Genomic DNA, 288,358 nt, shown 5'->3' with positions numbered 1-288,358 from the left:
CCTTCATTTTGCTGGTCTGGTTTCTTCCTGGTCTCTTCCTTCCATTCAGACATTACTGTCCCTCCTTCAAAAAGATTATAGTACAAACACAAAGCATACAGAAGCCAAGGTGGGAGGGGACCTCTGGAGATCACCTCGTCCAGCTGACCTTTGAAAGCAGAGCCTCAGATTAGGTTATCAAGGGTACTGCCAAGCCAAGGTTTGAGTGCCTCACTTGTAGTGAAGGAGATGCCACCACTTCTCTGGACAGCCTCTTCCAATGTGTAACTATACTCCTGGTGAAAATTTTTTTCTTATATACAGACAGAATTTCCCCTGAAATAACTTGTGTCCATTGTGTCTTCTCCTGTCACCATGCATACCTTTTTCCAGTTTACAGGGCACCAGATTATCAAGTACTGTAAATCAGCACAGTTCTGCTAACTCTAACCATCTGTAAAGGCAATTCACTAGCATTAGGCATCTGTGCTTTCTCTACCCTGATGTGACATCAGAACAAGTTTCCCTGGGATTCTCAACATGAGAGGTGGCAACCAGGGACCAGGGGCTATGAATACAGGTATCAAACTGCCTGCCTAATTGACCTTCTGAGCATCTCTGCAGATGATGTATAGCAGGGGCACTTGGTCTGGAGTCCTTGGGTTAGAGCCAGCCAAACTGAAGACTAATCCGTCTTCAGCAAAAGACACAGAAACATTGGCAGGGGCATGTTGGGAGCCAGAGTTGTTCTAGCAGTCTGTTACCTGCTGCCTCCTTTTCCTAAAGTACTGTAGCCCCTTCCTGTTACATCTAGTCTCATGATCTGTTGCACATACATGCTCTTGTCAGTTTTGTTCATGTGACAGAGCATGTTAGATTAGATGGCAGAGAAACCGTGACTGCATAGAGCCCATAAGACCTTTCACACAGCACCTCTGTTCGAAGACAGCATGTATTTCAGCCTGCCCCTACTTTCTCCTAACCTTCCCCTAGCCTTTGTGATTGTTTAAATACATTTCCTTTGGGTTTGTGGGTTTGTGGCTTGTTTGTGGGTTGGTTTGTTGGGGTTTGGGGGGGGGGGGGGGAATGGCTTGTGATTGTTAGAATAGTTCAGTCTTGGGTTAGGAATAAATGCATTTTTGATTATTGATTAAATTCCAGTCAAACACAGAAGACAAGTAGAAAGGTCTTTTAGCACAGGAAAAGGAGGAGGATTTTTCCACATGCAGAGAATACAGAGAAGGAATCAGAAGGCAAAGGAGCTGTCAGAGCAATGGATGGCCACACTGTCAGCAGTGCTTCAAAGGTTGTGCTCAAACTGCAGAAGAAGAAAACTGGAAATCAAGAAATGAAAAGGCTAGAAAAACTGATTTTGGGGACTCACCCATAAGTAATACTGTCCTTCCACACCCTCCAACCCTAGACAAAGTCGTTGCATGTGACATGTAATAGAGAACTGGATATAGACTGCTGTTTTATTGAAGAGTTATGGCACAGACGTGATTCCCTTTGCTCTAGAGACGTGGAAACAAATGAGTTCAACCTAGGCAATAGGACAAGCAAACACATAAAACTATACTTAAAGATAGTTAGAGAAAACTCAGTTCAAATAAAACCTAGATAGCATGACTGAACACAGTGGGGCCAAGCACACCATGAAAATCAACTTTGTAAAAAATGTAGCCTATACCGACAAAGAAGAAACACCACACTTAGGAACTGATAAATTCTCATTTATTTGACACTGGAGGCAGAAATCTCAGTCTCTCCAGACTTTTTGCCACCAATTACTCTGTTAAAATTTTTTAAAAGTGAGTTCTCACTGTCTTGCTGCATCCTCCTGAAGTGGGATGTGGAACTGAGGTCACAGCATCTCGGTTGGGGCCACACCTTGCTTGTGGGCTTCCTGTGGGTGCAGGGGAGCACTGGCCAGAGGCTGGCTAAGTAACCCATGTTCTCATTTCTTCTACCCTTACTTCTCCCAGGTGACCATTGTCCCAAAAGTCAAAGCTTCCTCTTCCTTTCTTTGACTCTAACACTTCATGCATTTCACTTACTGCTCTCTTGCTAATCCTTTCTTATAACCTGGTGCGAGACCTTACTGAAAATGTGGAGACAGTGAAGTCTAAATGACACCCAAACTGGAGAGAGTATCAACCTGGAAAAGTCCTATTTAAACCAGCAATCATGAGAAAAAAACAAATCAAAAACAGTCTCTTCCACAACTCCCCAGCAGAAAACATTAACTAACGTAGACCACTTTTGAAGACCAGTTTTGATGCAGTAAATTCAAAAGATATTGCACTATTTTCAATATGGAAAATTCTGTAAAAAACGCTAAAAAAAAAAAAAAAAAGTAGGAAAAATCCTAGCACAGTTGAATCATTTATCCAAAAAATCATTCATTAGAGAAAAAAAAGTTAGCTATGAAAGTTTTTTATTGCTTTCTCTGTTGAACTAAAACCACAAAAATTATTTTATCCTTCTTACAAAATTGGCTGTTACCATAACTGCCCTATTCTAAGAAAGAGCTAAAGGTCAGGTTACCTTTCAGAATCTCTATTTTGAAGGAAAAATGAAAGACACCATATTACAAATACAGCTTAAGGGTTATACACCTACATAAAATATTGAAATTATCTCCTGTCCAACCAAATACCCAAATATTCATTTGTCTTATTTGTCTTATAATGAAGAATTCCTTTATTTTCCTTTCCAAGAAGCAGAAGGATAGCAGGATCCTGAGGTAGAGAAAATGTTTAAAAGAGTAAAAGCAACATTTTTTTCTGTGTACAAGAATAAGAAAATGATCCACTCATGGGTGAGCAAGTGCCTTTTGTGGGTGTCCTGATAATTTCCTCAATGCCATTATCTTGTCTATAATAAAAGATCATAACAAAAATTAAACCTAGAAGCTGTATCTTAAACATATTTTAGAATAGATACCTTATTGCAAATTATTAATAAATTTCCCATTACACTAATTAGATATTCTAATTCACCTAGTGGCTTTGTTGACACCTCCTACACATGCCTTGATACAGCTGTGGGTAAGATGCAGGATCCAAACAGTTATTTTAGGAACATCTTCATGCAGAGAACAGTTGCAAAACCTCACCAATGCAGAAATGTACAATAGGAAATTATGCAGTCTGATGGTGGGTTTTGCACTGCTATTGCATATAAAACCAAAAATCATCATGCAGCAGAATTCATATTTTATGCACTGCTTTACACACACACAGGGGGGGAAAAAAATTACATACCCTTATAACATTCTGTCATTTATGTTAATAACAATAAAACATGTCTGAAGCAAGTTTACCATCTGAGAAGCAAATTCTATGAATTTGCTCTGATCTTTACTGAATTTAAAAGGAGAAGCAGGTGCATTTTAGAGGCAGAAATTTGGTTCTTTGATGTTTTAAATGGGTCAGTAGGTACACACAGTGGCTGGGAAAGGAGCTGTAGAGCTACAAGGAGCCACAATGACAGCAGCAGGGCCCCAAGCACATCATCTGCTCTGGGCGCTGGCCATCAGGCTCAAGGAGGTCATGCCCCATGCCCATAGGAGGACATGGCCAGAACCTAACCTGGCCATCCTGGGCTGTGTCTGTCCCCAGTTCCCCTCACCAGGCCTGATCCTGACCCCCACCCATGGGCTGACATCCCGTCCCAGCCTCAGCCTGTCCCCAAGGATGTGCCTGAGGCCCAGGGCTTCCCCAGTGCCCCTCGGCTGCCCAGCTCCTGGCTGGAGTCGTGGGTCCCTGTCTGGTTTCCCACTGCTTGGCCCCGCACAGTCATTCTGACTTCAAGCCACAGCAGGGTGCACAATGGCATTTCATGTTCAGTTTGCATAGAAAAACATACAGGTTCAAGGTAAAAGAAGATCAGGCCCTTCATGGGAGATTCACCTCAACTGATTTTAAGGGTAGACATGCCTGAATGTGAGTAGCTGGTGCCACTTGAGGTCCCTTAGGCTCTGCCACCCATCCTCCAGTGCTGCTCCAGCAAGACACAGATTTACCATCACTCCTGCAGTATATCCTCCAGCCTGACCATGGGGTAGGGCGTCTCTGAACACCTAAGCTGGGGAAACTGAAGTGATCCCTGACTCTCTATATGGTAAAAGTGAAATTCCTCTTTGGTTTAAGACGCCTAAATTTAGCTCTGACAGATGTTGCCATGGGAGACAAGTGTCTAAGCTCCCATCGTCATCAGTGGAGCTCTAATCAATACAGTCAGGGGAGGTAAAGAGCTGCCCAGCCAGAAGTTTATTTTTTGGTGAGCTAAATCACTACTTTGAGTGTCAGGGAATAACAAACGTGGGTCTGTTTTGGAAGGGGAGCTGGGAGCCAAGGGTGGCAGCAGAGCAGGTAGGGCAGGGGCCTCACTGACACTGGGCACTTTCCTGGAGCATCTGGGCAAGAAGAGCTGAGCAGAAGTGGTGATGGGAACCAGAATTAGCCAAGAGCCCTGTAATCCCCCAGTGAGTCTGTAGTGGCAAGGCAGACCTGAGGCCAGTCCATAAAGGCAAGTCAGGGAGCCAGGGTGAGGCTCAGGGAGCTGTGAGACCAGAGAGAGGCACCCCTGCACTGCAGCTATATTAGAGACCAGGGGAAAGAATTCCCAAGTGAAGGAAAAGCAGGACCCTGCTGAGGATCCTCAGAGCCAGACAGCTGCACTACATCTAAGCTGGTCTTAAACCCAGACTGACAGACCCCCAGGATTCAGAGGGATTTGCAGAGGTCCCTGTCAGCAAGCTTCATTGTCTGCCCAGAATAGAGCTTTGATTCCTCTGCCCAAGGATAGGCATCTTGTGCTTTTGGGATATCCTAGTGTACCCCTCCTCATCTCCACCTGCTGCTTCAGAAGGATTCGTGTCTTATGTAGGTCCTATGGCATACCTGCCAGCCCTGCATAAGTGCATTAGATTCTCTGAGGGGTATCAAGTGGCTATATACTGAAGCTTAGACCCGGCCCACACCATGGAGAGTCCTACTTGTAGATATCTAGTTGTAATCTGCAGCGAAATCCCACTCCAGGTATCCTGCCTCAGCTAACTGCCTGCACTCCCACAGCCAGCAGCAGTGAGAGAGAAGCAGCTCCAGAGGAAGTTCAGCCTTCCGAGGCCCTGCACTCTCTTTGTGTAGAGGAACCTAGGTGATTGATTAGATGAGATAGCTATCTAATAACCAGATAAAGGTGAATGAGATGTGTTACACCCTTTGTTTTTAGAGATGTGGTTGTGCAAGAGATACCGATCGAAGATTACAGTCTGTGATCCTAGTGCAAGGACTATCTAACACTGAGGGCAGCTACACTGCACGTACACCTAGACTGTAAAATTCCGCACCCGGGTCTTCTCAGAAGTACCCTAGCCCTGGCAACATTAACTCCTAGCTCCTTGGCTCCTGGCTGCATCCTCTCAGGATCTACAAACTGAAAGCTCTCTGTTTTGTCTGCAGCACTTGAATCACTGAAGAAGCAAAGCTGTGTGTGCCCTAATACATCAAGGAACACACAAGAACACCAAGAAGTGGCGATTTCCTCATTTTAATCCAGTAACTTAGTCAAAGCAACACTCAGTCATCAGGTGGGAGACCTGGGCTCAGTGACCTGCTCTCAGCCCTATATACCACTTCTCCAGAACCCTCTCTGAAGGCAAAGAGAAGAAACTGTAGACAGAAAGCATACATGAGAGCATCTAATCATATGTGTAGAGCACTCATCCGAGAGAGGAGAAATCAACACTTCAGTTTCTGCATCAGCTATTATTTATTTCATCAAATGGCTGCCTGATATAAACCACAAACATTAATTGGCACAGAGAGTTATGGTATCAAAGTTCTTTGTTCTTGTTCTTATACCCCAAGTAACTATGGATTCCAGTGAAAAATGAGTAAAAATTACATAAATCATTTTCCTCTTTATATGTCAACTCATCAAAAGCCTATTGAAATATTTCTTCCTGCTCCCTGCATCACACACCCCCACTAATCTGTCCTGGAAGTTTAAGGTGATTAATACAGCAACAGTCTTTTGGCACAGAGTGATGTAAAGGTGGAGGGTGTAACAAGGACAGGGCCAGGCTCTTTTCACTGATGCCCAGTGACAGGACCAGAGGCAATGGGCACAAACTGAAACACAGGCAGTTCCCTCTGAATATCAGGAAACACTTTTTCACTGTGAGGGTGACCAAGCACTGGTACAGGTTGCCCAGGGAGGCTGTGGAGTCTCCGTCCTTGCAGGTATTCAAAAGCCATTTGGACACCATCCCGGGCAACCAGCTTTAGGTGGCCCTGACTGAGCAGGGGGGTTGGACCAAATGCCCTCCAGAGGTCCCTTCCCACCTCAGCCATTCAGTGAGCCTGTGCTCATTTCACTCATTGAGTCTGGTGGAGCGCCGGTTGCTTTGTGTCAGTAACCTGTTAGGTTACCTAAGTGCTTCAAGGCTGTCTCACGAGTTGTGACCAGCAGGACTCAGGCACCAAAGTTTGGAGACTGCTGAAAACCCTCACAGAAGAGAGAACCTTGTAAAAAGAAAATAGATTACTCGGGCACATGACACATTCTGCTTTGCTCCAGGGAAAAATACTGGAAAAGGTCACTGATTCAATTTATTTTTGACCCACTTTAAACTTTGTCTAAAGGACATGATTCGGTGAGTTCATTTACACTGTGCTGAACAGCACAGCTAATATGCCTTGGGTGCTAATCATTTCAATTAACAAAAAATAATAATTTTGACTGAAAAATGTAAGCAGACTCATATTCTCCCTCACAGCCAAATGCACAGGGTCTCTATTAATTTCTGTCAATCTATGAAGTGCAGCTAGGATTGTCTCGTCTCTTTGAGGCCAAATTCAATACTGGCTGCAACCTGTCCTGTTACAAAGTCTCACCTCTCACTCAGTGGGAAATCCACAGCCCTGGTAGTTGTTTCAGGACATAGTTTGTTCTTCCAATAAAACGCATCCTGTTTTTCTTTGTTAGCTGGTCTTCTTTTCCTCAACAACAACAAAAGCCTTACATAATTAAAAGTGTAGCTATGTTTTAAGATGTTTTTAAAGAGACTCTGAGGAATGTGTTAACAGCAAAGCACATAGCAGTGTGCATATAAAATTGTACACAGATTCTCCCTTAAACAGTGAGAAATGGTGAGAAACAAATTGTTGTGCTATGAAAACTGACTGTGCATCAGAACCAAATTAAAACAATTATTCAGAGGTCAAAAAGTGATTTTTCTGGAAAATTAGAAATATAATCAATGCCATAAGCATTAGAAACAGTTGATAGCAGAACTCTAAAAGGTTTGCAGCCTTATTTTTCTGTAGCTCCCTCTAGCTTGGTAGCTGGACCAAAATATTTCTAAGTTTAGACCCATGAAGATGCAAACTAAATATAGGATATAAAACAACACTTTATGAAAACAAAAATCCAAACTTTTCAGCTGTGGGTGTCTTTGGTAAGAGGTTCACTCTTAGGTGACTGGATGCAGATCTTACTCATTTCAGTGGGAGTTGTGGGACTAGGCATTTCTGAGCTCAAGAATACTTTTATCCAGCTGTGTCAATGTACATGAAGGAATTTTGAACCTGCTCTTAATTTTCCCAAACCATTTATTGGCAGCTTCCTTCTTCTCTCTGCTTCCCTATCTAAACCTTTTTTCACCCTGCTCTTACCTAACAAAGACATCACTCTATTGAATCCCACACGTCTCCAGTCTGGAGACTGGCTCTCCCTGCTATATCACCAAACTTCCTAACTTTGATGAGGCCAGGAGGAATTATATTTCCCTCTAGTAATACTGGGAAATACCACAAGATGTTGCTCAGTGAAGTATTGACTTTTTTTCATTTCATGTCATATTTCAGTAACATATGGAATGTAAATTCACAAGTTGTAATGACAAAACAGGAAGGAACAAGCATTGCTGACACAGACTCCTTCAAAAAGTTGGGGATGTTCTCAAACAGCTCTGCCATTACAAGATGCCTAGGAGGCGAAGGGCCAGCCTAGCTATTACCAGGTATGGTCTGCACATCTTTGAAGATATTCACCTTCTCCAGCCGCAGCAGTTAAGCACATCCTGCAGAATTTAAATGTCTTTATTGGGGAGAGTCAGGTTAATGTTATCTGGTAAGAAGACGACACATTTCTTCAGTGCATGCATAAAGAACAAAACTCCAATAAAATTAATTAGGATCATTTTACCATTGTGGTCGAAGTAAACCTTAAGTGCAGAAAGTAACAGTAATCACAGAATAAACATCAAGCAACAATATTTTTTTCTGGCTCAAATCAAGAAAGTTCATTTCAAAGTTGGAGCAGTTACTGTTTTCCATCTAAACTGTAACACTTTGATGAAACTTGACCCACTGGAAGCAGAATAAGAGCTATCCTCCTTTAAGAAAACAACATATGACTACTCTTTCAACCTATCTATGACTAACCCCAATTAGAATTTACTCTTTTTATAAATATTCAGGCATCATTTGACGCACTGTTGAAGGAAGTTAAATCTGAAACCAATTCTGGATGAGGAAGAATCACAAAGATCATTCACAGGAGGCAAATGCACTCATCTGTGAGAAATGGGAAGCAAAAGCTCTACAAGGATGGAGTACTCTCAAACTATCTGAAGCACTTGATGGATCTTTTCCCACCCTCTGTGATTAATAGAATGCATAAGCTGCTCAGTCTCCAAGCATTTTGCTTGAGGAAGCTTTGATTTGAAAAATGAGACAAGTGCTTCCCATGCTGTCATTGATAGGAAATTAGGTGATAAAAGAGAGCACATTTAAGCAGCTCTTAAATATTCATAATTAGAGCTGTCAAACTGCTACTATCCCCTCTCTCTTCTTGCATTTACCCAAACGTTCTGTCAGGAGTAATGAAAACAGCAAAGCCAGGGGGATGTGACAGTACTAACATGCTTCAGGAGTAATCACAGGAGGACAAACAGGGGATTTTTTTTTTTTTTTTTTGATCCAGACCACAGTACAGATATAATCATCAAGTCAGATGTACCTAATAGTTAGTTTGCTATATTGTGAAGTTTTGAGTTGCTTATCTTTTAATGAATGGTATGTTCAGAGGTTTCTCCTTCTGCTATTTCCCCTCTGTTTGGTGCAGTAACAAAGCATTTGATTCAGCAACTTTTGGTTGTTTTCCTAGAAATACATTCCAGGATGATTTTTCTCATAACTCTGAAAAAAAGACAAATTATCTAATACAAAATTATAATAATAAGCAAAAAATATAAAATTTATTTGACTATTACGAAAAGAATATATATTTATATACATCTTCTGTTTCTAAAGCCCCATACTGACAGAAGGGGCTCTTAAACCAGAATATCCCAAATATGAAAGTAGGTATACTCAAAAAATGAGGGATTTAAATTGTTATGAACTTGATTAACTTCTGTTCTAACACCCTATTAATTTAGAACTCCAACTCGGCTCTGTTTTTTCAGTCAGTTTTGTGCACAGTGTGCCAAGAAACTGCAGAACTTCACTAGCAGCCACAAGATGTGCTTGAACAGGCAGTTGCACAAGCAAAACAGTACTATGTATTTCAGGTTGCTCCTGACCGGACCAAATCTCTGCCACAAACATTTTTAAAAGAGCCGTATCTGCTCAGGGTGCAAATTCTCACCATTTGTTTCATCACTAAAGAAAAACAACTTCAGTGAGCACAACTGCTCCTACAGAAGAGAATCCTTCCTTCATTTATGTTTTTCCACACAGCTTCTAAAGGTATGTCCTCCCATGCTGGGAGGTCATGGAAACAAGCTATAGCTGCAGGAGCTCCGGTCCAGCCAAGGCCTTAACCTGAGGTAAAGTATGCTGCAGTGACTTCCAGCTGCCTTCAGCATCCATTAGGTTGCTCCTTAAGGAGCAGCAAGGGCAGATTACAATTTGTCACCTAGCACGTATAACTACTGCTAGGACCATTTCTAAATTGGAATAGTTATAAGGTTGACTTGAAACTCACCTGAGAGGTAGAGAGCAGTACAAGGTAGTAATTGGTACACAGTGATGTTGTCCTACAGTTTTGGTACAGGAAATTAAGATATATAGCTTTTGCAAATGACATTTCAGGAGGATGTATGTGTAAAACTGGAATTACATCCAAAGACTTTTGGATAGGTCTTCATATCTCTCTACACTAATGAAACAAGACTAGCTTGTAAAAATTAAACGGTTTGGCATCTCAGTTTAACGTCTCTTCTGAGAGGCATCACAAGTTAGGGCTAGGGTAAAATAAATGATTCACAAAACATATTGATCATACGGAAATTGATTTTATAATAGTAAGGAATGAAAAATCCCAAATCTATGCAATTCTCCAGAAAGGGAATGGAGTCCAGGACTGTCTGGGTGGTGGATGCTGAATGCCCCAGCGTGTCCAGCTCCTTCTCCTGAATGGCTCACAGCTGCACATCCCAGATGTGTAATGGAAGATCTGGCAGACTAAAAGAAAGTGGCCCCTGCTGGAGAACCAAGTCCTTGGATCTTTATCCCTAAATGTGCGCACCCAGATCATGTCAGAAACTGGGCAGACAGAAAGCAAGGTTGCAGTGAAAGAGAGGATGTGCTGAATGCACAGTCTATGTTCATCCATATCTACAACCAGGTTGTTTGAATCTGCATGTAGGTTTTGTTATAATGTATAAGAAATCCACCTTTTAAGCAGACAAGTATAATATAATTTGCCCATGTGTTCGTCACAGTCTACTTTGCAAAATTTTAATGCTCAATCCACCATCCCAAAAGTCTTTCTTTAGAGTCGTGGGGAGGCAGGAACCACAGTTTTCCCTCCAAACTGGACTGATTGGCACCATATTCCATCCTCCTTTATAACTATAGGAAAAAACAAGCATTTTGACTTGCAAAACTGCAAAGGGCTCTAAGGAGAACTGGACTTTATGGTTTGTCAGGCTGGTTCACTATGATAGTCTTTCTGCAACAAGCAACACACTATTCTTCATTCCCCTGTGCAAGTGGTGGGTGGATACTGAAACATTTCTGCTGTCACTTTTTCATTTTATGTTATGTGGCTTCATGTTGAGCCTTAATTTGCTGCTTTTTATAGCTAAAGTGTAAGGAATACAGTTGAACAAATGTTACTACACCACCCCCACCCCCACCCCAAAAAAAAACCCACCCTGCTGTGAATATTGATTTGCATTTTTGAACAAATTCATTGGGATTACACTCTTAGTTCATCTCCGACAAGTGATCCAGTGAATTCTCTAATGAGAAGCAACCGCAACTGTGAGCAGGGCTTGTGCTTCGAACTGTGCTTCGAGCGTGGCTTTGGCCAACCACCATAATAGTGGTCACCCCTTCTCACATAACAGGATCTGGCTACTATAAGGACAATGACACAATCTGGCCTCCCCAGAGGCAGGTCAGGACAGTACTTGTCTTCACACCTCAGCAGCACAACAGTGCTCAGGGAGGCCATACTGAATTTCTGCCTCAAAGGTTGCAAGTGGAGGAAGAGAAACATATTGCAGACCTTTTTTTTTTTTTTTTTTTTTCCACATTCCCTTCATGGCTGGATCCACAGACCTGACCTACAGATGTTTTGGAAATCACTCCTGAATTTCAGTAGCATGAGCAGGAGCAGAGTGCAGCCTGGTGTAACAGCAATACATAAAGCATAGCTGTATAAGTGCTTTCCAGCACAGGGAGCCCCCTGGTTTTAAGGTTGTGCTGAAATATTTACAGTATCTTTGTCTTTGACCATACAGAATAAGCAGGATAAAATTGACAGCACTACAGAAACACAGCAGTGAGTAAATAGAGTTAAATCCTGAGCCACTGAAGCCAACAGAAAATTTCTGAGGGAGCTGGACTGGATTGTTGTCTCTTCACAGATATTTTAGACATATATACTGCTTTGATACTGTACAGCACTGCTGTACCTGAAAGCTTACTGTTTCAAAGAGAACAAAGAACAGAAATCTCCACCTCTCCTCTTTACTTCACAAGCAAAACTTGTATATTTAAATGTGATTTTCTGCCAGTCCATCCCCTGAGCTGACTCACTCTGAGGTCAGGTGAGTGCCGGTGGCACGTGGGAAACCTCAGGGTTCTACAGCCAGGGAGGCAGGGGCAGAAAATGACACCACCACCCTCTTTCAGCAGCGCCCAACCCCTAAACCAGTTAGCTGTATCATCACTGCACCCCAAATGTCCCAGTGCATGAGACTCCTGGCACTGGATGAAATCCATGAAGCTGCCATGAAAGGCTCCAGGTAGGACAGAAGATTGCTTGAAGTAGCCTCTGTGAACACAGGGTCCACTGGATAACACCAGTCTCACTGCTGTGCACGATGCCTTCTCCAGATTACAGGTCAGATGACTGGCTGCATGAGAGTGGGTGAGACACAGGTGGGGGCAAGAAGGGAGCATTCAGCAAGGGCAGTCAAATGAGTCTGTCCAGTTGACTAGTCTGCTTTTCACCTTTAGTTCTCAAGAGATGAGTAAAGATTTTCAAGGAATTTCTTAAATAGTTTGATTGCCAAACCCATTTATACAGAATCATCATCTCAAAACTCTAAAGTGTGGAAGAAAAATAGATTATGAGTAAAAATGTAAGCAAGTGAAGAAACAGCAAAGGAGAGTGGAGGAGAAAAAATAGCTTCTTCAGAGGAGATTAAAATAAGCAAACAAGAAGAAAGACAGACTCTGGATAGGGAATATATACAGAGTACCTTGAATAGTCTCTGCCTCTCAAGGTCCCACACAAGAAAGACAGGATCATCTCACCTACCTGTGACACCTACATAATGAGGGCTATACCTGAGTTACTCAAATTGCCACTGAGGTTACTGAAGAGAAACAATCAACTTCTAAGGCAAGCTTCGTCTTGTCTCGATGAAGCTATCCAGAACATCACAGTATTTCTTGTTTCACTCCACTGGCTCTAAAAAGAGCCTAAACAACCTGCTCTGTGTGGACGCCTATAGTGCAAACACCTAAAGCTAATTGAGGTTAATACCACAGTAACATCCCCCACACTCCTGCGTGGCCTCTTCTGCTTCTTGATGTTCTCTGGGACTCTTGAGCTCCATGTTTCCCACTTGTCAGAGAGAGGTGCTCATGACAGACAGAAGCTGTCACACTGCCAAGCTTGAGATCAGCTGGGAAACCAGGACCTGGCACACCACAACACACAAGACAAGTAGGCTTAGATGTCTGCACTGCCAGTTTCTAGCCATAAAGCCAATGCCTAGCCAAGCAGCAACCAGTGTATTCCTCCCACTGTGAAGACTGATAAATCATGTAGAAACAGCAACGACGTCCACTTCAAATTTGCCTGTGGTAATCTGTCCTTCACAGGCTGGGTAAAGCTCTTGTGTAAATCCACTGAAGTCAGGGAGAAGTCATAACAGGAACAGAGCACAAGTCCTAGTAGAATGACAATAGCAGGCATATTCAGTAGCATACTAATTCAGTTCACTAAATTGGGCATTTTCCCACTTTATTTAAATAATTATAGTGAAAGAGGAATTTATAGAATGAAAAGTTTGGAAAAAAAGTTCAATTTAAACAAAACTGAATGAAATAAAAAGGTACATTTTCAGTTGGCAGAAAGAAATAGACTATATTTGGATTTTGGTCAGCAATTCAAGGACTGTTTTTATTGCCTCTAAATATGGCAGCAGAATTCTGAGGTCGCTGGTACTGGAAGTGATTCTGGAGGCACATCTTCTTTGGAAGAAGATTAGGGTAATTTTCCACACATTAATGTTTATTAATAGAGGGGGGAAGAAAGATTTAACTATCTCAGAATTGATGGAACCTTGTAAAAGTCTCAGTGCCCGGAAAAGCTTCTGTCCAGAGCTTGTACTTGCCACTCTAACAGGCATCTTGCACCAAAGCACTGCTGCTTCCAGTCATCTACCTCTTCATCCCAAGAGAAGTTGAAAAGTTACCAGGAATTCCTGATCTGTTTGAGAATGTACTTTTGAATCTGTATTCAGGCAGGTATTCGAGTAAAATGACACTCAGTTCAATTCACATTGATGGGCTAGGCCATGAACAGTGATGGTCCCAGTTTACTCCCATGGTGGCCTTCCAAAGGGTGCTAGGAGAATCTGGACACACTTATTGAACAATGACATGGCTCAGCTATTTCCTTTTTTTGGGGCTGCCGGCCTGACTAATTGCTGGCTTTCAGTATTGGTGGATGGATTTGGGCCAACAGCCAGGTGACTTTGAGCTCATCATGTTCTGCCAGCTGCTCTGTGATGCTGTCTGCATACTTCTCACCTCCCTCCCCATTCTCACCTGCAGAGCACAGGGGTGTCAGCTCATCCTGGCAGGACAACTCCCCTTGCCACCTTCTACCCAGGAGAGAACGGTCTTCAGATAGACAAGGACACATTTCTCAAACTTGTTGACTTGAAATGGATTAACTTCAGGTTTTACCTGCAAAACAGACAGAGTGGGGATGTGCAGTAAGGACCACTGAGGTACTAGTGGGGAGCTCTGGGGTGACGTAGTTCTTTTAACACTTCTGTGCAATCTTGTGCCCTCCACAACAGCTCTGACCTGAAGTTTCAGCAGGAGACACTTGCCAGGGCCAAAGAAGCAGTGAAAATGGGAACACTGCCATGATCCAGAGGTGTGACTGCAGCTCTTTTAGGCACACTTGAGTCACCTTCAGCTGCCAGTGCTGGTGCTGACAGCAAGCATTTCTGCACAGGCTGTGCAAATCTGTCCAGGACCCTTGTTATGCACCTGGCTGCAGATGTCCTCAACATCACAACTCTCTTGTTATCTGTACCCAAGCCAGAAAATTTTAGGTGAGCTCAGGATGGAAAGGCAAGCCACAGCCCAGCCCTTGAACTGCAAAATAGTGATGGTGTAAACTGAAATGCTGAGTACATGGGAATTCTTGGTATTTTGGAAATGTGAGTGCAGTTGTTGGCACACTGGATGGAATGGATGTAAACAGACTACACATCCCTCCTATAAACCTCTTGTATATCTACACATGCACCAATCTCCCAGTGAAGCAGCATCAGGTTAACTAGGTGCATTTGTAGAATCATGGAATCATTCAGAGGCTTTTAAACCTTGCGATCTTGCTGGAAGAAGAAAGCTGAAAGCAGGGCACTTATTTATAATGAAGGCATTTACAGACGCATTTCATCTGTTTACCGTGTAGTACCGAATAGAGGATTCTGTGAGCATGTGCATCAGATAATTGTGAAAAATGTATCTGCATTATCTTTGTTAAATATCTCACTAATGTGAAAGAAAGACTAAAGATCATCTGTCAAATGTAGTTGTGAGGCAGGAAAAAAATCTCTCATGTTGGATATCTCGAAACCTTTATCCTCATGGTATTTTTGTTGAACAGAGAAAATGTGATCAATGAATCATTAGGAGTCCTGTGCCTGATAATGGAGGTCAAGAGTGCCTTTTGATGATGAGTTTAAGATGCTTTTATTAACCTGTCTCAAGATGGTTGATTGCTTTCTAACGTGATGAGACCCTCTTCAGCACTTGAATTTTAAATATTTAGAGATCTTCATTGTCAAATGCTTCTCAATAATGTTTCACAATAAATGAATTATTGTGCAAATGAAACTCACGGTAGTTTTTAATAAAATCAGAGATTTCAGTATTCTGTAAAGACTAATCATGTTTTACAAAGTAGTTGCTAAAATAAAGGTAACTACCAGGAAGATGCCTGGAAATTAATGAGTAATTAGGTGGATCTCATTTTCTTTTCACACTAAGTTTCTGAGTATGTAAATATACTAATTTCTAATTCTAACTGCCTCCAGTTAAATTCTGGCTCATTATAACAGTGCATATGTGAGAAGAAATTAATTCATCTATGCTCAGGTCCTAAGGAGCAAAGCCATTTTCAGCCTTGATGCTTTCTGATACAAAATCTATTTTGCATCTCATTGGCTATATAGATTACATTCACATTCGCTTCACAATTCTGTTACACAGTTAGAGAAGCGCAATGTGATGTCTGACTAAATAAGAATCAGGCCATCGCACATAAATTTTCACTCCTGCTTCAGGATCCCAATTCCCATTTCACTTACACCGAAGTGAATCACAATTAAATCCATTTAAATCCACCTGTAAAACTGTACGAATGAGAAAACAGAGTAAGGAAGATCTTAATTAGAGAAGATAAGCAGCAGTGTTCCATATTGAAATGGTTGCATGATTTGTAGAGTTAGAATATAAAGGATTTTTTTTATGCACGCTTTTTAAAACTCTGACAGCTTAGGCCTTCTTCTTGAAAGACAGTTCCACTATCAGTTCTGAATTTATAAAAAGGAGCAGAGCACAGTTTTTCATTAGGTCCTGCCAGCCTTAACTATTAGTGATAGCTTAACGGTAGATGGTTTCCTTACCCTGTTTTCACCTGGTGATATGTTAGAGGACAAATTATTAAGTCACTAATTAGGCTGGCAGCTGTTCAAATTCATATGACTTCACTTTATTGTACAGCTACGTGACATAATGCTCAATTGTCTCATCTGCCATCTGCTTTGGTGTCAAGATGTGCTTTTTTCCAAGTGACATTCTGTTGTCAATTGCAGCATTCTTGACATTTGTAAATGTCTTTGTTGAGAAGTTTGTGGTCTACTTCATGTTTCCACAAGAAAGTGTTGTTGATCACCACCAGTACTATAGGACTTGCTGGTTGTGGCAGCCAGAGGGATCACTCACCCTGCCATTTCTAAGCAGCACCCTAGAAAATTCTGAAGCTTTGCAGTCATTTCTCCCAATTTTCTGCCAGTGTCACTTCTGAGTGAAGGATTCAGATGGCTTCACTTGCTCTGTTTGCTATTTTCCTCTTCACTTGCTCCACATGTTCAATATTCTTCTGAAATTACATGCAAGTATGACATCAGAAAAACTAATGTTGGTCATGAGGCCTTAGTCATCTAATACAGGTCAGGACTGCAAAGAGTTAATATGTTATTGAGATAGCTTACAGTTCTCAATTTAATTTAATATGGACTGGCTGTGTACTGTACTATATTATACTGGGTGCTGTATTGTATTCTATAAGGGGGAACACTTCATTAGGCAGCAGTTGTGCACAAAACAATGTTATACTCGTGCATGAGCTGAATATGAAACAACAGCATGTAATGCTTAAGGAAAAAAAGCTAGTCTTATTCTTTGGGGTACTAAAAGGAAGGCTATTTGCAAGACCTGGGAAGTATGTTACTGATTTTCATTTGGGTATCAAAGCCTAAGAAAGATATAGGCATATTTGAAAGCCTTCAGGGGACAGCAACAAGAATAAAAAGTCCGGAGAACCAACAACAGACAAGGATGGGTTAGAGGCACAATTATCATCATCGCAATTTCTGGAGGTCCTTCCCATTTGCAGCGCTGCAAGTGTGTGATCTTTGAATCTTTGACTCAATCCTTACAGCCCACAAACACCAACGTGTTCTCCTGGGGAAACTTTTAAAGATCCCAGAGGACTGTCGGGAATAGGTGGGAAAAGCTGCCTTTGCTGTGGGCTCATACAGTGACCGTGTGAGTATGTAACAAAGATGTTAATAATTCTCTATCTGCTAGATTTTTTTTCCCCTTACACACCCTTTTCAACAACTTAGCCTAACTGTACCCTTTGAGGGTACCTAACTGTATCTTGCAGATACTGAGACAATTATTAACATCCTTGTACCTAACCAACTGTGCCCTAACTGTACCCTCAGAAACAAACAATACAGAGCAACTCCTTGGCCTGATGCTGTAAAGCTGTGGCTCTCTAATTAGTCCCACTGACAGTCTGTGCACAAAAGCAGCCCAAGATAGCTGGCAGAGCTGATGTAACCCAAGGCAATGCCAAGTCACACCTGTCAAGGATCAGGCTGTAGACCTGTATTGTAGCAATGAGAGAATTTGGTTCATAAAAGCTTTCAGGATCAGGCCCTGCATAGCTTTCATTATGCGTTTAAATAACTTCACTTACACGCTGCAAAAAAGTAGTTTGTACCATACTGAAAAAGGTCACAACAGCACTTACATTTCAACAAGAGGTAATTAACATATTATTTGGCCTTTCATTTGTCAGTTCTTATAAAGTGATGTACACGTCCAGCAGTTACACAAGGACTCAGTTGTACTAATATTAGAAGAGCAAGATTTCATTAAGAAACACTAAAATTTGCATGGAGGTGTTATTAAGTAACATAGAAGGTATTTACACATTTTCCTTTTTTTGCTTTAAGGTTCATGCTGAGAATGAATACACAATGTTTCTTGCCATAAGACATATACATTTAAAAAAAATACACATCCAATAATTCATGTTCTGTTGGCTCCTTCATTTTGATACCATGGTGAGAATGCAGGGCCTTCTAATTTTTAGCTCAGTGTGATATTGGAGGATCTTGCATTCATAACCTGCAGTTAAATACACACCTCGCTTCAAACCCTGAAGACAGAGGACTCTTCATGTGCCTGAATACCTTTCTGAATCGTGCTGCAAACAAGTTTTCCCACCTAGTTTAGCTGAAGATGAGGCTGAGAGATTCAGCCAACATATTTTGGTTTGTCTGAACAGCTCTCATCTAGCATTAGCTCTCATTATCTTGGCAAAGCCCCACTCACTGCCCACAACACATAGAAAACCTGGCTAAATTTTGCTCTTCTCTATCCTAACACAAACAGTAATGTAATGGCATGATTTTAGTGCTCCTACAGCAAAAGTCTGCTAAGGATTTAAAGTTAAAATGTGCCTTCTGGATTCTGAAATCTCAATCACCCCATCCAGAAGCATAATCAGAAAGCAACTTTTCCTTTGAAATTGTCATGTTACCACCCTGAAAGACAGCAGAACAAAGAAGTATTTAAAATTATTTCAGGGACTTGTACATCTGGGAATTTTGCAAAGAGCAAGTATGCAACAATCTGCTGAATTTTCCAAAACTGTAATGAAACCACCTCAGAATCATAGCCTGTGTCCTGTTCGATCACATCTCAGCAAAGTTGTATACAAAAAAAAAGTGTGGATTTCTAAACAGAGGAGATTAAATCCCTAGTCCATAAGGTTCTTAAATTCATTCTTAATTTTATCTGTCTGGGTTTAAACTTCAAAACCCAAAGGAAAATGCAGACAAATAGCCTGCAAAACAAACATACCTAGGTGAAGGTAGGTAGGAAGGCAGGTTTATAAGCATATTGTATTTATATATGTATATAATGTTAAAATAGTGTAATTTACATGGAAAATGCAAACTCAAATGTGAAGGTATAAAAGCAAGATTAATTTTCTTTTTAAAGGACAGCAATCAATATTGCAGTCAAAGTTCATTTTCCCTATATGTAAAACAAAGATCTTACACCACCTTGAAGACTACTGCTGAATCCATCGAGATGTTGAACACAAATCTTTGAATTTCTGATTCAAAACCAGTCTTTTTGGCAACTATTTGACAGAATCCATCTACTTGTTCACATTGTTTGAGTTTAGACGGTTTCTTTATTTATTTAGTGTCAGATGTTTCAATCATAACTCATAGCCTGAACAAGAGCATCTCTCAAGATGTCTGAATATCCTCAGTCCAGATCTAAACCATTTATGTGTGGGTTTTTTCTTTCTCTAATCAGCAAAACCATAATGGGAATATGCTTTATCTAGAGCTGTTTTGCACAGCTTGAGTAAATTGGAGGGAAGGAAAAGCTGCAATCATTCAAACGATTCATTTAAAGAGATGTTGCTCTCCTCCTTCCTCCCTACTGATCCTCTAAAACTCATTTATGAAGTATTTTTCCACTTAGCTTTCCTCTTAGTTCCTCTACTCTCTCCAGTTGCAGACGTCTGTAGGACACAAAGCCCAGGAAAGGCCTTACCAAGTGAGTGAAAAGCAATTGCTTTCCAATACGTAAGACTGCCCACACCAAATATACAGCTGGGATTTTCCATGATCCTTTAATTGACTGGTAACATCAATAAGGGTTGAGTCATAAGCTTAATTCACAACTCAACTATTTCTCAAACTTACCATCAACTCTTTCTCAAACTTGCCACCACCTGTTTCTCCCACTTACCACACCATTCAAACTTAATCACACCATTTTCTCTCAGTGCATTATAGGAAGGTTAAGCCTGGCTTACTCACACAATTTAGTATGCACTTTTTTCCAGGCCCCCGGGAGTGCTCTGTAGACCTGTGCGAGAAACACACGCTCTGACACCCCTCAGCACAGCACACAGCTGTTCTGTCCACCAACAAACTAGCCCAGAGACAGGCTGTGGACTGGACCATGGTTGCCCCACAAATCAGGGAAATTCAACCTCTGTGCGTGACAGAAATAATGAGAAATACTAACAGACACGATCAGGGTAGAGCCAAGACTATGAAAAAAAGCTTCAAATATAGGAGCAAATAAGTAAATATGGTAGAAATAATAGGCCTTGGAGATGTAGCTGAGATGTCTGCATTAATGCAATGAAGAAGGAGGAACGACAGAAGGGAATGAAAGGGATGAGAGGGAAACAAGGCTCCAGGTGACGGGTTACATGGAGCACCTCTGAGGCACCCCAGATGGGTCTCTAGGGGGCAAAGCAATGTTGGGAAGCCCAGAGGGGAGGCTGGCGTAGGATCATCCTCAAAAGAAAAGGAAGGTGTCCTTTTTCAGAATTTAGGATTTTTGGACAGCAAAAGAATATGAATGCCTGGCCTTGTAAATACTACGGAGAAAGGAGCAACAACACAGCCCAGCAAACTCTCGTATTTCCATACAGCACCTCACACTAACAGGTAGTCCCAGTAGCAAAGTGTGAATATAAGTTGTATGAGACAACTGTAGGTTTTAAACCAAGAGTTAACAGTACTGTAGATTAAGCCATTCATGCACCCTTGGCTAAAGAAGCAAATCTTTTCTTTTGTCCCTTTCATTTATGTGAAAATATTTATTTAGTTTCATTTTCTTGCTCCTAACTACTGCTACACACAGAATTGCCCTGCCCCTGCCTTAAAATTTCCTGAGAGGAAAATTACAGACTGAACAGTTCCCACAGTGCCTGTAGAAGGATTCTAGAAACTGAGATTCTATCTCCTTTTACAGGTTTGCCCATTTTCCTGTAGTGCAGCAGCAGATGAACAGAGGCACGCTGCAGAAAAAATAAGGATGCACTGTTCAGAACAGCTGACTTGGTTTTGTGGCAGCACGAGGGAGATTCTGAACAGCTTGCAGAAGTTTTAGAGATCAGTAGGGAGGAAGAAGGAGAGCAACATGTCTCCAAGGACCCCCAAGGTCCCCTCCAAGGACCCAAGGACTACAGATTAGGACAGGGAATTTCCTAAGGGCTCTGATTCAGCAGCAGTGGGGACGTTACCTTGTGACAGTCAACATCATTCCTGCTCCCAGTTATCCCCAGCAACACCCCTCTGAGATGCTCCCAAGACCTTTGCAGGAATGACTGAGCAACCTATGTACCAAGTGATTTAGTTTATAGTATATTATAACAAGGTCACACCAAATTGCTGCCAGTTTCCTTTAATGCACCAGGCTGTGAGCTCTGGTTCCTACAGGAGCAGTTATGGGAGATGTCTGCTGCTACATGAGCAGTTATGCCACCTCTACAAGACAGACTTCTTCAAGAAGAAGTTTGGTAGGCTCTAGGCATGAACCATGATTGCTCCTCCAAGGGAAGCCAGCCATGCTTATAAATCAAGCTGTGGCTAATTCCCTCAGGGACAAAGCCAGTTTGAGAGATTGCTGTTCCCCTCAAACTCCCACCCATGCATTCACACTCCCACGCCACCCCAGAAGCTGCCTCCCCCAGCTACGCTGATTCAGCTACCTTGTGAGCATGGTTTAAAACCTGTGAACTGACTCTGTTAATCTCTAGGACTTCTTTTTCAGTGCAAGGACTATTTTAACCAAATCTGTTGTCACTGAGTAATGACGTAGAGTCACAGCCTTAGGCTGTATGACACTCAAAATGAAAAATATTTGTTTAACAGAAATTCCCCTAATTTACTCTGAACCACAACACACATCCTAGGTACAAGCTCATACAAGTTTACAGATGGTTCTTGTCTTAAATGAGTCACCTGTGGTAACATGTGGTTGAAAACCTCCCTTATATCTTGGTTTGAACCTATCAAGTGCCATATTCCTGTGTACAAAAAGATCTAAAGCAAGACTTTATTCCCCTTTCATTGATAACTGTCAACTGAAAACGTATTAGCACAACCTTGAAGTGAATGCAACCGATGTAATTGAAACATCAAATTTGAAGCACAGCACTTAGTTTCTTTTACTTGGACACCTACAGCATACATTATCAAAATAGCTTGTGGGAGGCATAGTTGCATGCACAAACGCTTTTGCGGCTTCATGGCAGGACCTGCATGTACATTCCCCACTCCTCATCACACCACCTTCAGCGTGTATTTCATCACACTCGTGTCAAAGGTAGCTTTAAGAACAAAATAGTCTGAAAACACACTGAGGACAAAATTCCATCCTGACTGATCAGACTCGCTGATAAATGGAAATGTAGAGGATAAAAGGTTACAAACCAGGCTTGGGGAGCCTCTTCCTTGCTGACTGACAAGTAATGCCAAGGCTTTGAAGATACTTTAGGCAAGCAGCACTTCAGCATATACCTCCATTTTGCTCCTTTAGATTTGCCTTGTGTCCTTCTGTCAACAAAAGTCAGTAGCAACTATGGCACAGCCTTTGTGCCATGGATTAAGACCAACCCATTCCATCTCACTCCCAATGTTGGAGACATTTCCAACCATGAACCCAACCCAAGAAGAGAGGAACTATTTTTGTTCTTCTGGTTGCAAGCATAGACTTAATCAAGGGCTAATCTCTGTGCATGACAGATTTCTTTTAAAAGAAGGAAATGTGTTCGCTGGCTTTCTTTTAAACTTGTAGAAGTAATCTTATGCCAAAAAAGTAGGTCTACTCTAGACAGGTGATAAGAAGGACTGACCCTGGAAAAAGAACACGTTACTATGTTACCATTCTTTCCATCACTCTCTGATAAAGTTCTCACTCTGTTCTTTAAATTCTCCTAAAAAAACCCTAACAAAACCAAGGCACACCACTGCTGGTATTTCTAATATTAAGATCACGCTACAACAAAACTTTCTCAAAGAAACCAGGTCACTGTAAAGCTCATAAAAAAGTAAACCACACCACAATCTCTTTTCAGCCTGATTCCCTGATGCATAGCAAGATAGGCATCAAGCACTTGGGAAGGCCTAAAATTAGCTTAGCTTTGTTTTGTTTACCCAAAATCAGTTCAGTGAAACCACAGAGCCACAGCCAGTCAACTGATCAAAATAGATTATGTATGGTCTACCAATCACTTCCCGCAATGCCTGCAGTCATCCAAATCTCTCTGCTATCTCACCAGCTATCTGTGTTCTGGCTTCTGAAACAAAAATCAGGCTCTACTTAGTATCCACTTGTAACTGCATTCCCGACTACTTAGTCTTAGGTTTTGGAACTAGATCCACAGCCTCCTGAGTTTCACCTTCATGATTTTTCACAAATACAGCATTCTGCTAAAATCACATTCAATCTTTGGGCAGGAAATCTAATCCTGCTCATTTACAAACCAACCAGAAACGTTTTTAAGCTGGTTAGCACAGATAATATAATCAACAGAACTTGCTTAGAATTAAGCATGTCCCTTAGCGTATTTCTAGGAAGGCCTTACATTGGTGAAACCACCAGAAGGAACTACCCATTACCTGCAATCAGTAAATCCTTAATGTAACTCTTTCCTGAGTAGTAAAAACTGTGACTACCAGGCACATTTTTGTTATATTGCTGAAGTCAATCCTGATATTCGATAAGATGGTGGCTCAGGTCTTTGCAATTTTATTTTTTCTTACAGGCAATTTTTTCACATTATATGGACACTGAATAGGAAAGAGTCTTTGTTTAGCCACATGTTCATGCCTATGCCTCATTATTTGGACTGCAGAACCACTTATATGGCCCGGGAAAGAAGATACATGCTGAAAAACATGAAATACATTTTACAGGGGTAAAAAATGTATTGGGAAACAGAATTTGGTCTGCAAACTGTTATACTTCATATAGTTCCAGTGAGCAAACAACTTATTTCTTACAGGAAGAAATCCTACAACACAGACTTTTACTTCAAGGTATACTGAACAAAGTCGGTGGCAAGGAATGATTCGGAGACAATCTGGGTATTTTAAGGGTACTTTCTACTATTTGCCAAAATTACCAGCACTTTGGGTTTTCCTGATAAAAGTGTTCTTCATAATGATCTTCACAGCAGGATTATGACTTGGTTGAATCATCTTGTAACTACATCTACTGCCATCCAGAGGTAATTGGCAAAAGTATGAAGAATAAATCTAAGTTAATGGTATCACTAACAGTGAAATATGAATGCTGTACATTAGAGCAGCTCCTACCAAACACAAAGTTGTAGTTCCACTGAACAGAAGCTAAAAAAAAAAAAAAAAACAAGTTAAGTAGGATAATTCTTTATTCTTTTCCAACAGAAAAACAAAACCAAAAGCATATCACATCGACATTGTAGCTCTTTTGGTGCATCACATATATCCTGCATTATACTTTCTATTAATCTTTTGGACAAGTGTTTCTGCAAATTACACTCTGCCATCTTACATTTTTCATGCAGACCTCAACTGTGGTTAACAAAAACCAACCCAAAACCTACAGCCTTCTTCACCCCAAAGAAAGCCTACACTTTGCAACTCCAACTTCTGTCTGATCATCTCACAGTAAAGAAAGAAAGCAAACACTATGGAATTAAACACATACCCACATGCCATAACACGCATTACTATCGTTCATACCGAAGAGATAGAGAACCTCATGGAAAAGAAGAGTAATGATGGAATTGTTTAAATATCTATGGATTGTGAGTGCCCACAGTTTGGGATAACTGCTTCGAAGTTCTCTGGCTGAGCACTCACAAATCCAGCCACAGACAGTTCGAGAAATGTGGTATTTTGCATTCTGAAACCAGGAATGTAAAACAAGAGATGATAAAAATGAACAAACATTTCTAAAAATTCATCCTTTAAAATATTGCTGAAAAAATCTATTAAGAAAGCTGGAGTAAACATGAGATAATAAAACCATTAATTTCCTAACAGCTATTTCTATAATTCAACATTGATATCACCCTTTCATCTTTTTAAAAGCCCAAACTTTCAGCAGTACACACACAGCTATTCACTTAACAGAAGCTGTGTGCCTGCTTGTAATTCTCAGCTCTAAACTGGGAGTTACAAGCTCGAAGCGTGGCTATGATTACTACGGTGAGCATCTCAGACACCACTTGTCACAATGGGATAGTTTCCCAAAATACCCATGACTCTATTTACAAATCTTGTTTGGTTTACAAATCCATTGAAATATTCTTCCAACTACCACCTTCCCAACAATACCATGAAATCACAAACTCAGAAATGACCTGTCTGATTAATACATCATTACTATGTACAGCACTAATTTAGATTTTGGAGTCAGGTTTCCCTAACAGACAGCATTGTACTGAAGACACCTGAAGCACAATCAAACGAGGCTCCTTCTTCAGTTATGTCCTGTGCTTACAGGACAAAAAAGTTTGGCATTGCCAGTAAACTAAGCAGGTATTTCTTTCTCCTACACAACAGGAGGAGGTCCAAACAAAGACTACGAAACTTCTGCTTGTAATAAGTACAGCCTGACTGCCAAGGACTACAGCAAAACCATCCGAGAACTCAGCTTGGTCAGGGTTTCTCCCGTGTTCTTTAGAAGCCTGAATCCTTGAAAAGATCCAAGAAGCTTTCTCAGAATTATTCTCTAAACAGGTATTTAGATTATTTCTTTGTAAGTGTTTCTTGCAATAGCTTTAAGAATGTGTTGCAGCATTGACCTGTGACAAGTTTCTCTGCCTTGGCTAATTTGCTGAAAGTGGCGTTTTCATAAACAGGAAAAACAAACAAACAAAAAAAACCCCACAACACCCAACCAAACACCAATGCAGAAGCATTTACAGATTTTTCTCCATTGGTTATAATTGTTACTGTTAAATCATATCTGTAGAGACTAAATACACAGGATCAGTTCATTCCCTCCAGCAATGAAACACACAACAAAGAACAGTAAAAGGAAGAAAAAGGCCATTAAAGAAATTCACCTTTGAACTCCAGCTGAAACCAAGTACAGAATTTCCTGTCACTAATTTATAATCATAAAGGTGCCCCTATTAGACTATTATTGCAAAGTAACACTGAGGACATTGAGTAAAAGAACCATCCAGTTTACTGCACTGGGACCACTCATAGAGTCAACGACAATTTCTGGAATACATAAAAAGGTTGGAATCGAGTTCTACACAGTAGTTGCCAGAAAGTAATTTTTACCTTCTGAGATTCTTCTTTCCCTTCCTTAGCAGGTTCATGCTACCAAGTAAAACAAGAAGAACAATTCCTGGCATGCACTCCTGCTATTCCAGTGATACACAGTAATCACTAATGCTTAAAGCAACTTTGGAAGTGCAATAGGTATTACCACTTAAGTCCTCTCAGTCCCAGAAATTTACCTGGAGGCTTCTGGGCTTTATAGAGATACAGTCCAAAAGAACTCCAAAAGTTAGCTGCATAAGGATAAAACGGAGGGTACAGGCATCAGTGTAAATGTATTGACCAGACTGGCAAAACAGTGGACCTCGCAGCTCAAAAGCACACATTTATGCCTAAATTTGAACCTAAATAATGGATGTGAATGTCTTCAAAGAACTGCCTATAAAGTTAATTTTATCTGTAATTCCAGGTGAAAGTATGAGCTGTCCAAGACAGTGAACAAAATTTTATCCGATGCAATGCCATCTTGTGGTAAACGGGAAAACCGTCTGTGCCATCTGGCCTGGGTTTAAATACTTGGGGACTCTGCGACTCCATAGTGTACAAATCATGCTCAGAACTCTGAATTTAAAAAAAAAACAAACAAACAAACAAACAAACAAACAAAAAAACCCCCATAGGTAAACTTGCTAAGTATAAATCGTGATATGCTAGGCATTAGAATTTGAGAATCAGGTATTTGTCCACTTTACAAGGGTGACAATTTATTTTAATTCCGAAAATACTGCTGTGGCATTATATTCAGAACCATTTCCATCACTCAAAACATCATGTAAAAGCACAGATGTGATGTAACTTAGAAGAGACTCTCGTGTAAAAACTGCTATCACTTTCCTTGGCTACAGTTAAATAGCTATCATGAGCTTGTTTTTAGGGCACTAGGGATCAGCTCAAAATGTCATGGCCATAGAAACCAAATTACTGTATAGCTATAAAAGGATTCTTCCATAGACCATTTGCTTAAAAATAGCCCAGAGGTATCTTTGACCCAGCTGACCTTTGGATGCACGCAGGAACACCCGATCACCTCACTTAGCATTATGCCTGATGAGATGTCTGCCAGGTGATACTGCTTTCCAAAGGCTGTTCCTCCCCTCCCTTCTCTGCCGGGAGACTTGCCCACAAGACCTCTGTCGCTCTCTGCGGAGCTGCAACACAGTACCTGAATTTCGTTCTTGCAACGAGCACTCAGAGGCATTGCTCTACAGCAATAACTATCAGACGTAATGACATGCTACCAAACAACAACCCCAAAGCCCATGGAAAAAGTATTTTCCCGTTCCTCAGTCTCCGACGTGCCCAGTGTTTGAAGGCCCCTAAGGCAGGCAGCAGTAGGGGCGGCTGCACCGGCCCCCTTGGCTCCGCGGTAGCCACCTCTCCCCGCACCACGGAGTCGGAGTGTGCTTTCGGCGCCTGCCTCCCCTCACGCCGCACATTTTCCGCCTCAGCACCACTCGTGCTGGCGGTGGGAGATGGCTTTGGAGCCGCCTCGGCTCCCACGCAGCCCCAGCCTGGGGGTCGCTGGGGATTTCACCGGCATCACTGGAAGCGCCTGCCCGTAAGTCACGGCCGCTGGCGTCCCCTGACAGGGACCGAGCGCACTTAAGGCGCGCTGAGGTTCCAACAGCCGGGAGAAGGCCCAGGGAGGGCCCGTGGCCCCCCACCTCCTCCGTCGCCCGCAGCCCGGCCGCCCGGGCCGGACTACAGCTCCCGGCAGGCAGCGCGCCGAGCCCGCACCCGCGGGGCGGAGCCCCCGGGCAGTGCAGTTCCGAGCGCGGAGGCGCGCTTCCGGCCCGCTGACCCGGAAGGGCTCTGCTGTACTTCCGGGGTCGGCCGGTGGCCGCTGCTCGCACGTGTACGGCCGGTGCCGCCCGGTGCGCCCCGCCGCCATGGCGGCCGTGCGGGTGGAGGAGGTGCTGGCGGCCGCTGAGGAGCAGGAGGCGGAGAAGCGGCGGAGCGTCACGGTGGAGAAGGAGCTGGAACTGGAGTTCGACCTGGGCAACTTGCTGGCGCTGGACCGCAACCCGCCGGCGGCGGTGGAGCTGCGCGGGGCCGGGCCGCGGCGGGAGGCGCTGCTGCGGGCGCTGGCCCGCGACAACACGCAGCTGCTGGTGGCCCGGCTGTGGGAGCTGCCGGCCGAGCGCGCCGGCGGGGCGGGGGGGCCGCTGGTGGCGCGGCTGCCCGAGCCGGCCTTCCGCCTGCCGCGGGAGAAGCCGCCGCCGCGACCGCGGCCGCCGACGCGCTGGGAGCAGTTCGCGCGGCTGAAGGGCATCCGCCGGCGCAAGCGGACCTCGCTGGTGTGGGACGAGCAGGCCAAGGAGTGGCGGCGGCGCTGGGGCTACCGGCGGGCGGGCGGCGACCCGGCCCGCGCCTGGCTGGCGGAGGTGCCGGCGGGCGCCGACCCGGAGGAGGACCAGTTCGCCAGGCTGCGGCGGGAGAAGCGGGAGCGGGTGGCGCGCAACGAGCTCAACCGCCTGCGCAACCTGGCCCGTGCCCACCGTGCCGGGACCGCCGTCCCCGCCGCGCCCCTCCACCCCACCGGCCACCAGAGCCGGGAGGAGCTAGGTCACGTCGCCCGCGTTGCCCGCGTCTCCACCGCCTCGCTCGGCCGCTTCCAGCCCCGGCTGCCCAAGGAGCCGGCGGAGCCGCCGTCCCGCAGCGGCGGTAGGAAGCGCCGCTTCGAGCCGCTGCTGGGCAACCTGGCGGCAGAGCGCAGCCGACAGCTGGAGCTGCTGCGGGACATGAGCAGCAAGAAGCCGGTCCTCGACATCACCCGCGCCGTCAACAAGCAGCTGCGCCAGGAGGAAGCTGAGGCGGCTGCCGCCAAGGGCAAGAAGCAGTCGCAGCGGGGGAAGCGTGGCCGCCGGCAGCAGCGGGTTGGCCGCAGCGGCAAGAAGAGTGGAGCCCGGCGGCAACAGCAGCAGCAGCAGCGGCCTGCGAGCAGCAGCGCTGGCGGTGGCAGGAGAAAGAAGGCATGAGGGACGGCGACTGTGTGCAGCACGGGCCTGGGGATGCCTGCCGAGGTGCGGGAAGGGACTGTCAGTGCCAGCCTCCCGCCCAGCGCTCTATTCCCACACATTGTTAATAAATATGCTCCAGCCTTTCTAAAATGTCCTGCGTTTGGCTCTTAGGGGGCATTCAAGGAGGGCTGTGTTCTCCGTCCAAGGGGAGCTGGTGATGTGTCAGGGGGGTTGGGAAGCCCATGTTTTGCAGGGACAGGCAGGTAACGTTGCTTCGTGCCTTCAGCGTTTCCAGGCAAGACTGAAGCTGAGCAAAGCTGTCTCTTGCTCAGGTAGCTGGGACTGGGGATGGACCGCAGCTGTGACCTGTGTTTTGATCGAGTAACAGCCTGCTCAGACATGAAACAGTCAAAAGGATAGGACGTGGCTGCTGCTCTGGGCAGGTGGCCTGACGGTGGAGCTCTTGCTCTGTAAGTCAACTGCTGCTGCTCAGCTCTGTGGTATTCGGGTTCAGTTACAAAACGAACGTGAAAACTTACTGTAAGATTTATTGTAGGGCCTAAGAAATTGTACAGATTTCCTTGAGAGTTCTGTTGATTAAAAAAACAAAGTCAGAGCTGGTGACCAGCCGCTGAATTCAACAGAACAATGTTTGTATTGAACAGGTTAAAACCTAAATTTCTCCCAGTATTAACAGTAATCCATCATGTCATAGAAATAGTTTCACAGTGTTTTTCTTTACCAAGCAGTTTGAGAGCAGATATTTGCAATTATCTTTGACTTCTGCTTTTTACTCTTTTGAACTCTAGTGCCTCCTGTACACATGAAATAAAAAATACTATTTGCTGTCCCAATGTGTGGCTTAGCTACAGGAAGGATGTGGTTTGCCGGGGCTGTTCCTAGTAAGAGGGGTAGTAAAACAAATTCCAGCAATCTCAAGTAAATAAACTTCTCCAACTTTCAGTTGGTAAGCTTGTGAGTGTTTAATGATAACATAGTATTTAGCTGCAAATGAGTTTTTGAAAAAGCTAGGTGATGATAGCAGTTCTGTGGTTGTTCAGTGGAATGGTAGCTTGATCACAAAAAGCAAAACCTCTGTAAGGCAGCTGCTGAGGTTAGAAGGGATGCATATGCCTTGGAGGGGAGGGGATTTGGGTGGCGTTGGCAGGCTGGCTATAGTGCTCAACCTATGGGCTTTGCAGAGGAGGATGTGCTCTTTGTCTCTTAAAATTTGTTGCCACTGTGCTCAGCAGCCTGCACCACCGTGGGCTGCTTTGAACTTGCCGGTGGCAGGAGTGGTCTTGTGGGCACAACCCACTGATATTAAGCTTTCAGATAAGTAGCTTGGCAAAGTAGGGGCAAAAACCACTTGGACAAGTGGAAAAAGTTCCTTTGTGATACATTCCAGGACTCTTATCTTCCTGGCTTTTTCTGCAGGGCATGTCTTGTAGCTGCTCAACCAGAGAGTGTGGCTTTTTTTCCACATGCGCACACACCCACAATAAGTATTTTATGCTGATTATGACATTGGAGAACTTTCTGCATTAAAGTGCTGGGCAGTTTGTGCATTTCCAGCAGCGATGAGGAACCCAGGCTGGGGTGTGGACATGCCGGGGGTGCTGCCGCTTTCTGGCTCTCCCAATAAGGGTTTCAGGGCTTCAGGCAGGGGCCCTGGCAGGCCGTTAACCTGCTTTTACTGACTCAGTACCTCGCAAAATGTCATTTTTCAGATGTGTTGTTGCTTTCCTTAAAACGAGTATGGGTTGATTTGCAGCCAGGTACCACCCATTTACCGTAGGAGTGTTGCTGGAGGGAGCTGAGCGAGGACAGCTCTTCCACCCTGCGAAGTCCTCGCGTTTGGTCAACTACGTGACTGAAACCGGGACGCGGGTGGGAGCCGGCGCTGCCCCGGCGCAGGCCCCGGGAGGAGGCGCTGCCGCTGGCTCGGCCCCGCGCTCGGCCGCCGGCCCGGCCGGTGCCCCGGAGCCGCGGCGATGGCGGCCGGGCGGGAGCGGGCCGCCCGCCTCCTGCGGCAGCTGCAGCGGGCCGCGTGAGTGCGGGCGGGCGGGCCGGGGCGGCTGAGGGGGCCGCCGCCTCACCCGGGCACCCCACGGGCCGGCTACCGGGGCCCACGCGTGTCCCTCCGTCGGTGGGACCCCCGCTGCCGGCCAGGCCGGCCCCGCTGGCAGGCCTCTCCGGGGGAGGGCGCGGGACGCGGGTACATACAGGAGTCTCGTAGGCAAGGGCAGATTCGGTTTTCGGCTTTAGTTTTCCCTTTTAACCATGCCTTTTTCTGTTTGGTTTTGTTTTTTAACCTTTAACTAGATGTCGGTGCCCGAGCCACTGCCACACTTATTCCCAAGGTAAGACTTAATTTGTGCCTCCAAAATAACTCTGTAGGAGACCATGGCCCTGTAGAGCCGTACGTATGTACGTATCCGTGTAACCTGGGCAGAGGGTGCAGGTAACAGGTAGGAAAGAGAACAGTTTGAAGGCTGACGTAAGCGGTCTGTTATTTTGCAGCCGTACAATGACAGTGGTTATTGTTGGAGAGATTCACTGTTTCCACGTAAGCCACAACTAACACATCTTGTCCCTCCCTCCCTTAGCTGTGTGGCAAGTTGGGCAGAAATTTGTGGTGGCTGCTACTACTGCTGTCATCACCTGAGCCATCTCAGCTAAAGTTTTGAGGGGAAAAATACGCATCTATTGCATTAGAAAAGAAACAGGAAGCAATATGAATAAAAAATGAGCTATTCACAAACATCTGCTTTGGCTTGGGGAATGTAATCTCCACAGGCTTTTTTATAGTCAGTCCTGAGAATGCAGCTTATTTAGGCCAGGGTTGTGGGGTAAGAGCAGGTGAGCTGCACTGAGTGACCGAGTCACCCTGGGAGGAGTTTCTGTTTGCAGTAACTGTAGGGAGTCTACACAAACAGCTAACTGTGAGATGGTCAGTCTCCAGATGTTCTTAATCTTTTGATGCATCCCGTGTGTACCATGTTTAATACTCTAAAGCTACCTAGAAGATAAAATAGATATATTTTCTATAAAAATAATATTTTTGCCATAATTTCAGCAGTGTGTAGTTCTGAGTGACTTGGTTTCACATGCTTTACTTAAGATACTTTTTAAAGGATTACCATTACCGTTTCGTGTATGGAAAAGCTAATATATGTTCTGATATTTGTTTTGCCCAAGACCATCGTACAGCAAGACAATAGCGCAGCTGAGAAATAGAATCTCATTCTTCTGCTTGTCTGCTTGATGACCTACTCAGTCAATTCAAACTAAGCCCTTGTTAAATAGAAGTATTAGTTAAGAACCCTCTCTGTAAGTTGTAGTCAGCAATTGAGTCTATAATGTAGTGAGATGGTATCAGTTCAGTAAGCCTTTAAATAGTGGGAATTGATTTAACTGACTGTAGCAGAAAAAAAATGTTCATTGTATTTCTTGACATTGTTTGAGGAAACAGTGCAATTTTTGAACTCAGTAAAATTCTTCCTGCAAGTTAAGTTTGGCCCGAGAATATAACAGCAGGACACCTATTATACTATCAGAAAGCAAGAGAGTAAATGGCTTGGACATGTTCTTAGCCTGTCAAATTAATGACTGAGAGTACAGCAGACAAACTCCAGGAGAGGTCAAACATGTACAGCCTGGCAAGAGATGGCAATGAAAGAGCTGATAGCAGCTGGCCTGGACTTGAATAGAAAGTGCATAAAGGGTTTTAATACATCTATCTGTTACTGTTGTGGGTCAGTGCTTCAGTGCACCCCAGAGTGTCTGTAAGACTCATTATCATGGCTTCACTCATTGGATCTGAATCCAAACCACATATTTTCAATTAATATAGCAGACAGAAGGCATGACTTCAGCAGGAAGAACAGAATGCCTCATCTGATCTTTTCTTGGAGAAGAATGGGCTGTTTCAGTTGTTGCAGTTTGTTTCACTTTGTGGAAAAATCAGGATACACAAGAAATGGAGGGGTTTGTAGAAATTCATGCAAGAGTGATGTGGCAGAGAAGATGTGACTGAAATACTAGCCTAATAAATTTCTTCTTTCTTCTACTGGATAAAGTTGATAGTGACACACCAGTTCTTATTAAAACTCTGTTTATTATTATCAGTGCACACAGTTTCTTAATTTTCAAGCAAGCAATTCAGTTTCACCAGCAAGTTCAGGACTAGGCAGAAGTAAACAGGAGCATAAACACCTATCAGTATTACTCTCACACGTGCAAAAGATGTTCTCTGGGTGCATATGGAGGATGTCTCATAGATTTGTTTTAAAAGTTGTTCTAAAGGTTTTCTTGTAGCCCCTATAGGTTCCTAACACCTCTCAACCTGTATGTAGCAGCCTGTATGCTCTGCAGATACTGGGTTCCGCATAGTTACTATGTACAGTTCTGGTCTTTGCATACTCCCAACAAATTCTCATGCAGACTTCCGGCTAAGTTACTCAGTTTTTATAGGAAATAATTCATTCTCGAAAGGAGGAAAAACACCCTTGCATTTCTGAATTGTATGAATCAAATTAAGTAATTATATCGTTTAATATCTCAAACAACAAGGGACGAAATAGGTAACTGTTATGCAGACAAGCCAAGATGACCTGGGCAAATGCATTAGTGATTTTAAAAGCAAGGAATATGTCCACTTTAGGACTGAGATACAGATTGAAGTCACTTTTTGTTCCCTAATTCTGCTGTTTCATTTCTATTACAGTTCCTGAACAGCATGCCCTGGGAAGTACAGACTATGCGTTTGAGGTAGATTAAACATAGAAGAATAAAATACATTTGATTTCAAAGTAGTATTTTGTATACTTTCAAATATGGCATTTAACAAGTATTTACATTGGTAAATATTTATATTTCACTTTGCTTGGGAGTAGATGCCATTTCTTCAGTTTTCAAGAAAAAATATGTTGTTCTTTTTTTGGTAGATGGCCATTTCAAACATCCGATATGGAGAAGGAGTTACCAAAGAGATTGGCATGGTAAGCTTCCGTAGTGGCAGTCCATCACTGGTGAACAGTTATTTTCTAAAGGACTGCTGGTGCTATCAATCCATTTTATAAGGGAAAGCTCATGTGTGGTGTGTCCAAATCTCAGTTGCTTTGCAGTATATGTAGTTATACAAACCTTTGTAGAAAGGTCAGAAAATACTTTTGGGTAAAGAAGAGAAGCATGCTACATCAGTGTTGCTGTGGTATAGTGAGTACATGAAATACAGCTTAGTGGAAATCAGATCACTGATGATTTGACAGGATTATGCAACAGTATTTTTCTCTGACAAGGAGTTGAATTCAAAAAGTTCTGAATCCTGGTGACTCACCAGGATTTTCTTAGGATCACTTTCACCTCTTCCAGTGCTCATTAAAATGAATCAGAGACTTTCCATTAAGTTAGGTGGATATTCTTTCAGCTCCAAATTTTCCCTGTGAAAGTGTAGGACATTTTTTTGGCAGTGTGAGATGATTCACCTGAGTACATTTGTTCCAGTCTGCCTTTATCATTGGGTTTTTTCATTTATCATTTTTTACTCTCTTCTTGGCATTTATAGCATTAAAAGTTTTCTTTTAATTTGCAAATTTGTAAAGTAAATTAACAGTCAGATAGCAAATTAAGTTAGATAGAATTTCTGTCTTTAAACAGCATTAGGATTATTTAGATTTGAATGTTTTATATAGCTATTGTGACAAGTAATTTAGCAAAGATTAGGATGTAGCATTATCTTCTTTTTGCCACCTTATTTAGATTTTTCATCAACAGATTAATATTCAGTAATAGATTTTCAAGATTTTAATGCCATGCTTTGATAGGCAGTTAGGGGAGACCTAACCTGTGGAAAAGTCTTTTTATGTCACAGGAATTGTGTAGGTAAAAAACATTTCAGAAAAATACTTCACATTTTACTGTAGTCTTAAGGAGTTCCACGTGGTCTTTGCTTGCTCAACATCTTTAGCATTAGTTTTCTTCTGTCATAAGACTTCAGCTATGTAAGTTTGGCAGCTTTCTACTTCATGCTGTTTTCAGCATCATGTATGTATGTGGTTAATCTCTTTTTCTTTAGCTGATACTGTTTCAAAAATTTGACAATAACCATTTTTAAGTTGAGTTTTTAACTATTATTATATGGTTCGGTTGATTTGGATTAGTATTTAAATGTGTATGATTTTATACCAGTTGTTTAGTTTTTTAATTTCATTGTTATTGTAGGACCTGCAGAATCTTGGTGCTAGAAGAGTTTGTCTGATGACAGATAAAAACCTCTCCCAACTCCCTCCTGTAAATGCAGTATTGAATTCCTTGACAAAATATGGTATAAACTTTCAGATGTATGATAATGTCCGGGTGGAGCCAACAGACCACAGGTACTACTTCTGAGAGTGCACTTCTCCAAGTAGTGCCTAGGCTTTTACAGCATGCCATACAACTGTTGAAACACCTCCTTGTGACCTGTATGCTGGTCTTGTTAGTTTCTCTGTGTGCTGTTTTTCTCCTGACTAATTGGAAAGCTTTTCTTGTTGTCCAAGTTTCCTGGATGCCATTAAATATGCTAAAAAGGGAGAGTTTGATGCCTATGTTGCTGTTGGAGGTGGATCTGTAATAGACACCTGTAAAGCTGCCAATCTGTATGCGTCCAGCCCTACATCAGACTTCTTGGATTATGTCAATGCTCCTATTGGGAAAGGGAAGCCTGTCACTGTGCCCCTCAAGCCACTTATTGCAGGTAAATCAGGAGGAGAGTGCAATGAAGATTGAGGGCTAGGAGAAGGGGTGTCATTCTACACTCTGTATGATATTTCTACTGAAATCAGTTTACTGTGACGGATTAGCTGTTTCAGCTTCCTTTGGGCTTACTTCTCCTCTAGTTGTATTCAGCAGCAATTTTGCTATTTACTTCGGTGGAAGAAAAATCACAGGTTTTATCATTAGTTTGTCTTGTTTAGCTGAGTTCAACTCCTTTTACTGAGAAAATAGATCAAAGTGGCAGTTTCTCTTTGACCTGTTCACTTCCGATCAGGGATACCTCTGAGATTCCCTGGATCCTGTATTTTTGGTGGCATTACTGTGGTGGTTTTATTTATTTATTTTCCAATATTATGTATTACTTATTATTTGTTGTTTTCTCCATTCTTCCTTTTAAGTTCCTACAACAGCTGGAACTGGAAGTGAAACCACTGGTGTTGCCATTTTTGACTTCAAAGAACTAAAAGTAAAAACCGGTGAGGTTTTTTTCTGTCTGCTATTCAAGGCAATTGCTTTTCCAATGTCTTCATTATTTCCCTGCCTTGAAAGAAAGGGATACTGCATGTCATTTCAGGTGTCATTTTGTTTGATTCAACTGCCACAGGCAAATTGAAGAGCTTAAAAGTTTCCTCCTTTAATTAAATTTATAGCATATTAACATAATGAAATACCTATGTAATACAGTGGATTATAGTTTGAAGGCAAAACAGGAAACTAAAATCTTTCTCAAGTCCTTAAATGGCAGAAAATGTTAATTGCAAAGGAAATTTCTACTTACATTCAGGGTCAACCAACTGTTCCTTATTTCCTCTGTATATTTCTTTCTGCTTTTAAGACTTCTGTTTCTTTGTTGTGTAATTGCAACCAAATGTTCTTTTTCCTGACTTTTAAAACCTCAGGCCTGAGATGCTATGCAAGTGAGAGGCACTGTCTTCCTTTGGCCTTTTCATCCCTGGCAAATGAAGATTAAGGCTAAAATGTCATCTTAAGCTTCATAGCTGTTTTGAGGTTTTACTTCTAACATGTGGGTTTTATATGCCACACAGTTTACAGTACTTGGGACCCAAATGGGTGTGCTGAGGGGTTCTGACCATAGCTCAGAGTTTTCTAATCTATACGTAGTCAATCAGTCTCTGTGTGTCTGTCTGTATGTATGTCTCTTTCTCTCAAAGCTACATCTGTGCCCCTTAACCAAAATATGAAGGCATGGTTATTACAGATGCTCAAGACAGCAATTAGCAAACACAAGTGATTGTAGATACAAACCAGTCTTGCCCTCTGATTGTCCATGGAAGATACAAATCTAAGAGTACTGTTGCAGATGCCACGCAGCACAGACATTTTGAAAGCATAGGCTGCTCAGGGAGGGTTACAAATGGAGAGAGAATATTGTCTGATGTAATTAATTAATGCAAAAGTGTCAAATCATATAACTCTCTTACAGGGAATTCATCATCAGAACTTACGTTCATAGATACTTCTTGCTCTCCCTTCTCTCTCTCTGCTTTTATTTTCATAGTTTCAAATCATTTCCCCTCATTATTGTTACTTTTTGAACATTAAGCTTGTCTTGTCCTATTTTGTTGCAAAAAAACTTTAACTCATTTTCTTCACTTATGTATTGCAGGTATTGCTTCAAGAGCCATTAAGCCAACATTAGGCATCATTGATCCTTTACACACACTGTCTATGCCTGAACGAATAGTGGCCAACAGTGGCTTCGATGTGCTTTGGTGAGTTTTCTGTGTAGGCTGCTACTTGAATTTATTACAATTTTGTGGGTTTTACTATGATGATTGTAGAAAAAATATATTTTAGGAGCAGAAAGGGATGATCTTTGTTTTTTCTCCCTTTCCTGTTCTTGTTAATGTAGTCTCTGTTATACTTTCCTCTTACTTGATTTCACTACCTCCCTCAGAATGTATGGAAACAAATCACTCATTTGCAGAAATTTTAATATTTTTGCAGTGCACTGGAGAAACTGTTAGTTTCCAGGATGTTTGTTGTCAGGGAAGAGAGTCCAGGTTTCCCTTTTTAAGAGATCATGTAGATGATTAATCACAGTTGCAACAGCATTTTTCATGTCTCACAGACATGGCAGGGGATAGACGACAAGGGTTTTCTAATAAAAGCCATGATGTGGCAACAAAAATTTGTGAAGGCTTGTGGGATGCTGGCAGGTCTTAGCCCAATTATGACCATCTTCAGAACCTCTCTCATAATTTGCTTTTCACTTGGCACAAAATTTTCTTCATCTTAAACCTACAGCTTTTAACTGCACAAAATGCATGGAAGCTTTTGTTTGGAAGGCCAGAGCTGCTGGGTGCTGTGAATATTAAAGTAATAGATGTATAAGGAAAGCTTGGTGAAGTATCCTGAACTACGTTTTCTGTAATGGAATTGAGGCATTTATCCATAAATGAAAATGGTTTGTCTGTAATTTTGTACATTTAAATGTAGCAACGTAGGCAGTGCCCCTTCTTTGTGTGGTCAGATTCATGAGTATCTGGGAGATGAGACTGTTGGCAGTTCCACTTAGGTTAAAGAATTCCAGCCAGTAAGTCACCTTCATGAGGGGCCCAGCTGAAATGCCTCTATGCAAACACATGTAGCATGGGGAATAACAAGAGGAGCTAGAGATGTGCACACGCCTGCAGGGCTACGATCTTACGGGCATCAGAGAGGTGTGGTGGGATGGCTGCTGTGACTGGAGTGTTGGAATGGAAGGACACAGGCTCTTTAGGAAGGACAGGCAGGGAAAATGTGGAGGGGGTGTCATCCTCTATATCAGTGACCAGCTGGAGTGCATGGAGCTCTGCCTGGGGATGGATGAGGAGCCAACCGAGAGTTTATGGGTCACGATTAAAGGGAAGGCAGGGACAGGAGACGTTATAGTGGGGGTCTGCTACAGGCCACCTGACCGGGAAGACCAAGCGGATGAGGCTCTCTATAGGCAGATGAAAGCAACCTCACATTCACAAGCCCTCGTCCTCATGGGGGACTTCACCACCCCTATTATCTGTTGGAGAGACAACAGAGCAGGGTACAAGCAATCTGGGAGGTTTCTGGAATGTGTCAATGATAACTTCATTCTCCAAGTAACAGAGGAGCCAATGAGGAGAGGTGCTTATGCTGGATCTTGTTCTTACCAGCAAGAAGGGGCTGATGGCGAGTGTGAAGCTCAAGGGCATCCTTGGCTGCAGTGACCACAAAATGGTGGAGTTCAGGTTCCTTAGTGCAGTGAGAGGGCGCACAGCAAGCTCACTACCCTGGAGTTCAGGAGAGCAGACTTTGGCCTCTTTGGGGATCTGCTTGGCAGAGTAGCATGGAATAAAGCCCTGGAGGGATGAGGGGCCCAAGAAAGATGGTTAGTATTCAAGGATCACCTTCCAAGCTCAGGAGTGATGCATCCTGACAAAGAAGAAGATAGGCAGAAATGCCAGGAAACCTGCATGGATGAACAAGGAGCTCCTGGATAAGCTCAAACACACAAAGGAAGCCTACAGAGGGTGGAAGCAAGGACAGGTAGCCTGGAAGGAGTACAGAAAAACTGTCTGAGCAGCCAGGGATCAGGTTAGGAAAGCCAAAGCCCTGATAGAATGAAATCTGTCCAGGGATGTCAAGGGCAACATAAAAAGCTTTTGTAGGTGTGTTGGTGATAAAAGGAAAATGTGGACCCTGGAAACAGGAGACCTGGTTATGTGGGACATGGAGAAGGCTGAGATACTCAACAATTTTTTTCCCTCAGTCTTCACCAGCAAGTGCTCCAGCCACACCTTCCAAGACACCGAAGGGAAAGGCAGACACTGGGAGAAAGAAGAAGCACCCACTGTAGGAGAAGATCAGATTTGAGACTGGAATCTGAAGGCGCACAAGTCCATGGGATCTGATGAGATGCATCTGTGGGTCCTGAGGGAACCGGCAGATGAAGTGGCTCAGCCACTAATTCTATTTGAGTAGTTCTGGCAGTCTGGTGGAATTCCCACTGACTGGAAAAGGGGAAACATAACCCCCATTTTTAAAAAGAGAAATAAAGAGGACCCAGGGAACTACAGGCCAGTCAGTCTCACCTCTGTGCCCAGCAAGATCATGGAGCAGATCCTCATGGAAACTATGCTAGAGCACATGGAAAATAATGAGGTGATTGGTGACAGCCAACATGGCTTCACTAAGGATAAATCATGCCTGACAAATTTGGTGGCTTTCTACAACAGGGTTACAGGGTTGATGGATAAGGGAAGAGCAACTGACATCATCTACCTGGACTTGTGCAAAACTTTTGACACTGTCCTACATGACATCCTTGTGTCCAAATTGGAGAGACGTGGATTTGACAGATGGACCACTCAGGGGATAAGGAATTGACTGGATGGTCACTCTCAAATTGTTACGGTCAATGACTTGATGTCCAAGTGTAGAGCAGTGATGGTGGCATTCCTCAGAGATCAGTGTTGGGACCAGTGTTGTTTAACATCTTTGTTGGCAACATGGAGAGTGGGATTGAGTGCACCCTCAGTGGGTTTGCTGATGACACCAAGCTGTGTGGTGAGTTTGACACTCTGGAGAGAAGGGATGCCATCAGAGGGACCTTGATAGGCTTGTGGGCCTGTGTGAATCTCATGAAGTTCAAGAATGCCAAGTGCAAGGTCCTACACCTGGGTTGAGGCAATCTCAAGCACAAATACAGGCTGGATGATGAGTGGATTGAGAACGGCCCTGAGGAGAAGGACTTGGGAGTATTAGTGGGTGCAAAACTGACTCTGAGCCAGCCATGTGTGCTCACAGCCCAGAAAGCCAACCATGTCCTGGGCTGCATCAAAAGCAGCATGGCCAGCAGGTCAAAGAAGGTGATTTTCCCCCTCCACTCCACTCTCATGAGACCCCACTGTTTTCAGCTCTGGGGCCTCCCACATAGAAGGACATAGACTAGCTCAGACAGGTCCAGAGGAGGCCACAAAGATGATTGTGAGGTTGGAGCACCTTCCTTATGAGGACAGGCTGAGACAGTTGAGGTTGTTCAGCCTGGAGAAGAGAAGACTCCAGGGAGACCTTATAGCAGCCTTCCAGTACTTAAAGGGGGCTACAGGAAAGATGGGGAAGGACTCTCTATCAGGGAATGTAGGGATACGATGAGGGGTAATGGCTTTAAACTGAAAGAGGATAGATTTAGATTCGATATAAGGAGCAAATTCTTTACTGGGAGAGTGGTGAGACACTGGAACAAATTGCCCATTGTGGATGCTCTCTCCCTAGAAGTGTTGAAGACCAGGCTGGATGGGGCTTTGAGCAACCTGATTTAGCAGAAGGTGTCCCTGTCCATGGCAGTGGGATTGGAACTAAATGATCTTTAAGGTCCCTTCCAACCCAAACCATTCTATGATTTTATGATAAATAACATATTCTTAATATTTTAAAGGTCAATACTTCTATAAGCAAGGCAGCTTACAATCCTTCCAGTGCTAAAGCCTCTTAAGATTCCCGTCCTACAGAAAGGAAATGCACTCACTGCAGATGTACAGTGCTCTTCAGCGAAGAGCGTTACACACCAAGATGCGAGTTCATCCAGCCTAACTTTAAGCATGGTGTGAACTGATAGATTGTGACTGTGCCTGGATTGCCTTCTGTGTGTTTGTTGGAGAGTGAAGCGCTCTGGAGGTATCTGCCCAGCATTCTCCCAGTTGTCTGGAGATTGCATCTCTATTTTTGGCAACTGTTAAACAGCAGAAGTAAATAAGAAGAACCTGCATTCAAAGAACAGCAGCGCAGTAAAATAGAGCTCTCCCACTTAAATAATTTGGTTTTAATCTTTCTTTTAGCCATGCTCTTGAATCATACACCGCTCTTCCTTACAACATGCGCAGTCCCTGCCCTTCAAATCCAATCAACCGACCAGCTTATCAAGGCAGCAACCCCATCAGTGATGTCTGGGCTCTTCACGCGCTGCGCATTGTGGCTAAATATTTGAAAAGGTAATATGTTTAACAGCCATGTCCCTTGCAGTATGTTCAGCCTTCGGTGTCCAAAAAGGGATACTTAGAAGAACTCGAATTTTAGTGTAAATTAAGGCAAACTACTACAGTAACCCTTCATTTTCTACCCTGGATTTCTCTTAAATAAAGTAAAAAGTTTTTCAGATAAAATTGAAAGTAAATTTAGGGTTACTAGGTTGTCTTGAGGAGATAGCTTTCTAATGCCTCTGTTTATCTATTTTAGAAGTCCTCAGTTAAAGGTATTTCAAACTGCTCAGTTAATGTGGGAGCAGCAGTCACATATTTTTTCAAGAATCCTCTTACTGTGACAGTATAAAGGGAATATGTAACAAACTGAATAAATACTGCTGATGGAATTTCTGTGACCTTCAGTGTAAATTAAGATACTTATACATTCATCAAGAAGGTAACCACATGCACTTATGAATGTGCAAAATTATGCATTTACTGAAAACTAGTTCATACTTAGAAGACCTTCAATTTAGATTAAGTTTTGACATAACTGTGAGTTCGTTTTGATCCCTAGCAATAACGTTTTAGCCTGTATATAGCTTTTGTGTGTTGTGTGCCCTTCTATTGAAGATCAATATGGGGTTTTTTGTAAAAGACTTTTTATAGTACCTAGCTAGTCAAAGTGGTTGTTTATTGTTCCTTTGGAATCTATTCTTGAGACTTTTTCTCCATACTGTCAAACTACACAAGCAGTCTGATGTGTAGGAAGGCAAGGAACACTGTCCTCTTCCTGCATAGGTGGTGGGGTCCAGACCTCCACCTAATGAGATGGTGAGAAAGCTGGAGTATCTTGGAGCTGTACATAGGATTGCCAAAGCTGCCGAGTAGAATGGTTTAAAACACCACTGAGGTGAATATGGCTAAATTCACTCTACTCAGTTTTTGGAGAAGTGAAAGGAAACTTCCCCTTCACTGAACCAGTGTGATCTACTTACTGATCCAGGAGCAGGATTGTTCTCTGACTGATGTGTGACTTGATCCTATTTCCAACATTTTTATCTCAGCTTATCTTAGAGGTTTTTGTATATCTGTCTGTAAAGAAACCCTCTCTCCCTTCTCTATACTGAATTACCAATCTATTTGTGAATTCACTGGTATCATTGTCTCCATGGTGCACAGAGCCATCAGAAACCCTGAAGACCGTGAAGCAAGAGCCAGCATGCACCTAGCAAGTGCTTTTGCTGGTATTGGCTTTGGCAATGCTGGTGTTCATCTCTGGTGAGTACAGAAAAATGTTAACCCCATCTGAGGTCAGCTTCTAGATAGTGTTTCAGATTGTCAAAGACCTTGCTGCCTTTGTTGAATATATAGTAAGATGTTGTAGCCTGACCTGTGATGCAGGGGGAGCCACGTGTTGTGAGGAATTTGTGTATATGAGGATTGTGTATTCTGGCTTGTGATACTCAAATCCAATCATGTAAAAATTACAAAACACGGCCTTCTTTACGTTCATTGATAGTAAAAATAATGGTTAGAAAAAAAAAAATCAATGGCATTTAAAATGTTGGATTTCATGACAGCCATTCTGCAGTGAGAGAGCAATGAGGTAATCTTGCACCATTCCTCAACTACTGCAATTGTCTGTAAGTTTGTCTGTGGGGTAGGCATTCAGCAAGCTGAAATAAGCTGTAATTAATATTGCAAGGCAATGTATTTTCATATGGGTGAAAATCTCAGAGAAGCAAAGCCTTAGCCTGAAATGTGTGGAGAAGTTATTAGCAGTCATTCTCTTCAGAGACCTTCCTTTCATTTCTTTTGTTTGAGCAAATCCACTCTTTAATTGTACTTTTAAATTAATGTTTATTTTTCTGAGGCAGTGTGATCAGGTAGGGATGCAGGTTATGCTATTTTTGGCATATCTGTATTACTTGAGTAACTGAGCATCTTTCAGTCCAGTCAGTGGAGTAGTATAACTTCACCCTTGCAAAGTAGCGAGGTACTGTTTTTTACAGCTAGGTCCCTGAAGTGCAGAGAGGTGAGGGTTGTCTGTACCTAATATCCATACCATACCTGTACCTAAATACCTTTTGAGTATCTGCACCTAAGAGACTTGCAGAAGACTGACCACACAAGGGACTGAACACAAATTTTCTAAATACCAGGAGAACTGCCCTAACCACTTTCTCTCTACTCTCTGTTCCAGCCATGGAATGTCTTACCCTATTTCTGGTTTGGTGAAAAATTATAAACCAAAGGATTATAATGTGGATCACTCTTTAGTGGTAAAACTTGGTTTATCTTTGTTTTCATATTACACACTTCAGTTCTCTGTTATCTTACATTAATGAGCATTAAAGCATATCGAAGTTGAAAATACATGTCCTGTTATGTGATTTCTTTTTTTTTTTTTTCCAGCCACATGGCCTTTCTGTGGTGCTGACATCCCCAGCAGTGTTTGCTTTCACAGCACAGATACATCCTGAGCGGCACTTGGAAGCTGCAGAGATACTAGGTAGGAATCTCTTGGGTACAACTTACTCATACAACCGGAATTCTTTCCAAAATGTCTTTTAAGGAGGAAAAAAAAAAGTGTGCAAGCAATTGTAATTGGTTGTTGCAGGGGTTTTAAGTTTAAAAAACCCAAGATCCTAGAGTCTGAGTTGCACATAATACAAACTTAGGTAGAATAATGCAAAATTTTTATAATGGATGATGTAGTTAGAGAAGCAAGCTGGAGAAATTTTCTTGGGTAGAAAACTGGATAGCTGATCTGTTACGAATCAGAAGAGAGTAGCTGTGATTGGCATCTCTTTTGGTGCTTTATGGAGAGTATTTACTTTAGATACCATAAAACAAACAAGTACTCAGGAGTATCTGTTAGCTAAAAGGAAGCATTTTGCCTAACAAATTCCCTGCTGTGCAATGAATTAGGACAGAGTGATGTTCTGAATCACTCCTGCTCTTTCTGTGGGATACAAGTTGTGGGGTTTGATCTTTCTAATATAGGCCTGAGCTTATTTGTAGTTGTTGGAATTTCTCAGTGGCTGATGTCAAGGGAAAGCATGAAGTAGCTATTCTGTGGACACATCTGTGATGGCTGAAAAGTGGGGTGATGAACTGTTCTTTTTGCAGAGCAAAAGTAAATGCTGCAAGCTGACAGCTCATTTAAAGGTTACCTTTTCATGTAGTGCTTTGTTATCTGTACAACCCTTCACCAGAAGGTGTCCTAGACTCTGTGTTGTAGCTAAATTGCTGTTAATATCCGTGCTCATTAATGAGCAATCACAGTCACGTGTGCAGCAGTGTTGAGAGTAGAGAGAAAGTGGTTAGAGCAACTCTCCTGGTATTTGGAGAATTTATGTTCAGTCTCTTGTGTGGTCAGCCTTATGTACGAAAGTCACAGCAATCCAGTTGCATGTAATGACTTCCTTTTATAAGTTATCTGAGAGCTTTGAGTGGGACTTTTATATAGACAAAATATTACAGTATTTTGAAGAGGATGTAAAACAACATGGTCAGAAAAACTACATTGGGAAAAAAATTCCGATTATAAATGTTGGCTCTAAGGTTGTTCAGCCTTCCGCCGAAGTATGTAGTCCTGCCTATCATCAAAACCAGAACACAAACCTAGTAGGAGTCATATACTAAGCTACAAAATGTCTGTGCTCCTACAGCAATAACACAACTCAAAGCAGACTAAGAAAATGTTTCTGGATAACTGACCAGCTCAGCATATCAGAGAATTTGAACTCTGGCTCCTTGTTTTTAAAACAAGTGGTTGAAAAGCAGTTCCTTCAGGTTTTGCGGTATGAAGTGCTGCCATAAATTCTGTCTCTAAAAGCTCTGTTAATTGTAAATAAAAATTTAAACTACATTATTGTCTGCCTTGCTGTAAAGGGACTTAGCTGAAAACAAGTCACGTGGAATTGAATTTGTTAATTGCCACCTGGGGTGTTTACTTCTGATTCCAGTCCAGAGTCCAACTGACTACAGTAGCTGATTCAAATCTGTCATGTTTCCAAATGCAGTGACTAAGAAGGTATTTTATGACATGAACCAGATTACTAAATAGTTATGTTGTGTGTATGTACAGCTGTGAATTTGGGTACAGCCAGAAAAAGCTTAATACCTCCCTGGGTGGATTCTTAAACAGTTGAAATACGTGTGCGTGGCCAGAAATTTTCTAAATACAATCAAAGACTGATGTATCCTTTAGGTTGAGCAAAAAGAAAGTGCTAGAACTATAGCAATATTTTTAAACTGCCCTTCACATTTACTGTCCTTTTTTTCCCTCCTCCCTTTCCCTTTTACTTTACTGTCTAATGGTACTGGATTTACGTCCTAGCTACTCCTCTACATCAAAACCCAGGATAAATTCAGACTGCATGGCATAATCCCAATAGCATAAGACTTCGTACAGGACTCCATCATACCTTATCAATTTCTCACAGACATATACTACATAAGTGCCAGTCTTACTACCCAAACATCTGACCTCGTCAAATGAGCTTGTTGATCTCGTGTCCACTTAACCCCTTTTGAATGTTACACTGAACTGCATGAGGATCACAGAAAATATTTTTCCTGTGACTATGCTGTGCTCTTACTCATCTCTCAGTATGGCACTTGGAGCTGACATAGTTCTGGTGTAACATCATTGAGATTACACAGAGAACAAATTTAGCTCAGCTTACTTTGAAAAGAAATCATGGAGGAACCTGCGTCTTCTGTCTGGACATGTTTTTATTTTTACTTTTAAGTAAGTCCTGAACATTCATTGAAGAAGGGGAAGCAAGCTATTTCGTAAGAAATATTGGTAATCTTTCATTTTTTATTGATGCTTTCATTACCATCTAGTAGATGTGTTAAGACACCAGTTCCTCCTCTTCAGTTCTGCATTATCCTACACAGGTCAGCACATATTCAAATACCGTTAAGTTTAGGATTCACTTAACCCCTTGAACACTGCCCTGCCATCTCCTGTGTTTCTCAGCCTACATGCTCTAGTCCTCTCTTTGAATATGTAATTGAACAGAATAGACAGTGGTTTCCGTGTCCTCTAGATGTCAGCAAACTCAAGGCCTTAAAATAAAATTAGCATTTGGCACACCGTCCATAAAAATAAATACCACTGACGTTCATGCGTTAGCTTCTTTCCTCCCAGCAGTTAGTCAGACTGAAAAAGTGCTTCTCCCTGTAAGCACAGAGGGAAAGGAAGTTAACCTCATGTGGCAGTTAGTCTTTCTGGCAGCAATTACCTCCTTCTCCTGATCTTGTTTTATTTCACCTTTTCCAAACTATTCCAACTGTAAAATGAAGACTGATTCCTCTTTTTACTTCATGTTGCTTTTAGGGCAGTGACTGTTATGTATGGATATGTATTCAGCTGATATTATGATTAAATTAAGTCCAGAACAAGCTTCCTCTGCGCTCTCCACCCTACAGTCAAGGCATTATGTCTTATTTTAGGAGCTGACATCCGCACTGCCAGAATCAAAGATGCGGGGTTTATTTTGGCAGACACGCTCCGGAAATTCCTATTTGATCTGAATGTTGATGATGGCTTAGCTGCAATTGGTTATTCTAAAGCAGACATCCCTGCATTAGTCAAAGGCACTCTGCCTCAGGTAAGACAGCAAGCAGAACAGTTTTTCTTGTCAAATAAAATAGAACAGTTTTTTGGAAAATAAATAAGTGTTTCTTTTCAAGCAAATGTTATTTGTAGTCCTACATGAAAACAATTGCAGAAAATTATGGATAGTCAACTATATTTTGTTTCTCTGCAGTTTAGCTTTTTTCTTTTCAGTGATACGGAGCGTATGCTGCGATCTGTTCTTTGCATGGATTCAGAAAGAATGGCTAGGTGTTTGGTTGTGGGGATTTTTTAAATGTGGCATTTTTAAAAAAGAGGATGTTTTTCATAGACCTTTGATCTTTGTAGAGGATGCTGCTTTTTAATAGCTATCTCTGTTAATTATGTATACAGGATGGGTCATAGATAAAGCCTTAATACCAAGTGCTATCTGTTAAGAATGATCAAGCTCACTTTGCATTAAACTTTTCCATATTGAGAAGTTGCACTTTTCTTCCCAGATGGCTTTTTTGTTCCATTGACCCCCATCAGAATTTGAAATAAGGTCCCCTGGGATGATACAGATTAAACTTGTAATACCCTTTATTGTTTCAGTGCTCACAAAGACACTGCAAAAAGCAACACACCACTCCAAAAGCAAAATCCAGTGTCTTCCTTGTAAAAAGACCGTTTGATTCATATGCTATGGACTGTTGTGTCTACATAGGATTTATTTCCACCAAGTAGCAAGGGAAGTAAACACTATGAAGATTAAAATTTTGTAGGCTGAAAGGTTATTTGCTTTTTACAGCACATCTTACCACATCTAGTTCTTCTCATTCATAAATCTCAGAACAACTTATAACAGAGGGTAAATATTAATATTCCTATTTTATACCTGAGAAAATGACACAAAGGTGCAACTATTTAGGATCACACACAACAGAGCAGTGGCAAAACCAGGAAGAAAACTAATGTCTCTGAGCACCATCAAATAGGTTATGCCTGTAAATTGTTATGGGCATTTTGAAGGTTTGTTTTGATAAATATATTCCTTCAAAACAGTTGAGTTTGAGTCACCACAAGCACAGCATCTCACTTGAAGGCATGTTTTGCACAGCTGGGGAAGGGGGAAGGTTCTTCACCAAAAGATGTTGAAGGGACTTTTTGTTTGTGACCTTAGCCCAAATTTACTTTTAATACATTTACTGTCATCTCACGGCATTGGTGATTAATTGTACTGTGTAAAATGAGATGACCTAATAGTTTCTCAGACCTTATTTTTGTATATGAGATATAACATGATGAAACTGTATTAGTATTCCTTAATAGTCCATTATTACCCACAGAGGTAGTCCCTACAGTTTAACCTTTAGTATATTTTTTCTTCTCATCTTGCAGTAGGTTTTCTTTGGAATACAGAACTGACCCATTCACATTGGCAAGGCAGTGTAGTGCAGTGGTGGTAGCACTAGTAAGTGTGTGAAGTGTATTCCACACTGTGAAGTGCAGGCTGCAGGAAAACAAAACTGTTCTACTCTAACTGCTGAGATTTGGGGTGGGAATTCTGCTGGGACAAACATTTGTGCTTGAAGTTAAAACAGAATTTTGTTTTCCTTTCTAAATGAGTCTGTTGAAACTGATCCTATTTACAGACAGCAGCGAGTCTAGCAAAGAAGGTCTAACGTGGCTGGCCCTGTGATAGTGTTTTGGTGGAGATGGGGAGGACTGAAAATGAGAGCTGGCGGAAGGGCTGTTCTCTAGCCCACCCACCCCCTGCAGACATCCCGGAGGCAGCTGCAGTGGGGCAGAACCACCAATGAGCCCGAAGCTGCACATTTTTGGCACTAGACCAGAATGCACTGAGTCAGACTGAGGGAGCCGGGGCCTCGAAGTCTGGGCACCAGCAAGTATCAGCAGGCTTGTGCAGAGGGAGTGCTGGTGCCTCTGTGTCGAGGCATACAGGAGGAGCATCCGTTTGCAGCCTTCTGTCGATATAGCTGGGAAATGCTACAGTCTGTCAGGGTGATCATCTCCTGCCGACTTTACAGATAACTCTGGCCATCTTGATGCACAGGGCTGCAAAACTGTAGTTTCTCCCTGAGTGTCATCATATAAGCCTGATGAATTTACTCAGTACTTGAGCAGAGTTGTTATATTTTGCATATTGTGAGTCTGAAAGAAACAGCAGACTTTTGCCCTAGCGCTGTTTGAATTTTCCATTTGGTTTCAAAACTGCATAGAAGAAGCTTAGCCTTTTCTTTGACTGGATCTGCATGCATAGCAGTGCTGGTCAGGGATGGGAAAGAGGTATCATTTGATTGCTACTGCTGCACCAGTAAAGCTTCTCGTGTAGGTAAAGTTATGTGCACAAAGCTGCACTTCTCAGACACATCACAGGCCATGCTAACCACACTGATTGTGGTTATGAACTGTGAATATTGAGCTTCCTCACCATGCTAGAGTGATAATTCACATGTTAAGTTCACAGCGCAGTGGCCTCTCTTGCTGTGTAACCACATCCAACCTGTCCACAAATCGCAGCCCTGCGGGTTGAGAGGGAAGCGGAGCGGCTGCAGCACTGCGCTGCAGCGTTGCACTGCGGCACCGCGCTGGGCAGCGGGCTGTGCTCTGCGCCGGAGGGCGTCTGCGCTGAGCCCCCCACCAGGCACGGGGCTGGAGGAGCTCCTTCCCCACACCCCACTCAGTGAGTGAGGCAGCGCCCCTAGCAAATGACATCCACTGTCCCACATGTGAAAAAGGGGGGAAAATATTTTAAAACTTTTACTGGGACAGCCTCTTCCATGAGAGAGAGATTGAAACAAGTTGTAGCAGAAGAAACTCCGCCTTGCCAGAATACACCACGTTCATCTAAAGATAATGGATTCCTAGTGGAGGCCTGGCCTCTGTCTTTGCAGATGTTTGTAACTCTCCTCACTCTTTCAATAAATGTTAAAATCATTGAGTGTTGAAGGCATAAAAGTATTAATCATAACCAGTACGAGTACATTAACATTAAGCCCTTTCAGCTGAGTGTTTCTGCAGTAACTGAATACCTACGCTACTACGGCTCCTCATCCTCAGTAGCGTGGGGCTTTTCTGAATTGCCATCCCTGCCTTTGTGGTTATTTTGTCAAGCAGAGCAGTGAAGCATATACCTGAGTTTCATTTCAGTCTGGGGGACTTCAGCATCTGAAAATTCTGTTGAATCACCATCCAAATGAAGAGCAACAACAACTATTTTGTTTTCTGACTCCAAGGTGTCAGGCTATTTATTAAGCAGTTTCACTACCATCCCTTGCTGTGTATCTTTTTTGGAGTCTCAGTTGCAAGCACCATTTGCTTTTCCCATCTACAGCTGTTCCTGGGCTTTGGGAGATGCTGTATTTTGAAAACCTTGGTCCCTAAAAATTGAACTCCTAGTTCCAATGCTGTCAAATTAATTTTAAGATGGACTGTATTCCCAGGGTAATACCCTCCAGTGTACTGATGTCTGTGACTGACAAGACCCATGTTTGAAGTACTTGACTTTGCAACTGAACTGCATTCTAATCTTGCTTCTATGTATTTAATTATATGCAATTTTAACTAATATATTCTTGAAAGTACTGTACAGTTGATGATGCTTCAACCTTAATTACTTGATTACTTATTTGCAAAATGTTTTTGTTCTCTGTGAAGGATGTTAGTACAATGGCACATAGTTTAGCTACTGTTTGATTAATTTTATTGGCACCCTTCTGTAATCCAGTTTTTCTTTAATCTTGCAGGAGAGAGTGACTAAACTATCACCACGTCCCCAAACAGAAGAAGACTTATCTGCCCTCTTTGAGGCTTCCATGAAACTTTATTAGCTTAAACATTTTGTTCTGAAGTGTGCTGTATTCTAACACAAGGGTAATTTCTTATAAATATGGGGCTGAATTTGTTTAGAGAATGGAAGAACTTGGGTACCTTTGATTTCTGTTCCGTTGTACACTGCCAAAAGGCCAAGTAATTCATCTTTAACTAAATAATGCTTTGAAGTGAATGCTTGACTGTCATTTTTTCATGCTCAGTAGTCACTACTATTAACTTGCATAAAAGTTGGAGGAGATTTCTCACTTTACTCAAGGCTTTCTTGTGCTTCAGAGGTGGTCAAAGGTGGGAAAATGTTTTAAAGGATATTCCAAACCATTTTGCAAATTATGGTTTTTATTTAAATTGTCCATGATTTTGTTTTAAAAAGTCATGCTATTTAAGAAATAATTGAGGTAATTTTTAATTAGGGAGGGGAAGCTCCTCTGCAGAAGATGTCAGCTTACTGTATTCTGTTCCACTTTATCATCTTTTTACCATCTGGCTTTGCTAAGAAGGCTGTTGAAATGGGGTATGTTTTGTTGTTTGGTTAAGAAAAAACCTACACGCTTCACACTTGTTTGGAAAAGGATTCCTCAAAGTTTGCTTTAGGTTAAAATTCTGACATGTATTGTCATATATTTATCTTTCCTTTTAAGATCTGCATGAAGCATTAGTAGGAAGAGCAAAACTAGACTAGAGTATTGTCACATGCTCAACAGGAACTACATAACAGCAAGACATCATCCATCATGGTCACTTTGTCTCTGTGGAGGCAACAGCTCCCTTTTCCTGCTGCATTCTGTGGAAAGAAACTATCAACTTTATTGTGCTTCTCTGTGAAGCAATTGCTTCTGCTGAGCTCCTGCAGGTGCTGTCACTCAGAGTGCAGCCACCAGCTTAAGGAAGTGGCAATGTGCTGTGGTTCAGTATTAAAAAGTGGTGGTATAGCATATGGCTGCACAGTGCCCCGTTGGGAGTGCTGGTTAAACGTGGGAATAAGTGTGCACGTTCAGAGCAGTTAACCAGCTGCTTGACTGTCAGCTGAGAAAGGGAAGTGGGAAAGGGAGAAATGAAAGTAAAATTTTAATACTGTTTTTTTTTAAAAAAAAAAAAATGCATATGGTTGTGTGTACAGTTCATTTAAATCAGATTCTGCTTCATGTTGAACCCCTTCAGCATCTGATTTATGCAGCTACCACAGCACAGGACAACCCCAGGAACCACCCCATAACCTCTGGTGTCATTATTTCTTTCTGCCAGGGAGGGAGCACTTTTCAGTCACCCTGTTGAAATAGAAGGCTCTGTACTTAGACCTTTGCATTCTTGTTTGTCTGGTAAAGCTAGCGCTGTCCTAGAATCTGAGGACAGATGTGTACTGGATATTGACATTGGATCTGGTTTAATGGTATTAAAATAGGTGAATGGATACTGCTTGAAGACTGGAGACTTTGGTTTTAACCACAGAACAGGTTTAGTGGCCACAGGGACTGCACTGCCAGTATGCCTCAGCCTGTGCTGGGACACATGTTTGATTCTCATGTCTTTCTGAATCTTGTCCTCTGCTGTAACTGCCCACAAGAACCTCTGTCACAAAGGCTGATGTAATAGCAAGTGCAAGGGATTCGTTTTATTGTATTGTGCAAAGCTGCTGTATTTGAAAAAACTTTGTGAAACACTTTTGTATATAATATTTTGGCCTATTTCATCTTTCCACTCCTGTCTTTTTCCAGGCTGTGGTAGCAGTACAGAGTCCTGAAGAGAGAATCTTTTTTTCCAGGAGCCTAATTCATGGCAGCCATGCAGTGTTTAGGGAGAATATACTTTCTGGGGAACTGAACAGCATGTGGGTTTCATCACTGCAGCAGAGCACTTTGATGAGCTAGTTAGGAAGGTAGGGTATTTCCTTCCAGCATGCTTTTTATTTGCCATTTATGCCAGTACTGCAGTTATTAGCAGTCTGCATTTTCAACTGTCAGAAACTCTCACTTAACTTCCCATACCAGATAACCCAGAGCTCTTGCTAGTTTTTAAATTAAGCCTTACACCCCCCTCTGATATAGTAGGTTCTATCCATATTTTATAGATGAGACAAAGACTGATATAATGCCTAACCCAACATAAGCAGATGGTGCTGTAAGATGGGCTATTTCCATTTTCCACACCCCTTTGGCAGCATCAGGGTCTTTGACTGGCTTAAACTGGTTGTGAAATCTTACTCACAGACATCAGCTAAACAAATGTTCTCCCACCACCAACTATTAATTACTAGTGGAAATTTCCTGAGGAAAAATCAGGGGAGCTCAAGTCGCCCCACAGTGCTGTCTTCCAAATAATGGTGGTGTGACAGGGAGTCACACCCTGGCTCCCAGGCAATGGTAGTTTTATTCACAACTGAACAGTTACTGTGGTTTTCCATGTATTATCTTACTAAATTACTCTGTATTGAGATAACCTAGTTGGTCAAATATATCTGTATCTTTGAACATGCCTATTTTGTGGACAGAAGCCTGGCATTTGTATGGTGACACTGTAATTGTGAGTGCCCGGCAGTGGTTGGGCATGTGTGTGAAATCTGGGTGGCTTGTTCTTGTGACTTCTGTTACTCAAGCCCTCCATGACGGATCCATTATTGCCTTTAGATGATACTGATATACAAATAACAAGTAATACTGTACTTTCTGTAAACACAAGCTTGTTTGAAAGTGTTTGAGAGCAGCGTTTAACTCTGTCATGTTAACTTCAATCCTACAAAGTAACTATGAGCCCAAATCCTTCATAGAAAGTCAGTGTTCACTAGCTTCACAGAACACAGTGATTCCTCCTGCAAAGTCGTTTGCTTGGTGAGCTTGGCACTATGCAGACAAAACCATTGTATGTATCGTGGGTGACAACCAAGAGCAATGGTAAAGGCTTTCCATAAATAAAAGCATCCATACTGCTGCACAGTATTTCTGTGAACATTCAAGACAGTTTCCAAATGCCTCACTGCATAATCAGTACATAGTCATAAGTACTATTACATATTTTATGACAACGCTATCAATCCTTATATGTCATACTTGTTAGCAGTAGGGCTTGATTGAGTTCCTCTTCTTCCTTGTGGAGTCAGAGACTTACTTTCTGCCTTAAACAGCTGTAACTGTATAAAAGGATTTGTCAGTCTTTATAAGAAGAACAAATACCCAGTTTATCTAGACCATGGGTTTTGAATAGGTTTTAAGTAAGCATAAATGGCAGCTGTTCAGTCATGACAGAAGAATGGTTTGAAGAGGCTTTAGGGACTCCTATCAGAGTAGGAGTTACCACATTCGTGATTCTTGCTGTGGACATTGACCTGCTATTTCTCTCCCCTTGTCCTGTATTCTCCAAGTTCTGCACAAACACAAACCTGACCCTGGCACATCTGGATACGCACTCAGTCCCTCTATAGTAATAAGGTTAGCTCTGAGGAGCAAGCATGAACAAGTGCATGTGTAGTGCTGGTGAAAATCGTTTACCAGTGGGTACAGTTTTACCTGGAGTACAAAATGGAAAGCCCACGCTCCTCACAAGGTACTGAGAGCTTGCAGGGTTGCTGCTTGGCATCAACAGAAATGAGGGCAGCTGGTACAATAGTTAGTCTGGCCTCTCTTTTTTCCTTGCCTCTTCCCATTCCAGTGCTGATTTTCCCAGCAGTTAAAGCAAAAAGCGAATGAAGTGAAAAATATGTAACATGCCTAAATCTGCAAAAACTCTCACCGTCATGCTGTGTGAATAAACTTGGAAAAAAACACAGGTAGGTTGTGTGTATGCTCATTTCTTGTTGCACCGTCTTCTCTTTAGGCAATGGGCTAAGGCTGTCATCTTCTGTTGTGGTTGGCTTTCCATCCCCTTAAGACCTGAAAAATTGATGAGAAAGAGTGATGGTTAAGAGTCACAGCCAAGCTATGTCTAGGCACTTTCCATAACTCTCAAGTAAATCTACTTAAGCATCACAGTGCTCTGGGACATGTGCAGTGTTCCTTGGGTTCAACAGCTTCAACCTAAGAAATCATCACTGCATTAAGCATATCTGTGCAGAATGGACAAGGGCAACCTGATGTGATGCAGCAGGAGGCCTAAAGATATGGTCTCTGTTTTTTCTGAGACTATTCCTGTGTGCTTCCTAAATAACAAGAAACTTAATTTAAATTCAGACAGCAGCTAGTGAATACAGAAAGTGATGTGACCATTTTCCTGATCTCTCTGGGAGCTCCTGCAGCAGTACACAGACTACTTGTCTGCCAGTGTCAGCTGGGCAGTGAGGAGAGGGTCTTCCACACCTACCCACCCCTGCTAAACTTGCCTCAAAACCTGGTTCCATCTTTGACTTGTCACCAGGCCACCTGCAGAAGAAGTTCCTCTTTGATCAGTGGTGGGGTGGGACTGTCAGTGACTGAATTTGCAGAGGTCTCAGCTCTCTTTGTGCCTGTGGTTTTTTCCACAGGGAGTTACCTTTGATCTTGCCTGCAGTGTACATATGAGAAATCACGCAGGCTGTTTGTTACATAATGTTTAGTGCATGTTTCTTATGCGAGTTGCCTATGAGAATAAGCAGAAGCTTGTACTGCTGCTCTGAATTTCTCAGTGAAACGCCAAAAAAAACGCAAAACCTGGGCTATCATTAGGAAGGCTGCAGTTCCCTTAGATGCAACATTTCTGAATGCAGTTTCGTGTTTTGCCAGTTCTCGGCTCCCATTAAATAACCTACTAAAATGCCATTCATTTTCTTTTTTCCCCATTGTACTGAAACAGCTGCTGTGAGTGAGTTGGTAGAAAATGTTCTACAGCCAAATAATAACAATAAGAGGAAGAACCATTTGACATGCAGCCCAGTGGAATGTTAATCAGAGTCTTAAGTTAACTACTTTCCTAGTAATAGGGCGTGAAAAAAATATTTTCAGTCTTTGGTTTCTTTTGAAAAATTACATGTACTTGATTTTCAGAGAACTCTAAATTTAACAAATGGCAGTAGATATTTTCCTTATTTCTCTGAACATGGGAATTAAATGGGGAAAAGTTAATGCTCATCCATGAGGTAGCACAGTTAAGTGAAAGCAGAGGAAGAGTGACATGTATTCCTTGGAGAGCCATGTTAATTCATGTCACACTGTAGAGCCACAGAGCTTGGTTCTGCAGCCGTGTGTGCTGGCAGCACGTACGCCACCAAAGTCAACTGAGCAGCAACAGAATGCTGGCTGGGCCCACACTGTAGTCTGAGCTCCCGCTAAATGTTTAATTTAATCTAATACTGCTGTATCATGAAATATATATGTCATAGCACAAACACTGGTTTATTGGTGTGGAACTTTGTCTTCCGTGTTCCCTGACTTGCAGTGACTTTGACCTAGTATAACAATGCACTTGCGCTTTTCTTGAGGTACGCTATTTGGGTGTTTGACCATACTGCCTTAAATTAGCAACTTGACATTGAAATGCTGATTTACACCTGCAGTCAAATGGATAACACATGTTAAAGACTGATTGTCAGCAGCTCCAATATGTTATCGCTTCATTCTGTGGCATTGTCGCTTGCCTTTATGGGATTTAAGGACACCATTGTGTGGCATTGTTGGTATGGCTATGGACACAGCTGTGGGAGGCTGACAATGTGTGTGGACTATGCCATCTATCTAAAAGCTGACATCACTTTTAAAAAATCACCATGAAAGTTTGGATGTTTAAGTGTTGCTGTATGTTTTAAGACAGCATTGGAAATAAAGAAGCTTTTTTGCTGGCATAAAACACAGTTAATGTTGAATAACTTGCTTTTCTGACCTTTTCACCTTCAGGAAGATTAATGGTCGTTTAGATCAGAACTTCCCCCCCAATCAGGGGTCTGAATGCTTCAGGGATTCAGACAGACAAAGAAAGTCATTTCACCCCTAGGTCACCAGCACAGACCTATGGTGTCTCTCTAGTGACCATTAGATGATTGCTCAGTGGTTTATGTGCAAGAGTTGGTGGTCATAATCCATTTTCCAATGGACAGGTCCCCGCCTCATGAAAGCTGTCACTGCGTGCTTATCTGAGCGGCAAGAAAAGGGAATTAACATGAACAGAGCCTGAATTGCATTTGCCTTTTACTACTAAAACCTTGGAGCCTCTGTAACACTTGTTTCAGCGGATCAGTCCCCCAGGGTCAAGCCAGGAAGGGTTGAAGTCGTGTCAGTGCTGTGCTGCGAGCAGTGGCACTTCAGTGTTCTCCCCTGGAGGGCTGCAGCTTCTGATCCCACTTCTGAAGCATGCAGGTCCCGTTCAGGCTCACTCACAGTGACATGAATTGCATTTCTGGCAGTTGGGGCATCCTAGAATAGCACATCCCACAGCCTTCTTGTAGCTATATCCCAAGTTTAGTTCCTGGTGCAGTCAAGCTGATGTACTTCCTACCTACTGTATTTGTGTTTTAAATGGAAGTCCTAAAATTAGGACTACTCAGTTGGTAAAACTGAGCACAGAGCTGGGGGGCAGATTTTGACAGTAAAGTAACCGTTTGTGACTTCTCATGTCAGGAATGATACCATCACCAACTGCAAAGCGCGATCCAGGGACCTACCCAACAGAGCTGAGCTAAAAATGCCAACCTGCTGAACAAAGGCGGTGCGGGGTCGGCTGATGGGTGCTAAAGGTCTGGGCATGTCCTTCACTGGAGACATCTGCATGTGCACAGCAAACAAGGCGTTGGTAAAAAAACTGACATGTGCAGACTTATGCATAGGGTTGCTTACAGCTGAGACATTGAGCCTGAATATATAACATGGTTACATGCTAGAAAGTATAAAAAGTTGAAGGGCTAGGATCTAGGATTCTAACTCTTTTTGGCTGACCAAGTTGAAAGTATATAGAAATGTCAGACTACAGGGGAACATCTAAGATGAGAATATGCACTTTACAAAACTTTGTAAAAATTTGAAGGATGTAGAATCTAAAACTATGGAGTTATTAAGGAGAATGTGCCCTGTCTGTTTCAAAGCCTCCAAAACCTTTGTATTGTTCCTTTTTGGGTTTCTCTCTCCCAGGCTGTCGTGGTTTCAACCTAGCCAGCAGCCAAACACCACACAGCCACTTGCTAAACCTCCCCCAACCCCCGGGGCATAGGGGAAAGAGTTGGAAGGGTAAGAGTAAGGAGATTCATAGATTGAGATAAAAACAATTTAGGAATTGAAATAAAATAATAATAGCAATAATAACAACAACAACAGAAAATACAAGCAGGTAATGTGCGATGTGATTGCTCACCACCCACAGACTGATGCCCAGCCTGTTCCTGGATAGTGATCACAGAGAAGAGAGAATCCTAAAACCATCGTCCTGAAAACCTGAGTGGAGCTTCCCAGTCAGCCCTTATCTATATACTGAGCATGACGTTGTATGATGTGACATATTCCATGGGCCAGTTTATGTCCGTTGCTTTGGCTCTGCTCCCCCCCAGCTTCTTGTGTATCTGCGAATGGGCAGGATACGAGAAGTTGAAAAGTCCTTGATTTTTCAGCAACAGCTAAAAGCATCAGTGTATTATCAACATTCTTCTCATACCACATCCCATACTGAATTCAAAACACATCTCTATTCTAGCTGCTAAGAAAGAAGGAGAAAATAAACCCAACTAGTTAGCTCTAAACCAGCTGAAACCAGGGCACAGACTTACCTCTTCTGCAGTACATTCTTTGTAGTGGACAGAGCAACTGAACAGATTACACCTAGAACTGAATTAATAAAGGTAAGTGTTTAAGTGTAAAGGCTAACAGGACAGAGGAAAAGCACAAGTAAATATCATCAATTCTGTGAAAATCAAAGATCTCAGAGGCTGCATGACTTGAAAAGGACTGACCTCTATGTAGCTTATAAGCTTGAAATCCTCTCCAGTGTATTTGCAGCATTAATTCCTCTTGTTATCAGAGGTGATCTACTTCAATCAGATTCCTACGGACAAGTCAGGTACTTAGAGCAGAAGATCTTTGACACCCCTGCTGGCAGCGTCAGTAGAGAGGCCAAAGACCAAACCAGCAGGGAGACAAGATAACCCATTTGATCTCTCCAAAACCCTTTTTAGGATAATTGGCATAGAGGGAGTCCCCCAGTTCCCCATTCCAGGCTCACAGCTGTACAATGTGTGGCCATTTAACGTACTTGTCACACAAAAGCTACCTCAAAAGTCCCACATTTCTGAGACCCAGCAATTCCGTATTGGTGCTTCCACTCTCTTCTAAAAACTCCTCTGTCATGGTGCCATCTTCTGTGCTGTCTTGCTGCTTCATGTAGGCACCATAACTTAAATCGATCACATGGGGACTCATAAATTTGATCCTGCTTCTGTGCCTTTAGTGCAGCTTCTCTTACTTCCTGTTTTCTAAGTTTCTAGCACTGGTGTCTCTGTGTACTGATAATGACGCTCCTTGTTTTATATTTAATCTCATTTTCACAAAGAGCTTAAGCCAGAGGAGTCAATGCCATCTGATACCCTCCAAAGACCTTCATCCCACAGAGCACGTGTGTTGCATGCAGCAAAAGGAGGTTGATGGCTGCATGAGGACACACTAGAGACAGTTCAGGTTGCCTCATTCTTTAGACTTACCCATAGGAGAAATCCTAAGTAGTTTGTGCCTGGTTATCCAAGCCATGGATTTTCTTCCATGTGGTGTGAGACACAGTAAGCTGTTGCAGCAAGAAGGCTACCACTGCACAAATCCAGGAACGACTGGACAAGCTTTAATTAATATGCTTGCTTGTCTAAAAATGGTTATGTTCATATCAGTATTCAATAGTAAAAATAATCTTAGAATATTTTAAAGGAAATAACTGGGAATGAAAAAGCCCCATCCAAAAATTATTGTGCTTTATCAGGGACCTCACTGATCAATTAGCTTGAAAACTTAATAAATTCAGGACAAATGTGATTAAAGTTCATCATCTTAATAAGAGATTGTTGTCACAGCTCGGTTTGGACATATTGCTCTTTTGTTGACATTTTTAATGCTTTCTGTGGATTACGAGTACATGACCAGTGTATGAAAGCTTGTTAAGCCTCCACGTGCTCAGCCTGGCCCTAGCTTTAATGCTGGCTCAGTGCAATCCCTACTGCTGGCACAAGCTCTGCGGGACTTGAACCTTGCACTGCTGGGCATTGTGTTTCTCGCTAATTATTGTATGGACTTACTCAAGTGTGTTTTACAAGCTTAGGGCAAATTTGTGAATGTCCAATTATCTATATGTAACTTTTTAAAGAGGAGCCAACCAGGGGTTTTTTTGTTGTTTTTTTTTTCTCTCAGGATCCTGCAGTATCTTTCTGTAGCTACTGGAGGGATGCTTCCAGCCTTGCTTCCAGGTCTGGCTGGTATTTCCTTTCCTGATTAGCAGAGAAGTCTGTGAGCTAGCCCTGTCAAACTGCACAACACTTGCAGCCCTCTCTCCTGGTTCCCTATAGTGAATTTAAAGTTCAGAAGTTTTTTTTAAATGCCTCAATCTTATTCCAACTTGGGTAAAATCCACTACAGCAGCTTCAAGCCAGATGCAAATTAAAATGTTACTTTTGAAAATTCTTCACTTATTCACAGACCTTTCCGCCATGTATTGCTACTTTAATTTTGAACTAGTTTTGCAGACTGCTATGAGGTGAAGTTATTGGTAGCATAACTGTCTCTCTTTCATTTAGAGAAAAATAGCAGATTATGTATGAGAAGCTCATTTGATATTTTGCTTTTTTTGTTGGTTTTCCTTTTCAGTCATTGGCTGTTGCAATTCTGTGGCCTTAAAATGAAACAAACCAATTTTCCTTCCACAAAAAATGCCACTTGTACTGCATCACACACCAGTGTTTTAGACATGTCGACAGAATGCATGTGCAGTTTTGTCCCATCTTATTTTTAAATGGTTCATTGTACATACCTCTGGTTCACTATCCTATTCCAAAAATACCTGGGGTTTACCCTTATCATATTGCCCAGCTAATGGTAAGAAATAGGCTCAAGTGGCTCAGTATGGATTAGATGCGCCTCTTACGCAATAGGGTACAAGATCCAGGGAGAAGCCAGAGACCTGCCTGGGGAAGAGCTCTGTCCTCTGTGGGCCAGGGAATCCCTTGGAAATGCCCCTTGCCAAGAGTACCTTGCTGAGAGTACCAGGATGCTTCCTACCGACTTCACTGAAAGAATGCTGTACCGGAAAGGCGTTCATTTGTTTACAAAGGCCAGGATAAATAAGGTCTAGAGGTTTCTGATACTTAAAGTACTCAAAGTTTTAATTAAAGTTTTTGTAACCAGAGGTGGTTTTTTTAAAAAATTATTCCTTTAAGCTCACTGGCTCTGACATACTTGGTAAACAGGACAAGCGTCTGCACTTGTTTCTTCCAGATGTATCTGAACAGATCTAGCCCACAGGAAAAGCACCCTTGCCACCTCCACAGAGGGACATTTCACCAGTTTATGGGCTTTTCTGCCATGTTGCAAGGTTGCCGGAGCCTTCTGATTGCTTTCACCTGTTGTTTTTCCCTCAGCCTCAGCATATATCTCTTCCCCTTCTCCACCTTTCCGCCCACATTCCCCAAAATCAAATACCTTCCCTGTCCCAGACCTGCAGATCAGGTTAGATGGATGTTTTGTCAGACACCATATGTCTGTTCTTGTGTCCTGAATTGTCCTCCTTCTCCTCAGTAGTCCCCGTTCACCTTTGGTCGCCAAGTTCTTGCACCAGCAAATATTTTGAACTTTTACTAACAACAATGGGAGTTCAGGTATTTGTTAAACAGCTATATCACAGCCCACAGCAAGGGCTTTGGATTCCACATGTTGGCTTGGGAGTCTTCAGTCAAGGATACACCCCAGTGCAAAACCTTTTTTGGGTGTTATGGCTGCAGTGGCACCACGTAAATTAAATTAATAGCTTATTAACTGTGTTTAGCAGTGAGAAAAAAAAATGAGCCGAGTTTCTAGGTATTTTATGTAATTTGGGGAACAAAAAATGATTAATAGAATCAATAACTGGTTTCCTGCTCCCACCACAGACTGCACTCTGACTAGGTCAGTAGGGAGCTGGAGGGTGATATCATGTGAAATCATCTGATGTGGCTATGCAAGCAGTTCTTAGGTTGGACACCGAGAAGAGTATCTTCCTCAAGTCTAAAATTACTGCCTGCTGTTTTTCAGCAGGCTGCATGCAGTTGTACTCTGTAGTACACTTCCTTGGCAGGTATTATCACATCTATTTTGTAGCTAGATAAACCAAGACATTTGTCCAAAATACCTCACAGACAGCTAGGAGAAAGTAACCCAATATGTGCAGTCCTTCTCTTGAGGTCACATTAGATTTCCTGCAAAAACCTGAGCATTCATAGCGCTTGACTACCCTGTAAGATCTGGGCAGAATTAAGCAGCAAATTCCATTTCATGAACAGAGGAAAATTCATTCCCAGATCCGACATATTATACTGACCCTCCTGAGCCCTATTTTTCTGTCTGTAAGTGATGTGAGAGCCTTTTGTCAGCTCTCTGCACTGTGACTCATCCCCAGAGCATCATGTCCCTTGTAAAGATAGGTGTTCAAAGCCTACCTGCTCAAAACTTAACCTATAATGCAGTGAGTGCCAGCTGGTAATCAGCTCTTGAGTCTCACTTCAGGTTCCATATCCACACCCCTCCTCAACGTGATGAAACACCAAATATTTGTTCTAATGTTAAACTCCAGCTAAGATTTTAAAATATCTTTAGGTCATACCTATAATTAGGAAAATAATGACTCAGATCCAAAAGTGCCTCTTCTCATAGGACTCTGAATATCGAAAGGTGAAATAAAGGGTGGGTTAGATTTGTTATAGGTTGGTGGGGTGGTGGGTTTTTTTTTTTTTTTTGGGTCAACTATTCAGTGTTGCTCTTCATTATTTTTTTTTAATTCTTTTGAAAGCTTTAAAGCCTCCCTGCATAACCGCCTCTGCTCCGTTCACTGCTGAATGGACGGTGCGCTGATCTTTTTCTTGGTGGGTAATGGATTTGGTTTGATTGCTTGACACAGGAACAATAGGGGGATAAACAATTGCATTCGCGCCCGTGCAGCTCCCCATCTGTTGAGTGTGTGCGCCTTCAGAGGGAGCCGTGCAGGGACAGATGAACACGCCAGTCGAGCCTGATGTTAATGACATCAGTCATACAAGCAGAACATGTGGCGCAATAAATCAAAAACTAATTGAACTTTTGCTTGATTATGTTGCCGTCCCACCGCCCATTTCAAACATGCCATGGTTTCCTGGGACAATGCCCCCAGCCCCTCAATGGCTTTGCTGCCCCTGGACAGCAGGAGGCTGCCCTGGGAGGTGACAAGTGATAGCAGCTTCTCTTCACTCATTTCTTTCCTGAAACAGTGACACTTTCCACTCAACCAAAATGCTTCCAGGATTGGGATGTGTATTTGACCAATATTTATTATTTCAAAGAAGAAACGTTACATGAATATGACAGTGACAGCCCATGTTTGCTGGCACTTTCCATCTGGGACTGTTGGTGGCAGACAGCTATAGAAGACAGCACTAGTTTTTGTGTTAATTACACACACGTGCTAGTAACGAAGGCTATTCATTAGACTGATATAATTTAATATCATTATTCACACTTGAAAGTGTTTCTGCTACATCAGTTGCTGGAGCCTGCAAGCCAAAATTTTCAAGCTTAGGTGTCCATGGCAGCAGTAAGTCACCAGAAGTTGAGGGGGCTGATTTTCATAGATGGGGAAAGGAACAATTTCTGGTGGGAGCATTAAGGAATGAAAAGCTCTGGCAAGAAGACCCCTTATTGAAGTGCATAAATATGGAATTAGGCCCCAGAACCATCAAGTCATGTAGAAGCCCATCTATGACTGAGCCACCTGCCCTCCCTCTGCAACCACTGAAGTGTAGGGGGCATATAGACCGATACGTCTGCATGACGTGCCCTTCTTTAGTCATCTGCATTTGAAATTTTACACTAAGTGCCCAGGATTCAGGTATTAGTTTGTGAACTTAAAAGGTAAAGCACAAAATGCTTTTCTTAATACACCTAGAATCAGCTCCTCATTATATGGGAGGAGAAAATTTTTATGATAAATGTGTTAAAGTACACAAAGTATTAACCCAAATTATTTTAAAAATCCTTGCAGTGCTTCTGTAAATGTTTATTTGCCTATACATTGACTGCACAGAACAGATTTTAATTATTAGCCATTTATTGCAGAGGATTCTCCAAACTGGTAAAAAGAGATGTAAAATAAAATGATCCTGAGTTAGAGGCTTAAGTAACAGCTAAATTAAATCTTTGCATTAATAGTATTCATAGAAAGGCAGATGGGAGCAGAAAATGTTGCAATGAAGAATATGGAATGAGATGAGATCACAGCATCAGTCTGTCCTTTGTAGATCTGGACAATGATCACAGAGCCAGATTGGATTAGTGAAACCTATTTACCAGAAGTTCAGAGCGGTTGCATGAAGCTGAAAGGCAGTCAGGAGGGAGAGGTGGAAAATGCACCAGATTTACAGCTGCAGTGACGAAAATTTAGAAGTTTTCACCACTGTGATTTCATCCAAATGTGAGTACATCAAAACTGTAACTACTGCTACGGTGTTGTCTTTTAGACGGATGATGGGGTGTTTAGCATCAGGGAAATCTCTGAAGGTAGCAGCTCATCTGTTGTGCCGTGCCGTGCCGTACCGTACCATGCCGTGCTCTGCTTGCAGTCCAGCGCTCGCGGCTTGTTTCTGGAGCTAATCTGTGCAGGTGCCTTGACATTGTGGCATGTAAAATCTTTGCACTGGCAAAACTGGGAAATCTGGAATCGGTGTTGGTATACCTATGAGGTAATTGCTAAAGTGACAGCTTGCAACTGGGTGGCTATTCTGTGTAATAGAAAAGAAAATGAAGTTCTGCAAGCAGTTAGCAGCTCAGATGAACTGGGTGAACTGCATGAATGTTGAATTTAAGTCTGCTGGCTCAATAAGTGGAACATTTCCAAAGCCATGCCCTGGAAATGAATGCATGATTAACATTAATTGCTTGTAATGAAGAGTAAGAACCGGACAAAGCCCAGTCTGCATTTGATTGAACAAATTAGTTTAAACTCAATGGCTGCATATTTCAGCAACAAGAAAGCAGGTAAAAGCAGGGAAAACAAATTGCAGGGGCAGATCAAATCTTAACTTGCAAGCTGTGATCATGAGCTCTCAGCTGCTTAATTTCAGAATATAAGTGAACCATCACTGTAATTGTTTTTGTTGCCCAAAAGCTGGACTGTATATACAAACATCCTTTTTCAGGCAAATCCAGAAACATCATCTGCAAGGGTCATTCTTCCTTTCCTGCTCCCACTCCCTGCAGAAAATCATGTTTGCAGGGAGAGCCCTGCAGCCCCACTGTTTGCATTGCTGCCATTGTATTCCTGCCCAAGTGGGTCACTTCTGGCTACCTCTGTGATTCACTCTTCTTTCAATGGCTATTCAAGTAATTGCATGTTTGCTGGTGCTGTGACTTCCCTTTCATGCCTTGCCTTTCTTCAGCCCCTGTAAGCCATTTGCCACTTGCTCTGGCAGACAACAGGCAGTGAGTTGAACTGTGGCTCATACATACTCTGAAAATATGCAAATTTGTTACCGTTAGGCACATTTATGTGTTGTTCCTTGTGCACCAGCCTGGGTACCAATAACAGCCCAACAGTGCTTGCTTGCAGTAGAAATCTATATAAACTGTGCTCCTCATACTCTCCAGTAAAATACATAAAATATCAGAGAGACAACAATTCCTTGCATCACTAAACTTGTGCACTTGAGTGTTTTGCTTGTGAGCAGTTAGTTTAGTCTTCGCAGGAAGAAATTCCAGAAGGTGATTGCAGCAGCTTCAAAAACAAGTTACGATATATTCCTAGGAAAAAATCCACCTTCATTATGTTTGTCTGGTTTTCATCCCACACTCACTGTGGTTTAAAATAAAAAAACACATCCTGCAGGAGAAGGCAGCAGGGATCCCTGAGGATATTATGCCATGCAAAACAGACTGTGATTGAACTGACAGCTTAGCACACTCAAGCTCTATACAGGCAGATAACATAGTTGTGATGAGTTCAGTGTGGAAGTAGCCTGCCCTGTAACGGGTTGCTTGCAGGCACTCTGGGCAAGATTGGTCACCTCCCGTGTTACTGTCCTGTTTCACTATGGGCAGAGCATAGGCCAAAACTTTATTTCTAACCAGTTGGGTCCTAATGCTCAGCACTTATATCCTCACTGGAGTACCGAGGGGTGGCTTTTAGACAAATCCAAGCTGTCTAGGAAGAGTGACTCTGGTCCCACTGCAAGCTCTGCTTGTACTGGAGCCCTGGAAAGCCTGCTCACTTGTTATTCCTGCCATGAGAGGAGACGAGTTTGGCTGCAGTAATGAGCAGCTTTGGATGACCTCCAGCTGCTTCCACAGCTCCAGAAATCTTTGCAAACATTAATACATAGCAGTGATAAGCAACTCCTGGAGTTGAATGCATGCCAAAAATGTAAAGGAAAGCTCACCTGGAGGGTGAGTCACCCGTCATCCCATAGCAAAACTTCCTGGCTCTTCAAAGCCTGTGGGTTATACATGAAGCCTGAATAGGAAACCCTCATTCACGTGCCTTGCCCTCAGGATCAGCCTTTAGAATTGGAGTTAATTCTCTGAATTTGGCAGGTTTTTGCAGGCCTGTTCCTGTCACTGGCTGCTAAATCCTATAGCTCCTGTAGCCTTAACACAGAGGAGGGTAATAATTTTAAAGAGCAAAGGGTAAAATACAATGAGAGGGAGAGCTGGGAGTACCACAGAGTGTTTCAGTCCAGTTTCTAGTCAAACTAAAACAACAAGTATTTAAACAACCTTCATGTTGTCAAAAAAAGCCATCACCCAAAACCAGTAAAGCTTGGCTTATGGTCCTGGCATCTTGGGTGTCTAGTGGCTAGCGATTCTGTTTTGCCTATGATTTTGGTGTCTTCATGGGTATAAGAAATTGAGAAACAGACTGTAAGCAGAATGCCCCAAGTTAAAGAACCAAATGGGTCATTTTGAGGATTGAAAAGAAAAGACTAGGCTTAGTGCAAATGTTGTGCTTTGGACATCATGTGGTAAAAGTGAAAGGATGTCACCAAGGAGTTTGAGCTTATTGAAAAAGTCCCTATCTATATAAAATGCTAGGCCTCTCCAAAGTTAAGGTATATACTAGTCATGTTTGAAGGTGACTGGATGGAAAGAGAAACTCATTTCCTTCTGAAACATTGGCAGGTAGGAGGACAGATCAAGACCTAGGAAGGAGAAGGGTAGTTCCTCCTGGAAACCTATGGGAGAGATGTAGAAACTTGGGGAAGGCTGTTGCCCTGCGTCCATGGAAGTCTGTATTGTATAGGTAGAGCATGGTCTCTGAGATAACATTTAAAAGGACTTTCTTTTAGGCTCTTTCAGCTGAAATCCTCCTTAAACCCTTTCTTCTTTCCCCCCTTGCTGATCCCTCTGCCCCCAGTGTATTCTCATGGATTACTTTTAGAGGCATGTGTAACCTCATCTTGTCTACCTCCACTGCACCCTGACCATGTTCCTGTTCTTCTTTTCACAGCATGTAGTCCTGCCCGAAGACGAGCCAAAAGTACGCAGCACATCCTAACAAAGAATGTAAGAAAAATCTCCCTTTCTCTCCCTCTTTTCTTTTTTTTTCCTTAATTCTACTTGGCTACACTTATCCTTAAAAATGCCATGGATAAATGGGAGGCAGATCTTTCAGGGCAAAGAAGTGCATTGGTGTCTGATGCAGGAAATGGGGTGGGAAACAGAAAGAGGAGTGTCTGTAAAGCTAGTTTATTTACAGAAGTGCTTTGAAGCTTTGAAACTTCAAAAAACACGGTCTTGCTGTGCAGAGACAGTCAAAATGAACATAGCAGCTTATCAACATGGGTCATCTGAGGGAATCACAGACTTAATTCTTATCCATAAAGCCCTAATAACAGTGCCAGAGGGACAGGCAGGAATGAAAAACAAACAAATACACATTAATCAAGGAGCCTGGGGAATCTGGGAGAAAAACACCAAGCAATGGACTGTAACCTTGAGTCAAAAGATGGCTCTGAGACAGCCACAAGAGGATGCTTGTGCCTTGATCCCAGCAGTGGTTGCCTGCTTTGACTCCCCCTCAGTGCACCAGCACAGAGGGCACAGCTGGAGTTTTACCCCCTCCCTGCAGGTGAGGTAACCACTGCAGATTCAGCTAACTGAACATTTTTCATGCTCTGAGAAAATGTTTTCTAAGTTTGGTCACTTTGACACATGAGCATGAGGTTTCTTGTCTTTGGATACAAATTTCCCTCCTTTTATTTTTCTCTAGCACTTTGTTGAATTATTTTATTATACTCCATGGCATTTCCTTTTTCCATGCCCCTCTCTCACTTCCCAGTCCCACCCTCATTTGTCACTCCTCTTTGTATTCCTGATTCCCTCATCTCCTCACAGCATCACAGGCTGCCCTGATTACCACACTTACCTGTGCACTGGGAAAAACCTCGCCACATTCACTCCCATCTCCTCTCTTGGTTATTAAAGCAGATCACAGGATCCCAATACTTCACAGAATGTCTGTAGTGGTCCCCAGAATGCCTGTCGTGTTTGGGTAAAAAGTATGTATGTGTGTATTTTCTCAAATTGTGAAAATCTTTTTTTTTGTCCTGTAACTCAAGCTGAGGTTTCAAAATGACTCTTCATTCCAAATGGAGATGAAAATCAGAATGCCAGAGTGTTACTCAAAATAAGCCATTTTGAAATACCCCTTTTATATTTATTATGCCTTTGGTATATTTTGTTTTCCATGTAATATAAAAATAGTAGAAAAGTCCAAATCAAAACTGAACTGTACTGACTTCATAAAACAGAATGCACAGATAATTTCTCTATTTTTTTGACAAAGCAGATACTTTTCCAACAAACTCTAACCAGAATTTTCTCATAAAACTATCCAGCTGAAAAAAATTCAGCTAGCTCTCATTGAAATCTAGGGCAACTGTATGTCTGTTATCAAGTTCTGGATCTCAGCAGATAGATAGTTGTTGTTTCTGCTAAATGGGAGCCTCTAATATTTAGTTTGGATTGGATTAGCTGCTGTAGCAGCACTATACTCATAAAGGCCTAAGAAAATCTGATAAGAAAGTCCCTGGTTTGTTGCTGTATTTTTAGAGGATTTTTGTTTTCCTTTGGGGCTTTCCTGACCCCAATTAAAGATGTCCTTTGATTGGCCCTTAGTCATGATGCAGGCAGCATTGTATTAGCAGTGGGAGCACCGAGCCTGAGGAATGGTCCGCAGCTCCAGCTAAGAAAACAAGCAAGGCTCTCAAACCAAAGCAACTGGCACAATCAGCTCTTAGACTTATGCCTTCCCCTTCTTCAGTATGATGCAGCTGCTTACAGCTCATGCACAAGCATTCAAATAAATTTCATGTACTGGAATATACGTGCCTGTGAGGAAGTTGTGATTGCCAGTTTCTAGACCCACAGAAAAGTAGCAGAATGATTATTTATTTTTCACTTTTACCTCTGCACCTGCAGTCAGTACTGTAGAAATGCCTCAGCTAACATGAAATCTTCTGCTCTGGCGATTGCAGTGGATGCACAACTTTAATCCTTAGCAAGGGCAAAAATAGCAAGCAATGTGGACATCTGCCAGACCTTTGTTTTTTGCGGCAGAAATACTCAAGCAGTGTAGCATTACGTGATTTAACATTCAAATGACTGACCTTGGGGGTAACTTCCATCACATTTAAGAACCCATCCCAGAAGCACAATCATGACTGTGGAAGGGTGAGAGAAAGGGGGAAACACCTTTTTTTTCAATTGACTGCTTCACCAATATGCTTATTTACAGTTCCTATTGCCCAGTAAAGATTTCTTTCCAGTGATACTAGATCCTTCCCTTCTCTTCCCTTGTTCTTCTAGCCCCAAAATCCCTTGGGTAGAACTGTCTTGACACCAGTACCGGACTACTTTGCAGAAAAATGGCAAATCCCTCTGTGCATTAAAAATTAGATCAGCATTAGACCATCAAAAAGAGCTTAACTCTACAAATTTGGCATTTCCTCCACTAACAAGCACTTCGTTGTTCAGCTTCTAAACTTCAAAGTTTTATCCAAACCCTTTGTGGTTGGTTGTTTGTGATTTTGGGTCCAGGAGCAGGGTTGTGGGAATAGCCTCTGTGCTGCTCTGCAACCCTACTGTGTCTTCCATGCCCCACAATTAACACAGCTAATTCCAACAGCGGGTATGACAGGCCTCGGTGCTCTCATGTGCACAGTAAAGTCCACAAAAGAGACTTTGCTGAGCTCTGAATTCAGAGTCAGCATCCTGCAGACTGAGATGGTCAAGGGACTTGCTTACAGGTTCTAGAAACTGTAGTTTTCAGAGAGCAGTTTACTAATTCTGCATGGTTTGGCTGACTCTGCCATTCTCACAGATTAAAATTTCCTGGTATGTCTTGAGAAGAAAAGTGACTTCCATCTGATACTTGTGCCTCACCCTAGGTACCCTAGAGAAATGTCAGCTCCAGTTTAGATCAAAACTGCACTACAGCAGGTTTAGTTTCCTGACCTAGATAAGTCTTTACATATTACAGTAATGAGTGAGGTAGTCAAGCTCATGGTGAAACCTTGAATTAGGAGATAAGAAACTCCAAAAGTGTACTACAGCCAAACGCTGCAAACGAAGATGTTAATTGAAGATGTGCTATAGAGATTGTGCTGTTATCTTCAGCTGTAATGGAAAATGACATTGCAACTTATTTATACAGATTCTTCTGCCTGAAGGCATTTTGGCATTACTGATGACATGTAACAAGGAATCTTGAAAGCACAGACAACATGCCTAAATAATTCCTGCTATTAATGAAGCTAAAAATCATGCTTCTTCTCCCAAAACTGTATTTCATCCTTTGCAACACATAGGCAGATTGTTAAGTTTCAAGCCATTGGTGGTTTACACTGATCAAATAAGCCACTTTCAGGATTAGACATGACTGCAACCAGCATCCTACTTACCAAAAATGCTCTTTCCATGACCATGCAAAAAACACAACCTCAGGAGTCTCGGTAGCAGAGAGTTGCAGACATTTGCTGTCACACACCAAAGAAGACTGAGTGTGACCAAGAGCGCTGCACATCTTTCCAGAGATGGTGGGAAAGGTGAGGTTTGTAGTGCTCCTTGAAAGCTGGAAGAGCTCGGTTCACGCAAGGCAGATTCCAAGGGCTGTCAAGAGAGACCCCTGCCAGACACAGCCTCGTTGTATTCGTAACGAAGACAGGTGTCTCCACCGACATCACTGTGGTGATGGGGGGAGATGCCTCTGGTAAGCAGCTTGCAAGGGTTGGGTGGCCAGGGCATGCATGGACACAGGAGCCTGCAGCCTGCAAAGAGCTGCTGCAGAGGGATGGAGAGGTCCTGGAACTGGTCCAGGGGCAGCTGGGAAAGAGCCAATGCCAACTGTTTAAGCAGCAACAGGCAGCCTCTTACCACCAGCATCATCCTCATTTCTGAATCATCAGAGCAATGCTGAGGCTAGGCTCAGTCCAGCAGCACCAGATTCATGGTCAGTAGAGCTGGGGCCCAGCCACAGCCTCCTTTAGCACGTGCTTGTTTTCAAGGACACCAGTAGTTCCTTTCACTTAACACTGGGCATGTCCTTAAGTAGCTTGAGCAAGGACTGTGTTAGGCTGTGTGCCAAAATCCACAGAACTAAGAAAAAACCCCTCTTAGGTCTTGGATTAGCTTTGGTTGCCTCACCAGCCCTTTCCAGCAGTATTTTTGCTTGCTGTTGGCCAGTTTCTGCTCTTTGTCCTGCTGGTCAGTAGGATCTAGCTTATATAGCCTTCTCCAGATTCCTGAGGGTACATAAAGTCAAAAGAGTAAAAAGCAGTCAGGTTTGGGTTTTTCCTTTTGCCCGTTTTGGAAAACATTGGTTTGCCTGTGGTTTTATATCTGTGTAAAAATTCACTTACAAAGAATGATGCAGCTTAATGGCAAACTGAATTAAATCTTACTTAAAGGGACAATTTTGCATGAGAGAACATTCTTGAATGCGGTCTTGTTTTTATCTTAAGCATATGTTAGAAGGCAGAGCAAGAGATGGAATTAAAGTTTTTTCTATGCCAATAGCAGGCCAGTCAGCTGCTGGTCTCAGTCTTGAGACAAAATAACTGTATCTATATATAAAACATGTAGATGACAACTATCAGTCATCAGTTAAGTGCGAGTAACTGCTTTTCTCCTGGTCTTCCAACATAAGATCAACGTAAGTAAGTCTAATAAGAAACAGTTTGAATAGTTGCCATGTGTCTCGTTTCCTTGCTGGTTTGGGTCTTCTCCCTGTTTTAACTGGTTCTCTGTATGACAGTAGCAAGTGTTCAGGAAATAATGAAAAAAAAAAAAAAAAAAAAAAGGTAAGTATGAAACAATCTTTCCCTCCTGTTGGGACTTTAATCATCTTGAGAAAATTGTTTCTGGACCATCCTGGATAACAGTCCTGATCAATTGACCTGCTTGGAGCCTATGCCTGTATTTTTAAGCTCACATTAGCTCTGGCCTCCCCAGTTACCTGTGGCAGCACAGTGAGTGCTAAGGCTGAGTCATGATCAATGTAGAAAAGAACTTGATTTTGTTCATGCTCGTTTTCAGAGACTGTCTGAGATACAGGCAGCCTAATGCTCAAAGATGCCCCTCTTGGTGAGTTTTGTTTGTGCAAGCTAATGTTTGTGAAAATTAACCTCTAGGAGCACAATTATTCAATGCCTTGTATCCTCTGTAGTCATTTACCAGATATAAAGTGTACATAAGTCCAAAAGACAGGAGAGACCATGAAGAAACAACATTTGTAATCCACATTGCATGTTTAACTGATTGCCCAAGATATGATGCAATAAGAAAATGAATTTGAGCTGTCTCAAAGGCTTAGCCTATTCAATAGGCCTTGAAAGGGACCACATTTCAGTCTCCCGAGGAGAATACAGACAGGTGCAACTAAGTAGCTGGGTCCCAGAGATGCCCCACATGATTTTCCCATACCTTTATACATTTCATATACAGAAGCAGGAGCCAAACAGAACAAACCCCACAAATCCCACATTCCCCACCCAACAAAATCCCCTTTGGATGGCAGTAAAGCAGTGGGAAGAGCAAGTGCTATGCAGTTCCTCCAATGACGTTGACAGACCACCTAATCTCCAAGGCTAGGTGTAACAATGGGATGGTTTTGCCTCTTCCCTGTAGGTGGTAGCCATATCTGATCGCCGGCCCCACAGGACAGAGAAGCTGCAGCCCCACCAGGGTGACCTCCTCCAGGTGCTGTGCAGGGAAGACGAGATGCGGAGCTTGGGCCATCTGCAGAGTGGGCAGCAGGGACTCTGCCCCTCCAAGGGCTCTGCTGCCCAACACGGTAAGACCACAGAAATGGCTTTATTCCTCTGTGGCTTCAGAACATTTTTAGATATTGCAGTCTTCCAGTCTGCAGTGAAGCAGGCACTTTGTTATGTACCTGAAGGGTACTTCCATGCTTAAAATGTCTGGTGGAATTAATGAGATAGTGACCTTGGCATTGCACAGCTCTCGCTTTATTCAGAGTCATAAACTCACTTTATTCAGAGTCATAAACACTCCCTTTCCAAAGGCTGACAATACTTTAGAGATGATAGATTGTGAATTACTGAGTTTGCCTGAGTCATCTTATTAGAAAAGGTCCCTGTTCAGTTGCTTAGAACTTGCTAGAACATAATTATTTGGGATAAAAATTCTAGATTCTGGATGTCAGCCACAGAGCTGATTTTGTTTTTTCAACCAAAACTTGTTCAGTGTGTTTGTGAGAACCCATGAAGGAAAAACAGAGTTTGTGAATACAAATCCAAGGAAATGAGAAAACGTAAATAGACTGGTTATTCAGCTCCTTCGATGCTGGTGTGTTAAGTTTGGATGGTCAAAGCTAGAACAGAGCCATGCAGTTTGGCAAAAGTGGCCTTTTAATCAAAAACCTCATCTTTTGCTCTTCTTTGAAAAAAAAACCCCAGATTCAGGCAACTCATAAGCCTTTGAAAAAATTCTATATGGCATGTGTTGGGTAGAGACATTGAACATTTAGCTGTTAAAAGGTGCTAAATCTGTAATGTAACATGAAGGCACATGTTCTTCACACAACTGGTCTTCAACCTCACTGCTCATAAGCCATCCCATTAGGAACACAGACCATACAAGAGGGGAACTGGGAAGGAGGAAAGTGATCTTGGAACTGTAGGGAAAATATCTCAGACTGGGAACAGAGCCAAGAAATGGCTCAACAAAGATCTGGGCTTCAGGGTTGGAGCAGGGAGAGGCAGAGGAGTGGCTGGGTCCAGCTGTGGGGCATTACCAGTGGCAGAGAGCCAGTGGGGGAGAAAGGAGGGACTGCTGGTCTCTGCTGTTACGAGCCACAAGAGGTAAAAGATTACAGGTGTGAACAGGAGGAAAGATGTAGGCGTCCGAAAAGAAGAGCAGAAAAATGGGGAAACCATTCTCATAGCAGGAGAAAGGGAGGCAACTGGGCAAAGAAACTGGGATTATGAAAGGGAAAGAGGGATAAGCTAAGTGTTGTTGTTTAAATCCAGCTGGCACCCAAACACCATGCAGCCACTTGCTTACCCTCCCCAACCCCCAGGAAATGGGGGAAAGAGTTGGAGGGATAAAGGTAAGGAGACTCATAGGTTGAGGTAAAAATAATTTAATGATTGAAATAAAATAATAAAATAAAATTTTAAAAAATAATAATTATAATCATAATAACAGAAAACACAATCAGGTAATGCACAATGATTGCTCGCCACCCACTGACCAATGCCCAGCCCATTCCCAGCTAGTGATCCCAAAGGAGAGAGAATACTGAAATCACCATCCCAAAAACCTGAGTGTAGCTTCCCAATCAACACTCATCTATATACTGAGCATGATGTTGTATGATATGGACTATTCCATTGGCCAGTTTGGATCCGTTGTTTTGGCTCTGCTCCCCCCCAGCTTCTTGTGTACCTGCACACTAGCAAGGAATGAGGAGTTGAAAAGTCCTCAATTTCTTAGCAACAACTAAAAACATCAGTGTATTAGCAACATTCTTCTCATACCAAATCCCATACTGAATCCAAAACACATCCCTATTCTAGCTATTAAGAAGGAAAGAGGGGAAAAAAAACCCAATCAGCTCTACCCCAGTCAAAACCAGGACACTAAGCTTAAATTATAATAAAAAAAAAGAAACCAAAAAGGACTGACTGAGGAGTGGAAGGAGGGAGCGAAGCAAATAGAACAGGACAAACTCACCAGGAGCATCTGGACAAGACAAGCCTACTGCATGGCTGCCTAAGCTTGTGCAGCCTGGCGAGGTTGTTTGTCAGATCGCTGTTCCCCCCAGCACAGAAGGTGCTCAGGGACCATGGCAGGCCGTCTCCTGCAATCACTCCCTAAGGTCTGTCCACCACTGCCCCCAGGCTCCTCAGTGATGCTCAGCACCTCACACAGCCGATGTATCCCCCTTTTCTGGGTGCCTGCCTCATGCCTCTGACTGCGACACCCAGGAGTGCTCAGTTCCTGCTGCCAGTAAAAACTGCTGACTATGAACAGTGCTGCGTCTGCCTCATAGCCCCTGAAAAACTGGATCTCCAAAACTTCTGGTCTTAAACTCAGCACCTACCTCTCATTCCCTGGCATAACTCCTTGTCCTCCAGGAGGTGATGAAGCTGTTCCTTTAAAACATTTGTGCAGATGATGACCACAGTGATCAGCAATACAGAAGAGCCCATGAAAATATTAATAGTTCTGTCCTCAGAGGATTCACTGGTGGGGAAAGTAAGTATAGGAGTCTGCACTGAGAAATAAAAGCTAAGGATGAACAACTGCTTTCTGAGTGAACACTGTCTATATGAGTGAAGCAGAAAGTCTGTGGCAAAATGGTTTCTGGTCACCAATTAAAGACTGAATCTCAATATCTAGATCCTTGGGGAGGGGGGGAAATGAAATAACTTTGATCCAGTTATGGTGTTTTATAACTTTTGAGTGCCTGACTTTACAGATTTAGTGTTTTAAGGGAAGGAAAGTAGAAGTGCTTGCAAATATTTGGATGAAAATAAAAACAGCTCTTTGTTAAGACGTGCTGCAGTGTCCGGTTTCAATATGCACTGTGCTAATAATACCTACACAGAGAATAGAGTGACATGAGAGAGTCCAGAAAGGTTTCTCCAGCTGTTTCTCAACAGATGGAGAGCCAGCATGTGATATGAAGTGAGGTATATATATGGATATGTATCATCTATTTTCATTAATCTCTGTACAAATGTGACCTCCACAAAAATTTCACCCTTCAGAAACATCCTTCAATTTTCTTACTGGAAAGAGTTGTGTCTGTAGAGTTTTCCTCACTTGCTCCATAGATAAATACTGTTGGATATTAAAGAGACTTCAGATCTGATAAAGCACAGCTTGTAATTTGTGTAATAGAGTGAAAAGTTCAATTTCAAGAGTAGTGAAAAATGTGCAAACAAGAGCGTAGGTGAGACTATGAGCACACTCTTTGTTAGCATTGGAAACCCTACACAAGTATCAAAGCATAAAGATGGTCCATTCCAGTGTGCGGGAAGGCAAGTGTAGCGGGAGGCCACAACATGGAACTTCTGACTTTCACTCAAAGCTGTGCTTTGCTTCACAGGATGGATAGATTAAAAAGAAAACCAAACCTGCTCTTATTCTCCAGAAAAGCTGTACTCAGGCTTGTACCAAGTTTTTTTATCTTGGAAACAGGGAAAGACAGAATAACAGATGTGGAGCAACCTTTGTCCCAGGCTTACACATCTATAGCATGTTCTGGAAGTAGAATTCACACCACACTTAGACACCACTGAACCTGAAGCCATGAAGACTTACTTTTGCTTAGATATTTTGCTAAAGTTTGCCAGAACATTTTCTGTATCTAAGAAGAGGCACAGTCTGAAGGGAAGAGTCAGACAATATAAGAGAGAAAAAAAAAAAAAAAAAGGACATTAGCTGAAGCACTGATGCCTGGAGCCACTTGCTGAATACTGTTAGTACCTAATATGCAAGATGAGAGGAGATGATTGAATTAAACTTTGACATGAGAGATACAGTTAGGTACCTAATGGAATTACAGGATGGGGTGGAGTGGGCTGACAGGGAAGAAAGAGGCTAGTTAATATATTTATCATGTTCAAATATTGCCCCCAGAAGAAGAAAACAGTTCTGGCTGTGAACTCATGCTGAAGACAGCACTATAAGCAGCACCTTGGTTATTTCTGATGTTTGCTGTCATTATTTATATTCCATTGGTCACAGCAGTTGTGAACCATATTGTATCCTCTGCCTTGGTGAGTCCTGGTACTTCTGTAGATCCTTGCTCTTCACTTACCTGAATACCCTTTTTAAAAAAGAGCAGACAACTGAAAATGGCCAGAAAAAGAAAGAAAGAAAGAAAGAAAGAAAGAAAGAAAGAAAGAAAGAAAGAAAGAAAGAAAGGGGGGGGGGGGGGGAGATATCCACGTTCTCACATTCTCAAAGCCAAATGGAAGGATTTGGCTCCACGAGAAAAAATCTGGAATCCCTTGCTCATTTATTTCCTCGGCACAACTAGCAGGAATGTCAGTGAGTATTTATCTGTGGAGAAGTGATCAGCTGAGTGATCACTTGTAACTGAAAGGTAACCTCCAGGTTTAAGGAGAGCAGAGAGAGGTGCCACTCAGCCACGGGCAGACAGAAAGGTTAAAATCCCTCCTTGTGATGGGCTGGATGTAGCACACATCGATGCCCAAGTAAGAATAACCCCCAGGGCAATCCATAAAGGAGAATGACCTCCTAGGCAGGACAAACCTGGCAGCGGCAGCTCCAAGATGCACAAAAACTGTGTTACCCAACCTCTGCTGAGGAGCAGCAGATGGGACCGCTTTTTATATGTACACACACATAAGTGTTTGCAGAGAGGAAGGGTTCCTACTTAGTTTGGTCTGCTAAGGCAGTTATCGTCTCATTTGACAAGTCTTGGAGCAAGCAGTTGAGTGATTTTCCATAATAACTTAAGCAATTCCAAAATAATTTATTTTTACATTGCAGTAGATGATCATAATAAAGAAACTTCTGCACTTTTGGCTATAATCAAATCCTGTGGGACTATAACCTGAATCTGGGTTCTGTTCATATCCAGGTTTAACTGCATGAAGGATGCTTTTAATACAAGCTGTGCTAGTGGGATATTTACCAATAATGTCATGTTTATTATGCTTTGCAGTAGGAATTACTGAACAAGAGTCATCAAAGCGCTATAATCACCTGTTGGATGGAAAAACTTTGGTAAGTAAATACAACAAGACCAACCATCACTATCTGATGCATCTTAAAATCCAGTACCTGTCAGCATGTCCCACATTCACAACATGTCAGTTTGTTGCAATATGTGCAGATCTCAGTCTTTGTTAAGGCTTTGAGAAAATCATTTATGCCAGAGGCTCCTTAAGTGGAAGCCGAGACTAGCATAGGACATCTGCCCCTCAGGAAACCAGGAAGGGTTGTGGGATGGAAATGGGCATGCTCCAGTTCTGGATACTCAGCCACCTACAAGAGCTAGGAGAAATTAGCCTCTTGTTTCTCAGGGAATTTCACAAATTGGAAAAAAAAATAATTTCTGAAGTGGAACAAGCATCAAATAATTCATATTCACCAGAATGCCAACCTGACATGATAATCAGATCAGTCCAAAATGTCAGTAAAGAGTTGATGGGAAAATCATCATAAAAAAACCCCAAAATTTTGTTCTGTAATAGAGAGACAGAATGTTTTGGTTAAAAATGTTAAAACATTTTCACTCTCTTCTTTTTCTTACCAAAATACAACTTTCAAAGTCCCTACATTTTATAAAAACTAGATTTTCAAACAGAAATTAGTCCTTTGAAAAGTTTCTGACCAATACCAGACCATGCTATAGAAACTTTATGGCTTAAAATGTTCTTTTGGATGGCTACAATATACTTGCTAGCTGATAGCTGGGCTACACTCAATAAAAATGACTGTACAATATTGAAAGTTGGTCAGAATTAGTGGTATTCGCTGTAATGAAACTAACTGCGCCTATCAATAATTAAGCCAGTTCATTTCAAAGGGTGCTTGCAAAACATCTTCAAGTCATGGAATACTTGCTCTAAATGTATCCAGTCTCAGAATAATTCCGGGGGAAACAGCCTGAGACAGTTTAAAACCAGTTATAGTAGTGACAATAATATGAAGAAATTTTTCAGTATTGCCAGTAAAATCAGTAAGTGTGTTTATTGCCTGAAATGATGAGAGCACATCACAATTTTTGACATTTTCTTCTATTTCTGGGCAATGCACACTTTATCTTACCATCCTGGAGGATATGCCCGTCTCAGTGGCCTGTTTATGGGAAAATGTGATTCAGTTATGGCAGACAATTTATGATCAAGTAAGGCAAGAATGTCAATGATTAGACACTTGCGGGGCATGAACCAGGGCCCCCCATACCACAGGTCAGCACTCAGCAAAATGGGGAAACATTTCTGAACACTTAAGAAACGGCAGTGGCTGGGACAGCTGCTCCCCAGGCAGCGGTGGAGGTGGCCTGTGAAGAGCTGCAGGAGGCAGGCTGCTCAATCTGCACAAAGCCTCACCTCCTCAGGAAGATAGACATAAAAACTAGGGAAAAAAAAGTTCTGCAAGCCTCCCTCCCTTGATGGGAGGTGTAATTCTTGCTCATACAAGCCCTGTGCTGAGCTCAGTGAGACCATTCATGTGAGCAGTCAGTATTTGTGTGGGTAAGAGTTGGGCAGTCAGGTCCTTAGCCAGTTTGCTTTCTCTTGTTAAGAGATCTACAGTACTTATTTATTTTCCTAAAAAAGCCTCTTTCCTCAGGCAAACCTGGGGTCCCTACTCATCAGTGGCATTTCCTAATGCCATGCTTTTTCGCTCCGCAGCTCCCGCCATCACCAGTTGCCCATATCACTGTGAAAGCGGCGGCTGTCACAGACTCCACTGCAGGTGACGGCACTCCTACAGACCTGTAAGTCCCTTCCCACCCCTCCAGCCAAACCTGGGGGGCTGCATGCAGGGTGCTGCCAGCAGGGAAGGGGATGGGACATCTCTGCCACAGGTCATCCTCTCACCAGAAATACAAAGAGGTGTTCAGCTGCAGGTCTTCTCTGAATTGCAGCTGTAAAACCTCAGTGGTTTGCAGTAAAGCCATGTCGCTTGCTTCCCAAAGGCAGGGAGAGATTGACTAAAGGACATGCTGATTATATCATCAGCCATGGCTGTTTATACAGCTGCCCCGGTACCAGTTACAACTCTGTTTCATCACTAGAAAAAAAACTAAATTCAAAATTTAATTATTTTCACCCTACAAAGTCTATAATATTTGCCCTAAGGCAGCTTAGACGATGTAATTAAATATTTTTTAAAAAAAGCTTTATTGTTTTTAACTGTAATTAAGGACCAGCTTGATTATGATACAAAGACACTCATCAGTACACAGTTAACCCAGACAAGGGTCCGGGTGATATTTGAGATGCTGCCATTGCCACTTGAGGGACAATGAGAAGCTTGTGGTCACAGCATCCTCGCACTGCATACACAGAGACCTAAAGTCAGTGTAGCCCCCTCGGCCAGGTGGAGCTCACCCTGCCTGGGCACTGCTACATCATCCCTGGGGCTTCCATTGGAGGGCTCAGCTCTGTCTCTGGGCCATATACCAGCTTTTTCCCTGGTGGCAAACACTACAGAGGATACCCCTAGTAACAGTGCCACTTGTAGCCCATCCCCTCTTGATATCAAGTGAACGAGGGGCTCTGAGGAGAGGCAGGGCAGCAGGGAGGGGGCAGCTGTAATGTCCAAGCCCACTGCCCCACACAGCCCCTGCTCACCCCAGACTCACCAATCCCAAGGACTGGCCAGGTGCAAATATACCTTGGCAAACGGGCAGCCCTTGGTTTTCAGCAGCTGGTCATCATAAGCAGGGAAGAAAAGCCACAGAGATGAATACTTCACCCATCTGTGCTTTATTTGCTAGTCATGGGCAGAGCTGGAGGAAGACGGCAGAGTATGACCTGACCCTGCCACTGGCAGCAGAAGCTTCCCTGCCGCTGACAGGAGGCAACTTGTGCGGAACACCCAGCCTCCTGAGGAAGATGTGGATGAAGCACAAGAAGAAGTCAGAGTACCTGGGGGCAACAAACAGTGCCTTTGAGGCAGACTGATAAGGCTCAGCATCATTTGGAAAGACAGAAAGTCCATTAGCCAGGACAAGGTGCTCTGAGATCAGTGAGGGAACAGACACAGCACAGCTCATCCAGGAAAAAAAATATCCTTTTTATTACTTGATGCCATTGCCTCAGAGCAGTGTGAGAAGGGCTAAGGTAAAAATGGTAAACGTAATGCAACTCACTGGCCTTTCTTTGTTGCAGTATACTAAAATCCCAAGTATCCCCCTAGATTTACACCTTGGCTCGATGATGCTGAAACTACCACTGGCTCATTCATCATTTTACATGTCCTGTCTGAATCAGCTCAGACTTGCAACAAGAAAAGCCTACCAAGCAGTTTATGTATTCCTCCAAGGTAACAGATCAATGACATTAAATCCCAGGGGGCTGCTCATTGTGTACCATGGCTTGTCCTCTTCCCCCTCTCATATAAAGAAATTACCACATCTTACAACATGCCTGGTTGAATGACATATGCTAAACATCTTCTTTTCTTCAGTTTTGATGCTTAGAGACAGGGGTAAAGGATGCAAAAATTTTAAAAGAATGGGTCAGAACTGAGCAAGTTTGCAAACACGCATTTACCAAAATTTGCTATGTGACAAGTGATTGGTGTTTCAAAGTGTCCTGCCAGATCAAACTGTGAGCAACAGGATAACCTCAGGAGATACTCTCTTCCATAGAACCTGCTTATACATTAAGTGGTTGTCAGCAACTTACTGTCTGCCTGTGTGGTACAGGATATTTCACTAAGTGCACAAAATATCAGGAGGAAAGAAAATACCTAAATAGTGCAATTAGGTGACTGAACATGAGAAACTTGCATATAGGAGACCCATGCTTATAATAGATGTATTTAATGAAATTTGATTAAAGTTTTTCTCAAAACTTTTTTCAATTTAGAAATTACTGGTCATGGGACCTTGGGTTTTCCTCTAAAAAAAAAAAAAAAAAAAAAAAGTTTTACAAAAAATGTTTTGACAGTATTACAGACAGGATTCTATTAGTCATGAACACTGCTTGCCTCATATGAGTGCTCCTCTGGTTGTTATAAAAGACTTTGATTTGCCTAAATACAGAACTTTAAATACATCAGGGAAGGTTTAGACTGGATATTAGGAAGTATTTCTTTACAGAATGGGTTGTTAAGTGTCGGAATGGGCTTCCCCGGGGAGGTGGTGCAGTCCCCAGCCTGAGTCGGGTTGACATAGCGCTGAGGGATATGGTGTAGTTGGGAACTGTCAGTGTTAGGTTCATGGTTGGACTGGATGATTTTCGAGGTCTTTTCCAACCTAGATGATTCTGTGAAATATAAAACTGGGGGAAGCGTATCTCCTGTTGCTCATAGTAATGACGATCTTCTCTAATCTAACTGCCAGTGTTCCAAAGCATAAATTAAAAATAAAGGTCTTACTCTATAACAGAATCAGAGGAAAGAAGCTCCCATCTGAACCTTTCTTGCCTGCAGCTGGTGTAGTGGAAGGCACTGAGGTGTTGTCAAACACAGTGACACAGTACTAAGGTGAGGAGGCTCCAGAGCTGAGAACCCACCAAAGTTCTGAACCATACATTAGCAGTGTTAGCAGCAATTACAGCTCCTTCCTCTCCTACTACAACCACGTGGGAAACTTCTGCACTTGGGGTACCTACTGACTTCATCCACTGCTTGTGTTAAGATTGTCTTCAACCTGGACTTAGAAAAAATCATATTCTGAATTTCTCTTACAGTGCAGGACAGAGGGTGTCTTGGCTTGCAACCTGCGGAGCTGCAGGCTGGGGCAGTTATCCCCAGTCAGGGGTCACCAGCAGCAGGGTACCACCTGGATGGGAGGGAAAAGCTGCAAAAGCAGCCAGGTCCTCTGGCTTTGGTGTGAGCAGGGTGGAACAGCACACAGGAAAGGTTTGCAGCTTGACAACCTGAGCAACGAAAGTCCATGGGGTAGGAAAGCAACTGGAGTGGCCTGATAGCTTTACTGAGCAAAAGTCCCCAGTGGCTCCAAGGAGGGCTGTGGGGACACCTGTGTGAGGCTGGGCATGCTGGAGAATGCAGTAGGATGGGGAAAAAAAAGGCACTATGGCTTTTCATACAGCCAGGGCCAACTCAGTCCAGAGTCTGCCAAGGAGGGGAAAGGCAGTAGCCCGTTATAAAATCTTTCTGTCAGGCCTTGTGTTCATCTGTCCATCACTGCTTCAGTCACAGGCTTCTCCTTCAGAGGTGCTCAACAACTCACAGAGGACAGCCTTGCAGCTAGAAGTCATACAGACTGTCCTCCTTACCAAAGGCAAAAGTCCTGGCCCAGCAGCGTGAAAGAGGGATGATTTGCTCTCCTGATTTTCATTCGTCCTCCTGAGAAAGAAGGAGAAGACGGATTCTTGTTAATCATGCACTGAAGGGCCCCAGCTGCTGGCAAGACAAGGAGGAGATGGTGGTCCAGTATTGACCATGTGTGGCCAGCCATGGCATGCAAGAACAATGCCGATGCCCAGTGAAGGCTGCACACCTGCACAGCACCAGGGCAATTTTCCCACAGGGGCCCACCCCACCTTTAAATTAGAGCCTGACACATTGCCCCTGTGTAGTAGTCTGGACACCGTTACCCTGCCAACATCAGATCCTCCATGACTGAACCAAGCTGGAGCCACAGCCAAGATTTTCCTGAAACATCTTTGACAAATATCACTAACCACGCTACAAACCCCTCCCCAGCCCATAGAAATCCTGCCAGAAGCCTTGGCTTTGTAGGCACACGCTATTTTTACACATATAGGTAGACCTAGTACATACAGTAGGACTACTCTCTTGCACAACCACGCATACACTCAAGGAGTAAGGAGAATAGTAATCACCAGTTCCCTTTTTTGGTCTCATTCCCTAAGCAAAGCAAAAATAAGGAAGATGGACAGACACTGGGAAAAGTCCATTTGCTGAATTTGGGATAATTAAGCCAGTGAGCTTTTGTGGTACCTGCCCTTGTAGCTAACATGAGCCATAGAGCACCCAACACACAGTCCAGCACAGCAAGAGTTTTGTCTGTTGAGAATCCTGTATCGTAGTATTTAATTTGTTAATTAATAGCATTAAGCAGTATGAGGATGGAGGCAAAGAGGAAATGATTAATGTTTCTACCTAATAATTTCTGTATCTTGAAATGTGTATTTATGTTTTTCTTATTTATTTAATTTATAATTTGGATCTACAAAAGAAGGAGATATTTACAAGCATATTTAATTTCTCTGTATTCCAGTAACTACGGTGGAGATTTCCTGTATTGTACTAGATACTTACTTTATTGATTCAAAATAAAATATGTCTTATTCGTTAAAAAAAAAAATAAAACCAGTAGCATATGGTAACATGTGGGTCTCATTGATTTATAAGCTTTTGGGAAGCATTTAGTAAAGGCAGGGTTTATAGTACTGAAGAATATGAACGCCTGATAGCAAAACTCCAAATTTTTCTCCCCTCAGGGAGAGCCCAGAAGTGTATGTTTGTGAGCAGCTCCAATATTTTACGGATGGTAGAATCATTGTTTGTTATCAGATATTCAGAGAAAAGCCCTGGCACTACCAGCAGTTACACATTAGGTACACATTTACACACCTAACCTCAAGCATATTACTGACATGATGGTTAGCCTCACTGTGGCCCTGGGAAGTAAGCAGCGTCACCTCCCTCCCAACAAATAAGAACATCGAGACAGAGACTCCTTGAGAGTAGTTAAGGCTCTGGTAGAGAATAAAACCAAGTGTTCCCCATCTTCAGTCCCACCAGTTGACAGCAAAGTCATTTAACTTACCTCAAACACAACACTGCCTTTGGAGATCCTGTGCTGAAACACAGCCCAACCCAAAGTGGGTTCCATAGGGACGGAGGAGCCCAGGCTAGGGGACCTGACTCAGGACTGCAAGGGGAAAGACTTTAAGATAGAAGGAAAGAAAACCATAGTGTTGGTATCCTTCAGCAACCCGGACTTTGGAAAGCCCATCTGTTAGAGGATGACGTGCCCCCCCTGCCTACCACACTGCTTATACCCCTCACAGCTCTGGTGAAATGGTGCCACATTTCTGGTCCTCCCATTGCAGACAGTGTCTATGTCTAGAATGAGCAACCAGGGAGTGTCCTCTCAGTGAGTGTCCACACCACAGGACTTGGCACAGATTTTTTCCAGGACGTGGGGTAACAACCTGGCCTCTGCTGGGGCCTCCTCTGCAAATACCCAACCTTTAGTCATGCATTAAAAATATCCACATGAGTATGGAAGAGGATGTTGGTATGCCATACATTTTTCCAGATGAAACTGTACAGAAAGCAATGTTGGGTTGACTCCAGCACACCATCAGAAAAATGTGAAATAGTGATTAAAGAAATAAGCGAACTGTACCATTTTTCCATCAAAGACAGAAAAGTTGTTAAACTGTGCAGCTGAAAGCATCGCCTCTGGCACTCCCTGACACAAGCATGTTGTCATTCTTTATAACATCTGTGAGAAGATGCATTTTTCAGACATGTGTCATGTCATTTTATAATTTTGGGTTCTCCAGAACTAGAGACTAACTGGGGCACTGACCTGACTGAAATAGACTTCATGATGACAGTGCATCACACTTACAGTAATTTATATTTAATTTCAAAAAAAGGTTTCTAATTTCTTCTCACCATTTCAAAAACATCTTTGTGATAGAACTACTCACTAAAATATCCACCATTATTTTGCATACCACTTTATTTAAATAAACTGTAGTGAATTTAAAACTAGACTACTATATAAAGTAATTCCTACTGATGCATGAAAAAAAAAAATCTCAGATATGCTTTGCCCACCTTTCTTCCCCTTTTGAACTCACTTTACAGATCCTGTAACAAACAAGTCTGCCAGAAGAGCTGATCACAGGCGTATTGCTGCTTGGGGGAATACCAAACACTTTTTACAGAAAATATTTTTAACTCAAACATTGGCATCTGCAGAATAATTTCACATCTGGGAGTTACCCAGCCAGAAAAGTTGCAATATCATGACTTGCACACACAAACAAAACTGAAACAAGTCAGATTTTTCAGATTAAATCCCTGCTCAAAAATTCATATGTGAACTGTACAAACAATGCAGATGTCAAATAGTCATAAATATTTTATGAGAGATTTTTAAAATCTCAGCATTAACTCTATAGATTATTCACAAGTGAGCAGCACGACCCTACATGGCATTGAAAACCCTTTTTTTTTTTTAAGTGACAGAACTATTATTTAAATGAACTGGCACACAGATCACTAAAATAAAAACTGAAGTGTTTAGAAGGAAAAAAAGAGAGTTGAATATTTTATTAAGTTACATGAAGGCCCAGAGAAACCAAGCAGCTGAGCTCAAAGGGGGACAATTCAGGACGAAATGGAGGGATGTGTGAATGATGTCTCTCTTCTCAGCCAGCAGGTTGAAGTCACTACAACAAGAGTTGTCATTTTTAACAGCTTTATTAACAAGCCCTGTGGAGCAACCAGGGGCCCCACAGCTGACCCAAAGGCGGGAGATGAGGGCAGACACTGGCTGGGAGCCCCTGGTCCTGGCCAGGTGTTTTGACTCGTCACACCTCCCACCCTGCAGATTCACCTGCCTAACACTTTACTCTGCTTTATTTTAAACCAACATTTTCCTACTGTGCCGTCATGTTTTGCATAGCAGTGAAATAGTAAGAGGCATCATCAGGCAAATAGATTGAGTACTCCCTTTAGGAGAGGGGGTGGGGGGTGTTCACTGGACCATAAAGCAGAAGAGACATGCAAAAGGCCCTGCAGAGTGCACAGTCCTTCCCCTGCTATGTGTGACGAGGCACTTTTTGGTGAAACGAGCCCTCAGCACAGCCATGCCTGGAGCTGATAATGCAAAACCAGCCACTCTGCTGAAGCCTTGTCTGCTCCTGCGCTTTGCCAGCAAAAGCAAAGCTGGGGTTCAGAAAGCAACAGCATCTTCATCAAGGCCATTGTCTGAGTAACAAGGACCACTAAACACACAGCAACAGCTTGCAGGTTTCAGGCTACCGTAGCCTGGGAGTTCAGTGACAAGCCTAGCAAGACCATATAACTGCTAGACTGCCAGAAAGTCTTGCAAGTATTTATTTTCTAATAAAGACTTTAACCTTTTCTGTAAAAACTGCAACCCTATAACTTCTTAATAACTCTCCCAGAGCCCTCATAATACTTGGTATCTGACATTTGCCCTTGTAAGTTAGGATGCAAGCAGATTTTTTGATCAGATTTGAAGCAAGTTGAATAAAGATTTATCTATAATGAACTCTTAAAATGAGGTTCACCAACACTTAGAATCTTGCAATGTCTATTCTTTTAATCATGATAGTAACATCTAAAATCCAAGCTTGGCTAATCATTTTTTTAGTTGATTATATTATGAATAGAAATATCAAGTTACTTAGCTGGCTACCATACGCTCAAGGTGGGTGAACCCATTAGTGGAAGAGACGCAAATATTCTAGGAAAAAAACAAAACAGTGTGAAATAAGCCTCCACTCATTTTCCTCCACGGACAGACCCTTTGATGCAGAAGCCACACAGCGGCTGGCATGCCGGACTCCTGTGTCTCTGCACCAGTCACACACAGCAAAGGCAAATGTCTGCCAAAAGCTGCCATGGAGTAGGTGAGGATGTGAATACATGGTGCCATCATTCAGCCTGGGGTTTTTTCAAGGGAGCTTTTATTTTGTGACTGTTGCACCCGCCTCAGCTGACACTCGACCCACACATACTAAGGTAGTTGTTCGTTTTGCAGCCAGCCACAAGGTCCCCACCAAGCATCGGGTCTCCAGGTGGAAAGCAGAGATACTCAATATCTATGTGTTGCCTCAGGTGATGCCCTTTATTTTGTGATCTTTCCCACTTAAAGAAAAGAGACAAACTCCACCAGTGCGACAGAGGAGTCACCCCACATGTGCAAATCAGCTACAGTCTGGTTGCCACCACTCTGGCACCTGTTTTGCCCCATGTCAATCCTCCCTGCGGGCAAGGAGCAGGAACCACCCATGGGGTCCCTTACCAGGGAGTGGGAGGGCTCATCCCAGGCTCCCCCAGCCATCGGCATGCCCAGCTGTGCCACAGCGAGCCCCGTGTCCCTCGTCATGCCAGGGGGAGGACATGTATGGGCAGCACTCACGCGTCCATCAGTGTGAGCATGCAGAACAGGGTCTGGTCTGATTTGCATAGCAACCACGGCAGCTGGACACATCAAAGGCCTCTCTGCAAACCATCATCTCAACTTCAGTTCCCAGGGTTAAAAATAGGTTCTTACTGCATGTGATCACTGTGAGGCTGAAACACACGCGTAATGAAGGCTCAACCAGGGTGATCAGCAGAGATGGAAACCAGAAACCTTCCAAATGCAAAAAGTGTGGGGGTCAGCAGCCTCAGCCCCTGCAGAGAGTCAGTAAAACCCTTTCTCACCTGGTCCAGCTACTGAAGCAGGCACCAGCAGCTTGGTGCAGATAGCATGGTAAGGAGGAAGACTGCAACATTCAGGCTGGTAATGACCTTTCTTCAGAAGCAAGAGAAACAGCTTATTCACATAACTCTTGCTTTTTGGAGTGACCAGCTGGCTTACACCAGCTTCGCCACTACACAACAGCCCCCAGTCGGCATCCGAAGGATTGTATGAATTACCTGTGCAACCATCACATGCCAGCACCATACTGACATGAAGCACAGCTCTGAGACCAGGTCAGCTTCACACAGATTTGCTCAGCTCTGCCATACAGCACCACATTTCATCAGGGAGAAGAGGTCTCCACCTATATCTGCTGACACACAGAGGATCTTTCAGGTCACCCCATTGGGTTGTCCAGGTCCATACCCAGCTTTTGGAGGTGCATCACCCCCGAGAAACCCTTCGAGGATGCAGGAGTGTGATGGATGCTCTGTCCAGAGGATGGGAAATCCCTGCCCTTCCTGGATATCCTCTAATGGGGAGAGCAGGCAACCACCCAGCCATGCAGAGATAAATGCTGCTTTACCTAGACATGGGCTCCATCTTCACATCTCTCCCTATGTCACTGGCTAACCTGGCTGGCACCATCGCCTTCTGCCTTGTAGGTGGCTGCATTTTTGTTAGAAGAATGTTGGTATTAGCAGGCTCGAAAACTGCTGTTTTGCAAGACATTTAAAGGCACAGCAAAAGCAGACTTCAACAAAATTAAAATATACTCCAGCTAATCCAAGTGCCTAAAAATAGGGTAGAAAAATTGCTCTCCTGTGATAAGCCTCCTTGCCTTTATAAAGTTACAGGTAGGATCTGCACTACAGCCACAAAGATTCAATCCTTCAACAATTATTATTAATAGAAGATCAGGAAAAATAAGATACAAAATTCAGACAGGACAGGTATAAACAGCCTATTGACTGCTCAGTTTTCAGTAGTGCACCTGAAAAGCAAAGCCAGCATGTGATGCACTCATCAAAATGCTGAAGGAGGCTCTGGCCAGTTCAGACCTCTGGGACCATTCCCTGCCATTGTGGAAGCCTCCTCCACAGGCTCCAGGGGAGAGGGGTCATCCTCCTGCCAAAGGAGAAGCCTTACCTTCACAAAAGAGGGTCAGTGATGCAAACCTTGGCATAGTCAGCATTTAGTTGCTCACGGGTTTGGAACTGGTACTTCTGGTACTCTTCATAAGGACCAATATTTTTGACAGAACCTCAAGGCAGCTTGAACACTTCCTTCCTCCAGGATCTGATGAACACAAAAGAGCCAAACCCTCTGTCCTTTAATCTCCTTTTTGATACACCAGAATAAACTATTTAACAGATGTTTGGGGTGAAGTTGGAGATAAATGAGGTTGTGGAGCCAATTTTATGCAAGAGTCAGGTCAGCCAATTACAGCAGTCACTTTTGTTCCTAGAAATCATCAGGTCAACAGCAAAACCCCTTTGGTAGTTGACCCACACCAGAAGCAAACATCTCCTTCTCATCCAGTTGTGCTCCCAGCCAGAGGGTTGTTAGCTTAAGCAGAATATTTCAGAAAGAAAGTAGCATGTGCATGAAACCTGCAACAGCCATCTGTAACACAGGACAAAACAACTGCCTTAGAGATGGAAGCAGGCAGCACCTAAAAGAGAAACACTTCACATGGTCAAGGAAACATTCTTGCCTCACAGTTGCTACATAAAGGATATGTGCTATACAAAACCACCCACTGACAGGCACATTCACCCCTGTGGCTCAACACCCATCCCAAGAGATGGAGCAGGCAGGCCTGCACTGTCCGCCTGGGCACCCAGCCATGGGGTGCCCGGCTTCACCCTCTCCCAGCCAGCAACCCTGCCACCAAACCACCATCACCCACTACAGATTGCTTTATTTCCTTTTATTTACCATGAGAAAACAAAGTCCACTTTATCAGGGCAAATGCACATGGCAATATTTACTGCATCCTGATAACCAGCACAGACACAGAGACCTGGCACATGCCCCACATCAGGAAATGAGAGGAATTCCCTCATATGTTGGAAATAGCATTGTGTGAAGTTACACTATTGTTGTTTCATAGATATCCTGACACAATAGCTGGACACATTACACTTACACTGCACACGGCTGAGTAAGAGGGTGCCCCTCACCACCACCACCACCGATTGACTGTGCGCAGTGACCCACTGTCAGCACAACACCTCGGGACTCCAGTCACTCACCTGCCCCACACTGCAGGGAGGAAAAGCGTACCAAAAAAGCCCCCATGTCTGCGCCCATGTGAACAGTCGGCTTGGAGGCTCTGGCTACATTATATTCAGGTGACACAAACCTCAGCTGGTTCTCGGTGCATGGTCTGGATACGTGAACTCCCCATGGGAAACATCGTTTCACAGTCAGGTGTGACGAGGAAAACATTCCCCTTCTGCCCAAATGCTCTAACATCTTCCAGTGCCTTAAGGAATCCAGATGTGGATATAAATCTCTTTAAAAAGTAAAAACTAAATATTTTCATTTCCTCCTGCACAGGCTCCGGGCCATGTCTGGCAGCACCCCTGCATGACCCTGATCACCACTGGGCCAGGGAAGGCAGCACAGAGCCAGGGCAGTGCCCATGCCCCTCAGCTCCCCAGTTCATTTCAACCCCTCCCCAGCCTTTCTGAACTGAAACCCTCCTCTCTCACTTGTGTCAAACCCAAGCAGGGTTTTTAACATCACCACCTGACTACTAGTCGGTATGAGGTCACATCAAGGCATCCTGAGCAGGGAATAAGCCTGGCAACTAACCTGCTGAATGAAAGTTGGTGCTATAGAGTAAAGGCTTTGAGGTGGCTGAAGGTCATTTTTTCCAGGATCTATGTTCCACCTGCTTTGCAGCTGTCATATTGCTTAAGTAAACTAATAGCTGATGGCTTTATTCACGTTCAGTAAAGAGTCAGAAAGACTTTTTGTTCTGGGGTTATTCACAGAAGAAAAACTGAGGTCCATAATCCTTATGCTGCAATGTGATCATGTCTATCCTGTCATCACACATGTCGTGGTTTGAACCCAGCCAGCAGCCAAACACCACACAGCCACTCACTCACCCACCCACACGCTGGGGGACGGTGAGAGAATTGGAGGAGTAAAGGTAAGGAGATTCATAGGTTGAGAGAAAAACTTTTAATAACTGAAATAGAATAAAACTAAATTAATAATTATAATAATAATAGTAATAATAGAAAATACAAACAAGTAATGCACAATGCCACTGACCAATGACCAGCCCATTCCCAGGTAGCAATCTCAGAGAAATGAGAATCCTGAAACTGCAATCCTGGAAGTGAGAGCCAGTGTCCCAATCAAATCTCATCTATATACTGGGCATGATCTTGTATGGTATTAAATACTGCATTGGCCAGTTTTGGTCTGTTACTCTGGATATGCTCCCTCCCAGTTTCTTGTGTACCTGCACACTAGTAGGACATGGGAGGTTGAGAGAAGTCTTTGATTTCTTAGTGGCAACTAAAAACACCAGTACATTATCAACATCCTTCTCATAGCAAATTCCATACTGAATCCAAGACACAGCACTATTCTAGCTACTAAGAAGGGGAAAAAAAAATATGATCTCTATCAAAACCAAAATCAGGACAACACATTTTGCAAATCAAAAAACTGCAACAAGAACTGCCTGAAAATATTCTGTTCGTAGTCATTAGGCAAAAACCCCACATCTCCCAAATGATCTCTCAGAGTTCCCAAATTTTAAAAAAAAAAAAAAGGTAAGGGAAATAAAAAGTTACCAGTGTACAATGGCAAGCACTTTGGTCCAGCCACCACCTGAACTTTAGGGATCCGTGCATGTAGATTCAGCTTCAAACCTCATGACATCTCTCCTGAGCAGAAAGATCCACAGTCCTCCTGGTATCAGCACTTTGTAGCCACACAGAGATGCTGACAGTTGAGGATGCCACTGGTCCTGCTCTCTTAGCTCTTGAGATTTTAACTAAATTAATATTATCTTTTTCTCCCATCCTACCATAGTCAGACCTTAGACACTCGTGGTGAATTTTTCCAACATTTTTAATTATTTGCACTTTTGACTGTTTAAGCAGGGCTGGCTCCAAGCAACTTTGCAGAACATGCTTGGCCTTTGCTATGAATGCAAGTAATAGAGTTTGAAGGAGGTAGAAGGACACAGTAGGCCAGGATTGCTGATGAAAGCCAGGCCCATTGTTGGCTTTTCCACCCACAGAGCTGAGGTGCCACGGGGCAGAGAGGTGGGCTGGAGGGGGGGTGCTCGTGCCACCCTTGTCACAGAGCCCAGCACCAAACCATGGAAGTGGGAAACAGAACAGGATCAGAGGTTGCAGATGCTTCTACTGAAATTGCTCTTGCAACCACTAATTCCCTTCAGGGCAACATTTCTTTTCTCACCTTGCTCTTACCTGTTCATTTAAAGCTGGAAATTAGAGAAACACTCATGCTTACTCCCACCTTCCCCAAGGGCAAGGAACTCAATGATAACCCCAGCAGGGCCAGGCTGGGTTATAAAAACAGACCCAGATCAGTTCTGGGCAAACCCTTATCATCCAGAAACATTAGATGTAAAACCACTGACAGCATCTGTCATGAGCTGAACTGAGGCTCTGGACCCAAAAACTCTTTTGAACACGACTTCCAGTGGTGGATTCTGCAGCTATTTACAGACATGTTGCTGAGGGCCATTCACTATATGCATGAGCTGGGAACACCTCAGGTGTGGAGAAATTCTCCCCACCATGTCTTTATATCCATGTCTGCTACCAAGCTGCAGCTGACGGAGGGAGTCAGATGCCACCCACTGTCACTGAGCTCCTCAGGAGCTCTGCAGGGGGAGAAGCATCTGCTGTCAGCCAGCCAGCCAGCCCTGCACCGCAGCCAGCCCTGGCTCTCCTCTCCGGGGTCAGTATTGATGGAAGCCCTGTGCCTGCTCGGACCTTTGCCAATCTCCAAAAGTGTGACCTCGGGTGACCCAGGCCACGTTTGTCATTTTTGCCCAACCAGCCAGACAAAAGCAATGAAAGATGTAATACGTTTTACACATTTGCCCAATGCAATTAGCAACAGGCTCTCAGTTGAGGGGCTGTATTGTCACACTCAGCTGGAGCCAGCTAAGCTGATTTGTCCAGGCTTGCAAAACTCCCCTTTCACAGACCAGTGACTACGGTCAAAGGACAAACTGACAAGGTCCCATCTTGGCCCCAGCTGCCAAAAAGTCCACCCCCTCCACCTGGCCCTACAGGGAGGTGGGAAGTCTTGAAGAGCGCTGGGTTTTTTTTCTCCCTCGGGCTCCCTGTTGGACAACCAGGTCCAGGCTGGAGGAGTTTCCAGGCTCCCTCATTCTCCTGTCGTGGGCTGGAGGTCTCCCACCCGAGCCTGGCTTGCCAAGTTGCCAAAACATCCGTGCCAACACTGCAGGCCAGTATTTGCAAACTACACGACATACGAACACAAGTGTAACCATTGCTTACTGCTGGCCAAGGAAAAACACTTGCACTTTGGTAAGCACCAGCAAGGGCACAAAAGGAGCATAAACTCAGCAAACACAGGATGCTCCATACCCGGTCACTGCAAGTTCGCTAAAGGAGAGGTTGTATTAACCACAACAACAACAAAAAAGAGGAAAGGGGGGGGGGAAGAAAAGAAAAAGCTTTTCCCGCCAAAAATTATGCGGCAGCAGGTCTACAGAGTGTCTGCCAGATGACCCGCTTGTCACACTCATAATTGCTTCCCATCTGGTGTCTGGAGCACACAAAGCCTGGCCGTTTGCCAGCGCAGGACGACGCACAAACTGGCCTACTTCTGGTGACACAGGCCCTCCAGACACCGCTGATCCGCTCTTTCCGTATGGCTGAGGAGAACGTGGCATTCATTTGTAAATTGCCGGCGGCTGATTTATCCAGCTATTCGGGCCTGCCGCTCAGCCCAGCTAACGCTTCCCCTCTGCTGCGTGGCGCAGCCTGAGCCCTGGTGCTGGGGCAAGTCCTCTCCAGCACCAAGTTGCCACAAATGCACGCTTGCCAGCATGAGAAGTAGGCAAACGAGGGTGCTGTCCCCCTATAATCCACTCAGCTTTTAAGACGAGCGCGGCAAGCCCATCATCACTACACGTGCATGCAAGCACACCCTCAACTGTTCTGATTTACAAAGCTGATTGCTTTCCCAAACTTTGTCTTTCCATCTAATGTACATGCATAGCTTACTTTGTTCATATAGTTCCTACAAAGACTTTTGAGGCACTTTATATCACTGCTTATGAGCACAGTCTTTCAATGAGCAGTTTTCTCTGGGTTTTGTCTGGTTTATGGGTTTGTTCTTTTTTTAAAAAAATAATTCTTTAACTGGTGTAAGCACTCGATACCCTCAGAAATCTCAGTAAATATTTCTTAATCCATGGGATAGACCATTTTAAAGCAGAGTGCACAACAGTCACTACAGCATTCTCTAAACTTGTGTTGGTTATGCAACCACCAAACACCACTTTTACAGGAGTAACTAAGATCAAGCAATGGCCAACTGTCAGCAAGGCAGTAAATGCTGAGTAAGCAGAATTCTCCCTCCCCAGAAGACAAAAGCACCCTTTCCCCTCAGACTGTGACACATGAGAGTTGCAGACGTACATCATTGCCAGTCAATGCTCAGCCTGTTCCCATCTTCCATGTGCTAAGGCCATTAATATCCATATTCTCTGTAGTCGAAGGGTGTGACAACACAGGAAATCATGCCAGGCAAGTAATCCAGAGGACTCTCTAAAAATAAACCTAAAGAAGAAACCCAAATTTCTGTAAAAGTTAGTAGCAGGTAGACAGAATTCCCTTTGCAACAGCAACCGTATCACTGGAGTCATGCAGACCAACAGCAGGCATCATCAGAGGACATCTTTCAGTTCTGTACCTCACAAAAACACACACAGCAATGAAGCAGAAAACAAAATTAAAAAAGAAAACCAAACCACAGCACAGGTTGATACTGAAGAATGCTGTATTGCACATCTCTTACTCCAAATGCAAACAGAAGCTGCACTACTGAGGTTTCTTCCTAATCAATAAGGTGGAATACTGTGGGTATGAGCATTCAGATTTTTACTTTATACACAGATGTAAGATTATGTATAAATGCCCAAATCTTACCTGTTCTTCCAACACATCATGCTAGCAGAACTACAAGGATTCTATTGTTCCCTTCAGCTGCAGGGCAAGAATCCAACCCACTCAAGGGATAAGCTGGCTGTCTCCAGGGGAAGCCACACAGACCAGTATGCTGCAGCTTCAAGAGGGACCAATCTTTTGGCTCAGCTGGCACAGAAACAGTAATCCACAGCTTCCTCATGAAAGTAAACATTTAAGCCTGTAAACCTTCAGCTTATTCAAGGTCAAAGAAACTTATGGGAAAAAAAAAATGTAATGAGGTCTAGCATTAGAAGACACGGGTGTATTTTCTGCCAAGGTACTGAACCTTTATTTGAATGTTTGTCACAAAACCAAATGCAAGAATCAATTCCAGTTTCAGAATTTTTGTTGTTTGCATTGTGATGGACCTTGGTCACAGGTACAGTGCAACTGTGGTCAGTTAATATCCAGTGTTAAAACCCTTATTTCATGAAGCTTGATTTCCTCACAACATTGCATCAGTTTTAGCTTGGTGCAACTCTACTATTCTCATGTAAAATTAGAGTATTAGCAATAGGAACTGGGCTTATTCTCACCAATCAATTCCTTAAAGACCATTTCTTCCAAGTAAAAGCCAGGCCCACGAGTAAAGCTTCCAGTGGCTTTATATAATCATACTCAGGGCTGTAGTTCCTCTCAAGTTTGGCTTACTGGCTGTCCTTCTGCTCTACTTTCTTTCATTGAACAAAGTTGACACAGAAAAATGAACTAGTCACATCATTAGACTTCACTTTCACCTACCCACACCTCACCCCAATTCCAGACATCATCAGCCAGCCACGGCAAGAGCAAACACAGTACAGTTAGCCCACCCTGCTTGTCCCCAGCAATGGAAAACTTCACACATGCAGACACGAGCAGGTCTGCCGGACATTCATACCACGGCCTGGATACAACAGCTGGAACCCCCGAAGCCTCAGTAACAGTCACAGTTTGCCTATGCAGCTCAAAGCCAGATGATACAAATTACCAGGACTTATTTCTGAAGAACTGGCTTGTATTAGTCCCTCTTGTCCTTTTCCTTCAACAGATTATCTTATTAATTGTTTGCCATTTGTACTTTGCCACAAAACTGGGAAAGGCAATAGGTATTATCTATTGCATGCTCATGTTTCTAGCAAAATAAGAGAATCAAAGTCTAACACTAATTTTGTTTGTGAGTACTAGTTAGGGGGAAAAAAAAATCACACTGCACAGCTTACACTTGCACTTACCTCCCAAGACCCAGGCACACATACTAAAATATGACTTCTACCATATAAATGAAAGGAATGTAAAAAAGCTTTACACTAGGAACATCCTTCTTCCCTCAAGTCTCCTATACATAAATATTTGTTAAAGCTTTGAGAGACAAATACAAACTGTTAACCAAATACAAGTAGGCTTAGTAGGTTGGGTTCAAGCATGTACTGCCAAGGGCCTCCATTCTGCTGTGTAACCCACTGACTCCCATAATTGCTGTTTGTCTCTGCTCACTCCAGAAAAAGCTTTTTTCTTGCAGTTGCACATGCACGCATACATACACGTTGCATTTATGAGCACCGAGTGTTTAAGTTCTCAAATAAAAGGCACTTACAGTAACCTGGTACATAGATGCTTTATTTCTGACATTAATATGGTTGTATTGTGAGATTCTCTTACATAAAAGTTTGTAGTACAACAAAAACTAAGATAAACAAGGCATTTGTTGCACATTATGTCAAACCATAAAACAAAAATATGGAGTAATATGTATTTAGGTTTCATGCAAGTTTGGCTGCTGCATGTACAATGTACTTATAAACTGAAAGTAATGCAAATGCACACAACATTCAGAAAGTAATAAAAGATGCCTGACATATGAAAGATTAAAACCTTCCCACTAAAGCAACAAAGTAGGAGTTAACTAAACGATCCAACCAATACCAACACAAATTAATACTACTTAACATAAATCTATGCTTAAACTTGGTATAGGCAGTTTTGGTGATACCACTTCTACTGAAATATCCAGATTCTAGGTATTCATTCTCTCTCAATGTCTTATTTCATTTTTTTGTGAATTAAATGCTGTCTCCAGCATTAAATGTTGCTGTTAAATCCATTCTGGTAGCACACACCTAGATCTAGTACTGCCAAGAATTCCAATTGCCTCCTCTCAATTTTCACAGGTGAGGAGTAATCCTGGCATGATGGGTATTTTCTGATCCCTTGCTTATATAGGATTGCCCTCCCCTTAAAAGTTTGATGTGAATTACAAACTGCTAAAAATGTTTATGCCTACTACTATCATAGCCAGGCAAATATTCAATATCAAAAAGCTCATAAAAATAAGGATTGTATAAGCTTTGAGATGTTTAAAAAAGTTTAATAACCCATTACCTTCCTTGTGCCACTCATCACACTAAAATTCTCCATTAATAAATTATTCTCTACCATCTCTGATATTAAAGTGATAGGAATACTTTCCACACCCTGCATAGTACTGGTTGATCTCATAAAGTTAACTAGAGAACCTGACATCATTTTTGTAATTTTACATACAGTGCATATGATGCTCGCTCTTTCCATCTCTCATAGCAGCAAGCCGATTCTGCCACTATCTGTAGCAGCACACCCGGGAGTGGAGAGGAAGAGTGTTTGAATTATAAATAACTAAAACTACAGTGTACAATTCTATTTACCTGTCAGTATTTGTTGATAGCATACCATTATAACTTGCTCAAAATTAACTACATAAAAATCTCTACAACAAAAGCAAACCAAAACATTCCTTCAAAAACAAACAAAGACATAAGTGCAAATACCTAAAATAGGCAACTAAAGCAACTGTTGTGACCTGTATACCTTTAAATAAGGACAAAGATTTTTCATAAATAAAAGAATGTTCTCTTTGCTCTTCAAACATTTAGTAAGTAAATAATGGTCAAACTTAAGTGCAGAAACAATTGTTTGGAGATCCAAGGTGCCAAGTTTCTTGTTTCTTTTTTTTTTTTTTTTTTAATATATATATTTAAAATGCATTAGTTTTTAGTACCTATGCAGGATGAAGTACTCCTGGGTCACACAAAGGACCCCACCATTCCTTTCTAAATATATTTAAACAAGGTATGGAAACAGTTGCTGTATAATACAGGTATACCTTGTAATTATTTTGTAGACCAACATGATTTAAGGGTTATAGTGCAATCTTTATGTAGATGTAACACACAGTACAGATTTGTACACTTCACCACTGTAATTCTTCTGCTATTCCATACTTTAAACTTGTCCTTTTTTCATTTTAGCTGTTTTAACAGGAAACAACGTTGGCTTCTAGACAACCTGCATACATATAAATATCTACATTTAAGCTTTAAAATGAAAATAAATTATAAAAACAGACTCCTTTCCAATTTACAAAATTTTCCCTGTTCCTACATACTGTACAATACATTCAACAATCATCTCATTTTGAGATTTATGAAGAAAATACTGATGCTTTACACTAAAACCTAACTCACCCTCCTCTGCCTACTTCTAGTACCATTTGCAAATAAATATATTTAACACTGTAGTTAATTTCATTGTTTTGCAGCATACCAAAAAAATTAGTAGTGCAACTTTCTATCCTTCCTTTATACTCCTTTCCATTGTGTTTCTTTATATACTATTAAAATGCTACATAAGCAAAAGCACATTCAGTCATGTATGTTGCTCATTTGGAAACCAGTAACAACCTATAAACCTAATCTATATTGAAAATGCACTAACAGATAAAAAGCAATGCAAGTCAAAAGAATAAATATGAAAAATAGACCTAAAAAACTGTATTTTGTCAGTACTGCAATGTATTTAACCATTCTTTATCATGTTTTAGGGTATTTTAAAATGTTTTAATATTTAAGAAATTCATTGCAGAACTGTTTGTATTATCCCTTTGTAGAGAATATGAGAGCTTCACGTCTGTTCTTTGTCAGTCAAAAGAAGAAAGGAAGCTTTAAGGTAGCTTTAAGGTTTCCCTTGGCAGACTGTCTCAGAGTAAAGACTTAATTCACAAGTATTGTGCTGGAATCGCCTTCAACATTGTATCAGTTTCAATGGAAAGAGATGGCTGTCAGCTGCAGTGACCATCACAGTATCAGAGCCCTTGAAGTGCTGTTGGTAGCAGTGTATGTGCTCAGATATCTTCTTGCTTGTTCTGTCATGATAAGCTGGTCTTCTGTTTTTCCGTAAACAACTGCTTCCCATTCACAATTTGACTGCATAAAATAAAATTCAATTAAAAATATTCTTTTAACTAAATACTTGAGCAATTTTCGTACAACATTCCAGAGTAATAATAAATTATCAAAGTCTAGCAATACTGTATTTTACTGAGGATTTAGTTCTACAATACTAAAACCTGTGACAAAGCTCCCTCTCCACCCCTTAATCCAGATCCCCAGCAGTGCATGTGTGTTATGCTTTAAATTCTAACACACAAAATGAAAAATGCTCTTAAAAAGAGACTAGTTCAACAATTGATACATGAAAGGGAAGTTAATTAAGTCATCTTCTCCTTGGATATCTTCCCCTTTAAATGTGCTAGGTTCAACAGGCAGAAAAATACATTATTGACAGCTGTCTGGGGACACCAAGGAAGGCAAAATGGTTTGGCAGCTGAAAAAGAATGCTGTGAAGGACTTCACTGAACCAAAGTGGCAGCTGTGGAAAAACGGTCAGATGCTTTGGGAATATATTAGAAATGGCAAAGGAATTAGGAATAAAAATAATGAATGGAAGAATACTTGAGCCACCAGTCCTGCTTCTTCCATGAAGAAATCTTGCATGTTTACATGATTTATTGAATCTCAAGCTGATTTGTAGCAGCTCTAAACTGGACCTGACACAAGCAGATTGTAGCATAATGACAAATGCAAGATTCTCTCCCTCCCACATTGAGTTAGATGCACAGAGAAAATTAGCCATTTGAGGTTCTCTATAAATTTTGCAGGAGTCGATTCATGGGAGGGACTCGTACTTAGAGAGGCCACTAAACTGATTGGGAATTTCTCAGAGGAAAGAGCAAAAAGAGAAAGATGGTTCAGTGAGAGTATTTGTGAGTATAGTATGACTAAGCTTCCCTTTTAAGTATTAAGGGCATAGTGCTGGGCCAGATGTATTCGCCTTTGCTGCAATTCACAGCAGGTAATTCTTTTTTTGGAATACCGCACTTAAATGAGGTTTGTTCTTTCTTCTCATAAGAAAGGATCAGAAAGTAATACTGTTATCTCTGTATTTAAACACACATCATCATTGAAGTAATTAAGTGGGACATGGAAGATCAGGCTCCAGGTGGCCTGCCTTTTTTAAAAAAAAAAAAAACAAAAACAAAAAACAGAGCTGTAGAGATTCTGAGAAGACACAAAAACTTTATACATTAACTCTCTATGGCGCAAACTGGAACAAGTACAAAGTCAGGTCAAAGAGAATCTCTCCCTAAAACTGGTGGTCAAGACACAAGCAGCAAAAAACTAGGTTCTGCAGGTTCAACAGTATGGAAAATATACAGATGTACAAGAACAGACATGTTACAGGAAAAATTACCAAACAGAACCTGTGGATGAACTCTGCTTAATGAATCCCACTGGGCTTACTATGAAGTAAACACCAGCAAAATTTGAGAAACTTAGGTGCTACAGAGGTTTTGTCTGCACCAAGTCAAGTTTTCTTACTGCTAGGCTTGGGTACCCAAACCTAGGTCTACTCTATCCTGATTGGTTTTTCTCACATTTAAATCTTAGAGGCCACTCATGAAACATCACGGTTGTATTTAAAGAACTTATCTATGAATAAACACTTTGGGGACAAATGACCAACTTACAAGAAATAAGGATCATGGAAACACTGATCAATACTAGATCACTGAATTGAACAGTTCCAGACAGTATAAGACAGAAACCACAATAAAATTCTTTCTTAACCTGCTAACAAAACTAACAGAATTCTTTGCATCCAGACCTGAAGAGCTTTCTCCATTTTGACATTTTTTGAAGCACATGCATTCAGTTTCTTCTTAATTACTGCATTTGCTTTGTTTGCTGGATTTGTATCCTGGTTTTCTGATGTCAGGTTACATCTGTTGTCATGTATTTCCAACAATGGTATCATTAATAAAGATGTGGTGTATGCATTTTCTGACTATTGACAAAAAAAGAGGGTAGGGAACAGGAATAACAATTAGTATTTAATTTAAAAAAAAAAAAGTCTTCAATTACTGAGATCAGAGAAGCAAAAAAGTAAACAAAGCAAATACTATCAGAAAGACCTAGGAAAGAATCTGAAAAGAAAAAAGTAATGAACAGTATATGAAGAACTAGCCTGGTCTATGCTGGGATTCATAGTCAATACTGAGCACAGTAAAACAAGTAGCTGCTAGCATGATTTAGGCATTACTGAGTAGAGTTTCTTTCATATAAAGCCACACTACAGCTAATTACATTTTGATAAGAACAAGAGTTGATAAAGTGGTAACTACAGAACAGTTATCAAGAAAAAAGCTTGTAATTCATTTCTAGTACAATCCTTGTGAAAGTAAGCACAAGGAGACTGGAGTAAAAAAAATTAAGAGCACATCAATATCAGGGGGAGGAACTGCTTTAAGAACTGAAACAAGCACTGGATTGATCATTCCAGAAGAGTTTTATATGCTGATGCTTATGGAAATGAAAATAAACGAATCCAGCTTCACTACAGCAAAGCAGAAGAAAGGTATATGGCAATTTTAGAGAGTGAAATTAGATGAGAGTAACAGTGGCCTATGTACTTGTTTGCTTACAAAAACACACACTAAACTGCATTAAACTACCTTTACATATTTATTCTACCTCAGACCTTACTCCCAACTTACACACAATTTCTACATAAGGATTGGTGCATTTTTCATTTTTAAATCAGATACTACCACTATCTCTTGCTAAGAGCGAGTGCTCCTGTTGTACATGCATCCCTTATTAAAATAGAGGAAAAGCTTTTTTTTTCTCCCAGTTCACTACCTTTAATATGCCACAACATCATAGTGTATCTTGGGTTTAGCTTTATAACCGGAACGCCAGTGATGGACAATATACCATGTCATAACAAGACATTACTAAGAGAACACCGGGCATTTTGTTTCTGTTTGGAATGGCTGCAGCAATGCTGCTCCTCACAAGACAGTGATGTTCTTGGGGAATTTCCACTAGGTGGCAGAGCACCTAACACCCAGCAGACAGACGAGGCTTGGCACAGAGTCCACGAGGCATTTAAGAAGGGAATTTAGAAAACCAGCTACAATAATCAGAAAGGGATATGACTTAAGCATCTGTTCTTTTTAAGGACTTTGGCTCCTACCTCTTGAATATAGCTTTATACCTGATCAAGAGTCACAGACATTTACTCTTTCAGAATTAATCACATGCATACATTAATTTAAGAACTAGATTAGAATAAAGTTTTCCTACAAACTACAAGATTAATCTATTCAACCACTCAACCGGAAAAATATTGGGCTATGTTTTAAAGGATTGAGGGACCAAAACGGCCCCATGTCTGAACTTTCATCTTGGTTGCTGAGGCAGAAGCATTCAAATTCTTTCAGGCAGAAGAAGCCCACAAGCTTCAACTTCTACATGCTTGATATTTCTTAAAGTATTCCCCTACTACATGAAGTAGTAAACGGAAAAACATGCACCTAACGTGCAATTAGGTATCTTCAGAACATGTCTGCTAGAGTGCCAAGCATGCAAAACACAGGGGCAAATGCCATCTCCCCGGTGTATTACAGAGAGCGTCGGTGTGCCATATATGCTTAAATTCATAGGTAACCAGCATGGAAGCAGCCTCACTCTAACAGCAAATATGCAAAGCATCCACATTACTTTACCAGTCCTGCTCTGAAGGCCTGAAAGGAACAAGTACTTAAAGTAGTATTTCAAACTAAAGATGATTTTCACTTTCTAGATTTATTAATCTAGCCCCAATCCAAACATTTTATTTTAGTTGATAAAGTGAAAGATACTCAGTTCTCTATTAATATTGCTGCCAGCGATGCTCTTCAGTAGTTTAATACTTACCTGTACATCTAAACTATTATCTCCTGTGAAGAGCTGGGCACCAACCTCTTCCTTCTCCCATGGATCTAGGACCAGTGACTTTCTGACTTTTTTAACAGAGTTGTGCTGCAATAAACATTTTGCAGAGAAAAAAAAGTAAATTTTTATTTAAAAGCAGTTCTTTCCAATCTGAAATTATTATTGTAATGTTACCTCCTGCTTGCAGCTTTTATACCCAGTGTCATCTTCCTCTTTGAGAAATATATCTGTTCCAGTTTCCTCTTTCAAAACTTCCCTAATGTCTTCCTCCAAGAAGGCAAGTGGTTGTGACTAAGTTAATTAAAATTGGAGAAGAAAATACAGGAAGTCTATTACTTGCCAGTTTTTACCATATTCTACTTTCAGCTAATGTATGCCAGAAAAGAGATACTGTAAAATATAGCAACCGATAAAATTATTTAGAGCTACTGAAGATGAAAATTTCAAGGCCACGCAGATCTTTTAATTCATTTTACTCCACATTATTTCTAGCCATATAAAACATATACATGCATACAGTGCCTCAGAAAATGCAAGGTAGCATTGAAGAAGACATGCAAACTACTTGTTTGCATTTATTAGCAATGGTTTTCCATAGACAAAACGGAAAATACTTCATATATAGTTATACTAAACACATATATGTATATATATACACATGCATACAAACATACTAAAAAACTGTACTATAAAAGTATGACTGTTGTTGGGAAAGGAATTTATATCAATCTTAACACAAATCTTTGAATAAGACATTGATAGTCCTAAGTACAGTACAGAATTTCACAGAAGCCATACAGATGGCTCCTTTGTGTACCAACAGGAGAAGAATTCCCTTAAGCCCTCAAAATTTGATTTTGAACAGGAGGTTAATAGTGGACAGAAACAGGAATGCCAAACCACTCCATTTGCATAGTTAGAGACTGTGAATCTATAGGGTAACACAGATGGTGCCAAGCCCTGTGGCAAAGTCTGAGGTACCTTCTGTGTTCGCAGAAAAGAAGTAGTCAATATATATTGGCTGGAATTTTTTCAGAACTTGAAAAGCATATGTCTACTGAATTCCAAAAGTTATTATGCATTAGCATACCTTAGCTAGGCTAGGAAGAGAGCAAAAATTGAATTCATTTGGAACAAACAAACAAACAAAAAGTAACATTATCCATAGTCAACCAAAAAAAAGGCCTTCTGTGACAGGCAGAAGAACCAGAGGAATCATGAATTGCTATATTAAGATTTTCATTTTTAGGATGAAGAAAATTGTACATTTCACTCAAGTAAGCCCATAGGAAGCATAAAACACTTCCAAACATCTTCCCATAAAAAAAAATTTCAGAATACTAGCATGCTGTGGTAAACATCTAGTTTCAGTCCTAGCACTGTAGAAGAATCAAAACTAGAAAACAACTCAGTTCTTACATAGTCCAGAAGATTCAAAGATAATGCAATTTTTCAAGTCAAATGTGAAAGCTGCTACAAATAACGAAGTTGTCACATTTATTTGCACCAGTTTGCTCTTACTAGATGATCCAGTTGTAGGACCTACACCCATTCACTCTCTCTCACTTACAATTTTTTTGAAAAAACAGAATTCTACCTTGTAAGAGATACAGTGTTAGCAAGGCTACACAAGTTTAAAACTCACAAATGCAGAGCCAATGCATTTAAGATTACTATGGATCAAATAAATATATGTACCAAACACCATTCAAAAAGACAATGCCTCCATACTACACTGAAGGATACTAGTCTTACATACAAAATCTGAAAAATACATTCTAGCTGTTCTCTAGTATAAGATGGGAAGTCACTGAAACAACAGCATTGTTAGAAAATTATTTCTGAGAACATGCTGAGGCTTATAATAGCTCAAAAACAAGAGGGCATTTAGACAAAGAAGAAAATAAACAATGTCACCACATACCGTAAATTTGAGGGGACCATATTTTTTTTCCTGAGCAGCCAAAGCATTTTTAAAAGGAGTTGGCGTCCTTGGTGTTGAACCCAAAAGGGATCTTCTGATTGTGGGAGTTCTAAAACTATTCAAGCATAGAAAAGTGTTCATACATGCATTTTAATATTTTACTTTATCAACAGTAATGTAATAAAATGAGTCTAAGAAACATTTTTAAATACCTTAATTTACACAATACATATCACCACCATGAATCTGAAAGTATTAAGATCACCATAACATTACCCCAGGTATATTAAACTTTAATTGGATTTTGTTCAGTATTTTTAAAAAGAAAGCATTTTAACTGAGGACAAGTCACTTTCTGTTAAGTTAAAAACAGGAAGCCAATTTGTTTGTAGACAAGTATTTAAGTGTTAGGGGTTTTAAAACTCATCCCACAGTATGCATACAGGTAGATTTATTTCTCAATGTTTAGAAAAACTTGCTTTTATTTAAGCAACACCATCAGATGTTTATGAAATGTAATGACCCTACCCCACATTTTCTTTTTGATCTTTTGGAGTCATTTCCTTGTGTAGAGGAGTTGTAATAAGAACTTTCTGCCCACAGATTGGAGTCGATGTAAATGCAGGATTTTCAAGGTTAAATTGTTCACTTCCAGAGCAAGTGTTGAAAAACTAAGTGCAAGAGGGAAAAAAAACCCAAAAACTAAGCAACCTTAAAGGACAAAACTTCACTGTGCTGAGCAGTAAAAAAAAATTACAGGAATATAGCTGATGGGCTTTTACTGACAAGCCCCAATAAACTATCTTTGACTTGTACTCCATAATATTTGTGATATTTATTGCTGAAACCTTGATTTTCTCCTTAAAATCCCTACTGCTTAATTAGGTCACAGAGACAATAGGTCTTTCAACAATTATTTGCATGAGAAAGTGTGAGCTGAGACATAAATTGCTGCCACCCCACTGCCCACCCACCCCCCCAGTGAGTCTTCAAAATAAAGGAAATAGGTTATTTAACAATTCTTTTTTTAATATATCTACTCTTATGCAGATGTTTTAAGACATTTTTGGACATATCTGTTTAGGCTACAGTGTATGACTAGGGAAGAAAGTACTTGCAATTTATAATCCAACTACTGCAGTCTTCATAGTTTAGCCATATTTAAAAATAAACTCACCTGTGATGGAGAAAATGGTAGTGTTTTCACCGGTGTATGCTTTAGTGCAACATTGATGGCATCATTACACAAGCCATCATTCAGTTCATTAACTGGTGATTGCCCAACACGCAATCTCTTTTTCTTTCTTAGGATAGCAGGCGGAGTACTGAATTTATTTAAGTTCGGGGTTGCTGGAAAAACTGCTTCATCCTCGCCACTGATGCTACTGTGTTTTTTGCCATCAAGCACAACGCTGACATTATACTGACACTCAGAAGCCCCTTCATTGTGTTGAATCCGCATTAGTTTTACTGGAGCTGGCTTGACAGGAGATGCAACAGCCTCTGAAAGCTCAAAACTGGTGACATCACTCCATGCTACAGGATCCTGTGAGGCAAGATGTAAAACACTCAAACACTAGCAGACTTATCCAAGATTATTTCACAATGTCCAAGCCAATCTAACAGCTCTCTACCTCTAAAAGCCATATACTGAATTACTCTCCCTGTATCTTCCACACAATCCTAAAATGCTGAATATTTTAAAAAACAATTCTTTTAAAACAGGTAATAAAAGAAATCCCTCAATATGGGTGAAACTACAGACAAGTATAGCATAAGGTAACTTCAAGAGTATTTTATAAATATTGGAGAAGTTGATGTTCCTAAATAAAAATTTTTTTAGAATAAATACAGACTTACAGATTCAATAAGCTCTAGTGTCTCTGCAAATTCTGGAATGGTTTGTAGAGACGATAACATTGTATTTGCTTCCACGGCCAAATACTTAGGGGGTGAATTCTGCTGAACAGATGTGCCGTGGGTCTCATCCATGCTGTAGAAGTCACTTGTTTGTTCCCCAAGGCTATTTAGTGTATTAGACACACAATCTTCCATGACAACACTTCCAGACCAACAAGGTATGTTTCCAGCTTGCTAAAAAGTATGAAGAAACATGTTAATCCTATTTAACTTACAAGTTGAAAAGAGTCTATTATGTGACCACAGGGAGGAAAAAAATAAGGTAGTTATGTGGAAAGACTAAGCATAACTATTATTTTTTGCTTTTTCAAACACTAATTATCTGTTTGCATTAATGCAGTTAGTCTTCTCCTTACATTAACATACTCAACATTCTCAGATTGTGTGAGATTTTTATCTTACCTCTCATTCATATCTTATACATGCTTATAACTTAGATAATTATGGGTTGCACTGGAAGCCATCTCTTATGCAAGTTTCCTGTGTTCCTGAACATCAGTATATTACGAAGTCATCTTCACTACAGAACACAGGTACATTTTAAGATTAGAAACTGTTTCTAGAATGTGAATATTTCTTGTTTGATCTGATTTTTTTTAAACACAGATTCTGCACTGAGAACTTACTCAACTTCTAAATGGTTATCCCATTTTAGTACACTGCTTAGTACTCAAGAAACAGATTTTGATTTTCCCTGGAAATCTAGAAGCAAAGCAGATTCCACTAGACGAGCAGAACGTCGCACTGTTTCAAGAGAATGTGAGGAATAGCTCCACCACATAAAACTGGAAGTTCACCTGTAATCTAAGTTAGTGATCGATATGGTTAGGTGTCTGATGTTGTTCACAGCCCTCTGTTCCTGAGGAAATAAGTGACTGTCATCTGCAAGTTTCCCCCATTCCACTGAAGTACACATAAATTTTGTGCCAGGCAAATCTATACACTGTTTATTGGGTCCAGCTGTGGCTATTAAGCATTGCAAGCACTCACACAGAAGTTTGATAAAAGTAAAATCTACAGGAAAATTTGAAATCAAATAAGGCAAAACTATGTATTTTTCAGCTTTCTCTGTTGAACAGATGATCAACATTGCTGATCTGTAATACTGAACAGCAGTGATATCAACAAATGTTCTACCTCTTGAAAAGGACTAAAATCCTGGGTCTTAGGAACAATTGCCAAATTGCAGATCACATTTCTGCTGTCTTCAAAGTTTAGAAAACTGCACTAAAAATTATTTGCCTCAATTCTAATACACAGACTTTGTTTCACAACCCAACAGCCATAGGTTTGATTTTAGAATGGCTGGTGAAAAACCACTACACAAAACCAAACATCCATTACTAAACTGTTGAGGATTAATCTTAGTAAAGCATATTCAAATATTTACAGAAATTTACAGTCCTTACAGAAGACACTCGTTTTCTTCTGATTTCATTCTCTGCTGACATAAGTAGCAATTCGAGTTCCTTTATTTTCTTTTCTTTATCAGGATCATCATCAACACATGACTGCTGAAAAATTTAAGAAAGAAGCCATTACTATTTTCCACCTCCACCATCCCTCCCCAGTAAAGATTCTACATTAAAACACAGCTACATTTTTAACAGAAATCCACACATAGCAGGAACAGCTATTCGAGAGGTATCGTATTTTGTAATACAGTAGACACTTGCAAGCAAAACAACTCCAGCAATTACCAGGAGGTGGATCTGATGTTAAAGTGGTATACAAGCTAGTATTTTAACAGGTTTCTAATATGGCCTGTAAATGTTCGGTATGCTATAGCACTTTTTAACCAAAAGTCACTCAGTTCTACGTTCAACAGAAGCAACAACATTGGCACCTTGGTAGATGTGTTTATGTTTTCATGTACTTTCTAGAAATTTGAGTTATTTATCCTCACTAAGTGTGCAAAAAAGTGATTCAAATCAGCATTTATTGACAGAGTATCCACACAAGCAATCCTATCACTACTGTCAGAAAATTAACTAATTGGTTTGGGATGGTTGGTTTGGTTTTAACCTCCTTACAACTTTCTATTATTGAATTAAATATAGGTATTTATTTTAAAGTTGTTCAATACTTCAGCATTTAGAATGCTGCAAAAGAGCATCTTCAGCTGACTGACAGAAGTTTATCAGTCAGAAAAAACCAAAAGCTATTGAGAACAAAAAAGCATGGCCGTAAGTGTAAGTCACAGGAAGTTATCTGAACTGTGTCTTTCAGATAGGATTATATTTATTACATATATAAAGTAGTAAAATATTGTCTTTAAATCCCTCAGAAGCCGGGTAATACTAGCAGGTCACAATTTTAACCTAAAAATTTAACTGGCAATGTTTTAAGCCATACTTCTGTCAGAAATAAGCACAACCGTTGTGTTTCTGAGATGTAGAAAGGTAACTCCTTTTTTTCCTGCCTAGAACTACCAATTAAGCTAGCAAACCTACTTACAGAGGAACACTTACATAAATTTAGGTGAATGACAAAGACTTAAAGACATTTTGAAGTTATAGGTTTTCAAACTCTTCGTTTTACAACCTAATACACAAGATATTCTCTTCATTTACAATGCCCGTTAACAATTTACCTGAACTAAGTTGGAAGAGGCTGAAGCATGTTCTAGACAGCTGCCTTCTGGTGAGGCATACTGGTATGCTGGAATCTAAAGAGACATAAAGAACTTTACAAACCCTAAAGAAAAGGAGGTTATAAAATTACCTCTAGGCTATTGTACATCGATTATTTATTATGGTTTACAAATCCTAAATTACCATAATATCACAAAAATACTGAACAGGTATTCATTCTTTCAGATTTGTTTCTCACTCCAAACCAAATAAATTATTTGAAACTTGGAAATACTAATTATTCTGGATTTTGAACTTACATGTGTCTGAACAGGTATGTAAAATTGATTCTGAGTGTGCAAGTGTTCCATGGTCAGACAAGGTTGGGGCTGAAGTTTGGACGAACTAGTTCTTTCAGACTTTATAACATCTTGTAAATATCCTTCCTGTTCCACCTTTCTTCGCATTGTTGAATTCCAGTGATTTTTAATTGAATTATCAGTCCTAAAATGAAAGTGTACAACAGTGACTGGTTTCCATATCTCAAAGTTTAATATAGGGCATAATTTACAGGGTTTGTACAGTAGGTTAATCCAAAGCCATAGATCCAGAAAGCTCCAGCAGCTTGGACTGAGACTTCTACTATGAGTGGGATTTTGGCACAATCACTAGAAAGCTATGCTTTTCGAAACTTTCTTCTACTGAACTTCAAGTCTGCAGGAAATTAAAATTAGCAAAAGAGAAAGCCTCTGTTCTATTATCATGAATGAGAACCTTTTTTCTTGCGATACTTGGAACAACCATGTGTTCTCTGTCACTACATTATTTACCCTCTCCTACAAATCTGCAGAACATGAAGCTAAGGCAATCACCCTCTGTCCCACAGCATAAGGGCACTGTGGCTAGTGTTTGCCACTGGAACACACCTCTTACCAAAAAATTACAGCCTGCACTCCCAGCTCTGAGTTCTATGTGCAGCTTCACAGAAGAACATCCCACTACTTCTTGGTGCCATTGATCTTGTATGGGGAAAAACAGGTATGGCAAAAGACCAGTACCCATTATCACTCCCCTTGGAAAGAAAATGCCTGGAGTTTTACAAGCAGGCTGAAATCACTTTTAACACTAGACAAGCATTAAGGCAAGAGTAGAGTATGAATACACTACAATCTAAAATACTAGGAATATTACTACTAGCCTTAGAGAGGGGTACACAAAATTAAAAATGCTTTAAGGTCAACTGTAAGTATTCCTCTTCTTCATCCCACTAGTATTAGCCTTTTTACTAATCTTCTAGGCCTGGGAACCAAACTTTAGCCAAGATAGTCTCATCTTGGATTTATTTGCAACAAATAAGGTAGTGAATTAGGAATGCTTCTGTCCTTAGAAACTCATCTTCTCTCTCTGAAATTCTATTAAGATGCAATCCATTCCCTTGCCATTCCTCCAAAGGACTTCCTGTGATTCACAGACTGTGTATTTAATCAAAATGTAAGATTTTGAAACACACAGTTTAAGGAAGAAATTACTGTAAGGGTAATGAGGCACTGGAACAAGTTGCCCAGAAAAGCCGTGGATGCTGACCCCCGCCCCAGAAATGTTCAAAGCCAGATTGAACAAGGCTTTGAGCAACCTGGTCTAGTGGAAGGTGGCCCTGCCTGTGGCAGAAAGGTTGGAACTAGATGATCTTTAAGGTCCTCTCCAACCCAAACCACTCTGATTCTATGATCTCTAAGGACTAATTCTCCCAGTGTAACAAGTGCTGAAATTTCTTAGGCACAGCTAGACAGTCACCTCCTGAACACACAGACTGAATTCAGAGAGGAACAGCTTAACATTGAGTTTCAATTAACAGTACAAGGTAAAAAATTTATTTCAAACTCTTTATACACTAAAATTTTGTTTTCCACAAGCATATAAGTTGGCAAACACACTTGAAACAAAGACAAGGAGAACAACGCGTACAATTCATTCTTAACTTAGAGACTACATAGTAACCATGTAGCTTTGCAGTGCATGACTGCTAAGCCTGAACTTCTGAAGGTTACTAGATTTTCAAGTGGAAGTGTTCCTCAAAAAATAAATTTTAAAAAATAATTTCTAGTCTTAAACCAAAGAGAAAGTCACCCCCAAATGCATATTAATGAAGGCACTTTGATATCAAGTCATAGGATGCTAAGGCATTCTTCCACTATTACTTGCAGTTACTCTCTTCAGTTCTACTACAGTTTTTTCTAAGTGATCAGGAAGATTTTTGAAGGAACCTGCAGAGTGTTAGAGGGTTTTTTATTGGGTTTATAGCTTTGTAAGAATACATAATCAAATGCAAAAGATCTTAAAAAAAAAAAATCAGTATCTATCAAGATAAAGATGTTGTGACGTAAGTTTCAACAGATGCTCTCTGACTAACAAATACATTGGAAAAGATTTGTACAATGACCGCTTTCTGTATTCCAATATTTAACACAAATAGAGTTGAAAAGCACCTTCCAGGAAGTAGTTTTGCTATTTCAGCCCATCGGTTTCCCAAACGCTTGTGAGCTTCATAGATTATTCTGTCCTCTTCTTCTGTCCATGAAGACTTTTTTACCTCAGGATTGAGATGGTTATGCCATCTCTCTCTGCATTGCTTGCCTATTCTTCCTTTCAGGTGTTTTGCGATTAGAGACCAGCGCTTTGGACCGTACTTCTGAACTAATTCAATAACCTGGAACACAGACAAAAGCACATTATAATTGCAGGACCTAACATTCTGAATCAAAGACTGAGAACACTGATGACATTTCAGAATAGGATCATAAATCAACTTGATAAGATACTAGGCCTAAGGAGGCAAACAGTGACTTGGGGTTTTAAAAATTAATTTTCAAGAAATCAAAAAATTGCTTATAAAATCCAAATTCACTGTGTTTAGAATGTTAAGTATATACTGATGAAAACATTCATTTGGAAGTTTCCTTTCTGTCACCCATTGCATAAGCTGACATTAGGAAAGACCAAAAGGAAGCGGGTAAAGACGCTTGATCTGACTTTTTTCAACAACATATATACGAAAAAAACCCCACACTTCTACTCCCAACCTCCATGCCATTTCTATGTGTTTTTACACTGTAGAACCTTTTTCTTAAAAGACTGATGAGAACTGTAAAAAAATAGATTGGGAAGACCATATTCATAAGTTGACAAATACTAGTTTTAAACATCTTAAAACAGTTTTAAACAGTGGGAATAAGCAATCAATGCGAAATACCATACACGAAAGCTATATATGCACCTCCCTACAGAGCAGTCTAGGTTTTACAGGCAAAAAGCTACATTGTGGATTAAGAGGGGTGGAGAAAAGGAGTCTAAAACACCACTGCTAGCTTCTTTAACAGTAGAGTATGAAATAATTTCCCATATTTCCAACCCCTTTAAGTCTGGTGATTTTGAGGAACAAAAGATGTAAATGAGATCTTTTATATTTAGTGCTGTAAAGAGATCTCCTCTGCTTCGTAAGCTAGAGTAGTTCAGCTAGCAATCTGAGCAAAGGGGAATGAAACACTTGAGCAGACCAGACATTCCATCTACTTAAGAACAGCTGCATTTTTTTTTCTTCTCACACAGTATAATGAAATGTAATTATTTATGTCACAAGATGCATCAGTCATCATCTTTGTGGGGATGAAACCTAAGAAAAAGTACACAATCTTAGCAGTCATATGTCAATTTTATTACAGTAAAAAAAGAGTACAGTATCTATTAGTTTTTATTACCCTCTGATCTTCTTCTTTAGTCCAGGGACCTTTAATCAGTTCTGGGTTTAGTACCTTCTGCCATCGATGCTGGCACTGAAAATCTGAACGATTCTGAAATAGTTTTAGAAGACAGTGTAGCTGTTAAACTCTTGAATACATAAAACTAAATATTAGCTAGCCAGAATTATTAGCTTATTTTAAATTAAAACTTATTCAGACCTTTGTTCTAAGTAAAATAGTTACATTCTCCCTTATTATTTCTTCTTCCATTTGCTTATAAAAACTCATCTCCAGAAAAATATAGCCTTGCATAAGGTTCTAATCTAATTACTTCGATGTTCTTGATAATCAAATTCAGAACTTACTCTTCTTTAAAGAAAAACTTAGAATTATTTTTGTCCTCATTACTCCACACCTTCTCTGAACTTTATGTGATTGACATGCTTTTGACATTATCTATAACCTATATAAGGAAAGAAATTTTTAAAGGAAATATTTTTGATTTCAAATAAAAGAATAAACTTTTTTCTAAGTCTCAAATATGTTCTCAGCTCTTTACTAGAGTGTTAAGGAAAACAGATTTATATCAAGTTTAGCTAACACATACTAATTAAACAACATTGCTTTTTCTGCTCAGGACAGATGGTGCTTTTCTGTAGCTTCACTAAGGATCTTTTGAAATATTGTTCCCAATTATGAAAGAGAAGCAAGCTTTCACTTAGCCTCCTAAAAACTGTCTGTAGGAAAGTTTGGGACTCTCAACATTGGTCCAGTCCTTAGAAAAATGCAGTTAAGAGCCTGTCCCAGCACAGCATACTAGCACGTTTTTTATAACACTGGGACACAACAATTTACTCTGTTCAGCACAAACTGCTGGATAGCAAGTACCAATTTCAAGGTTTTGCTGGGCTTGTCTACCAAGTAAAGGTCTTGCCACACTAAGATGAAGTTAAACAAGCAGCAGTCTTCAAAGACCTGAAGAAACACCCAAAACACTGCTACATCTAAAATTATATTGATCACAGTACCTTCAGTTAATTATAACTAGACACTGGATGATTAAAAGCACACTAGAGTTTGTTATAAAACATCTTAATTTCCTGGTGGAGATAAGCTGTAAAGACAAACTCAATACAGAACAGCTGTTCCCATTTTTGATGAAAGAAAAATTTTGAAATCGTGGCCTTTTAGTGTTTTCATCTTCTAGACATTTCCAAAACTAAGACATTATCTGGGAGAGAAGAGCAAAACAAATGATGGGATGAAACCATAAAGTCATTTCAGGTCTGCCTTAGCTGCAATAAACTGAAAGAGAATACAAGCTGTGCTCCCTCTCTTGAGAGTCACCTTTAAGCCACCTTAGCTTTTTCAGGCAGACTAGAGGGGAAGGTTTACTTGTGCCCAGCACAACAGTGAAGTGGGGTTTGAAAACATGACAGTTTGAGTGCCTTTACATGGTAGAACTCAAGATACAATTGGTTTTCCTAGCAAAAGGCCATCAGTAACAAGGTAATACCAGCCTCTATTATTTGGCTTTGTAATTTGAACGCTGCAATAGGTCACCCAGAGAGGCTGTGGCATGTCCATACATGAAGATATTCAAAACCCAACTGGACGCTGTCTTGGGCAGCCTGCTCCAGCTGACCTTGTTTGAGCAGGAGGCTCGGACTAGATGATCTTGAGAGGTTCCTTCCAACATCAACAGTTCTGCAATGGGCAACCTGATCCTTCATACATATTTCCCATGACAGCTGAGGAGCCTTTCTTCAACCTCACTTGGGCCCAGCTGAACAGCAGCTTTCTGTCTCTAGAAGCGTTTGTTTTCAGCTGGAGAACTTTTTATTAAACTGTTAGATCTGTGAAATGCAACTCCATACTACACCTGCAGATCAGTATCACCAAACAGTGTATTTTTAAACAGTTTAATGTAAAAGCTTTTTGATAGTATCTCTTCTCTGCCATTCACTCAGTTCACTGTATTTTGGAAGGGGATAATGTATATATAAGGAATAGTGATTTGCTTATGCACTGCTTAAGTTTGGAAGCTTTGAGTTCATTCTCTGATATCTGTACTTTGTCATCTGGGAAAAAAGAAAAATCAGAAGCACCACAGTTGTACAAGTATGACGAGAACAATGAAAAGTTACAGCTGTTCAGCATTTAGAATTCAAGTTTATTTTTACCTAGTTACACGGGAATTTCATGCAACCACACCATCCCACTCAATACTATAAAAGCCACAAGGGCAGGGGGATGTAATTTTTTTATTTCTAATATTTGAATATTCCAACTTAATACCACTTCTAGGTAGTGATTTCAGCCTTAGATTCTAGCCATGTTTTTATAGTAGGCATTTTATAACATTTAATTATAAGGGAAACAAACATGACCGATTACAGTCATAGGTATTTTCTACCAGTGCAACTCATACAGCTGAGGAGTCATCTAATGTCTGAGCTAACTGCTCCTTTAATCATTCCACCTGACCATTGGAACAGAACAAGAAATTTTAAGTGTCAGTAGGAAGCTTCCAAGAAATCCACTAAGGTTCCATTTGTAGCAACTGAAGATACTGAGTGGAAAGATTTACTTACGGGAAGCAGATATCACTGTAAAAAACCCAAAACACAGCAAAAAGCCCCAAACACCAAAAGGAACCAAACCTACACCACTCCACCCCCCTTTTCCTAAGGTGTTTAAGAAATGGATCCTGTTCCTTTCAAGCAATCTTTCAGATGCAACCCACTCTCCTAAGTGCTTCAGAAGCAACCTGCAAACTGTAGATGTAACCACCACAAGTGACACAACCAATAGGAAGCTGGAATATATTCCAGAATTAAAACAAATAGCAAGCGTGGACAGAAGGCATTTATTATTTTTGATTATTTCAGACCATCACTTGACCCCCAGCCTGAACTGCTAAGATTCTCCAAGGTCTGAGCTAGATCTCAAGTCCAATTTACAAAGATCCATTAAAATATTTTTTGTTATATGTTTCTGATTTCTATTTAACCTCATTTCCAAACTAGACATATGACCAAAGTAAATAAATATTAGAAGGGAACTTAACTGAAACAGAGATTCAACTTACTTGTAGATGACTAGCAATGAAAGCCCAATCATCTGTACCATTTTGTTCCACCAACTTCTTTAGCCTTTCATCCTGTTAAGACATAACCTCAACCAATAAATGTTATGTGCCATCCCAATACAATACTGAATAATAACATATTTCATGTGTTACCAATACCATACAGGAATGAAAGTAAAACCAAAAAAAGTATTACCTCATCACGTGTCCATTTCACCCTGTTACATATCTTCTTCAAACCTTTTTGCTGTGGTACTTCATAGTCATGATCCACATATTGAAGGTCATCATCTTCCTCCCTGCAGAGTACAACAGAAGAGTGAAAGAGATAGAAAGAGAGTTTAAAATAACTCTGAATAACTTATTTTTTCTATCTACTTGTAGCTTTTTTCCAATCTGTACATACTGTTCTAAAATTACATATGGAATTTGTGTGAACATAAGATCTACCTCCAGCAGTGACCTGTATTCACCTTGTCAAAGGAACAGAATTAATTTTAATTTCAAGGCCACACACTGAGATATAGATGGATAATTCATTCCAAGTCAAGACTTAAATTTGAAGCAAAAGATATTGTTTAAGATCATGTTTTTGCAACACATTTCTGAATCGTTATTTTACACAAATAGGCTTATAAGAAAGTGACTTGCTAGTGCACAAAATACATTCATGTTCCACCTCCATAACTCAAAAAACCAAACACAACAAGGGTGCCAAATAATTTAGCGTCAGCTTGAGATTTTAAGTGGGCTCCTGCCTTGAATAAAAGCGTTGCCTCAACGTTACAGGAATTAGATACAAATCTTTGAAGACAGAAATATGCCAGCAGTAACTACCGTACCAGTGCTGACCCTCTAAGTTAAGAGCCAGAGGGGCAGGAAACCGGGCAACCTCTGTGACTCCATGTAGATCACACTCCATCTACTGGAGAAATGCACGCTTCACAGCCTTGATAAACAAAGCCTTACAAACGGGCAGCACAGGGAAATGTTTCATGGAAATATCACTTAAACTTGTATGTCAGTGACTCATGTTAGACAGCGTAAATTCAAACATATGTGGAAACCTAGGCCTAACAACAAGATGGGCCGTTCCTCTGCTTTAGTTATAGAAAAGACACAAAGAAGGGACTCCCTTCCAAATACACAGCTTTAATTAAAAGCAGTTTCACACTGCAATCTTAATTTTTCTCCATGTTATGATCAGCATAAAGCACGATATAAATGTGAAATTCATGTTGAACACTAAATTTATTAGTTCTGCTCAGCCTTGAAAATTACTTCAATTTTTCAACCAAAGGTCAAAAAAATCCTTTCCCAGTAATGGAATTAACTTGTGCTGGTGTCCTAAGAACTGACTAGACAGCAGATATCCACGTTACCTTGCAGAACATGCAATTCACCCTCACAGCATGCTGATCAACCATTTAAATATATTTGCTATTTTCCATTAAGTATATTCTCTGTGGCTAACAGAAACATATGGTCATTCAAGAAGAGCACTACTTGAAAGCATTACTACAGGATAGTATGTACCCGACTCTTGCAGCCCCCATGCATTTAACATTGCTCCTACATCCTGCACCATATCTGGATTTGCCCTACTTGGCTCCACAACACAGTAGAAACAGTAACTCGTAAACATATCAAAACTTTGTGGAGCCAGTGAAATACAAAGCAGTACGATTCTCTAAAGGTCAACAGCAAGTTCTTCACAGTACTTACCAAAAATAAGCTGCAAACACAATGATTGCAAGAGTTTTGCATTAAGTGGCTTAGGACTTAAGAAAACAGGATTTAAACTCAAAGGTAACTAAGAGTTTTCTCTTCCCCCTCCCACCTCCTTTTACTTGTCATCTCTTTTCCACAGGTTCGACAAACTTCAAGAGTGTATCTCAGTATTATAAGGAGCATATCTTGGTATTATAATTCTATTTCATACCAGGCAAACCATACAGTTTACTTATAACCAGAATCTGGCCTTGTGGTTAAGCCCTTTGTCAAAACAATCTCCTCACCCACCGCACAGCAAACTAGTTCAAGAAAAGAGTTTTCAGTTATGTGAAGAGTTGTGGGGATTTTAAAAAAAACAGGAAGGGCTCCACATACACGGCAGTGACGCTGGCACAGGTACTAGACAACATGGGGTCCCCTCTGGCATCGGCAGTTAAAAACCCGCACCTGGAGACCTCCAGCGTGTGCCACAGCCAAGCCGGCACAGCCACCGGCCACCTCCATGCGCTTCACGGCCGCGAGGGCCAACTGAGTGGGCACTAACCTCTCCCGCACCTTGATTCCATGTGCATAACTGCTTAGTCTTTAGTCTTGTTTAGACTAGTACACCAGTTTATAAATTAGATATACATGAGTGGTCAGGACTACTAACTTAAGTTTTCAATTAAAAATATTTTTGAAACACTTGGGGTTGTTATAGTTTATTTGACAATTCTCTTGCAGTTATGAAACTGTGCTAAAATACTGCACAGAAGTGGAACATGGTCACCAAATAAGCAATCTGGAACAATAAAGTAAGCATTTAATGAGTTCTGCGCTGTCTTTGCAATTCTGGATTGAGAACCGTTAAAGGAAAAAAAATTAAGCTTCCAACTGCAAGAGCCAAGAGCAGTTTAACAAAGTTAAACTTAATTCCATTTGATGCAAAACAAATATACGTTCTCCTTGCTCCACACCTAGATTAACAATCTTGAAATCACCTTTATGTCAACTCATAACTACACTGATTCAGTTTTGGAGATACCATCCCCACACACTGACACAGTATTCCTCCAAGGTTACTGATCTCTAACCAAACTTTCCTCTGCTATCCACAACCAGTTGTATTTTCAATTATGACATCAAAGCACTCCATAGCCGTGAGAGATAATAGGAGCTAAAGCTTTGCAAAGAGTAAACTATTGTTAGCAATACCACTAATGAAAGTCTCTTAAACTACAAAATACAGATTAGGAGTAACACGAAACATTCTCTCTCTGAGCTGATTCTTGCAGATAGCCGAGTACAGACAGCCCCAGCAGTTAGTCTCTGCAAGCAAAGACCCTTAATGAATCTTTGTTCCTTATACAACAAGAAACCCAAAGCATTGCTTTCTTGGTTTAGTTGCAGTTTTGCAGAAAAAGAGTATTAATTTATGAACTCTTTTCACATCAGAGGAAAAAAGAAGCAGCAGTTTTAGTATCTGTAACTTTGAAGCCATCCCCAATTCCAAGAGAAGTATGCAGTCACAGTAAACCCCAGATGCCACAGGTAACTCATGCATTAGTATTACTCACTGAGCATTCTTCCCTTCCTATTCCTAATCCTTCTTTATCACTTTCCAGAAAGTGATTTTCTATTAAGGACAATAAGTATAGCAAGAAAACAGTTCTCCAAGACCCACCTTCTGAATACAAAGTACAGACACACCCATTTTCATATCAATAAAACAAAAGATGTATCAAAACCATCTGGGGCTGCTGCTGAAGCTCTTGCGGAAAACATTCTCTCTCAGGAAGATTTTGGGCTAGATTATGACATCTTCAATCACAGAACATGCCAAATCAGAGAAAGTAGGTGCATTTAGAATACTGGAAGAACCAGCAGGCCTGAACATTAACTTTTTAACTGGACAGCCCCAAATCTTACATCAAGGCTGCGCCAAAGCCACTCAGAAGGAGAAAAGCAAGAAGTATTACTCCAGCAGAAGGAAAGCAACCAGCAGGAAACGCTACTGCGGAGACAACGTGGTGGTTACTGACAGGCTCAGTGACCACAGGAAAGAAAAGCGAAGGAGTTGCCTAGGTAAGGTACAGCAGATACGGTCTGAGCGAACGCACAGAACGCACAGCAGCCGCTAAGCGAGAAACGATATTTATACCCGAGAGCTGGGCTCGGAAGGAAGCCAGAGGGGAGGCAGATACCTGTGCGGGCGCCGGGCGAGGGAGGAATCGGGGGGAGGAGGGAGGGGGGGAAGGAGGGGGGCAGTGACACTCGAGGCCGGGGAGGTGGAAGGAGGCCGAGAGCAGCGCCGGCACAGCTCGGCGGGGGGGGGTGAGGGGCGGCTGGGCCGGGGCGGGGCGGGGCGGCACGGCGGCGGCGGCGGCACCTGGCAGGGATCCCGGGGCGCGGGGGGGTACCTGGGCGCGGGGCGGCGTAGAAGGCAGCGACAGCCCGGGAAGGGGGGGGACGGGGGGGGTGTGTGGGCAGAAGGCGCAGAGACCCCCAGGCCGGGCCCGGAGCCACACTCACCTGCGCGATCTCTTCGCCATTCTCGGGGCGCACCATAGGGGGGGCCGCCACGGCAGCGGGTCGCGGCGCGGAGCCGCCCGAGCCCCCGCCCGGGCTCCTTCTCTCACAGCCGGGCGGCGCGGCAGGGCGGGCGGGGGACGGAGAGGGGCACTGGCTGCTCAGGAAGGCTTGAGGCGGGCAGGGCTCCTTCGGGGGCTCCCTCCTCCCCGCAGAGCTTCACGGTATCCACAGCGCCCCGTCGGCGGCCCTTAGCCCATGCCCGGCCCGGCCCCCGGCGCCTCAGGCATGGCCCGGCCTGGCCCCTGCGCGCAAGGACGGGGCGCGCAGCGGCCCCTTTCTCGCCCGGCTGCGCCTCCCCCTCTCCTGTCAGAGCTGCCGCGGGCTCCGGCGGCGCCTTCCCGCCCCGGGCTGCTGCCCTGCCCTGCCCGGCCCGGCCCGGCCCTGTGCTGCGCTGCCCAGCCCCGCACGGCCGCCCCGTCCCCCGCTGCCGGCCGGCCCCGCCGCCCGGGCTGCGCCACCGCCGCGCTCGCGGCGGGCTCCGTCGGTGCCGCCGAATCTCGCGCCCAGCCTCCCTCCAGAGCCACCGTTTGAATTGCGCAGGCGGACTGACGCCCCATTGGCCGCCGCCGCCGCACGCGACCCGGGCGGCGGGCGGGGCCTCGCGGCGGCGGCGGGCGGGCAGCGGGCGGGGCGGCGGGGGCGAGGCATGACGGGGCAGCGAGTCCTCCCGGGTGGCGGGGAACCGGCTCTCCGCCACCCCGCGACCCCCGGCGCGAGCAGCCGGGCGCCGCCAGCGGCAACGTGATGGGGAGGCGGGGAAGGGGGGCGCCTCTAACGGAAAGAAAAAACGGCGGCCGCCCCGCGCGGCGGCGCAAAACCGAGCGTCTCCTTCGAGCCGGAATCGAACCAGCGACCTAAGGATTCCCGCGGGCCGCGCCTCTACAGTCCTCCGCTCTACCAGCTGAGCTATCGAAGGGAGCTGCTCGTCGCTGCCGCTCCGCGGCCCACAGCCTGGCGGCCGCTCACGCCCCGCGCGGAGCACCGGGACCCCCCGACACCCGAAAGCGCGGGGGGGCCTGAGTCCGGCAGGGCGAGCGCCCAGCAGAGGGTCCCGTGCACAGGGCCTCCCCCCTGCTACCGGGCTAGCGCCGGGGCCGGTGGCCCTGAGCCCCCACCCGCCGCGCGGTGCGCAGCCTGTCACGGGGCGCGAAGGCAGCGCGTCCCCTTCCCTCCCTCCCCTCCGCCGGCATACCGATGCCCTGGGGTCACGCCGGGACTGGGAAGCGTGAAGCGTGGGTGACACCGCGCCCAGCCAAGCCGCTTCTGGGGTGGCTGCTCGGCTAGACTAAAAACAGGCACCCCAAACATCATCGCACCCCAAACATCATCGCACCCCATCCGCCTCTTGTGGCTGCACTGAGACAGATCAACGCCGCGGAGCTCTTGGAGAAAAGGGTGCGAGCACCTGCTGCAAGGTGGGGGGTGGCACTTACAAAGCCAGGGGAAAAAAATAAAAAAAAAGGGCAGGGGCATCTTCCCGCAGCCCTGAGAAAAGCACCCCAGGAGTCAGCGTCTAACGGTGCGCACCCACAGCGCTTGCTCCGTTCTCGGGTGCTCAAGTGTTGTTGGGCCCACCCAGCAGCTTTTCCCTTTATTAATTTTAATGCGATTTTTACTGTAATGGTCTGAACAAAACACCAAAACAGCATATGGTTTCTTACTCCAAACACATTTTTTTTAATGGTTTACTTATGGAAAATTGTTAACCGCCACCACAGAAGAAATAACCTGAAGCTATCACCACCCTGAAGTGCGAGCTACACACGAGCACAGCCTATGTGTCTTCTAGACACTGCCCCACGCAAAAGTCTTCAGCTGGAAGGGATTTGTATAAAGGCAGCCTTGTGTCCCCGCACACGCAGAGGTGTGCGTGCGCGGGCTGCCCCCCGCGGCCGGCGGCGGCAAAGCTGAGCGCGCAGCGCCCCCTGCGCGGGCGCGCAGGAACCGCGGGCCGGGCACAGCCCCCGAGGGACGGCGCGGGGTGGAGGGGGGGGACACGACACACCACCCGAAAACCCCAGTTAACCTGCGTTACAAGGTATTACAAGGACGAACTCGTATCGTGGCATATTAGAAAAAAAAAAAAATCCGTTGGGGTTTTTATTTGGTTATTTACAAACAGTTTTTGCCTGCTGCTTGCTAATAGGTGTTCAGCACCAACCTGCGTTCACTGGGATTCATTTTCAGTATCCAGAGATGACAACACAGCAGGCTTCCCCACATCAAAGCTCTGACAGGAGTCTTTGAACTACAAAAGCTGTAATCAAAAAGTATGTGAAATAAAAACCACCCTGAGACAGGATTTGGTCTGCAGCCTCATATGGTATGAAATGTCGTCTTTCAGCTTTCATTTATATTTAATTCAAAGTGAAAGGAGCCTGAAATAAAAATATTGTTGTTTAAATAAGTACCTTCTTGTACATTCCCATAGTAATACATGTGTTCTTAATTTGTAGGAAACAGATCCTGAAAGCATTAGCTGAGTCAAATTACTAAATTAATAAATACCGATGGTCCTGTTGTTAAAAAAAATAACCTAAAGATGCAGTTTGTTATGACATACAGTAAACATTCTCCTTGGAGTACATCAGTAAGCACATACACACCTCCCTTTTTTTCTTTTTTAATCTCGTTATATATTGCTGTGCAGTGTGACAAGGTCTAATGTTCTGAGTTTCTTGTGCTGCTACGTGACAAAAAAAGGATGGAGATGCATCCCCCTCTCCATCTTTTCTCAGCTTCTAGTAGCTTCACAGAACCAAGCCAGAGGTCTAGCTACTTCTCTCTTCAGAGAACCTACCACAAGATATTTTTTCCAACAGTCCATTTAAGGTCATCCCTAGGAAAGAAGGTGCACACTGGCAGCCTGTCTCTGTAGTGGGGTATGGAATGTCTCCCCCAAATGCCACCATTCTCAGGGACTGCCCCATCCAATTGGGGCTGTCATGGCCCACAGGCCATCAGGCTTAGCCTCAGCAGACTTCTGGTAGGACACTCACCAGCCTGTAATACCTAAGACCCAATATGCAAGAACTGCTTTCTGCCTTTGATTGTCCTTCCCAGGACTCCCTTGTGACAAAGGAGAGCTCAATTCCAGCCTGGGCCTGAAGAACATGACCAGGTGCAAAGACACTGCTGCAGGCTGAGGGGTACCAGGGTAAGGCAGATGTCACCATTGCTCTAAGCTCATGGACCCTGAGTTGCAGAGGTCATACTTCCAGTGGCACTTTGCCACTTCCCAGATGCCTTAGGACCACTTCGTTGAGTCTCCTGACAAATCCGAACTGAACATCACTAGAGCTACCCGTTGGCATTTGGCCTGACTGTTTTTGTAATGTTCCCCAAGTGCTAACAACAGTGGGCATCCCAGTTCCAAAGACCGGACACTCACACTCTTACACAGATGATTCAAGAGACAAAGTACCCTGGAAGAGACAGTGACGATCCTGTAATTTGCCCCATTATTTATTCCTTCTTTCTAAGCATCCTACTGATCTGCCGGGGGAAAAAAAAAAAAAATTAAAAAAAAAAAATCTATTAGGCATTCATTATGGCCCTAACCAACAGCAGATCAGCAACTCTGTTCCTGCTGGGAAACAAGTCCCTTTCTGTGCAATGCTGATGCTTAAAAAAAATTCACCCAGCTGCAGTGGTATGAAGGTACCACACTATTAAGCCATATGTTAAGCCTATATGTGTACTACCAGGCTCATTTGTTACTGCTTCAGTTCTGTGAGAGTTCCATCTATTCCCTAGCAAAGATACCAGTCATGATCCCATTTCATATTGTCACAGAGCTGAAATGATGGAAAAACTCTGAAGTCATGTGCAGAAGTTTGTGATTTTTTGCTGCTATGCTCATCAGAATCTCACAGTGAATTCAGGCAGCCAGTTCAACATTTATTCCCCAGAAGGCACAGGACTTAACACCATTGACATGAAGTTAAGAATAATCAGTCTATCCTAAATGACCTCCCTGTATGTTGTTCGGAAACCTTACAACTCAGAGTCTTTGTGAAGACAGTTCTTAGCGCAGATGATCAACGAGGCACCCAACTGACATCATGCTACGATAGCTTCAACCTTTAACTCTAGCAAAATCCTACAAGGTGAACTCAGAAATTAGTTTTCTGAATTGTAGAAAACATGGCTTATTTCCTCAGCAGTTTCCCAACTCAAAAGCAATCGCTGCCAATCTCATAGAACTAAGGTCTATAAAGTAAAAGAAACACATGATGACAGCTAAAATTAATTTTAGCACTGACCAACCTCAGTGTAGGTGAGCTTACAGGCTTTTTGACAGATACTTTCCTTTTAGTAGTCTTCAATGTCTTATCACCAGTTCCCCTAGTGACTATAATCTTCAGAGCTCTACACTAGCAGAAACACCAAAAATGTCAGTCAAAACCACATGCATCCATCAAGTCTGCAGCCCTCCTACTTGACTTGGTCTACCTTCAACGTCACGGCACCACTCAGTCCCCAAGGTGATCTTGCTTGCATCAGCCCTGTGGGGGTTGAGCTTCCTTCCCATGTTTGGAGAAATTTTTGATGAAGAGCACGAGGATACTCACCAGATACTCTTTTAAATTAAAATAGTTCTCCATATGGACAGCACATTATTATCTGCAACTGCTCCGTGTCTCAGTATTGAAGATCCCAGCTTGTCATTTGTACTTGAGTCATGTCACAATCAGTTCAGTGAAGCTGCAGTTCAGAGCAATTTCAACTTGCTATGTGCCTTCAGACTCAGACTTTTTTTTTTTCTTTTTTAAAACTTCTTAGTAATAAAGTTTTTGAAGGGCAATATTCTATTCATGGCTGTTGAAAATTATCTACTTTTGCTGGAATTCTCTCTAAATGCTCCTTATAACATTTTCCTGAAATGCTAAATTTTACAGGATCAACTGCTTCACCCAGAAGAGTTAGCAAGCTCTGTGCACTTTGATTCAATCTATTTATACAGCCTTTTGGAAAGGGGAAAAAGTGCTAATACCTCTGCCTAACTCAATTAGCCTGTGTTCTGTTAACCATGACATGGAAGAATTGCATGTACTTTGTGATTTCATGAATTATGCTTTACTATATTGACAGGTCTACATTATTCATGCTAGTGTAGGGAGGGTGGAAATGTAAGGCTTAAAGGCTACCGTATCACAAAAATATCAAAATAATTTAGTATATCTGGATGGGCTTAGAATTTATACTAGTGCATTAATCTCTGACAATTGTGCACAAAAAATGTCCTCTTCACATTCCCAAAGCAGCCTATATCAGCTTCTCAAGGAGGCTGTAGGACTACTCAAAGAATTCCGAGGTGGCCTTTGGATCAAGCCTTGGACTGAAAAAAAACCCAACTGTAGTTTCCAAGTGCAGGACGTCAATAAAGCAGCTCCAGGGATATATACCTGCCAGGGACCTATGGTAGAATCCACTCAGGCCCACACACAAAGAATAAGTTACTTATTGTAGAATAATTGTAGCTCTCAGCAATGAGATTATATTTGAGATCTCATGAGCTGTTCTATATCCCTGCTTCTGGCAATCCTCAGCTGTCATTGACTTGAGAAGAAACTGAGGCCATGCTGAGCTCACACTGTCTCTTGCACAGAGTGTGAGAAAATGGTGTCAGTGCACAGCTCTTATGGTCACTGTCACTTAGAAACCAAGTTGTAAGCCTCACCTCATCCTCTTATGCAAGTACAGTGGCAGCTACACTGGTAGTACTTCTCAGAAGAGACAAACTTTTGGTTGGCGACCACTTCACCTGTGGTTTCAATAGCATGGGTATTAATTTCTATGAGGCACTGTATAAGCAAACATTACTTTTCAGGTGTTAAAAGTGGAATAGCCTTGAATCAATCAGAGGGGGAAAAAGAAATTCCCAAATTTACACTCAGACGTTATCTGTGATCTCACTATCAACTCTCCCAATAAATATGAATGATACTGCTGCAAGATTAGATTCTAATATTAATCTCAATTAACAAGCTTTACTAATTTCTCAAATGCCACTTGTTTATTCTGGAAATCATGATGGAATAATTTTACTCGCTCTGGTCAGGCATGCAATTTTTTTTTTTTTTTAAAAAAAAAAAAAGGATTTACTCCTTTCACAAACATACATACAACTTTGGAGACCAAAGAAATTGTTCAGAAGTCACCTATTAATCAGGTATTAGCAGTACATGCTTTCCCATGCTGTTCTGGAATTATGTCCTAGAAAGTTATCACTATGAATGCAAGAGAAGTCAACTTAATCCTTAGATTTTGCCAACCCTAGGAGCAAACAGTCCTAATGTAAGGGCTCTGGAAAGCATTCAGAGCCAGACTGAGCCAAGCAAACAGTCAGGTGAGTAAACAGTAGTCAGGCAGCAGTGTCTGAGCAGCAGTCTGAACTAGATTCAGGCAAACAGCCAAAGTTTGATAGTATCCTGGTGACAAATGGAAAGCACTGGCTTGACTTTTCACCCCCAAATAAAACCCACTGTATAAGAAGAATAATGTTCTGAATCCCTACTTTCCAAACTAGCAACAAGACTCTCTCCTTCCCACTCCTAACACTGATTACAGTAACAGGAGCCATAGGGACAAATCTTTCAGTATCACAACTGGCAATTCCAGATGGTGCTGGCCTGTGCTGCTCCTTGCACAACTGCAGTTTACCTCTTTTTCCGAGGCATGCTCCCATGACCTGCAGAATTCCAGCAGGAGGTGAGGAGAGCAAGTGAAAAGTGCTTACAGATGTGAAAAGACTGCACACCTTCATTCTGGCTCCACTTCCACAGTCAGCAATGAGTCCTCACTTATGGCAAATGTATTTTCTGAGTTTGTGTAAGGATTCAAGTTTATGAAAGTTTCAAAGGTAGAATCTCAGGGTTAGGTTTGAAAAGATCCAAAAAGTTACATAAAAAAAGATAATTTTCAGAGTAGACAATAGATAACTGGGGATTTGGGGGTTGCAGGCTTACTAGAGACCTAAGATAGTTCAGTGTTTCCAAACTAAGAAGGGAATGGGCTAGCTCAGCTGACTGCAAACGCAGGGAAGAAAACAAAAAAAATACAATAGTGAATATGGCAGTGTAAAGAAGAAGTTAGGAGAAACAGAGGGAGCACAGTAATAAATACTGGTATTTAGTTTCTTCCATTGTACCATGCCTTCAATGTTCTTATTTTGAAAGCAAAAGTAAGCAGGTATTCTTGAGCCTTATTTCCTGCATCCCTCCTGCTGTCTGAAAAAATAGTTGCTATTTCCAGCCTCTGTCTTCAGAAGCCAAGAAAGACCTTATTTTAAGAAAGACATAGTGGGGGAAAAAGTAGCATTCTTGTACGTGCAATGTTCAGATGTAGGACTTGGGCATGTACTGAGCAACACTTGAGGAGATTTGAACATACAAATAGTTAGAAATAGGAGTTATTTCATTCCCCACAATTTTAAGTTAGGCCCTTGCCTTTTCTGTAAGCTCTGTCTTTTTTCTTGCTGCCACAAACGCTACACCATCATGGGGCAACTGGTGATGCCTCACCTCTTCTCTCCCACTGGGTGGAAAAGTATGTCTTTATTTGGCAGCTTCTGCTCCTCAGAGAAAAAAAATGATGGATCTCAGGGAAATCCCCAGATATAGAGTGAGCCACTGCAGCTTCTAAAGCTCATCACCCTGGAGGTGGAACAACACAAAACATGGTTTTCCTCCAGAACTACTAGGTGATTTTAGAATCATTGATAAATCTTTATATATCTTCTTCCCTCTCCTGAATATGCCCATAAATCCTCTGCTTCCTTAGGAATCTCCCTTCATTCCTTTCTGTCCCATACAAACAGATCTCAGAGGAAGGCAAACAAGGTTTTAATTTCTATCGGTCTAATTTGTCTGAAACTGGGTCATTTATCTATTGCCTCTTACTGTCTTTAAGAACAGCAGTATAAACAGAAGGCAATAAGCTTACAAAAATGTCCATGGTAAAAATGATTCAATATATATATAAGTCCAAGCAACAGATAAAAAGCAAACAGGAAAGCCAGCCCAACATCATAAGAAACTTCTCTTAAGGATTTGCAGAGTCTGCACAAATGCATGTGAGAAAGGAGAGGTTAGGATTATGAGCACGTATCTCTCTACATTGATACAACAATGTGACAATCTGAAAGAAGATTAATTTAAAAGAAAATCTTATATACTGACTTGACAAAATAGCCTATAAAATCAAGTTTTCCTATTCTGAAAGAAGTTGCTTGAACCATGCCTGTGCATTTCACGCAGCCAGGCTCCACAGGCTACTGGCTAATAGGAACCATAGCACCTTCTAAACCTTCTAATTTCTGCTAACTTCCTTCCACCTGACAGCTTTCATTTTTTTCTTATTGAATACTAGTTTCCAAACAGCACAGACCCAGTCCAGATCTACAGGATCACTTCAGAAGTGAAATTAGATTTGCTACTACCAAGATAAGCCCCTAAAAGTATTATTTCCAGCAGAAAACAAAAGTAGACAGTCATTTAAGAAAAAGAGGTGGATAAAGTCCAAATACAAGTCTGTGCAGCTATCTCATAATCATCAAATCAATGCCTTTCATTAACAGAACAGAGAATAATAGTCTTTTCTGAAGCCTCTTAAAGAGTGTGCAAGTTACTGCAACAGAGGTCATGCTTACACTGAAGCCTAATGCTTTTGATGATATTCATAAACGTTCAGAATCACCCAGCATACACAAATTTAAGTAATTCAAATCAGAATAACCCATTTCCAATCATTTGTGGCTACTGGTGGCCTTCTGTAACGTCAGTTTGGCCATCAAGTCTACTATGGATCCAAACACTACTACTTTTCTTTATTATTAAGTAGTAAAAAAGTAGTAAACACAGAACATCACAAAACAGTTGAAGCCAACTATATATCAAGTCTCAATAAAATAAACTCATCAGGCAAAGCAACAGTATCTGTTAACTTTTGCAGTCCATATATATGTGTCTGAATTGACTCTTTGTAATACCAACAGCACCTTCTGCAACTCACTACACATGCTGAGGAACATCCAAGGTTCACGCTCACCCTGATCCTAGGGAGAAAATTATATTGTGAGGGGTTTTCTTGTGGCAGGAAGCTGGGGTTTTGCAGGGGTGTTAGAACAGATTTACTATGAACATAACTAGGAAAAAAAAAAAAAAAGACAAACCACTCAAAACCAACAACTCCATTCTAAAATTTAAAAAAAAAAAAATCTAGACAGATATTAAAGCTATACAATTAATAGCAGAAGCAAAATTAAATCACTCCGAAAGCACTCAACTTCATTGCTTCATATATTCAGTACTGGTTTTGGCTCAGATTATAAACATTGCATTAATAAAGATGAGTCAATTTCTAGTTTAGCATTAAGCATTTAAGGTTTTGAAATACAAATCTTTCAAAGGATAATTTTCAGTTCTTCATGATATGACATGCAATCAAAATTGACTATGTATATTTATACCCATTACTTTAAAGAATGCTTTAATGCTAGCACACTTTGAATTAAAGCCTTTCAGTAAATACAGGGAGAAGTAACAGTTTTGCAATGGATTTTATAACATCTTTTTTGGCTCAAAAGTTATGATTACAGCCAATTTTTGAAACAAAGTACTACATGTAGCTGGTGGAAAATGCACAGAGATAATTTAAGTAATTGTCAATATGTTAATCTTTGAATATTGCCAAATTTTAAAAGGCCTAATTCTTCCACATTATGCTATTCGTACTTGCATATTACATGCATGCATTAAAATTTTGCTTTGAAATAACATTTTGACCAATGTTTCAAAACACAGATTGCAAGATGCCTTAAAATGTCATGTGTGACTTGGTCAGCGTTTTTCTACACCCTCTTCTTGGTGACAACTTTGAAAAAAGATTAATATCTCAGATTTTGGTCTCAAATATATAAAAACCTGTTTTAAAAATCTCCCTCACGTTCAAAGGTTCTACATGTTTAATGAAATACTCAAACAGGTATGAGATGAAAAAAACTTTTCCACAAAGAGTTCTTCTTTCAAAAAAAGTTTCTTTTAAACAGAAATGTCTAAAGCAAACTGGATTACATCTATTTACTTTTCTAAGATTTGCACCAGTCTTTCAACTTATGTACTAGTATTCATGTATGTAAGCATAATGCAATTTATATGTAGAATGCAAAAGTTAATATAATTACAACTCGTTCATTTTGTAGCCAAATCAGTGTTAATTAAAGCAGCTAATATGTGAAAGGCTAGATAAAAGTTGCACCTTAGAAAACCAAAGCAGATGTTTTAACTTATAGTTTTAATATAGCAATCAAAGAAAATTCCAAATACTGTACAGTGAAGTGTAGTATAGTACACTATGTACTGTTATAATACACTATTGTTACATTACAGATAAAAAAAATCAAATATAATTAGTACAGCAATCACAAATAAACCAAACCAAACTGTGCTGGGTAACAGCCAGTACTGTGAAGATGGTATAATTTCTATGCTATTTTATTTTTAATTCAACATGTAAAGCACTTACTGTTTAAAAAGATTTGTTTTCTAAATATATACACTATTTTAATTCTTATTTATACATTTTAAATAGCATTCCCTCCTAAAAGTGCACTCTTTCATTTCTTGGCAATAATCCTTGTTAAACGTAAAATAATTCTGAAAATACCACTCTTGTTTCAACCTTTTATTGCTCAACCGCAGGCATAAGGGCTCAGAGGGAATCCTGCATTCTAAAGATCTTAAGCAACTTTTTCAATTTTAAGAAGCTAAACTGATATCCACAAGCAAAACAAAGAAACCACTTACTATTATGGGTTTTTTTAACAGAAGAATCAACTTCAATATTATTATTATTTTACAAAAACATGTAGATTCTGCTATTTGAAAGTGGGAGCCAAACAAATGTAAAGAAAACAGTGGCATCTTCTTAAATAGTTTATTTTTCATACATTTCAGATTGAGCATTGCTTTCCCAATTGTAAGCATCTTATGAATTTTATTACCTGGCATTTTCAGCACATTGAAAAAGTAGCAAGCAACTCTGCTAACCTTGTGACAGTAGATACTGCTTTTCGAAAGACTGTAAATTAAGCATTTTGGTCTTGAAAGTATGCCTGTTGTACAGGGTTGTTAACATACAGCCTTCTGGCACTGTGCCTCTGCAATGCTGCTAGAGCATTGTCAGGAGCAACGTCTAGCTCACATTTTGTATCTATCAGGAGACGAGTGAACTATAAGGGATTCACAAAACCCTCTTTCTGTGACTTTACAGTGAAGACATTCCAAATATATTTATGTGATTTCATTTGAAAAACTGCTATTTATTTTCTCTTACTGAAATTCAAACAGCAGTATCAAAAAGTCAACCTTACTAAGCAGCCAGCCATCTGAAGTAGTAAAAATCTTGCATTTGCCTGGAAGACTGATCTGTTCTTCTAAGGTTTCCCATATGGTCACCAGCAATATAGTTAATTCTCCCTTTTTTTTCCTTTTTTTTTTTTTTTTTTTTTTGGTATTGGACTTGTATTTTCAGTAGTCATCTTTAAGTTATACAGACTAAGCCATAGCAAAGTTTGGGATTTGCAAATAATGTAAGTCTTGCCATGAGATGCTGTGTAGAAGGTGGTTGGCCCCTAGACAAGAAAGTAATCAAGGCAGGTACTCAGAATTTAGAACTACAACCTCCATCCACAGGCAATTCAGTAGCAAGAAGCGGGTGGGTTTTTTTGAGAAAGGGACACTCTTCACGCCATTTGAGAAGTCCTATTGACACAGCTTCACATCCACAATGAGTCAATGTCTTCCCTGCCCTTGGACCCCACCACCATTTTCCTGACTAACACAGAAATCTAACAAGCACGTGGATGTTCCTACGGCAGGCACACAGATTTGCCTCAACTTACATTTGCACCCGCTGCTAGCAATCAAATGAAACATCTGTTCAAACTTGCACTTCAGTGTTCTTTATTTCACTTCTCCTGTACAGTTACACATCTCACCAGCATGTAGATGAAGTGTAGCTTAACTTGAGAGTATCGAAAACCACCTTCCTCGAAAACACTGATATTTAAATGCATGAGAAAGCTATGTGAAATAAGAACACTGCAAAGAAATATGCATAATCCTGCTTTACACCAGAGGAATTCACATCACCGGATCTCATGATTTTGACAGCATCTTACCATTCCTTTTTGAGACCATTTTGTTTTAGGAACTGGACAGTTCTGATCTACATGACTTCAGTGAATCGGAGATGACACCAAGGGCAAGTCAAACAGAGCTATTATTTGTGTCTCTTTCTATTTAGATAAGGAAAATGTTAAATTGCTGCTGAAATGGGAAGTGTGTCAAAATTAAACCAAGCCTTCCTCTTTACACAGTAAAAGGCACACAAACTTCTGTAGTCTTACCAGAAAATCATGAAAGAAGTAAGCATCTTCCTTCGAAATAAGGATGATGTGCAATAAATATTTCCATTTATTTCAAACTTTAAATTCTCTCATATACACTGCCCATATTTTTTTTTAGCCAAGGAAGACTTCTTTTTCTAAAGAAAAGGTTAAGAACGTCGAAGTGATACAGTTACCTTGTCTAAAATGCACGAGATTCAGGAGATTCCTCCCTCTCAGCCTCTCCTGACTTAAACTCCCTCCCAGGAACATGCCACTGCTATACTTTTCTAAACCTCACACTGTGACAAAGCACAAGCCTCTACTCAACATTTTCTACACAGAAGTAGCCTTCAGACAGCTAGACTGATTCATGGGAGACTAAATGTTTTCAGAAGTCATGGCAGGCTTCCAGCTGCTGCATGTGCATCCTGTTTCTCATTGAGTAAGCCCTGCCAGTCTATCAGTGCAGCAGCCAGGTCAGTTCTGGTGAGCCAATTACTTCATACATTCCAAGCTTTCAAACTGCTAGTTTACAGGTTAGCAATCTGAGATCTTAACATTTTTCATTTATTTGTGAAAAGGTGGTTCTTATTTTTTACCTATAAGTAGTGTACTAAATCATAAAATATTTATTCCTTCTACATAAAAAGTTAACCAACAGAGGCATTTTAATTTCCTTTGACAAATAGGGGGCTATTTTTTAAGTGACTTGCTTCAGTTAATTTTTACATACAAAAATAAATCCTCCCTCATGGGACATTTTATCATACTAATGCTTAGAACTGTTTAAGTGATTAGAAATGTAAAAAGTGAGGAATCTTTTCTGAATACAAACATATACAATACAAACAACATTTGTGAACTGGTAAAAACCCACATGTGCACAAACACAGACTTCAATATTTAAATGCTCTTAATTCCTTGGAAGCTGTATTAACATCTTTCATCCATTCAATGTTATTTTACCATTAGAGTAAGCAACAATAGTGCATTTAAATATGACTATGAAGATAGGAAGCAAAGTGCAGTTCAGATACACATTCCATCCTTGGGGAGCAAGCACAACGGCTGCTTCTTAAAAACTAGCACTGCAGGTCTGATGAACACGCTACTTAAGTGGATACCAGCTATATGACCACTGATGCAAGGAAATCTGCATCACAAACTGAAGTGAGGCTAATAGAGGTGGGTAGTCTTTATAGACACTGAAACAGCATATATTCCTTGTTTCCATGGAGTAAGCAGTGAGCTTCCAAAAGCTCAATTATCACTGAACACTTTAGGCTAATGTATGTTAAGAGAGTCATTTCCTTCCAATAAATTGTTAATTTGCTCTGAAGAGGACAGCTGTTACAAATTTTTGCCATTACTAACCAATGCTAGTAATCAAAGTCTTTTAAAAGAAATGGATTTGCCATCAAACATTTGTTGTTTCTTGCAATTGCCAACTTCTCTCCTGTAGTTGTATTTAAAGTTCCACAACATCTGACCAGCTCAGTATTTGGGAGGAAATAAAAACATGCTATCACTTAGTAACAGAGCACCAAAATGGTTGTGTTGGCTCAGACAGCCATGCATAACCACACCACATTCACTTTATCTTCATCATACACTAAGTAGCCTTTTTTTCCTAACTTGCTTAAACTGACACTATGCATAAATTAGAGTCTACTAAAGTTACACTTATTCCAAGATTTCTGACAAGCGTATACAGCTGTATGAATGAAGTTTTTAAATCAGAGGACGTGCCAGCACAATGTAATTAAAGTACTGTATATGCTGCATTATCAAATTTAGCAGAAGTTTAGTTTCAGTTGCTTTTTGAAATTTATGTTTAATTCATGTTTATAGTGTATTTTTGAGTGGAGTTAAGTACCTGGGACAGGATTAATTTTGTCACATTTCTAGTTTTGCCTGTTCTAGCCTTTCCAGTAACCTTAAACTAGCATGGTAAGAACCTTGCATGGGCTTCAATTTTAAGACTTGTAAGGAATTAAAAATTACAAAGAGTTTTCAAGAACCCACATTTACAGCAGATATTCATCTCAGTGCATATCCTAATAACTAATTTACAGGTAACAGAGCCAGCCTGGGCAGCAGTATGGTAATATTGAAAGCTATTGCCAATCACACGCTTATCATGCACTGAATAAGATGATATAATCTTTGACATACATACAAGATTTAATAACTAATCACTTTGTGTGGCCCAGCCAATAAACATTACATTTGAACAGTAATTTCTTCTACCCTTATTAGATTTTAACCTAATCAAGAGTGATCCATTGGCTCAGTTGCATTAGTGATTCCTGCATCTTGACTATCCATCTCCTCAAGCTCCTCAACAGAATTTCCCTTTTGTGCTTTAGACCTTGCAGGGAATGTTGTTCCCACAGAATTCACCATATTACCATCAGTTGATTCAGTATTCAAGTGTTCAGTACCACCTGGTGCAGAAAGCGATTCGGGTAAGCCAGCCTGAAAGCTCCCAGTTTTAGCAGTTGAACTCACTGCCTCTACTTTTCTTTGAGATACATCAACTGATGCTGACTGCTCTGTATTCTGATCCCGCAAATGTCTATCCATTGAAGCCTGAATAGAAGAGACCATTTCCTGCAACTTTTTTCTCTGTGCCTCAACCAAAGTGGGGTCAAGCTGCCTGCTGTCTCTCATTGTCGCAACTCCCGGTGCAATTCGGATAAGCTCACTGTTACCAGAAGCAGCTGTGAATACAGAAGGCTCAATTTTAGCAGAAGGACTGAAGTCCGTTTCTGTGCTATGCTTTCTTAAAAGTGGTGTTTCCCTGGCTCTTTGATCATGTTGTTGACTACTAGATGCAGTTCCTAGGGAATGGCCCTTTCCTTGAAATGCAGTTATGTTATGTAGTTGTTCAGATTTCTTTTTCACTACTCCACCGCTACCCAGCTTCAGCATTCCGTGTGAAGGACTTGCTTCCCTGCTTCTTGAAGTAGCTTCAGCTCGCACTTGACTTAAGGCCTCTTTAACCAATTCTTCGACATCAGGACCAATAGGAAAGTGCCCAGCGGCATCCACACAGAGCTCTAATCTGTCTTCTGCTGCATTGTACACAAAGTTTTTACCAGGCAGGTGTGGAAAAGTACAGTGCTTGCCATCAGCCAAACCTATAAAGATAGAAGAAGTTACTCAAAGTGCTAACATATTTTAAGGTATGCTCTGAATACACAGTAATTATTGTATTTAAAACTTACTGCGTCGAGTATGTAAAAACACAAGCAGTGAAATTTAGTACTGTAGGAGAAAAACAATTCAGGCTTGTATGCCATATGATTACAATCACAGTATACCCCTAAGGTGTTGCTGCCTTCTATGGCGATTCTAATGAAGAGGCAGGACTGTAGTATTCCTAGATAAAATAACCACCTTGCTGGAACTTGCAGTTCTAACACAACAGAAGTTAAAGAAACACTGTATGTTTTCAATAACACAAAGCAAGCCAAGCCCCATCACTGCCGCTACCACCCCTCCACCCCACAACCACACAAAACCAAATAAATTTTTAAAAGACAACTCCAGAAAACTGCCAAAGAGCACATTTCAAATCACTGTCTATCTGGAGGAGTACTATTTAAGACCACTTACATACTAGTTAGAATTGTAGTAGGATTTCAGGTGTACAACTGCCACTAAGCCTAAGGAATTTCAGATTTGCTCTTTGTCATCTTCTCAGAGAGGAAGCGTTGCTAGATAAACAAAGATGTTTCAAGTTCACTATGTTTAGTAGTTCTGGAGATTATAACTAGTAACCTTTACAAAACAAATGTGAGGCATAGTATTTTTGATCTGCTGTTTGTTTCATCGTCCCACTTAGAATGTGACTGATCTGCCGAAATTGAGAGTTTGCCAAATTTAAATTCTGAAGCTGCTCTATGTCAAAAATGGGCAACATTCAGTTTTCAAGTTTATCATCATAAAATACAAAATAACTCCTTCAAATTATGCAAAGCAAAGAAACACAACAGGCAAATCCAATTTCTGTGTTATTAAATTCAATGTAATCAAAACAACTATTCTGGGCATCGATGAAAAAGGTCACTCAATCTGAAATGTTATTAAACTGGTTTTTATTGACCCAACTGACCAATTTCACTCATCCTCAACAGCTTCTAATTCACACACTTTGGCAGTTGCAGAAAATCTATAGATGAGATTTTATTTCAAGAACTTCAGACAGGTACATCCTTTCTTTACATATCCATGGGAACCAATAACCACACATGTGCCAAAACACACATAGAACAAAATTTAACCCCAAACAACCCATCTAACTTATCCTGCACTTATCTGTCTAACTTAGCCTGGAGAACATATTTTAACTATGTAATTTACCATCTCAACCTTCATTTGCAAGAGAGCTGTAACAGCTTCTATGATAGACCAAAACTGCCTCTGAAATTGCAATCCTGAAATCTCAAAGTAAGATCTCAAACAAGACTTACTAAATCAAATTTTGATTAACAATACCTACACTCGATAGAAAGCTCTGTTCCAAATGTCCAGTATAATAGTTGCATTATGACATTAACTAAAATATTACAAATAGGTAAGGAACTTCTTTAAGTGAAAAAAACAGATTGTTGCACACTGTAATTGTTTAAAGTGGAAATTTATTAGTTCATAAAATGTTAAAGTCATACAAATACGATAACGCTGAAATAGTAATTCTGCCTACCATGGCAGTGTAAAATGCCTGCACACGCAGAAATGCAATAATGTTCAAATAGAGAATATCATCTTCTACAGCTTTAGTTATTACATTGTCAGCTGGGAAAAAAGACTTTTAAGTTAGGCATTTTCTGTGAGTTAATGACCAGCTGGGTTAAAATCCCTTGGATTCATTATAGGTTCTCAACTCTGGCTAGTCATTAAAATTAGTCCAAAATGTCCTTTCCATTAGACCCTGTTTAAGCAGATTCACTTGCCACAAACAATACACCAGGCTTTACTGTACAAGCTTAGTAAAGGAAAGAAAACCAAAAGGAAACAGATGTGCTATAAGACACTTGTATTCTATTAATTCTATTACCCAGGCTAATAATTCAGTGAGATGTAGGGGGCATTGAGTATACCACACACTTTAATTACTGCAAACAGAACAGAGATTATGTGGTAGAATACCTGTTTCCATAAATAATCAAGATTAAGTTAAGGTTGGTAAAACTGCCTAAGAAGAAAACAAACAGTAAGAAAGCAGCAAAGGAATCATTATTATAGATGAAATCAGAAGAGCTAAACTATGAATGCAAAGACAAATTTAACAACCATTTAAATTTAAAACATGCAGTAGCCCTGTATAAAATATCTACAAGAAGCACAGTAGAAAGATGAACTGCTTATTCAGTAAGTGTTTCAAAGTATAACAGGTATATATTCTATGATCTTCTTTTGATCTTTCCAGGAAAAAAAAAAATCAGTTGACTTACTGAAGTTTTTTGTACAATTCAAGAAGTTTAAATGGAGATGTATGGTTGTAGAGAAGATTTCAGAAAATAAGAGATTTAAGGTGAATGACTAGTTTTAATCAGATTCTCTAGTCTAAGGCTCTCTGAGGGAGGAGCATAAGGAGTTCTACGATATTAGGAAAATAAAAATGTACTGTGGGAATAAAAATATATTTATGCTTACAAGTGACTCAATACCAATTTACAACTTTAAAGATTTGAAAACAGAGGAAGGGATAAAAACAAAACCAAAAAATACCTGTGGTTTTCTTCATTATGCTGTAGAATACTCCACCCTGCTGAAACAACTGAGGAAGCCCCTTTGCATAAGACCAAACATCTTCTCCTGTAAAAAATCAAACACAGTCATTAGAATTAAACAGTCGTATTTTAACATTATAAACAATGGCTGAAAATGTAACTCGCTGAATTAAAAGCTGAATCCTCACTCTCCTCTATGCAATTAAGAGTTTGAAATTTTATTGCAAATCGACAGCACAGGAGCCCAGGCCATTGAGAAACTTTCAGGAAAACATGCCACTGTCTGCAGTCAAATATCCTACATCTAGTACAAAGATTCCCAAATTTGATTCAATCCAAGCTGCAGCTCCTGGTTCCTTGCCAGGCTCTACGCATGAGTCTCCATTCCCCTCCTACCCGTGCTTTCATCATAGAACTAGGAAATGACTAAGACACTTCCAAAATTCAAGCACATACCCTTACACATTAAAACCTCAATTCTATATCCCTACACCTTCTCAAAAAATCAGATCTCAATTTCACATCTGCTATCAGCAGACTTCATACTAGAGCTGAGATACAAATGTCCACACAGGCAGCTGCACAGAAGCTGTGTCTCTACCTTGCTTTGCTTGAGAGCTAGAAACAAAATGCCAACCGTGAGGCCCCAGCAGTCCTGTGTAACTGGCATTTTTCAAAGATGCCAAAAATGGCATCGAAATGTGACAACTCTAAATGTCACTGAGAGGGGAAAAAAACCCTAGACTATGTAAGGAAAGGAATATAACGAACAGAAAAACTGGGTTACAATGACAGAATGTCAGTGACCTAACAGCACTGCTAAATCACTTCAGACCTGCATTTTCACTAATATCCTTTTCCTCATTTTGCTAACCACTTACCTGCTTCAGAGAAGTGACGTGTGATGCAGCTGTCAAAGTAGTGCAAACAAAAAGTACTGATAAATTCCATTCTCTCAATGCAGAAACAACTACTGCGTGTATAGGTTTTCAGAAAAAATTGCTTTCCCGCACGTTATATCAAACATTCATGGGAACATACTGAGATACTTTAAATAGAAATTGCATCCTACTTTTGGCATCAAAATCTCAATAACCATGTCTCTCTATTTTCTATTAAAACTGGAGAATGTAAATCATCAACTAAAGTTAACTGGATGCACTTACTACTTGGAACAGAGATACTTGGAATGCATGAGGCTGTAAAATATTACCCACCAATATTTCTTTGCTTGCTGTTAAGAGCAAAATAAAAGTAAAAAGTTATTTTTAATACCTTCCACATACTGAATACCAGGCACATCTAAACCTCCCCTTGCACTTCTTTACTGCATATCCCACAGGGTAACTGTGGCTACTCTCTTATCCCACCTGCCTCAGGTGAGGAGATGTTTCATCCTTGTCACAGTGGCATTATATGCTACATTACGCTTTCAAACCCTTCAATCTGCTCTCTGACTTTTTTGTTTCCCTTCACCAACAGGCACAGGACTCTACAATCCTCTGCTTGTCTGTCCCCCCAGAAGAAGGATTCTGTCACTCACCTCTCCACTTCAGGTGTTATTCAAGTCCCCATTCTCTCTAAAAAGGTACAGTGCATCTTCATCATGTTTCGTCTTTAGACATTTTAAAGGCAGGAGACCTATATAATCTGATTAATTTTAAATGCATTCCCTTGAACCCTCTATACTCTGGTTCACTGCATTCATCTGCACATCAAGCTCACAGATTTGGACTTCACTTCCTAGCAAGAACATCCAGGTAACAAACTAACTACTCTTTTATTTTCCATGATCTACTGAAGAAGGAGGTCTTGTCTTTTGACTTTATCCTGATAATTCCTGTCTACTGGCTTGTTAATAAATTTGAAGCTCCTCTCCAGTTCTCACTGACTCCACTAAAAAAAAAAAAAAATTAAAAAATTTAGAAGGAGCATTCTCTTTTCCTCCCCACTATCGCCACTGCTTTCCCTCTTCTTCAGACAGCTTCACAAAGGGAGAACATTCACTCCTGATAACATTCTCCTGTTTTTGCTATTTCAAAAGGGCTTCACTGCTACCCTGCATCCTTATTCTCATTTACGTTTTGAAGTGCACATCCCTGTACACAATGGCTCCAGAGCATCACTGCTGTGGGTCTTCATTTTCCCCAAGTCTTCCTGATGGTTGAAATACTGCCCACAGGAAGCAAAATAACCACTACATTGATAAGTAAGAGAATACAGTTGTCAGCCTACCAAAGCTGGGGGAGGCCACAGCCAGCAGCCACACAATGGCTGACTCCATACTAAGGACTCCTATACTGCTTCATCTAGCAATCAATTCCTATTTGAAGGGCTCCCTTCCCTGCTAGAAGACAACCACCAGACTTTTAGAAGCAGCCCAAATTTACATATTAGTGGCATTCTCCAAGGAAAGATACCCCGTTTGCTCTGGGCATGACTTTTCAAGCCTTGCACAAGAAAAGCATCACTGTTTAGAGAGCCTTTTATGCAACACTAACAAGGACTACATACAAAAAAGTATGGAGAGCAGGGCTCACAAAACAAAAGCATCAGCCACTAAAAGAAAAACAAACTAACGATGCTGTTTTGATAAAGAGATCTCCGATTGGAACACCAAAAAAAAGCCACAATTACAAGTGGACTTTCCCAGATCAGAGTAACTTCTGTGTGTGATTCATCTAAGCTGTTTGAGGTTTGCACGTTTTTGTTTCTAGTTGGGTTTTACTGTTTGTTTTGGTTTTGTTTACCATGGCAGTAAGATATTTATAGGTCACAAGGTAATTTGGGTGATCATTTAGTCAGATTTAAAACTCCCTCAAGACACTACATTTATCAAAGAGATTATGTTCTCTGAACTGTTTCCACTGCAGTACACACTCCCTCAGAACAGACCTCAGCCCTACATTAAGGTATGGCAACAAATGAAGACTATCCTACCCACAAGTATGCCTCATATGCTAAAAACAAAAAAAAAAACCCAGACAAAAAAAACAAACAGGTACAGACTAACCTATGCCAGTGGAAGCCCAAGACCATCACTTCATGCAAGCAGAGAGGCCAGACAGAAGTGCAAAACAATTCAAAAGCTCAGTTGATAAACACAGGTTACAGGGAACTACAGTTCACTTAAAAACAAGCTGTTTAATTCTGAGCAAATCCTGGTATCAATCAATACATTTAATTTTAACCTGGCTATTTTGATTTCTTGCGCACTCATGAATTCATCAATGCAAAACAAACCGATCAAAATACATTCATACTTGGCTTGCACATATCCAGAGTGCTTCTGCACAGCTGTAATTAAATCTGTTTTAAAATCTAATGTTTTAACTACATTAATGTAAAATTACAATTCCTTTAGTCATTTCCCTATAGCATTATGTATTTTGAGCTAAACAAAAAAAGAAGAGAAAGCTTTACAAAAAATCTTGCATAATTGTTAAGTGGTCCAGAAATTACAGTATCTAATTTCCCAGGACTTATTTTTTAATTATATACAGAAAAATTAAAGAACATGGTCTAAAATTTTAATCAGTTAACTAGCTGAGACCAGAAAAGAATCCTAGTAACTGAAATACAAAAGAAACATCAAGCCAGCCTACAGGAGACCCTGTATGAAAGAAAAGCTTTTAAGCATCCAGAATGAATAGTTACAGGTGATTGAAGACACACTTTCCCTATGGGCACTGGGGAAAAAGAAGAAAATTGTGTCTGGCCCAGCGACCTATTTCAACAACATCTCCCCTCTACACATTCTAATCTGACTGTATAAGATTAATGTTTTTAGCAGAACAAAGTTACAGCAAGACCATGCAGGATAAACTGACTCTCAGAACTTTGCAGCACTGTTTAACAGTACAGAAATGTCACTGAGAAACACTGAGGCTTCTCATCCCAAAAAGGCTGAATATACCACCTTGAAGAACTGCCATTTCAACACTCTTCAGAAAGTGCAAGGACTTAAGAAGTTTCTTGTGAGTTTGTTTCCCCACTGAAAAAATCACAATTGTAAATATTCAACTGTCTAGATTTTTTCCACAAGTATCTTTAAAGGAAAATGAAGCCCTGATGAGAAAAGTGATTATACAAAAATAACATCTTATTCAGTAACTGCGTAAGTTGTTATAACTGGTTGGTTTGTCATTTGCTGCCACTTTTACTTCTATTAGTAATGCAAAATGGATGCAGACAGAGAAGGGCAAGGTAAATTCTATTCTAACCTGTGCTTTGAAAGCAGAATCTAACAGCAGTAAGAGTCAACGAAATTGATTCTTGAATACAAGATTAGCTCAGTTTACAGATAAGTACCTGTAAAAAAACCGGCACACTGTAATGCTGCAGTAACTGAGATACTTTTTAAAGCACATCAGAGTTTTTTGTAAGCCTGTAACTACACTTTCAGCATTATTTCCTGAAAACAGAAAAGCTTCATCTCAAAATTAAAACAGCTTCTAAACCTAACATTTTCCTGCACTTTGGAACTGCGGTGTAAATGTCAGTGTGACAAGGTGGCTAAGTGATTCAGCACACTATCTTGCAAGAGACACGACAGTAAACAATCAGGCTTGGAAAAGAATCAAAGTTCTGCTTAATGAACTTCTGCCATACCACTCTGTGATTACGTAATTGTTTCGTTTCTGAAACATCACATGCTTTAGCCACACCAAATCCCTCCAGCAAAAGGGAAGGCTCCCACAAAAAAAATCCTGTAAACACTACTATTCAACTGGTTCATAGAGCTAAAAGTATGATAATTACTGTTCTACTTCCTGCCAGTAAGCAGCAGGAACTGTGAAACCTAATGAAGAAAGTATACAAACAAAGGTTCAAGTCTCCTGAGTCCAAATATGAAAATAAAAACCACAGGCACCTGAGAAAAGTCCATTCCTCTTGGATTATTAACAGTTAGTCAGATTTACATGACTGACAGTTTATAAGCATAGCTTTGCAACCCTATGTCCACCTTTGGGGTTCAAATCTGTGTTTAGATTCTTTTAGTTTCTCCTCTGCTTACATTCTGAAGTAATACTTTTCACAGCTCTTTAAAAAGACCAGATAATCACTTAAAATTAGCAGATTAGCTAAAGAGACAATGTTGTGTTGATTTGCTTAAACCAACACAACCCCTTGTGGGGAGAAATGACAAAACTTCATCCTACTACAAAGGTGAGAATTTGGTTCTGAAACTTCGAATGAGCAGACACTTAGCATCCCCTTCTCACCTCTGCTCTAAATTTCCTGAAACCTGAGGGAGATGAAGGAAAAAAGAGAGCATGTAGCTCACACAAATAAACATCAGATGTGTGCCTAATAAAAGACAGAGAAAACAAAGACAGCAGGGGAAATGCAACAACTTCTAAACAGCAATTTTTAAAAGAGGACTTAGAACAAGTATCTGGTATACAAACTTTGAAAAGTCACAACACTCAACAAATCACTGACAGCATGTTAAATGTTCTTCCAATAGAGGAATAAAGGAACTAACTTCTTCATGGTTACGGAAAAGAAAAAAAAAGATACGTATGTAACTAGTTTGTAAAGTGTTAGCTTCTACTTAAAAATACAATTTAAAACTCGAAGTCAGCCTTACCCATTAGCGTTGCTAGAAGACAGAGAGAATACATCTCCTTATCGACTTGCTCTTGCAGTTCCTTTGATGAGATTTTACTAGTCACAGCAACGTCTTCGTGCTTCACGGCATGGGCCGAGTGTGCTGAAGCAGACTGCCTGCCTTCCTCCTTACCTTTCAGGATTTCTATTGCAATTCTGTCACCATGCTGCAAGGGAACGGGCTCGTTTTCCATGCCTTCTTTGGGAGGCAGAAGCTCTTTAGGAGGAAAGCCATAGCGAATACATTGCAAATATGGGGGAATATTAAATTCTCTCGCTATGCTTTCCTGTAGTTCCAAGAAGGTGGTAGTGCACTTCAGGGTAAGCATTGACTGCCTCCCATCATTTGTGGTTATTCGAATCTTCTTTTCTTTTGTAGATGTTGGAGAATACGGGGTCTTTGTTGGTGTAGCAGGTGCAGATGATGGCCCCTCACGAACAGCACTGGGAGAAGCAGTCCTAGGCTGCCCTTTATGCTCTTGTTTCAATTTTTCACTTTTCCGTTTTTGCATTACAGAAGCCTGGTCTGCAATGTTCTGCTGAATAGTTCTTTCAGCTTTGCTCATATTCAGCTCCTCCTTGTGCAAAGTTTTTGTCTTCTGTCCAGTCAAAATAATTTTGGTTGGAAGTTGCGACTCTAACTCTTGTCCTTGCTGTACATCATCAGCTCTTTGGGCGTGAGCACCGTCAATATTTACAGGGGTATAATCATCAGGGTTCTTTTTGGCAGTCTGATGCAGTATCGTGTTGACAACTTTCTGAACAAGAATCTCACTACCAAATTCACCAGGGAAGTGCTTGGTAACAAGTTTCATGGCGACGTCGTACACATTGCTGTTCAGAGATGTGTCACTTTCATACTGGAACCAGTAGACTGTCTCTCTCACTACTCTTCCACCCCACTCTAGAGTAATAGGAAAAGCTTCAGGGAGATTGTCGTATTCTTTACCTTCCCAGTAGTGCTTGAACCCACAGCCACATTTGCCACCTGTGGACCTAGTATTAGTTCTGTCTCCATCCAAATACAAAACAGATCCATCTTCTCTGACGCGACGCACTAAGTTACCATGACACCAGTTACAAGCAGTCAAACTACTCAGGCTGTAGTCTGGTACCAGCACATCCTTTGCAGGGTTGTAAGAACACACCAAACTGTTCAGGGGAAAACTGTAATTTTTGTCAGGCCTTAATTGGCCGTGGGTACTTTTTGCCAGGTTATATAGTTTCCCCCCAGGAGCCAGCCACTCTGGAGGAACGTGATGCTCTGAAAGGGCCCCACAGATGAGGCACCTGTGAAGGCGGTTGTCCATCACTGCTTTTTTGGCAGCTGCAGTGACTTCTTCAGGTTGGACTCCTATTACACCAGTCCTTCTGTAGAAATACTGATGTACATCAGCTACGAGACTGGGATGGATACCATGTTTACTCATGAAAACCTCCTCCATTGCAGCAACGAGCCTCATCAAGTACTTATCCTGCAAACTTCTGTCTCCTCCAATGACACAACCACCATCCTCCTCTAACTTGATGTACTTTTTGATGAGGTCTTGAGGAACTCCCCAGGCTTTAGGAAGGAGCTTCCTAGGCAGTTTAGGTAAAGCAGCACCTTTTATTCCAACCAGAGGAATATAATGGTTACGTCCTGAGCTACTCCATGCAATGCAGATTGGCTTGTTCAACATGCCATCTTTTCCCATGCATTTTTCAAGGGGTATCAGACCAGGGAGGAATGTCGCTGAATAATCTCCAGAGCTTCGCATCCCACTTAAGGAGTCTAACAGGATGATAGGCCGGTGAAGCACATTGGCCAGACCAAAGATGTGAATATTCCTAAGGCCCATTGGCACGCCTTCTGGAGGAACAAACAAAGGGTCACATTCGTTGATAATGTCCTCCCACTCCGCTGCATCAATAAAGTCATGGAAAAGCGCTTTGTAGTGACTCAGATTCTCCTCAAAATGCTTCTTTAGATTCTCTCGCAAAGCATGCCAGAACAGTTCCCTGCCAACAAGCGCCCGCGAGACTGCGTGGACGAGGCAGTGGCCATCTCCATCCACATGGACAGGAATGAGGCACTCCTGACTGTTGTTGGCCTTCTTGATGTCTTCCAGGGTGTCATGCAGGTAGATGAGGCTGCCAGAGCGGTCCTTCCCATAACCGATGGTTTCGACGTGCTCCGGCTCAATGAGGAAGGCGCGGTCACCCAAGAGGGAGCAGTCAAAGATGTCTCCCTGGTTCATCTCCGTGAGGAGCTTGGCTTTGCCGGTCTGCTTATCCATACCATAGCGGGCCAGGATGGGGGCGAGGAGCTTGCAGTGGTAGTTGGAGAGGCCCATGACTTTGACGAGCTCGGTGTTCCTGCGGGGCGGGCCGGCCCCGCTGACGCCCAGCAGTGCGTTTCGCAGCAGGTTGTGCAGCACCAGGTCGGGGTCGGTCACCTCCTCCACGGCCAGCAGCTGCCGCTGCTCGTGGCGCTGCCCGCAGTCCGTGCACTCGATGCTGCCGCTGCTCTGCGGCCCGTGGGCCGGGAAGAAGAGCCGCGCCTGGCATTTGGGGTCGGGGCAGGTGCCCGAGAAGATGCGCCGGTCCCGCTTCTTGGAGGCGGCCGGAGGCGGCGGCTGCGGCTGCTGCTGAGGAGACGGCGGCGGCGGCGGCGGCGGCTGCTGCTGCTGCTGGGGCTGGGACATGGCTCTGCTCTGGCCGGGCTTCACCCCCACTCGCGCTCCTCCGCCCTCACAGGCTCATCCCCTGCGCCCCGGCTGAAGACCGGCGCCTGACAGATGCCACCGCCTGACAGATGCCGGCGCCGTCCGCCAGCCGCCCATCCACCGAGCGTCCTCCCGCCGCCGCCGCCGCCGCTCCTCGCCCCCACCCCCGCCCGGCTGCCGGCCCGCCTGCCCGGCCCCCCCCCCAGCACCCGGCAAACGCGGAAGCCGCCGGCGCCGGCGCCGCCGCTTACAGCCTCTTCGCTGCCTCAGCCGTTGCCCGCAACGCAACGGCCTCTCGCACTTCCACGCCGGCGGCGCAGGCGCGGCGCCGCGGGGGCGCTCGGGACTCGTAGTCTCGGCCGCCGCCACGGCCCGGCGCGAGGAAGGGAGCGGGGAGGGCGCGGAGACTACCGGGCCCGTGAGGGCAGGCGGCGGGGGGCGGGCGGGGGCGGGCCGGCCGCGCCGCCCTCCTGGGAGCTGTAGGCCGCTGCCGGGCGGGCCGCGGGGAGGGCACCCGGCGGGGGCTTGTTGCGCTTCCTGCGGCCGGGGGTGGGGCCGGGCGCTGCCTTCGGGTGAGACCCCGCAGACAGATTCATACTGCGCCCCCCCCGCAGGAGCGCGGCTCCCTCCCGTGTCACCTGTCCCGCCGGGCAGGCAGCCGGGGGAGGCGGCAGCTCGCGCTGCCTGAAGCCGAGGGGCTGGGTGGCGCCGCCCGGCCTCGGCCCCCGGCTCCTCACGGCGCTGCCGGGCCGAGCTCCAACAAGTTGCCGCCGCCAAAGGGCCGACGGAACGGGGCCCGGCAGGTGGCCGGGGCCCGACATGGCGGCCGGGCTCCGGCCTGCGCCCCCCCGCCGCTGCTGCGAACGGGGGGCGGGTCTGCGTGCCTGGGGGTGAGCCCCGGGATGAGCCCCGAGGGCGCCCTGGGCCTGGCGGGTGCCCCTCCGCGGCAGCGCTGCCCCGCGGACGCGGGCGGGCGGGCTCTGGCCCCCAGCGCCTGCTCGCGCCAGCCGCCGCAACCAGGCCTCGCCAACGCGGGGCTGCGGCCGCGGCAGCGCCGTGCCTGCTCGCTGACCTCCCCGGGATTTCTGGAGCTCGATAAACCCTCGGTGGGGTTTCATTTCCCGAGCAGCTGCGTCAGGCTGCTGCTCCGGGAGGTGAGCTATCTAAACGGAGGTGTTCCCCAGCTGCCAGCTGCCGATAGCGACGACACAAGACATGAGGAGACACGAGAGCGACTTGTTAACGCAAGTGATCCCTCCTGTTGGTGCTACATAAGGAGATAATGAGGGAATGGAGCTGGTGCTTACGTTATCTCCAGTGGCCGTCTGAAATGATACTTCACAAAAATGAAAGAGAATCATGTTCACAACTTCCAACCTAATTACAGTGGGCTGGCAGCGTATTAATGCCCAGAGCTCAAGGATGGTTACTGTCAGCACGCAGGTTTTTTAAGTTCTCTGGAAGCACTTCCAGATAGAGATTTATCTTTTAATAAAGGAAAACAAAAGCTGAACTTTTGGAGGACAAGGTTGCGCCTTACTGGGTATTGCCAAGTACCAGAGTCACCCAGCCATACAAATACAAGGGCAAAAATGACCGCTGCCTCCCCCCTCCACCATTCTGGTTCCACCAAACAAACACCTGCCGTTTACCTCCCGAGGCCTCACCTATTCTCTAGTCACCCAAACGATTTAAAATTAGAAGAACAATTACAGAGAATGTATTGTGCTTGTATTTTCCAATACAAAGAGCATGTTTCGTTTTCATTAGTCCTTGAAAAGTAATTTATGCAGCTGACATTTCAATTATAAAGGCTCAGATGATTAATACATACAGAGAAATTCTGTTTGTGTGCTTTATCACAGACTTAAGGAAAAAAATGGCTCCAGGCCTGGCCCTGTGACAGACTGAGCACTGCCACCTTCCAGTGACAGCAGCAGAGCTGTGTGTGCTAATTCCCTCTCGGTTACAGTAATTTGTCAAGCATAGAAAACATATGTGTGTGTAAATGTATGCATTCCACAGCTTAACCTTTTACTGATCTTTCAAAACCTGGGATGGGTTTGAAGAGGAAAAGGTGAAAATTATGAGAATGATTTTCATTCTTGCCTGCTACTAATTCTTTTTTATGTGTATGACAGTAAGGTAGCAGCATCACCAGCTCCATAATCCTGCCAATGTGCCTTGTACTTGGGCATAAATCAGCAGTCTATGCCCATTCATTCCTTAGTCTTCCCTTCATAAGTAGTGGGAATGCAGTAAAAATGCAAATAGGAAGCCTCTGTCCTCTGTGAAACTGTGTGGCCGCTATTGAGAATGGGCACCATTCAGGGCATCGGACGGTGACAATCCTGTGCTAACCCAGGCAGCATTCTGAAGGAAGGGGAAAGAATTTTTCTGTAACATTGCTGGCCTCTGGAGCAATCTATTTCTTTACATATGGGAAATAAACACTTCTGTCATTGTTTAATAGTACTTTGTAGTAAATGATAGGTAGCACCCTGGTGAAATACTTAGCTTTTACTGTCAAAGCTGACAGAAATTTTGCTGTTTTGTTTACTTCTCTAGCCAGATGTTTTTATGAAAGCATAAACTATGACTGTAAAGTCAAAAGCATTTCTCCTTCCTATTCCCTACATTAATTTTACTGATAAATTATATTCAGTAGAGGAATCTATCTTTTATGGTGACTTGACCCTAATCAACATGAATGTTTTCAATTAATGACATATGTAAGTATTCCAGCTATATGCAGACAATCATGACTGATTGGCCAAGCAATTTCTGCAACAATAAACTTTCATTACAGAATCTTTGATAAAAATCACAATTCTCTGGCAAGCTAATAATTTATGCAAATTACATGCATATTTATTTACGGCTTTATACACTGTATCTGGCAAACAGGATAAGGAAGTTCTGTGTTATGTCATTCAATACAGGTCGTGGAAGTAACTAAACCTTGAAGCAGCCTTAAAGGAAAATTCAGGAAATGCAGTGTCTGCCTCGTTAGCAGATACCCTGCAGAAGTACAGCAATGAGTCCTACCGGAGATCATGGCAATAACCACACTACTTTCACAGGCAACGCGAACAGCAACATCACAGTCAGGAAAGTAGGATTACTTTCAAATCTATCACATACTCGAAAATCACACTGATGACAGAATTAAATCTATTTATAAAGGGTCAGAAGAATGACTGATTGCCAGCAACAGCATATATCTGAACCCATGCCGCTGTGTCGGTGAGAACCGAGCACTGCCAGGCAAAATACCAGGCATTCATTTTAGGGCCAGGATGCAAAATCTAAAATTTTAAGTTTGATCTTCACCCAGTGCTATTCCCTCTCATCTTTGTCATTCACCCTCAGGAAATGGGTCATTCCCAAGTGAAAGCAGTTATTACTCAGAAGGACTTGTTTCTTTGGAAGAGCAATGACAGAAGTTTCCAGCTAAACAGAAACAAAAGGTTTGTGGATGTGCCAAAGACCAGATCATGATAAACTAGAAGATGCTCTCTTTTGTCAAGAAGTGAAAGTTATTATCAGCCTTCAGCTACAACTCAGCATGCTCTCCATACCATGCATTATGGAGAAAGGATAGCTAAAAGTCTGGTGTTATCTTTACTGAATCCCTGGCAGAGCTGATCCTGCCTAGCCAGCAAGGCTAGCAGTTTTGCCTGACCTGGCTCTAAAACCACTCTACATTTCAGCCTTATACTTGAGAAAGAGGAGAGAGAAAACACAAGTGTGAGCTAGAGGGAAGACAGCAATATCATCACAACCCACAATGAATGCAACCTTTTTCTCCTTAGATATGACACCCTCGTGTCCAAAAAGCATGGATAGGCCCCCAACTGGATAGCACTTACGATATCATAAGTACTATTAGTAGCACCAATTATCTACAAAGAGATAACAACAGTATGTGCTTCATCACGCAGAGCAACTTCAAGTTCCGTGCAGTGTGGACTCTTGTATTTATCACTATTATTAAACCAATTCTGCACACACTTCCAAACTGCTGCTGAACTGCATATATTTTGTTGCCCTTCACTTGAGTGGGTGTTATTAAAAGCCTGAACACTAATCACCATGCTTACTGCAGTACGCTGAAGGGATGTTGGTCACAGGCCTCCTTGTGACCTTGTCGTCAGAGGCAGCATACAGCCCAGCACAATGTTCTGGAAGGACAGGAATCACCACTGAGCAACTTCAGTTCAGCTTTCATAAACCTTCGAGTTAATTAGTAGTTAGTCAATGGTGGTAAGAAAACAGCATCTGGCTTATTTTGAGGACCTGGACCGGTGACTCTTGTCTGGGATACATCCAACTGAATAACTTCCATATCCTCTTCTACTGCCTTCCAATCATCTCCAAAATGAAAAACTGTTTTCTTTCAGTGCTTTCACGTACTCAGAGCTTGAACTGCTGCCATTGCAACAGGTTTTGCATTTCACACCACTAATAGATGCACTTTGTTAACACTGATGTCATTCCTACACACGAGACCAAATTTGGGCTGCTCAAAACGTGGGATGTATGTTAGCAAAACACAAACACATTAGGAAAACAACATGAAAAGGGAAATACTGGGCAGAGGTTCCAATACTGATTACAACTATATCCAAATAACCTGCTCAGAGGGTTTGCTGCTGCAGTCAATGTTCCCAATGTTTGTTCAGGTACAGCCTTGTCTGGTAAGAATAGCTCTACAGCTGACTCCCATGAAGGGACAATCTCAGCATCCAAAACAAGCTGCTCAATGGGCACACTGCTTTTTTTTAACCTATGCTTTCCTTTTATTTCTTGGCTCAAAATCTGGTTCTGAGGCCCTGTCTTACAGCAAATTAAATTGATTTCACATGCAAACTCCTCTGCAAAATTAAGACCCACATTTTTTATCCTGAATGTCTCTTTGACCGTTGATCCAGCACAACTGGCAAACAAAATGGATTCACTGGGGCTGTCAGTGTCCAGCAATTGCCAATAGAAAAATCGATCTTTAGGGCAGTAGACCATTAAAAGTGAGGAGAATGTGTTATTAGCTTAGATGTGTAACCTGATTATATGGAATTCTCAATGGCAATTACTGTGAATATTTATCTGCTTTCCATAATGCTCTGTCAAATACAAATTGAAGGAATGGTACAATCCCATTATACTAAAAGATAAATGCCTCAAAATAAAATGGGTTTAGCAACTAACACACTCACTGCTGTATTGATTTGTATGTTCACAGTGTATGTGCAGTCACTGATCTCGGCAGCTGTGAAAGGTTTGCTTAAATCCATATGACATTCACATATATTTAAGCATCCAATTTACTGTCTTGTTGTTAGTGAAATTCTTGCTGCAAATACCCAGTTTAGTAGAGAAGAATGAACAGTACAGAAGAATTACCAAGTCAAGGATGTAAATGGGTGAAAAAGACAATCATAGAATCATAGAATGGTTTGAGTTGGAAGGGTTCAATGAAAGCTCCTTACGGAGAACACAGAGCAGTGATGCCTGGCTTGTGATTATGCTTAAACTTGGGAGTATTTGACAGGTTGCAAGCCTGTGTTTTTCAGAGTTGAAGACAGAGGAGACAACCTGGTACACAAATATGAAATGGTGGGAGTGGATCAACGGGCTGAAAAAAAGAAAAACAAACAAAGCGACTCTATCCTCAGATTTTCTCCTGAGGGTTTTAACCTAGATATTATTGCAGTTCAAATATAAACTAGATGAACCCTTCAAACAGGTTTGTTGCCCTGTCCTGTAGCAACTGAGCATAATATCCCATCTTCCAGAATGCACAAGCACCCTTACCACCTGTAGCCAGGTGTTATAATAGTTTCTAGTTTTCTGATAGCTCAGAAGGTTCTTAGTCCTTTATACACCTGTAAAGGTCTAAACTACAGCTCTTGCGTGTATGAGTTCACTGCAGTTCACTAAACCTAACAACCTTCCAGTAAATGGGATCTTCTACCACACTTCCTTGTCCTGGATGTGATTTCTATATATTGAAATAAGTGAAAAGGAGGTTTGCAAAAACAAAGAAACAGGTCTCTACTACTGGACATGAATTGCTTTGAGGAGAAGCTTTTTCTTAAATCTGATGTAAAACCATTCTCAGTAACAATGAAGATGTATCATCTATTAAAAAAAAAAAAAGTTGCATCTTTTTTCCCTTTGAGAAGTATTTACTTCTAGCCATAAACTCATTAGCTTCTATCATAGAAAATGCATAGCGAGTTTCAATTAACTCTTGTCCTTCACTTTTTACAAGGAAAACAGCAGCAAAACCCCCCAGATTGCTCCTGGAGACTTTGCCATTTCTGATCTGTACTACTCTTATTTCCATAAAATGAACGATGGTATTTATCTCTAAGTAGTCCGAATCCAAAGCTACATACCATGAATCATGGGGGAGATCATCTAAGCTTTCTTCTGTGTTATTTTGCTGCCTCCAGCTCTGGCAGTAGGTGTCAGCAGAAGCTAAACAAGTGAACCTTCCCACTGATCCCAGGAACTGCCACGCTACACCGATGGTACATTAGTGCTATAAGGCACAACTATTTTGTCACTTTATTGCCTTTTAGCTGACTAGTCAAATAAAGAAAAACAGAGGGTCCAACTGCTGAACATCCTAGATGAGTGTATACTACTGAGCAAATAAGCAGGACAAGCTCTTCTTATGCACTAAAATTTCATTAGCATAGCAAGCATGGTAGGGTAGTTTGCAAGACACATATTGATATAGAAGAACATTGCATGCTGAAGAATGACGGGAAACCATGATGTACACATTGAGAACATGAGTGCCTGTCCTGAGGTCCAGAACTCATCAGGAGATCTGCTCAAATAACTGCAACAAAATGGGCATGAAGAGAAAGCAGAGGGAAGATCGCACTATGGTATCACTTTACTATAGAGCACTGCATAAGGAAGATTCAGGGGAAAGAATTTTAAGGGGAGTATTTCAAATAAAATCACACTAAGATCCTTCAAGGCACCAAGTTCACTACTCAAATTAACAGATATCTGCTGGTAAATGGGTACAGTGGGGAAACCTGCCTAACAGGTAGAAAGTTCGAGGGAGATTCATTTGATATAGAAGACGTTAGACATCCTGTAGGGAAGGCTTTCTAGCTTTGAATCTGAGAAGATCTAGCTGAGTGAAAAAAAGTAGCAAACAAATTGCAGAACTGTTCGTGAAATTACAAGAGAGAGAAAGAAAGACAATGGACTTTAATAAAACATCTCTGAAACTCTCCACATTGCTAGATAAGATTTCATGGGAAGAAAGTAAAAAGCAAAAATCATTCTGAAAAAATCATAGGTTACATGTGCCCAAACCATCCCGATCCGAGGAATAGTAAAGTGCAGAAAAATCAACTTAGTTAAACAGTGACATTGACCCTAAAACTCAAAAAGAGCCATGCCAAAAAAACCCAAACCAAAATCAAATTACCAAACAGAAAGTAATATGGTCAAAAAAATCAAACAATGTCAAAGCAGAAAGTAAGACACAAGGGGCTAGAAGAAGGACATTCTGCAAACGCATCATTACTGTAAGGAATGGTTTACAATGCCAGCCAAATATAGTAACCTATTTTCTCTCAGCAAGAGCAGGCCACATACATGAGAAGTGATAGCTGTCTTATCTTGGCATTTGTGAATTTTGGTATCCTCTCACATTACACCTTACAATCAAGCCAGCAGAAAATGTGCTGATCGGATACTGCTGTGCTAGATAGAAAAGCCATGATTATAGCATACTTATGTAACCACGGCATATGCAGAGCAGCTGGTCACTACCAAACTGTAAAAGCATATCAAAATGAGGTTATGCAGGCATCTGTCCTCAGTCTGTTCATTAATTATATGCAAGAGTATACTTATTAAACTTGTGGGAAATACCAAGCTAGAAAGAGTTTCAAGCACTTTGAGGGAGAAATGTATAGTTCAAAATTATCTTGCCAAGCTGTTGCAATAAATAGGATTAGAAAACAACACATATAATAATTTATTCCCACTTATAATCACAAGATAAGGGAGTAGATTTATTGGAAACATTCTTCAGAAAGAATCAGGGCATACAGTGAATCACAAACTGATTGTGAGTCAGCCATGTCATATTGTTATGAAAAAGCAAAGCCTTATAAAGGCTTCAGATCATGAGTGTCACAGGTAAGACAAAACAATTGACATGGCAACTTGCAGCAAGCGCAGTATGTGTTGGTACCTCATTTCAAGAAGCATGTGAACCAACAGGGAAAGTCCAAGCTAGATGAACAAAAAATAATCAAGGTTTAGAAAAAAATAAAAGACATGAGAGAAAGAACGGATGTCCTCATCTAAGCATGCAAGAGGCTGGTATCACACACAGACTGGAAGTAAGAGTCAAGATATCAGTAAAGAAAGATGATTAAAGAAAGAAAAAAAAATAGAGGGTATGAGAAAAAATATGTCAGACATTATACTGCTTAATGATAAATAATCTGCTCTACTCCCAAACCCTTCCTATATTTCTATTTGTGTCTATGACTGATAAATCCACTCCTCTGATAGTTAAGGTTTTTTCACCTCCTGTTTACACCAGGAGGAGCCAGTCCAGTGCTCAAGGTGAACTGTGAAATCTGGGGGAATGTTCCTGATGAAGACAAACAAAAACATTCTGACTGTGTTGAAAACTAGAAAAAAGCCAAATGAGAATTTGAGAAAAAGAGACTGAGAGCTTACCTTCTTGTATGTGGGTTAGCAGAGCTGAGAGTCTCATCTAGTTTTATAATAACCTACAGATCAAAGAATATTTGACTGAAGTTGTTATCTCTCCCAAGAGCATTATTCCTAACCTGGCTCTTACAAAAGCACTTCACTGGCTCTCTGATGTGTTTCCTTCCATGAAGAAAAATTGAATTAAAGTGTTGGGAGACAGAAGAGATTCAGTGGATCGATGGGGAAAGCACATGGGACCTCTGGTACAAGGAGACAACACAAGCAGCCTCTGGCAGGGTGGGAAACGCCAGCTCCACTGAAAGGGAGTCCCAGCAATCCCTCTTCCTTGTTGCACAATACCAGACCCTTGGAAGGCAGCCTCAGGCAGGTATTTTTACTACAGTTATCTGAATAAGATGGAGAATAAACTAGAGGACATGTAACTGAGCCCAAAACTTTGCCTTTAGGGCAACTATTTGGGGAAACTATCTATTTTGTCAGAGAGAGTGAATAGTTTCCCCAAATAACTCTTCAGAAATAGATAGGATCTGAACATATTCTGAAAGAGGAGAACATAGCATTTTTACCACTGGTTTAACATTGGTTTATCTAATCCCTACTTTAAATATTGTGCCTCAGTCGCTGCCTAGGACTCCAGACACTTCCCAAATAGACCTTTTGTGAGCAGCTATCTCCTATCATGTGTGCAAAAGGATTACCTGTAAACTTCCAGCAGTTCCCACCAGCAAAGAATATACATCAGATGCAGATAGCTACTGGTATTTGAAACATGCACTAGTGGGAACAGATCCATATATCAGTTGGTTAGCACATCTGGGACACTCTATTCTTCCTGCTGGAGCTCTGCAAGAGTTAATTACAAAATAGATGCTTCTAGAACAGAGTTACAGCATGTTACACACCCCAGGGGTTAGTAATATGGATATCTCTCCTTCACTTGCCCAGTTCAGTTATCCTTTCATTGTATGCCCATCACATTTCACTATGCTTATTTCTGTGTGCAAGTTTATAAAAAAAAATATGAGTAACTTCAGGTCTTTCCCAGTTTACCCTACAGAAGAGATTTCATTGGTTTCCTTAAGGTGGTACTGCATTACAGTGCAGAAAGGTTCATAGAACACAAGACAGTAAAGATGAGAAAGCAGAACAACAAAACTGAAGGAAAACAAAAATTTTATTTTCATTTTTAAACTGTACTCTCACTATCAGCAGGGCTGACAAGAGTGAGAGCCCGTGTTAATGAGGAGTGAGCATTAAGCAACAACATTAAGCAACAACACTTGCGATTTATGCATATATAAAAAAGACTTCACATATATAAACTTTACTAACCTCTCCACTTCACTTACAAATGGTTAAGTTCCTTACAGCCTTCAACTCTTGCCCACTCAAAAGGCTTACTCTCTTCTTTTAAAGACTTTACACCCCAACTCCTATATTAAGACAAATAAGAACACCTCCATGAATTTGTGGTAGATTTTGAGATTTTATTTCTGGGAAAGCTGTTGACTCATCTTTGGTACTTCCTGATAACTCAAGGGAAACATCTGAGGCAGGAACTTTCTTGTTCCCCAAAATGGCAACCACAGCTGGAATGAAAATGAAAAGAGAGAAGAAACAAAAACCCCACTTCATTAAATAAATCTATTTTCTAAGTGGGATGTTTTGTTACCCTGAAACTTTAGTAAGTTAATTCAATTTTAACTTCTTGGAGACTTTCATCGTTATATCACATGATGGTTTTTTTGTCCTATACCAATAAGATTTAATCCCAATTCCCTTTTATAAAATTATTTTAAGAAGCAAAAGCAGACTTAGGGTTTTACTTAGGGCCTCTAACTTATTATCTGCATAATTATTGTATGTTGCAGTGAATAAGGTGACTATACGTCCTCTCATGTTTTCTTTGCTGTAACATTTGTTTTTCTGTTTTGAGGTATCTAGATATAATAATTATGTATCACCCTTGTAATATATGCCATACTGCCTTTTTTTCTTGCATCTTTTTTTAGATAAATAACTTCTAATACTTGGCTGGATGTCTGACAACAGTTATTTAATACATTAAAGATAAATAGTTTTATTATTTTTAAAGAGGTTTATTACAGATTTAAAGAATGTAGTCTTCCATTATTTTAGTTAATTCGGCTTGCAGAGGTTGACTGTTCGATGATGTAGACAACGTGTCTGGTGTTTCCTATGACAAATAGTTCATAGCAGGGATCCTGAATGCAAAAAATGGGCTCTGCTTTGTATGTAAAAATTACACAGGCTTGTGGTGTGAATGGATGAACCTTTTGGTCTAATTAATCTTGAACTTTATAGAGAACACACCTGAACATTTAACAGGAGCATAATATGTCACAGCAGTTGAGTAAGAGGATATGATAAAAGAATAACAAATTTATCTTTTGGAAGGAGGGAGAGAAAATGAAGTGTTTACTAGCTGCCAAGATGGAAAATCCCATGCTTAAATGTTTGTCTCACAGTTACAGGAAAAGAACTGTACTTAATGTGTTGAAAGCCGCTCCTAGTTAGGGGCTGAGTAACAGGGCTTACATGTCCTGAAATATCACCCACAAACTTGGCAATATCTTTTTCCTACTCAATTCACTGATATTCACCTTGTCTTAGGATTAGACTGCTAATGACCATTATTTAATAACAACTAGGGCTTGGAAACATGTCTCTGTTTACACTCTGGAGGAGGACACCTGACCTGAATTCTGCAAAATCTGATCTAGATTTACTCATGACACTGATGAGTACAAACTAAAGTACGAACCTCAAAGCATCCAGTGGTGTAGAAAATATAACCAATTGAAACCAACTTAAAATGGTGGCTAGGAAAAGGATGACCTCCACTCTTCTCTACCTGTTCTGATTTGGGTGTTGATATGGAAGTCTAATGGCAATGCTTTGGAGAAGACGATTTTTCCTTGGAGGCACAATGGGAGTTATATAGGGATCCCCAGATGTGATTTGGCAACCAAGTTCCAGGACCTCAATATCACTTAAGTTTCTTTTTATTTAACACTTCTGTTGAACTTTCATCTTAATTGCTGTAGTCTATGTTTCAAATGTTCAATAAAACATTCAATACCTACACCTTGTAAAACTCCACGCTTATTAGAGATATGAATAGTTAGCTAGCCCCTTGGAGACAAACTTTAGCATTCCTTCAGGAACTTTCTCTGAAAAAATAGGAATTTGTGTCTCTGAAGATAGGAACTTCTTCATGAACACAGATTTAGTGGCAGATGAATGACATGTCACAACAAGCCTTTCTCATGATACGTAATCATTGACTTATTTCCTTGCTAGCATGTGGTTGTGGAGGATCTAACTAGCCTGAGCGTGTACTGTCAGGTCTGCTGAGCAGACAATCCTAGGTGAAAGATCACCTTGTATAACTTTCAGCTCTCTACTTTAAAACTTTCTTAACTTATTTTATCCAACGTGTCCTTAGTCTCTGTTTCTTTTCTCCCTACTTTGGCTCATAGCCTATAGTGCTAGAAAGCTCACTACCAGTCTACATCAGCTAATGACCCTTTGTCTTTGCAATTTTCGCTTCTAAAGTTCAGCCTGCACTATTATGCAGCTTCTTGATGTGGGAGGAGGCTGAAGTAGGATGTATGGAGGCAGAGTTGCTATGGGGAAGAAGTGCAAAGGGAAGAAAGGTGGAGACATGCAAATCAGTGAAGCGACAGAGAATGAAAGGAGGAATAGCAAAAGGCAGAAGTAATGGTGACCTCACAAAAGGTGTTTCCCCCCTTCTTGGTGGTTTGATCTCTCACAATAAGGTGGAGAATACAGCATCTCCACAACTACTCAGTTACAGCACAAAGGGTTTACTCTGACCTCAGTCTGTGCACCAGATTGCTGATGTTGATAGGAGTTTTGTTATGCTTTAAAAGCACTATGTCATCATCCCATTTTCTCTTTCTGTGTTGCTGGTGCTTCTAAGTGAGCTATTCAGACATTGACCTGTGTGTAGTTAAACAAATCAACCTGTCTACAAGGATATGTGTAAGAAAAGAAAACAAATGATGGAGCAAACAGATGAGGGAATAAATGAGGCACATCTATTAGCTTTGTTTGTTCAGCAGCAGGACTGAGACCAACCTTTTAAAGATTTTCTAGATTTAGTGCTTCCTCTTACAGATGATGTAGCATTAGGGACCTTGAGTGTGTACTTATGTGGTCACAGCAGAATACCAGAGCAAAAGGAAAACATGCTGTTCTTACAGGGCAATCACGATGGAAGAAAAGAAAAGGCTGACAATAGTGGTAAGTAATTTTTCTTTTCTTTTTTTTTTTTTTTTTTTTTTTTTTTTATAAAGAGGATTTCACTTTAGGTAAAATTTCCTTATACTGAAGGAAGGGTAGTTAATATTCTCACTGGTATTTAGGTCTTGTGCTGTGGCTGTACAGGGATGCGATAGCCTGAGTAGCCACAGAAGAGTCTCTGGTGCAGAGAACTGAACTTGGAAAGTGTGTGAATTTGCAGTCACGCAGGGGCTCCACCACCACAGCAGTGTCATGGAGGAGTCAGGGCTGCATCTGCAGGTTGTGTTGCAGACTGGAAACTTTTTTCCCAGGCTGTCAGCAAGCCAACCCGTCATTTGCAGGGGGACCGTGTCTTTCTCAAACCACCTAGTTTGTGTCAAAGTGCACGTAAAGCAGGAAAAACGGATTCTATCAAGTCAACCAATGATTTGTAGCAGTTTTCAAACACATAAAGAAAAAGAACTAGAAGAGAATTCCAGTGGTTCAGCCTCCTCAAATGATAAAAGCTGCTGTTCATGGCTGTCCTTTTGTTTTTCTTCCTGCTAGCTCTGGGTTCTTTTTCAGTGACAGGAAAACTCTATAAAAGGTTGCATATTATTGTTCAATAACTGAGGTGGCTTTCACTTAAAATGGATGCTTTTTACAGTTTTTAATTTCAGACAAGAAACAAACAATACAAGAACACCCTGTTAGAGCTTTGGAAGTAGAAATCCTGGCACCAGTATGGGATGAGCACCACCAAAACTAGGTATTTTCTTCAGTGTTTAAGAAGAATGTTGTGATGATACACCAGGTTATAGGCTACTCTGGAGTTGAACAGCTCTTTCTTTTTTGGGGGGGGGAGGGGAAAAAAATTTTTTCTTTTGTTTTTGGTTTTGTCCTGATGCAGGAGGAAACCTTCCAAGACTTTTTCCTCATTCAGGTTCTTGGGAGAGAAGGGAGAGAGTGGATACATCTGTTGTTATTTAGTCTTGTCTCTACCAATTTAATCCAATGAGGAAATAGTGTTCTAATACTGAAAGATTAATTCCTGAAAATCTAGGCCTTACAGGAAAGGTTTAGTTGTGTTAATCAAACACTTTCTTGCAAGTATATAATATGGCAAGAACCTCTCCTGTCACTACTTAGCATTACTTCCACATAACAGGGGTGGATCTCTTGAATGGGTCAAACTGCAGAACTTTTTTGTTTGGAGATCTGTATTTTGGAAGTTATCCTGAAAATAGTTTTCTATGTGACTGCATTCTAAACAATTACACGTGGAAGATGGATCAAGGACAGCTACATAGATGTAATGTTAAAAGTATGCAAGACTTATGAGAAACAGAAGGTTACAGTGATCATAGAATCATAGAATGGTTTGGGTTGGAACGGACCTTTAAAGGTCATCTAGTTCAACCCCCCTGCAGTGAGCAGGGACATCTTCAAGTAGACCAGGTTGCTCAAAGCCCCATCCAACCTGACCTTGAATGTTTCCAGAGATGGGGCATCTACCATCTCTCTGGGCAACCTGTTCCAGTGCCTCACCACCCTCACTGTAAAAAATTTCTTCCTTACATCTAGTCTAAATCTATCCTCTTTCAGTTTAAAACCATTACTCCTTGTCCCATTGCAACAGGCCCAGCTAAAATGTTTGTCCTCATCTTTCCTGCAGTCGCCCTTTAAGTACTGGAAGGCCGCTATAAGGCCTCCCCCCGAGCCCTCCCTTCTCCAGGCTGAACAACCCTAACTCTCTCAGCCTGTCTTCATAGGGAAGATGCTCCATCCCTCTCCTCATCTTCGTGGCCTCCTCTGGACTGACTTGAACAGGTCCTTCTTATGTTGGGGGCTCTAGAGCTGGAGACAGCACTGCAGGTGGGATCTCACGAGAGCAGAGGGGGAGAATCACCTCCCTCGATCTGCTGGCCACACTCTCTTGATGCAGCCCAGGATATGGTTGGCTTTCTGGGTTGTGAGCGCACATTGCTGGCTCATGTCCAGCTTTTCATCCCCCAGTACTCCCAAGAGCTGTTGCCTTTCTCAGTGGTCTCTTGCCTTCCTCTTTCTGCCACTCAAAAATTTTACCTGTGCCCTGTCTGTTCTTGGAGCAACCTCGCTTGTCTCGCATGCCTTCTTTGAGGCTTCCCTGAAATTCTCCTTGTTCTGTGAAGCCTGCAGGCTGGTACCATCTTAGGTGTGGCATGTGTGCACCTCAGCTGGCCATACTCAGAACCATGAATCTGATACACGCGAGTGTTTTGAGGCAGGATAGCGCAAATTAAGGGTGGGGTGGGGTTTTCTGTGCTGCATCCTGTGGTAGTATGTGCAGAAAAAAGCATGGCAGGAAGAAGCAGCCAGAAAAGAGAAAACAAATGTTGCTCAAGACATACTGATAAGTCTATTTTTACCACATCCTGCTGTAAGAAACGAGCACTGAAAGTGACTATTGAAGGAAAAAAAGGCAAAATGATGCCTAGAAGACAGAAGGGGGAGGATGCTTCTGCACCCTGGCTAATGTCTCCAAGGTCTCTTTCCTTCCTCCAGCCCCATTAACTCAGTTTTGCCGGCCTGATGAATGAAATACTGGCGTCGAAAATCCATCTTCGCTTTCTGTGCCCGGGCGCGACAGCTCTGGAGTTGAGGGAGCGGGCGGGGTGCTGCGGGCCAGGCGTGCGGGGCTGGCAGGAGTCACTAACTCCTCGCGTGTCTCGGCGAAGGGCCGGCGCCGCAGCCCCTCGACAGCCGCCCCCGAGGCGCGGCGTGTGCCGGCTGTGGGGAAGGAAGGCCGCGTCGCCCGGGATCATCCCCCGCTTTAACCGGAGGCGGCCGGTAATCCGGCCTCGCAGCCCACGGCCTCGTGTTTGCCGGCGGCCGCAGGCTCTGCAGGCACCGGCCGCAGGCTCTGCCCCTGCCCGTGCCTCGGGCAGCTGCAGCCCAGCGGCTCTGGGCGGGAGAGTGCCCGGGGCCGGGCCGCGGAGGGCGGCTGGACCCGGGCCGGAGGGGTCCCGGGGCCGGGCCCGGACAGGCGGCTAGGGGCCGGGGCCGGGCCGGGGGCAGGCGGCTGGGCCGGGGCGGGGCGGGGCGGAGGGGGCCGGGCCGCGAGTCCCCGCCTGACCCCGCCGTGGGCGCCGCCCGCCGCCGCCCGGGGGGGCGCTGGTGGGTGCGGGGCGGTGGCGTGGGGAGGCGCGGGCGGCTGCGGCACCGACACCGGCACCGACAGCGGCTCCGCCTGCGCCAGCGAGGGGGGGGCTGTGGTGGGGGGAGACCCGCGGGTGGGAGTCCGCCAGCCCGGGGTGCGGCAGGAGGAGCGCGGCTGACGCGGCAGGGCCGGCGGCGCGGAGGAAGAGGCCACTCGAGCGAGCGAGCGGACGGACGGACGGACGGACACCCCCCGGCCCGGCCCGGCCCGGCCCGGGCGGCGGGAGGGAGGCAGGCAGGTACGCGGGGCCCGGCGGTGGCCGTCCGGAGGCGCGGGGGTTCAGCGGCCGCCGGAGGGGTGGGGGGGGTGTGTGTGTGGACGGGACGCGGGGCCGGTTTGCCTCCCTTTTGTTGAAAATGAACCCGCGCTTGTCTGCCGTCCCCCGCCGTCTCTGTGGGGTGTGTTGAGGGTGGCCCTGCCGAGCTTCTGCGGAGGGTGGGGGGCGGTGGGGGGTGGGACTGTTCACGCAGGAAAACGCTGATCCGCGTGGGCGTGCGGCTTCCACTCGCGGGGATCCAGTTACGGGCTGGGGGCGAAGTGCTCGCAGATGGATAAACAAACACGGAAAAGCTGGTGTGGGGTTCTTTTGGTGGTTTTGTGTGTGTGTGTGTGTGTGTTTTTCCCCCAGCTGGTATAGTTTTAGATACTATCTTTGCAAAGAAGTTGCAAAGTCATTCCACATTTCACATCCCCTCGTCTTTTTTTTTTTTTTTTATTCCCACCTTTTTCCAGCAGTGTTGCTTGCTCCTGCTAGTACTCTTCCCCTGATTTTATACGTTACTGTGTGTATGTGTAGTTTTTCGTATTACACTTTATTTTGCATGGCTGGCTGGGTGTGGGAGGGTTGGATTTCTGGGTTGCAACTACAGACAGCACCAAACTCCCATTTCAGTTCCACTAGTTAATTCCATATAGACAGTAATGCCAAGCTGGAAACAGACGTTTAAGAGACATGGCATTTACATTCAGAGCACTTGACAGAGCCCTTTTCCAGGGAGCTCTTTCCCGGTGCCCCAGTAGGATGGGGAGACCCTGGTGGTTCGCCTTGCTTCGTGCCTCACAGAGGAAAAGCAGTTCCCACAGTTTGGGTCTGTGATCTCTCTAGTGGTATCTGTGTCAGAGAGGCATGGCCTGGAATTGCACCCTTTAAACACCTTGAGTATGAGAGAAGGTTAGACCCTCGGAGAAAATTAAAATCATGTTTTCTCCTCCTGTGCAGAAGGAGTTGCAAAGTATTGTTACTTTCTGCACAGATCGTTTACAGGGAAGGTAAATTTCTGTCATAGACGTGGAAGATGTGCATTAGGGAGAGAACTAGTGGGGCTTGAAAGAGTATCCTGTAACATTCACATGTGTGACTTTGCATTTGCATGGTGTCTTTGGCTCAGGTCTTTCATGAGCATTGGTCAGCAGCACTCCTTGGCTTCCCCTTGCTGAGAATTATGTGCTCCTGCAGAGATGGAGTTTTTTTGTCTGAATTATGCTAGGCTCTTTTAATTTTTGGGAGTGTATGAAGAGCAGGAATATGCACTAGTTGGCAGCAAAAACCAGTCAGTGATCTCTGTATTTCTCCCCAGTAAGTGCTACAGGCTCTTTGTTAACATGGTCTGAGCATTGAAATAGCCTTGTCACTTATATTGGACACTCAAAATAGGTGCTAACAGCCCTTGCATTTAATTTCTTTCATGCTAATCTAATAAATTCAGTATCTATTGTCAAAAGAGGATTAAACATTTATTGAGGGGAAGGAGTCTTAGGTAGACTGGTGTGTACATGGGCTGCATTTGGAGTACAGCAAGACTTCTAATTTTTAGTTATGCTGTTCTGAGGGGATCTTCATTCTGATAAACAATAACTGATGGAAGTTGTTGCTTTTTACTGTCACTCTCTGCATTTTCATTCTCTAAGGACAGGTATCTTTCTAAGAAGCCTGACAAAGCTGGATGTTCAAGTCTTACTGAACAGAGGTCTTCAAAGGACCTACGGGGGACATTAGTTGGGTGGTTCTAGCCTACTCTGCTTATAAAATAATGCATTGCAGGGAGCTAGTAGTTCAAGTTTTAAGATGTGGGCACTTTAAAATTACTACTCTGTTCATTTTTTTACTTGTTTAAAGTCAGTCCACAAGTAGGTGGATAATTTGACTGTAATGGCATATGTTTAAAATAGTGATTGCTGGTTTTTAATATGCAGAGTTGTTTCAGCCTAGCTAGCTGGAGTAGCTGCAAGCCTCCAAAACTCACTTGACCCAGCAACAAGATATTTCAATAGGATATGCTGAGAGTCAAAAATAAAGTATATTAAATAAAATGTCATGGGTATTAGTAAATAAAAATAGATGCAAAGCAACTCTTGACTCCCCTGGGATCTAGGATTTATGATGGAAATCATCTTTCACTTTATAATACCATGTGTGCTAATTGCAGGTTCACGTTAATCATCACTCTATAAGAGGGTATGTCAAATCTTATTTTCCATCCCAACCATACAGAATAAGCTTCTAATAAGCTGTGATCCTTCAGCCATATCTACACATCAGCTTTCTCCTGGGTGATCCTGCCTATATCCCAGATAATTTTCCAGATGGTTTCAGTTTTACAATTTGCATGCAAGTACTAGGGTGTTTTTGTCCCACAGCTACAAGCTATTTTATATACAAATGGCCTGCATTTCTGCATGTAAATAGAGACCAGATTACATGTATTTGTAGTTGTAAATGAATATTTATTTTCAGCTGTCTAATTTGTCATTTAGAAAAATGTTATTTTTAAGGAGTGGGCACTTCCCAAAAGGAAAGTCATTATTGTTTGTTTTTATTACTTCATTTTTGGACATTCCTAAGTTATTGAAGACTTATACTGCTATGATTTTTTTTTTTCCTATAGACCGAGGAACTAGAAACTAGCATAAGTAACCTATATATTTATACAGACTGAGCTGTAGTAAATGAGTATGTTGTTTTTGTTTGAGGTTAGTACTTTGAGTGTTTGTGTTGAAGGATTAATTTTGTTCTAGTTTAAGTAGTATCCCTATCATAGAATCATAGAATGGTTTGGGTTGGAAGGGACCTTAAAGATCATTTAGTTCCAATCCCACTGCCATGGACAGGGACACCTTCTGCTAAATCAGGTTGCTCAAAGCCCCATCCAGCCTGGTCTTCAACACTTCTAGGGAGAGAGCATCCACAATGGGCAATTTGTTCCAGTGTCTCACCACTCTCCCAGTAAAGAATTTGCTCCTTATATCGAATCTAAATCTATCCTCTTTCAGTTTAAAGCCATTACCCCTCATCCTATCCATACACTCCCTTATAGAGAGTGCCTACTCATCTTTCCTGTAGGCCCCCTTTAAGTACTGGAAGGCAACTGTGAGGTCTCCCTGGAGCCTTCTCTTCTCCAGGCTGAACAATCCCAATTCTCTCAGCCTGTCTTCATAGGGAAGATGCTCCATCCCCCTCCTCGTCTTCTGGATGGCCTCCCCTGGATGCACTTCAACAGGTCCATGTCCTTCTTATGTTGGGGGCTCCAGAGCTGGACATGGCAGTCCAGGTGGGGTCTCAGCAGAGCGGAGTAGAGGGGGAGAATCACCTCCCTCGACCTGTTGGTCACACTTTCTTTGATGCAGCCCAGGATGCGGTTGGCTTTCTGGGTTGTGGGCACACATTGCTGGCTCATGTTGAGCTTCTCGTTGACCAACACCGCCCCAAGTCCTTCTCCTCAGGGCTGCTCTCAATCCATTCTCTGCCCAGCCTTTGTTTGTGCTTGGGATTGCCCTGACTCATGTGCAGGACCAATAATCTGCAAAGCAAACACTTAACACTTTCAAAGTAGATCTGAAGGGCTTCAGCATACTGCGAGAACATTATAAATATGTTAATCAGGTTCCTGCTTACATTCCTAATTCTCAAACAGAATTTATCCCTCCAAGTCTTCCAGACCACCTAACACCGTGTCTGCTTGACTCTGAAAGTGTCTTAAATGTATTGGATCTCTGTCTTTAAGCAGAAAGTTCTTAAGCGCCTTATCTAGAGCTGCTGTAGTTGAGCATCAAAGCTGTTAGGAGATTAAAAAACTGGGACACCTGGCAAGCACACTGTAAACACATGCACCGATAGGATTGGTTGTGTCTCAAAATGCAGTTGTATAGGCTTTCATTTTAAAACATGACCAGAATAGGAGTCAGTGCTCACCTTTCACCAGGAGCTACTGGTGGTGGGATTTGTCTGAAAAGTAGACTGGTGTTCTAGCAGTCCCTGTGCCCGAGAGGTTCAAGCCCACATCCCTCACCTCTACAGCTGTTGTGTAGGCTGAAGTGAGCGAGTGGAAGGGAACACTTCTCCCCCTGTGTTTAACCTGGGCCATCTCATGGAAGATACAGCAGGTTGCCTGAGGCTGACACCAGGGAGGCCCAGAACCTGACTTTTGCAGCAGTTTGTGTGTTCTCCTGGGAGGAGGGCTGGGATGTAGTGCTTGGTTGCTACTGATGAGAGGGTGAGAGGGAGAATTTCCATGACAGCCTCCATGTTTGAAGAGAGGAGCAACACTTGGCTAGTTGCTCTAGCAGAAAACCAGGCCCAGAAGAAGAATGGGCTCAGAGGTATGGAGTGGGTAATGACAGCTGTTTGTAGTCCTGGCTTAGGAGTTTCAGCTCTGAAGCTGAAGTGGGGAGAGTGTCCAGTGTTTCCTGCCAGAAAGCCCCATTTCCAGGGCAGCAGTCTCCATCCTGGGCCACCTCTCTCTTTCGGTATATTTGTGTGGTGATAGGTGTCAGCCTGGCAGTTTTGAATTATGCAGGTTTTTAGGTGTTGTCATAACTGATCCATACCACAGATTGAGTGTCTGTGATCTCACCTGTAACTCCATTCCCTCACCCAGTTCTGTGTTGAGAGTCTTTCTCCCTAGCCTTTCGCAAAGGAAGAAGTAAAGGTTCTATCTTCACGTGATCTTTTCACATGGGTCTCAGACACCCTGCGATCATCATCTGATGAGGAGAGGGAAATTCCTCATTGCCTCATATTTGAAATGCCTTGCAACTACAGTGTTTCTTTGTTTTAGGGCAGGAAAACACCTTGGGGTGGTGGGGGGAGTGTGGATAAGCAAGATTCGTGTCTAAATTTATTTCAAAGCTCCTTTATTCAAAGATATATCTTATTTCTTGGCAGTGTTGTTTGAAACTCTGAGGGTGACTGGCAAGCTGCTAGTGCTAAGAGCCTTGCCAAATACTATTGCAAAATGCTGCCACTGCAGAAGTTGCGTAACTTTACAGACCGTTACGTTTCTCTTGGAGTAGACCAAAGGGGTACCAACTTCTGAGCCTTTGCCTTCGCTGAGAAGCAAGACCAACACATTTCCATCTGCTTATGAGGCACCAGCGTGCTGCTTTGCTGCTGCTCTGTCTTCCAGTTCTTGCAATCAGTTTTCCTTCAACGGTACTTCTCCATCTCTTGTTCACTGTTGTGAAATAACTGAGGCAACAGAAGTATTTAAAACACTTTAATTGTATTGTTAATTGCAAAATAGTTTGGATCAGACATCAGACCAAGGAAGGCTTTGCCTCTGATTCTGGATGCAATGCTGCTAATGTCGCAGGTGCATCAGAATAGATTTGCAGTGCCCCATAGAGTTATACCTCATATTTGAGTGTTTATTGAACAAGTGTGGGATTGAAATCACTCCAAAGTATTATATTTATCAATATAATATAGGATGCAAAATCTGACATCTGAATATATGCAAACTGTGTGCCAGTTTCTGGGATCTCATAACTTTCCTGTTTGCTGTGAAAACAAGGCACCGGTTCGAAATACAGTTCTTAATTTGTAGAAACTATCTTGATTGCTATTTCAGGGCTTTGCATCATTAATCTTTGCTCAAATTGGTATTTTAATGAGAAATTGCCAGCATTTGGGAGACTTGTGAGAATTATTGTCCCTTTGATGTTGCATATAACATTGTATTACAGTGACATTTCTCAGTTGAGCTAGGAAGGTAGGCTGAAGGAGGTAAGTGCTGCTTAGCACTGTCTTAAATCATGCAGTTATTCCAGTTAAAAGGAACCTTGGGAGGTGCTGAGTGCAACCTCCTGCTCGAAACAGGATTAACCCTGAGTTCAGACAGGGTTGCTCAGGGGTTTGTCTGGCTGGGTTTTGAAAACCTCCAAAATCCAGAGGCTCTACAGCCCCTCTGGGCAACCTGTCATTATAGTGGTTTACCTTCTGCAGTGCAATGCAGCAAAGAGTCTGTCTCTGTCTTGGTAACCTTCTCAAAGACATTGGGACATTGGGAGGCTGCTGTGAGGTGCCCCTGAAGCCTCCTCTCCTCAAGGCTGAGTGAGCCCAGTTGCCTTCAACTTACCTCCTAGAGCACATGCTGCAGCCCTTGGTGGTCTGTCTTCTGGCCTCTTCCCTGCCCTGTGTCATTCCTGCTTAAGTGCAGGAATGTTGGACATATGTATTTAAATGTGAATGTACTCAGTCTGCAAGACTGACAAAACTACTGTGTATTTAGATTATCATAGTTTAAGTTTAGACCTTTTTTTTTTTTTTGGCATCTTGATGTTAGGTATTTATGAACTGGGATCACTATCAAGCCCTAAAATATGTTTCATACCAAATTTAGTAAATAAGTAAGGACTGAGCATTCAGAAAATGAATGCTTTTACTTAAATGCTGTGGAATTTCCAGTTTATGGTATGTGTTTTGTTTTAATGTTGGGAAGAGCATGGAAGAGGGATAGGAGGTAATTAAAGAAAAAAATAACTTGCGTACTCCCTTTGGATGGGATTTAACCATACCTTGCAAAATGCATTAAGTTTATGAGTTTGCAATGCTACCAGAAACTACAAAACTGAGAAAATTTAGAACAGTTCAGAAATAAAGTCTACCTGGCAAAAGTACCCAGACTGTCAAATGTCTGAAGACAAGAGTGTTAAAGAACTAGGAGACTTCTGCTTCCTTGATTCAGTAGTAATGGTGCATCTTGATTATATTATAGAAAAAAAAAAAAAAAGTTATGTTTTCATAAAAGGGAAGTAAAAAGAGCATTTAGCGCTAAAGAGTATATAGCAGTGTTTTATGAGGGTGAAACAGAAGACGTTATCTAGAGTTATAGTAGGTGCTGACAGCCTAGAATCCAGTTTGCCTCCTGATTTTTTTTCTTTTTGCCCAAATACTAGGCCCTCCTATTTAAGTGTTTTGTTTAAGTAATTAATCTAATGGTGTTTGCTGATACAGTAAATAACTAATATAGCTTGAGCTGATACAGTAAATAACTAATATAGCTTGAGCAGTTGCTCTTACAAGGGGTTCTGGATTTTCAGGCTAGCATGGAAATTGTTAAGCAGCATTTAATATTAAACCATGTAAACTTCACCCTCGTCAATTAGCCCTCATGAAAGAGTATCTGTTGTCTTTGGAATTGTTGGGTGTAACAACTCCTTCCTGCCATCCTTCTGTTTTTAGAGCCCTGATTGAAAACGTAAGGGGTTTCTCTGTCAGGGGACCCAAAACTGTCCCTTGGTGGTGTCCCTTGAAAATCATGTGATAACTTGCAGCAGTGACAGTACATTGCTCAGGCGAGAGCGTGGCCAGTGTGCTCCAAAATTTTCAACTGTCTTAGTGTTAAGTGTTTCTATCAAGATGAAACTGTGCTGTTTCCAATGAGGTTTTACATCTTGTGTATGTGTCCACACACATTATATGTAACTCTAAAGGCATATGCTGGATAGATTGGTTTAACTTCACTTTCCTTCAGAATTTTTTTGAGGTTGGCTGCCTCTTTGGTGCTCTTTTCATGTTAACCAATACGTGATGTGGTGGATGAATAGGATTCTTTATAGAATTATCTAAAACTAGGCACTGATTTATTTGAAAACAAAGGGTTTCTTTAGAGCTAAGTTTAAGCTGGCATTGCCATGAATCCTAGAATTATTCTACATTTAAATGAGAGAACAGTGATGCACTTGTACTTGGACTTTGAACAGCACAGAGCTGTTGACCAGAGACTCGGAGACCACTGAGCAAATCTGTTTAGGCTCATTTGCTGAAGTTTCCAAGCCTACTTTTCTCTCCTTACACAGATAATGAAAAGCAAAGCTAAAAAATGCTATAAGTTGCACTGATCAATGTGTTTCGAGGTATGCAAGTTGTTCTGCTGTGTATGATCAAAAAATGTGTTAAGAACCTGAGTGCTCTTTAGCAATCTGAATGCATACTTTCTCTCTGTTTTCGTTTGGGGTGTGTGGGATATAGTGCATAGCAGCTAAACAATACCTCACTTGTTTATAAAAAACCTTGGGAAGAAGGGGTGAGAAAGAAGAAAATATTTACAGTAGTTTTCTACCCAATTAAAATCAGAAGGCAGACTGCAAAGGAAGGAGTTCAACTACAATCCAAGCCGATTAAAATTAAATTTTGCTGTTTGGATGTTAATTTACACGTTCAAGGTAATGTAAATTAAAAGTAGAAGCTTGACTTAACCTCACCAATTCCAGCAAACTTCAAATTTATGATTTATTTGGTTTTGGTCATAGCATCTGGGTGTTTAAGTGCATTTTATGTGTATTGACAGATGCTATTATAAATTCATAATCAGCCTTAAAATGTTAAACTTGTGGAGTACTTCACAAGAATAATGCCTGTCTTGCAAACATAGCTCCGCAACATGAGCTGGCTAGGATCTTCAATTAAGATGGTCTTATGTTTGATGCCCTCAGCCATTTTTCCCGATGTTTAATTACATGGGAATTCTGTAGCTTCTCTCATGTATTAAAAGGTATCTATAATTTCTGTGCAAACATTCTAATTGTATTTGTTGATATTAGTTGATGTTGGTTGTGGGTTTTTTACCCGATGTTTCATGTGTGTTTGTTTATAAAGAATTAAAATAGAGGTGGATGGAGGAATCTCGTAACATGGGGTTTTACTCAGAAATGAAGCTGTAAACTTGTCCATGTGTGCAAAAATCAGTTTGCTGTTTTACATGGGAGCATCACTTGAAGTGACCCGAAAGAAATTCTATCATCAACCACCCAGTCAAAGCCCAGATAATTATTCAGGGAACCATGTTGGATGCATGATGTGCACAGAGCAAGAAACAAAACAGTCCTTGACAAGGACTCTGAAGGCTCTGAATATTTCAGAAGCTACAGAGCAGTGGCCTGATAAGGAACAGAGTGTGGCCTTGCAGCTCAGAATCTAAACAGGCGCACACACACACACAGACATGTGCACAATTTGACCCTTCTTTAGGAAAATAAAGTTGCATCATGAAATGAAAATACGTTGATAAGAAATTAGGAACTGGCAGTGAGAAACTGGAAAGTTCTTTGTCTTGGCTACTGCTTTATGACTCAGCAGCTGGGAAAGATTGATGGCTTGGGTACTTGGCCTTTTGTTTTGGTTCTGCTATTTTACTTGATATGAGTCAGAAAGTCCCTCGACATAGGTCCTCATTTAAAGAAAATAAAGAAATAAAATATTATTACCAGCGTTCTTTTAAAGCAAATGCAGTTGTCAAATGAAAACATTGTGATGGTTTGTTACAATTTATTTACAGACTTATTGAAGGTGTCCATATGTCACATCAGATGTCAGTTAAAATGGTCAATATGCTGTCTTGAAACAGTCGGTGCCTGGTGCCTAGACACTTAACACTGTCACTCCAGTCGTGCTTGTTGCTGCAAAGTATTTAGACCTATCATTTGAAGCAAGCATTGTTGTTCTGGTCTGCTACGGTTGACATGTCCTGCTTAGCTTTCTGCCATATGGATGCCACTGTTGGTCCCTGGATTCCTTTGGTTTGGCTTAGGGTGAGTCTGTGTTACTGTATTAGTTCCGTTCAGGAGCTGGCTTTTGAATTACATCCCTCACATTTTGGTTCACTTTGCTGGGTGATCTTGAGTAAGGTGAGCTGAATTCCTTTCAGATTAAGTCAGACTAGAAGATGTTCTGCAGGAGTGTTTTTAACACCTACATCTACAAACAGATGTCCTGCCCACAGGACCAGGCTAGAGCTGGCTTGGAGCAAAACATACAAAACCTGCCAGACCAACATGGGTAGTGTGGATGCTGCATCCTGACCATCAACTGTTTTCCTCTTTGTGGATGTGCTTTTCTTGCACTGCGTTACTTGCTAAGATAGACATCAGAACAAAAAACACAGCAAGGCAAGACGCAAGCACCTGGAGCCTGCCTTTTCTCTTGACTTCAGGTGCAGCCTCATAAGTAGTTTCCCGTGAAAGTGTAACACACCTCTAAAATGACTCTCCCCGCAAATGGAAGTCTCATTTTTCATCTTTTTCTCGGTTTCTTGCCTGTCACTTGAATTCCCCCAGTATTTCTTCTCTCTGTGCTTTCAAACCACGTTTCCTTCCCCTCACTTCTTGTTTGCTACCATCTCTTTCCTAGAACATTGCTCCCAGCCATGAGGTCTCAGTATCAAGAGGTCGTATCTCTGCCCCAGAGGTGCAATCTGTCTTTTAAAACTTTTTTTAAAAAGCTTTTATAAAAAGCTGTTTTTAAAGCTCTTCCCAGAAGAATCTCTTCCAATGCTTCACTACCCTTCCATTATTTTTTTTAACGTTCCTGTCTCTTCTCCTCCAGTGTTTAACCTGAGCCTTTCCTGTGCTCATTTTAAGCTCGTTAGGACTTGTCCTATCCATAGCTGACTGAAGAGACAATCCCCTTCTCTTTGTAGTAGTCTTCCAATGTAATGGCTATCCCTTAAGTTTGTTTTTTTCCCACCTGTACTAGCTTGTCCATCCAACGTCCCCATAAGTCACGTTTTCTAGACTACTTTGTGTTCTCATTACTGTTTTCTAGGGTCGACATCTTTCCTAGGTATTCAGACACAGAGTAAAGTAGAAGCGTTTTTTTTTTTTTAATTCAGCAGATTATGCTCAGGCTTTGCATGCCAACACTTGCGGGTTTTTTATTTTATATTGCATCACAATCTTTGTCTTTCTTACAACAGAATGATATTTGTCTCTTATGAGTCGCTGTAGTCTGCTGTCTTGTTTCCCATCCTGTATTTCTATATTTGATGTTTCCTGCCTGTGGGCAGTGTCTTGTATGTAATCTGATACATGACACTCCATCCTTCCAGATCACTACTCTATCCTGACGATGATATATTTAACCTTTGTTTCTCACATCCTAAACTAATATTTATTCTTCTTGCATCTGTAGTCTGTTTGTTAAAATATCTTGAGGCAGTGTCAGAGCCTTAGTAAAGGACAGATGTGACATCTGTGGTTTCTTTCCAACCTATCTTGAAGGCCTGTCAAAGGAAGTTAGCAATGTGATTTAACAATTTTCTTTTGGCTGCTAGTTAAGATTATCTTCCAGGTGCTTCTAATTAATTTGTTCTGGATTGTTTTCTCCAGAAATTTGAAGTTAAACTGACTCATTTGGTCTCTAATATTCTTACCTGTTGATTTTTGTTGCTTTGTTTTGATTACTTTTTCCATCCTGGACACACTTTCATTCACATTCTCTCTCTCTGTCCCCTTCGCCCTGAAATCTTACCTGTCATTGCTATTACTTATGCTAATTACTTCTTGCATTTGACCCTCTCTGGTGAAGACTGATACCCTAAACATGGTAGCCTTCTGGATGTCATCTCTCATCAGTTTTTCTGTGTTGACTAGGGCAGCAAGGTTTTTTCTTGCTCTTGAACTGTAAACATATTGGTAATAAGAATTATTTTTATTGGTAACCATTTTTTTTTATTATTTGCATTATAATTCTATCTTAACCATGCTGATTCTCATACCTATGTACTTATGCAGATTTTATACTTATTGCTAGCAATGTGTTTTCACATTATATGCCTATCTTGACAAATAAGTCTTGTGCTACAACTTCTGCTGTTTATTTTTACAGGGCACAAGCACATATTATCTTGTTGTATTGTTTTGTGGATGAACTGCTCCTGTGTCTCTCCTGTTAGTAGTGTCTCTTGTGAAGTCTCCTCTCTACCTGAGTATGTTCACATTTGTCTTTGTTACATTTATGAGCTCCCTCTCCTCCGATTTCATGAGGTTTAGTCAACTTGTCTTCTGAACTGGTTGTTCTCCATTTATCTAGAAACAAATCTAAATTATCTGCTGCCTTTTGTATTTTCTCCAAGTTTTTAATTAAAAAATTGCTAGTAAATTTTATTGAAATAAAAAAGAAGTATGAGTCTAAACGACAGTAAGCTTCCTGACAATTCATGGGCCTTTGCTCCTTACATCATGTGGCTATAAGATACCACGTGTTGTTAGATTACCATTTCAGGCTCTTCTGTTTTATTTCCAAGTTGCTAGCTGTTTGATATGTAGATTTGAGATATCAAACAAATAATCCTGGTGCTGCTAAATATTTTTTAATGGCTTTGTTCTTGTTTAAACTGATTAGCCCTGTTAGTGCAAATGGCTTGTTCTTGCATTTCAGACTCTGCTGACGGCCAACCACACATCTGTCATTGTGCACAGTGGGTCTACTGTAGTGGAAAACATCAATTTAAAAAATAAAGAAAGGGCGTGCTTTCCGATTTACAGAATCACAGAATGCTTTGGGTTGGGGGAGGATATTAAAGATCATCTAGTCTAACCTCATCTCCATTTCTGGTCTGTAACCTGAGCCCATCCGTGGTTAGTCCAGATTTCATGTCACAAGTTGTTGGTACTGTACAAAGGTCAGATGCTGGATCCAAATTCTTCCAGCCATGGATTTATTTCCACCGCTTGTTACAGCAATGAAAGTAAAAATGTTTAAAAAAACCACTGCATCAGAGATAACAGTTGTGTGGCTTGATCGACCTTGGCCATTAACTGTAAATGCCTCCCTTGCTGTTTTGAAAGGGGAATGCTGTACAGTGTTCTGGTCCTGAGAGAGAACTGAGTCTTGGCACATTCACTCTTGATAACACCAATGATGGTAAAAGCTTACCATTCACTTTTTTCAAATCCAGGATAAGTGAAAAAGGCAGAAAGAACACTTCCACCCTGCTATGGGAAGTCATTCCATGCAGGATTTCCTTTGAATTAAAGCTGCAACACGCTGCTGCTCTTTGAAAAGAAAGGGATCCGGTTGTCCTAACCAGCAATTACGACCGAGGTCAGTCGATTTTGAAACTCTAAAGGATTACCGTGTAGTCTATTGAGCATGATAAGAGGGGTGTGTGCAGTAATAAATACCTGTATGTGTAAATTTATGTAGTTATCTTGGTCACTGGCAGCCACTAGGCACCTGAAGCTGCATCAAGTCCACATTATGCTAGATGTTTTGCACAAAGTTAATGAAGATGACCTCTTTTCCAAAGAACTGTGCTCTGGGTTTTATTCCTAGCTGTTGAGATAAGACAAGTCACAGCTGCAGCATGTAAAGGATCCTGAACAGACTGGGTGACAGTGGCATTCATGTGTGGGGAGAGCAGCAAAAGAGGGGCTGTGAGCAAAGAGCTGTGCCTCTTGAGGGTTGAAACCCTGTGGGTTTCATCTGGTGAGGCTAGATGACAGAGAATAGGGAAGTGAAGAGGCAAGATGTAACACGGTAGACAGATATTATCCTCCCAGTGAAGGTAAATGAGAAAGATGATACAACAAAAATGGGAAGGGTTTTTTTTTTCATTGCCTACTATTCGGTTTTAGTGTTTATGTAGTGTGTGTAACTGCCTGCAACCTTTTTTCTGATGAAGGAGGTGCCCAAAATAAAAGACTATTTAGCTTTAATATAATAATTAAGTAGGCAAAGATCTGCCAATTTGTCCTGAATACAAAATGCTTTTTTAGGCTTCTGTCTCCTTTTCTCCCACTTGCACTAACATCTCCAGCCCCATAAGGCTTACTGTGATTTTGATGATAATTTATTTGCAGCCCTTTCTATCCTGTATCTAATTAAAGATTGGTTTTAGCAAACTAATTCACTGAGCATATTGACACGTGCACCCAGATCCTCCTAGGGAGCTCCAATCTTGGTGGAGTTGGCGAGTGGTCTTCCAGACATTTGTATGTAGACTGGGAGTTCTGCTGTTGCTCTGCACACATGAGAATTAGGGCTGGGGTGCTTTTAGAAGAAAGTAAGAAGTAGCCTATTTTCTCCTAGCTGAGTAAAAAGGCTGTACTTTGCAAGTAATCTTTCTCCACTGTGGGATAATGAAAAAGACGTGCTGGAAGTTTGGAAAACTCAAGATCTCTTCCTTGTTCTACTAAAAAAAATTTTCCGTGTGCCTTGGTTGAATCTTTGAGTCTGTTGCAGGCACTTTTTTATTGCTGTTTTCATGTTTTACAGCATAGCAGGTCTTAATTTTGTTGTTCATTGGAAGCTGAATAGTCTTGGCCAAGAATATGCTGCTACTGGCAAAGAAAATACTACTTAATCTATTTATTGGGATTCAGACCTTGGTTTATTTATTTATTCTCCTTAGCCAATATTTGGGATTTTGTTTCTTTCTTTCTTTAATCTGACTTCCTTCCACATTTGTTATACACTCTGTGCCAACATACTGCAGACTTAACCACAGACCGGTGTCAGACCTATTTTTCTTTTAAGGCTCTTCAGTAAATTGACTGCTTAACTTTTCAGGTCTGGGCAGATTATCTAGCAGTCTTTGAAAACTTTTGAAATGTAAGACAAATTCCATGATTTAGGTGTTCAGAAGATACTGACTAGTATTCTCTGAAATAACTTCTTATTAGTACCTGATTTACTCCTTCGTAGCAAATTTCTCCCCCCCATATACTTGGCTGGTTTATTGTTTGTTTTTTTTTCCTTACAAAAGAAAATATCCATATAATTTTGTTTGTCTTAAAGTAGAAGAGTGGGAATTCTGCATGTTTTCCTGTCCCTTTACTCAGACACTACAGGAAGTCATGGCCTCTGCTCTCAACTTTCCTGGACATGCAATAAAACAAAACTTTATATATTCCCATGTAAATGAAATCACTAATCCCACCATTTCGCTGTTTTTATGCTTCCACAGTTCTAGCATCCACACAGGTATAATTTGACTCTATACCAGCCCATCATGGTAGGCATGTTGATGCTTTCAAGTTTGCATTTATGTGAAACATCCAAAATGTCTTTCTCTTTGGTGTTAGTTTAGTGTTTTATTTGTTCTCTTTTTGTCTCCCTCAGTTGTTGGTCCTTTTGTTAGTTGATAGAAACTCTACTGTCACTCCATTATCCCATAAAAGTGCTAAGCTGTTCTTGTTTGTGTGACTTGAGACATCCTTCTCATAAACCAGATTTTAAAATGTGGTGCTGGTTTATCTGTGCAGGTTCACAATGAATGCATATGAATATGTATATGAAAAGCTTTACTGAGGAATTATGCACGTAGGAATGCTGGAGCCAGGAGTCAGCAATCAGCCATCTTGCTTGCTCTGACTTTAAAAGAATTACATAAAAATGTGTTTTTATCCTCAGTACTTCCTCATCTGTCTTATCAAAATTAGGCTTTATTCTCGTAAGGGTGAGAAACAAACAGTGCTTGTATTTTCTGATTTTGAAGACACTTCTGAAGCAATCAGTGGAGACACATGGATGAAAGAATGAAAATATCCACAATGACCCTGTATTGGGTCTGGCTGAACTGGAATCGGTTTTCCCCTATAGCAGCCCTCACGGTGCTGTGGTTTATGCTGGGAGCTGCAGGGTGTTGGCAGCACCCTGGTGTTGTGGCTGCTGCTGAGCAGTGCTTACACAGCACCAAGGCTCTTTCTGATATTTCCCCCAGTGGGACGGGGTGGGCAAGATCTTGGGAGGGGACACAGCCAGGACAGCTGACCCAAACCGACCAAAGGGATATTCCATACCATATGACGTCTGCTCAGTATAAAGCTGGGAGAAAGGAGGAAGGGGGTGGGGTCACCCTTGGTCCTCCGAGGCAACTACTACGCGTATTGGAGCCCTGCTTCCTGAGAAGGCCCGACATCGCCTCTTCATGGGAAGTAGAGAATAAATCTGTTTGCTTTTGCTTCCGCGCGCGGACTTTTGCTTTGCTTTGCTTATATTAAAACTGCTTTTGTTTCACCCACAAGGGTTAGTTTATCTTCTTTCCCCTCTTTACCCTGTTGAGAAAACAAAGGGAAGGGGGGGGGGAAGTGATAGAGCGACTTGGTGGATACCTGGCATTTAGCCAGAGTCAAACCATCACAGTCTATTCTGGCGCCCAACGTGGGGCAAAACAACGGCAGTTTTATATTAAATGTGCTGTAGCTATAGTAGTTATTAAGCAACAAGCTCTTGTGCTGGTCACGGGCTTGTTTATTGCGCTGCTTATCTTTATTTTGTTAAGCTCGGGAACATGCTGCAAGGAATCGGGAACATCATGAGTGGTTTTATTTTGCAGGCTCCCGAGGTACTTAGTCATCCTTATGTTAGTGCATTGATACTCTTTATTAATGCTGTTCGCCTGTTGTGGGTTGTGTGGAGCTCGGTATGCTCTTGGTGTAAGAGAACGCAAATTTTGAGTGAATCGGTGCCAAAATGTGCTCTGAGGCGGCCTGTTCCTGGGTGGCAGGGAGAGTGGAAGGAGTTGGGCAGATTCCTAGGACGGTTATCACCTCCTGTAGCCTGGGATCTCACCCCTGAACAGGCAAGCAACCCCACAAAATTGACACATCACCTGATAGAGGGGTGCCTTGCCTATCCCAATGAGAATCAACAACTTCTAGCACTTTACTGGGGCCTGGCCTGTGCTTATCGAGCTGCAGTTCAGCACTCTCAAAGGGCTGTGGTTGACATGGGAACTCAAACAATAACAACAACAGAGATTGCCCCAGTAGTAAAAAAGAAACAATGGACAAGGAGAACAACAGGCCCATACCCTCGATTAATAAGGGAGGAGAAAGAGGAGGAAGAAGCTGGTCCTTCAGCAAAGGTATCAGAAGAGGGAATAACAGAACTGAAACAGGAGGCAGAAACTACCCGGTCCCTGACGTCATCAGAACTGCGAGATCTGCGGAAAGACTACTGCCGCCAGCCGGGTGAGCGGATCGCTGCCTGGCTGCTGCGATGCTGGGATAATGGGGCAGATGCTCAACAGCTAGAAGGTAAGGAAGCCCAACAGCTGGGTTCCCTTGCTAGAAATCGAGGAATTGAAAGGGGAATTGGAAAGGAGACAGCAATTTGCAGTCTGTGGAGACGGCTCCTTTCAAGTGTTAAAGCAAGGTATCCTTTTAAGGAAGATCTTATGGACCACACCCCAGGGAAGTGGGCTACTGCAGATGAAGGTGTCCAGTACCTGAGAGAATTAGCAGTGATGGAAGTCATCTATGGTGATCCAGATAATGATGAAGCCCCTAAAAATCCAGAGGATGTCCCATGCACACGGGCCATGTGGAGGAAGGTGATTAAAGGTGCGCCATCCTCGTATTCTGCCGGCTTGGCCGCAATGTACTACCCAGAAATGGATGCAGGAGAAGGACTAAGATGTACGCCAACTGTGGAGGCAGTCTCTTCCTGGCTTCAGAACTTTGAAGAGAGTCTTGGTACCTCCTCATCTCTACGGGCGAGTGCCCTGGATGTTAGGAGCTCCCCAAGAAATCATTTCTCTTCTGTCCCAGTCAGGGGGAAAGGAAAGCCAAGGCGCATGACACGTGGCGAACTCTGGTTCTTCCTGCGCGACCAGGGGGAGGACATGAGGAAGTGGGATGGTCAACCCACCTTTAAGTTGGAAGCACGTGTACATGAATTGCGAGGAAAGACCCCTGCCAACAAGAAGACATCTAAGAAGGTTGCTAATGTAGCTGGTGTAAAACCACAAGGAAGTAACCAGCGATCTCCCAGATACAGAAAGACTGAGATCACCTCCCTTGATCCTGAAGAAGGAACCTCCGGCCTGGCACGGCAAGAGTCAGACAGTGAGTACTCCGACCAAGAACAGGAATAGAGGGCCCCTGCCTCCAGCCAGGAGGAGGAAAGGGATGATCGGGTGTATTGGACAGTGTGGATTCGATGGCCTGGCACATCAAATCCACAGAAGTACCAGGCTTTAATTGACACCGGGGCACAATGTACACTAATGCCGTCAAGTTATAGAGGGGCAGAACCTATCTGGATCTCAGGAGTGACAGGGGGCTGTCAAGAACTATCAGTATTGGAGGCCGAGGTTAGCTTGACTGGGGACAAGTGGGAAAAACATCCCATTGTAACTGGCCCAGAAGCCCCTTGCATCTTGGGCATTGACTATCTCAAGAGGGGATACTTCAAAGACCCAAAAGGATACCGATGGGCTTTTGGTGTGGCCAGTGTGAATACAGAAAAGGTAAAACAGTTGTCTAATCTGCCTGGCCTCTCAGAAGATCCTTTTGTTGTGGGACTGTTGCAAGTTGAAGAACAACAGGTGCCAATTGCTATGAGGACCGTGCACCGACGGCAGTATCGTACAAACCGAGACGCTCTGGCTCCCATCCAAGAATTGATTCGTCAACTGGAGAACCAAGGTGTCATCAGTAAGACACATTCGCCTTTTAATAGCCCAATATGGCCAGTGCGGAAGTCTGACGGAGGGTGGAGGTTAACAGTAGACTATCGTGGCCTGAATGAAGTGACGCCACCACTGAGTGCTGCTGTACCAGATATGTTAGAGCTCCAGTATGAACTGGAGTCAAAGGCAGCCAAGTGGTACGCCACAATTGACATTGCCAATGCATTCTTTTCAATTCCTTTGGCAGAAGAGTGCAGGCCACAGTTTGCTTTCACGTGGAGGGGTGTCCAGTATACCTGGAATCGACTGCCCCAGGGGTGGAAGCACAGCCCCACTATTTGTCATGGACTAATTCAAACTGCACTGGAAAAGGGTGATGCCCCTGAACATCTACAATACATTGATGACATCATTGTGTGGGGCAATGAGGCAGAAGAAGTGTTCAAGAAAGGACAAAGAGTAATTGAGATTCTTCTGAGAGCTGGGTTTGCCATAAAGAAAAGCAAGGTCAAGGGACCAGCACGAGAAATTCAGTTCTTGGGAATAAAATGGCAAGATGGACGCCGTCATGTGCCATTGGATGTTGTCAACAAGATAGCAACTATGTCTCCACCGACCAACAAGAAGGAAACACAAGCTTTCCTAGGATTTGTGGGATTCTGGAGGATGCATATTCCAGGTTACAGTCAGCTTGTGAGCCCTCTCTATCAAGTGACCCGAAAGAAGAACAATTTTCAGTGGGGTCCTGAGCAGCAACAAGCCTTTGAGCACATCAAACAAGAGATAGCTCGAGCGGTAGCTCTTGGGCCTGTTCGGACAGGACCAGCTGTGCAAAATATACTTTACACATCAACTGGGGAGCACGGACTCACATGGAGCCTCTGGCAGAAGATACCAGGTGAAACTCGAGGTCGACCATTAGGATTTTGGAGCCGGGGATATCGAGGATCAGAAGCCCACTACACTCCGACTGAAAAGGAGATACTGGCAGCATATGAGGGGATTCGAGCTGCTTCAGAAGTTGTTGGTACAGAAGCACAGCTCCTCTTGGCACCACGGCTGCCTGTATTACATTGGATGTTCAAAGGAAACATCCCTGCCACACACCATGCAACCAGTGCTACCTGGAGTAAATGGGTCGCGTTAATCACGCAACGGGCTCGACTGGGGAAACCCAACCATCCAGGGATCCTGGAAGAGATCATGGACTGGCCAGAAGGTAGAGATTTTGGAGTGCAGCCTGAGGAGGTGGCTCGTGCCCAAGAGGCACCGCCATATAACGAGTTACCAGAAGATGAGAGGCGTTATGCTCTCTTTACTGATGGATCCTGTCGTGTGGTAGGAAGCCATCGGAAGTGGAAAGCTGCTGTGTGGAGTCCCACAAGACAAGTCGTTGAGGCCACTGAAGGAGAAGGAGAGTCAAGTCAGTTCGCAGAAGTAAAAGCGATCCAACTTGCCCTAAAGATTGCTGAACGGGAAAAGTGGCCAGTATTATATCTCTACACGGACTCCTGGATGGTGGCTAACGCCCTGTGGGGGTGGCTACAGGAGTGGAAGAAGACCAATTGGCAGCGCAGAGGTAAACCCATCTGGGCTGCTGCATTGTGGCAGGACATCGCTGCCCGAGTGGAAAACGTGGCTCTAAAGGTGCGTCATGTAGATGCTCATGTGCCCAAAAGGCGTGCCACTGAAGAACACCAAAACAATGAGCAAGCAGACAAAGCTGCCAAAATTGAAGTAGCTCGGCTGGACCTGGACTGGGAGCGTAAGGGTGAGCTGTTTGTAGCTCGATGGGCCCATGAAACATCAGGGCATCTTGGCAGAGATGCAACGTACAGATGGGCTCGTGATCGAGGGGTGGACCTGACCATGGAGGCCATCTCACAGGTCACTCACGAATGTGAAACATGTGCTGCAATCAAGCGAGCCACACGAGTAAAGTCTCCCTGGAACAGAGGGCGATGGCTGAGTTTTCAATACGGTGAGGCCTGGCAGATTGACTATATTGGACCACTGCCACGAACACGCCAAGGCAAGCGCTACATACTCACCATGGTAGAAGCAACTACGGGTTGGCTAGAAACGTACCCTGTAAATCATGCCACTGCCCGAAATACCATCTTGGGTCTTGAAAGGCAAATTTTATGGCGACATGGTACTCCTGAAAGAATCGAGTCAGACAACGGGACCCATTTTCGAAATAATCTTATAAACTCCTGGGCAAAGAAACACGGCATTGAGTGGGTGTATCACATCCCTTATTACCCACAAGCGTCTGGAAAGATTGAAAGATATAACGGACTGTTGAAGACTATGTTGAAAGCATTGGACAATGGGGGATGGAAGCATTGGGATATAAATTTAGCAGAAGCCACTTGGCTAATTAATACCAGAGGATCTGTTAACCGTCCTGGACCTGCCCAAACAAACCCCCTTCATACTGTGGGAGGAGATAAGGTCCCTGTAGTACACACAGGGAGGTGGCTGGGGAAGGCAGTGTGGATTGCTCCTCCCTTGGGAAAAGGCAAGCCCACTCGTGGGATTGTCTTTGCTCAGGGACCTGGATGTACTTGGTGGGTAATGCGGGAGGATGGGACTACTCAGTGTGTGCCTCAAGAACATTTAACCTTGGGGGGAAAGTAATCTGTGGGATGAGTTGTATGTTGCAGGAAGTGATGGAGGAAGTAGGAACGATGAAGAGTGAACCAGACACGTGCAATGACGACCCAAACCTAGCCGGTGCTGGAGTCCAACGGTCAAGCATACTTCTGTCCTGAGCATCTATCTTGACAGATGGAAGCCAAGACACTGAACATCTGAAGAAGTGAAGAAAGCTTATGGAATAGATAAATGAATATTATGTGGGACCTGGGCATAACGTAAATGGTATGGAATAAGGGGTGGAGACTGTATTGGGTCTGGCTGAACTGGAATCGGTTTTCCCCTATAGCAGCCCTCACGGTGCTGTGGTTTATGCTGGGAGCTGCAGGGTGTTGATAGCACACTGGGGTTGTGGCTGCTGCTGAGCAGTGCTTACACAGCACCAAGGCTCTTTCTGATATTTCCCCCAGTGGGACGGGGTGGGCAAGATCTTGGGAGGGGACACAGCTAGGACAGCTGACCCAAACCGACCAAAGGGATATTCCATACCATATGACGTCTGCTCAGTATAAAGCTGGGAGAAAGGAGGAAGGGGGTGGGGTCACCCTTGGTCCTCCGAGGCAACTACTACGCGTATTGGAGCCCTGCTTCCAGAGAAGGCCCGACATCGCCTCTTCATGGGAAGTAGAGAATAAATCTGTTTGCTTTTGCTTCCGCGCGCGGACTTTTGCTTTGCTTTGCTTATATTAAAACTGCTTTTGTTTCACCCACAAGGGTTAGTTTATCTTCTTTCCCCTCTTTACCCTGTTGAGAAAACAAAGGGAAGGGGGGGGGGAAGTGATAGAGCGACTTGGTGGATACCTGGCATTTAGCCAGAGTCAAACCATCACAGACCCTGACTCTTTCAACGGCAGTACGTGGTGAGGACCTCTTGGCTGGACATCTGCCCGCCACCCCAGGCTCCCTGGGGGAGGTGACCATGCCAGCAGTGCAGGCGTTCCCTGCGGTTCTGGTGTGCTAACGGCTGTGTGTGGGTAGGCATAAATTGGTGGCAAACAAAGAAAAAAAATGAGCAGCGTAGGCCTGGGAGAACCACAGTTATATAAAGGTGAATGATGAAACATTACTTCTGAAGTGGGTATTTTGAAGGACTGTTACTGCAACACTTATTTATATAAATGAAAGGTACATTTGAATCGGAAGCAATTTGGTGTAGAAACGTGCTAGTGACTCATCCCAAACCTGAGGGGAAACAGAGCTAGTGCAGCACAGAGAGATTTTTGAGCGCTTGCATAGTATTTGCTTCAGACTGAAGTTAAATTTTCATCAGTTAATCCAAGAGTGGAAGATATTAGAACCCTCCTCCAACACCACTCCTGTTATCATCCATTAGCATGGTGCATATTCCAGTTCAGACATCCTCACTGCCATTGCAATTGCATCAGGTAGATGCCATTACTAGGTAGTTTCCTGAATATTGCACAGATTCTGCAAAGCTCATGTATTTTACTACCAATGCAGTAACAATGTATTTATCAAGTGCTTCCGTTCATGAGATGTACAACATGTTGAGTACTCATGGCTTTACAAAATTCTTCTTTCTAGAACATAATTTTTTCTTTGCTTAATTCAAAGATTTATAAAAACATTTAATGAATCAGGTTGACACAAAGATTGCCATGTAATTAGAAAACTTTGGCATTTTGCTCTTTTGTGTTTTTATGCAAGCTTAAAATTGCCCTGTCATCTACAAAAATTACTTCAATTTGTACCGCATTGTTGGAGAAAACTATAGTTGGAATAAGACTTGATCTCATGCCTTATAGAAGGAAAACAGAGTAGCTTGGATTTGTGTGCAGGAACATTTTCATATGAAACATCTGACTAATTTGAACAATGACTGCAAGAAAATACCATGTCTTTTATATAATCTGGCTTTTACTGTCCCTTTAAAATGGCTGTATGTATATCAAAGTAAATGTCAACAGATACAATTTTGTGATAACTTCTCCTACTTAGTATTCATGTTTCATGCTGTACTTTACAATATCTTTACTTGTTCCCTGTGGGCCTTACCACCCAACACCATAATAGCTAACATCAAAAAACTGCTGACCTGAAAGATTAAATACAGCCATGTTCCTTTTTAAAACTGCATAATGGAACAGTGATCTTGAGCTAATATCGAGATTAGAGGGATTTATTTAATTGTTTCTTATGCTTCATACTCAGATTTACAATATTCCATTAACTGGCTTCTGTTAGATTGCCGTATTGTAAAAAGAAAGGTATATTAAAGAAAAATTCTGTTTAGTAGAGTCTGAAAGTTGATAATCTGTCCTCAGTCCCTGCTTGTTCTTGGACATCCTGTGTTATGTTGGTTTTACCTGGTATAAGAGGACAGGATGCATCTATCTATAAATCTATTGCTAAAACTCACTTAATATTTCAGACCCACATACATACTTAACACACTGACCCACAGCTCCTGGGACTGAAAATAAGAGTAATTGTGTTTGGAGAACAAAAACCAGACTGTAGTTGGTAGATGGAAATACATCTTCTCTGCGGGTTGGGAATAGGTTGGGCATCTGGCAAACGTGAGGAAATGGCTAAATGAACAAAGTAAGGACAGCAAATAATAAACTCTTACAACATTTTGCTTAAATCTCTGTCCTTTTTGGATTATGTGACACAGCTTCTTGCTTTGGTAGTGGAGTTTTTTAATTGTTCCTACCTTTTTTCTAGTCCAAGTTGGTATGTAACAGTGCTGTAGTGGAATTCGTGTGTCTTTTGACATGAACTTTTTGTTAGAAGTATTAATAGAATAGCGAACACAAATCTGGACTATTCTGTATATCTTAGGCTGCCTTTAAAATGCTGGTATTTTGGAAAAAGGCTGTGAGCCTTTTTTTGGGGGGCAAACACCCCAAACCAACTCCCTTGTTTATTGTAATTTGAATAGAATACCAGTAAGTAGCTTGAAAATGCAAATATGGTGCTTGTGTTCTTGCTCATCTCTACAGTTTGAGGAAGAACTCTTGCTGTTCTTAGTAGACCCCACCTACAAAGCATTGTGTGCCAGAGCACTTGTTTACCAAAGCATGTTTGTTCACCCCAGCCTGTATTTGCAATTCTAGTAGAACGTGCTGTAGCTGGGATTCAGGAGGCTGAATTAAGAAACATCCATACAGAATTACTACTTAGCTTTTTTTCTTTTATATTTAGCTTAGCTTTGGTATATCTTCCTGCACAAGCTGCTCAGATGTCCTGCAAACTCAGATACTTGACGTGTTTTATAGAACTGTATTTATAAACTGAATTCCAGAGTCTTTGTTAAGAGCAAAATGCAGGTCTTACAGTAATATCAGTTGGGAGGTTTTTTAACAACTTTATAAGCCATATCAGATAACTTCAGCTTCACAGTGTTTCACAGTGCAGTAATTTATTACTGTGTTGTATGCATGTCTGCTGAAACTAGTCCCAGAACGTGTTAGCATATACCAATAAACTGTATATTTGACATGTCAAGCACATAAGTTGCTATGTATCTATAAAGCAGCCAGTTATCTTTGTCTTATCCTTTTGTTATATATGTATTCACCCCTGTAGGACTTCGTGATAAATCAGGTCCAGTGAACTTCTTTTCCCTCATATTCTTGGAACCCATGTAAACCTTCAGTGCTTCCGTGTAAGCAAGCGGAGGTGGCTTGAGGCAGTATCTAAGATAACTGGAAACTAAGGTAAACTAGGTTGTCGAGGGTTTAGCATTGATAGTATTATTCTGCTTCTAGCAGCTGAACTAGTTTGTGGAGATTTTGCTTGGGTACCTGCCCTAGACTGCACATTTGCAGTGAGTGAGGGTAGGTGCAAGGCAAAAAGAGATCTGGGCCCAGTGGGCAATGAATACTGGTGTATGACCGTGTGTCCTCAGTTAGTGGTGCTTCTCCTACTGACATGGCTGTAGTTGGATGACATCTGGTGGAACCCTGCCAGCTATTGCACAGGTAGGTGAACAGGATGTAAACAGCAGGGTCTGGGTCAGAAGTGAGCTTTGTCAGACAGTTCGTGTGTACTTCACCGTTTACTTTAAATGCCTTGCGTGGCAAGTAATTTTTAGGAACTAATCTTAATGTTGTTTGCTTTATAACAAAATACATTGTTCAACTTGCCCTAATTGAAAAAAGCACTCCAAAATGACTGATATGGCAATAATAATACATTTTGGTGTATGCATGAGGGAAATAAAGAACTTGAGGAGGATGAAGTGAGGAAAATAGAGATGCATGTTTTGAAAATGCAGATATATTTCACTGCCTGATACTGCTTTTTTGTCTTGCAATTCCATCACACATTTATTCAGTTTCTACTAAAAATTGCTTGCCTATATCAGATTACCCAGTAATCATAAATGTAAACAAGCAGAACTCCTGCATTAAAGGAAGAAAGTGTAACTCACGGCCTTGTCTTCATGTTTTCAATTTGTTTTCCCTCTTATAAAAGTCTGTCTAATGCTTGTGGCAGTAAATTGGTTTGCATGTATGTAGTTCTCTGATACTCGTGTATTTGGTTAAAATGTGAAACTGGTTATGATATGGATCATACATTGTTATCAAGCTGATGAGGGATGCCTGTGCTACATCTGAGGTAGCTCTTCTACTGGAATGAATCATGCAGGTTCCTCTCCCCCACCACTCAGCCCATTATGCTCCATTTGCTACCTCCAGATTTTTATGCATATCAAGTACTTCCCCACAATGAGGTGATCACCAGGTCCATAGTTTGTCCTTATTTGTTTATTAAAACAGATTTCTTCTTACTGTAGAAGACCGTATGTGACGTAACCGAACATGAAGTATATGAAGTACAGCCAGAAATCCCTGGTTTGTAAGAAAGCAGCTCAGAACGTAGCAATCCCTGCATCTCAGGGAGTGATAATTATTTGGAGTAAAATCTGGGATATGAAAGTGGCCTTTGTGAGGGGAAAGGGAGGAAACCCTGGCCAAGGTCTCCGGTACTGTGTGAGCAATGACGACTATGATTGGACAGAGATGGGATCTGTAAAACCTGCCATACATGTAATTTTCTCCAGAGATGCCTTCTCTGTTCTGCCTGGAGGTGGTACCAGGACAGAACCTGAACTGTTTGCATTTGTTTCGGAGCTCTGGATACCCAGCGGGGAAGTAAGAGTGACCATTCAGTCCAGACTGTACATGTTAAGAAGTCCCATGTAGGTCTGCTGAACGTTCAGGGTGCAGGTACTGCTTCTAGGAAGGACCTGATGTATGTGCTGTAGCATTGACCAGTGTAAATGTCAATGTACTCTAAGACAGAGGTGTCACTGAACTCTTTCTTTGTGGGACTTTTCCATGTGACAGAGTATTTGCTGTTTACTACAGTTATTCTTGCTCAGAGAAACTCTCAGCTGTTGGCTTCATCATCCCAACGTGTAAATACGTTGCTGAATAGACTGAAAGCTTAATGTATTTTTAACAAAGAAGTATAATTGCTCTGAAGAGCACTAGCAGGGAATTTCATTTCCAAGGTGTGCAACAACATACTTAGCATACAAGTTCCCCTAGGTAGAGGTAAATTCGCCTCTTTATCTTTCAGCTTTATCTGTTTTTCCTTAATTCCTTGTTATACTGCTGCTTTTGGCACAATACTCGCTTGTGTATTAGTGTTCATCCTTAGTATATGCTTCAGTTGATTTAAAACAGTTTTCTTCTTAGCTTCTGTGAAGAATTTCTTTGATGTGGTGCTGCTGTCACTCATCTGGTTCATGTTATGCATACTCTGTGATGTTTGTAAAATTATGCAATTTATTACAATTTCTCTATAGTTTTCCATTATTTTGGTTTGTGATGTTTGCTATGCTAAGTGTTAATCCATGTAGTGTTGCAGATCATGGTTTTGATCTTCACCAGCCCCTGTGCTCCAGGACATTCTTCTTGTAATACATAGATTGTCTTCTTTGTGTCTGACATGATGGAAAACTGAATGTTGTTCAGTGCTGGGAAGCTTGCTTTTACTTGCCAAGTTCTTACGCTTTGTCAAGAGATAATACTGAATCTGTCAGTTGTACTTGTTTAGGTGGGCTGTGGTAGTTTTGGGTGGGTTGATTGGTTTGTTTGGGAAAAGGGGCTGAAGTGTAGGTTCACAACAAATCAGTCTTTTAAGTATTCATTTCATTCCTCCAAACTGAAAGACTGTCTCAGTAATCTGAAGACGTTTTGTAGTTGATCTAGTGTTCAAAAAGAAAGTGGGGGGAAAAAACCTTTTCCCCTGAGCAGCTCATGTAAAACTGAATCGTTATTCAGACTCCTCTAATAAGCGCAGGCACACAACTATGAAAACGAGTTAAATGAAAGCTATTAATATGCATACATGCATTAAGTTACAAAGCCAGCTTTAGTAAAGAACAGCTACCTGGTGACACTGTTGCTTGCACGTGCACTGTGAGGTTTAAATCTTGTCCAGCTGGCATTTCTTCCACAGTTTTAACTCCCAGGCTTTCAGCTAGATCACTTTCCCACTGATGGGCTGCTTTTATTTGATTTTGTAGCCTGGTTTTCTGGTAACTTCATGTGTCCAGGGAGTCTGTCAGAAGACTGTTTTCTCGAGTACCTGACTCTTGGGTGTCACACTTTGCAGTGCTGAATAACTGGTCCCAACTGGCCCATTCCCAAGCCGCTACAAAATGCTGTCCCTAAGCAGACAGTGGGGTATGCACATGGATTAATTAGCCTCCAAACAAGAGGCTGGGAAACAGTGTGAAAGTAATTGATGGAAAAGGGTGGGTGCATATCTGTCTTCATACATTTTATGGGGTCTTTGTGGCTGCCAGAATCTCAAATGTTAGACAGTATTTGCCCAGAGTTGTTGTACCTGCGTCATTGTGAGGGCCCTCCATTGCAACCTGAGGCTTTCCAAAGGGTGATGTCCTCAGACTGCTCAGTGCTGTGTAGCTGGACACAACCTACTTGGAGTTGGGTTCTTTGATTAAAACAATTGGTATATGCAAAGTTAACTAAATGGCCATCAGTTGTTTCTTGAGTGAATTCTAAGTTTAGGGCTTTATAGGCTAAGGGATAACTAATTATTTAAAAGATTGCTTCATATCTATTGCAGTGTCACATTAATGCTTTTTGGAGGGTTTTAAACAGACGTGCATTTGGTTTAATTGGAGTTGCTGGTATACGAGATACTGTCACAGATGATTTTTGATTGCAAACACCATCTCATCTTACTGTCCAAACCTGATGGCTATTAACGGGCTATTCTGGGGCAAGGAGGTTGTGTTGTTCCTGAGCATGAAGAGTAGGATAGAAAGCTTGGTGTTAGAAGTGATAGGCTAAGATATTCCTCTGGAGAAGCAGGAACTGAAGCGGAAAGCTGTGGTGTTGGTGTTTGAAGCTGACAGTGAGGTGATGATTTTGAGGTGTTACTCGATTGGCCCACTCTGTTTTAGCATAACTAAAAATATTGGACTCCGCTTGTCAAGTGGTTTGGGCTGTGCTTGTTGTGTGAAGATCTGAATATATACTAAAGTATCACAGAATATACATATGGAACAGTGTTCACTGTCAAAGCTCCTGGCTATGTTTAAACAAGTTGTCTGCATTCTTGCTTGTCTTCGTCTTACAGTTTTTTATACTGTATTTTTGTCTGTATCATTCTTTTGATGTTGGAAGATTAGACTTCTGATCTTTGGTCAGGGACAGGGTTTTCATACTAATTTAAGAATATTTTCAGTAAAACCAGAATTTAGTAGTTCAGATCATTGCTATTTGCTCATACTAGACTTGGAAACATTTGTTAAAGATACCCTGCATTTCTGTGACCTCTTACATTTGTAATGGGTTGAGATGGGTCCTTCGTTTCTCTTCCCTCTTTTCTTCTTTTCCACCCCCGTCATCCAGTCACTGGTATTCTTCAGCAAAGACTTTTAAGTAGTTGGGATGACAGCACAGTACGTGGATTTGTAACATTCTTTATAAGCAAAGTACTGCAAAGCAGTGGAAGTGAGATTCTTTGTTTGTATTACTTGCCCAGGAACCATAAATGGGGAATGCAGGGGAGTTCCTGGGGGCAAAAATATCAGAGCGAATGCTGACCTTTAACTTCGCTTAAAAGGCAAATTGAGTTCCATGCGTTTCTTTGTATGCTATGCAGTTAACCACCAGGTATCCACATTGATGGAATATTAGCCTTTAAAAGCTCATCAAGCAGATTTGTAAATTAGGATCTATTTAAATTTGAGGATCTTAACAGTGTTTGGCATAGTATGATGTACTAGACAGATGAACATGCTGTGGAATTCATTTGGGCAAATTACAATTTAAAGATATGTACTGCTCTCTAAGCACAGCTCCAGCATAGTGAGAGGAACTAGATAAAATTAACTGGTTGACAGTCCAGTCTTCAGGGAGTTTTTAACTGTGAGGAAGGACTAATAGGTGCTCTTTAGTCAAAGGCTTAGGGCTTAGTCTGTGTGGCCAGGTAGACAGAGTTAAATTATCTCTAGGCCAGGGTCGTCTTCTCAGCTTTCCTGGGTTGAGGCCTTTCTACTTACTGTAAATCAGTCCAGTGGCTCCATTCAGCTGATCAGATGACAAGTGAATGATTAACTGAAAACTATCAACCAGACAGAAGATGAACACTGCTAAACAACGGTCGACTAAAATAACTCTTGAATACAGATTACCTGATTAAATTATTTGCTAGTAGGTTATTCTAACTGACTGAAGTTCAAAAGCGTTCTGCTCTGGGGTTCACAATGAGAAGTGCTAACAAAGTTTCTTCAAAACCTCTCTGTGAATGTAAGGCAAATACCTCGCCCCATCTGAACAAGCAAGAGAAGGCTGTTGCTACAATGCAGAGTCTCTGGATCTAGCAGTACCTGCCCCAAAATACAAAACTCCAAAATCAGGAAAGGGCAGGTTACCACGGGAAAATTCCTCATTTCTTCCTGTGCAGACTCTACTGAAATGGAAGCTTGTGATCCTGTTGACTTGTAGCTTGTGTGTACACAGTTACAGCACACTAATCTGAACACTGACATATTTTAAATAATGCCAGGCTGCTTCTCTGGTTTGTTTTTGGGGAGTGCTTGGATGACTGTCAGTGTCTCACACATGAGTGTAGTATTATGCAGGATACTTCTGCAGCAGGAGTGTTCAGAAACAGGATCTCCTGAATCGCTACTTGCCAGGTACTTGCCAATACCTGCGACTGTTGAAATGAGCATCATCATGTCTTGTCAGGCCCAAATACAAGTCTTGTGAAGACACGCTTGTAGAACATCGGTCTTCTCCATAATCAATAGAACAACTTCCTGATGAAAACTTGTGGGGTTTGGGAGGCACCTAGGTGTTAAACAGTGGAATGGGCTACAGTGTTTTCACACTTGCTCATTCTTTACATGATAGTTGAAATCCCAAGAATCATTTCAGGCATTTATACAGAGCAAGCTTAAATGGCTTTTACTTCATCCTGAGTGTTGCCAGTTGCATTACATATTCTTTGCCTCTTAAGCCTTGTCAGAATGATGAACATAGACATTTAGAGACCATAGCAGATCCTCAGTGAACACGAGGTTTTAGTTTAATGGGTGTGGTCTGTTCTGTTAAACTGAATCTGTGCTTACTCCTGGCTGTGCTGCACTTTTAGATCTAGTTAACTAAATGAAGTGGAAGCAATACTGCCATTGAAGGAGCTTTTTTCTGGAATTTGTATTTTTAGAACTGTTTTATGGCCTCAATCTGCTCAGGAAAAATTTACCAAGTTACACTTCGTTTTAAGAGGTCTAGCTGAATTTTAACTGGGGTATTAGCATTTCAGAGGGTGCAGAAATAGTTCCCTAAATAGTGCTAGATATTGTACAAACCTGCTTCACTTCTCTGCGTTCTTTCTTCTGCACATACAGAAGCTTTAATTACAGCAGCTGGTTGGTTTAATGACGGCCTTGCCAGTGGGTTGTGGGCACCCCTAAACGCACCGAAGAGTTAAACTGAAACCTCTCTTGTGCGCAATTTTTTTAAAAAAAAATATTAGTATTTTTATCAGAGCGGCAGCTTGGTCGCTGCTGATTTTCAGGCGCTTCTGTGGGGAGCCGCCCAGCAGAAAAGGGAGCATCCCCCGGGGGGGGGCTGAAACCTAGCGGCGGGGACGGGGAAAAGTGGGAACGTGTAATTAAGCAAAGAAACATTTTTGGAAAAAAGAGCGTGGAGAAAGCTCTCCTCCCGGCCCCGTCCCGCAGGGGGGCTGCGGGCCCCGCGGTCGGCCGGCGGAGGGCCGGGCCGCAGCCTGGCGCCGCGGGGGCGGAGGGCGCGGGCGGGCGCTGGCCCCGCGGGCGCGTCCGTGGGCGGGCCGGGGCGGCTGGCTCGCTCGCCGCCACTCGCGGGCTCGGCCCCGGCGCTCGTTTCCCCGCGGAGGAAGTTACCGGGGACTAATACTTGTCCGGCTCCTTCCCGTCCCCCCCGGAGCGGCGGCCGCACGTGCGGGGTGCGTGCGCGGGCGGGCGGGGGCCGTGTGCGCGGCCGCTGCCGTGAGGCGCGGGGGCCCGCCCGGAGCCCGCCCTCCCCGCCGGGAGCCCTCCCCGCCGCCTCTTCGAGGTGGAGCCGCCTGCTCGCCGTTCCCCGCCGCTGGGGCCGCGTGTGCGTTAGCCTGCGGGGTTCCGGGGGGCGGGCGCGGGTCAGCGGGACGCCGCCGGGCAGGCGATGGCCGAGCGGGGGCAGCTGCGCCGCGCCGCCGCCGGACCGCGAATGTGAGAAACCTGTAACTTCCTCGGAATCGGGGAGCCGAGGAAGAGCTGTCGGGGTGAAAGCGAGCGGCTTGGCTCCCGAGCCGCGCCAGGTGCGGCGGAGGCAGCGGCCCCGCCTGTGCGGTAGGTGGGTGGGTGCGGGCCCGCGGCCCTTCCTGCCGTTCTCCGCCGGTCGCTGGGGCAGGGCTGTGCCCGAGGGCGACATCCGCACGCGTTGCCCCGCTTGCTCCGGGCGCTTTGCAGCTAATACCTAGCTGGTGTTTTGGAGGAGCGCAGGGAACCCGAGGGAGAATACCGCTGAGGTCTTGTCCTGGAAAACTAAAGCTTCTTAGGCAACGCTGTCTTGCAGGGTTTCGGGTACCCTTAAGGAATTTAATGTTGTGGAGGTTAATTAAAAGGCGGTTGTAAAGTATTTGAGGCTAAAGCTGTTTTGACAGCTCGTCTTCTTTTAATATTTAGGTGAATTTTCCTCCTCTAGCCGCTCTTAAAGGTGTAACTGTTCTGCTTGTAGATGTGCAGTATGGAATGTTCATTTCTTGTTCCCTTTAAACTTCAGATACGTTTTTGTGCTGGTACGGTATTTAGTTTCAACACAGTAATGTCACTTGAATGCCGTTATGGTTCTTCCAGTTATTTGGCACTGAAGGTTTCTGTGAATGTCCCTTGCTGCAGTATTCTTGTTGCTAAGTTGGATTTTTTATAACTCCTTTCAAACATATATTGTTTTTATAGACTCATGCAGATTTACTTTGTATTTTTACAGGCTGCTGTTATTCCACTTTGGGTTCTCTTAATGTGGGCATTGTTTCAGTCTCCTAAATACAGTTCTGGGGTTTTTTTTGTTTTGTGTTTTTTGGTTGGTTGGTTGGTTGGATTTTTCTTGTCATCACCTTCACATCAATCTCTTTAATGACTGTAATATGAACTAATGATAAAAAAGGAATGTGTCTATGAAGGAGTGTTTTCCTGAAGGCTTTAAGGTACTTTAGATTTCAGGAAAAATTGTTACAAGCTTTTGGAGAGCATTTTGGAAAGTTCACTGTTAATGTTGTCAAGGTAGGCTCCATACATGGTATTTCTAATAACTTAAAGCTAGAAAACTGGCCTATTTTTGGTCAGAAATACAGCATGTCTAACTTGCACATGTCAGTGAGAAGTACCGGTTGTTTTAACAACCTTGATAATTTTAAAGCCGAAGAAGGAGTCACTAGTGGTTACGTGATGATGAATTGTGTTAAAATTGCTTTCCAACCTTAATTCCCACCTTTGGTTGTAAATTACAGCGTCACCACATCTGACAGTATTGCACCAAATTCTGCTATGCATGTGTAAACAGCTCTTCTCTGAATCCTTAGAGTTGAAACACCTTCTTATTCTCTATGCAGCATTGAAATACGTGAGAGTTCAATGTACCCTTTTACCTGCAGGAGTTTGTCCTTCAAGAGTGGACATAAAATACTAGCTGTAGTTGCACTGATGTAACACGAGGAATCAGATGGTGGTGAACTGGGCGTGCGATTTGGATATTGCCAGAGGCTCTTTCTCTTACTTGCCTTTTATATTCTAATATTTAAATTGTTACCTTTTCATTATCCAAGAGCTTTATATTTCCAGGCAGCTGTGAATTCTGTAGAGCACAGACTTCAAAAGTGTGTTTTCTGGATTGTGAACTGTAGCTTGGATTTACATATTTCCTTATTTTAAAATCCAGATATATTCTGTTACATAGATTTTACTCTTTTGCCAATTACAGTATATAAAATCCAGAAACTTTCCCCATGTTCAATAAATCAGCAGTAGCATCAATCTTAAATAGATCAGAATTCTTCTGTGTTTATGTAGTGAAACAGAGGGAGAACTTTTGTTGAAAATCATGTAGAAAAATAGGCAGTATAGCTGGAGTTGAAATTTGGGGTTCTCTCACTTAATTCTCATTAAGAGGGGCAAAATGAGGCTGGGATTATTTGCTTTGTGTTTACTGAAGACTGACTGCCCTCTTATGTAGAACTGACTATGTTGCAAGTGGCTGGTATCAACTGTAAGACCTCTTGAGAATAGCTCACTCAGTGCTGTTACTAGAACTTTCGATCAGTGCTACCCCTAGGCATCGACATTTAACTTCAATTTGACCCGGTGTGTAGGAAGGCTGAGGAATCACGCCAAGAAATTTGCAGGTAGCAAGTGTAATGCAAACTTGATTTTGTTTTGGTGGGTCTTTTTTTTTTTTTTTTTTGGTACTCTGCTGTTTGTATAAGTCATACTGTCTGAGGCACATAGTGACCTTTCCAGATACTGTGGACACAGGCTAAAGATGAAATTATTATGGACAGTGTTCAGGATTAAAAGACAGCTGCCTCTTACTGGCAGTATTTGTTCTTCAGGCCCATTTTACTACTCAGGGTTTGCTTACCACAGCAAAGAACCTATATTTTGTCATGTAATAAACATGAATGCAAATAGATGCAGTCCAAGCCATGGATCTTGTTACATGACAGGGTAATTTACTGGAGCTTATTTGGGGAGATGGGGCAGAAGGGATGTTCTTGGGTGTAGTAGAAACATGAGAAGGAAATGTTTGACTGGCTTCTCCAAAGTAAATTTGATAAAGGTAAAACAAGAGGAGTTACTGCTTTTTCTCCGCTGAGTTTTCACTTTACCTGCTATTCTTCACTACAAGCAGAAAGAATCAGTTGAATTGGACTTTGCCCACATTGCTGCAGAGCGGTGATTTGCTTTCCATAGTGGTACTACTAGAGATATAAAAAAATGGAAGGTAGTGGGTGGGTGTGTAAACAGGGAGCATGCTTTTTCCTTTATACTAATGGCTAAATTATTAATTCTCCTCTCAAACTGTAGCGAGAAGGGAATGTGGAGATATAAGCGAAGGATTGGCCAGAGTATTTTGTTTAGTGCTCTTCTCTTTTTTCCGCTGGAATATTTCTACAGGTCTACACTGGTATTTAGTGTTCCTGTATTAAAAATCATATGTATGTGGTTCTTGAAAGGATGGTCTATGTGAAACCTGTTTTCTTCAGAACCTAGTTCTTCAGCGGCTTCTGGCCATCCATCTCACTTTACAGATTATCAATCTGTGTTTTGCTGTTGACTCTGTTTGAAGCATGTGACTTCTCCTACAGTCCCCGGCTCTCCTCACACTGTATTTCTGTTGCATTGGATTCTGAAAAGCTGGTCTCCCATTTCCTCCATGTCAGCTGCTTGTCTGGCAACAAGAGAGTGGGACTCTGTTTCATCATAGAGCAGTTGAGAAAAAGTTGACTTTCTGGGCTTTTTCAAAGATTGTGTAATGTCCAGTGATATGTTGAGTCATTACCAGGGTATTTGTGGAGAAGACTGAGGAAGTGATGAAAAGTATGCCAAAGATTATACTTTCTCTACGAGGAAGGAGAGCAATGTTTATAGCAAATAATAGGACTGTCTCCTGGATCTTGCTTTCTTTTTCTGCATATTCAGGTTCCTTCTGTAATTGGAATCACACTCAGGTGGGATTTTCAGCATCTGGTTTTACCAGTGACTCAGTCCTAGAGTAAGTCTTTCTAGCTGGATGATTAGGGTATGGGGAAATAAATGCCTGTTCTTTTCCAATGGGCGAGTATGGATCCTGGTGATTCTTCCAAGTGTGCTTGCAGGGAAACTCTTGAATTTTTTACTGTTCTTGTCTCTGCTTCCCTTGTGTATTACTCAGAGAGCTGGAGTATGATAGCTGATTTGCACTGGCCTTGGAGGCATTTAAGGCAGTTTGGCTACAGCTGGAGAAGCAACAAGTGAGGACACAGCTGCCTAATCTAGTTTTGAACAGTCTTGGCAGAGATTGACTTGTAAGCACCCAGAACAAGGGTCTTTGGTTATACAATGGTATCCTCCAGGCCATTATCATTTAAAAAAGAAAAAATGCTTCAGTGCAGAATAAAATAATCTGACTAAACTTCATAAACCTTTTCCAATGTAGTTTGAGCCTAGCTTATATAGAAAGGGGTAAAAGGAGTTTGCTATTTATCGCTAAACTATATAATGTTTGCCTGTTGCATGTACCTATTATGAAGTTGCACAGAATATGGTAAGGCATTCATAAAATTCTTTATTTGAGGGTATAGTAGATCTATAGCTGTTCTTACAGTGTCAGGGTTCTGTTATTGCCATGCTCTTTACCAGAGGCAAGGGTCAGCCTGAAATTTGACATTGTTGTGGCTTCCTGCGGGAAATGGTGAAAATACTGCTTGCTTTTTGACAGCCACCATGGAGAGAATAGATAGTGTAGCTGTTGATAAGCTTGAAACTTTGCCAGGGGGATGTGTGACTTCTGTTCTGTAACAGAGTTGTCTGCGCCTTCCCCTTTTCCAGGCCTGGATACTGTAGCAACTTGGAAGTTTTGGCTCTTTCTGGACAACACCCGTCTCAGTGTTAACCTGTCTTGCATTATCTACATGCTCTTTCACTAGTACCCAAGTATGATTTTAAGGGGATTTATTTTGCTACCTGGTTGTCTAGAGTTGTCTCCTTTCTGCCTGTTATCAAAGCTGGGGCCAGGGGCTATCTTTTCTTAATTCCAGGACAAGCTATAACCAGTGGCAGAGACTTTTCAACTGACAGTGTCTGTTAAATTCACTCATATCTGGCAACCCTCAAGACACTGCAGTTTGCACTTTTGAAGCTGCGGATGAAAATGTGTCTCTACTGTTTGCTCTCTGTTATTACTTCATGTACTTACCGCAGCACTAATGGTTTTACCTGCTACTAAAACTACATCTGTGTTCCTAAACTACAGCATGGCAAAAGATTAAGGCAAACCTATGCCTATTTCTCCAGTCAGACCTACTGTTCAAATATAAGAAGCTCTTAAGCTGATATGCTCATGGCAAATAGAAATTGAAAGAAAGCTCTGATCTTCTGGAGCTTAGTGACAGATTGAAAATGTGTTTCTTGCAAGTTTGTCAGTTCAGCTTAGTGTTGGCGACCCAGGCACAACTCAGAGGAGATGCCTCAGGGAAAGAAAAGAATCACAGCCAGTGATCTTCCAGGCAGCCTGAAGAAAGACATACGAACATTGCAGTTTCAGCTTCAGATGATTTATTCTTCTCCCCAGTAAGATGAATAAACTCTTCCTGAATTAATCTGCGTGACACTTCCTCCTTTTGTTTTCCATAGATCTTTCAGCTTCAGATCTGGAATAAAGATCAGTCTTCCAAGTGATATTCTTTAGACTACAATTTTTAATCCATACTGCTCATCTGGTATGTAAAACTGTGACCACCAAGAATAAGAAAATGAAAGGGTTGGGAGAAGTACAGCCTATATTGTGAGAATGAGTGCAAGCATGTTATGATGTCTCTGTAGGATGTAATGAATGTCTCTTTTCAAGAGGAGAAAGACGGTGACTGATATTAGTCAGGGAACACCTAATCCATTTTAAGGCTTTGCTTGTTTTTCTGTGATGAGCAGGAAGACAGATAAACACAGGGATTTATGCTCAGTGCCTGGTGCTGGACCTGAAATGGCTAAAGATTGACATAAGTGCTTAGTAAAGTCTAAGCCGAGTGAAACACTTACTCAAAGTAGTGCCTATTGACTATTTTAGTGGACCTCTTACCATGGAGAACAGCACAGTTAACCTTTAGATCTTAATTTTAGTGTGTGGCAGCGGGTGAAGAACAGTTTTAATCCCACGCCAGTATAAAATTGTGGAAAATGGGAACTGTGCCTTGTTGTAATAAGGCTTTTAACAGTGGCTTGCCAAAGGAAGAGAAAAACCAATTTGAAACTCAAAGTCTCTGTAACCGGCTTGGATGAGCTGTGTTATAGTCAAATAAAGGTGGAGGGGGGGAGCATAACCCTGCCCAACCCTGCAATTACCTAATCACTGAAGTGGGGAACAATCAAAAGTAGAGGCAGATGTAACTAAAAATAATACCCTGAATATGTTGCAGTATGGATGATGTCACCCACACTTAGCTGTGATTGCAGTGGTTTCAAACGCTCCTTTTTTTTTAGTCACTGGATAAATCTTTGAAAATCACTTACTTTTAAATGGCTACAGGAGGAATAATAACATTAAGTTTGAACCAGAGAGATATTCTGACTCTGAGAGCAAGAAAAATAGTCAGTTGACTGACTAAGGCTAGTTGGGTATCAAGAACAAATCTTTTCACTGGATTCCAGGGGCTTTGGCCTTCATGCCAACATAAATATGGGTGTCTCTAATAGGAGAATTGCATTGGATTCATTTATGCTTTTTGGAAATTTATGATACGAAATACAAAGTTCATTTTTATGCTTCCCTGTTTTAAGAAAATAGGGAGTTAAATGTTGAACTGGGCACTCCTTTTTCCTCTGGGTGTTTTGAAGAGAAGTGAGGTCTCCTTTCTAAAAAAAATGTTCTCATGTTTGTAAGTTGGTCAGACACCTAATGTTCTAAAAACTGAGCTGGAACACTTCAGATGGCTGTGCGGGCCTGAATAGACAGTTGTAGCTACGTAGCATTAATTTTGGCTGCTCTCAGGCATTGGTGAAGTTCCTGTTGTTTGCGTTGGGGTCCTGTAAAAATTTGCTTGTGGTCAGGGCAGGTGTGGAGAATAGTGTCCCTCAGCAAGTGAAGAGACATCTAACTGATGCTAAACTCTCTCTGCCTTTTTGGCAGCTTTGTCCTTTCTGTTGTCTTGTGCCCCTCTGTAAAGGGGCACAAAAAAGTTCTGCAGAGAAGCTAACTTCTCCTGAAGGGAATGGACAACCTTACTGTTCTGCTAAACAGAGTATACCAAGTATGGGGAAAGAGGGGGCAGAGAAGGTAGATACTCAGAGATGCATGATGCCACCTATGTCCCTCTCTAAAATTCACGTGAAAAATTATTTTTCTCATGACATCTTTCATCTGATGTGATAATTAAATACACTCAGTGTGTTCTGACAAATCTGAAATGCCCTCTGGTACAGACTCATGCAGTTGAAAACCTTTGTTTTTGAAATTAACTGTTCTGAATGTGCGTGTTAGTGGCTTTTCTCAGATGTCTGATACCAGGTTGTCATCTGTAATTATTTGTGTTCTTTGTTCCTTCAAAGTATTGTCTGTAGTGGGCCCAAATCTGCTTCCAGTATGTCTACACAACTCAGTGATTTTTTTGGGGGTGAACTTATGTCTTTGGAGACTGTGAATGATTGCAATGAAACAACAAAGGACCACAAGCATGAAACAGTTTGCAAAATTGTCGATTGTGGCTGTATATGCATATTGAAGTGCATTTCCTGCCAGTGAAAGTTCTTGTCACACAGGTTTTAGTGCTGTGAGTTAAGTGTTCCCGTACTTAATTTTTCTTTTATGTTCACTTTAAGATTACATGATGGAATTCACATTTTCTCAAGAAAAGCTGCGTATCTTGGATCAGTACCATTGAAGGTATCTTCTGACTGCGACACTCGAAGCAGGGACCTATAACAAATTTGTCAAAAGAACATCCACAATGGATCTCAAAGAAAGCTGCCCAAGTGTTAGCATTCCCAGCTCTGATGAACACAGAGAGAAGAAAAAAAGATTTACTGTAAGTATGTAAGAGTGTGACCACTGTAGGCAAATGTGTAGGCTATTAGTGCCTAGAAGTGCTACTTTCTTTTTTTTTACCATTAAGCTTGGTATTATTTTCAACAGGTTTATGGAAATCTGTTCACTTGCTCTTGTGAGTACTGGCCATAGTCTAGTGTGAGAAGTTGTGCATGTTTTACAGTGTTTAACTGTGATGTTTTCTGCAAAAAGAAGTTGAGTTTACAGATTTCTGATATTTTTACCCCCGAATAGCAGCACTTTCTTGTAGAAAATACACGAGTGTCCAAATGCAAGGATAATATTTTAGTACTAAATCCAATTAAGATTTTTCATCCTATATAATTTGTCATGAAAAATTTGTTTTGTAACGGAGTAAAGTGTGGTTTTGTGTTTGGGGCTTTTTTTGTTTAAATGGCTAGTTGTTTCATAGATACCCTATATATATAACGTTTTTGCGTAAAAGGAAGAAAATTAGTATAAACCATCAAATTTTTGAAAGACCTTTTTTCTGTCTTCCTTCCTGTTTTCTGATTTTAAGGTCTACAAGTTTTTCCTATCCTGTTGCCATTTCCAGTCCTTGTCATTCCCCTCCCTCTTCCTTTTTCGGCCTTCCAATTTGACTTGCTTTCTGAAAGTCAGGTCTTCCCACTGTGGGAAAATGCTTTGCATTGCATACGGAAAAATGAAGTAGTGTGGCATGGATTTTTGTTTTGTTATATCATAGCATACATACAAGCGACAGCATCATAATACTTCCTTTAAAAAGCTCAAACTATTTCATTGCTCTTGTGCAACTTCCTCTAAGCTTTCTTTTTTTTTTTTAGAGTGAATTAGTCACTCTTCACATGTGGAATGCAAACACCCTTAGACTGAGTTGCTGTCTGAAGAATACAACGAAACAAAGATTTTCTTTGAGTTCTATATCTACCTCTCCTCTTCACCTCCCTTCCTTGGAGAAGAATAATGCTGTTTGATTCTACAAGTGAATGAAGATGTAATTTGGGGAAGGAGTGTGCTGGTAAAGGCAACAAGCAAAAGAGGGCTTTAGTAATACTTTAAAATGCTTCATGCATGTGAAACTCAAATAAGCAGGAAGAACTTCATGAAAGTCTAGACTTGAGCAAAACAGGTTTTATTGCCTCAGTGCTGGCAGTTCTGCTGTTAAAATGTGCTGATGTGGTACATCGTAGTGTTGTGATTTCCAGGTCATTTTACCTAAAGATCTTTGTGACACCCTTAGAAACTAAAAGACACTTTCTTTGGGCATGCCCTTTAGAAAGCTGTACAAGTAAGAGTGGGAAACTTCAGAAATGGGGCTGGGGAGTAGGAAAAGGAATCCAACCCAGCTTGCAGTCTGTGGAGTTACACTTTGTCTTGATGGCTTCTGCTTTCTGCATCAGGGAATAATTAGCAGCTTGACAAGAACTGCTTTTCACAACCAAGATTTTGAGTATTATCGCATATATTTTAGGATTTGATAACAGAAGTGAGGGTCAGACTAAACTTCATGGTAGGAACTGTGAATGTGTCAGTGCTTTTACTGTGTCTCCTCTTTTGTAGCTGTGTTGTAATGACTGGAGCCCATCAGTACTGCTTTGGTGGGGAGTGAGGGAGGGGTGCAGGGGGAAACAGTTCTTAAAAAATTTGTGGTAGGTATAGCAGTCTGTTTTGGATGGTAATGTTAGTGACATTTTCATAAAGAGCAGGAAGAACCTTAGGGTAAAAGGAAAGGTTGAAATGATAAAGGCTACTATTTTGTGTAATTTTCACCTTACTGTCACAGCATATATCACTACTGCTTCTAAGACTATTTTAGAACCTTACTGGTCTGAGTAGAAACTAAGAATTCTTGACTGTACTTGACAGTGGCTCACTTAATGCTGACATGGACACAAGTGTGTGCAATTTAGCTTTTACTAGCTCTTCTTTTTCCCCTCACACTTGCCCTGATGAAGCATTTTTTTAAACAATCATATCTCTGCAGTCCTCATTCTGATAAGTCAGTCAAGCTTTTCAGTTTTGTCTTTGGAAGTCAACTCTTCATGCCTCCTGAGCACTTTCAAAACCTTTCATTGAATATTTAATTTGGCTTTGTTAAATACTGCATACATTTGATATATTTACTACCAATATTTTTTTCTTGACAAATAATTTCATGTTTGAGTTTTTCATGTGTTCTGGCAGGAGAGCTTTTTTTTGCTTCCACTTAATTCATGGTAACCAGCCTCTCTGCATATCCAGTCTAGTTCACTGTCCTGCCTTTTTCTGAAGATTCAGCATTCCCTTTCTTCATAACACTGCTTGTTTTGGACCATACCTAGGCTGTATTAATTGCTATTCTGTCCTTGCTGTGTAGCAGGCCATTCTTTTACTTGTTTTGCCAAATAGCTTTGTTTTGGATTTCTTGCTTTTATCCCTATGCTATTTGTCTGAGGCTTAATTTTCTCTTCTGTCCTATTCTTGTCTCCCTTGGTACTCCCGTCATGTACAGGCTTATTAACAAATCTCTCTCAAGGGTACTGTTTGACTAAATCTGGAAACTTTGTTTCAGAACTGGGATGTGTAATACTAAGCCCCAGCCCTGTGCAAATTGTGGAGTTGTTTTTTTATTTTCTTGACACTTAATAAGTAATTTCCTTACTTTCTCAATGCTTGCGTTCTTGAAATTGGAAAACAGCTTACCTTTTTACTTATCTTTGATTAATACAAATAGAGTGTTTAATCTAGGAGCATGAGCTACCGAAAGAGTTGAAGCCTTTTAGTTTCAGTGACAACTTCTGTGAAGAAATCTATCACGACCAGAAATAGCTGGACCCTGTCCTGTTTGTATCTGGGAAAACAGTTTATGGCAATGGTTATGATGGTAATGTTTTGAGGAATTAATTCTGTTTCTTTTTTTTCCTTTCTCAAAGCTTTGCATTATTTATCTACATATTACAAGATGTGGATGCATCTTATCTATGTTTTAGGAGTTTTCTAAGACTAATTTTGGTTTAGGAGTAATTATATTTGAAAAGGTTATTAGTAAGGCTAGAGTCCTCTCACACACACCTTTCTAGAAAGAGGCATTGCACATCTCTATATCACTACATAGATGAAGGTCACGTAGTAATACAGCCCAAAGACATGTTACGGTTTTGGGTTTTACCAGATTCTTTGTGGATACTGTATCTGTTCTTACCATTCTGTGCTTCCCTAACTGTTTAACTTGCAGTTTATCCTTTGTTGGGTGTGCAAGATATTCAGTGATGGTATGAACTGGATGACCTCATACTTTCTTTTTATGGTGGCTCATGTGAAAAATGTTGACTCTGTCATTGTTCTACAGCTAGCTACTCTGAGCACAAAACTGTTTTAAGGTTGCCAAGGAGGTGAATATCATCATGTATCCTACGTTATGCTTGCCTATGCACTTTGCACTCTATGCGTTTTGCCCTGCTAATTTAAGAAGTCCATGGCCTGCTGCTTAAGCTCATGGGCATTGATCTGCCATGCATTCATGGAGAGTGAGGATGTTGTGTGTGTGTGAACATTACTTGCAGGACTTGATTGCTGTATAAGATACCTAGTTCAGGAGGACAGTACTTAAGTCTTTGCAGCTGAAGCTTTTGCTGTTTACAGTCTAGGGAGGGTCTAGAAGGTGTGTAGCTGTGTTTTATGCCAGTACTTGTTTAGCGGTATAAGGGAAAGCTAGTTTTCTAAGAGGCTTATCAGTATCCTACTGGATGCTTCGTTCCAGCCTACTGTGTTCCCCAGGGAAGACTGAGCACTGTTTATCTGAGAAGTTAACGTAGCACTAATGCAAATACCAGGCTAAGGAACTGATGGTGATGGTTGCCACTTCCACTGAGAGAGTTAAAGAGAGGTAAGCTACTGTGCAGGATAGGAGGGAGACTGTGGCACCGGTCCAATTTTCTACATCAGAAATTAGCAGCCTTCTGCACTGGTTTCCTTGCTGTGCCCATCCTCTCCCCTGAAGGAATAGCCAGGCTCCTTCTGGTGGAAGTACAAGAACGTGGAAAAGGGAGGTCAGGTAGTTGCATAAGAGACAGGAGAAGCCTGCTGGACACTCAGCTGTCAACTAGATTTATGAAGTCAGGGAATGACAATCTGTCTAGTTACCAGAGTCCTCTGCTGACATGGGATTTGAATGGCCATACCTGTGCAGCAGGTTCTGTCTATGCCTCCCTTGATACCAGTGCTGTATATTCTGTAACCTGTGCTGTATTTCAGCCACAGGAGCATCCCCTGAACAACTGTGTTATCTGCCAGGATCATGACTATAATGTGAATTCAAGATTTTGCAAGGAATAGTTATCTTTGTAATTGCATTCCATATGTGCTTTCTGTTTAGGTTTTGGTGAAGGTGATCTTGAGTGTTTAAATGCTTTACTGCCTTAATATTGGTCTTCATTATGGATTATCAAGTTGTTAACAAATTTCATAGCAGATTTTTTTATCAACTACTATCTGATGGCCAGGTGTTCTTGTTGGATATGAACTAATTTATGAAACTGCATTAAATCAGCTTTGGTGTTAGCTTTTGCTTACCTGGTATTTAAAAAAAAAAATCTGTAAAATACCAGAATCTTCTAATTGTTCATTTGTGTTGATGTGTATGTGACTTAGCTGTTATAGCTCAACAAGTATGTTTACACAATACATTTAACAAACTGCCCTTATTTCTACTACAGGATTAAACCTGTGAGGTTTTATTAAACTTTGCTGTTGGCAGTAACTTTATCTTTGTTACTACAGGTTTACAAAGTGCTGGTCTCAGTTGGCAGAAACGAATGGTTTGTCTTTAGACGGTATGCGGAGTTTGATAAACTCTACAATACGGTAAGCAAAAGGCAAGCTATGAAATTGTGCCAGAACAGCACAGAGTAACACTTGTTCGCAGTGTTATGGTTTGAGTTAATTCCCTCTTGAGAAGTTTGAGTCAACATTCAATAATCATAGCAGCCTGTTTAAAGAAAATAACAGGGTGGGTTTTTTGAACTTCGGTTTGTTTGAATTTCAAGCTCAAAATCCACTTATTTGTGTTGGTTTTTTTTTTTTAATTATTTCTTGGGATCATAGCATAGTGAGAGAAACGTCCACTTTATTGGTTGTGAAAACATCTGAAATGTGCATCTACTCATGATGGTAAAAATCATTGCAAGACTTAAAATATCTAGGTAGATAAACTTCTCTTAACATAAGTGTTTTACTTTGAAGTACTGAAAGCAATGAACAAATCCTTGTTTCTTAATACAAACTTTCTGCTAAGTCAGTCATGGCAATTCCTACCTTGAAGTTTCATAGCCAAATTTTGTGTCAGTGTTCCAAATAAAATAGGCTTCTTCAACAACTAAGTATGGATTTTTTGTGTTTGTTGCTAGAAGATTTTCCTCCCTTTTACACAGTGGGCAAGTGGGACAAATACATGCTCAGATACGCAGTCTATTATGTGGATATGCAGTGTGTTACGTGTCTTGTGTCCATACTTTCCTCCAGTTCTTCATGTTGAGAGCCCACAGCTTTTGCTTTAACAAAAGAAGAAATAATTCTTCTGTGATTCCCTGTAAGAACAGATTACCAGCTGCTTATCTGTGGCTTCATTTCCCTTCCAGTGCCCCTATGGGAAGTAGTCAGGTTTTTCTCCCTTCTGCCTCGCTGCACATGGATTTATATGTGGCAGCGGTGTACAAACGCAGGCATTGAGCTTGGAATTGGCTTACAAGGTCTGAGCTGAAGTCAGCCTGCATACATCATGCTATGCATTGCCTGCATCTTGGGATAGACTTGCAAGAGATGTGAAAATAAAGTATCCCCTTTTTGATACCTGCAGAGTGAGTGTTGGTGATCCTGTTCCTTTTGCTACATTCTCTTGCCATTCAGATTAGCATTGCTCTGCTGAAGTTTATTCAGCACAGGTCTTTCTAATGCATGTAGAGGTGGAGGTCCTGGGGAAGCGTAACCAGGAGGACAGTTAGCCCAGTTTCTAATCAGTGTAATTCATGCAGTATAGTACACAAAAAAACTCATGCTGCTAACTGGAAGAGATACTCATGTTTCTAAGAGAAAAAGAATTGCCGGCTACTGTATTAGAAAACTACTCAAGAGGATGAGAGTAAGATTGCTGTTCTGGAGCACATGAAGGTGAAGCAAATGCAATCAAGGCTTGACTCCTGTCAGGTTTTTTTGATAAATTCAGTGCTGTTATATATTATCTTCTGGTCACTCCAAGTATAGAATATAATCAAATTAGCAAATGCAGCATCATAAAACAGACAGTTTATCTGTTTACAATTTTGACTTAGAAGTAGACCATCTCTGGTTTCTAAAGCTTTAAGAATATAGTTTAGGCAAAACCTAGAGGCCTGCATCCCCAACCCATCTTAAACATCATCCATGCACCCCTGTGAAAACAAGCAAGCAAGAAGAAAACAAATCCAAGACAGAGAGAGAATTAATGGAGGAAGGAAGTAAAGAGGAGAATAAAACCAATATTGAAATTGTAACCTACGTTTTTCAGTCTGGGGCCAAGTGGAAGATAATTTTGGCAATATTGCAGAAGATAGCTGCAATAGTCCATAGCTTTCTAAAGTGAGATGGCCTTTTAATTTTAAACGGTATGACTGGTGCAAACAAGCTGAGTGGCTTGGGTTTGTTTTTTTTCGCCAAGTGTATCAGTAGATAAGATAGAGAGGAGCGCTGTTACTAATAATCAGATGTTCAAACTGTTCAACAGAAAACAAAATGCAATTATTTCTAGGTACTTTGATGTCTAAGCACAATCAAGTTGTATGTGTTTTATTTTTAGCTAAAGAAGCAATTTCCCACTATGAATCTGAAGATTCCAGCTAAAAGAATATTTGGAGATAATTTTGATCCTGGTAAGTTATCATCTTGTTACTCATTTTGTCAGTTTCTTTATATGAAAATTGATCTATTCCAGCCTACAAGAAACTATCTTAGATGAGCTTTACACCAGTCCCCAAAGCAGTGACTAAACCAAAGTTTAGTCATGCTTCAGTCAAGAACAGGAACTAGCGTAGGTAGGTGTTCTACCTTGTGATCGTGAGCAAAGTATTGCTTTGTGGCCCAGTGCCTCTCTTGCTTTAAAGGCTATAGCTCCTCCCATATTCAGGATTGTGAGAGATTCTGAACTGTCAGGTGTAATCTCTCTTCTAAAAAGCAAAAGCCAAAACCCAGACTCTTCTAAGCCTATGCCTATTAAATTTTAAACTTCTTTTGTGTGACATTCTTTTTTTTCCCCACTGAAAAATGAAATAACTAAAGGATTCATCTTTGAAGGCTTTTGAACTCTCTGTATTTAAATGTGCTTCTTTGTACAGTTTAGATGAAAATGAACCTCTTCCTGTTGTTGTTCCATTTACAGAAGCCTGTCTGATGTGAACATGATGTGATCCAGTTAGTAGTGATAGGTTGCAGTTAAGCTTGCTCTGTCCACATCAAAATACTAACGAAAAATCACTTGTGAAGTGCGTTGAATTAACCTAGGTGGCACCACCAGTGAATAAACAAAAAGACAAGTGGGAAGGCCAGGCCTTTGCTCTTTTTGTGTTTATGCCCTTCATTCAGGCCATTTTTACTTAAGGATTTTCCTGATGGTCATTGGGAACCTCCCGTGACTTGCAGATGTGATCAGACTGTGTTTGTAGTTTCACCTCCTGCACCTGTTTCAAGCATTTCATTTTCTCCTTTGCTGAAGAACAAATTAATCCAAAGGTATTGAACTCTTGGGATATGTTGTTTTGGGTTTTTTAGAGTTCTTTGAAACAAAATAATTTTTGGCAGTTACAATTAATCATTTGGATCCTGATGTGAAACTCCTTTCATTTTTTATTAAAATAATCAAATGCAAGTATGCAAGCTCTGATGTCCTCTTCTGATGAAGGTATGAATGATTGCCAAAAATTCCACATGTAATGTGTCTACAGGGATTTCTTGGTTTGGTTTGGTTTCTTTCCTTTTCTCTGACCTTGAGATTTTTCAGAGTTGGCTGAAGACCTAGTAATGTCATGCAGTCTGGTCTGCTGTACAGCCGAATCTACAAGTGGATTTCTTGGAGTCACGTTTAGGAAACGAGTTCAAATGGAAAAAAACTCTTGGAACTTTATTAGAACTATATATGTAAAATGAAGTCCTCAGACATGTTTTAAATTTCTGTGAACTATGCTGAAATCTTTGAAGCATGAGAAACTAAATAGTTCTCAAGACATTTATTGCTGGGGGGCAGGGTGGATGGAGCCATGTTGCTTATTTAAATAATTCTTTATCTTAACACTGATTTATTGAAGCTTTGATGTAATGTTTCTGCTGGGTTCTGAAATAAGTCACATATTTTACAAATGTTTAAAACGTATTTTACTTCTGTCAATCCATACTTGGGTATGCAGCATTGTACTATTGCATTGGAGTGCAGTAGAGTGAAACTTGATATATCCCTTTTCCCCAAATCTACCAAAAATACTGTCATAACATATGTTGTCATCTAAATGCTTCATTTTTATTGTCACTTAGGTTATTTCAAAATTAATCCGGTTTTAACTTCAAAAATGGGGCAGAGGAAAATCATAGAAACCAGTCAGAATACAGACCTGGAAAATTACAGACTACGTTTGAACTGACATGATGCAGGTGTTTTATCTTCAACAACATGGAGATCTCTGTAGGCTTAGAATGGCTGTTGGCATTGAACATCCACCATACTGAAAATGCTGATGTTGGTGACTCCTGTAACATCTTCATGCAAATTTACCTTCCTAGTTGATATCAGTAATTTTGGATTATTAAATACCCTAACAAGAGTTTAGAGATTATATCCTTGAAACAATATGAACATTTTTCTTAATATTTGAAGTACATATTTTAATTGAAATTTAATTTTACTTTAAAATTTTAATAGTTGTCAGTAATCTGTATCTGACAGAGTAATTGGAATACCGTAAAAGTTCATACACAAATATTCTTTTTCCATAAAAATTATCATTGATATGACTGATGAAAGACAAGATTATTCTGTTTTACACTTTATTTCATGTTAGAACTCTCTATTTCACATCCCTTGTTTATCTTTCCATATTGCTAAAGAAAAGTTACATGTCTTAAGCTTTGGATGAGGGTAGAGATTTTGAGGACTTTTTTTTTTACATTAGAGCTGATGTCCAAAATGGAAAGGAAAGTATTTTTATTATCTTTAATGGTTACATCTGAGTGCCTGTTGGTGGGATGAATTGTGCAACTTTCCTACTGCTGTGCGTATATTATGGAGATATGCTGCTTGGTTGGACTGTTCATGTAAGAACTTGATTTGCACAACTGATGTCAATTTTCGCCTGTGGGTTGTTGGTTTTTTTCTGAGTGGGATCAGGTCCTGAAGGGTTCACCTGTGCAACAAAGGCTGTACAGGTTAGCCCACTGTGGTTACACACTGTTCTTGAAGCACTTCAGTGCACTTTGTAATCTTATCTGGCTTTCTACATTTTCAAGTAGTGTTGCAGAGAAACTGAAATTTATTCTCTTACCTCACTTGAATGTCTTAAGTTTGTGATTTTCATACGTAGAACCAATCCTGTTCTGAATTAGTCATGAACCAATCTCTTTTTAACTGCTATTTAAGCCCTAAAAACACCTAAATTTGAAAATAAGTCTTTTTTTCACAAGCTGACTGATCATTCTAATAAATCTATCTCTTTTTTTAATTTCAGATTTTATTAAACAGAGAAGAGCAGGACTGAATGAATTCATTCAAAATTTAGTTAGACAGCCAGAGCTATGCAACCAGTAAGTAGCTTTATTTCTGGTTTATAAGGACTATTTAAAAGACACAAGATGTAAAATACAGAATTGCAAATAAAGTGTGCTTAACCAGAAGATGTGTTTTACCTATTCAGTGTTCTTAAGTGTACAAATAAACTTTAATATGGCCATTCATTCCTTCAGAAAGAATCTACAGGCTGAGGAACAATACGAAAATGTTTTTGTTTTCTATAAACTGATCTACAAATAAACTTGCAGACAATTAACTGATCTGAATTCAGGGGGTGCAGATTTCAGTGTAAACTCTGCTGTAGCGCATGTGTTTTGCCAATGGCTGTACTGTTTGAGAACTCTCCTGTCACTTGCTACTGTGTTGCTGGGAGTAAGTCACTGCCTCGTGTGTGTACTCTAGAACTTTTATTTAAAAGTATGTTAACCAGATGGCTTGCTCAGCTTGTGTAGGTGGTCTGGGATAACCAAGCTGACCTGCCTAAAGCAAATGAATAAGCTTGCACATAAACTGTTCTGTTAGAACTGCAGGTGTGTTAACCTCCATCAGTGGGACAGTGATGAATGAGAGAGAGTGATATGCTAGAGTCAGCTCCAGTTACATCTGGAGAATAGCACTTATGGGTGTGAACTGATTTGGGGGGTAAACTGCATTGTTCTTTCAGTTTAAATCTATACCTAATCAGTTTAAATCCATGCAGCTTTGTATTCTTGCTTGAACTTGTGAAATGGTAAAGCTCTATCTTTGGCTTTAGTGTTGAGTAAATGTCTTTAATACACAGGCTTTGTTTAATTAGCCTATCTGTACAACTTGTGAAACTGATCATTTCCCACAGGAAAAAACGCCTCTTATCTGACTATTGCTGTAGTTTGCAGTGTGCAGTCAAATGATTTTTCTTTTTTTTTTTCCCAACAAATGAACTATTTAATGTCCTAATAACCTGAAATACGTACTTCCTTTCTTTTTTTTGTAAAAAAGGAGCATTTTATATATACTTCCTTGTGATAAGTGGAAAAAGTTTCGAAACAAAAGTCTTTACGGTGCAATAATTTTCCATTAGAACAAATACTGTGAAGTTTGCGGTTGTAGTAGTGTTCTTCTCTGGGAAAGAATAGAAAGCGCTTAAAATAACTAATTATTGAAAGCTAATCTGTTTTGTTACATTAGGAAAGGACACTGGTTTTATGTAGCACAATCTCCTCCCCTGTTTAGTTGTCAGTATGGCCAAGTACTAAATACTCAGTCTCAGAACATACTGTATTTGTTCTCCAATGGTAAAATGGTGCTTTTTAAATGCATATCACAAAATTGTGTGCTTAAAAAAAAGCCAAACCTCAAATTCACTTGTCTTCTTAAATTTTTGTGAGTTTTTAAAATTGTTTGACGCTAAAATGCATCTGTAGCTGAATCTATTCTTTAATGTGGCACTTAGCATGTCTGATACATTAGAACTAACTTAAGTATTAAGAAATAGTCTTACAAAGTGTTTTAGTGTTGTTGAAAGTGTGTTAAATATAATAAAAAGCTTATTAGGCAAAGTTCTACAATAAAAACAAAATAGAGACTGAAGTTTGTCTTGTACTGTTCTCTTCCTCCCCACCCTTAAAGTAACAGTGATTTATATGGGAGAAAAAGGAAGCCTTTAATTCACAGTCTAAAGTAATTTCTATGGTGTTTTTCTTTTAATAACTGCAAGGTACTTTGTTTTTCTGGAGTGATCTTTCACTTTTTGCAGTGCTCCATTGCAACAAATCATGTTGATAATTACATAATCTGTCACCTTTTCTGTGTGCCACTGAATGTTATAAGTGAAGAAATACCAAAATTTAATGACCTTAGTTGTTTGGTTTTGATTGTAAAACCTGCTAGAAACTACTCAAGGAATATGTGGTGATGGAGCCTTTGGAAATAGTCCACATCCTTGCTTTCTTAGACTGTTTTGCTTGAATATGCTAATTAAAATTGATACTATGTAAAATAACTTACATAAAGCTAGTAATGTACAAGGAAGACTCAGAGGGTTATGCATTCTCACAGAACTTGAAGTCCACCTTCCATTATATCTTTTAAGTATTAAAACCAGTCGTGGGATGTCCTATTTTTAAGTCCTACCTAGGAAAACTGTTTCACTAAAAGCTTAAGGATGTTTCACGATGATGTCCTCATTTCTGGATGGAAACACACCTGAACATCTGAATTGAAAAGCACAAATGTCAGATGCAGTATGTCCAAGATGGTAATATTTACATTATTCTTGGAAACATACAGCACTGTGTTAATCTTTTTTTTTTCCCCCCCTTTTTTTTCTCCTTTTTTTTCCTCCTTCAGTGGACTTTGCTCTTGGGTCTGACATGTTTGTTGAATACTGTATCAAAGCCAAATCTTTCTGCTCAATAATAAACCCAAGAAAAACCTAAAACATGTTAGAGTGATTGGAGAGACCCTGTAATGGTTGATAAGGATTTTCCTGCAATCACTGTCAAGTGAAATATGAGGTGAGGTGGATCATTGGCTTAGGCAAAATTGGGAATTAAGTGCACTAGCTTCAAGCTGCATTTACTCAGCTGACTGTATTTGATAGAAAACTTGATCTCACAGATAGAATGCAGGTGTTGCAAAAAAAAAAAAAGTCAGAAGGGGTGGAGATGTGATAATGCATCCCCCTTGGACTGATGTCCTGAACAGGAGTTGGGAGTTTATTATTTGTGAGCACTGTGAGGCCCCCTAAATCACTGAACAGCTATTAAAATTGGGCTGCTCACCTCCTCAAATATAGGTCTTCACTAAAAAATTAATGCATTTAATTGACTATCAGAACATATCCAAAGAAAATCTGCTTGAATCCAAATGTATAATAGAGGATGCATTAAAGATGTAACAGTTATTTTTAAATAGTCCAGAGTAGCTACTTAATGAAAATTGAGAACATTTGCATAACTCATTTGCAGTAACTCATTTGAAGAATGACAATACCCTGCAACCTCTGTAGGGAAATGAGTTATCAGTTCTTTAAGTGAGAAGCAGGGGTCTGCATTTGTTCCCTAGAAGAAAATCAGAGTGACTAGATTTTTCTGGCTTCAGAATCTGATGAAAATAAAAATGAATGTGAAACTCCTGGATTGTAAGATCTTGTAGTCCATGTTGGGGAAAGCAAACCTTGCATTACATTAGTTGTACAGTAACATTTTAAAATAGCACATTGTGGCTTTTGACCCTTTGCTTTCTGTAAGAAAGATAGAAGTGTTTTGGTTTTTTAAAGTGTGTGGAGGAGGAGGAGCTAGGCACCATTATTTAAATAAGGGTGTCTTAAATGTTAAGGTTGTCACTGGCAATTAATTTTTCCATTTTGCTTCAAGATTTGTGTGACTTTTGGGGCTCATTCAAACTTCTGGAGGCATCCAAAATTTTTGTGTGGCTTCATATGTTTCTGCAGGAATGCTAATGCAGAATGAGTATCAGAGAAGGAATGGTATTTAGGTGGAACTTGACACCCCTTTGTGGATTTCAGAGATAATCCATAAACTAAATCTATCCAGTCAATCATAAAAATCCAGACAAAACCAACTTTTGCTAGTAGTATATGTACAAGGTATATTGAGCATCCCTTTTTAAACTGTTTTCTTGATCCTTTTAATTTCATATGTGAAGTTATTTTAGGAATAGTTTCAGTGTATTTTAAAATACATTGAGTTAATACATGCAGGCTAATACAGCATAGAAGTCCTACCAATCTATGTAGTATTTTGCATAACATGCTGTGATTTTGCCTAAGAAATTGGTACATTAAACTTTTTAATCACTGTCTCTCTGCAGTATTTTTAAAATTACAAATGTGAACAATGTAGCATTGATCAGTTACGTTTCTGGCTGCCATGTATTGCAGAGCAACTGTACAGCAGCCTTTTACTTTTTCCTGCTGTGAATTCAGTCATGGACAAAGTTACTATAGTAACTATTTGAGATGTATTACAACATGCTCTATTTAATCAACCAGTTGTCCAGAATAATTAATGCTGAAAGGTAATTAAGGTCTGGTTCTGTTGTTCTGTCTGGTGAAAAGCATTAACCATAACTTCTTATTCTTGATTTTATGATATCCAGAGATTCTGAAATTTGAATTGTTACATCATGAGCCTATATTATTACAATATTCAAACCACAGTGATATTTGTGTTCGTGGGACAGGAAATATATCAGAATTTGAAGTTCATATAAGATGGGAAGAAAAACTGAAATGGTGGGAAATTATGTGAGCAGTCTTGTTGCTGTACTTTAAACCTGAAAGGCTGAAGGTAACTGAAACAGATTTCAAATAGGATTTAGAAATACAGAATGTAAGCGATGGAGTCTGGGAGCCTCAGATAGCACAGGACGTAAATTAGGTTCAGTAATGCTAGTATGAAATGCAGGAGCTAGAGAAATGTCAGAAACAGCTCATCTCTTCTGATCCTCACTTTACAGAAGTGTGGAGGGTGAAATAGATTGAAAATAGCAAAGTAAGTGTATCTGCTTCTTGTATAAAACTACACTATTTTTTATATATACTGGGAATAAGATAAAAGAGCAGCTCTGTAGTAAGTTAGTTCTTTCCTTGTACTGAACTGCCTATGCAGAGTTTCCTGTTGGTGGCTGCCCAGAGACCTTCTCAAAGAACTTATCTCTGAAATATAGGTAAGATTTGTTCCTCGATGAGTAGGCTGCCTTTTAGTGAACTGAAGGAACTTAAAAGATTCAGGTCATCTCTTCTAGTAGTATAGGCTATACATGATACCCATTTGGTTAGGAATTAATTTTTCGTCACTTGTATTACATTATTCTTTACTCACTCATTGTGCTGCAGTTAAGAAAGACATTACATTCTTTTGAACTTACTGTTGGGTAAGCCTTACTTCCTGGGAGTGGGATCTTGGAATTTTCTTACTGTCCCAGTCCTTCTCCCCAAGTCCTCAGCAAGACAGAAGCTAGAAACCGATGCTGAGGTTAAAATGCCAATCCATAGGTACTGTGGGAAGCCTATAGTCTCTCTTGCTGGTTCCTGCATTTGTGTCCTGCACCTGACTGGAAGGATTTCTTAACGTTGCCTTGTCAGTGCCCAACCAGAATGCATTTGGAATATGAAATTGCCATCTTCCACTTTAAAGTGAATGGGAACAGGAACGTTACTACCATGTATCTCTTGAGACGGGCATCTCTCTTTGGGATACAGACTACATATTTCATTCTGTAGTGTGTTGGACTGTTTCATTAATTTTAGAAAACTAAAAATGTCTTTAAACTCTTCAGTTTTTTGAAAGTAAATTGGTTTCTTGGTGGTTGCTAGCCAGTTAGAACTCATGCTTGCTTCTAATAATTACTTTCTAATACAGTTCTGCAGAGCATTTCTTTATGAAGTCTTCACATACATACACTATAACATGTCAGGTTTTTGCAAGTGGAGAATTTTATGTATGTCTAACACATTCAGCATTTGAATTATGTTGCTATAAAATCACTTCTTGTACACAGTCCTTAATTACCAGAACTTAAATATAAAACTTCATGATGAGCAACTCCTCTGTACGCTGCTGTTTAATCCTATGCTTCCTGTGGTTATGGCTGAAAATTGTGTGGATTGTCAGTGTGCTAATGAAATTAACTCTGGTTCTAGCCCAGATGTCAGAGCATTTCTTCAGATGGATAACCCGAAACACCAGTCGGATCCATCCGAAGATGAAGATGAAAGGAGCAGTCGGAAGGTAATAAAACAGAAGTAGAACAGTCTTCTAAACTTTAGCTACTTGAGGGCAACCTTAGGTGTATTACTTAGTGAAAATTACTGGTTGGTTTCACAATAAATCGCTTCCATGCTCTTTAGAACAAATCTGTTCCACTGTGAGCTGCAAGATATTTTTCTGTGACATGTGAACAGCATAGAGGGGTAAAAATGATTGCTAGCTTTGTCTTGCTGTTTCCCTGCTTGCTATATGGGTTAAAGAAACACAGCTTTAGTCATAAGCTTAGCTGTCACAGTTTTTGCAGTCTCTTCAAAGATTCTTGCTAAGAACATCTGACAAGGACTAGGGGAGATTGAATGTTTAATTGTCTTTTTTGTTTGTTTGTGTATTGTTTTTTTTAGAGGGGGAAAAATATAATGCAGGGGGAAAAAATGCAGTCTTTCTAGAAGTCACTAGGGAGCCAGGATGGATTTGATTTCATTTCACATACAAAACTGTGTGAGGTCTGAAGCCTCTTTTGTCACAAAAACAACTATATGGCTAGATAGATTCTCTGCGAATTAGTTTACAGCCTCCAGAAACAGTGCTGTTTGAAAAAAGGAGTATTTCTAGGAAGGCAGAAGGGCCATATTTAAGCTTGTTTTCTCTGTGGTTTACCTCTTAGCATACAGATGTGATCTTAGTACTTCTTATTCAGCCCCTGTTAAAGATGTAAGAGTTCTCATTTTGGTCTGTGTGTGATCCACAGCAGATTTAGTGTTTTCTGAAAGTTTCACTTCCAGAGATGCCAGTCTGCTTTTTTTTTTTTAAGTGTTTGACAGCACTATGAGCACACAGCAGAATTCTAATTTCAAATACCGGTTTCCTTCTCCTTTGAAAGGTATTTTAAGTAATGGGATGTGATCTAAACCTGTGGAAAATTAATGATGTCTCAAGGCACAACAAATTCAAAAAAGAAAAAAGAACTAATACATGGACCATTCTTTTTGATAGAAGATTCACCTTCTCATAGTTACTGTAAATGATGAAGCTGAACAATAAGAAAGAAAAACAAGCCTTCAGATCTTTTATACAGTAGCTTTTCCAAAACCGTCCAGTACTACTGTGTGATTGGCTCTTATTAGTGAATAGTAGCATCCAGCACTGCTGTCAGGGCATTCTCTGCTTCTGTAGGAGCAGTGGTTTTGTGATGCTGCTAGCCTGTCTGTCCCCACGTAACTTGTATTTGAATGCAGTTTATCCTTCTCTGATAAAGTCCAAAACTACAATGAGGGTATAAATACTGCTTTTTTTTAATCAAAACCAAAATGAAGAAAATTACCTAAATGACAGTGGCTTCTTCCTCTCATTGTAATTTATAAATTCTGTCTGGGTGTGTACTGGTGAGATTCATGTTATTTCTGGAATTGAGTTGGTTAACCTTTAATGTCAGAATAGAAAAGGTTGGTAGGGGTAGAGAGACTGTTCACTTCTGGGTTTTTTTAAAGCACTTTGTTTTTTATTAATTACTCTTGAATAAACAGTGTGGGTTTAGAATTATTTTATTGGTAAGATTTTGGAAAATTAAAGTAATAAAAGGTAGAAAAAATATTCCTAGGGCAAATAAAGAAAGGGTAAGTTCTGGATGAGGAACAAGTTGGTTGTTGAAATGATCTTGAATTTTTATTGCTAATCTTGTCCTCTGTGTCTGGACACAATTATTTTATTACCTTCATCCTTGAATGTGATGTGTATAGAAATAATCTGTGACAAGGTGATGCTGGTTAGATATTTCAGCTCACAAAGTTCCCAATTTGGATGTTAGATCTCTTTAAAAATTTAAGGTAACAAGTGTAAAGGTATGGTTTGAGCAAATTAGTAGAGTATTTTGAAATTAATATTGGTTGAAATATAAGAGAGAATTCTTTTTAAAAAGTATTAAAAATAAACCTCTTTGTCTCTCCCAACAGTTAAACTCTACCTCACAGAATATCAACTTGGGACCATCTGGAAATCCTCAGTAGGTTTCAATTAAATGGAATTAAAATGTAATCAATTTAATTAAAAATTTTTATTTTAATGAAATTTTATTTAAATTAATTTTTAAACCTGAAAAGTTAGACCAAGTGTAATTGTTAATAGTATGAAAAGTTCTTTGGATGTAAGCCTTTATTTGTTGATTTGCAGTGCTCCAGAGCAAGCAAAACACTGAATCCTGTGCTAAATAACTATTTTAAAACTTTTTTTTCTTCTTCACCTTCAGATTTTGTTAGTTTGCTGTCCTTTTATTTAAGGATGCTATAGCAAAGATGCCCTCTCTGTCTTGGGAGTGGTCCCACAACTGTTAAGAATGTGTGTACACATTCTGAAAACAAGTTTGTTTTAATTCATGGCAAAAGAGCAGCTTGCCTTGTTGATACTCCAAACCTAGTTACTGCAGTCATAACTTGCTTCTCTGTTTGGTGTCTTCTGTAGAGTTTCTGTTCTCGGTTCTGTGTGAATCTGTACTTTTCTCATCTAGGAGATGACTGCTATTTTGGTTTTGCTTTCCTCACAAACTTGTTCTGGGCTAACAGGAGGAAATGCTTAATAGATTTCAGTAAGAAATTTTAAGACTACTTCCCTTCAGGGGCAGTAAGTGGAGAGGTGTATGGTGATGTAACTTGTTTTGAAATTTGAAAACATGCATAATTGTTTTGCTGACAAAAATATCTCTGAATTGTATTTAGGAAAAAGTTAAGGGAATCCTGGGAAAAACTGAAAGGAATGGTGATGTGGGAAATGGAAAAACTTGTGAGTGAATTCATATGTACCCATGCAGAAGAGGAAGGTGTTGGGGCCTCTCCTCCCTCTCGCTGTAGTTTAAAATGAGGGAGGAATGGATGGAGGGAAGGATGGGATAAGCAAAGAGGATAGATAACAACAAACTTTGTCCTTCCTTCCTTCCCTCATGTAAGCTTGAGAATCATTTGGCCCCTTGGAAATGAGAACTAAGCTCCAGGAAAGTCTTGGAGAAATGAAGACTTAAAAATTACAAGAAAATATGGAGAATAAAAGAACAGTCTTGCTCCTCCTTTAGATCTTAAACTTATAAACTCCAAGAACGCTTTCCCTGGAGAAAAATGGAATTGCAAAATGAAGAGGAGTTGTCTCTGAGGGAAGGTTTGTAGAAGTCTAGGTGTGGGGTGGAATGAAGGAGGTGCTAACAGACTGTTCTTGCATTACAACTGCAGTGCTACACTAGACTGCTGTACAGCTATAAAGCTTGTAATTTCTACCTGGATGACTTGTCTCCTTCCTAAATATCTTTCAGTGCTAAACCAACAGACTTTGATTTCCTGAAAGTTATTGGAAAAGGCAGCTTTGGCAAGGTGAGCTTTCTTACTACTGTGTCTTATCCTGGTGCAGGGATGCTAGCTGGTGCCTTGTGCATAGTGACTGTTGGCTAGAGACTTGCCCAGAGGTTTTAGAAGTGGTATCGGTCTGGGGTGGCTTATGAACTGTTATATTGGATCCCTGTGCTGCTGCTTCATGGCCCTGCCATTTTCCCCCTGGTGTAGCAGCTGTTGGCTGCCTCAGTCACTTGCTGGGAGTAACAAAAGGGAACGTTTCCCTTTCTCGTTAACAGCAATAGGGATCCTCTCTTTCCCCCAGAGAGGAAGGGAGGTACGCCTGTGCTCGTGCAGCAGCTGCAGTACAAATCATGCATTTCTTTGTTGGCATGGACTGTTTCGTCAAACCCCTAATGCTGAGGAGCAGCGTGAGCAAGAGCCCATTGAAAAGTGACTTATATTGATATTCTGCAAAGACACAACAGAGTCTCTCTTCAAGTCTTTGTTTTTGGGTTGTTTTTCAAATTGTTGTTTTTCATTAAATTAACTTTAAAACTTACAAAAACAGCTGAAACTGATCTTGATAGTGATTCAGCAGGTCATGGAAAAGAAATAATATAATTCAGTCTTTCGTGATACCACTGTCATGACAGATATTTACTGAACTGTAAGCTCGCTTTATTGGTGATTGTATTGCTGTTGACTGTATTAGAAGCAAAGAAACTGTACTGTGGAAAAAATAGCATGAATACTTTCCAGTTATGTTGAAATTATGAAATTGTTACAAATAGAACATGAACTACAACTAATGACATTTCTTCATTTGTTTTGAATTTCTCAGGTTCTTCTTGCAAAACGAAAACTGGATGGGAAATACTATGCTGTCAAAGTGCTGCAGAAAAAAATTGTTCTTAATAGGAAAGAGGTGAAGAGAAATATTCTTTCTCCACCTACCTCCTGCCCTTTTCCCCTTAATTACAAAATCATTCCTGTTTATATATTGATCTCTTACTTCCTTGCAGCAAAAACATATTATGGCTGAACGCAATGTGCTTTTGAAAAATGTGAAACATCCATTTTTGGTTGGATTACATTACTCATTCCAAACAACAGAAAAGCTTTACTTTGTCCTGGATTTTGTTAATGGAGGAGAGGTATGTGGTTGTTGTGTTTGGATTTGAGTCTCTCTATTTTGCTATATCTAGGTGGGAGGAACAAAATGATTCTTTACAACGGGCTGTGATCAGCGTTCTCCCAATTTTGAAAATACTATTATTACCTGCTGTTACTACAGACTTCTATATGGACCCTGTTCCTCTTCTTAGTGACAACTTTAATCCCAAAGTTATTCACAGTTGTCAGAAACAAATATGGTACTTTATAGTTAGATAAATTTACCTTTATTACAAATTAATCTTCTGTTGACATTTTTCACCATGTAAAACTACCTTTTCCTCTTGCATCTGCATTAGCTGAGATGCTAGTATTTCAAAAGCGGAAGGAAGGAAACTGGCAACTGAATTTACTACATTGATAATACTGGGAACCTTGGGATTATTCTGTCATTTTGCATGGTCTAATTACTTATTGCCAAACAGCGTTATCCTCAGGTTCTTTTCCTTGAAGCAATGCTACTGAATCTGAAAAGCCATTAAATAACTTAGAGGAAAACTCATGAAAGAAATGGAGAAAGTCTGTATATGTCTAAAGAAGATGTTCTGGAGCAGTTTGTCTTCAGCTAGGGACCTGTTGCTTTTCAAAGTACCCAGTACTTCCAGGAGTGCTCAAGAAACTCATGTATGAACTGGTTGAATAGCCAGTACACATGAGAAGGTTATAAAATGTTGCTTCCGTTCCTTCAGCAGGTTTTGTGTAAAATCAAGGGTCTTGTAGACTAATAATACTTGGACCTATCTAGGAAATTAGTTGTGATTGAAGAAAAGAGTGTAATGAAAAATTATTGTCTGAATGGAACTATCCAATGTACATGCTTTAAAGAAGAGCTGTATGTCTTGTCACTTGCTGTGTTTCAATTTGGTAATTTACTGATGTAAAAAGGTACACATTTAAGAAGGTCTTATCAAAAGAAGGTTGAGCAGAACAGGGAAGAAGAATGAGACAGGATACTGTTGTAGGTGATAAAACTCTGGTAGCTGAAAGAGCACCGGAGAAGGGGTAGAAGTGAAATTGTTTTGGCATACCTCAAGGTTTCCCATTATGTTCTGCAGCTGGATGAGATCTGTACTAGGGTATACATTAGTTCATATTCATGTGGCCTACTATGAGTATTTATAGTGCTCCTAGAGCCCCTTTAGGTGTCAGAGTTGGGGCAAGACAGGCCTTTCTCTTGTCTAATGTACTGTCATCTGATGTAGACTCTATTAGCAAACTCCTGGTTTGCTCTACTCTGAATTCCTGGCCACAACTTAGTTTGGCATTCTTTCAAGCAAACAAAAATACAATTCAAAACAGCTTTCAGATTTGAATGAAGTACCTGGAAAACTCTGATGTCTTTTTATTTTTTCCCAAACTTTGTAGGCGGAAAGAAGAAAATTTATGCTTTCTTAAAATCTTTAGAAGTTGAATGGGTAGTATAGTTTAATCTGTATGTTTATGACTTAATCTTCAGCTAGACTTCTGTATCTGCTCAAACTATTGAAGGCAGACAGCTCTCTGTGGTTGAGAGAATTTGTGGATCAGCTTGGAATATCCATCTTCCAAAGGGATCTACATCTAGGTGATTTCAGAACACAATTCTGTAGATACTTATGTACAAAACTTTGAATACGAGCATAAACAGAAATGGAAGATTACTTATTTAACATCAGGTTATATTCTGTTAGGAGGCTATCTTGTGTGATTTAATCTTGCCAACTTCTGTTCACAGCTTAGTGGTTTACCTCCTTTTGACTAGTCTTGGATTTAGGGGAATGTCCTTATGTGTTTTGAGTTACCTATCCATTTGTGAGCTACAAAAAAGAAAGGAAGAGAGTAAATGAATGACAAAGTCATGCAGGAAAACCAATTTTATTTCATTTTACACTTTTAAAAAAAAGTGGACAGCTAAATAAAATTACTTTTCACTGTTAAAATTACATGTTATTAACCTGATTTTTTTGTGTATAATGTTCTTATTTACTATTTGCATATTTACAGCTGTTCTTTCACTTACAAAGAGAACGTTCCTTTCCTGAGCACAGAGCCAGATTTTATGCTGCTGAAATAGCCAGTGCACTGGGCTACTTACACTCCATAAATATAGTGTACAGGTAAGTTTCTGAAATGTATCCTTGTTCTGCAGAAGTTCAAAATAGGAGAAGTTACTGAATAAAAACCACTCCATGAAATCATCGTACAGGAAACCTGAACGTAACCATTTCAACAAAATTTGAAACTTTCAGCTGAAGAATAAAAATCCTTGCCTCTGAAGCTCTTGCGCCAGTGACTGCTGTTTTGAATTAATTTTTTTTTTTTTTTTTAAACAGGGATTTAAAACCAGAAAACATTCTCCTAGATTCATTAGTAAGTATGCAACATAATTTTTGGATTTCTGTGTCCTCTCACAAAATTGACTTGGGTGTATCCACATGTTGAGCATGTTCTGTTTTTAAAATACCACTCTTTCTTAAACAGGGTCATGTTGTGTTGACAGACTTTGGACTTTGTAAAGAAGGGATTGCAAGTTCTGATACCACCGCAACTTTTTGTGGGACACCAGAAGTATGTTGACAATTTTTGTGGTTTTTTGGCTAGTAATCAGTGCCTGTTGACTATTACTAATACTTGTGTAACTGGAAGATCAAATACTCTGTTTTGTACTGCTGGAGATTTGCATTCTTTTAACAAGCTCTTCCATGAAACCAAACCAAAGACAAGCTTCCTGCAGATCTCTGTCCTTTTTACTACTACACAGTGTCTCCTGCTTACTACCCACATGCCCATAGCTCATTTCTTCCTTTTTCTAAGCATTTTCAAACATTGCTTCCTTCCACATCTCCTAACCACTGGCTAGACACAGGACAGTTTGCTTGTGTAACAGCTGCAGCAGATTTGCCAATACGAATCCTGCCACTGATTTTTAGTAAGTTTATAGGTACTTAATATCTGAGTCTTGAGCAAATTTTGCATATGCATGAAACTCTGAACTTGCTGACCAAGTTTATTGAGCTCTGTTGTCTTTTTTACTGAGAAAACTTAGAATCTGGAAGTCTTGAACACATGAGGGATTCACTAAAATACCAGGATTAGTGGCTTTGATAATTTTGATTAACATACTTTAGATTACAGAAAAAGCCTTTGAAGGCAATGAAGGATGAGTGAGGAGCATTTAGTTGAAACATTTGAACTCAAAAAAAAAAAATAGGCAGGTGGCACCAAGTGACAACTTATCCTAGTTGTGATCAGAGTAGGAGTCCATAAAGCTGAGTGGTAAATGTAAGCTGAAACAATATTTGGTTTAATATTTTGTAATGTTCAAAGGACAATATATAAAACACTGGTAACTGCATCTGTTTGAGAAAATCTGTGGGTTTTTTTTCTCATGTTCAGAGGCTTAGTCTTCACACTTACCTTGGACTTGCATGAATTGCAACATAAGAGGATGCTAATGCTGTTGCTTCATATGAGTTCTTAAAAGTATCAAGACTAAACAAAGCAGTTGTGTATTAGCCTTTCTAATCCAAGATGTAGATTCAGATCTTTCATAATCCTGCTAAAAGTGTAATGAACTTCTCAGTGTTTTTAAACACTTGAGTTGAATGACTTGGTGAGTTCCAACACCTAAAAAGCTCATAGGATGTTGTGAAAGATTAAAAAAGCTTATGTAGTTGAGTTCAAAACACTTCATGCTTTTACAGGGTCATCTATAGTGAAATGAGTTACAGGGCACTGACACATGGAGGAAATTTGAGAATACTGATCAAATTAAACTGAGTTTAAGTCTCTTGCCTTGTCTGACAATGCTATTGTCTGTTTGTAAATTAAATTTCAGAATTTGGGTAGTAGAATGATAGAAGTGAGCATCCTCTTGTTTTGAGAGGTTAGAAACTATGTGCAGTAGATGAGGACTGAGATGATGACGATCCAGCCACAGTGATTTTATATTACATATTGACAAAGAATGGTCTCATGAAGTGGCTGTCCTTGTGCTGCAGTGTTAGTAAGCTCTGAAATGCTGAGTAGATTTCTTGCAAGGCAGATGGAAACCAGTTAGCGCTGTCATTCAGCATCTGATGGTATCTGATGTTTATCACAAATCAATCAAGTGATACCTATTTGACAAGAATCCCTAATTTAGCAACTCACAACTCATGCCCTCATTGAGATTTACAGTGAAACTTAGTATAGGTCATGCAGTTTCTCCATAACAGTAGATTTGAGGCAGAATTAGTATCTTCTTATTTTATTTTTATGCACTGGATGGAGAACATAGAGGCATAGGATGGCAGAATAGGCATGGCTGGTAGCTGCCTTGCCTCTGCAACAGTGCAGCAACCTATCTGAAATGTAAAATAAGCTTCATAATAGCAGTGCCAAAGTAGTTTGGCAAAACAGTAGTGTGTGGGAGGTATTGTTTCAGTTGGGAAAACAGGTGTCCTACTTGCTAAATGACCAGATGGTGCAGAAATATTTGCCACGTTTGTTGAAGGACAAGATAATACTTAGGAGTCTTAAAATTGCTATGAAGCAACTTTTCCTGAAGGTGTTTACTGTGATGTGACTAAAACCTAGGTTTTATTCTTGCTAGCCTAATGCTCTAAAATACTTTATTTATTTTTTTATTTTAGTATCTTGCACCAGAAGTCATTAAAAAGCAGCCCTATGACAACACAGTAGACTGGTGGTGCCTTGGTGCAGTTCTTTATGAAATGCTTTATGGGCTGGTATGTACTTAATATGTGGGGGGTAGGGGTTGCTTCCCTCCTCTCTCCCTCTTTGTGTGAAATAACCCTGGAGTGTTGTTAAAGATGGTAACTTTTGCAAAATATTGAAATACTCCACTTAAATGAACAGTTTGTCTTATATGTAACATAGGACCTGTTTTTCTGTTTCGGATTTTGTGTTGCCTCTTGATGTCTAAAATTTTGCTTTCCAGTGAACTGCTGGACATCAGTTCTGATGAAGACAAGTAGTCATCCCTTTGAGGGAATATGGAAGTAAACTGAATCAACAGTGATAACATCCAATTAAAAAAAAAAAAAACAAACAGTAAAATTTTACCAAATACTGGCATAAATAAAATTAAAATTTTTTTTTTTACTTGGGTCTCCCAGCTTTTCTCCTAGCTTTTCCACTTCTTGATGAAGCATTAGAACAAAAAAAATCTTACTATGTTTCTTCTAGTCATATGTAATTACTCCAGTAACAATTTGTTGTTAGTTTTCATGAGTTTTATCTCCTCCCATAGGACCTTAAATAGGGAGATCGATATGTTTTTCCACTCATGTTCTTTTCAGGCAAGTTCAATGGGAGCTTTGAAGCTGGATGGCATCTGTGGCTACTTATAAGTGTGTGAACATGTTAGGAGAAGAGGAAGCAGGTGGGGAAGCTTTCAAGTGTAAAGATCTGGCAGTGGTGATGACTGATTTAGAAGTTAGTGCATAAGAGGTAGATTTCTTCTTCACTGCTAGCAGTTTGTATTATAGAATCATTTACTAATCATACACATGAAACAAAATGTTGTGTATAGCTTGAAATTCATGTATAACTTCTTGGTTTTTAGCCTCCTTTTTACTGCCGTGATGTTGCCGAGATGTACGAGAACATTCTTCATAAGCCCTTAGTTTTGCGCCCAGGAATCAGTCTTACAGCCTGGTCTATTCTGGAAGAACTTTTGGAGAAAGATCGGCAAAGCAGACTTGGAGCAAGGGAAGATTTTGTATGTAATGTCCTAATTTATCAAGCCCTACTTCCTTTAAAGGGACATCACCAAATTTATGTGCACAGCACAGGTTTAATAGTTGGAGATAGATTGCTCTGTTATGCCTGTCCGTTTTCCTCTTGTTTATTTCTTTGTTAAAGACACCAGTGTGGTCAATCCCTAAAAGTTGTTGGCTATAGGAGAGATGATTATCGTGGGGTATAAATATTTTGAGCTTGGTTGCTGCCTGCCAGCAAAGGAAACATAATTCCTGTTGTAGTAGTCACTAAGGTGTACTAAGGTAGGTTTCACTGTTAGTATCGAAACTGGGAAGTAATCAAAAGAAAAGACTATTTTCTGGTAATGTCAGTTTAACTACGTGAAAAACAGTCTTCAGATGAAGAGGAACACTGTTACCATGCAAACAGCAGCTTTTATTTAAGCCTTAAAATCATGGCAAATGTTCTCCCAGTGTAACACCACAAACTTTGTTTGCAGGAAGGTGATGTGAGAAAGTGTAGATGTCCTCAGAACTGTGCAGTGAGGAATGATCTAGAATGACTTCTTCCATCCAGTTAACTGTGAGACTTTTGTAGTCTTCTGTTTGCAGCCTTAGCTTTAGGTAGCCTGACCTTGTGACAGAGCAGTTAGACTATGATATGATCATTTCTCAGTGTGGAGCAAGATGAAAGGACCGTAGCATTTAGCATAGCTGTGTGCTGCTTGGTAACTAGTAAGCATGTTCCAGAGTTGTTGAAGAGCCACTTCTCAGACAAGGATCTGCTTTACAAAAACTAACAAAACTTTAAGGCAGGAGCCGAGAACATTCTTGATCTGTGGTGGACTTCAGACACAGAAATCATTCTTGCTCTGTGGTAAACTTGAAGGTGGTTGATTTTAAGGCTTAAAAGAAGAAAATACAATCTTAAAAGAAAACCAGTTTGTAGAGGCAGGCTAACAAATTTTAATTGCTGTTTTTACCAACTACAGCTTTTTATTGCAAAGTAAACCATGAATAAATAAACAGATGAAGGACTTCTTTATGTGCATGCAGTCTGAAGTAGTATTTACTGTGATGCACAGGATGGATTTCTGAAATATCTAAAATCTTTATTCCTTACTGCAGCTTGAAATTCAAAAACACCCGTTCTTTGAATCTCTCAGCTGGACTGATCTTCTTCAGAAGAAGATTCCACCACCATTTAATCCTAATGTGGTAGGTGCCTGGTACTGTTTTAGTTCATACTTGTCACATTTCTGCCTTCGAAGGCTCATCTGTTTGCAAGGAATATTTGTTTTAGCATGGTGAAGAATGGGAACCCCTCCAGTGCTGACTGGCCTTTTGAGCAAGGATACTGTCTTTTTTTACCTAAAACTCAGTTTGACATATCCCTGTTTCCTCTCCTTATTCCTGTCAATTTTTGTGGGGTCTGAAGAACAAAGAAGAAAATACAGATAGTCTCTTTATTTGAAGACTTTCCAAAAGACTAATTTCCTGCGCTTTTTTGTAGATACTAAGACTTAGTTGCAGTTTTTCTTTATCCTCCCATCAGTTTAAATTCTGTCAACCTGTGACCGCTTGCCCAAAAACTTGGGGGAGGTGGAGAGGGACAAGGCATGACACAGACTGGACAGTAGGGAGGAAGTCCTCCTTAAAGTCACATCAGAACATCGTCTTGTCAGCTCTGTGTCTGTTTGGTGAAGAAGCCTTAGTGGTCTTGTCTCTCTTCTCAGTGAGTAAATATTACTATGCTTTAGTTCTTAGGTGTGTTACTGGGAAGCTGGTCTATCGTAACAGCAGTACTGTTGTTAGAATTTAACAAAATATTATTGATGGAAAAGGGAGAAAGAGAATTTGGTCTGGTTCAGGGTGTCTGGTTTTTTGTGGTTTTTGTGTTGTTTTTTTTTTTTTCTTTTCAGGTTTTGGGGTTTTTTTGGGTGTGTTTTTGTGGTTTTTATCGGGGGGTGGCGTGTTAGTTTTTGTATCTCCCTAACAGTCATTTAAGAAAGAGACTTTCTTCATACTACTTAGGTTTATCAGACCATAAAGGTGTATGAGCTTTGGCCTGAACTCCAGCCTAAAAGAAACAAGTAGGCTTTTAATAGCTGTGTTCAGAACTGCTGAGGTGTTAAATTTCCTGTACTTAAATACAAAAGAACAACATAAAGCAGATAGCCTCAAGAGCTAAATTTGCAATCTGAATGACAAGCACAAGTTTAAAACACAGTATTAATATGACAACTGACAGATCTTTGTTTTCTAGGTTGGACCAGACGACATTGGGAATTTTGATGCAGTGTTTACAGAAGAAATGGTCCCATACTCAGTTTGCGTTTCTTCCGATTACAGCATTGTTAACGCCAGTGTCCTAGAGGCAGATGATGCATTTGTTGGATTTTCTTACGCACCACCTTCTGAAGATATGTTTTCCTAGGAAGTTAGAAACCAACAGTGTTTTGGAAGTCTTGGGGTGAACTGAAATCTTAGGGTTATGGACACATTCCAAAATAGCATAACTAGTGCCTCATTTTGTATGTAGGTTTGAAACCTATGAACAAACTTTCTCTGCTGTATAGGAGGAATATGGGCATTTTGGATGGCTTTCTTTGGGGTTTGAACTGTTTGTTCCTGCTGCAGAAAATATTTTTTAAAACCTTTAAAAAGTGTTCTCTACATATTTTTTAAGCAAAAACACTGACTGTTCTCCTCAATCCCTTCAAGTTTACATTCATACCTATGTAAGATTTGACTGGCACAAACAGCAGCAAATTTAGTAAATTTATAAATGCTTTTGTACCTATTTACAGTGACTTTGTGCTTAAATTGTAACTATGCAAATTGTCTTTTGTATATCCTGGTTTAAAAAAGGTAAATGTTTTCCCTGTTGTATCAGTTTGAAATATATGTTAATTTACCTGTCAGCACTTAAATGAGGGGTTAATATAAGTTAAGAGCAAGATTCTTAAAGGACTTCTACAGAATGACAAGTTGATCCTGTGAAACTGGATTGTTCTTGCATTTGCTTGCTTTAAGTACCCATTCACTCAACTGAATTATCTGAGGTATGGGGGATTACTCAAAGCAAGGATGGAACAAATTAACTGTATTGATCTGATAACATTACTGATCATGTGTTCTACTTTTCTTTCCTCCCTGAGACAAATGCATCAGTATTTCAACTACATTAAAAATATTTTTGGTTAAAATTCTGCTTTTCCAAAGATATAATATGCAATAATCACTGTTACTTTAAAAGACTATCTTGCTTTGACCTTTTGGGGGTGGATGGTGAGGGGATCATACCAAATATTTGGGATTTTTTCTCATGGATTTATAGTTTGAAACACTAATGTTCCAAATTGATTGTATTTCAACATTTATAGCTACTTGTCTTGGTGTTCCAGATTGCACCATTTTTAAATCTTCACTTGATATTGGGGGAAAAAAAATGTAAATTACGCTAATTTTAAAAATGTGAAAAGCTGTTGTATTTCTCATAACATACATGTGTATGGACAGACTGATAATTCTGAACAGTTTCTGTTTAAGGAAATATTTTTAAACAATGCAAAAATTGACTGCAGTTACAGTGTATAAAGGCCTACCGCAGTAGTAGTTATATATATTACTTGTAAATAACAACTTATTTTTGTCTGTTACTTCAAAAATGTTCAGTGTTTTTTGTTCATAAATACATTCAGTTAAATGCCTTGATTTAAATGTGATAAGACACTGATGAGTAGCCAGAGTTAAATGTTAGATAAATTTCAATATCTAAATCGTCTCATTTTTGACAAAATAAGAACTAAGAGAAATTATACCTATATTGCATCAAGATCAGTTAAAAATTGAGAACATTAGGGAAGAGAGTGTATCAAATAATAATTCTTCTGAAGTTAATTTTGTCAGCAGTGAAACATTAGGCAAGTGGAAACTAAAACAGAATTCCTTGATTATCTCAGTAAGTATCTCCTGTAGCACTAGATCCTTCATAATGCTTAAGTGATGCTGAGCAGTTGCTGCGTGAGGTGTTGGAAGGAGTGCTTGAGTAAAAGAAGTAAGAATTGGCATGGAAGGAGGGAAGGAAGGAACTGTATCAGTTTGTGGGAGTGGAGTAGTGGCTTGGTGCTCATTTTCCATAGTGCTGCTCTGTGAAATTTTGAGAGGTTTGGAATAGCTGTGCAGCTGTTCAGGACAACTAACAACTACATGAATCCTATTCTTGCAGTTGTTATTACCATTTGAAAACAACAGCCTTACTTTTTTTTTTTTTTTAAAAAAATACATATTTCTGATGGACTGGAAAGCAGAAATTGGTTGTAGAAAAGGAAGTATCTTCTTATACCGAATTTTTACTCTGTATACTCCTGAAGTTACTGTGGGCTATTGTAACTACCTTCTCTTTATGGCAGGGAAGTACAGTACTGTAGAGATGGCAAGGAGGAGGAGATACTTCAGAAGTAGTTGCTGTGGGAATTGGCACCTCTTGTAGTTTCTTTGTCTTGTATTTCCAGGATGTCTCTACCTAGCTGCCTGAATGGGTAAGGGGTTTTGTTCTTTTCTTTTTGGCCCCAAATTTGGGGTTTCTTTACTTTTTTAGGTTTTTGGGTGGGGTTTGGTTTTTTTTTTTTTAAAAAAAAAAAAAAAAGGCAGTGGTAGTTGAAGTTATTTCTGGGAGAGCAGCTTAATTGCTTCTTAAACTTTTCCCTTCAGCAGGCTCTGCCTTTCTGGTGTTGTGAATGTATTAAACATGCCACTCGTAATACTTGTTTGCTTTGTTTCTACTCTGAGTTCATGTCATGAAATGCCTTGGTCACATCAGGACTCCTAAAGATAACACACAGTGTACAACATCTGGCAATAAAGCCTCACACTACTTTTGTGTCTAGGGCTCTTGTTTAGCATCTCTCTGCATTTCATGATGATGGTTTTCAAAGATGACCAGGTTCAGAGTGTGATAGACCCAATGCTGAGCGGACAAGTGAAATCTGAAGCGCCAGTTGAGGGAAAGCCTAGAAAGGAGATGGTCAACCTACACAGGAACCACCTGTGGTACTTCCTTCCTGTTTTGGCAGCTATGTAATAAAGGGAGGTGAAATTGGTCTTTTTGTGACTAATACGAGGGGGTGGGGTGGGGGTGCCTGTCTGTAATGAAAAGGTATTGCATCTGAACCCCTTGAGGAGTAGGTGTTCTCTCCTGGTGCTGTGGAAACAAAAGGAACTGTGCTGCCTTTGTGCTCTCTGGTCTTCGGGCCAGGGCGGAGAGAAGAGAGACAAGAAGATGGGTGACTGACTGAAAAGTACAGCAGTTGTAAAGGCATGAGCTGGAATGCAACAGAAGAAGAAAAGAGTTTAGAGGTGCTGTCCTAGGAGGCAAGTTTGCAGACAGCTGGCATGCTAAAGGCGACAGTTACACATTAAATACTTGTTAATGGAAGAGAAAATGGTTTTAAAAGAGGTTGTCTTTTAGTAGTTGCTATGCAGTCAGTACACGACCCTCTTCGAGTGATCCGCCTACACCTGTGGCAACAGTAAAGTGAAGGCAGTGCCTCTGCAGTAGCTGTGTGCTTCATGGCGCAGGCACGCCTGAGAGCCGGTGGCTGGTGTGCCCGTGCGGCTGCGGGTAACGCCTGGGCGGGGGTTTGTCTTCACTCGGGCCGGGGGTAAAGAAGCGGTGTTAGCGCTGGGGCTGCGTTTCAGGGGCCGGGCAGTGGCGGGGGGGGCTGCGGCGCCTTTCCCGCCCGGGCCGCGCGGCGCCGCTGGCTAACGGCAGTCCCCGAGCCCGCCAACGGCCGCCGGCGCCGCCGCCTGAGGGGCGGGGGGGGAACGGCGCCGGCAGCTCCGTCCTGCGGCTGTCGAGCCCCTCGCTACCGCCTCGTAAGCGGTCCCGTTCACCTCCGCCGCCGCCCTCGGAGGGAAAAGGCGGCACGGCCCCTGTCCCGGCTGTGGCAGCACAGCCTGCTCGACCCTCGCTGCCCGCTGCTGCCAGCGCAGCGGTGCTGACGGGCGGCCGGGGGGCAGCGGAAGCCTGGAGAATGTGCTGGGCAGAGCGCCGGTGGGGTCTGTGAGGAAGGCGCGCTGGCGGCGGGAGGTTGAAGCCGGGGGGGGGAGGCGGCTGTGGGCGTCGTGCAGTGTCACAGGCTGGAGTGCAGCTGAATGGGGTTAACTGGCTGTGGGGAGCTGATGAACAGGGCCGCCCACCCGGTAGGGGGACTCATCAGACTTTATTTTCTGAAGCTTAGGCGATGACAGAGTTCAGGGAACAGTGACCTGGCCTTAGGCCTTCCTGTCTGGTGTCATTCTAGCTCGGAGAACACAGGGTCCAGGGCGATAAGGTGGATCTGTGTGTCTGTTTGTTTCATCCCTTCTTGCTGAATATTTGAAGGGATGGAGTAGTAATGGTGTAGGAATAATCCTAAAGAAACTAAAAAAAACCTCTCCCTTTCAGCTTGTGCTTAAAATCTGATACTTCAGGACACTAAACACTGCTACCAGCCCACAATTCTCAGGGTTTACACTGCTGCCACACTAGTGCTGCACTGGTATCCAGTTACTCCTCTCTCAGATGTTGATCTGTTTGTCCTCCTGAACGCAGCCCTGTGAACAGGGGATCTTTCGTATGTATGAGCTTTGGTTCCTCAACAGCCCAATAATTCTGTGTCTTGTCCTTTACTAGATAGCTACATCTACTTTTGAAGAGTTAAGTGGCGTTTCATATTGGACATCCACAGAGAGGACAAAGGACACTTTGTAGAAGAAAATCTGTATGATAGTAAAACAGATACGTATATACAAAATACCGTATTTTGGTATTAGAAATTCTCCCTCTAAATTCAGCAAAGTGTATGGTATGAGATTTTACTTAAAATAAAAATTAAAAAAAAAAAAAAAAAAGCGGAGATGTGGATAATACACAGTGAAAACAGCACTGAAGAGCACAGTCAGCCCCCAAACCAAGACTGTAGTTTTGTCTATGGGAATCAGAATTGATCTTCCGTGTACATGGGTGGTAGTCAGTGTTTGCAAGATCAACACCTACAGGAGGTAACAGCAGAGTAGGAAAGACTTTAAAAAAGGGAGATGATGTTGCCCAGTTTCACACTTCTAACAGCTATGACGGATTTAGATAATGATCTATCAATTTAGATAAGGAAGACTAAATCTTACTTTTGATAGGCTGATTATACCTATACGATATATAGGGGAGGTGGAGGTTTTCATTTCATGAGTTAGGGAATTGAGCAGTGAAATAATTCTGAGAAAACACTAGAGCGTTCTTCAGGAATTTACTGTAGGAATGTAGTATGCTTCAGCCAGTGGAAAGAATTTTTCACTGAATGGATTTTAAAAATCCTTAAAGAATTGCATAGTTTGAAAAATACTATTTTAAAAAATATTTTTTATGGCTTTGTTAATACATACCTTTATTATTATCATAGTATGGCTAATTCTAAAGTAATTTCTTCACAGTTTATTCTAACACTTTGATAAAGAGTGAAAAGATCTTTCTTGGAAGATGCATCGTGAAATACAGAAAATGAGAGAAATTGCCCTTGTTTACCTTGACAGAAGTGGTGGCCTCCAGAAATTCGTGCACGATTGCAAAAAATACAATGGTATTATTCACTCAATCAATAATCTGTTGAATTGATACCTGATGATAGTCAAATCTCTATTATTTTTATTTAAGGTACTTTTTGATCCTACAGACTCAAAACAAAGTTATGCTGTTTACCGTTTCATTATTTCAATAAATCCTTCTGATATTGCTGAATTAGATGCAACTCTTGGAAACTACATTCTTCATAATCCCATACAAGCTGCACAGATTTTTCAGTCAGTAAGTATATCTTTATAAACAAGAGCAGACAACAGTCTATCATCTGTATTTCAACTAGATTTTCCTTTCTAAAATGGAGCTATTTTTCAATCACAGGTATGTTTCATAGCTGTTAAGACATTATCGTTAATTGAACAGTTGCAGACAGAGGCCCAGGTGAGTACGCATTGTTCTCCTCCATTTAGATATTAAATCTTTTAAGTATGGTGAAGTATTAGCAAATACTATTTTAGTATTAACTTTCCAGTTTTCATTTTCCCTTTGATTGTGGCATTATTTGTAATTAAAAATAGCTGGAAGTCTCACCCAAACATATTGCAAGAATCTTGAGATAATTAATATGAAACTTAAGTTACTTTTATACTTCATGAGTTTCTGAATTTTTTTTCTAATAGCTATATATAACATTGTGTGTTTGTCCATGTAAGTAAATTGGTTTTAAATAAATATTTTTATGGCATTAATGTAACTGTGTCTCTTGTTAGATTAGTATACTGCTGAAACCAACACATTTGCCACCTTTACCAAGCTATGTTCTGAGTCTTTCTGCATTTCCCTTTAATTACACATCTCAGAGATATTATATGTCTGAAGGAGTAGTGATTGCAATGGGAACTGTAACAAAATATACACAAGGAGCAAGATTTCTTTGTACTGAGGAAACCTGTCCATTTTCTGAAGGTAGTGAAAAAGTAATCAATACTATTTCAAAAACCTTTTTATAATTTTGATAACAGATTAAAAACCTAGCATGAAAAAGGTATTTTCCCATGCAGTTGTATTATGCAGATGTTTTTGTAATGAGCAGCATGATTTTTATTAATTGAAAGCAGTAGACTTTTGCCAGTGGTTTCTCAGCATTGTTAAATGTTTTGGGAGCACAGCTATGCCAGAAATCCATTTTCCTAATGCTGAAGATAGTTTATATGAGAAAAGGTAGGTTGCCAATATAATTTAATAAATCATCCATGAAGAAAAAAAAAAAAGAGCGCTAAACTTTTTCCCCTTGGAAATTGTGTTTCTCTTTATATAAAAATACTGCAGAACAGTATGCTTAAGTGACTGGTGAAAGCTTCCCGCATAGAACAAGTTTGCTTTAATGAGTGTCCGACTTTGTTGAACTACTTCTTCGAGTAATATTACTGAAGTGTTTGTATCATTGCAGGATTAGGCCTTAAGTATTTTTAAGGCTGTTTTGTTTGCTTCCTTTAACAGAGAGCATAAAATTACGAGAAGCAAAATCCAAAAGTTAGGAGACTATAGAATAAATCATAATGATATCTACATGAGGGCACATACCTCGAATAATGAGTATCCATATCCCATGTCATTTCTACCGCAGGGAGAAGCGGCAGTGGCTTGCTCCTGCTGCTCCGAGAGCCAGGCCTAGCTGTTCTGCTTGGGAAGGGGCTGTGCAGTGGGAAATTCTGCCATCTCGTGGCCAACCTGTAATTACACAGATCGTTTTAGTGGAAGCACAGTATATGAACGTATGCTCATCTGAAGAAACACATGATAAATTTGGAATTTCACTGTCTACTATTTAATCATTTATATTCTTAAAGGGAAGCTTAAAATGAAACTCATATCCTCATTTTAAATGTTTGGTAAATTAATTTTTGGGGTTTTTTAGGGTTTAGGTACATAAGAGTGCATCTGCCTGGAGCTACAGAATCTGCCACAGTGAGGAATGATTTTGTGTGTAGTTTGTGTTCTTCGCCACTGCAGGAAGACATGAAATTTAGAGTACTTGGTGGTAGGATCTATGGAGTTTTATTTTTAAATCTGTTATTTTCCAACTTCTGCTACACAATATGTAAACAAAAGGGATAAGTGGAAAAAGCCCCCAAATATACCAGTTACTAAAAAAAAAAAAAAAAGCAAGTTGTACTGTTTTCAAGAGAACTAACCTTTTCTTTGCCTTTATTTTTAAAGATAAACAAATGGTTGAAATGATTGATGCAAAAGTTCTTAATGCTTTGAAAGGATATTCCAATGATAAATCACATTTTAGGATTCAGGCTTTTACAGTTTTCTTGAGAGGTAAGCTGAATTGTGGAGTTTTGTCAGAAATGTTTTAGAATTGAACTGTAATAATCCCTTGCATTTTCCTTATAGGTCCAGGTCTCTGGATAAAATGTTGAAAGTCATAATTCGTATTGCAATTCTTTAATAAAACTAGTGGGGGGAAATACATAAAATCAGCTAGGTGACTAAATAGTATACACCAGTGGTTGAGGAGTGCACATGGCAAGACTGTTGTGTTCACTTTTATACCTTTAAAATCCCCTGGCCAGCTCTGCAGTATCACATTCCAACTGTAGCTTGTTATTTCCTCATTTCTGCTTCCTTTGGTCATACTGTTTGGTACTAACTTCATGCATTTTTAACATCCTTCCTCAATCCAGCTGTTTCCACATTCTGTCAGGATTTTTGGCTTCTACTACCACTATCTTCCACTGCAATTAAATTATTTCTAGTGTGACTATCCAAATAAAATCACAACTCACCAACATACTTCCATTCTTTTAAAAAAACCTCCAATGCTGCCATTGCGAAAGTCTATGGAAATATATGGTTCATTTCTTGAAAACTAAGTAGAAAAAACTAATAATAATAAAATTATAAAAATAATAAATTTATAAAACAATCTATGGGGGAGATATGGTGAGTTATGCATGCATTAAATTTCCACTGGCTTCAGTGATCAGTGAGGGTAGACAGTCTCACAGCTAAGATTTGTATTTGGTTGGACCTAACTCCCATTTCCAAAAATAAATGTGATAAGGATGTGTGGAAATACAAAGCAATTTGTATGTGTTTTTGAAATGTTTAGTTTGAATCTCCTTTTTATTGTTTTTTTTTTTCTCTGACATTTTTTTAGGACAGTAGCTGATAGTGGTGTCAACACAAGTGTCAGAGTAGGAACACATACTTGCAAACAACCATCTGTTTTCTTTTCAGTGCAGAACTAAATGCATCATCCCTTTCCTTTATCAGGGATCCACTTTTCCTCACCCAGTGTGCCTTCTCTGCCTTTTGCACTAATTAATTAGACTTGTATGCTTCACTTTATTCTAGGCCATTATGGTGAACCTGGCATCCAACTGTTGTTTTCTGTGATTACATCATAAAATTGAACTATTTAGAATGTGAATGTCTTTAAAACTGTTTTTATGCCTTAACACATCTGCAGGTTCCTCTCACCACCACCATCACCCTCCTTTTTTTTTTTTAATTTCTAGATGAACTGGCCAATAAAATGAAAATAGGAGACCACTACAAGATTATAGGAATTCCAGCTTGTGTCCAAAATGGCTTACAAGCTACAGCATGCATAGAAGTCAATAGCATACAGCTCTGTAAACCAAGTGGTAAGAAAGTTCCATTAAAAATTAACTGAAAAAGTTGGAAAACCTTCTAGAACAAAATCTCGAGCATCGGTACAATTTTCTGTTATCTAGAGGTCCAGATTACAAAACCACTCTGTGACTTTCCTCATACAGTCTGAAATGTATGCTTACTGTTATTCGAAATACCTTCTTTTGCCTACTTTCCATGCACTGGGAAACAACATAATTATTTACTGCAGTCCTTCAACTCCTCATTCCAACTTCTCATATCCATTGGAAGGTACTTAGAAGTCAGACATTACACAAACCTGATATTTCAGTTTGTTATTCCTTTCTTATTCCATCAGTTTTAGCAGATCATGACTGCTACCTTTTTAGTGGTAAAATTAATAGTCAGACATTCTGAGTTTGTGCTTAATACATAAATATATTCTTTCTAAGTTTTGTATTAAGACTAGACTGGTGATTTGTTCTAATGTATCTGTGTAGATCTCTCATGAAGTGTTTGTTAACCTGTACTTTGTTTTCATTAGGTTCTTCTTTTGTCAGTGACAATTTTAAGCATCTGCTCTCCCTGACTTCAAGTTCGTGCTGGAGGTTTACTGCCATCCTTGCCAATATCTTTGCTTCTCAGATTGTTCCACCAGGCACTTACAATACTCTTAAACTCGCAATATTGCTGAGTCTAGTACAGACATGTGAAAAAGAAAACACAGATTATCTGGATCTGTTGATTGTGACAAGCGACACACTAGTAATAGATAGGTAAAGAGATTAGATATTTTTCAGATAAATTAGATTTTAAAATAAGAGTATTTGTAAAGATAATAGGATCGGTCTTAACATGAAAAACTATAGACTATATTTTAAAAGAATATACGGGCTCTGGCTTGGTAAAAATACCCAATTTTTATCCCTGGGCAATTTTTATTTATTTTGAGTGATAAATCTAGATCAGAACTTCACTAATAATGAACCCCTTAACACTCTCATAATAATCTCAGTGAGATTTTAACACTAGCACTATTTAGCAGAGCTCAAACAAAACATTCTTCTAATATCAAAACTGAAGACTGTTCCAGAAGCTGGTAATGATGAAAGCAAAGGGCTTGACTTTCCAAATCATGTGTCACTTTAAGACTTTTCATCACCACTTCCAGCTATCAGTATTTTCACTTAATAAGCAGTATGTAAATAGATACTTTCTTTTTTATCAGTCTTTTTTATAAAAACTACACTGATAAGGTATTGGAAGTCATGTACATCTTTACACATAGGTCATAAATCGAGCTGTTGTTGCCTTTAACAAAATGTTTTTCTGTATTTATGCATTTTATGTACTTACCCCTTCACACAACTATAAACTGTTAACACAGTTTCATATACACTGCAGAAAAGTACAATATGCTCAGCTTTAAATTTACATTAAACAAAATTACCTTCTCCTTCCTAACTCAAAACAGGGCTTCATTTTTACTTTTGAAGATCTTTGAAAGTGGCATGAATTTTGGGAGTTCTTCAACAAATTCATTAGTATTTTTTTGTTGTGGAAAAAATACTTTGACCATTTCAAAATTTAGCTCTAGAAATTAGTTCAAATTAGAAAATAATGTGGGCTGCAGGATTTTTTTCCCCAGGTTAAGCGTAAGATTTTGTAAGAGAAATCATAGGAGGTCAGGGTGTTTTAAGAATTGAAACATCTGGTTAATATCAAAACAGTTGCACACGGTAATCTTGGGTCAGTACTGTCATTTGTACTGTCTTGCATGTGCACATAGTTTTTTATTGTCAGCAGTCTGTCAAAGTAGGCATTTCCTACATCATATTTCTATTGGTATGATAGCCTATTTACTAATTATGTATCTCCCAGTTATTAATAGTAGGATAAATCATGCTCTGACATCTTAAAATGATTAGGAGCCTTTGGTAGTGGAACCAGACAGACAATTTGCAGCCTCTCTGTGCCAAGGAACATAGTACAGGGGATGAACAAGAAATTATCTACCCACTTTCTCAAAAAGCAGTGGGGGGACAGGACAGAGCAGAGCTTGCAAGTTTCCAGCCTTTTCATTTTTCCCGGAAGGAGACAGGATTACTAATCCTTTACCCTTTTCAATCACTGGAAAAGTTTCTCTAGGAGATAACAATATGGGATTCAATTATGACACTTCTTTGACTTCCTAGGAATTACTTCTATTGCAAACCATGATTTGCCTCATGTTAAACCTGTTAAGAAATAAGTCCTGTTGGCAGCTGTTGGAGAGAAGGCTTAGACTTTGATCTTAGTATTCAAAGTTAAACATTTAGCTTCGACACTGGTTTAATGTTAAGGGTTGGGGTTTTTTTTGTTTCTAAGCGAGTCTTAACATATATAAATACCATTATAAAGTATAGTGTTTAAGTTTTGAAAAACAGAAAAATTTAACAATTTATGACTGATAGAATTATTTAATCCTCTAGGCTTCTGAATTACAGCATATGTCTTCTGCCTCGTGGCATACGACACCCACCTTCTAGTGAAATTTTTCCTTCTGTGTCCAAAGATAAACACGGAACCGGACGTGCTAGCATTCAAGCCTGCAGTGCTGTGCTGGCTAAGGGTGGCATCTGTTACATAGGAGACTTATCTTCATATAAAAAGGATAAACTTGAACTTCTACAGTCTGGTAATCTCACACCTACTAATAAGGGGCCAGAACAAAACAAACGTGCAATTTCATGGCTAGGTTTGTTCCCCAGCTTATGGCCCTCAAATGCTGTGAAAATGTATAAGCTTTTTTTAATGAGCCTGTGTAAGAAACAAGGACAAAAAAAGCCGATGTCCTGTCAGCTTACATTTGCTACACAGGCTAGACTGCAGAGATCCACTGATTGTAATTCAGTGAAATAATACGTAATTGTGACTGGTTTCAGATAGTGCGTGCGGGACTAGAATTTATATCTAAACTAGGTTGATTACTTAACTGGTGTATTTTGCCTTCTCCTAGTGCTAGAGAGCAGAACGACAACAGTATTCATTCCTGGGAAGAAGTACGGAGAAGCAGCTGACCAACAAGTTACTGTTTCGGTTCAGACCAATTTTTGGTCTTTTGTAGATGTGGATTCTTCCTCAAAGAAACCTACATATAAGGATAACTTTTTAATTGGACAGATGGTAAAGCACATGCCTTGTTAAAACAGTAACTATACTATAGCAGTCAGTTGTGTTTATGGTTATTTCAACTTACAAAATACTGAAAATAATCAGATTTGTTTGTATTTACCAACAAGGTACACCTTCAGTGACCTTAAATCAAGTATCTCTAAAATGTGCTAGCCTTCCTAAAAGTAGGTATCATGTGTTTTATCCAGAATAGCTTTTGACTGCTACTATTGAAACAAGATTGTACTGTATATATTACAGGTAATTTATTAGTTACTTTTGCAGGACTCAGTAAATATGAACATTGAACCTTCTCATATTGAAAAAACTGTGGTGTTTTTCCAAGTCAAAAGGCCAAAATAATAATTTTCTTTCTCTGGGTCTTCTCTTTAGGACATGAGTTTGATTCCACCTAGCCTTGTGGATGGTTTTGGGCTTTTGATATACAATGAGTTTCCATCGTGTAAACTGTCTTCTCCTCTTGTACATCATATCTTGAAAAAAGCAATTAATCCTGAAGCCATGCTATACAAAGTCTCACAGCAGTTCAGAACACAAGACTATGAGGAGGTAACATAAGCTACCCAGTAATTTAGAAATGCATTATACTGGGGAATATCATACTGTTTCTGGAATTAGAAGTTTTTCTCTGCCCATTCTGATTGCTTGTTTTTAAGCCTGTTAATCTGTCTTTATAAAAACTAGTGGTAGAATATATTATTCAAACCACATTACTATGCTCCTGGTGTGTTAAAAGATGTGAAAAGTGTAAATTCTTTATTTACCGGTTAAATATTTAAAATGTATACCCTCTTTCTAGTTTATTTTGTTTGCCAAGAATCTCCATGTTGAACTGAGTTCCGAAGCAGAAAACCTCATTCACGGCTACTATCTTGCAAGTCGCAGAGTAAGAAGGGATTCTATTCATGGATCAACATTATCAGCATCTGCACTAAAAATCCTGTATGTCCTACTTTTCACTGTAACACATCTACCTTTCAGATAGAAATAGTGCTACCCTGCTCAAGAGCTTGTTAAATAAAAATTGAGACAAGACTCAAGTTTTGAAGTTTAGGCATAAAGAATCTTATTTACCATTTATTGTATATATTGATGTTAAAAAAGTTAACTTTACCAGGCAAAAAACCCCAGTAATTTAAGAAACAATTACTACTATTAAAACTATCTAGGAAAAATTATCACAGCTTTATATTATGCAAAAAGAAGTATTAACAATAGAGAACATGCCAAGTTCCACTGCTTTCATAGCATAAGTCATATATAAAATACATGCTTTGTCAGTGACAGTATCTGTGGGAAGCTTACACAGCACAAGTATGGAAGAAAAACATTCCACTGTTAACTTTCAATTTACAGAAGTGCTTGAAACAGCAATACAGATGGCATTCATCTGCAGTATTTTTTGTTTTATGTTTTTATTATATTTCTCTCTTAGGATTTCACTGTCTAAGGCTCATACTAAACTGAGTTTAAGAAAGAAAGTCCGTGAGGAAGATGCGTTGATTGCCATCTTGTTATTTGAATCATCTCTTACCCTAAAGCATGGTAAACAATGCAGCGGTCTTTAGTCTTGGGTACACTGTTTTCATGTTTTGTCAGTTTGAAACAAGTTTATATCAACTGATTGCAAGAGTAGTTCATTTCAAATCAGAGTCCAGAATTTCCACTTCAAGACTGATACCAGAGAAGTCTTCCAGGTAACTTTCCTGCAGAAAATCTCAGTGCTGTACATATTTAGGCCACAGGCCAGCACCAAGCCTCCATCCTTTATGCCACATTATTTGAGACATCTCTAACATTGGTCCAGGTTAAACTAAAGACAGATTAAAGACAAATTTCCCTCCCTGGGGCGACAGAAGACAAGGGTTGGGGTTTTTTTTAATCTAGCATCAGTCACATTTGTTCACACACAAATTTGGCAGTTATACAAGAATTATGATGTAACACTTAAACGGTAACATACAAGATTGCATTACAAATAATCTGTCACAGCTTTTTTTTTTTTCCTTCGAAGTCCTGGCAAAAGTTTATCAAGCCTTTTACTGTAAGTCTTGATTTCTTCTTTGTTTAGGCAAGTCTGCGTTATGTGTAGCACCAAATCCTGTATTTCCATTTGACCTCAGTGATGAAAACTCCCTGCAACAGAGAGACAGTTACCTCATGCAGTGTCACCAGCAACTGCTGAAGTTTATTGGTGCATATGCCCCAGGAATTCACACTAACGAAGAGTGAAAACCCCGCTCTAAGTAAAGCCTGAAGCTTTAGTTTTGAGACTGCAGTTAGAAATATACAACTAATAAAGTCTTTAATGTTTCAGTGCTATTTTCCCAAGGAATAAAGCATAGTTGACAAGATTTAATTAATTACAAGTTTCATCCTGGGAGGCCATGACTTCAGGATAAAGCCACAACCTGAACTTCTCTTCCTGGCTACCACTGTTAAGTGAGGGAGAGTAAAGCAGGGTTTTTAATAAGACTACAACTAACAGTTAAACCAGGAGTTTAGAATCTAATGTTTCATTTCAACTACATGAACTCTGCAGTTTTTATTGTTGCTTCTTTACAAATGTATCACCCAGTGAGGGGGTAAGTAAAGTCTATTTTCCTAATGTAAGCCAACTGTCTTGAATTACTCATGCCCTATAAATGTTAGAATGTATAGAAGTATCACCATACTGCTTCTTTTCTATGTCTTAGTTTTACATTACAGCAACATAATGTTAGACCAGAATGCCAGTGTGCTCCTGCAATGTGAACAAAAAAGCTAACAGTATTTCCACATTTTTATATAGACTGAAGGGGATAGTAGAACCCTCCAGGAAAGTGGGAAAAAAAAGTTATTAGACAACCTGATAGGCAGGGAGCTCAGAGTTCAACTCTACCTCGCTGGAAAAACAAGTGTAAAGAACGGTGTGGTCGAAGATGAGGTGTCTAAGACACAGTATGCTTCTCCAACTACAGACTTCCCTGTATTTTTATCTTCTTAGTAAGGATATAGCAGTAGACATAATACTGAGCAAGTTTTACATCCTAGAGGTCCATGTTAAAAAAAAAAAAAGAAAAGCAGCAAATTGTACAGCCTTCCTGTCAAATCTGAACAAGCTGAACACTGAAGGCTTGGTGTGACTCCTACCCAGGATGTCATCCAGCAGGACCACAGTGCTACTGCTCAACAAAAAACTACAGTCACTGAAAACACAAATCCAAGATTTTATTCATACACACACTTGCCTTGGAGATAAGCAGAAAAGCTGCCACACAAACATGGTAAACACTCTCATTTAGACAAGATAACGCAAGTTTTCTAACATGTTTCAACCCCTGATTTATTCAATTTTGATCAATTTGGTACACTTAATAGCAAGTTCTAAGGGCATCCACAAGGCTGCTTCCCCTTCTAGACTGACACTCACCTGAACTTCACTTGAGGATTATTCACATGTTTTCACTGAACAGCTAGTCCCCTGCCTTACTGTTGAACCAAGGGGTATTTCTAGGAACAAGAAGGGCCATGAAAGCATTTCCAAGTGCAGGAGTACTCCACATGTCACGCTGCTGTTATCAAGCTAAAAAAAAATTCAAAATAGTTTTCTGTATCTTTAATCAATCTTATACAAAGTTATTAACTTTACTGCCATTTCAGATTCAAAGATACACATAAAAAAAAGTCAGATGGGCAAACAGCAAAGATTTTATCTTTATGCCAGCAAATTACTTCTAGAATAGACTTAAATAGAATTCCTTTATAAATCACTATTTTTGACAAGCCGTATTGAGGAATGTGTATCCTTAGAAAAAACAACTTTCTGCAAGAGTACAACTTTTTATCATTACTTCTCCCCAGTTTCTCCTGTGATGTTTTAAGCAATTAGAAGACTAGTAGCAGTACCACAAGTGAAGGACAGCAAAGGCATTGACAGTCATCCAAAAATGTCCTTGACTAACGGGTCACACCTTCACAAGCCAGGACAGCTCAAGACAGCAGCAAACGTGGCCAGCACAGGCCTTCATGAGGTAGCCATACAACCTCCTGGCCCAAGCAGTGTAGTATCACAGTAAATAAGCAACTTACCTTCTTGAACACCCATACTTCTAGAGCAGGTGGAGTCTGCCGTTAGCTGTACGTGCATACACAAAGCTCGAGGAGAGTGGAAGGTCATCTGATGTCAGAGCACTTTTAAAAGAATAAATGAAATTAGAAATGATGGTAGCAAATAAAACTGAAAAAATCCTACTAATTAGCTGGCACATCAGATACAACATTGCTCATCACAAAATTCAGTTGGGTAAACGGCAAAGAGTGATCATCATGATGCCAGAAAACTTTCCTGCCTGTGATAAGACTGGTGTAATTTTTTCTGGGTATCAAACACAAGGGAATTTGTTAAGTTTCCCTCAAGAGATGCGCTTCTACAAATCAGCATAGAACCTTGGTTTTAACTGTAAGCACAGAATGGATTCTGTATAGCCAGGAACAAGAGAAAAAAAGCTCTCTTTGGGCATAAAAATGCAGGTCCCTCCCTGTTGTGACATTCAAGCCCCAGATGTGAAGTATCTCTCTAGAGCTGAAGTTCACTGCCAGTCACCTTTCCCTGTGGAATATATTCCAACAGACCAATACAGTTAAGGGCCAGCAGGGATGGCGATTTGAACACACACTGTTCTTCACTTCAGCCTCCCACTTCCAGCTGGCATCTGTTAACTCTTCAAAGCAGAAGTCATTCTCTCCCCAGTTAAAAAACAGGTTCTGTGATGCTATGACAAACCTCTTCCCTCAGATTCCTTCAGAATCCCTGGACTGCACCTGCTTTGTTCTGGGGAGCAAGTCTCACAGGTTTTATAGCTACTGTAATACTTTTTGTTAGAATTTCAACCTCTTAACCCTACACGCAATCATACTCCATCTTGTTCTACCTGTAAGAGAATTTACAAGCCATAAACTAGCTTTGGAACTCTAGATTTCAGGAGGCTTTCCTCAAGAGTTTTAAATCCAGTAAGAAATAATTACTTCAGTAGCTCCAGAATTCACATGACATTTTTCAACTTGCAAGGTAACAGCACGGCAGATTCCAGACTGATTCCCAAAGCCAGTAACAAGCTCATCTCTTCACTTCATTTGCTGCCTAAAACAACAAAAAGAGATAAACAATGTTACAAGTCTGAGAACTCCACTGCCAAGCCAGCAGCAAAGAGCATCAACACTTCCTCGGGGAAAACAAGCCAGCTGAAGAAATAACAACTTACTCGACACTCACTGCTGGCTTTATCGTTTCCTGGGGAGAGAATACAGGCGGCAGCAGCACAACTGCTTAACCTAAGCCAAGTTCCTGGTGAAGAATGATCGACTGCAGGACTATTACGCTGCTCCTAGCGAGGGCACAGCCATCGCAGGGATAGGAGTCCCCCAGTACAGCCTCTAACCCCAGCCCACCTACCGTGCTCCAGGGAACTTACTGGCCTGTTTTCCCATCGGTTAAGGTCAGCGCTCCTGCCGTGGCCCCGTGAGCGTGACCGCAGACTGCCAAGACCCCCAGGGTCTTGTCCCTGACAGAACCCACCATTTTAGATCCACGTGTACAACCCAAAAAGGGCATGGTCAGGGTCACCATACACCACCTGCCAAACTCCCCAAGGGGAATAAAAGGTAATTTATCTTTAGAATTAGGATGCACATTTGCCAGGGAAAATGATTTATCAGCAAAGCCAAGTCTCTTCGGATGTCCAGTCTGTCTGTTACTTCGATGATTTGCTGAACCAAGAGGTAACTCCCGGTAACCGCCATGGCTTGCCAGTGGAGCAGCACATACTAATTGGGTCCGTCTTAGTCTCACAAGACGCAGGCAGGTCCGGGCAAAGCCTGGGCGGCTAGCGGGGCTCCGCCTGGACTGAGGGACTCTGACTGACTCCAGTACCCAGGCTAAGCCAGCTGCTGGTGCAGCACCATTTACACTGTTTAGAAAATGGTGCCGGCGATCCATCCCTTCAATTCTTGAGATTACATTCATGGGTTTTAACCCTCGGACTTAGATTTCTTAAACACTAGGAACTATTTCAAGTTCGTCTGAAAAAAATTAGAACTCACTCTAGTATTTCGACGAGCATGGGCTTGGGCTGAGGAGCTGCTCCAAGGAAGCAGCAGCAGCAAGTCCGAGGCCCGGTGGTTCGGCGCCGCCGGAGGGTCCGCCCCGGCGCAGAGGGCTCGGAGGCCTCAACTACCGTTCTGATACCGGAGGCCGAGGCACGTACCGAGCAGCTCACAAACCCCGGAACTACCGCTCAGCGGCAGCCCCCGCGCACACGGACAGCCGGCCCGGCCCGGCCCCGCCGCCAGACGCCGCCGGGGTCGCTCGGGCGCCCCTCGCCTCCGCTGGAGCCCCGCCGACCAGCGCCCGCCCAAAGCGGATCCCACAGGCCGGGTCCCGCGGGCACGGCGGCCTGCGCTGCGCCGCTCCGCGCCGCCATGTCCCCCCTCGGCCGAGGCCCGGGCGCGGCGCGGCCGCTCGGTGCCGCCGCTGTGACCCCGCCGGCTGCTCAGGGCCGCAGGGGCGCGGAAAGGGCGGCCTCGCCGCGGGACGCCCTTAAATAGGCCGCGCGCCAGGGGCGGGGAAGGCGCGCGGCACCGCGGCGCTTTCCGGCCGCACGGTGCCTGGCGGGAGGGACGGCGCGTGCCTGCGCGCGCATGCGCACGGGCGGCCCCGGCGCGGCGGCAGCACCGGGAGGAGGGTGTGGGGCGCCCGTCCGCGCTGCGTCCTGGCAGCGCCCTGGCAGCGCCCGGCGCCACAGCGCTTCTCGCCCTCAGGCTGCCGCCGCAGCGGCGCTCGTCCCCGGGCCTGGGAGCCCAGAGGGGCGGCCCGGTGCGTTTGGCCCAGCAGCCGCGGGAACCCTTTAAGAGCCGCCGTTAACGGCGCTTTCGCTGGATTTGGGGCACGTGATTTAGGCCGCCGTGGCTCGTGGGTGTCAAACGAGCGCGGAGCGGCTGCGCGTGGTGCCGCCGTGGGCCTGGGCCTGGGCCACCTCCTGCGGCCCCTCCTGTGCCGGCTCGGGTTTGGAGGAGCTGGCAGCGAGCACGCAAGTCGGGACTGGCGGGATGGTTTATGGGGTTTCTCTGAGAAAATTGAAGAGTTTATTCCCGATGGGTTAAGAAAGTAAACAGGACTACTTTCTTTCCGGTGTATCTGACACACAACACAATTCGTGGTAAAGCCCAGCTTTTTCAGCCTTGAAATGCTTCTGTTCTTACTGAATAGTCAGTCTTCTAAAAGTCCAAGCCACGGAAAATTCATCTTTTTGGTGTTGTCGTTAGCTGGTTTACACAAGCACAATGAATACTTTGTCCTAAAGGTCTCCAAGGGAAGAATGAGTAACTGGCAGGATATGTGTTAAGAGAAAGGAATATATAACTGGAGGGCACAGTATTGTAATTACAGCTGTGTGTTCGAGGAAAAAAGGTCTGTATGCAGCAGGTTTTGCACAGGCAGGTTATTTGCATATGGCTGTGTGAAGTTTACCGGTCCCATCCCTCTGAAGGAAAAGTTTTGATGACAATAACAGAAGTTTGCTAAGATCTTTTCTGTTACTCCGTGAAAAATAGCTCCTTTGATAGTGATGTGTGAACATTATAGAATTTTATTCCTAAACACATGCATATTTCCAGTGCCAAATTGTTGTCTTTCAGTATAGAAGGATATGAACTATTCCTAAGAAAAGTAACATTTGATTCAAACATCAGGTTTGAAACAAACGCATTGTTTTGATCCTGGTGTAAATTTTGGGAAGAAGGCAGTGAGTTGTCTAACCTGGTGTCTTGGCTGTGGAAGGAAAGGCATAAAATTTTGCAACTAATGCAGAATAATCTGTCTCAGAAAAAAAAAAAAAAATCCCAACTTTTAAGTATGGGGAGTTCTTCTTGAGTAAAAAACTGCTGTAATTCTGCATATTCTTACAGGCTTTCAATACATCTGTAAAATGCTGCTGAGGTCTTTGCACTGTCACGTATGTGGCCACAACATATAAAAGCTTAGGTACAAAGTAGCTCCTGGTTTTGCTGCTCTATTTCTGTGTCTGTCTTACGAGCATTGTAAATACTTCACCTTTATTGTCATAGAAGTCCGAGCAGAGATTTTTTTTTCCATGCCATCCATTCATACCTTTCCATTTTTTAACCCTTATTCCTATACATTTTTCATGCTTACTTCATGAATAAGCAGTCAGAATCTATCCTTTACATTTAATGGAAGAAGCCTTCAAAAACTGGGTGGGGGTCTTTTTTCTTTTTTCCCCCCTGAATTCTGTCCCTTCCAGGTACATCATTTAAGAGCCTGTGAAGTAACCAGCACCTCTGTGCTAGGTAAGAGTGAGCAATTGATGCAAAATGTCATCGCATTTTGTGTTTCCCCGCGCCATTGTGTATGCATGATTCATACGCGTTTTGTTTTTATTACCGGTCTGCCGCTACACAGCGGCAGCTCGAGGTTTGACATTGACTTTTGGCCGAGATTTCACTTGCCCCTTTTTCTCTTCAAGTGATGCCATTCATTTAGATCTCAGTGGCATACAAAACTAGACTGAATTCTCTATGCTTCTACATGGCTATTATACTTGGTCTTTTACCAGTCTGAAGTGTAATCTGCATCTGACACCCTCATCCTGTACAGCAAAGAACTCCTGGAAACCTGCACTGTTGGGTCACTCTCCTCTTAACTACCATCACCTTTACAACTCCTTCCCATCTCCTCATTAATAAATCTAAATACAGATAGCTGTCCCAGTAATGACAGCCTGTGCTAACCCACTTTTTACTACTATGGAGAGTACAGATCTTCAAAAAGTCGCACTCATCTTTAAGTAAGAGTAGATACTTGTCTATGAAAAACTGTCCTTTTGTACATATTTTTTCACAAAGTACAATAGTTTGTGTGGCTGAATGGTGCTCTCACTATGTAATTCTTGTAATAAACCACTTACAATTGTAAATAAGAAATATATGCCTAAAATACTTTAAATATGCATATAAAACATATACTGAAAATATTTAAAGCATTTTTTACTGTTTAAAAGAATAATCTTGTAAAAGCTCAGAATGCTGCAGAGGTGGAGGGGAGTTCCAGATTTTACCATACTTCACAACTCTGGCATGTCCTGGGTGCTTTGTCCAATTCTAATGGCTCTGCTAATTTTTTATATGCTTCCTTGTACCGGAGGCCCGCTCTTCTGTGCTGCTGGACACGCAATTGCACTGACATGCTCAGCACCTCTGAAAGACGTCACGAGTTTAACTCGAGAATGAAAACAGTAAAATTATTTTTTTTATAAAGGTTGTTCTTGCTAGTATTTGTGTTTTCCTTTTCTGCCCAATGTAATTTTAAAATGTAAACTGCAAAGAAGTTTCTAAAAATGCTGAATGTTACCCCAAGAAACTATCAGTCCTGTACAATGAGAAACCGATGCATCTTTTGCAACTCAATACATAATATCCACTGAATGATCTTTAATAAAATGTTTACCTCGGCAATAGCACACTATATGAGAAATACAGTGTTTTACAGAACAGATACATCAGATGGCATTTGTGCATTTAGTTTCAACTTTTCTCTAAATATAGATGTTTAAGTGAAAAACGTGCCAAGAACAAGCCAACTCTTTGGGCTCCCTTCCTTCCGTGCACAAGCCGCTAAAAGATGAGATAAACGAAGCTGGGTATCGTGAGCAGACAAGCAGTTGTACCTGGGTACCACACAAACACGCTGTGAACCCCGCAACATGCAACACGGTTGTATGGATCGACACAAGCAATTCCTAGCGCACAGAGCTGTTTGTCTGTTGTACGTAGCTCTCTGTGTACGCAGGATTTCAGCACACGTTTACTTGAGGCCAGCATGCACCTGTGTTTTCAGGAATAGCTACACACATTTAAGATTATCCAAAGGATGAAGCTGACCTGACCACTGCGGCCAGCAGGATTTCTGCCCTCGGTGTCATACAGTGAAGAAAGTGCCCGTGGGGTTTCAACTGCTATTTCTATACGTGCGCTTTGCTTTTCACCCCAGCCTGACTGCTCTGTGCTGAGCCAGTCCTGCATCACCCCTTCTGCCCCACACACCCCTTTGCCTTCTCCCCCCTTCCTTCTGCCCCATGCACCCCTCAGCCTTCTCCCCTGCACACCCCCCCGCTGCTGCCCGTCAGGGATGAGGTACCGACTGCCGGCAGCGCTGCCTCTGCACTTGCCTCTCGCCTCGCTGCCAACTGCGGCTGCCTTCTCCTCATCACCCTTTTCAGATCCCAGCAACGTCCTCTATGACAGAAACCAATCATGCGTCACATTAACTTTATGAGGTATTAGTTACATTTAAGAATCAATTCCTTCTCCTCTACAAACAGTATTTCAGGAATTGCAGTTTGTCTGTAGATACTATTTTTTAACTTAAATATATATATAAGGTGTAATAAATATTTTTTTTTTTTTAAGCGAGAAGGAAGATTAGATTTGTGAAGTTGTTGATGTTTCTCCTTGGTTTGCACCATCTCCTTGTGCTGAGTGAGTCAAAAACTGTCCTGTAGCTCCAATGTACAACCTGGAACGCATCGGCCACTTCTGCAAGAGAAGAGAAAAGCCCAGCTGAGATACTCGGTGTCTTTGCTGCCCAAATGCAGCTCTCAGCAAAGCTGGAATCACAATACAAGAAAATAGGAAAGATTTCCTATCATCAGAAGGTTCCCCTTTTGTCAACTGTTGGCAAATTGTCAATTGTTAGAAACTCGGTAAGGGAACCTCAGCCTGGATGTTTCCTGTGGTCATGAATCGCAAGGCTGAGCTCAGAAACCCCGCCGTGACCCAGGGGGTGGGAGCAGGCTGTGCTGATCACCCAGCGTACCGCTATTTGTATAGTAAATGCTCTGTTGGTAAAATAAACCAACACATTCTTCTTCTCAGTGCCAGGGATACTGTGGGGCTACCCCTGCGCCCGCCATGGCTGCAGCCCTGTGCGCGTACCCATTCGTGCCGGCCAGCCCACACACAACCCGCTGCAGCGCGGGGGCTGCCAAAAGCTGTGTTAAAGAGGGTTTAATGTAATTGCGCCTTGGCGGTCTTCAGCACTGACAACTTCTCGTTCTTCATCAGCACCAAGGATTTCAGATGAGACAGTTCATCTTTCTGTTCAGCAATTATCGGAATCATCTGTTACACTGGTATTAAATATTTATTCTTACAGCTCAAGTTTCTTAACCTGAGCAAGTTACTTACTGCGGAGGGCCCTGCAGTAAGGGTGGCCACAGCTGGGTGCTGCTCCTCCCTCAGGAGGAAGCATTCAGCTCCGGCTTGATGTGCCCAGTTCATTACTAGAGGTGGATGTTTGAAAAGACAACTTGTTGTAAACTTTGGATGCAAAAATACCTGAAACACAGCCAGCTTGTTGTTCCAAAAGAATCTGATTTTTTTAAGACACTTTTGGAAACAGGTTGGCACCTTTCCTGTGAGTAACAAAAGGGAGCTCTAAAAACTAACGCTGGGGCCTAACGCTGCAGCTAAATCTCAGCTCTTCTATGTAAAGACGTAAAGCAGCAGCATATTCTCACTTGGAAAGACCATACGATCTCCCTTCAGTATTTTTATTTCAAGTGATGTGAATTCATTGCCAATAAGACAGAGTTTAAAGTCATCAACCATATTTTTTGTTCAGTGTACACACAACTGTACTTGGATATTTTACTTTCCTCACTATTTGTATTTACTGTGCTTGATATATGAGTGTAGTTAAAGTCCTTATCTGTACTGGTTGTCTCACATCCTGCACTTTAGGGGGTTTTTTTGAAGCATGTACTGTGATTTTTCTGTGACACTTTTGTTCTAGTGCCAACTAAAAAATTCATTTACTACCAGGAATATTAGAAAGATTAGTTAGACTCCTAGAATTGTTGCAAAACTAAATACAGGTGACACATAAATAAGATTATAAAAAATAATTTCTAGATGAATCCAGTATTGCTGTATTCCAGTAGCCTGGGAAATGTGCATCTGGATTATTTAACTGCTGTAATAACTATTTGAAAGTGTTTTTCTGCCAGTAATAGTTGGCAGCTGATAAAAAGTACCATAAGCGACCTGTGTCCTTTCACTCTGACCAAGGGAACTAACAGAAGCTACTTAGAACTTATTTTGAAATATATCACAATATTTTTTTTCTTAAATTATAGCCATCTTCTAATTGATGTAAAGGTTTTGCTTTCTTAATGAGCCTGCTAATCATTTAAATGGCCTCAAAAGCCTACGTCCACATCATGCTTTTAACAGCGACCAACACTGAACAAGAAACTCTCTGTGAATTAGTCACTTTATAGGAATTAGAGATTACTTCACAAATTAATCTTAATTAAATCATTCTGAATTCATCAGACTCTTAAAAAAAAAAAAGAAAGGAAAGAAAAGAAAAACACCCCAGTGCTCTAACTCACTCCCTGAGACCAGAGCCAAAGAAAATACCCCGTGGTATTTGAGCCCCGTCAGTCACTGAGCAATGCATCTGGAACCAGTCTCCAGTCCCAGCTCCTCTCCAAGAGCAGTTCCCCTCTCACGTCCCCTCTGCATTGCTGTGAGGGTTTTTTTGAGGAAGGGAAGAGCATATACCAACTAGATGAAATAAATGCATCAGAAAAGCACTTTCATAGAAGGAATTAACACACGGCCAGAAATTAATGTCACCTTTCATACCTCGGCTGCCTTGGCGGGAGAGCCAAAGCAGGCCCTGCTGTGGCTGGGGTTGTGGCTGTGGGACAGCGCATCCCCTCAGCCCCAGGCAGCCAGTTCTGATGGCTTTGGGGGGGGATTGTGAGGTTTCCAGGCAGGGACCGAGGAGGTGCTGGTACTCCCCTGGTGCTGCCCTCCACCTTTGCTTCCAAGGTACCAAGTCCTGCTAGGTCTGGACCTACGATACCTTTGATGGTCTTGTGCAAAGGCCCTGAAGCCAGAGGGACAAAGCCATTGGGCTCTGGGACACTTCTATCAGGCCCATAGCACCTAGGCGTGGGGTTGGTCTAGGCAGCCTTTTCATGTATTAACTCGGGCAAGATAAATAAGCTTGAAATCGTTCATTTCACCTAAGTATCTTTAACACCAATTTATTTCTTTGCTGCTCCTCAGCTCTCCTACCTTGACAGGGTGGAGGTATCCATCCCCTCGAAGCGTACCCAAGCCCTCTCTCGGTGTCTCCTCCTCATCCTGAAGGCTGCGAGTGAGGTGTGCGATATAGGTGGTGGCCAGGAGGAGCACATCCAGCTTGGAGAGCTTGGTGTCGGGCGGCACAGAGGGGAGAGTCTTCTGCAGCTCAAGGAAGGCATGGCGCAGGGTTTGAACCCGGCTGCGCTCTCGAGCGGCGTTAGCAGCGGCGGGTCTGCCGGGAGGTGCCCCAGCCCGCTGCCCAGCTGCCAAGGGCGAGCAGGAGTTGCTGCCCGCAGACGGCGGCAGGGAATCGGGCTCTGTGCCCAGGCTGGAGACCTCCTCGCTGCTCTCAGCTAAGTGTCCACAGTCCATCGGTGACTTCCCCGGCAGGGAGGGTCCTGAAAGCAACAAGAGCATCTCTAAAGCCAACCGCTGTGCTGTGCCGAAGTGACCGCATTCTAAAAGCAAAGATCATCCGAAATGCAAGTGCTGCTCATGCCAGGAAAAGCCGGGATGCAGACGTCCAAGCTGCTTTTCCCGCTTGCTGCTTATAAATTTGGTGTCACTCACAGGTACAGAAACAGAAATGAAACTCTTCAAAAAGATTGTTACTTGATATTTTTTTCGGACAGTATTACACAGAGCAAATTTTTTGAGTCACTCATAGCCCTGAGAAAGCCCAACAGGGAATGCTGAGCAGCACTGCCACAGTGGTTTCCTTTTACCACCAGCTAAAAATTAGGCTAAGTGCAATTTTTAAAACATATTATTTGTATAATTTGGTATGTGGGACCATCAGTATATTTTCTATTTAGCTGCAATAATTTTCTCAAGAGTCTTATAGGTGATCAGTGCTGCATGGATGACAGAAGGAATAATATCATCTTCAGATGCAGCACTGAGTGGAGCCACAGAGCACAGTACTTAGTTTTTGAAGGGCAAAACCTGGCCTATGATTCTAAAGGATCAGGAACCAACTTCTGTCTTTCTGCCCCCCACCCCCCCCGGTGTTACTCAAAAATTTCCAGGCTTATCCTTTATCTTCTACATTTTCAGACTTTAAAGAATCTTGTAAGCTGTATCTTGGCCATTGGGGGGCAAGAGAACCTTTTGTAAACAACGGCAAAAAACTTCTGAGTCAAGCTGAAAACTATGACCACAAGGTCTTTTCCCAACAGACAGTCAGTCACCGCTGCCTGTAATAAAACTCACAGTGCTTTAATTCATGCAATTCCACAGTAAAATGCAATTAAACCAATACTCCCCAAAAGTGCAGCCTTTCCTAGCTAGAATAATACCTGATCCCGTCCTCCTCAGTCAAGCAGTCTTTCTAGGTGTCTCAGCCTCCAGCTTTCACGTGTTGGGAGCGGCTGTTTCTGTGACTGCCCAGCTAGACAACAAAGGCAAGAACAAGCTATTAAAGCTTTTCATTTCATTCAAATACTATGTAATTTTAAAAAATTCAATAGAACCGATGCACGTAAATGACTGAAGATGTAAATTTACACAAATTAGGCCTTGATTTAGCAAAGCATTTCAACTGCACACTGAAATCCCACTGATGTCCCTCTGTAATTACGGCTGATAATGTCAAAAAACCCAAGACCATGAACCAAGTCAAAGATTTCTAGCAGAAAAGTGGAAAGGTTTCTAAATAATCCTTTTTGCAATGCTCTATTTGATGGTATTTAGAAGACATTATTATTTCAGGTGGTTTACTGTGATTAATTTGCTGTTCATCTGGCTCAGAGTTTTACTAGGTAATGTTCTCTTAAACAGTAGTACAGTTTAGACTGAAATTATTTTTAAAATACTCTGTGTGCATTATAACTGTAAACCAAAGGAAAAAAAAATCTCATTATTCTTTTTTGTTGTGAAATTTATGAGCAATATAACATAAAACTCACATTAAATTTACATGAGCTTGTCTTGAGTGAGGGCTGAAAAATGCTCCTTAATTTGGCTGTTTCCTTTAACTTAAAATAAAAAAGGTCCCATGTGGTTTTTTTTTCCTGATATTTTCTCATTGTGTTAAGGTGGTCAGATCTGGCTGCATTTTAGTGGCATAAAAAAAAAAAAAAAAAATCATTGTTGCTACTGTAGAGTCAAGACAATCATGAGAACTGAGAGAATAATCTATCAATTTATGTTTATCAGCAGGATTTCTCATTTGCCATCCCATCAAAATGAAGAAGTCTTCCCTGATTACTATAAAAGTCCAAATTACCCAAGGATACAGACTGGGTTGGTATAAATACCTGCTTACCTATTGAAATACAGGACTAGGGCTGGTTTACACACAGTTTTGATTTTGGTGTGTTGGTGTATAACCAGATTTAGAACTAGAATGACTTTGCGTGACATACAGTACATAGAAACACACATACCTAAAAAACTCATCTCCTTGAGCGCCCCTCGGAGTTTCTGTTTTAGGAGCTTCACATCTACATCAGATGAAATCCTGGGCCTATGGAGAGAGGGGAAAAAAAAAAAGGCAAAATTTCAGCTGTGGAAACGAGACATTTCACTCGGAATTTCTTCACTGTCAGATTTCTCATCAGATGCATACAGCAAAAGGCCCAGGAAAATCCGCTACGCAGAAACACGGGACCTGCTGTAGGTATGTACGTGTGCGCAGCCAAACCGCGGTGATCCCTGAACCAAAATCGCGTTTGTTACGCACCGGGGGTGGGCAGCAGCACTCCTCACGCTGGTGCCATCAGGATACACGCTCGGGGTGCTGCTGCGAGCTCTGTGAGCCCAGGAGTCACCCAAACCTCCTGGTCCAAAAAACTACTCCCGAAAACCAAAGAAAACGCTACTGGGCAACGGTCCATTTCCATGCAACCCCGTTTAAAATTTTACAAGAAAGAAGTTTGGTTTTCAGATAATTGCAATAATTTTTGCAAACACTCACTTGCTGCCTGGTGTGCAGAGAGACCTGGAAATGGGGGTGTGAAAAGAACTTTTGTATTATTTCTAACGCATTTCTATGGCCGAAGGATGCATGTGTGTTTTTATGTGACATTACAACGATATAATCGGTTTGAAATCTAATTAGTTTACCAAAGAAAGCAGCACAATACTTATTTTAGTCCTATATTCCGTGTGAATGAAACGGCAACGAAGGCAACCTGCCCACATGGCCAAGGAAAAGATCGAAAACGCCAGAGCAGAGTACGCAAACTGGAAAGAAATCGGTGGAAACCCGAGATAAACTTGTTCGCAGCCTTTTCAGTTGTTCCTCGGGGGAAAAAAATAGAGTCAATCTGTATTATTTTGCATCGGTTTTAAAACGACCTTGCCCTCTGCGTAACAGTTAACGAAAATACCTTCCCCGGAGCAGCGAAATCGGATCTTTCCGCGTGTGAAGGCAGCCCCGCCGCTACCCCGCGCCGCCGGCCCCGGGAGGCTGCGGGAATCCCCGCCGGCCGCCCAGAGATGCGCGACCGCGGCAGCCGCTGCGCCCCCGTCCCGTCCCGTCCCGCTCCGCGCCGCCGGCGGGCGAGACCCGGCTCCCCGCGGCCTCGGAGGGACCCAGCGCCGCGACCAGGGGCGGGGGTCCCGCCGCGGTCCCCGCGCCCGGGGGTGCGCTCACACTCACTCACCGTTCCCGCCCGGAGCGGCTCTGCCCGCCGCCGCCTCCGGCCCCAACCGGCCCCAACCCTCCCGTCGCGTCCGGCCCCGCTTATAAGGCGGCGTGGCCGGTGGGCGCGGCGGGGCTGGGTCGCACCTGCCGCCGGGCCCCCCCCAACCCTCCGGGCTCCCCCCCCACTCCCCGGACTCCCCCCGCCAGCCCGGCCGGCAGCGCCCGCCCCTTCCCGGGCGGGTCATTAATCACGGAGCTGTCGGGGGGCGGCATCGCCTCACCCTCCCCCAGACCCCTCCGCCCCGCCCCAAGCCCGGCAGCGCCCGGGGGGCACCCCCGGCTCCGTCGGGGTCCCCCCCCGCGGGCCGCGCCGCCGCTCGCCCTCTACGAGCTGTTTTTCTTCGGATAAAGTAACGGGTTTTGCTGGAGGAGAGGAATTGAATCGCGGTGCTGGGAGCTCAGGCGATGGTTTGTTAACAGCGAGTCCGTCCTCTCCTCTCCATCGCCCCGGGGCGGCGGGTTAGGAGGGTGGGGGGTGTCCCCCGGGCCAGGCTCCGGCCCGCAGCCGCGGGGGGAGCGGGTCGTGGCTGCGCGGGCGCCTCCCGTGGGGGCCCGACCCACACGCGTGGGTCCAAACACGAACGGGATGAGGCGGTCAGAGGGGTGATTTCAAAGTGAACGGGGAGCATTTAAAAATTAGTAACGTTAATGAAAAGGGACAGTCAAAATAAATACCGGGGGTATAGAATGAGCCCAGAAAAACATTTTGAACGAAGCCTGATTGCGCGATAACGGAGACACAATAAATCAAGCCTCGGGAGCAGTAGAAAAACAAAGTCTGAGCGATTCGTTACGGGGTTTGCAGCCAAGAAAACGAAGGACCTAATCTTTAGCGGTAATTGGGAGTCCCGGGAAGGACTGATTTCGGGGCGGGAGGGAGGGGGCTGGGGAGGGGCGGCCGCGCAGGGGGAGCCGGGCCCCGGCCTTCGGCCCCTCCGGCGGGGCGGCCCCGGGCCCGGCCCCGGCCCCGCTCCTGCCTCCGGGGGGCACCCGCGGAGCCGCCTCCGCCGGGGTGGGGGGGGCGGCCGGCGCGGGGTGCTGGCGGGCTACCTGCGAAGGAGGCGGACTGAAATACTCAAACGGCGACTGTGCCTCAGCGTTTCCCTTCGCCTGGCGCTGGCTGCCTGCGTGGGGGCTTCCCTTCTCCCCTCGGGAGTGGCTCTGAGCAGAGCTGCTCTGTCGGTATTTGCAAGGCCGGGATTACGGGCTTCACCTGCCCCGCGGAGCAGCCTTCAGCTTCCCGGTGCCCGGGAGGAGGCCGCGGCTCCCCGCAGCCCTGCGGAGCCCGGCTCCCACCCCGACCCGCGTTTCGGCCCGAGTTTCCCGGATCCCAGCTCAAGGGAGCGTGGCCGAAATCTTTCCGCAGCTAAACCCCCCCCTGAGAAATTCGCTTGACAGACACGTCTGTGCTCAGCCAGCCCCCGGGCCTCAAACCGGCCGCTCTCGAACACCTCCTTAAACTCGCACGTTGAAGCACGCTGGAAACACCCTCGCCCACAGCGTGCCGTGCCGCGGGGGAAGCGCTGCCGGGCTCCCCGCCGGCCGGGGACACTCGCCCTGGGCCCCGGCTCCCCTGCGGCTCCCGAAGGAGCTGCCGGGGTCCAGCGCACGGGCCCGGGGATCAGCTCCCCGCAGCCCGGCGAGGTGCCCGGGCGCTGCCGCCCGAGGAACGGCTGCTCAGACGGGACTTGGGGCCCGACCGCGGGAGCCGCAGCCACGTACGAACGGGCAGTGACAGACCGAGGGCTTCCCCGTGCGTCCCAACTGCCCAGGCACCCTCGGTGAGCTGATCACGAGAGCTGTGCGCTTCTTCTCTGCTCTAATGTAATTAATGACGCAAAATGACTTGGGTTTTTGACTTTCCCATGGACACACACTGAGTTCAGGCTCCGTGCAGGAAAACCAGCGGAAGGAGTTGGAAGAGGAGTGGCGGAACCCCCATCGCCATCTTTTGGCAACTCCAGATCCAGCTTGCTGCAGAGTGAGGTTAGAGATTGCAGAGCGAGATTAGGAGCAGGGTTTGGAGAGACTACCCTGGCTGCTAACACTGTTGCCAAAGAAGAGGTGCATTAGAGATATTAAAAAATCCCAAACAGATACAAAGGTAGATTCTTTGCCCTGTCAAGACTTTTCCCACTAGAAGACTCCTCTGTTGTAACCACAAAGAGATCCAGCGATGATTTTCTTGTATCGACCCACTATTTGCTAAAACTGTAACAAGCTGCTGCAGCTGTTTCTTCTTCTTTCCCAGACAAATGTCTGAGAAAGGCTCCTGCCTTACCTTCCACAGTATACTTCAAATCTGAGAAACGCCAGACTCACAGAAGAGCCAGATTTCCAGTGTGATTTAGGTAAGAAAAAGCTCTACCAGAGACAAGAGCGATGTTTTTCCAGGTACACCCTGCTCCCTTCCTGTCAAATTTTCTGGTTTTATGGCTACAATTCAGCATGAACATTCATGGTGTTTCTTTCCAATTTGTTCGTTTTCTCCCATTCCTGTTTCTGTATAAGGATTTAACAAGTATGTTTGTCTGCTGGTACGGTGAAGCGTGGATATTGATACTACTGACGGACTAGGAGAAATGTGTTGCTCATCTGAGTAAAACAATTACAACGCAAAGCCGCGCACGGGCTTTGGTCAGGTCCTGCTGATTGCAGCTGTAGCTTGGGAGCAAATCAAAGGCGAGACACAGCCATAGAAGAGTCAAACCAGGTTGAAGTTCAGAATGTCTGCTTTATGGGGAAATCTCAACATTTCTTAGTGGGAGTATATTCCAAACCCAAACAAATATTTGAAAATTTCCAATTAAATACTTTTCCTTGCTTCAAGTGCCACGTTGTTAGGGTATTGTAGGACCACAGTGTATTTTAAAATAATTTTTTTTTACAAAAAAGCCCACAAAATTTCCAAAGGCAAGTTGCAAAAATGAAGCTTGAGTTCAGTATTCCATGCTTCCAGCTACCACTAAGAAGCATCCACTTTTTTCAGTAATGATCACTTTTAAAATCTATCTAAAATACTTATCAGAAGGGCTCCATTCATGTGTGTATGTGTGACGTAATTTTTAAAGCATAATATTAAGGGGTTTTTTTAAAAGACTTAAGAGATACTGAGGATACACCATAATTCCATTTCATACCCACACATATTTAAGGAAATACTTCCAAACTGTTCCACTGGAGATCACAAGGGTGTCCAATTTGGAAGGGTCTCCATTAGCTCAGCTATTGTCACTCTAGGAAGACAGAAAGGAAAACTGGGGTGAAGGATGAGAACCCTGGGTGATCTGGCTCTGAGTTTTCCCTTTGCTGGCAGCCACGCGAGAGGCACAGTGTTGCACCAGTGCGAGCGAGCAGAGTGGGAGCCGAGCAGGGTAAGGGCTGGCTTTGCTGGGGCAGGAGAAGCATGAATATTTATGCATCAGACGACAGCATGAATGACTGCACTCAAGGGGAATCGCAGACTGGAAACACAGGGGTTTAGAGCAGGCCAAAGAATGGGACTGAATGTACATGTACGCGGTTGGGATGTAGCCAAGCTATTACAGCGCATAAAAAGTGAGAGGGAGATAGATCCAGAGACCAAGACCCACTTTGCTGTGTGTGAGTTGCTTGGCTGCAGGGTTCTCTGTGTGAAACCCCATGGCTTGTCTTGTACAGGGAATAATTCATTCAGGTCTTAAATATTTTATTTAATGTACAAGAAACTAAAATCTTTAAGCCAGAAATACTCGGAACCTATGAAAAATAAATCACACTCTAGATGGCTTACAGAGCATAACCCATGTTGAGAAATACTAGAAATCCACTAAATGTTTTTGAATGGGTGTATGTAAGGCAGAGGGAAGTGTAAGGTGGAAAGATAATGCTGTGCTATAAAGATCAGGAGGTGACTAATGCACCACACTGAGTCAGCAGCTGCCGCTTCAAATGTGCTCACCAAAAGTATGACATTCTTTGCTGGGAATTGCCTAAACAAGAAGCAACTTTTTTTAATGTATGTTTTTCTGTCTTCCTCGACCTGAATATCATTGATGACAACAGCTAAACCAAGAAGTATCATGCTTGATTAATACTAATTTCAGTAATGGACTAATAACTGCAGCTGCATATCAGAGCTTTATTCACTGTTTTGTATTTTCTTATTTTGAAGGCAAATGACTGACTAGCTTTAACAGAAGCAAGTGGCACCTCAGGGTTATAGTATCATTCATTTCCTACCTTAGTTTTGGAAATACGTTTCTTTATAATGAAGATAAAGACCTTGTTATTCAAGGGTAGAGTGCATGCAGGAGTTAAGTTTATTTTAATTATCTTTATCAAAGGGCATTAAAATATAAATAATAACTAAATACACAAAACATTGAATGGGAAAAGACAGATCCTGATTTCCTTATTCAGGAAAAAGTCCTTTCTTATTTCAGAGAGGGTTTTAGGCATAAGATGCTGAACTGACCTTCATACAGACCTCCATTAGGAAAGGTTTTATTCCAAGGGCAATTTAGAATCTGGGCTTTCCTTTCCTTATCTGTACACTTGGAATTTTCCTCTATCAGAAGTCTTGAGTGTCCATTTAATTACTCAAACTATTGCAAAGCAGCCAAATTCAAGTCCCAGTTACTTAAAACAGAATTGGAAGTAAAATTAATGTGTAATACTCCCAATCCAAAAATTAATCAGTATGGACATGATTAATCTTCTTGTGCCTTTTTTTCCTGACTATTCCACATTATTCACCAGAACTTGGAAAAATCCGAATGATGGAAATTATTTTTTAGGAGTACAGATCTTCTCCAAAATCATGTGCTAATAGCTCATTTCTTCTTGCAGTAAGAGACTATAAGCATGCCTCTGCATAACTGCTAAAAGTATCATATATGGAAAGAAGCAGCTACTCGGGTATTCAGGTCATAAACTAGGTAAGACACTGGGTAAGAACAACTCCTTTCCTATGGAACTTTACGTACTAGGCAACTAGTTTAGCCTACCACGTGCTGATGTTTTTATATGCTTTCAATACAAAAAATTTCTTCTAAATAAACAGATTATTTTTCTGAATGCTCTTAAAAGGCAGTGTTATATTCAACAGACCATTTTGCCTGGGTTTGAGACTACAAAGACACAGATGACATATCCAAAAGAGAGTCCAGTACCTTTCTTTGTGAGATTTGAGGGGAAAAAAAAAAAAAAATCCAATAATGGCCAAATCTTCACATCCTGTAACTTCTGGCTTTTAGAATTCCAGTTATGTCTGCTTTTACTTCAGATTCCTCATCAACCTACATCAGAGAGATCAGAGAAGACAGATGAGATCTTCATGTCAGAACCACACCCTATTGCTCCTGTCTTCATTAACGCTTCCCAGGACCCCACAACATTTCTACAATGTTATCAGAAGCTGCAGATGAAAAAAAAAAGGTCTTTACATGCCCACTGATGCAGTGAAAGCCCCCCCCCCTTTTTTTTTTTTTTCCCCAGTGCCAAACCTGGGGCCAGACTAATCTGAATTGACATAATCTGAACATTTGGAGTGTTATACATTCCTTTATTACAAAATTGACTGACTTTCCACACACAAACATGGTAATAGTTAACAATGTTTTCCACATAAATGTGTATCAAGTACTGATAATTTTCAAGTCCCGTAAGAAACAAAATCTTAGTAATAGCAATTTCTCATATAAATTGAATCAGATAAGACTCAGTCTTTTATTCCAAAACATTTTTCTACAAACTATGTGAAACTGATTATACCCAACTTTACTGGACATATAATTAGTGATTACTATGACAGTCTGATATATTAACTCTCCAAGAAAGGAAGATCTTATTGCTCCAAGCCACTTTTTGAATTAAAGTATTAGTCTATTACATGGATCATTTCACAGCTGGCTCTGATTTATCTTGGTTTTGATGCAGCAATTAATTCTGCTCAGAATTAAGAGAACAGAAAGATCTAGTCAGTCATTTCTGTGGTCTCTGGTTACAGCGTTATTTGATTGAAGAGGTAAGGTTTAAATACATATTTTTTTAGCAGTGAACTCCTAGAATCTTTCAAGGCCACATGACAAAGTAAAAACTCACAGGTTTTTTTTTTTTTACCTAGCAAAATAAATTTGTTATAGTCACAATATGTAATATTTATGAGTTAGTGACTGTAAATCAGCAGGTTCACATATTAATTGATTCCCCTCAGAGCTCTGTTAGTCAGGATAGCTACTTAGCACAAGTCACTGAGATAAAACATCGTAAGAAAAAGAAGGAAGAGCCTTTCAGATCCACTTGTTTTTACCAGTTACACTCTGAATTACAACCACATGCTTTCCCATATTAACAGTTCACACGTCTGAATCCTCATCCTGAAAGATCAATGAGCGTATCTTGAACACTGACTCAATTTTTTGGCCTTTTTTTTTTTCCTTTCTGCCTCAACCTCAGAATTTTTGGATTGGGTGCCTTTTATAGTTGTATCACAGGCAGTTTTATGCACTACTTTACCTCCATATATAAAGAAATAACATGGCATTACATTAATGTACACCTTGCACAGTTTTAAATGTGATATTTAGGAAAAACAGGAATTTTTCTTTGGTTACTGATCTAAAGTTCACATTTGAACAGCAACTCAAACACTGTGTGCGCACACAGTGATTACACAGCTTATGTATCTATACATATATTCTGATTATGGTTGGAACAGTACCAAGGGGAGGTATTCAAGCACTGATGGATGCCTTGGTTTTTTTCTTTTTGGTACTTCTAACACATCAAGAAGTTCCAACAGTGCTGAGTATTGCTCTTAAAGCATCAGAATCTTTAGTGGCATGGCCTGGGCTCACACCTCCTAGGTCCTAGGAGCAGTTTTTGGTGGGGAGAAATACTACCAACAGTATATGATGATGGAGTTAGGAATCACTAAGGCAAATATGACACATGCAAGTCTTTGCAACTGGAAGGGATGCATCCCAAGGTGCGGGAAGTGAATTTGAGGAGGAGTAGCTGTTACTAAGGAATTAGTGGTTGTAATGCTGTCCTCCAAAATGTAGCATCTCAGCTTGCTACAACGACTGTGTTTTCACCTCAAGTTTGTTCAAGCAGCTGCTTTCAAATTTTCAGATATGGAAGTATGCCTACACAATGTGTGATAGGATAAAGGAAGGCAAATATCAAAACTGTGTTTATATCACTGCAGTAAATTACTTTATTGGAACTGGCTTCAACTGAATAGCTTCCGGAGTTATACTGAAGTTATTACAGAATTTATTTATATAACTCTATTCAAGTATCAGTCTTTATTTTAACCTCAAGTTACTTTTTAAATCTCCCATGCAAGTATCTGTTTTAAAACCCTGAAAACACAGCATTATTTCTTTACTTTGTCAATTTGATTTGTACTTTGTGTATATAAAAGTGATTTTTGTCATTTTGTAAATTAGATGCACAATGAAAAATGTGCAGTGCTAGCACAGTGGACTAAAATGTTATGAAGTTTTGAGGTTTTTTTTCTCAACAGTAGTCTGTAAAAGTACCAACAACAAAGATCTAAGGGTAGGAAAAAAGTAAACACTGCGTACTAAATGTCTCTTTCATTTATCTAATAACTATTATAGTGAACATGTAACACTCAAAGAACAGATATGCAAAGATCTGAGTTTGCTTTTTGTTTATTTTACCATCCTGAAGTAGTACTTCATTCCTGATACAGTTTTGATGGACCCGTTTACAAGATGCAACTCACTCTGAAGTCACTGAATATGTCTCTCTCTCTCTGCATTCTGTTTGAAATGTTATTGACTTACAGTTGGACTCAATGATCTTAAGGGTCTTTCCAACCTAAACTATTCTAAATATTCATGTATTTTACATAGAAGGTTTCAAACAGTCTGGGTTTCAATGTTCTTGGAAGTGTATTACAGCCTGCAGACCCAGATATCCCCAGGTGATTTTTTGACCTACTACTGGCTGACAAATTGCAGGAGCCATTTGGTTTTCTAAAGGTCTAGGAAATAGCACGTGTCTCCTGGCAGAGGCAGCAGACTGATGCAGGCAAATGGGCTCCTGCCAGCTTGCCAATCAGCAGGCACATACCTCCCAACAAGAATGTGTCTCTATGAGATCTGGTCATCCAGACACACAGGAGTACATGTGGTCTAGCTGGCAATCTGCTCCTCAGGAGATGTGCACTTTCTTTCAGCAGTTTGAGAAAGCATTTATACTTTTCAAGGGCACAGTGGGTCTCCCGGTGCATGTGTTCTGTAAGTGTATTTTACATCCTTTCTCCTTCCCAGTTTAGGGCACAGCCAGCAGCACAGAGAACAGGAGTGGGAGAGGCGTGGTCATGGCCAACAACGGATGCTGAATGATGGGGAAGTGTTAAGTACTACAGATTTGGCATATATTAAAACTACTTTTTTTTTTTTTTTTCCCTTTTAATTACCACTACTGAAATTTAAGTTTAGACAGAAGATAATGCCACTTGTACATCATCTTGCATGTTTGTAATGACAGTTATATTTTTCCTTCTAAACAGATTATGAATTACAATGGGCAGAATCATTCAGCACCACATTCAGCAAGGCTGTAAACATGGCTACAGAAAACACCATGAAGGTACACATTACTGTAATGTTAATCATGTCCTATAAAAGCACTTAGACTCATCTTTGCAGGTAGTGCATATTCTCCAGGAAGAATGGAACCAACCACTAAATTTGCTGAATTGCCTGCTGAAATCTTACACGGGCCACAGTAACCAGAAACTGCTAATATCTGACCTCATTCCCAATAGCTCTGCTTCTGCAACACTATTTAATTTCAGAATGTCACTTCATGTCTTCATCCTTACACTTTATCTAGCATTACAGTTACTCCTTTCATATCCTATATCATAGCTGAATAATTCAACGGCAAGTAAATTCCTTACATTTCTCTTCCACAGCCTTCATCACTAATTGCTGATTGATACTTTCTGGACCTCACTGAGGAGATGTTTACATTTGTCCTTCAACACCATCACCAAGAAAAGGCAGTGGGATGGGCTGTAGCTGCTGGAAAAGACACTCCAGGTTTGTTCAAAACATGCTCTCAGCTCCGCCAAAGTGCTCCAGCTGGTATCTCCAAATATTTAATGCACTAATTTGGAATACAGCTGGAGTGCTTGTAGCTATTCTGTGGCTAAAACCAGCTCCAGGGTGCATAGCTAAAAACTGCGCTGGTTTGTATCTTAACTCTGTATTTCTCCTCTTCCTGAAGACAAGGTTGAAAAAAAAAATTATTTCTGAATTTTCAGAAGTTTTCTGAAATTATTATTCAGTAAGAGAGCAAGATTCAGGTTACCTGGAGGTAACATATTGCCTCGCTGCTCTCTCGAACAGTTCTGTAAGAGAACTATGTTCTGCGATACGAAATAAACATAGGCTTGTAAACTTTATGTTTGGGGGGTATACAATCATTATAGTCTCAGTTTCAGCCCTCCCCCCAAAATGGTCATATAATAGACCTTAATAATTTTATTTATTATCATGTCAGTAAGATTCATATCAATAAAAGCCCAGTATACATGCAGAACTTGTACATTCTTACCTGTTACCAAATATACATTACTCTATATGGATTTCAGACCACACAAATCACCTCAAGGCATTTATAAATACTTAATAAATAAATACATACATACAATGCTGATAAGAGCACCTGTCAAAGAGCTAACGAGGAGAACTAACATTGCTCACTGCAAGTTCCTTCCATTTGAACTAGAACTTGAACTATGCAGGATGTGCATGGTGGTTAGGAGAGCGGCTTACGATTAGTTGCCACAATGCAGTGTACTTATTGTATACTGACTATATCATTTAAAGATATTACCATATTCCTAATCACATAACATACACTGGAGACACAAAAGGTGACTTTCCCACCAAATTCTGAATTGCTACAATATTGCTATGAATCCCTACTATGATATTTAATTCCATGAGTAAGGAAACGTGGGCAGAAACTGCTGGTCACAGATTAAGTTTACAACATCAAAATTTCAACAACTTCTCTACTCAGGGAAAATTAATAATAGCGTATCCCATTGGAAGGTATTAGGTATCTTTAAAATAGTTAAGTGATTTGTTTTCTTTTAATTACTTCCTGTCAATATCCATAATTCTCTCTAAATGTTCAAAACTAACTTAAAATCCAATATAAAATCGCTATTGTTTTTATATCATCAAAAAGGAAAGATTAATGACATGTTTCAGTAATCTAGTAATAACTGGCTTTTTTCATTGTTCGGGCTGTATGTAATCCTCAGTGGATCTTAGATGTAGGTTAAAAAGGTATTTAATGCCTGTTTTTCAGTTGCCAAGGTCAAACATCACCTAGCATGTATAGGGAAAGAGGAAACATCTGTTGGAATAATTTATTTGACTAACACAGAGGGTAGGATTAAAATTCACTAATTTCTTTAGTCCAATACTGAATTTCAATTAAACAATACAGGTATTTGTTCAGTTTGACAAAATTTCCTCGCTTTACATGTGGGCACATTTATGCATATCCCTAATTAATGTCTCTGGCAAGGGAATGCTGTGATTTGTTATTATTTCATATACTCTGAGAATAAGTATTTCTGTGTTTTGAGGTGGGTATTTTTTTCCCCCAAAAACACATTTTAAAGAAATCACAAATCTTTACCCAATTCCTAAAACTCTTTGGTTTCCATGGAATTTCACTAGTAACAAGATTAGAACATGTCTCAAGATCAGTGATTACACGTGAAATTGTAATGTAGTACTACCTTCGGCATCCAAGATAGAAGTCCCACTTACAAGTTTTTTGAAAATACTAAATGTGTGTCATCTGACTGTAGTTTATTCTAACCTTTATGTGAATCAGAGTAAAATCTTCTAAGATAATAGTGAAAAAAAAAAATCACTCAAATTGTTTAATTTTCAAATTAAATTAATACAAATATAGACATGTTATTCTAATCAAGTATGGAAGATGCAACCTTTGCCTTCCTAGGGTCAAAAGGGATTTCAACAGGGCCAGGATTGTACCCCAGCTTTTTAATACTGGGAAAATTTTTGTCAGGCAAAGCAGCTCAACAATTGGACAGCTTTTTATCATTGTGGAGTAAAATCAGAATGCTTTATCTCAAATGAGATAGCAGAAGTTCTTATGTTGAAGAAACCGACTTCCTGGGAGGTGCTCTACACGAATGTTCCATCCTTTATTAGGACTAAGGGGAATGGTAAATGAAAAGCCTAGTTTTATTCAGCCTGGTGCAAAACACAGAATGCTAATAAAGACGAAATGTGAGCTGACAGAATATTGAGCATGTGGACAAACTCATTTTACAATGGAATTAAAAGAGAAAAATGCATGTTTGTATGGCCTGAGTATTAGCATATACCCCTCTAAATTTCACAAGCCTGGACTATTCACTGGAAAATAATCGTATAGTAGTACTATTTGGGGATAACTAGTGCATTGTTCCTGCAGTTTTGTTTTTAAACTTCTCCGCTGCTATGTGCCTTCCGCAGCTGGAAAAAAATTCCAGAATGGGCATGTATACGATGAGTTCAGTTGCTTTTTAGGCCAGAATATATCCATTGTCATACAAAGAACAAAAATGTTACATTGGAAGAGAGCAGCTCTGTGATTCCTAATTCTTCTTCCCTTCTCAAGGGAAAGGCAGGTATTTTTAATCAGAAGAAATAATCAGTAGGAACAAAACTGATGGGATGGAAAGTGGTAAGTTGTCAAGAATAAAATAGTATTAAATGTTGCTCAGTTAAATTTTCAAACCGACTAATAAATTCTGATTTGAATGTAAAATAAAACACTCCATTTAGTAATTTCATTACAAAAGAATACCTGTGTCAGTTGAAATTATTTATTTATTTAACCTAAAGCATTACATAAATGATTATTTTTTGTTGGCCAGTACAGCTGATAAATAATAAAGTTAGGTTAAAAGTAGCATTACAAATCTGGAAGGAATGATATTAGGTCCCAAATACTGAACTAAACTGTTACTACGGGTAAAACTATAGGTCCCAAACTGCAAACCCCTATGAGGAGATTTTATTTCCACAAACAGTTGAATTAGTGTTCACAAGGCTGCTTCCATGAGTAAGGAATACATATGCTAAATTCTAAATCATTTAAATTAATGTCTAAATGTCTGTAAAGCACACACGTCAGATTTTCGTTCTTGATTACCTTGATGGTCTTGACCTGATGCTACAGGAAAATGCTAATCAAGTAGTTAAAACACCAGAATATGTCTATTAGAAGTAAGCTATAATAATGAAAAGCGATTGTTTCTCCTTCTGCATTTTACTGTGTGCACAGGATCAACCTTCACCAATGCTGTTGACAGCAACTATACTTCCAAGAATTAATTTCAATATTATTTTACCTTTGTGGAAGATGACAATCAAATGCATATGACAGAAACTAGTAACACTGGATGAAGTTATTACTACTAGCTAGTCTACTGTTTATAACCAGAAACTGAAATCTATTTCTTTGAAAGACAGCATAATAAAGATAAAAAATATAACATAGTTAAAAACACCTGAAACTCATTTTGGATGAAATTTTACCTTCATGTACTCATTTTCCAGCTGATTCAGTAAGAGCTACCAAGAAGAGGAAGATGTCTCAAGAACATACCTGAATTTTCATCTGACTTTTTTTTTTTCCAGGATTCTGGGCAGACCTTGTGTATCTCAGACAAAACTAAAAAATTGGGGTTTTCTTTCACAGAGTGACTGTAGTGAAAGGGAAGAATAGGATAAAGTGTTTCAAAGTCAGCTGCGGAAAACAAAAAAAAAGGATTAATTCAATATCCCAAGTCAAACCATATCTATTTTAAATTTTAAGTATGCTTGATAACAGGTTCCAATATATCTTGTTATAGAAAACAGTATAATAAGCCTTTGGGTAAAACGCCTCAAATATGATAATTGAGAATGGAAAACTTTGTACAAAATTATGGAAAATGTTGCAAACGCTGATGAAGGTGAATATTAAAGCAGGTATTCCCACTCAGGTAGAGTTATTTGAAAGAGAGAAAATTCAATTACATAACACCTTCTTATATCAGTAGTTATTCAGAAGAGAGAATATTACTTTCAGAACCATTGCCATTCACATATGGCTGCCAAATGCCAAGCAGACTTCAACTTTTTTGGGGCTGAGGCTGACAGGCTGAGCGCTTTTCACTTCACGTCTTCAAAATAACTGATCTTCCTGAGATTTCATGAATTAATAATTTGAGATACTATGGCTATAAAGAACATGATCTGTCCCCCAAGTTACATATCATAGTTTATCTTCTGAAAGCAACAGTGTAACTGCCACCAATTTTATTTTATAAATATGGTCATTCAAACCATTCTGAGTAATTTGAAGTCTAATGTCTGTTTCCAAATCCTGCAAGATAGCAAGACATGCTTTTAAGTCATTTATGTTTCAATCTGCAGTCAACTCTGTAACAACAACCCCCACCCCACTGTTTTTTTAAAACCTCAAAGTTTATTTCAGTTTTTGCTTGCGTTTCAAAACTAATTTGTTTTCCAGCTTCAAGAACATGTCGCCTTTTCTTTTAGGTTTAAGGCTTTTTTTCCTCCAAGACTTCTTTTTTCCCTTTCCAAGCTTAAAACTTTTACTTCTACTAGACATGTATCTTGTGAAGATAGCAATTTACACAGCTCAAGTAAGTATCAACAAATAGATTTTAAAAGTCTAATCTTTTTCATGCATATTTATTCTAGAATGCCCAATACTACTTTTTTTTTTTTTTTTAATATGGAAAGTAATCACGAGTATTTACAAACATTCAAAATGTACTAGCTGCTCCTTTTCATAATTCTGGGAGATTGGGATGGGAGGGAAAAAACACCACATGACATAGTGGCAAAATTAAATTTTATGTTGGAAAAGTTCTATTTCTACCCCTGTGTTTTGGTCTCAGCACCAGTACAAGTCTCAGTATATTTACTGTTAGCTGCTATATTATTGTTTCTATAATGTTCCAAATAAGCATGAAGTAATTGATTAGTTTGCTTACAAAAATGTAGATAGGCTGCATGTTCATTTGTCATTCTTTCTTTGTTTTTTTTCCTGGCAGCTTTGGAGGCTTTCCAATTCATTAGGAACTGTCTTTCCATTTCTTTAATTTCTTTCCCATCAAGGGATTCTGTCAAAGAGAAGAGAACATTTTCTGTGATACCCAAAGTTAACTAAAAGGCTGTACAAAGCTGCTATGTAATGTGTACTGGTTCTGTGTTTGCTATCTCCAAATCTTTTTTGCTCATTTTAGCCTTTTGGTAAAAAAAAAAAATACCCAACAGAGTTTGATATTCATACTCATATTCAAGCAACAGTGAGTTGACATGTCTTAATTACAAAAGAAAGCATCTATTATTTACTACTATTATTATATATTATTTTTATAACCTTCAACATTCAGTTAATGTGCAAAACCTTATAGAAAGTTCAGAAGAAAAGCTATTCTTTCACAAGATATATATAGATGCAGAGATTCAGGTTAGGAGAGAGAAACTGCATGTCTTAGCAATCAAGGAATCCTACTGATCATATGGACAGAAAGACAGATTTGGCTCTTCAAGGTGAACTTTACTCACTTAGGTGCCATAAAGCTTATGCTCTGTGTTTCCTTGGTTGCATCTGCATTTTTGAGTCAGAACAAATTTGGCCAGAAATTTAGGTGGTGTTAAAACTGTCCTAAGGCTCTGTTATTCTCATTGTGCAGATGTGCTTTTTATTTTTATTAATGGTCAATATTTTGTACTCTCAGAAAATAGAAAAACAAGTTCTGTAATTACAACTTTTAAGATAATTGTGACCTTTATCTAGAAAAGTAAAAAACAAGCAGATATTTTTTACTTGTTTCTACAGTATGAATACTTACATACAGAAGACTAAGTTGCTTCCATTTATGCTAAAATTATCTCAATAATAATGTGAAATGCATCACAGTAAAGTTAAGATTAAAAAATGCATTCATAATATGAGTAAACAGTAAAGTTAAAGGATAAATGTCATATAACAAATTCAAACATGGTGAGGTACGATCTGTACAACTAACTACAACTAAAACACCTAAGCAACTACTATAGGCTGACAGGGGAGTAGACTAAACTTATCTTTGAAAATCAGTTTCATAACATCTGGAATACAAACACGAAAAAGTCTTACTGTTTTATAATAAACTCACCAATCATCTATTATAAAATGAACGGTTAATACTACTAATAGCAAAAGCTAAGCAACACCATTTGCGCAGTTGATCACATAGGCAGTTTTAGGTACTTTGCCTGTACGTAAATAAAAAATTTATCATTTGACATAAATATCTATGGCAGTAATTGTGTTTATATACATAGTACAATTCAAGAACCATTAATATATCAGTTATTTTCTAAAACAGTGAGGGTTATGGGTGGGTTTGGGGGCTGGTTATTGGTTTTATATTTTACCCAGAGTTCGTGACTGTACTACAATCCTGTCCCTGTACTTTGGTTTTTGGCAGATGGGGTTTCCTGTAAGATCCATTCTGCGTAGCTTTGTCCATCTGGTTAACACAACCTCCAAATCCTGCAATTGACACAAGAACAGAACACTGTGATTATTTTTTCCCCCTCCAGAGTAAAATTCAATAGTAATGTGATTTGCTCAGCCAGGCCCAAATCCTGCACACAGAAATAACTTCAATGAGACTATTCATGTATTAATGTGCACATTAAGAATGTGCATTTTCAAATAGAGTGGTGCATAGCATTCCCTGAATATATCATAATTGCACAGAAGAAATGGTGATGTAGTTGGAAAACTCTGTATTTTTAAGGATACAGTAATGCCAGCTATGGAAAATTACCATCTCACTTATAAGCACCTAAAGTTGAGGAATTACCCCCAAAATTTTATGATATGTAATGTCTGTTAATAAATCCCCATGGTCTCACAGAGCCCTTAAGAGTATCAGTGTTTGGTTCAGTTTTGAAAAATCTGTGGAAGAAAAAAATACAGAGAAAGAACAGACTTAAAAAAAGCTAAAAATCACGCAAATCACAATAGCCTGCCTCTCTCTTTATATATATGTAAAACTGTATTTTACAAGAGAAACAGTAATCCCCCCCTAGAAAACTGTGGGTGGTCAGTTCTAGTATTGGCCCAAATAGTGAAAGTTTTGAAATATACCTTTCTCCATCTGGGTTTCTGTCTAGTTACCCAAGGGCAGTATGACCTAGATAAAACTTCTCCTGTCTTTCAAGTACAATAAATACAAGTTAAAAGGATGCAAAACTTAGGTTGGTCCTTTCTGCTCAGACACCCTACTTTCTGAAATACTTTCTTTTCAAAATTTCACTTAACTGTCATTCTTGACAGGTTTCTTTATATGTGTGAAAAGTTAAGAAGGGATTAAAAACAATCTGTATGCAGACAAGAGAAGAGAGAATTTATGATCTACAGTTGTAATAAATTGGAAAAAATATACTAATCACGATGTGACAGATTACAAACTGCAAAGTCTGTAGAATTTTGCAGCTTGATGCCAATAATGAAGTATCTAGCGATGTAGATATCTTTATCCTTCAAATTTAGAAAATCACCTGGGTAACGCAAGCAGGGAGAATTCTGGTTGTGCAGGCTCTACTCCCTTCTTAGAAAATCCTCCTGGGAACATTCTATGGGCTATATAATACATGCTTAGAAGAATCACATGGAAGAGGAAGTGGCAGCACAGCCTCATACCTCCAAACCATATAATTTTATGTCTATTGATAATGATGGCGATATCATCTATCATTATCCAGCAATGATAACATCTTTTTAGAAAAAAAGAGAGCAAAAGCCTGGTTCTGTGAGGAGCAAGACTGATGAACAATGCAAGAAACCCTGAGAATCAGTCCATATGAAGAAATGTTGATAATTCTCATAAAGTTACACAACAAACCTTTATCAGCATGTATCAGAACAGCAGGACGATAACCCCCACAGTTTAGGTGCTAACACTTAATCACAAACACAAGAAGTTAGGGGGAAAATATTTTAGGTTTGGCTTATCAAAAAAGAAACAGCATTTAGCAAGTTTATTTATGTAGTCTTACCTGAGCATTCGGGCATTGACACTGAAATCTGTAAAGTGTTTGAGATTTCACTAGAAAGAACTTTTTCAAGTAATAGTTTTGCAACACAAAATTGTCTGTTACTGAAATAAAATGTATACAGTTTAACTTTGATGAATGTATACAGAGAGCCCTGTAGATTTTTGTTAGCTGTTACTTACTTGATAAATGACCCCGAACATGCTTACTCCAGTGTATGTTTATCTAAGAGCACACTAATCCTGTGCTGAAATATGATTACCCTTTCGATACGCTCTAGTTGTTCATTGCCTTCCTGTCTCTAATAAAGTGCTTTCACTTCCCAGCCTTTCAATAAGCTGTACTAAAGGGACCAGACACTCTTCTGGGCAGTCTCCGTTTGATAAATGATCATGTCATGCTATCACTTTGAGGTCTGCTACAAAATACTGACGAGCAAATTATATTCCATTGGGGGGGACAGGGGGGAAGGGCAAGTGCCTTAGTAGGCAGCTGTAGTGCTGGCAGTAACGTTCTTACCAATTAACGATGGCCATTTAAGAATTGCTATTTGACCAGTATGCTCCAGTTTTTATCGGAAACGTCTAGTCCAACTGCCCTAACTACATCTACAGACAGCAATTTGTCACCGTTTTGATTACCTGTCATAATCTATTTGAGAAAATCTATAATTCTTCTCTTGTTCCTGACTCAATTCTGAAGAGAATGAATTCATCTTTTGTGATATCCTCTTGTCATAATCAATACTGGGCAGAGGTTGAATAAATTAAAGACTTAGGAAATACAGATTTTTATAGGTATTTCTAGCTATATTTTCTCTATCTATCCAAATGCTCATACAAGTCATCATCTTCCCAAAACGAATGTAATTAATACATAAATAATATTCTGGCTTTTTGTAATCAGGAATAGTTCTTTTGTTTTGTTTTTTTAATAGAAATAGTGTTTTTTTAAAGAAAATCCCTTAGTATTCCAACCCAAATACACTGCAGCCTAGAAGTCCTTGTGAACCTGGCTCAAGTAAACCAGAAGCTCAATAGGGTAAATAAATGAAGTATCAAGCAACAGAAAACAAATAAAAGCCAATTTTATTAAAATCAATTATATTCTTGATAACTGACCCAAGACATGTTTTTTACGTGTGGTAGCTAGTCACAGTAACTTATTTTGCATGAACTGAGAAAAATTACTTAATTTTGTTCTGTCCACTGTTCAGACTGCATTATATAAACTTCAGTCACGTGAAACAAGGTCATGTGCCTTAAAGTCTTTTAATTATGCTATCAATGCCCTGAATTAGCCAGAACCTTAAGTTCTTGATTTTATTAACCGTAATTTTCAACTATGCTGAAATCAACATGGCATTGTTGAAAAGCAAGGGACTATGGGTTTTCATGATAGTGTGAGAAAAACTGAGATAAAATAATTATGCTAATTAAGTAATGATATGGGCTCTGATCAATGCCAGACATTCCTGGAGATGTTCCTGGTGGCAGTGATGGGGAAGCAGGAACAGGAAAACACGGAACATAGTGCTTTTGGCAGGAAAAAGAGGTATACATCAGAGTTTTGAAAACAGAGGGGCAAGAGGGAGAAGAATGGAGGCAGCTTGTGTGGGAATGAAAGAGCCTTTGCTGCCTATAACAAGTTTGGCCAGCAGAATCAATTAAGTATATGCAGCACAGTTGTATACCCCCTAAAATCCTTTCAGCTATCACATCTGTAGAGTAAGGTAAGCCATGGAATCATGAAATTCAGGGTTGCAAAAAAATTGAAACATATTCAAAACATCTGCTATTTTTTAAAAACATTTACTGGATGTACACGATCGTTCTGCTAGACGTTCACTCTAAGTTAAAGCCTCTTAAATAGAACTACAACCAACTTTTTTTTATACTTTGCATGGCCTACTGCTTTTTCAACAGTTTGGGTTTTTTTTAATTGAAATAAGAATTTATATTAGTGATAAGTAGAACCTACTAAAATGTAATCTCTGAAACACAGTAATTTTAGCTGAAAAGTTAGGTATCCAGCTCCATTACACCATATGCTAAACATATTCAATGTGGTCATTAATTTTACAGGTCTGCAAAGATATGAATAGAAATACACAGTCTGCTCTGTATTTTCAAAACTTGGAGATTGTTTAGAAAACACACAGGACAGCCACTTTCAAAATTTACCAGAACCAGATTGAAGTGTAACTGAAAGCAGCAGCTAACTCAAATGCTAACCACATAATTTTTCAAAAGCTGTGACCATGTAACATGGAAGTCTAAATGTCTAATTGATTTGGGTAAATATTAACTCTGGTCTTCCTGATGATGAAATAATGAAATTTAAGAATGATTTAATAATATATACAGAGCTACTGAATAATGCAGTCTTTTTGTCCTCTCCTTACTCTGTTTCAGAAGATACTGTTTTTTCCTCTGAGGCACTGAAAATGCTGTCTCTGAACTTGTATCCTTATTCTTAAAATTAGATGGTTCTTTAGCTAAGACGATCTTTTTTAAGATTGTCACAACTGGAGCTTTTGTACTTATAAGAAAGAAAAAAGACAATTCAAAAAAAAAAATCACTGTAAGGTGTTTTATTTAGAAAAGGAATCCTTTTCAAAAGGGAGGCTTTGGAGAGACTACCTATTTTAAAAAGCTTACTGTTATTTTGATGTAACCAACACATTCAATATGGTTTTAATTATCCAGCAAAAGCCTACATGAATTGTATTTTGATATGAATTCAATCATAACTTCCAGACAGAAATGCAGCTTGAAATACATTAATAATCCTCTAGTAAAAAAGAAATGTATCATTCAACATTCTTTAATATTAAAATTTTAAAAATTAGGAACCCAAATAAAGTATATTGACCTAGATAATTGATAGATTATGTACACAGAATACTGGAATTTCCTCATTAGTAAACAGAACTTTCAAATTTAATGTAAAAGATATTAAGTGTTCTAAGAAGTAATAAGAATACTTATTTTAATAATTACTAACCAAATAAAGTTAACTTTTCTAAGGAAACAGAATGTATATGCAAACCAGTAATGAAAGAGTTTATTTTAATCAAGGCTTTGTCTTGGTGATTTGGGTTATGATTTAGGCCAATTCATTTTAATATTTATTAATAAAAATATCAATTTCAAAAAAAGCAGAACACTAATGCCTATGGTTTATACTAAACGAAAGCAGTGTTTATGAAGTCACTTATAAAGCTTGTTCATGCCTCCACCACGCAATGATGGCATCAGCATACTGGTTAACATAAATCTGATAACTACCATGACACTAAAGTAATTTTTTTAACTGCTCTTTATGTCAAGAAGTAGAAGACATCATAACTTATGAAAATAATGAGATGTGAGAAGGCCAATACTCCTGTTCCTTTTTGAGAAGATAAGCTGGATATTTTAAGTCTAGACCATTCTGTTTGAACCACATTCACTATTGCAAAAGGAAAAACAAAAATACTTTTATTTCATTTGTTTTAGCTGCTACTGTGGAAGTTAGAGCTCTTGCTTATGAAGACATGTCTCCTTAGCAGAAATTTATGAACGAAATTCAATGTATGCTTTCATGACAAATACTTCTTAGGCTACTCCAGCAACAAGAGTCAAAAAGTCATTTTGATATTAGAATGGCTGCAAAATCAGCTAGATGATCTGAAAACCAAGCAGCGGCTTTTCTTTATGTTAAAATAGAGAATTAAACCTGTAATATGGTAAAATATTGCATGTTAATTTACAAACAATGGCCATGTCATCTTTGCAAATTAAGCCACTGATCGTCATTCAGATGGTCAAAACATACACACTAACCCTACATTTTGGACATATCATATTATAGATATAACTTCCATGCATTTACTACTCAGTTGATAGATGCATGCACAACTGCCACTGTATCTAGGATTAAAGGACATTTCGACATCCTAGATAAGCAGTTTGCCATTTTTAATCTCAAGAAGATTTTTGGATGAGAAAAGCCAGCATGCTTGGAAAGTCACCGGTTCAGTAGCTGCAGAAGTAAAGTTTATTTTTACTCATCTATTTAGTGATAAAGATGAATTTGACTAATTTCTTATCACCCATACTAAACAGAACAAATATTTATTTTAATACCTTCATATGTTGAAGCTGATTGTCAACTGCTCTAAAATAAGAAAGATTTTCCAAAACTGCCAGTTCTTCTAATTCATCAATGTTGTTATTGCTGATATTCAACACAGACAAAGATTTCTGAAGGAAGAAAGGTAGAAAAAGAAAACTATTTTTTTCATGCCATGCCAGAGTCAAGATGTAAATTCTTGCAGAAAATTCTCTTAAAGGAAAAACAAGCATATGAAGCAGAAACATGCAAATACAGTTACCATATACCTCACACATTATTTTATGTTGGCTTTCCATCTTGTCCTAAAATGCTGTTTATTTTGGGTTTTGAAGTCAGACAAAAGTAAAATTATTTCTCACTTATTTCAGGAATTCTTAGGAAATACAGAATTTTAATTTTTCTCTAAACACATTCAAATGCTTTATAGAGTTCTGCAAGTGCTACTAACTCTATATTTGAAGTATGAAACAGACACAGAAATTGCCTGCCTTTTCCAAGGTTACATCTGTACTGCACAGAGCTGAAATCCATATCTGATACCTACACAGTCTCTTCTAACTGCTGGACTATGCTGGTTTTCTTCCAGGCTTGATCCTGCAAACTTCTTGGTATACATACCTCTATTCTTTGTCCCATCTTTGGAACATCATTGAGTCACATAATGCACTTTGCCATTTGTAACAGACAATAGTTAAGAGAGATCTTTACATTCTGGATAAAAAGTAAACGTGTTTCGGTGTTTATCTCAAGAAATAATGTAGTTTCACATAAAAGAAACAAGACGCTTCTATCTCTAGAAGATGAAAAAGGACACCTAATCCAGTGAGTTTAGAATTATACCAGATATGGACTTAAGCACTAGTTAGAAAATGTCTATTTCATCAGTGTGTACAGGAAATGTAATCTCCTTCTAAAATCTGACCAAGATCAACATTGCCTGCAGAAATTACCAGTACCATCCTGATACACGCAGGGCATAAACTTCATCTCCTCAGTCAAAAGATTCATGATACTGCCATCATCAAAACATTTGCTTGTGTTACACAGAGAGCTATACAGTCCCATGTGTTTGTCTCTTTCATCTCTGGCAGCATTAAGAGCCAGAAACAGATAGAAGAAGATGAAGTAAGGAGTGATGCCCTAAAGAGGGACAAACACTTAGCACTTGAAGGATAAAAATAGAATGTTTTTACATGTAGCATCTATAAAGATGTTATGTGGCCAAGAATGCAAAGTGTTTCTTACAAAATTAAACCAAACCAAACCAAACCCCCACCAAAAGACCTTAGACAAAAGCCATCAAGAACAAAATGCTAGTGACTGTAGGCCAGGACGCTGAAAAACACTGAAGTATATGACTTATCATCCCGGGAAGATTATAATGATATAACCACACTCTACAATAAATAAAAGTGCTCTTACAGGAATGGCTCATTTCTATTAAAGGAAAATGGCAATATATGTCTTGGATTACTTAATCTCAGAAAGAATTCGAGCTAGGACAAATGTTTATGATATACATATGAACAAAAGAATTCACTTTTCTGTGAGTTCTTCACCTTCACAAAAAAAGCTCATCAAGCCGTAACTACACTTTGGTAGATACAGCAAGATGAATTTTTTTAGCACAGAACTACATCCATTAGTAAATAAAGTCTATTTTCTTTTAACACTTCAACAATACATTTGACGTTTACTGAGCAATTAATATGTGGAAAGAAAACTTCAAAAGCTGACTTTCCTTAAGTCTTGTTATACCACAGCATAGACAAACTGCAAAACTGAAACTGAATGCTTTTGATTGTGTTGCTCCTAATAGCCAGAGAAAAAAAAAAAAAGCGGCTTGCACCTTTTTAATAGAATCACAGAATCATTCAGGTTGGAAAAGACTCTTGGGATCATTGAGTCTAACCATCAGCCCTGCTCTACAAAGTTCTCCCCTACATCATATCCCCCAGCGTCTCATCTAAATGACCCTTAAACACATTCAGGGATGGTGACTCCACCACCTCCCTGGGCAGCCTATTCCACCGTCTTTTTTTTTTTTTTTTCCACTGCATTCTCTAGAGAAATAGAAAAGGCAGTAAATAAACTAATGTAACAATCAAATCTGAGAAATACCAACAAGCTAATTCACTACAAACTAAGTAGGCTAAGATGACTAACAGGGATAAATTCCTACCCCTTTTTTTAGTTTATTCACATTCTGTTGATATAGTGCATCCACACATTTGCTTACTTCCTCTCTCTTTTTAGTCTCATTTCCATCCTTCACAGAAAAATAAATGACAAAGTAGAATCTGCTGAACTCCTTGCTTATATGAGAATTAGGATGGGAGTCCCTTGGTAGAACTTGAAAGAATGCCACCAATTGGCAGAAAAGGAAAACACACAGTGATAAGTCCTAATCACTTTTCTTCAAAATACTAATCTACTGATTAATGGCTCATTGAAATTCTCAGAATGTACTTACTGCCAGGGACCTAAGAGATCTTGGATCAAACAGAAGCTTTTCACCAAGAGGGAGATCCTGACTTTCAATATGTAGCTCTCTTATTCTTTCTAATTTATCCAAACCCTCTACTACAGTGATGCAGTTGCCCCCCAGATACCTGTAGAATAGAACACAAAATAGATTTAATGTACTTTGAAAGTAAAAGCAAACACAAAGCCTCAATATACTTAAAAAAAAAAATTATTTAATAATACCTTTTCTATTATAATAGAAAAAGTAAAAAACCTAGCATGTGAGTAGAACATACATCTTACAGATCCAAGGTATTTTTAGCAGTTTTAAATATTGCAGCTATTATCATTATTATTAATAATATTATTATTAAATGGCTGAAAAAAGAAAATAATTTAAATGCAAACAAATTTGTTAAGATGATATATTACTTACATCATAGAACACTTAAAAAAAATCATAAGCAATTACTTTTATTCGAAAAGCAAAATTTAGGAGCTGAAAGGACCTTAATGGCTACATAATTTTAAAATTTCTCAGTGTAATAATTATTCTTCTACTAGTAAAATAAATACATTATTTTCAACTTACAGTTTTTCAAGGTTTTTCAGCAATGAGAGATTTTCTATACATGAAATACAATTGTTCTGAAGGTAAAGGTGCGTTATATTTGAAGCAAAGTCCAAGTTCTGGATTTGGCTGATTTGGTTATCATATAAATATAGAACTCTAAGATTTTTACACAAAGAGAGGTCACCCTGAAATAAACAACAACAAATTAACAATACGTAGAGGTAACTCACTGCCTGCTTCTGGAAGCTCTTGATTGTTTCTATATTTAAGTTCTGCTGCATGATTTATACATTTCACCTTTAACAAACACTTTTAACAACTCTTTTTTCTAGAAAAACTGAGTTAGTGTCAGCAATCATCAGATTTAAGACTGAAATCTGTCATTACTATTCTGCCATACAGAAGCTGAAGACTCCGCAGGTACATCACATCCTGGGTGACTTCATTCCCTTCCGTGCCTTCATCAGGTGGATTTCAGAAAAGCCCAATTGTCACTGCAGTTTTCTACATCAAACCTCAGTGATATAATGGAAACCAGTTCCTGGCAAAGGAATCCTGATTTATACAAAAACTTGCACATCAATGTATTTTAATACACTCCTGAGTCTAAGATTCCACTCAAATGTTCTTGTACGGGTTTCTGTAAAACTTCTTTATGTCACCTGATGAACCAGTCTTAATCAAATTAGTATGAATATGGCTGTGAACGTTCCTAGGAGTGGGCTGAATAAACCCATTTGCTTGCACAATCTGTTCATAGAACAAGCTATTTAATATTGACTAAAATCACACTTTTAAAGCAGAAATCCACTATACACAACTATTCAGTTGATCAGGGTTCAGCAGTTTCAAAATTAGCTCAGTATCTTGAGGGGATTTGATTTAACACAGGATTTACTGAAACTTGTATAAATTTCCCATTATTAAACTCAAAGGAAGGAGGACTGGGTTAAGTTTGCATGTTTAGTCTTTGAAAATGAAAAGGTCATGGATTATTTTTTAAATGAATAACCCCCTGGGAACAATCTAAAAAAAAAAATGTAGATTTTAACCTGACTAATCTGAAAAAGCCACTACACGAGTCCGAATTTGTTAACCTCACTTGGCTTATATCCTGTTCCTGAACTCCCCTTTCCTTTCTCAGACTTCCTCTGAAATCTAAGGAATAAATCACAGATAGATTGAAAAGATTGTGCTGTGAGTTAACAACTCTTTGTAAAATTCCTAGGACTAGAAAATATATGGCATGACTAGCATAAAATAAGTGTTGCACTTAATAGTATGTAATATCACTTCTTTTTAAAAAAAATCTGATCTGCAAAATTACTAGTTTTTTACATCTTATTCTATTTTTTTTTTTTTAGAGCTGCAGATTTCTATAATAGTTTGGTGAAATACCACAAAAAATACTTCACTTTAAAACTTCAGTTCATCTCTCTCATGTAATTGCTTACATGGATTTTCCAGTTTAATTAATTAATGGCAAAAATAGTTAGCATACTGATAACACCCTTCTTGTCTGCTACACAGATGATACATTTCCACAGTTTCAGGTAAGTAAAATACTTCAACGATATTTTTGCCACATAAAATGTGTCAGGTCAATAATAAGAAACCCTGCAGACTGTTGGAGTTACAGTCACCCACTTCGATGTTTTAGATGAAAAGTTACAGCTGAAAGATTATTTTCACATTTCAAATGCCACGCATTTAAAATCCATTTAAACACTTTTATGTACAAGCAGTGTTCCACACAGTAACAGCAGCGAATGCTGAAGCATATTTCCAAAGAGATATATTATTAAGGCTTAGTTGCAAATATAAATGTTAAAACATAATATAGCTGTTATAAAATAGAAATATGGCTTTGCTTGTTTGTCTCCCCAACTATAAACAACTCATCATACCAGTAACTACAAGACATTTAAATAGCCAGGTTAAAAGGAATAAAGAAAAATAAACCTTACAATTGCATCTATATTTTTGTCTGATAAATTCAGATGAGTTATTTTTCGCAGATACTGTCCAAAGTTCTCTTCACTGAGATTCTTGTGACTGATGCTTCTAGCAATTAGGTCCACTGTTAGTCGAACCATAATTCTGTAATAGGTCAAATTGCTCTATGGCTTTGTTTAATAGTGTATTCCACGTGCTCTTGTAAGTAGTTTTATACAATGTCTTTAAAAAAAAAAGGAAAATGTTATACTACTTATACCCCAAATCTTCAACAAAGCTTACATGTATACTTCAAATCCGATGTTTCCCCACCAATTCGCTTTTTGCCTAGTGACACATTTATGCATAGTCTTTGCTGCTTATAAAAACCTACCCCTTTTTTGCTGTAATTTTTTCAAACTTTCAGTGTATTAAATAACATCTAAAATACACTTTTGTATTGGATTTGTTGTTTCAGTGTGCTTAAGAGGGTTGCACCCTTGACTCCATCCTTTTCATATAGCAATATGAGCACAATGGTCCACAGCAGAAGTAATTCTCACACATAAATAACTAACTAGTGTGAGCTCATAACCTAATTGTTAGAAAATACATCACTCTGTACAGCAGGCTTTTTACGGGTTGTGAGAAGTCATATAAAGCGACAGTACTCTTTACACATCAGCACAGCCCTTCTGTTATCCACACAACTGCATGTGAGTTTTTTGCACTGAGGCATACTTTAGAGGCTCTCAACAATACCAACCTCTTTTTTTTTTTTTTTTTTTAAGTCTGGCTTATAAATCGGGGAACGACAGGGAAGGAAAAGACAAGACAAATTTTGAACTGGATGTGTTAATGTTCTGAGGATAAGAATATCCTAACAAATGTAACTTAACAACTCAGAATAAAAAGGTCGCTTTTTTTAGCCAGTACATCATACGATGCACATTATGTATTTTAGTCAGTACATAATACACCCACATCAGTGTATCAAAACTGAAAAGACAGCAGAAAGCATCCCAATACTAAAACTCACGCAGCCACATAAACCAAGGCAGGGAGAATCCTCCTTGCCAGTATTACATTTATGAGAAACTGAGGAAAAGCAAAGACTGAAACTGTGAAGACAGAAAGAACTTCCTTACTTACTAAACAAGGTTGAAGCTCAGTAGCTCCCCCTCATCCATGTGGGTTTTGTTTTTTGCTTTTTTTTTTTTAAAGGAGGCGGAGGAAGGAGAGCTGAAAGGACATTCGGGTTAGGGGTTTTTGTTTGTTTGTTTGTTTTCTAAGAAGTCTGT

The 288,358-nt window shown here is 41.1% G+C and overlaps 9 protein-coding genes, 1 long non-coding RNA gene and 1 other non-coding gene across 22 annotated transcripts; 5 read left to right on the top strand and 6 right to left on the bottom strand.

Moving 5' to 3' along the window:
* Window positions 1-28,209: 28,209 nt before the first annotated feature.
* On the top strand, window positions 28,210-30,254 carry RRS1 (ribosome biogenesis regulator 1 homolog). Its single transcript, XM_074897697.1, has one exon. It carries the CDS (start codon window positions 28,279-28,281, stop codon window positions 29,365-29,367), a length of 1,089 nt encoding a protein of 362 aa, XP_074753798.1. The 5' UTR covers window positions 28,210-28,278; the 3' UTR covers window positions 29,368-30,254.
* Window positions 30,255-31,173: 919 nt separating this feature from the next.
* On the top strand, window positions 31,174-51,652 carry ADHFE1 (alcohol dehydrogenase iron containing 1). Of its 3 annotated transcripts, none has more exons than XM_074898880.1 (14): window positions 31,174-31,239; window positions 31,675-31,712; window positions 34,079-34,122; window positions 34,299-34,352; window positions 35,575-35,729; window positions 35,892-36,088; window positions 36,507-36,584; window positions 37,736-37,841; window positions 41,925-42,077; window positions 43,230-43,328; window positions 44,254-44,332; window positions 44,466-44,562; window positions 47,520-47,677; window positions 51,393-51,652. In XM_074898880.1, exons 4-14 carry the CDS (start codon window positions 34,299-34,301, stop codon window positions 51,474-51,476), a joined length of 1,260 nt encoding a protein of 419 aa, XP_074754981.1. In that variant the 5' UTR covers window positions 31,174-31,239; window positions 31,675-31,712; window positions 34,079-34,122; the 3' UTR covers window positions 51,477-51,652. The 3 variants fall into 3 exon arrangements, with proteins under 3 accessions (XP_074754981.1, XP_074754982.1, XP_074754980.1); XM_074898879.1 differs by lacking the exon at window positions 31,174-31,239 and adding an exon at window positions 31,271-31,399; XM_074898881.1 differs by lacking the exon at window positions 35,575-35,729.
* A 13,263-nt stretch (window positions 51,653-64,915) lies between these two features.
* On the top strand, window positions 64,916-85,083 carry VXN (vexin). Its single transcript, XM_074897696.1, has 6 exons — window positions 64,916-65,028; window positions 68,056-68,111; window positions 73,734-73,899; window positions 78,772-78,833; window positions 80,468-80,553; window positions 81,559-85,083. The coding sequence occupies exons 1-6, from the start codon at window positions 64,962-64,964 to the stop codon at window positions 81,743-81,745; spliced, it is 624 nt and encodes a 207-aa protein (XP_074753797.1). The 5' UTR covers window positions 64,916-64,961; the 3' UTR covers window positions 81,746-85,083.
* Window positions 85,084-100,498: 15,415 nt separating this feature from the next.
* On the bottom strand, window positions 100,499-122,022 carry MYBL1 (MYB proto-oncogene like 1). 3 transcript variants are annotated; one of them, XM_074897693.1, is made up of 17 exons: window positions 121,970-121,989; window positions 121,011-121,013; window positions 117,921-118,023; window positions 117,725-117,796; window positions 114,652-114,744; window positions 113,383-113,603; window positions 111,217-111,400; window positions 110,917-110,991; window positions 109,733-109,837; window positions 108,264-108,497; window positions 107,581-107,949; window positions 106,932-107,074; window positions 106,404-106,518; window positions 104,654-104,770; window positions 104,462-104,566; window positions 102,369-102,548; window positions 100,499-100,627 (listed from the first exon to the last, which is right to left on the bottom strand). In XM_074897693.1, the coding sequence occupies exons 1-17, from the start codon at window positions 121,987-121,989 to the stop codon at window positions 100,499-100,501; spliced, it is 2,268 nt and encodes a 755-aa protein (XP_074753794.1). The 3 variants fall into 3 exon arrangements, with proteins under 3 accessions (XP_074753794.1, XP_074753796.1, XP_074753795.1); XM_074897695.1 differs by lacking the exon at window positions 121,011-121,013 and having other exon boundaries at window positions 121,970-122,022; XM_074897694.1 differs by lacking the exon at window positions 102,369-102,548.
* Window positions 122,023-122,855: 833 nt separating this feature from the next.
* Window positions 122,856-122,945, bottom strand: TRNAY-GUA (transfer RNA tyrosine (anticodon GUA)). The gene is given in 2 exon segments: window positions 122,856-122,891; window positions 122,909-122,945. It is a non-coding gene; the product is annotated as a tRNA-Tyr (tRNA).
* Window positions 122,946-132,306: 9,361 nt separating this feature from the next.
* VCPIP1 (valosin containing protein interacting protein 1) lies at window positions 132,307-148,630 on the bottom strand. The gene is made up of 3 exons (XM_074898878.1): window positions 145,758-148,630; window positions 140,163-140,249; window positions 132,307-137,566 (listed from the first exon to the last, which is right to left on the bottom strand). The coding sequence occupies exons 1-3, from the start codon at window positions 148,462-148,464 to the stop codon at window positions 136,695-136,697; spliced, it is 3,666 nt and encodes a 1,221-aa protein (XP_074754979.1). The 5' UTR covers window positions 148,465-148,630; the 3' UTR covers window positions 132,307-136,694.
* A 16,135-nt stretch (window positions 148,631-164,765) lies between these two features.
* On the top strand, window positions 164,766-234,518 carry SGK3 (serum/glucocorticoid regulated kinase family member 3). 8 transcript variants are annotated; one of them, XM_074898872.1, is made up of 18 exons: window positions 173,078-173,122; window positions 201,623-201,708; window positions 203,801-204,006; window positions 208,767-208,850; window positions 210,817-210,889; window positions 213,728-213,803; window positions 219,437-219,524; window positions 221,453-221,502; window positions 222,796-222,853; window positions 223,656-223,739; window positions 223,837-223,968; window positions 225,971-226,083; window positions 226,300-226,336; window positions 226,448-226,534; window positions 228,601-228,696; window positions 229,536-229,691; window positions 230,800-230,889; window positions 231,938-234,517. In XM_074898872.1, the coding sequence occupies exons 3-18, from the start codon at window positions 203,929-203,931 to the stop codon at window positions 232,106-232,108; spliced, it is 1,473 nt and encodes a 490-aa protein (XP_074754973.1). In that variant the 5' UTR covers window positions 173,078-173,122; window positions 201,623-201,708; window positions 203,801-203,928; the 3' UTR covers window positions 232,109-234,517. The 8 variants fall into 8 exon arrangements, with proteins under 8 accessions (XP_074754970.1, XP_074754976.1, XP_074754973.1 ...); XM_074898871.1 differs by lacking the exon at window positions 173,078-173,122 and adding an exon at window positions 196,382-196,582; XM_074898869.1 differs by lacking the exons at window positions 173,078-173,122; window positions 201,623-201,708 and adding an exon at window positions 164,766-164,918.
* A 2,672-nt stretch (window positions 234,519-237,190) lies between these two features.
* On the top strand, window positions 237,191-247,436 carry MCMDC2 (minichromosome maintenance domain containing 2). Its single transcript, XM_074898867.1, has 14 exons — window positions 237,191-237,290; window positions 237,384-237,514; window positions 237,611-237,670; window positions 238,000-238,195; window positions 239,148-239,270; window positions 239,450-239,557; window positions 240,760-240,888; window positions 241,401-241,632; window positions 243,328-243,533; window positions 243,855-244,021; window positions 244,403-244,579; window positions 244,830-244,972; window positions 245,466-245,575; window positions 246,102-247,436. The coding sequence occupies exons 1-14, from the start codon at window positions 237,191-237,193 to the stop codon at window positions 246,260-246,262; spliced, it is 2,043 nt and encodes a 680-aa protein (XP_074754968.1). The 3' UTR covers window positions 246,263-247,436.
* Window positions 245,078-250,576, bottom strand: LOC141957419 (uncharacterized). The gene is made up of 5 exons (XR_012633105.1): window positions 250,112-250,576; window positions 249,038-249,152; window positions 248,102-248,203; window positions 247,443-247,595; window positions 245,078-246,166 (listed from the first exon to the last, which is right to left on the bottom strand). It is a non-coding gene; the product is annotated as an uncharacterized LOC141957419 (long non-coding RNA).
* Window positions 250,577-254,171: 3,595 nt separating this feature from the next.
* On the bottom strand, window positions 254,172-260,909 carry TCF24 (transcription factor 24). The gene is made up of 5 exons (XM_074897692.1): window positions 260,791-260,909; window positions 259,570-259,649; window positions 258,481-258,572; window positions 257,174-257,580; window positions 254,172-254,620 (listed from the first exon to the last, which is right to left on the bottom strand). Exons 4-5 carry the CDS (start codon window positions 257,552-257,554, stop codon window positions 254,507-254,509), a joined length of 495 nt encoding a protein of 164 aa, XP_074753793.1. The 5' UTR covers window positions 257,555-257,580; window positions 258,481-258,572; window positions 259,570-259,649; window positions 260,791-260,909; the 3' UTR covers window positions 254,172-254,506.
* A 3,599-nt stretch (window positions 260,910-264,508) lies between these two features.
* PPP1R42 (protein phosphatase 1 regulatory subunit 42) lies at window positions 264,509-287,272 on the bottom strand. Its single transcript, XM_074897691.1, has 8 exons — window positions 287,090-287,272; window positions 285,141-285,307; window positions 284,556-284,694; window positions 282,094-282,210; window positions 276,335-276,452; window positions 274,903-275,031; window positions 273,504-273,644; window positions 264,509-266,110 (listed from the first exon to the last, which is right to left on the bottom strand). Exons 1-8 carry the CDS (start codon window positions 287,216-287,218, stop codon window positions 266,106-266,108), a joined length of 945 nt encoding a protein of 314 aa, XP_074753792.1. The 5' UTR covers window positions 287,219-287,272; the 3' UTR covers window positions 264,509-266,105.
* Between the last annotated feature and the right edge of the window lie 1,086 nt (window positions 287,273-288,358).

This window comes from Athene noctua, chromosome 2, assembly GCF_965140245.1.
Source record: "Athene noctua chromosome 2, bAthNoc1.hap1.1, whole genome shotgun sequence".
Taxonomy (NCBI): domain Eukaryota; kingdom Metazoa; phylum Chordata; class Aves; order Strigiformes; family Strigidae; genus Athene; species Athene noctua.
This window is presented reverse-complemented; position numbering and strand designations above follow the sequence as displayed.

Bases quoted from the DNA above. Each gene is read 5' to 3' on its own strand.
- VCPIP1 (XM_074898878.1), bottom strand. From the start codon at position 148,464: ATGTCCCAGCCCCAGCAGCAGCAGCAGCCGCCGCCGCCGCCGCCGCCG. The intron at 140,250-145,757 runs GTAAGGCTGACT...GATTTTTTACAG, and splicing joins TCTTCTAGCAACGCTAATGG to GAGAAGATGTTTGGTCTTAT. The intron at 137,567-140,162 runs GTATTTTTTGGT...CTATCTTTATAG, and splicing joins CATAATGAAGAAAACCACAG to GTTTGGCTGATGGCAAGCAC.
- ADHFE1 (XM_074898879.1), top strand. From the start codon at position 31,344: ATGGCGGCCGGGCGGGAGCGGGCCGCCCGCCTCCTGCGGCAGCTGCAG. The intron at 31,400-31,674 runs GTGAGTGCGGGC...ACCTTTAACTAG, and splicing joins CGGCAGCTGCAGCGGGCCGC to ATGTCGGTGCCCGAGCCACT. The intron at 43,329-44,253 runs GTGAGTACAGAA...TCTCTGTTCCAG, and splicing joins AATGCTGGTGTTCATCTCTG to CCATGGAATGTCTTACCCTA.
- MCMDC2 (XM_074898867.1), top strand. From the start codon at position 237,191: ATGCATCGTGAAATACAGAAAATGAGAGAAATTGCCCTTGTTTACCTT. The intron at 239,271-239,449 runs GTAGGATCTATG...TTATTTTTAAAG, and splicing joins GAAATTTAGAGTACTTGGTG to ATAAACAAATGGTTGAAATG. The intron at 245,576-246,101 runs GTAAACAATGCA...TTCTTTGTTTAG, and splicing joins ATCTCTTACCCTAAAGCATG to GCAAGTCTGCGTTATGTGTA.
- TCF24 (XM_074897692.1), bottom strand. From the start codon at position 257,554: ATGGACTGTGGACACTTAGCTGAGAGCAGCGAGGAGGTCTCCAGCCTG. The intron at 254,621-257,173 runs GTAGGAGAGCTG...CTTCTCTTGCAG, and splicing joins GATACCTCCACCCTGTCAAG to AAGTGGCCGATGCGTTCCAG.
- SGK3 (XM_074898869.1), top strand. From the start codon at position 203,929: ATGGATCTCAAAGAAAGCTGCCCAAGTGTTAGCATTCCCAGCTCTGAT. The intron at 210,890-213,727 runs GTAAGTTATCAT...TTTTAATTTCAG, and splicing joins TGGAGATAATTTTGATCCTG to ATTTTATTAAACAGAGAAGA. The intron at 228,697-229,535 runs GTATGTACTTAA...CTTGGTTTTTAG, and splicing joins ATGAAATGCTTTATGGGCTG to CCTCCTTTTTACTGCCGTGA.
- VXN (XM_074897696.1), top strand. From the start codon at position 64,962: ATGCACCAGATTTACAGCTGCAGTGACGAAAATTTAGAAGTTTTCACC. The intron at 68,112-73,733 runs GTAAGAAAAATC...TCTTCCCTGTAG, and splicing joins AGCACATCCTAACAAAGAAT to GTGGTAGCCATATCTGATCG. The intron at 78,834-80,467 runs GTAAGTAAATAC...TTCGCTCCGCAG, and splicing joins TGTTGGATGGAAAAACTTTG to CTCCCGCCATCACCAGTTGC.
- MYBL1 (XM_074897693.1), bottom strand. From the start codon at position 121,989: ATGGCGAAGAGATCGCGCAG. The intron at 109,838-110,916 runs GTAAATTGTTAA...TAAATTTTTCAG, and splicing joins CCTCTTCCAACTTAGTTCAG to CAGTCATGTGTTGATGATGA. The intron at 102,549-104,461 runs GTAAGTATTAAA...TTTTGTCAATAG, and splicing joins ATAATAGTTTAGATGTACAG to TCAGAAAATGCATACACCAC.
- PPP1R42 (XM_074897691.1), bottom strand. From the start codon at position 287,218: ATGGTTCGACTAACAGTGGACCTAATTGCTAGAAGCATCAGTCACAAG. The intron at 285,308-287,089 runs GTAAGGTTTATT...TGTTTATTTCAG, and splicing joins ACAAAAATATAGATGCAATT to GGTGACCTCTCTTTGTGTAA. The intron at 275,032-276,334 runs GTAAAATATAAA...TCTCTTTGACAG, and splicing joins AGTACAGTCACGAACTCTGG to AATCCCTTGATGGGAAAGAA.
- RRS1 (XM_074897697.1), top strand. From the start codon at position 28,279: ATGGCGGCCGTGCGGGTGGAGGAGGTGCTGGCGGCCGCTGAGGAGCAG.